At 41.1% G+C, this 288,358-nt stretch overlaps 16 protein-coding genes across 18 annotated transcripts; 6 read left to right on the top strand and 10 right to left on the bottom strand.

The window, feature by feature from the left end:
- The first annotated feature begins 78,742 nt into the window (after positions 1–78,742).
- Positions 78,743–86,667, top strand: paxbp1 (PAX3 and PAX7 binding protein 1). The gene is made up of 18 exons (XM_079171742.1): positions 78,743–79,166; positions 79,417–79,536; positions 79,724–79,936; positions 80,219–80,443; positions 80,542–80,642; positions 80,755–80,978; positions 81,265–81,454; positions 82,324–82,447; positions 83,124–83,226; positions 83,397–83,512; positions 83,597–83,796; positions 83,895–84,042; positions 84,136–84,257; positions 84,387–84,463; positions 84,561–84,627; positions 84,728–84,874; positions 85,491–85,645; positions 85,864–86,667. Exons 1-18 carry the CDS (start codon positions 78,845–78,847, stop codon positions 85,982–85,984), a joined length of 2,775 nt encoding a protein of 924 aa, XP_079027868.1. The 5' UTR covers positions 78,743–78,844; the 3' UTR covers positions 85,985–86,667.
- Positions 86,668–93,323: 6,656 nt separating this feature from the next.
- On the top strand, positions 93,324–103,407 carry slc7a1a (solute carrier family 7 member 1a). The gene is made up of 12 exons (XM_079171411.1): positions 93,324–93,577; positions 93,661–93,843; positions 94,004–94,162; positions 94,429–94,606; positions 94,700–94,833; positions 96,055–96,277; positions 97,697–97,833; positions 98,524–98,626; positions 99,069–99,277; positions 99,396–99,547; positions 99,639–99,747; positions 99,836–103,407. The coding sequence occupies exons 1-12, from the start codon at positions 93,391–93,393 to the stop codon at positions 100,006–100,008; spliced, it is 1,947 nt and encodes a 648-aa protein (XP_079027537.1). The 5' UTR covers positions 93,324–93,390; the 3' UTR covers positions 100,009–103,407.
- Positions 103,408–114,290: 10,883 nt separating this feature from the next.
- mtus2a (microtubule associated tumor suppressor candidate 2a) lies at positions 114,291–142,214 on the top strand (the record flags this gene model as incomplete). The annotated part of the gene is made up of 15 exons (XM_079171904.1): positions 114,291–116,315; positions 117,323–117,581; positions 120,898–121,155; positions 132,412–132,576; positions 135,522–135,620; positions 138,399–138,586; positions 138,662–138,787; positions 140,015–140,081; positions 140,432–140,646; positions 140,780–140,885; positions 140,986–141,059; positions 141,172–141,270; positions 141,356–141,475; positions 141,568–141,668; positions 141,782–142,214. 15 exons carry the CDS (start codon positions 114,291–114,293, stop codon positions 142,212–142,214), a joined length of 4,335 nt encoding a protein of 1,444 aa, XP_079028030.1.
- Positions 142,215–145,577: 3,363 nt separating this feature from the next.
- On the bottom strand, positions 145,578–149,131 carry stoml3b (stomatin (EPB72)-like 3b). The gene is made up of 7 exons (XM_079172201.1): positions 149,027–149,131; positions 147,235–147,338; positions 147,052–147,124; positions 146,799–146,881; positions 146,507–146,710; positions 146,258–146,392; positions 145,578–146,108 (listed from the first exon to the last, which is right to left on the bottom strand). Exons 1-7 carry the CDS (start codon positions 149,088–149,090, stop codon positions 145,920–145,922), a joined length of 852 nt encoding a protein of 283 aa, XP_079028327.1. The 5' UTR covers positions 149,091–149,131; the 3' UTR covers positions 145,578–145,919.
- A 1,045-nt stretch (positions 149,132–150,176) lies between these two features.
- Positions 150,177–158,697, bottom strand: proser1 (proline and serine rich 1). Of its 2 annotated transcripts, XM_079171194.1 has the most exons (12): positions 158,075–158,697; positions 157,914–157,979; positions 157,765–157,833; positions 157,389–157,483; positions 157,188–157,281; positions 156,785–156,895; positions 156,467–156,568; positions 155,834–155,912; positions 155,346–155,438; positions 152,936–154,223; positions 151,346–151,490; positions 150,177–151,205 (listed from the first exon to the last, which is right to left on the bottom strand). In XM_079171194.1, the coding sequence occupies exons 1-12, from the start codon at positions 158,117–158,119 to the stop codon at positions 151,080–151,082; spliced, it is 2,313 nt and encodes a 770-aa protein (XP_079027320.1). In that variant the 5' UTR covers positions 158,120–158,697; the 3' UTR covers positions 150,177–151,079. The 2 variants fall into 2 exon arrangements, with proteins under 2 accessions (XP_079027320.1, XP_079027321.1); XM_079171195.1 differs by lacking the exon at positions 155,346–155,438.
- A 260-nt stretch (positions 158,698–158,957) lies between these two features.
- vps36 (vacuolar protein sorting 36 homolog) lies at positions 158,958–163,703 on the top strand. Its single transcript, XM_079171025.1, has 14 exons — positions 158,958–159,119; positions 159,282–159,350; positions 159,465–159,535; positions 159,937–160,051; positions 160,162–160,251; positions 160,786–160,872; positions 161,364–161,396; positions 161,580–161,657; positions 161,798–161,932; positions 162,034–162,099; positions 162,277–162,341; positions 162,692–162,776; positions 162,933–163,009; positions 163,144–163,703. Exons 1-14 carry the CDS (start codon positions 159,024–159,026, stop codon positions 163,226–163,228), a joined length of 1,152 nt encoding a protein of 383 aa, XP_079027151.1. The 5' UTR covers positions 158,958–159,023; the 3' UTR covers positions 163,229–163,703.
- Positions 163,704–166,326: 2,623 nt separating this feature from the next.
- On the top strand, positions 166,327–175,411 carry thsd1 (thrombospondin, type I, domain containing 1; the record flags this gene model as incomplete). The annotated part of the gene is made up of 8 exons (XM_079171903.1): positions 166,327–166,378; positions 167,202–167,596; positions 167,699–168,359; positions 169,527–169,688; positions 169,836–170,256; positions 170,359–170,890; positions 170,982–171,321; positions 175,092–175,411. 8 exons carry the CDS (start codon positions 166,327–166,329, stop codon positions 175,409–175,411), a joined length of 2,883 nt encoding a protein of 960 aa, XP_079028029.1.
- LOC306705411 (fibrinogen-like protein 1) lies at positions 172,208–175,116 on the bottom strand. The gene is made up of 11 exons (XM_079172166.1): positions 175,086–175,116; positions 174,869–174,949; positions 174,736–174,788; positions 174,555–174,653; positions 174,017–174,284; positions 173,657–173,816; positions 173,439–173,536; positions 173,233–173,321; positions 173,021–173,146; positions 172,864–172,928; positions 172,208–172,612 (listed from the first exon to the last, which is right to left on the bottom strand). The coding sequence occupies exons 2-11, from the start codon at positions 174,879–174,881 to the stop codon at positions 172,432–172,434; spliced, it is 1,152 nt and encodes a 383-aa protein (XP_079028292.1). The 5' UTR covers positions 174,882–174,949; positions 175,086–175,116; the 3' UTR covers positions 172,208–172,431.
- A 611-nt stretch (positions 175,412–176,022) lies between the features above and the next one.
- On the bottom strand, positions 176,023–178,638 carry LOC306705376 (fibrinogen-like protein 1). Its single transcript, XM_079172116.1, has 9 exons — positions 178,545–178,638; positions 178,364–178,462; positions 177,848–178,088; positions 177,488–177,647; positions 177,270–177,367; positions 177,043–177,131; positions 176,831–176,956; positions 176,677–176,741; positions 176,023–176,411 (listed from the first exon to the last, which is right to left on the bottom strand). Exons 1-9 carry the CDS (start codon positions 178,548–178,550, stop codon positions 176,216–176,218), a joined length of 1,080 nt encoding a protein of 359 aa, XP_079028242.1. The 5' UTR covers positions 178,551–178,638; the 3' UTR covers positions 176,023–176,215.
- Positions 178,639–180,150: 1,512 nt separating this feature from the next.
- On the top strand, positions 180,151–186,104 carry tpte (transmembrane phosphatase with tensin homology). Of its 2 annotated transcripts, none has more exons than XM_079172164.1 (19): positions 180,151–180,266; positions 180,760–180,850; positions 180,982–181,062; positions 181,153–181,200; positions 181,297–181,458; positions 181,876–181,995; positions 182,953–183,052; positions 183,192–183,255; positions 183,352–183,416; positions 183,585–183,645; positions 183,723–183,804; positions 184,139–184,227; positions 184,358–184,419; positions 184,521–184,601; positions 184,998–185,103; positions 185,196–185,293; positions 185,378–185,473; positions 185,573–185,643; positions 185,730–186,104. In XM_079172164.1, the coding sequence occupies exons 2-19, from the start codon at positions 180,804–180,806 to the stop codon at positions 185,830–185,832; spliced, it is 1,536 nt and encodes a 511-aa protein (XP_079028290.1). In that variant the 5' UTR covers positions 180,151–180,266; positions 180,760–180,803; the 3' UTR covers positions 185,833–186,104. The 2 variants fall into 2 exon arrangements, with proteins under 2 accessions (XP_079028290.1, XP_079028291.1); XM_079172165.1 differs by lacking the exon at positions 180,151–180,266 and adding an exon at positions 180,285–180,397.
- Positions 186,105–186,538: 434 nt separating this feature from the next.
- Positions 186,539–192,462, bottom strand: smpd1 (sphingomyelin phosphodiesterase 1). Its single transcript, XM_079171783.1, has 9 exons — positions 192,325–192,462; positions 191,853–192,118; positions 191,071–191,391; positions 190,589–190,869; positions 189,712–189,885; positions 189,248–189,419; positions 188,964–189,040; positions 187,966–188,111; positions 186,539–187,888 (listed from the first exon to the last, which is right to left on the bottom strand). The coding sequence occupies exons 2-9, from the start codon at positions 192,069–192,071 to the stop codon at positions 187,470–187,472; spliced, it is 1,809 nt and encodes a 602-aa protein (XP_079027909.1). The 5' UTR covers positions 192,072–192,118; positions 192,325–192,462; the 3' UTR covers positions 186,539–187,469.
- A 681-nt stretch (positions 192,463–193,143) lies between these two features.
- Positions 193,144–199,897, bottom strand: ilk (integrin-linked kinase). The gene is made up of 13 exons (XM_079170989.1): positions 199,760–199,897; positions 198,995–199,153; positions 196,874–197,039; positions 196,665–196,760; positions 196,402–196,498; positions 196,194–196,277; positions 196,030–196,115; positions 195,824–195,933; positions 194,616–194,743; positions 194,342–194,463; positions 194,118–194,217; positions 193,754–193,884; positions 193,144–193,669 (listed from the first exon to the last, which is right to left on the bottom strand). The coding sequence occupies exons 2-13, from the start codon at positions 199,081–199,083 to the stop codon at positions 193,520–193,522; spliced, it is 1,359 nt and encodes a 452-aa protein (XP_079027115.1). The 5' UTR covers positions 199,084–199,153; positions 199,760–199,897; the 3' UTR covers positions 193,144–193,519.
- Positions 199,898–201,432: 1,535 nt separating this feature from the next.
- On the bottom strand, positions 201,433–203,106 carry timm10b (translocase of inner mitochondrial membrane 10 homolog B (yeast)). Its single transcript, XM_079171219.1, has 3 exons — positions 202,872–203,106; positions 202,689–202,784; positions 201,433–202,416 (listed from the first exon to the last, which is right to left on the bottom strand). The coding sequence occupies exons 1-3, from the start codon at positions 202,896–202,898 to the stop codon at positions 201,772–201,774; spliced, it is 768 nt and encodes a 255-aa protein (XP_079027345.1). The 5' UTR covers positions 202,899–203,106; the 3' UTR covers positions 201,433–201,771.
- Positions 203,107–208,445: 5,339 nt separating this feature from the next.
- On the bottom strand, positions 208,446–211,340 carry LOC306705198 (uncharacterized protein; the record flags this gene model as incomplete). The annotated part of the gene is made up of 6 exons (XM_079171902.1): positions 208,446–208,949; positions 209,611–209,669; positions 210,163–210,257; positions 210,444–210,486; positions 210,603–210,701; positions 211,334–211,340. The coding sequence occupies 6 exons, from the start codon at positions 211,338–211,340 to the stop codon at positions 208,446–208,448; spliced, it is 807 nt and encodes a 268-aa protein (XP_079028028.1).
- Positions 211,341–212,596: 1,256 nt separating this feature from the next.
- Positions 212,597–218,056, bottom strand: LOC306705324 (uncharacterized protein). The gene is made up of 7 exons (XM_079172050.1): positions 217,935–218,056; positions 217,355–217,699; positions 216,767–216,876; positions 216,443–216,599; positions 214,276–214,761; positions 213,586–213,691; positions 212,597–213,412 (listed from the first exon to the last, which is right to left on the bottom strand). Exons 1-7 carry the CDS (start codon positions 218,038–218,040, stop codon positions 213,259–213,261), a joined length of 1,464 nt encoding a protein of 487 aa, XP_079028176.1. The 5' UTR covers positions 218,041–218,056; the 3' UTR covers positions 212,597–213,258.
- A 37,990-nt stretch (positions 218,057–256,046) lies between these two features.
- Positions 256,047–284,760, bottom strand: mtnr1bb (melatonin receptor 1Bb; the record flags this gene model as incomplete). The annotated part of the gene is made up of 4 exons (XM_079172244.1): positions 284,544–284,760; positions 257,472–257,590; positions 257,019–257,363; positions 256,047–256,469 (listed from the first exon to the last, which is right to left on the bottom strand). Exons 1-4 carry the CDS (start codon positions 284,749–284,751, stop codon positions 256,047–256,049), a joined length of 1,095 nt encoding a protein of 364 aa, XP_079028370.1. The 5' UTR covers positions 284,752–284,760.
- Positions 284,761–288,358: the final 3,598 nt, after the last annotated feature.

Here is a 288,358-nt window from a genome sequence, read left to right as displayed (position 1 = left end):
CTAGCTGCATACATTTGCATGTTCATGAGGAGAAATTCACTCAAGTACCTCTTGTTTAGAGCAGCTATGATTTGGGGTTGGTGTTATCTGAGATTTCGCAGTACATTAGACTCTGTTTTGATGCTATTGCAAGTTGCAGAGCTGACATTTTATGCGTAATAAATTTTGGAAAAAAATCCAACTAAAAATGTTTTTATTTTCCACATGGTAATGGACAATAAAACTCAGTATTACAAGTCACAGAGGGGCATAAAGATGATGTGAAGACCATTGTTGTCTAATGTCGTTGTTGCAGTAGCTTGTGTGGCTGCCTGATATGTCCAGCGTCATGATGCTGTATGTCCCAATGCTTCTGGGCTAAAGGGACAAGCTTCTTCTCACGTAGAATTCAACTTAATACATTTGGACTTGAATTAACTACACATTACTACACATGTAAAACCTGCAAATCAAACAGCATCAAAATAATACATGTAAATATGTCTGAAAAGAGTGTGATTAGTTCAGACTGAAAGTGATGAATTCTGATTGATTTTGCAGCTGAAAGACTTTATATGATGTGATGTCATCTTGAGTGGCCTTCGTGTTGCTCTCTCATTGTCTCTGTATTGATGCAGATTTAACTGTGTGTGACATTTATACAGCTTTGTAACCAGTTACTGCGTAGATTTTAGTAATGTGACATCATTTGGTAGCTCTGATTCAGCCCATCATGCCGAGTTTTTAACTGGCGCTAAGTCACTGAAACGGCAAACTCTGCTTTTTTATTTCCTTTTTTTTTTTATCATGGAAAAAAAAGCTAAATGTATAAAAAATATTGTTTATTGAAGAGACCAAATATTGAACCTGGAGGATATTCATTAAATATTCATGACTCGAATCCAAAGCAAGGAGTTGGTATTTCAGATGTAATTTCTGTAGAAAATGGGATTAGAGTCAACTTGACATGGTACACAACCCTATCATGTCAGAAAAACAGATCTTTAAAACATGGTTCTTTATCTGAAAAGAAATACTCTTCTCATATGGGAAGGCTTTTGTTTGAAGTAAATGAAGCGTAATGTGCCTTGTAATTGGGGTTAAACAAAGGATTTGACATAAATGGTCTTGTCACAGCCCTAATACCTTCATGTCACGGCTGATTATTAATAGGTGGTGGTAATTTAGGCCAGGCCACATATCACCAGATTCTTTTTCACTGCTTTGATACAGATTATATCATAATTTGTCTCTCTGCTCTTGTGCCAGTAAATGTGGTTTTGTGCTGTGCTCATACACGTTTGTGCATATTGGAATTGTGCGATAGTGATGTTTTTATTCAGTATTTATTCTTTAAAATGTTGGATTGTACGTACATATTTAGTTGTTTTTTTCTGTATTTGGCTGTTTTTCTTGTTTTTGCTGTATTTGCAGCCTGTTCCTGTAATGGTTTGTGTTTTCTGTTTTTGCTTAAGATTTTTGAATGTGATTTGTGTTTTCTGTTTTATTTGTGTTTTCCGTTTCTGCATTGTGTTTTCTGCTTCTACAGCACATTTCTGTATTTGGTTGTTATTCTTGTTTTTGCTGTGCTTTTCGTGATTAGTTGTGTTGTCTGATTTTGCCAAAAAATTCAGATTCTGATTTAGTTTCTGTTTAAAGCACATCTCTGTAGTTTTTCTTGATTTTGCAGCATGTTTCTGGTTGTGTTTTATATTTTCATAGTGTTTTTTTTTAAATCTGAATGCACTGCATGTGTTGTCAAATTGGAGAAGACGTTTTCTTCATCTGCTTGTGTTTTGTCTCTTTGCACGTGTTTTCTGAAGATGCATTTTGTTGATCTTTCAGGGACACCATAAATAAAAGTATAAAACATGTCCTATCCATATATAAACGATATGGCATATCATCTCTCATGATAGTGCAACTGGCCATGGACTGTAGCTCATGACATATGTGCTGGATGGATGTGTCTGTTTGACAAAGAGAGCAAGAAAGAGATTCAGTTAAAGTACGAGAACATACTTATTTTTCTTGCTTGTTGACCATCAGCATCTCTCACCTAAAGTCATCCTGTGACACACGAGAGAGAGAGAGAGAGAGAGAGAGAGAGAGAGAGAGAGAGAGAGAGAGAGAGACATGCATCATCAGCACAAGTCTACACCTCCTTGCCATCAGGGAGCTGATGCTATACTTTTCTTCAACATTACCTCGACATAGTCCCTCGTGAATGTTAAATTTGTGTATTCCTAACTTTTGAAGAAAGCTCTCCACAGTCAAAGAAGTCACATACAGCAACTCATAAGTCACAAACTATTACAAAAATTAATTGGAGTAAAATATGTATGGCTTCAAGATCATTTACACCTAATCCTTTCATTGTGCTTGTTACTTCCTTTCTTTCACATTAGCACGCATGTACACACACACACACACACACACACACACACACACACACACACACACACAAACACACACAGAATAAAACGGTTCATCGTTTTCTTGACTCCGTCTTTTTTTCTTTTTAAAATGAATCACCTTCCACTGAATCTTCATTTGTTGACAGATGTGACAAAAATAACCACCAATTATTAGCAGATAAAAACAAGTGAAGAGGATAAGTGTCTGATCCTTTTCCTCGGCTTATCAAAACGCAGCTGCATTAACACCTTCTGATTTATTGTTATTGATGGAGACATTACTGAGAGCATGACATTTCCACTACGATACAATCTTAGGCCAATGCGTCTCATTCGTGGCAGGAATCATGTCTGCTCAGTGTTCTCCCGTCCCTCGCCTTAACAACCCTGTCAAGGTATCTTAGCAAAATGTCAATCTTTTTTTCCCAAACAGCAGGTAATTTGTAGGCTATAGACTGTGCACTGAGCTGATTGTCAGGTTTTCTAAACGCCTTTTAGCCGGTGCTGTGCTTAATGTGGAAAATATGTGCAATTAAAATGTGCTTTCTGCTTGTAGAAAGGGGTAAATGTACTTTAAGTGTATGGGCTGTACATTGAAGGCTCTCCTCATCCCAGATGTGTCTGACAAGGAGATCTGTGCAGCAGACTGCCAAGCAGAAAGCCGTATGGAGCTAAATGGAGGGACTGAGTTTCCTCTCTGCTTGCAGACACAGCCACAGTCTGGGATGGTGTTGAATGAATGCAGAAGCAGTCACTCCCCAACACTGTGATCACTCTTCTTCCACCTCTACCCCACAGCAGTCTTACATTAAATTCAGCCTTCGCCTGTTTCCTGAATCCATTATCACTTTTATTCTATTCATCTTCTGCAGACTGTATGAAGCAGTTCCTGATACAAACTCTGGTGGGTGCTCTGAAACCTTGGATCTTCCAGCTTAAAAAGGTAGGTCCCATCTACCCATGCCAATCCACTAATCATTCATCATTTTGGGCACCTGATGTGAGCAGGTGCTCAAATACGTGTACGTGTGTTCTGGTGAATTTTATAATTGGGTTGGTTTTGCTTGCTTGTTGCTGTTGTTGTCGTTAATGTGTGTTACTTATATTTGTCTGTTTTGTCGTGTTTCGAGCCATCTGTGGCCACTGTCACATAGCACATATTGGCAGTAAATAAAGAGGACTGGCTCTAAAGTGCACATGTTGCTGCAATAGGTTACTCTTTTTTTTTTTTTTACAGTTTGTCTTTTCAGCGTGAAAGCTGGCAGAAAAGAATACATCACACCTCATCCAGCACTGCTCAAGCCCAGTTTGATAAACAAAATGTGAGTTTGTGAGCTATTTGTTGTGGTTATTTAACCAGTGTGACTAGTACATTATCTTGTGTTTCAAGCATTTTTGAAACTGCTTAAAGTCTATATAGATTGACTTGTTTATAATGTGTCTATGAAGATTTAAGAAAGGAAGAAGGAAATAAAGATTTAAAAAGTACACTATAAAATGTTGTACAAAATACAGTTAGCATCACTTATGGTGCCTTTAACGCAGGCTCGCTTCATCAGGCCCTCTTTAATATTCCCCTCCTCAGCCTGTGTTTTTGATAAGGTACATTGCCATTCTGGGGTCCTGTCTCAGGCGCTTGTTTCAACACACAACTTTAATGGGTTGGAGCAAAAAAAAAGAACGTAATGATATTTAGAATATGAATTTGAATAAGATGGAACAAGCCAATTAAATATGTGGCGTGTCTCAGTAGGCATACATAAGTGGCTCCGACGGATTGGAAAAGAAAATGAAAAAGAAAAAAAACATTGCAAGTTTCTCTTGTTCAATTTTAATTTAAAGTTTAGGATACATGGCCATGCCTTGCCTGCCAGTCAGCTGTGTAGCTACAGTTGCATAGCAGATTAGGAGGTAAAGGTCTGTTGTATTCATGGGCTTTCCTGTAAGTATGGGTCAGAGGGTTCATACACTAGCTCCTCCAGTCATTGCTTTTAGATTGATAATAATGGATTACAAGTATTGAATAACTTAGGTACATTTAAATGTGTGTTTAGTGGCACTAAATCAGTCAATGTGTTAATGCTACATTTAGCATCAACATTTTGCTATTTGCAACATTACCGATCATGCTAATAGAACTTGTAATTGGAGCGGCGTTACTTTTTCCCCACCAACTGCAAATTTGCGAATTAGTCCAATATCAACATAAATTCCAGGAGACACTCTTGATTGTTCGTGCTATCATCTCTAGTGGTGATAACAACATTTTGCTCACTGGGAACATGGCAGAATGTAAGAAAACAGAATTATCCTTTAATTAAAGTACTGCATGCAACTGCAGTGAATGTTGATGCATACAGTATATACTGCACAGCTGATATAAGGTGCCGGTCATTTTATCTATTTACTATATGTGAATGCATATATGTGAGATAGAGAGTGTCAATGCATGCCTGTGAGAGTGGGACACTTATTTCGTACAAGAGAAGAAGAGAAGATTGGATAGGGCTCACCACAGAGAAACCAGGTGAGAGATCGAGGTGTGGGTGGATTTTATTAAAATGTTCAGCCGTTAAATATTCAGCAGGGAGAGAATGGCAGGGCAGGACTGGTGCGCTCTGCTTGGGTGTTTTCACTGAAATAAAATGGAGGGTATTGGTGATGAGAGTTAATGTAGTAAAGATGGGGTGCAAGAAGGGGGATGAACTCTTTGAAAACTACTTCAGGAAAGTTACATTTATTTATCATTACATTTAATACATCTTCAATTTATAAAAAAAAAAAAAAGAAAAGAAAAGAAAAAAAAGAGCGAGTTGAGGAAGAATCAGAAATGGCACAAGGCTGTAACAGAGAGAGGCGGCTGGTGGTTAAGGAGAGAAATTGGGAGCATAGTGAGAGCACAGGGATAAAAAGGAAGGGCTGCGTGGATATGGAGAGGGAAGAGAGTGAACGAGAGGTAGGATCCTCATACGTGCCACTGCTCTTTTTCCTGCCCCTCCTGCTCAACCTCAGGCACATTAAATTCACTTTAACGTTTGCTACATCTGTAATGTGGCATCTCAGCACCCCTTCCACCCTCCCCTGAGACACCAGGATAATCTCTGCTAAGCCTTCAGGAGAGAGGGGTTTTATCCCTCCGCTGACAGATAGAGAGAGACAGAAAAGAGGGTGAGGGGGGAAAGAGCTGGCTACTGGAGGATAACGACATAGATAATGAGTTAGCTGTCAAAAGACTTTTTTTCTACCTCTACTTCCTCTCCTCCATGTTCCTCAACTTACCCAGCTGCTTAATCAGTTGGGAGTTGCTTTTGCACTTGCTTTCTATTGTATTAAATCAACGGTACAGTACAGAGACCGTACAGCAAGGGGGAAGGTTTCGTTTCAACGTTGGAATTTGAGCATCAAACGCTTCCCGCATTCCGGTGAATTTTCCCGCGTCAATTTATTGTGGGTTCATAGGGTCTTTATTTGCGTGAGCGAAAACACAAAATTCAAGCGCCAGATGACAATTCAAGATATGAAAATATAATGGTATATCATTTTTGCACACTTAAGACACAAGGGACATCCAGGCGTGCATACGTTTTAAAGAACGTCTTTACTTCTCTGAAAGCAAAGACATTCATGCACATCAGCGCAACGTAAGCGCATGCTGCAGGTTTTTGGTCTACTGAATGAAGCAAGCGTAGAGCCCCCCCTCGCTTCCTACCCAAAGGACCCCTAAGCTGACTGAAGTGCCTGTATGAGCTTTTACTCATTGTAACCGAACATTAACCGACTAAAACATTGCAGTTGCTACTGCAGATGAACATAATGCCAGGTGATGAATCAACAAAACAATTAACAAACAATACAAACAAATAATAAATAAATGAGAATATATGAGAATATGGTGGGGGGGGGGGGGGGGGGGGGGGGGGGGGGGGTGTCCATGTCTAGTTTCTATTATTATGTCCAACATTAATGTGGGCCCCGCACGTATTCACAGGTATAAACCTACGTCTATGCTCAACAGTAATACCCCATGTGTGTGGGGGGGGGTTTCTTTTTTTTTTTTCAAAGACAAGATGTTTACTTTTGTGTACATCATGGTCGGGAAAATTCCCTTTGATATGACTTTCTCAGCAGCAGACAGCTGGTAGGAGTGAAACTGACATAGAGTGTTCCTACCTATTCTGCTTTTCGGTAGCTGGAAAACAGATTGCTCCCTAAATACAAGCCGACAATTGTGAAGAACTGTTGACACCAATCTTTTACTGACAACTGAGAGCAGTATAGAGTTTGACATGTTGGGAAATGTGCTTATTCACTTTCTTGCCGACAATAAGATTAGAAGATCGATACCACTCTCACGTCATTGAGGGAAGCAAACTTCTTTGACAAAAACAAACTCTATCGTCTAGTTAGGCATGTATATAGCTGTCTTTTTCCATGGATGGACTGTTCGCAAGCAAGCAAGGTCTCAACAGGAGGACTGTGAGGTACAAAGAAAACTGTTATGAGAATGATTCGTAGCAGTGTAACATGAACCTTAGATAATGAGCATCAAGATCCAAACTGCAAGGGATAGAATAGAGGATACTTTTATGATCTTAATAAGAGATATATAAACTTACTGTAATGGTGAATTTGTTTGTATTTGTAGTATGTATGTAAAGAAATGCAATGTATATAATTCAGAAAAACAAGTTTTCATACCAAACACAGCAGCTCATGATTTTGATAGATAGCAAATCTCTAGTTTAGGTTTAAGGCAATGAGTGCATGGGCAGAGTGAGCACATGCAGGCAGGTAGGTAGCGTTATCGTTACCTTGTGAATTACACAGCTGATAATGCCATCTAGCTGACATCGCTGAAAAGCACTTGTCAGGATCGTTGGGTTGCCCCCTGCAGACTCCGCAAAACGAGCGTATCGTGGGCAGAGAATGCATTCGTCCAGCCTCCTCCACGTGTGACTGTCAAGCAGTGAGTGACAATTAAGCTTTCGCTTTTCATGAATTAGGCTGCGCTCAACTGGATGCGAGGCACCTTATTTCAATAGGGTGTTATGAAAAATAAAAAACAGTAAGAAAGCAGTCGTTAGGAAACGTTTTAATATCTGGCCCGCGTTTACAGAAAAACCTTTTTTATTAGTCCTGCAGTGATCTATTTCTAACACCTGGCAGTGATGAATGCCATTAGATAACATTGTATATCTGTTCTTGCATGTTCATATAGGGCACAGTAAGCTCTACAATAACTGCACTGTCATACTGTCCATAACACCAGATCTTGCGTTGGACAATTTCTGACGGGACTTTCCTATTTCCTTTTCTCAAACTTGTACTCCAGCGCTCCATCTTGTTCAGTATATGGCAATTTATATGTACATACAAATCCGATACCCGTCGGTTTACTTTACGTGCGGCTTCCCATAATAGCAGCAATCAGTTACGCAATAAAATAGCCAACATGAAGATTTGCAAAGCCAGTGTGTGTGCGCGTGTGGATTCCACAGGTACATGAGTATCACAGGAAAAAGGTCAGGTCAAACTAGAGAAAAGATGAGAAAGAAAAACAAGCCAGAGTGTGTGGGTGAGAGACTGTGTTTTGCAAACTGCGCCTTCAATGTGCACTGTTTTTTGAAAAGAAGTCCGTACTCGGGTCAATGTCAGGTCAATGCAGCAGCTGTTTGATGTTGACAAGGTTGACAAAGACATAACTCGTACTACCGGTGAGGAATGCCATGGGTAATACCCAGCAGAGACCTTCAGCGCTAGTAAGACAGACATGCTGGGAAAAGAGCCCTGCCACTGCGACCAAACACAGAGTGACAGGAGAAAGTGGATGATAATACCAGCGGCAGTGGGAGCCTGTATGACAGGTGGGAGTGTACTGAGCCCAATTATGAGAAAGCATGCAGGGAGCAACAGGGATGGGGAACACACACGCATTCTGCACATCTCCAACTTTATGGGAATTGTTGTTAGATAAGACAGAAAGAGGACTTTCAGTGTTTCAGAATCGTGCTGCAAAGAACAATTCGGCAACCAGGGACATTGGTAGGCTAAGATGTGGTGGATCAGGTTCGTCACTTACAGAGTGGGATCAGTTTTTTACTTAACATACTTTTTTTTTTTTTTACAGCTTGCATTCCTTTTACAACTTCCTGAGTGACTGGAGACCAAGAGCATTTTAACGATCATAGAAAGTGCATGCTTGCATTATCGTTATCACGAAAACCAAGGAAATTTGCGGACAGTTGCCAGCCAATTCTCCCAGGCTGTAGGAAAGAGACAAGAAAAGCACTACCGGTGAACTGCCTGTCAGATGTTTCTGTTGGAAACTCCCATTCTGTGGTGGAGGCAGAATCTTGAGCACACCACATACTGGCGGTTAAACGGACATGTGGGCTTATTGCGCAGTTTAAGTCAAGGAAAATTGCCGGTATACCCGGCAAAATATCGTGCTTTTACAAACATAGTGTGGTTTGGTTGAAATTGCATAAATTCTGGCAGTTGCTCAATGCAAAGCGTCTGGGGAGAATCACATTCTCACGTAAAGCCTCAAAAACTGTGACTGGTTTATTGGCTTAATGGCCTCCCTCTCTCTTGGAGAGGGAGGCCATTTCTCACAACATACATACGTACATAGACAGATATCACCTCACAATATTTGTCTGGCTTCGGAGGCTGGCTGGTATGGCCTTGTTGGCAAAATTCAGCAGTGTAAGAATGCAGCCTACAGGAGATGAAAACGCGACTTTATTAGAATTCACAACAACCAGTGTGTGTAAGATGGAATTTCTCCGACCTCATTTAGTAGCAGGGTTTTCCATTAGTCAAGTGTTGTTGCTGCTTGCTTAACCAAGGGGAAAATGGGTTTTTAAAACTGCCACTCCTGAATATGTTCACTGTGTGTGTGTGTGTGTGTGTGTGTGTGTGTGTGTGTGTGTGTGTGTGTGTACATACATCTCTGAGGTGACTACAGTGTGAGCTTGTGAGCGCAGGTACGTGCCGTACGACAGCAATGGGGTTATGTCTAATGGATTTATCGCTGACAGTGGGGTTCAGAGGAAGGATTTGACAGTCATCACATTCTCAGTTGAGGCTATAGAGCTATAGCAGTGGTGGGCAAGAAAGAATTATTTTAAATGAATCATCCTCGAGCTAGAAGCTCACTGAGTCGGGGAGTGGTATTGTTTCAAGGAGTTCTGAGTGTACGACATCACCGTCTAGGTTGCAGAGTGACAGTCACAATAATAATTAACATTGTGGCTAGACAAAACAATTGAGCCTTTATGGTTAATAGTTGTTCAATGGCATTGTGCGTCACCATGGTGCCTCTCATCCTGCCAGTTCCATCCTCCTCCTTCAGCAAAGGCGTACTGCGAGTACAATTTGTTTAGTTTTTTACTGAACTACGACAGGTTTGTCCACTTCTGGGTCCACTTTAACAGAACTGAGTTGCATTCAGTTAAAAAGGACTTTATGTGAAAACACCTTTACTTATCGTCAGTCCCACACTCCCTCTCTCTCGCTCTCTCTCTCTCTCTCTCTCGACCACACACTTGCTTAACATTGCAGGCCGCCGTGCTTGCAATACACTGGCTGGCAGAAACCCGTCTTGTCTTGTCTAAGAAACACAGGAACTTTCTAGTAAACAAAAACAACGAGAGCAACCTGATAGCTGCATAAAATGAAACCAGTGTAAGCTCGAGCACTGGACCGGACCAGCAAAACCGGAAATCGACGTCGGGCAGCAGCTATCAATTCAAACGATTATTCTATTGATTGATCGGAAAAAGAAAAAAAATGTATACAGGCAATAATACATTTGCAAAGAAAAAATACGATCGAAAATGAACCAATTGGTTTCCTCAGGAAAATCAACATTGTGTTTGCTTAAATTGCATACAATAATATCATCTGTCAAAACCTAACCCGTTTAGTGCATTTAGGTGCCAAACTACATTCTGGGTTTAAAATAAACCATGTTCTGAAATGCAAACAAACAAATTAAAAACACTTACTTTGGTACATTTCAACATACTTCAAAAATGGTCCAAGTCTTATGAGCTACTCCTATAAGGGTACTATAACTTATAACTGATCGAACCGTGATGATGTGTCGAATTCAAAATGTATTAATTCATATTCAGGGTTCTTGCTCCCTGTCAATCTCGCTGCACGTCTCTCCTCTCTGCTGGGGCTGCGTGAGTCATCCAAATCTGATCAAATCATGTGGCACAAACTCCGCTACAGGAGCTATCTCCACCAATACAAATAAAATGTCCTATTTTATCCATTGTGATGATCTTTCGCCAGAAATGAGTATGTTCCGTAGACTGTAAAAGTAAGTGCGTCAGTCTCTTACTCTCTCTCTCTCTCTCTCTCCTTTCGTCTCTCTCTCTCTCTCTCTCGGCTGCGTGCCGTATAGCGGCAATACGCAATTACAACTATCCACACCAATAATGGTTTTGGGATTGCTTGTGACAGCCATAGTGTCCACCTTTAGCTGCACTCGCAAAATCAATCTGCACAACGTTGATAGCGCCACTGCGCTCCCCACGCGCAACGGGAGGGGGATGAAGCGTCAATGCAAATTAGTAATAGAGTTACTCAATGAATAGTTTCAGGACTAAAATCAACACATCTCTATTCTACAGTAAAAACTAAAAAACATAATAATAATAACTTTATTTATATAGCACCTTTGGTGAATAACAGAGTTGACAAAGCAGCAAAAGCAACGCATTATTAATTAAACAACAGTGAGACGATGAGATGTAAAAACAATCAATATGATAAAAAGAGGAAAGAAAATAATTTAGTAAAATAAAATATTAGCAATTATAAAATAAAGCAGTAAAGCGACGACATCACATTCTGTAAAAATAGGTTTTAAGAAGTGATTTAAAAGAGATTATGGATTTTGTGAACCTTATCTCCTCAGGCAGCTCGTTCCAAAGCCGAGGGGCCCTGATGGCACAAGCACGGTCACCTTTAGTTTTTAGCCTCGGCTTTGGAACAGCCAGAAGGATCTAAGGCTACGAGCTGGCTCATGAGGGGGCCAGACCCAAACGTGCTTTAAAAGTGATCAGTAAAATCTTAAAATCACTTACAAAACGAGCAGGGAGCCAGCGAAGAGAAGCCACGATTGGGTTGATGTGATGTTGTGTGTTAAAACCATTGAGAAGCCTAGCTGCTGCGTTCTGAACTAGTTGGAGGCGAGAGAGTGACGTTTGGTTGACACCAGAGAGAAGGGAGTTACAGTAGTCAAGTCTTGAAAAGATGAATGTATGAATTAAAAGAAAAGATATAGGTATATCTGTGTGTCGTCTGTGTAGCAATGGAAAAAAGACATTGTCACGTTGGATGATTTGACCAGGTGGGAGCATGTATAAGGAAAATAGAATTGGACCTAAAGTTGAACATTGTAGTACACCACAGGTAATGTGAGATGTAGAGGACGAGTAATTACTTATACCGAGTGGGTTCTATCTGAAAGGTAAGAATAAAACTGAAACCACTTTCTCTAAAACTTTTGATGAAACCAGAGGTTTAGAAAGATGCCTAAAATTGCTAAGAACAGAGGGATCAAGATTAGGTTTCTTAAAAAGAGGTTGGACCACAGCATGTTTATTAAGAGTCGATGGGAACGTTCCTGGTGCTAATGAGATATTAATAATTAATAAAATATTGGGCCCAGATGTATATAAAATCAGAGTCCAGGACAGTCTGACAGGTGTGATTAAATCGGGAGACCAGCTCCTCTAAATTAAAAATCGGATTAAAGGCAGTTAAAAAGGCAAGTGGTAAAAAACTTGCAAGCAGACATAAAGTTAAAAACCCGGCGGAGGACAGGTGAAGTGTGAGAAACTGGTAAGGGATGAGAAGCGCACTTACACTCATACAACTTACGGTAGATATCTTTGAATATGCACGGTAATTCAGGACTAGCCCGGAGCAGACTGGAACGAGGGATCACAGCAAGAATGAGGCGAGCAAACGGCTGTCAAGGGGAACCAGCCCACTAACACAAACTCACGCACCCTTCAAGATGAGTATCATTTTGAGTCTCAGTCTCGCTGGAACAATTAAGAGTGTAAGAGAAGGCTGAGCTCCTGTCTGCTCGTCTTCACTGAGGATTCATTAATTCTACTATAGCCTATGAGGATTGCAGCAAGAAAATGAGAAGGGGAAAGACAATATTTTTGTCACAACTTTACAACAACTTTTATTAACTTTAAAACATCGCAGTGTGAATCAAAGAAGGAACTTTTGGATACATCCCAATTAACGTCTTCAAACTTAAATTGGCAATTCAGGCGTGCTTTATGTCTTTATTGTGTGTGTGCATCTGAGATATATATGTATCTACATATACTACATATATGTATATATATATCCTTTCAGAGTTTTGGTTGGTCACCAGTCTCCACTCCAGTGCCTCACCACATAAAGAGACATGCCAGCAAAGAATGAATGTGCAAAACCCCAGTTGGCCCTGCGACAGATACTGCCCCCTTCCAGTAGCAATGCCTTACACTTCAGCTCACACACCAGGGAAGAGTGTGCAGCGAGCCCAATGCTTCTTCAAACAGAGATTTGTGGTTGAGGTGATTTTACACTCAGGGGATCCATCATGTGCTGTAAAATCTTGAGTCACTTACAGATGTACAGTATATAGAGAGAGGGGAAACACGGGGAAAAAAGTAATTTATGTTGGACACCTCCACATACACTTGAGTTTCCACAGACATTATCATATTATGTGGGGGAGGAAGTGCTACCTTTGCTCCTTTAGAGAGACTGACGAAGACCTTTGAACTTGAGCATTATTGATATCGTGACTTAATTCTGATCACCTCAACGACGATCATCAACCGACACTAGCTTCATTATTGGACGCTCACAGCAACTCGGGAAATCTGTGCTATGTTCCAACACATGCATGACTTTCAAAGCCCCTTGCACTGAACAAATAATTTGCAATTTGATTTGGTTCTACTAAAGGACAGAGAAGAAATATAATATTCAGTCTACTCTCATGTGAAAAGTCCACTTGCTGTAGCTTATGCAGTGTATTTTTTATTTTTTTTGTCTTTTGCCTTAGGCTTTCAGCAAAGTTTGCTCAACTTTTCCTGCTGTGTCTCTCTTTGTATCAGAAATGAAAGCAAGCGCGGACTTGGGTTTTCTCAAAGTATCTTGGGATTGTCTGTGCAAGTCTTTCAAGCATCCCTCGTCATCTCCATCTCTCCCTCCTCTAAAACCCCCTGTGGCTCGTGTTCAGACTGTTGTACATTAGATAGTGTGTGTGTGTGCGTGTGTGTGTGTTGTCAACGAGTGCACACCACGTATCACTGATTTGTTGTGTTACCAGAGGAAGAGCACAAGGTCTGATAAACGTCTCATGAAGTTTTCTCTCTGGGGTTTCCCCCAGACGTTTCTTTTGCCCCCGACACTAACTTTTCCCCCAATTTACTACCACACACTTAAATTCGAATCGGCCCACCCAACGGAAATTTTGAATCCCCCAAAAAATACAGATATTAATTACTTTTGTGCCGTGCAAATCATTTTGTCATAAGCCTTCATCTTTAGGATAAGGTTTTTTTTTTGCTCAATCTCAGCTAAAAACAAGATGCAACGCATTCTACTTTGAATGTGGCATGCTATGTTTTCTCAAAATGCATATCACAATGTTGTAAGTTGCTGCTGTATTTGCAGAACCAGCCGAGCCGCTCAGGAGGGCTGGTCTACCCGTTCTTGAGGCCAGGATGCACTTCAAGGTTTTAGGTTTCAGTCAGTTTTCATTAGGACTAGATACTGCACGTTTCCCCATTTACTTTGGAATTTAATTATTTTCCTATTCTTCTCTTTTTTTAGGTGGTTCAGTCTTCTTAATGGAGTTCATTGAATTGAACCCCAGAACAGGCTGGCTTTGCAGATGGAGACCTACTTATTGCTCATGTTGAACTGAAGGATTTTGACAATGATATGACTCGCCTATTAAGGAGATGGATTCATTTTGATGGCTCATTTTTTAGGGCAATTTGTGGAGAAGAAATGGTCCATTTATGTCTCCCTCTGCAAGTCTGTAATGTAAGTTTTAGTTAGCAGCTGCTTTCAGCAGGTGTAGCGCTACGATGTCCAGAGATAAAGACACACACACACACTGTGCGCACTCAGCTCACATACAAATGCACACATGCACACACTTGGAGCTTGTGAATCCACACCCTCACAGCCAACACATTATATTTGAATATTGGTATACTGCAGATCGCCCACGTCATTTAAACTTCATAATGCCTCATTGAGACAAGCAGCAAATTATTGTTGCCATAGAAACACATTTACCTTTTTGAGCATATTTCCTGGAAAATGGTGGTAGCTCACAATGAAAGACTTGCTTCGCAGTAATTACTTGATTATGCACAATAGAATTTTAAATAAATGGCTACAAGAAAAATAACATCAGCTGCGAGCTTTTAAAAAAAAAATGTGCTTTGATTATTAGCAGTTAATGTAGACTGTAGGTGCACAGCAGTGCAACCAGACTGCTTCTTTCTGCCCTTAAGTCTCTTAAGACTAGATGGACATATCGTGACCTACCACATGCCCCTCCTTATTCGATTGTGTACAGCTTTTTAATGCAAGTGACTGAAGAGACACTCATGAATTAATCTGGACCGCATTGGTTATTTCTTGTTGTTTTTATACAAACTTGAGTGTTTCTTTGTTTTATATGTTTATCATATGATAAGTTACGCACAACACAACTGAACTATAAATCAGTGACTTTTGAGTATCTTCCATTTTTTCCCCTTATTCAATCTTCTCTTCATTCAAATCATCCCACAGTACATCGTTTCTAAAATAACCAATAACCAGAGTGAGAGAGAAAGAGAAAAATATATGTTTCCGACCTTGAAAGAGAAGAGAGCTTCCTCCTTATTGTAATAGCTTTATCAGACATTTGCTATGTACACATCTCGACCGATGGGGCCATCAGCCCTGCAATAACAGGATCCTGTTTCAAGGTGGACTTCTTCTTTAATGTTTAGTTGTTCCGATCAATGCCAGAGCTCATCTTTGTTAGAACATTTCTTAGCTCCTCCCTTGAGAACAAAGTAATCTCTTACTTGAGATGGCCCGATACACAGACAGCTTGCAACTCTGTGTGTGTGTGTGTGTGTGTGTGTGTTTACCCACGTCTGTGTGTTTAGTAAGTGTTGTCAGGTGGATGCCCGAGGCGAGTTATTAAGCAGGAATCCTGGTGCCTCAGGCCACTGGAAGACCTTTACTGTCTCCTAATGCAGCCAGGGACTGTGTGTGTGTGTGTGTGTGTGTGTGTGTGTGCGTGGTTGTTTGTCTGGATGTTTTTACATGTGAGCAGTAGCAACTGTGTGTCATTTCATTTGTGTACGTCTGGTGTACTGAGGAACGGTTGCACGTGCTGTATGCATGGGGAGGGGGGCTGCGGATAAAGAAATGCGTGGTTGTTGTTACACAAACGAAGGATTCTCTGGAGATAGCCACGTCTTTCCTCTCGGCCTGCGTGTGTCCTTATCAGGTGGGGAATACTTTTTTTTATTTTTTATTTTTTTTTCACCCACCTCACTTCAGAGTTTGCTTAGATTTGTAAAATCATTTCTGGCAGGTCTCCTCTATCAGAATATTTCAGCAATGTGGCCATTGTGTGCCAGACTGCTGCTGGCACATCAAACCTATTCGGGGGCCCTAAAGCTATGTTAACAAGTTTGCAGCACAACTACAAGTGAAAGGGCTCGAGGATGGATGTAGATGTGAGCCTGCATTGAAGAAGAGTCACATCCATGTGTGTGTGTGTGTGTGTGTGTGTGTGTGTGTGTGTGTGTGTGTGTGTGTGTGTGTGTGTGTATTCTCCACTGGCCCGCAGTAAAGGCTGTGAAATTGTTCAGGTCAGAACTATTTACTAGGCTGCTGTAAGTGTGTGTGTGTGTGTGTGTGTGTGTCCCCGCCACACATCATTCCATAGCTAAATGTTATTGCCAGAGAGATTACACTCCTTATATCCCTATTACCAGCTGCTCTCTCACTTCCTCTGCCTCTCCCTCTACTTCATATTCATTTTCGGCTCTCCATCCGTCTGCTTTCATATGTCTTCCTCTTTCACCACGTATCGCTCTCTCTCTCTCTCTCTCTCTCTCTCTCTCTCTCTCTCTCTTTTTAATTCTCTGCTTCTCTTGGGAAGCACTGGAGTCAGGTAAGGGCTTAAACATCAGGGTAAACGGGGTGATACTGCATTTTGACATGCCACATATTATTTCCCCTTCAATTTCACTGCTTGCCGCCGAATGCGGGACTTTCTTCCTCCCTGCATCTACTCCGCTCACCCTTTCTCCTTATCTCCCTGTCATAATGTCATAATGTGTTGCAGGTAGGAAAGCATAGTGGCTGAACAGATTGCACTATACCTTCCAAATCCCTCATTTTATTTATTCATTATCGACTGTCCTCTGTTCAACAAAAGTGAGCTCACAACAGCATAAGGGGACAGGAGAGAGAAAAAGTCCCGGGGAACTTATTGCTGACAAACTGATGTTGCACCGCATGGCCAGTGAGGGTCAAGCAATCTCATTTTCTAAAATTTTAGCGTGATCTTGCATTTGTCCCAGCCTCAAATAAATATACTAGCTATTGATCATTTGGTTTCCCTCAGTCTAGGAAGCAACATCCACACTTAGAACAAGTGCAATTAAACTTGGATTTCAAACATTGGACATACAACACTGGATTTATTTATTTTTGGGGATTTTGTATCTGTGGTATTTATACACGGAGCTATTTAACATACATCAAGGCCATTGCACTATCCTGGAGAATAGATGCATTTTATGTCGGCAGTGTCATTGTGCTTGAACAAAGTGCCATGTGCTGCATTGTCGACCAAAAAGCTGCGGTCGTCGTAATTCTACATTTTCGCAGCACTCATAGCATGTTATTATGGATCTCGATAGCCAATCAGATTGCATCCATGCACAGAAACACTGTTGCTGCAGAGTATTCACCCAAACGGTGTTAAACCAGATGAACCCAAGCTGTTTTTGTGCTTGTCGTTTAATAATGCATCAGACAGACAGACAGAGATTCCTTGCTTTATAGACAACTATAAGACAAGACAGGGGCTCATTGACTGCATTTCACTCGCTGGAAATAGCCTGCTCACGCTACATGAATGCTGGGAAGCGTTACAGCAGAACTTTTTGAAGTGTTGAGTGTGAAGTTGTCCGTATGAGTGGTCCTCAACAGCTTTTAACATGACTACATGCAAAAGATGTACTATAACCCGAAGCACCTGCACCGTATTATGATTTATGATTACATTTCGGATATTTGACAGCAAACAACTCTGATGACAAACATTTAAAAATGATGGTAGGCAGGTGGATTACTTTTTGACCAGTCTGGCTTGCCTCTCCTCCCTCTCTGCTGTTCTATCTACCTGCCTCCCCTGACTGTCTGACAGGCAGATGTTTGGGCTGTGAGGTGAGGAGGTGACTCCACTGGGAGTCCTCTCCCCAGTAATTGGCTGTCACACACAGCTTCCCAAAGTTGGCAAACGGATTTCTTGGCATCCGTGAGCATAGGGGGGGGTAAGGCCAGGGATAATATGGCAAGGTGAAAGCTTTAACTGCAGGTGTAAGTGTGTGTGCTTAACCTCTTACTAGCACACTATGTCCCTCTCTCACTTAACTACCTCTTCGCCTGTCTTTCTTTCACTCTTTCTCTCTAACCTTCTACTGATCTGGTACTCCGTCTTGCTGTGTACACACCTTGGCACTGCTCAATAACCGTTTTTTTTCTTCCAGTGGTCACTTCATAGTCGTCTACTACCAGCTTACAAACCCACCTCCCGGCCTTTTCTGTCATATATACCTAGCTGTCTCTTAATCAGAACTCATTGTATTCTTTATTATTCTTTATTTTTTTTTATTTAGGGAGGGGCCAGACAATATAATAACCACAATTGTCAAGCTTTTAAATGTTATGCTGTTTCTGGTTAATACTTAAATTAAATCACATTAAAATAATTTCTACATACATAAAGAAAAGAAAAAGAAAAAAACAAACAAGGAAGGCTGATAGTAGCATTACTGTTCTATACGATTGTGGCTCAGAAGGGAGAGCGGGTCATCCTATAATCAGAAGACCGGTTGTCGATCCCCATAATCCTCCATCTCGATGTGTGCTGAGGCAATCTGCCATCTGTGTGTGAATGGATTAGATAGTCCTGACGGGCAGGTGGCACCTAGCGTGGTAATCAGTGTATGAATGGGTGAATGACATGTAATGTAACAGCGCTTTGAGTGGTCGGAAGACTAGAAAGTCGCTATGCAAGTACGAGTCCACCTCAATACACATCTCTGCTGGTAAGATTTACTCAAAAATGAATCCTCACGTGGAGAAACTCAAGCATTCTGTTCAGCACCCACATGATGCAAGACAGTTCCACCTATATGATCTCAGCTGGGTATCAACTGAAACGTGATGCACCTCTACCACCACGTTGCTGTGGTAGAGAGTGTCACTGGGAGGCGGCAATGTTGAGGGAGCCTTACTGTAGATTGACGTTTGTGTCACCACAACCACACAATTCTTCACCGGGATAAACTGCTACCGTATAACACTGTGGCGGACACAAAGACTATGTTCAGACTGCAGGCAAAAGTGTGCATATGTGACTCTGATCTGTTGTTTTATTTCATAACAGTGGGAACAGCACAAATCACATGGAATCTGATTCTGGCCACTTTCATATGTGGTCCTATAGGTCAGATACAGGTATGATATTTTTTTTGCAATGCAACCTCAGTCTGATATATTGGAATTTATGTAACCTCATACACACACACACACACACACCTCCGTACAGAAGTAGCAGCCATTGCTCCACAAAATGCCATAGATTTTAAGGCGTACTTTCAGCTGGGAGACGTGCATAATAAAACACACTCTATTCAAACTCGATAGAAAGAAAAACAAAAACTACCGCCTTGATTAGTCTTCCTCCACTGTTCCAACAATCATTAACTCTGGTTTTGTAAAAATAAATCCTGAAATCACACAGTTAGATAGGAAATGTGCCGGGGCTCCACGCGCTGTTTATCCTCGCCGTCACTCTCTCTGACAGCTGCACATCAATTTTTAAATGAAACCATAAACGCTCAGTGGCCTCCATGTTTACTTCCGTACAACAGCGTGCTGCATGTTATGTCTTTGTTATCGTTCTTTTGCAAAAGCGGGTCAGTTCAGAGCAATAAATCCAAATTGAGACTACGGCTTGCAGTGTGAAGGTAGCCTAAGTAGCTTAATTCCTAAACCCCACTCCTTTTCCCTATTTATTTTAATCTCCTCTGAAAGTGTCCTCTCCTAACCTTATCCTTGCTGAAGGATAAATATCTATAATTTCCCGCTAATCTGCCACAAGCTCACCCAGTCTTTAACAATAACTGGATAGTCTCAGCTGCTACCTAAATCCTATTTGGGAGAAGGAACTTAAAAGATTCACCTGAGCAGATGAATATAATGTCATCCATTAAGATTGATCTTACATTCATTTGTATAGCGTCTTGTGATAGCTGTTCATGTGGTTATGTAAGTTGAATTTAAATTGGTACAGGTGGTTGTAGTGTCAGATAGCTGTATATGTTGCATGCACACATAATGAGAACAAACCTGAACCAACCCATAATTAACAGAGAGAGAGGAGAGCAGCGCAGCCGTCTAAGCCAAACGTGTGCACAATGCTTAGAGCATTAACTTGTGACAGAAAGTCTACATGAGAGGGGATTTTTAAGTAATAGAAGCTGCTGAGGCCGAGACGCATCAACAAATCACACTCAAGTTCCTGTCCCATGTGGTGCTCCTCAGAGGCGATGAGTCTTAATAAGTTTATAGTTGCTTGAGCCTGAGGCTTAGCTCCACCAACAAAAATCTGTTTTATCATTTTTGAGTAGCAGAAAATTACAGGACGTCTAGTTTTTGATGCAGTTAATTAGTGATCAAACAGGGCTCTGACTAGCAGGGGACAATTATATCTATCGCCACACATATAACATCTTACATCGGCTTGTAGTTTATTTAGCTTATAACTAACAAAAGGCAGTGTTGTCTCCGATTTGCACAAATTTGAAAGCATTTGAAAATTGCCATCTTGGTTTTTTGGAGCTAGAAGTGACATGAAAAGGTGACCAAAATGTCAACTTTCCTGAACTGAAAACACTGTAAAAGAGTTAAAATTGTAAGTCAAATACACTGACAACTCCCAGAGCAGACAACGCCGTGGTAGCGACCTGTCAATAACAAAGTAAACACGCCCTAAAGCATACCCCACTTTATAGTCTATTTCACTCTAAATGGGACCATAACTTTTTAAATCAACATCATGCTGTATTGAAGAAAACTTCAAACTAGCGATTGAGACCATAAACTCATGTTTACAATGTTTACTGAGGTAGTAAATCAAGTGAGAAGTAGGGTCATTTTCTCATAGACTTCTATACAACCAGAGGAGTCGCCCCCTGCTGGCTATTAAAACAAATGCAAGTTCATGGTTTCACTTTTCGTTACGGTAACACGGTGGCAATGCATTGAGTTACAGGGTGATTGTCTTCATCATTAAAAGAAACCAACCCATTCCTTTGAACGGCATTTTGTGAGGCCATCCATCCACCACGAACCCCTCCCCAACACTTTTTGTGTTGGTAGAACAATACATGCTACTTTCGCCTTCGCTACTGAACAAGTAATTTCAACAAATGTACAGTTTTCAGTGGTTTGAATATAACTGATGGAGCTTACTGTTTGGAGAGAGCAGCCTTGATGTCTTATCTGTGAGGGAAGTAAAAAAAAGTCAACGCTTCCTGGATTTTATTTGTGTCAAAGTTTCACAACAAACTTTAGTGCTGATAATAAACATTAATGTTTACTCCCGTCAAACTAGAGGCTACTGCGTCTTACCACTATATTCCTACTGGTAGCATCGCCATGGCGTAGAGATCCCTTGTAGATCCGCAAGAGTTCTGGGACTTTCATAGGCGACAAGAGGCCAGCTGCCGTTAGTTGTGATTGGATTTCATGCAGCTCTGCTCATTCCATTGTGTTGCATTTCTTAGGAAAGGCTCACACTTTTCTCATACCTTGGTGTCCAGACAGGATAAGAGCAAAATCTCTTTTGATTTTCACACAGCTCCTGTGTCCAGACTGGCAGGCTGTCTGCTGCTTTAGGGCAGTAGAAATAAGGTTTCATGGATAAAGACTGAAGATGATTAGAGGTTGTGTCAATGGGACTGTGTGACAAAAATCTGAAATGACTGTGAAATATGTCTCAGTAGCTTTTAGAAACACTTCATATTCTCATCCCTTCACAAGGGCAAGTACAAAAAGGACTTTATTTTATATTTAACACTTATTTACTTGGCTAGGTAACTCCTCTATGTCAACTCAGACACCGGCAAATGTCAGAAACAGATATTGAGAGAGATTTTAAAATAATTCACACTTAAAGGTTAACTATGAATGAATAAGGACTCTTCTTATTCATTTGTTAAAGCATATCCATCAGTGTTGGTGAGAAAGAAACACTCTTTCCTAAAGCCATGAACAAACAGCACTAAAGCTTGAGTCAGTAAATAAATCAGGCTGTTCCAAAGAGAATGAACTGGCAGCTTTCCCAATCGCTACTCTGTGGAGGGGCGTCAGATTTTAAATCTTGAAAACAATACAGGTTCTGCTATTTTTTTTAGTGGAGTGATAGTGAAAGCATCCAGGGTGAGAGTCCGGGGTTATGGTTTTATTTTCTTATTGAGAGCTTGTAGAGATAGCAGTAAACATCACTTAAAAAAAGTCTGACGTTGATTTGCATTTCTGCAAAATTCCTCTTCTGGTTGCAAGATGTTCATTTTCCAATACTATTAAATGAAATGCCCCGTAATCGGTGAAACAACTTCTTAACCTCCTGGACCCGAGCGAGCCCCATTTGGGGTTTACGAGATTTTTAATCGAAGAGAGCGTCGTAGAAATTAAAGTTCTTAAAGACATTAAAAAAAGAAATTACATTTTTTTTTTTTTTTTTTTATCGAAAAAAGTCTCCTTAATGTAATCACGTTAACCATTTTACACACTACAAACACCATTATAAACTATTCTACTAACTAACTAAGAAGATTCGCCACAATATCGCCACAGCCGGCAAGACAACAACTCAGAGAATGCTTCGTGAATCTCGGGCATAGCATCTTACCCGGCAAATCACACCGCTAACAACATTAGCATTCCACACAGAGTTCAACGGTAGCTTCCAAATTACTCTCCGTCAAAGCGTTCAGGAGTTACAGCCAACAAGCCACAGAAAGCACAACTCCCACACTGCGAAAATATTATAACTGTATCATACCTTGAGACGGTTTTGAGGGCCAAAACGGTGAAATCCGCAATTATTCCTTATTAGTAATGTGTTCGTCTGCTCAGTAGGTACGTCTGGAACTTAAAATGGAGTTTCTCCATTCATCTGAGCCAAAATGGTGGTCAGAATGCCGGCGGCGAATCATACAGGGGCTTGGGGCTTGGGGGCTGACCGCTGCACGGTTTTGGAGTTTTATTGGCTCAAACTTCTGTCAATCACTTCATGAAACACACGAGTGTGTTCGTTTTGAGCACCTGGAGCTAATGAGATGTCACATGACAAGATCCACCAACCACAGGCTGAGCAAGGGCTCCAGACAAACAGACAGAGACATCCAGGAGAGATATGACACGTCAAAATGGGTCAAAATGGGTCAAAATGGGTCAGAATGGGTCAGAATTATGCCAAAATGATGCCAAACAGCTCTGTTAGGATAGATTGTACAATATGAGTGACAAATAAAGTGAAATATATAATTATAAAGTATATAAAATGAGAATTTCGCATGTTTTTTTTTAGATAAACACCTATAATTGGGGTTTGCTTCACTTTATTTACACCAAATCTTTTTGTGAGGTTCCTGCACCCTTTGTGCTATGAATTGGGAATGTTTTTAGGCTAGCCAGGGCCTTATTTAATAAATTACAGTGCTTTTTCTTCAGACGAACTTGGGAATTTTCCCTGTTTGCTGTGTTCAGTCTTCAGCTACTATTAACCAGTAACATATACACAATATTTACTCATCTCATCAAATCTCACAATCCCTAGTGTTATTCAAGCATCAACATTTTTAAAATAGACCTTGTAGTTACAGAATTGTAGTCTCTTTTGTATGGGTTACAATTTTCGAGAAAAGGCCTAAAAAAAGGCTTAGGGTCCAAAAGGTTAAGCTAAGTGTAATTCTGATTAAAGTCAAACCAGCCCAATAACGTGTTTTTTATCAAATTAACACCAGCGGAGTTCTAATTACATTTGTGGCAAGGCGCCTCAGTTTCCTACTTTACTTCTTCTACATTTTATTATGCAAGTCCTTTTGTTCGTCTCTGACGACGTGCTGCATTCTGCTCTGAGCACCACAGCAACAGCACATTTCTTTCTGTGATCAAGCAAAGGCTATTTACGTGGCTAGATGAAAGGAAGAAATTTGCACTGGTTTGATAGCACCAAAGGAGCCAGCAGTAGACTGTATCAATATGAGAATCATTTAGCCTGAGGCTCTTCTGGAAACATGAATGCACCCAAATAGTAGTGCAGTGCTCAAGTGTGAGATAACCTGATGCAACTTAGCCTGCAACCCTCTGTCTTAATTATCCGTGTGAATTCACAACCTCAGGTTTTACATTTCGCAGAAATTAGCGTGGTGTATTGTGTTTAAGTGACAATCCTGATTACCAGTGTCAAGTAAAGAAATGCAAATTAAATGGCAGGAAAAGAACCGAGGGAGGAGGAATTACAGAAAATGAGGTGGAGGGAGGAAAAATGATATGTAGAAGAGATGTAAATATTAAGAAAGTAAAAGAAGTGAATGTGTTTCTTAATCCCATGATGTTATCTTGGCATAATTGGATTTGAACGCATTTATGTTTTACGGGTAAATAAAAGTCAAATTGAAAAACTCAACAGCAATATTTCTTTTCAGAAATCATGACCAGATTACTCAAAAGCATCCACAGACCCTGTTGTGAACATTTTCATGTATCTTGAGTTTTCAAATGTATTTCTTGGGCATTTTAAGCACCAATCCGAGTGCCATAAAGTCCCATTATATTTGAGAGAAGGCAGACATCTCTTAACTGATATCTCCTAAACGAGGCAACTCACGCCAAAATAATCTAGACTGATAAATAGCTCAATAGGTAAGAGGAAAACATACATTTTTTTTAATTGTGGGGTGAACTGTCCCTTTAGGTGTGTGTAAGCCATAGTCATCCGGTTACTCCAACAGGACTTTCAGCATTGCATCAGGGGAGCAAAAATCACCCTGTTGCATCATCCAAAGTAGCAGCAACAACAAACTAACTGCCTGTAGGCCCGGTATTGGGCCTGCATGTGGGAAAGTAAATAATTCAAATGTTTTGTGAAAAACACAGGATTGTATAGTTACAAGCAGTTGTCCATCACTCCCACTGATTTTGGCGCACAGTCAAGATTTGTTTTACACTGCTGCCAAAAGAGGAAAAGTAAAAAGAGGGATGAAGCCCTATTTGTCTGCTGAGCCAGTCTCAATTGACAGTGTTTCTGCGCCAGATTACATCAGGACCCTCAATAGGTTAAGCCTCAGTCAATAAATGGGAGGCGTCCATCTCCGAAACTGTAACTGGGTCATTTTGTCTTCATCAAGTAACTTATTTCATCAGGTAGATTGTGTGACTTGATCGTGTATTATAGAGAAAATAAGGCATACTTTCAGGTGTAACCCGTTTCCATTTTCTTAAGTCAACACTCTGTAAACAGCAAATTGTTTTTATCTAAACTTACCCAGCCATTGACATTTACTGTACATGTGGGTGGTGCTATCTGATCTTCACGAGGAAATGTACTCTAGTCCAAAATCATTGCATGCACCGTCATTATCACAGTTGCCATCTTTTTTCACTTATCCCTTATGTGGAAAAATCAAATCTCAACGTTTCGTAACACCTTGCATTTCTGGGCTGACATTTATGTTTCTGTGAATCGCAGAACAAGCCAAACCATCCATTGAGATATTTACAACACATACAATCCTAGATCTAATACTTAAATCTAAATTGAATACAAGTGATACAAATGGAAATGGAAGTACTACATCATTGGTCATTTGCTGCAGTCATTTTCAGTGAAACAGGCTAAGCAGGTGAAGCAGAAGGGCTTTCTAGACTCATCGTGTGCAACAAATTACAGAGAGGGATGTTACATTTTAAAAATGTGTAGTGTTCACTCATTCGTTAGCTCGAGAGATTACATGCCCACATGCGCAGCTTTGATGAAAAGCAACAAGGTCACCCTCGATATCTAGGCTTTCAAACATCATTCCAGGAAATAAAACAAATCACAAACTACCTGAAGAACATTTAGACGAGGCAGGTTGCAGGGAAAGTGAGCACCCAAAATCAAAATTTCAACACATTAATAACACTTGGAAGGCACTGAACACAATATATATCCTGATTATAACAGTATCCATATAGGCATAGGTATATAGGAAACGCTTGTACAACAGATAACTATTCCCCCACAGCAAAATTACAGCAGGTGACAAATCTGATCCTCTCCAAACAAATTATACAGAAAGCTAATTTGCAATCAGAAAAGCAGTCAGCATTTAAATTGTAAAGACTTCTACCAGCAGTTCTGCTTAATAATGCAGAGCGTTTGTTTCCAGGGTACAATATCATTACTGCTGTGTGTGTGTTTGTTCATTTCTCAAGTTAATAATGAAATGCTCAAAGAAATTCTGAGAAGCTAGGAAAATCATGCCAGTGGATATTTGGTTGTTTTACCACAAACATTGGTGAATTGAAGTTATTGTACTTGCTGCTTTCGTCAGCTTGTTCTAAGTAGCTTTATGTAATATACATTTTTATTGTAATCTATGCAAACTTAATCGTGGCAGAGCTTGAGGAACGCAGGAGTGGTGTTGCGTGTTGGGAGGCTGATGGACTGAATGATACTGGAAGGGACACTTAGGCTGATGGGTAGATGTATAGAGAGGTTAATGGATAAAGCGTTTACCTTTGTACATGCCAGCAACCAGGTGTGTAATCCTAGCTCCATCTCAGCCCTTCATAATGGAGACATTGCCTTGTAATAATGCCTGGAAAGTGTTTACAACGATCAAGATAAAGAAGAACTGGAGCGATGCCGTTTCCGTGCGAGACAATCGCATGGTCCAGCAAAGTGCACTTCCGTGAAGGTTACCCTTGAATGGAAGTGCATAGTCCTTTCATAGGGATTTCAGAACACGGGTATTAATGTACTGGCCTTTACATAGCCCAATGACAAAGCCATATCTCCTTACTTTTCTACACAAATGATGTTGGCCATGAGGGTCAAAAAGCACCATTTCAGCTAACAATGACATTTCACAAAACGATATTTTGCTAAATGCAACAAAAATAGGAAAAGTAGTAGTTTCTTTTGCTGTGTTATCACTGTTATTTTTTTCAAGCCACAGGTTTTCCGGCAAGTCCCTTACTGTGCAGTGGGCGCGAGTTTAGCTATTGCATATATTATAGCCTATATTTATCCTAACTCCAGATTTAAGGTGTTCAGATGCAGGTGGCAGGAGCCGTGGGGGACCCAAAGGCAGCCAAGCGTCATCTACAATGACCAGACTAGCCTAGAATGATGGCTCTCAGGTCTGCCTGGCATACGTGATGGAAGATGTCTAGCTGGGGGCGCTGCCACTGAATATGTAAAAAATGTAAATTCACTTCATTCAATAACCACGACCTTCGTTATCCAACATTAATTTAGCTCATTGCCATTCACTCGCCACTTGTGAACTACAACATCAATTCAACATACAAGAACATCCAGTCTTCTAGGAACATGGAGTGCATATACTGTATATAAATTCACAAGGTGGACAGTTGTATTTTATAGCTTAATAAGAAAATAAGAGTAAGCATATTTCCTCTATTGACATGGTTTATTTTGTTTATTTATTAGACTAAAAAGCTCACAGAGTTCATGGAATGTAGAGGCTGGAGGCTCATTGTTTTTGGGCTGATTTAACCCATATTCACCCCTCCCGACAATCGGAATGGAAATCCGGTCCGGGACCACGGTATGGACAGTACAGCTGTCCGGCCAAGATTATCGGGTAATGTGAGGGATTTACAGGTCCAGTCTTAAAGTTCAAATCTGGATGATAAAATTACTACTTTCAGATTGTGACAATAGCAGCCATCAGAGAGACAAGCCGGAGATGCTCCCGTGTTTTCAAGCAACGTTAAACGTTCTAACCCTTGAGGCTAATATTAGCTAGCATACTATTTTTGAGAGATATTCTCACTTCCAGCTCTCGCTGAAAAATGTGATGACCGCATCTTCCCAACCATACCTCATCCAGAATCATTCTTTGTTTTTTTCTCAGTGCAAAGCCTTACTACAGCAAATTGTAGCATCACGTCAGTATAATGTTTCATCTGGCATGATAATCCTAATAATATGCTATAGTGTGTAATGCACCATTATTTTCAAGTCTTGTAAAAAGTGCATGTTTGAGATTAGAGAAAAGAACATCGGTGAAGTTTCTCCTTCTGTGATGCATTCTGATTTCAAAATCAGTTAGGGTTTTCAAACTCCTGTAATCTGATCCCGGTTTAAGAGTGGGTAGTCTATGATATGATCTGGCAAATGGGTGGAGAAAGATGGCTGGTATATAAATATATTTTTCAGGGAAGATAATAAGGGAATAAGGAACAGGGACTTGGATTGGCAGCAACACAATAAGGGCTACTTCAGGACAGGTAGGGGGACAGCATTTATCTGAAATGGGAAAAAGAGCATCAATGTGCAAAATGACTTGCTCGTGTGACACCCACATTGGTCTGCATTGGGATTACAGTCCATTTCCATGAAAACTGTGAGACGTGTTTATCTGTTGTGTACAGCTAAACACCTGAAACTCACTAACCTATAATACTGCCAAATTTGGTAAGGGATTTCATGATGTATTTTAAAGCATGGACAAGCTTCTACAACGATTTAAAAAGTATTTTATTGATGAAGCATTTTCATTACATTTAAAATCAAGATGTTCTCCAACGACTGTTACATAGATTCAAATGTTGAAAATCAAACATATGGTGTAAAGTATTACAGTGCCAGTTACAGTAATGCTGTGGACAATTTCAGTAAATAACCTGCCAAGTTGCCCAGTGCCTGAAAAAAAGAAAGAAAAAAGTCTCCTGGTGTCACCATTTCTCACCTGGTTATAAGCCTGTTATCTGTGCCTCCCTGCTCTGCCTCTGGCCCATTCTCCTCGATACTTTGCCCAGCCAATCACACAGGCTCAGAGTTAGCCAGGGACTCAGAGAGCCATGCTGAGGGGACATGGTGACTGTCACTTCAAATCATGAAGTAAAAAAGAAAAATGCCATTTCCTTTGTAGTGGAAGCCTTGGGTAAGAAATGATGAATCATTCCCATGCTGCTTGCAAAATTCTTAAGCAATTTCCATCTTGGGCAAATGCAGCGAGCTCATTTAAAAAAAAAGAAATAAGAAAAAAAAGGCACCAGACGTGACCACAAACTTTTAGCGCCCACTCAGTGCCCACATCAGCAGCTGACAACATTTACAATGTGTGAGTAAAGCAAGTAGATGAAAGACTCTCATAGGGTTCAATTAATGCATTAGTAAGACAGACTAATGGAGACAAATGGGACCTAATGAATTTCCCTTCCGTTAATTATTTATATATTTAACTTTTTTCGTGGCATTGTTGATTATATAAACAGGAAAGCCTCCTCAGACTGCATTTCTATGTAAATGGCCATTTTAATACTTTTTCAGGAAAACAGCATAGCTGAACTCAAACTGAATTTTGTTTCAAGATGAGTCAATTCTTTACTTTCCACTGCATTTATGTAATCTCTATTTTTTGTGGCATTATCTTGAGTTTTTAGTTAATACACATTTTAAGATTGGTTTGTTTTGACAGTAGGAATACTCAAAAGGGCAAACTGAATTACCGAGACTCTCTCCATGTTGACCACACCGAGGGAATAGCTGCTCTGTTTCTCTACCAAGGCCAAATATGTTAACAAGGCAGCAGACTCCAACACTCTGGGACCTTCTCCAAACCGTTCTTGGTATGGGTCCAATGTTTGGCTGCATATGTACTGTATATGATTGCCTGGGCTTGCAGGTGGCAGAGGGGGACAGATGTTGGACCTTTGTTTTCCTCTTGTTAAACGTGTCTCCGGAGAGCTTATTTTTTTCCACTGGACCATATTAACAAGAGCCTCCGCTGCCACTCACACATTTTCTCTCCCTCTCTCTACAATGATTTCTTTCACACAGTGAATGCACGCACGACGGTTTTCTCTTGGTGGCAAATGTGTGGGTAAAGACAGACATGGGTCACCTAATGAGATCAAACTGTGTCTGACGAAGGCGACAAAACACAATAACATGAACAGCTTCTTGCGGTTTGCGTTCTTCCTTGATGAAACTCTGGTTGATGTAAAATGTGAGGCTCTTTGTGGACATAATGATGGATATTTTAAAAAGGTAGGGCAACATTTTTTCATGGCAACATTTTTGTTTCTATAAAAAGGTGTATATAAAGTTCTTTATGTATTGATTCCAATGACTGACTCTATCGTATTTCAAAATTTGAAATGTTGAGAACGAAGTCCAAGAATTGAAGATAAGAAGCTTTTTTTAAGACGTAAAAGAGACCAGAAGCGTAACCTCATTCCCAAGCACCAGTGGCCTGTTATGGCTGAATACACACATACTTTGAGTATAGCTAACCACTCAGGCTTTCTTCCATCTCTCCCTCTCAGTTTCTCATGGGTCTTCGGTATTTTGTTCTATCCATAACTTTTTTCCCCCTCAAGCTCTTCTTTTTTAATCCTTAGGAAAACCTTGCTCATTCCCTTGCGCCTCTTTTTCTACACACTCTCACCTAACTTCACCCCTGCTTTACATTCGTTCTCCTCCAGCTAGATAACACCTCCTTGTCTTGCCATTTTTTCTCCAGTCTGACTGATGAGGCTGTTCAACTGATGTAAGATTGCTGCAGGTGTGTAACACCTTGTCTTTGGGGGGGGGTGAGGAAGACAAACAAACCAAAGACACTGGTTTTCTGTGCTTATATATATATCCAAGTTGTTCAGCTTAGTGGGCCTATGATGGTTTAGTGAGGCTAACCTTCTCCATCTCTGCCCTCCTGTTCATGCCTGCCTCTCTGCAAACTCAGCTGAGTCATGGGTTCTGAATCTTTAAAAGCCTTTCCCACACTCTCCCTGAAGAATCTTGAATTTTTTCTTCTTCTCCCCACCTCAAACTTTCTTAAAATCATGAGTACACTCATCCAAAGCAACTTCTCTCCCTGAAACTCTCCGAGGCCCACGTACAGCCTCTCCTGAGGCAAATATTGCTACCTACAAGAACTTCTCCACCAATGTCTTACGCTGTGGTGAGGATGCGGGTGAGCAGTTGTCTGTGTATATTTTGAGGGAAGAGGGGTGAGCAGAGATTTTTCTCATGGCATCTCTACGTTGCTGAATATCATTACGTGACAAGTGACAGGAAAGACACATACTCCCGATGCCAAAAGTGAAGTAGCACGCAGCGGAACAGTAAGGCATATGCTTTTCTGTGGTTACACAAAGGGAATACGTAAAAGTTTGGGAATGATGAAGTTTTGGGTAGGAATAATTACTTTTGACTACAACTAATTAAAGACTGTATGGTTTCTGCTGGTAAACAGTCCATATAATAGATTTCTTATTACAGCAGTAACATATTGTTGATTCCTCTTTGCTAGTCTTTGTATTGTACCAGATATATTATATCTATATCTATATACAACAGACAAACACACCAAAGCAATAGCTATTCTGTGACATTTTGGGGGCATTGGCAGTACATCTAACACTGTGCTTTAATTGATTTTGTGTTGTAAACTGATACCCTAAAGAAATCAGCATGTTGTTAAAAAAAAAAAACTATTGAGAGCTGTGCAAGCAACTACAGCAAGAACATTGCTGACACAATATTTTCCCATTTCCGCAAGGGCGTGAGATTCAAAGGGATTGGAGGAAAGAAACTGCACATGGCCTCTTCTGCCTTTAAGTCAGAGTCAAATGGAAGCTATAGCATCTTTAGCTTCTGTACTGTGACATATTTCCCAGTGAAAAGGAAAATGTGGGTGGTGTACAGGAACAGGAGGGATGAAAATCAAATCCTTAGCATTTGAGTGGATGGCTAAAATGTAGGCAGGCTAAGAGCTTAGCGCAACAAGGAGCTATAGAGGACTGTCGACTCCAAGATGAAATGAAAACAAAGTTTTTTGCAAATTGACATCCAAACACACATCTCTTCCAAATATTGACTCCAAATTGTGCCGTTAGCTACTTTTTATATGACTGGTGGGACTAGCTTGTTGGCCAAAGTCCCATTTGATTGGATTATTTTCCTTTTTAAAAACGCCCCTAAGTAAAGAATGAGTCAAACATTTCAAACTGTTTGACAGGGAGAGAAGAGACAGGGATTTTGATGTAAAAATAATCTGATATTGATTTGTTTGACATATAACAAGAGATGAAAGAACACTTTGCACAGGGACACAGAATAGAACACTGGGAAATGTATTTTTCTGTAAGTGGGTCTTTAAGGCTTGGTGGTTCCAAATTGAACAAAGTGATTCATAAATGTTGGGCAGAAGGTAAGTCGGATGCATTATTGTTAAACTGGATCGTTTGTGTGTCTTGTTAAATCAGCCGGCACTGATAACTGAAAAGTAATGACGGCAGCTCCGCAGCCACCAAATATAATAAAATAAATACATGAAAAATAGCTCAAAGATGCATTATTAAACAGACAATTAAAAAGTATAATTTATACTCACATTACTCATTATAATGGTGTTAAATTTAGTTCACAGAGAAAAGTTTTAAATTAGTGGCATTCTACTGACAGGTGTTACAAAGCGGCACTATATTTCTCTCAACTCGAAACCGTATAACAAGGCATAATATATCAATAAAGAACAAGAATTAATTTGCATTTTGTCACTTCTTCACGTGTTACAACTATGGTGAACGACAAGTATATCAGTTTTCTTCCTCTACAACCAACACAGATAAGAAGGAGAACGAGCAACTGATCGTGAACAGTAAGCAGCAAACCAAGGTGTACCATTAGCCCAACATAAATACAGTCAAACAGCATGTAAAGATAAGCCACGAGTCACTGCTAAAGACTAGAGGGTTGTTCTTGTGATGATTAAGAACCACAGCATATTGCACAAAGATAGAATCTGTGTTAAATAATATCTAATAAATGACATGAGTCTGCTTAAGTGTGGGCTTTATACATTATCAGACCATTCCAAAAAAAGGGTTCAGAAAAGAAAGGCCAACATTATGTATACACCACTGGAGCTCCGAAAAGGACGAAGTACAACACTAACTTGTGTGTCTGTGAAGTTACGTTTGAGTCTTGTAGGACACATCTGAGGAACTAGGCCAACAGAATAGCATAATGAGTGAGGGACTACTCTGCCCTAAAACCCAGCATCCATTTTACTCAAGTGTCCTTCACAAAGACATGAAATCCTCTCAAACTTTGTGCTCGGTGTCCTGCTGCGAGCTGACCCGTATGTGTTCACTGCAAGATCAATAAAGTATCACCTTGTTTTTCACATTGTATTGAATGTGGACGGTTCTCAGGTTCCAGCAGGTAGGTGCTGAAGATGGAAGCTGCCGGAAGATTCCTGATCAGATAACAAGATCAGAAGATAGAATTGGGGGAGCCGAGGCAACCAGAAAACATTCCAGTACAGCGGAGAATGGAGATGGATTTGAACTAGAAGCTGTGTAAAGGGCAATCAAGTCTCCGGTGAGTTTAGCTGGAGGACACCAGTTTCAAAACCCCGCCTGGAGAGACAGGAGTGAGAGGAGTATAATCAGTGAGGTTACAAAAGTTTGTGGGAGAGTGGAGAAGGGTCATGGTTTGGAATAAGTGCTTGGGATGTCAACCTCTTCTTCAAACAAGCAGACAAAATACGTTGTGAAAAAGAAGGGGAAGTGAAGGTAGAGAATAGTTTCCAAAAAAGGTAGAAGCAGAGGCTTGGGCATCTTGACTCGCCATTTGTCAACCACTTCAAAAATGATCTTTCTGGTTGGGTTTTCCACATTTCCAAATATTTATACTGTTCACGTTGTCTGAATGTAAATGTGTAAAGGGGTTACTGTGGTAAGTAAGGTGCCTAGGAAAACATGACCAAAGCTGTATAGTGAAATAGAAAAAAGCAATATTCCCAGGGCACTCAGCATCTGAGGATTTAGAGGTGGTGAAGACCTTTTTTGCTGTCCTTCTATTATTGTTACTTTGCGCTCTAACAATACAATATGGATTTTAGTCGTAGTCATGTGCTAACAGCCTTTGTATCATGCTTGAGTGGGTGTACTTTGTAGGCACTTTTGAAAATGATTTATAGGTACAGCAAAAAAGGGAGGCAAAACATATAAAACCTAAAAGGTCTGAATAAAGAATTGAACTTAAGCTGTGTGTGTGTGTGTGTGTGTGTGTGTGTGTGTGTGTGTGTGTGTGTGTGTGTGTGTGTGTGTGTGTGTGTGTGCGTACGGGGCGGGGGGGTATCAATATTCAGAGACAAGACTGTAAAAGTGTGTTTTACTCAGCAGTGTTCGACAGTAACCATGGCCTTTTGGCCACCAAGTTGTATGAGGTCTCTCTGGAAAATGAGACTGTGTGTCTCATTGAGATAACTGGTCGAAATAAAAGTTTCATGAAAATTTAAACGTCTTCGCCAACGCAACACCACAGTTGCAAAAACATCGGCCGGTTCCCAAAGCAAGTTGCTCTTTGGACTCAAGGTCCTAATAGCTCTAATGACTCTGGCCTGGGGCACATCTGACTCCGATAGAGCGGAAATATCAGTGAAGATCTAATCCGTGACTGCAAACTTTGCCAGCAAAAACGGCAACATTTTTAGAATATGATAATTAATTGTGATTCCTTTCAAGGCATTTGTCCCTTTTGTCAACATTTAAATTATATTAAACGAGACACTTCAGCTCCACATATCAGTAGTAAGATGGGTCAAAACATTTTAATGAAGCAGGATTTTTCTCCAGAGGGAAAAAACACCAGAAAATCCTTTCATTCATCAGGGGAGCGTTTAGTGGTAACCAGGGATTGCTGCTATTACATATACCAGACCGTAGAAAACTGAAATAGCTCTCTTTGAAATATGATAAGCGAAGAAATAGCATGACAGTTGAATGTTAGCCTTTCATAATGTCACACATCTGTAGCAAGCCTCCATTAAGGCGCTGAATGTGCAGTGTATTCTTGAGTTATCCTTCCAGCAAAGTAGCAGCTGCCATGAAGGCCTCTTAAAGTTAAATAAAAGCAGAACTAAGGCATTAAATGTTAAAATAAACCCCAAGATTATCACCTCACCCAACTGCCAAAACATGCGGTGCAGCTACTATACATTACTGTGCCTGGAAGAATGTGTGTGTGTGTGAGATGCCTCGTTGGTGAAAGATAACGCAGAGATGGACACAGTAGGCTACTCACAGATACAATGTCCATGCTGTGAATTTTTATCTTTCACTGGACTAGTGGATTCAGGCTTCAAATTTGGACGTGGCAGCTGTGCCTTTATTGGTGGCACCGTGTCCATTTTTGGCACGGACTCAGCAGTGGCTTTTAGCTCAGTTCTACAAAACACGGTGCTGAGAGATTCATGGACTGTCCTAAGGGGTCCTCTGACAGTATGTGTGGAGACGGGGGAGTGGGGGTTGATAGGAGACTAGACTGACACCAGCAACTGATAGCAGGACTAAAACCACTGACTCTCTACCTGACACGCACACACACACACAAATACACGTGTGCACACACACACACACACAAAAGGGGCTGAAAGGAGGACAAAGCCTGAGGCTCTCAGTAGGGAATCCATCCTTGGAAAGATGGGATTTCAAAGTAGAAGAACCTCGCTCTTTCTACCCTTCCCACCCTTATCTCCTCCTCCTTCTTCATCCCTCTCTTAGCACTGCAAGGTGGAAAAATGACCTGCTGTAATCAGGAAAAAATGGCGACACACATGCATAGATACACACACATCCACCACTTGCAAGAAGTGGGTACTCCTATGGTCTACTTCCTATCCTCTCTTAAAGTGCCGTAAAAATTATTCATGTCATTATTTGATATGTTTGTTTACATATGATGTGTACAACTTATTATTTTCATGAATATTGTTTTGTTTGTATTAAAACTACATAGTAAATAGGTTTATGTTGGGCATGGGACAGATTTACTTTTGGCAATGTCCTCCAAGAAGGCATGTGAAGCAGCAGAGGGGATTGTACTCCGCATTTTTACAGATTTACGTTTAAGGTGAAACTGGATTAACGGTTTTGAAGATTTGATGGTGTTCATTCCCTCTCGGCTGTGTGCAGCCAGCGATGTATGTTTCGTCCTTCATATTTACAGTTGCCTGTCTACAGTTTGTGTGCGATGCGAATGCAAGCTTCTTTGTACATTGCCATGTTTTTTTTTGAACAGTTCGAAGGTGGATTTGATGACGGTGATGTTGACTGAGGTGCCAATAAGACGACGATCCATCAGTAACAAAAGAACCACGAAGTTGTGCATTTCCTGGAGGGAGTGATACTCTATACAGTATTTCGGCAATCAAATCATCCGGGTAAACACAAACAAGAAATGTGAGGGAAATACAATGTATGTCACTACCACTCTACATATGTCAATAGTTAGTGGTGTAAGCGCAAAATGAAAAAAGAATGCAGTGTACCCACATGCCTGTGCTGTTGCCATGACAGAAAGAGACGGTGCAGGTGAAAAAAAATAGAAAACCATTTGGGTACACAGATGACCAACAGGGCCATGTAAAAAAGTAAAAACAGACCTCCTATACATGAGCATGTCATTGACACGGACCTGGCACAAGCGCAAACACACATTTACGCAAGAGAATCCTAATTATAGCCCTTAACTATAATGCTGGCAGCTCTCTAATTGCCAATTAACTCAGGGTCACTGCTGTTATCTCTCGATCGCAGCAGCCTCTGGGCTTTGCCCCCTACTCCTCCTCCAGGAAAAGAGGGAGCTTTACTCCTTCCCGTGCTCGTTCACCTCGTGCGTGCAGACCCAAACCAAAGCAGTGTTTAATTTGTTGTATTTCTTTTGAAAAGCTGTGCAATAGCGAGGGACATGACAATAACTAAATGGTTATCGTTTTGTGTCACCGCTACAGAATTGTCTGAGCTCCTGCTTACCCTGGCTGGTCTGCATTTTGCTCGACTGCCACTAAATCACCTAAACCCTCTCCCAAGAACAAACACACACACACAACAGTCCATTACCAACACGCACACGCACACACACACGCACGCACACACATAAACTAAGCCACTAAATCACAGAGAGCAAATGTGACAGGATAGCTAATCTAACTGTAAACACATTTACAGTTAATCCTGAAACAGAAATGGCCCTTGGAAAATACATAATAGTAATGGGAAGGAAAAAAAACAAATTCATCTCAGGAGAGACAGAGAGCTTGAGGTGAGAGAATGGATGTTCAGTTTAATTCAAAATAACCCAAATTCACATTAAAACATGCACATACACACTCACAAACAGTCAGAGCTGCGTGTTTAGTTGTACGCGCCCTTATCACCACCACGGTGAGCAGCTATAGAGTTGTTAGTAAAAGTGCACACACATGACTATACAGTAGGTGCAGATATGCAACAGTTACAGCACCACTGCAACTTCAATTCACATTTATATCATTAGCAATCGATCTTCTTCAGCTGAAAAAAAAGAAAAGAAAAGGGGAGGTCTATTCTGGAGCAAATCATTGTCAGATAATGCTTAGATACAAATTTTTTTAATTGGAGCTATGTAGGGGTTACTGCTGATGTATGAGTACCTTGTATACTGTATATACAACAACGACAAAAAGATGTTGCTTATGCTTCCATATGAGCTTGCGTGTGTGCGTGTGTGCGTGGTTTTCACAAACTTCTTCAAGACTAAAAAAAGGAACAATAACGAATCCTGTCCAAGCCGTCGTGCAAGAGTAGAAAATGTCTCAAGGAATAGGCATAATAAGGATCATAATGGCAAACGTAGCAACGTATTTCTCTTTTAAGTAGGCTGCTCAGTATTTCAGAGGAGTTCTTTAAACGTCTCCCTGAGGAGAATGAAAAGAGAGCAGGGTGGTAGGAGGGAAGGGGAGATGGGCGACATAGCAAGTAAACCAGGGAGAGTGGAGGATTGAAGCTGACAGGGAAAAGGAGGTATTGAGGGCAGTTGTATCATGAAACGGCTTGCAGGGTCTTAACACTGAGGGGTAATGAGTAAATAGCTCTGTCTATATTCATTTTTCTCAAACAGTTTCTTTGCCAATGCGTAAGCACATGGTATTTTCCTTTGATCAATGTCATTTTCCAGAGATAGGAAAGGTTAAAAGGATCAGTGGTTTTACAGCCAACCTCTCTTTTCCATTACATAGGCTACGTTTACCAATATCCAGACCAGACAAATCATAGCAAATATCAAAGCTGTAATGACAAGGTTTATAAACCCTAGATTCACACAGCGTTTAAGTAATATTCCCGCATCATTGAAATGGTTTCAGTAAGTCTCTGTGATTAGCCTCCCTGACTTTCACATCAAGTCACATCAAATCAAGACGAAGGTCACATGTTTTGTTTAAGTATTTGTTTAACCATGCACAGAGGAGAATCACTCTCAGGAAACACTGCAATGCTCGGACAGTAAATAGTATTCATGTCCTCCAAAACAGCAGGGGACAAGTGTACTGTTTTCTCAGTCGTTAATCATCTCCGACTACAAGATCTCAGATGAAATTGGTTTGACAGAAAGTACGGAAAAAAGTTTAACTATAAAGTACTATTTTGTAGGGCTGTGCAAAAATATTGATATAGCTTACTATCGTGATAATATTTTTAACGATACGTCCGCTACTGCCATCGATCCGGCCAAAATCACAACATGGCGTCTCACAAGCAATATATTGCAATATGTAGTGTATCGTATCGCGGTACATCGCGATATATCGTATCGTGACACGTGTATCGCGATATGTATCGCATTGTAAAGGTGCATGCCAATACACAGCCCGACTATTTTGTGTTACTTGTATCACAGTTGGTCGGCGCATCGCAAGTATTGGCTGTTCCCGGTCAAAGCATGCATTCCTTCGGAGAACAAGCTGCAGCTATGAATATCTTACCTACGATTCTCTAAAGTGTGGAAGTATTTTAGAAAGAGACTCGGCAATGTGGTGCTCTGTACACTCTGCAAATTGAAAAATGGCTTATCACAGCAGTACAACGGTTATGCACGAACCAAAAGTGAAAGCATCCTGGAGCGCTTTGTCAAGACAGCAGCGGCAGCAAGACAGCACCGTGTCTTGTTTGCTTTTGGTCCCCACCAAGGTATGATACATATAGTGTTAGGATTATCAACACGAGACACGTGTTTCTGTTAGTTATAGTCACTTGAAATTGATTTTCTAGATGTTTCTTCATTGCCCCCATGCTAAACATAACTTCTGCACTGCTGCTGTTGTGGTAATGTGATGTTACACCATGACAACATCTAACGTTGTTATTCGGCCGTTTAACACGTTCCGTTTACTTCAACAGCCACGTATGAGTGAGGAAATGGCTTTAGCTGACGTTACTGACTGTTGTTTCAATTACTTCCCTTGGCCCACACTGATGCAAAGATACATTTAATTATCCTGACTGCATATTACTCCATGAAATAAATCAATATCATACACAAGTACTTAAGTAAAACTATGGATTCTACAGGTCACGTAGAGGGTTGCTATCACATTCGGTGATCAAACTAATCTGTTGTTCACAGCAATCCTTTTGAATTTGAGGTCCAGTATTTCTCTGATCAGGAATCTGACAAATAAGACAAATAAGGTATTATCACGTTACATTTGTTTGTTTTCACGAGAAGATGGTAGAGTCAAATATTGAAATATTAAATCAGTGTTTAAGTTGTTGATATTTATTTTGGGTATATTAACTAATCGTTGATTAAAAAAACTATTTGGAGGATAATAGATGAATTTGTCGAATATACATTAATCAAAAAGAATAATGGTTAGGTTAGGCCTTTTATGAGGCATGAACGCAGTCAATTTTTGGGAATCAAGCCATTGATATTACAACAGAGGGACTCACTCTACCACAAACCTCTAACCTTTAAATGTGTTTACATTCATTTCCCTTAAATCAAAGTTGTGTTAGCTTATCAAGAAGCCTTGTGATATCTGCAGTGGTGTATGTTAATTAGCTTTGATACCACCATTTTTTTATTAATTTACTTGTTTATCTGTTGTCTGTCAAAAACATAATTCGTGCACTGCTTGCTGTCACAATGTTTTCATAATTGAAATAGGTGATGTGATTTGATTCATTCATTGATTAATTTATTCATTCCTTCATTGTAGTCGAGTGTAGCACCCTGTAGTGTTGCAGCGCTGCTCTCCTTCACCACAGTCGTGCTCTACAGCAAAGACACTCTGCTGCATATGCTAGTGAAAATTAGAGCGTGAGCGTGATTTAGGCAAACCTTGAGTGACTGAGGTTAGCAAAATGCACAGATTTGCTAATCAAGACAATAATTATCATAAGCAAGGAAGAGCGTACAAAAAATTCAGGTAGTAGCAATGTATTTTTAGCCGGAGCCAATTACCGTAAATCCTGTAACTTGATGACAGGCAAAAAAATTGAACTTGTCTGTTGTCTGGCTCCCTGTGGAGCTTTAGAACTCTAGTAAGGTTAAGGAGCTGGTTTTTTTAATGAGTGGGTCTCTGATCTCTTTGAATTATGCACACGCACAAGGAAACCCGTGACCAAAGTTCCACGATACAGAGTCCTACCAATGGCGTCACACTATTCCACTTAACTACAGGTAGTGGTAACCAAGAAAGATGGAAGCTAATGCTGCTAATAAACACGGATGTAAACAATGCTGGTCTTAAAACAAACAACTCTGTGTTTTGCCGAGTTAAGCTAAAAACAAACTGCCGGGTCATACGACACGTGTCAATTGTGAGCGCTGCAGTGCCTCAACAGAAGAACACACACAACAGTCAAAAGACAATTAAATACCATAGGAGAGTTGCCTATTGTAGTTTATCTATTTTTGATTAATAACTAAATGTATAATCTATAGGCTACCATATACCAGTTGATGTTCTGCCTACATATACTGTATACTGCTGCAGGGATGAGGTATTTTTGCAGGCCAATGGATTTTTCCATTGGATTTCAGATTATTACAGAAAATAAACTCTGTGGCAAACAGAAGTTTATGATGCTCACATGTTTTCTTCAGCAAGATAATCTTCCCAAATGAACACCACCTTTGAAGGGTAAATGCAATCGCTAGGAATAAAATACTAACGTTATCAAAACTACTGTAAAATACACCACAGTTGCAGGAGCGCGAGTATATACAAGGAGATAAATGCGGACTTGTTGACGTTTTGTTGTCTCATTTCACAACTTGTTAGACATGTAAAAGCTTTAAAATTCACAACTGGGGTATTTACTGACATTATAAATTGGATAACAAAATCTCTTAGACTGTGTTAACCACAGACTTAATTTCAGGCATCTAACTCAAATCTATTTAAAAAAAACATTGACTTCAAGACGAGGGAACCTGAAGTGCAGAAAAGCTGACTCATTTCCAGGTTTTAGGACTCGATCCTGCAGCACTATAGCCTAAATCTAAACACAGGGGCCTTAATGCTGAACGTCAACGTAACTTTTGTTTGAGCCAACAAATCCATCACAGCAATATGTCTTCTTGTAAAGCTGATCACACGCAGAGGAGTCATATTCTTCCACTTAAACTTCCATTCATATTATATGACCTTATTTACCCAAATTAAATATACAGCTAGGGGGGGGGGTGGGGGGCACACTCTCACAAGCACAAAATCACTCTGTAACTCAAAAGTAGTGTCTTTTCAAATAAAAGAAAACTATGCAGGCCTGAATGGTTGTTTGGGAGTGTTGTCTCCTAAAACAAACGACCATAATGAAGTGCATGTGCAATAATACTTTGTACTCACAAGTCCACTGGAGTGACACATGGCGCATGGCGAAGATATTCACAGTCCAACATGGTGCTCAGGCTGGTGACAGTTCAGCTAAGTAGACATCCATCTACTCCTCACTGAGTCCGAGGAGAGTTCCTTCTCTGTCCAATGAGTACACCAACTAACGATGACACACAGTGACACCTCTGTTTGCGTCACCACACAGTGACAGAATCCTCTGCTTGCGTCACCACACAGTGACAGAATGCTGTTTGCGATCAACATCGCAACTTTTACAAAGGGCATCGAGTCAGTACACGCGCGCGCGCGCGCACACGCATGCCTTTGTCTTCTGCAGGTTGCAATACGTCCTCAACCGGGTGATGACTCTGCGATAGCTGCAATCATGGACATTCGTTGTTAGGATATATTCTCACTCTGCAGACGTCTTTCTCGCCTGTGCCCTCACCCTGCGGAGTCAGGTTACCTCCTGACTCCCCCCCACACACACACGCACACACGCACACACACTTTCTGAGGCGTCATTTCAATAAACTTGATCAAAAACCAACAGTAAACATTTGTCTTTCTGCTTTTTTTTTTAACAGTTTCTTGTTTTATATTCACAATGAACTGCTGGAAATAAACTACTTTCAATACAACTCACTTACTAATAATATTTCAAAGATTATTTATTCATCTTTATATGCTCGTTTATTTTGTCTACTAGGCTACTTATTCCTCAACACTACCCACCAGTTTCACCATTATCTGCCTTTCCTCACTCTGAAGTTTCATGAAGACTTCCATTGTATTTAAACAATGTGGACAAGATTGTCTGAGTCATAATTTATGCCTACAGTATGCCCAAGTGTTCATGTTTATTTATGGTTTTATTGTGAGTATTACAAAGACATACAAAGATAAGACATCACTCTCTCTCAAGAGGGGAGATCACAAAAGTACAAAACCTCACTCTTCATCAGTTCTTTACTTTAAAGTCTTGGCAAGATAAATGTAGGTCTGTCGGTTAGAGGAGGATATCTCATTTATAGATCCTATGCATGGATTTTCCATGTTGCACAAACTTTTTCCTTGGGGAAATGGAATACGCAGCCCTAACTTGGCACCAGTTTTCCCTTCTGTCTTTTGCTCATTTAATTAATTCACTGTGGTGATACATAAGCCGTCTGACGATGAGCACTCTATAGCGGAAATTCTAACCAACTGTGAAGAACTCTGCATCACACATTTAATGAATTATTTGCAGATTACAGTCGTGGGAGGCAAACTGTGATTATGTTTCAGTCATTATCAGACAAGATCACAACCAGGATTTGGTCAAATTTGGTCGTGAAGTATATATATATCTTATCACATGATATTCAGCAGCAGCTCCAAGTTCAATTATTTTCCGAGCACCTTCAACTGGTCTTAATCACAATCACATTCAAGTTAATTAGTCATTGTTCACATTTAATGAAGATGCTTGAGTGCAGTTTATAATCTGACAAGGGCTCACTGTCACTCATAATTTCAGTTATATAATTGCTACCTTGAACATGCCACGGTATGGGCTGTAGGAAATTATTTCTCCCTCTGCAACTCCCCTTCTTGTCCTATTTTGTACTGCCATACTTGTCAATGGCATATCTTGCCAGGAGCGATTTGTGTACCCCGTATCTCAATAAAATGTGATTCTGTTGTGCTGAGTCCCGCACTGCTGCTTGGAGACACAAGGCAGAAGAGCCTGCTCTGTCAAATAAAACCACACAAACATTATTGCAATATATGGCCCCATATCCTCTGACCGCGTGTCTCAGACAGGTATACAAGGTATCGTATCAACTGTTTGGTGACGTGCCACATTTTGTGTACAGGCGTCATCCCACAATCAATGTGATATATAGATCATTAAAAACACAAGACTTTCTTAAATTGCTTGGCAATAAATTAGTTGATGAGTTTTTGTGTGCCCACACCCAGTGCACTCTTTGAACGTGATATCTAATAGGTTCCAGTCGGATATGTGACCCACAATAACCTAGATTCTATTTACAGCCTTTTTATATCGAAATCGTCGCATGAAAACAGGCTTTATTACACAATGCTCCCGATTGACTGACTGACTTTCGGAGAATTAGTCATGAATCATGTTACTGTCAGTATCCAAATAACTGAGTTCATTGTGAGTCATTCCCTCAATTTAAGACATTCTAGTAAGATTATCCAAACAGCTCTCTTGGTGGGGCGAAAACAGAAGAGTCTAATCTGTAATGTCATATCAAAGCACAGCCCTGAGCGGCTCCATTGAAAATAAATGAAGCACTAACTTTGCGAACACACGATATGCTTGTCTAAACTTTGCCCTATGTCATCCTGTTTTGTTCTTTTATTGCCTCTCTAGCTGATACTTATCTTTTCTATTTCTCTTTCACCTGCCTACTGTTCCTAAAGACACTAAATTATTCAGTTTTTCCGACTGATTTACTGTATATAACTTGTGGCTTTTTTTTTTCTCTTCCTGGATTGCAACAACAAAATGAAACCTCTGTGGTTTGAAAAATACAAAAGCAACTAGCAATTAACACTGTAAGTGTTGTCTCACTGTTTTAGATTGAGAAACAGCCCTGCAGCCTAGCACAGCCTTGAATCTCACGCGTAAACACGTCCCGACGCACACATACACCAGCACCCTTAATCCCATTTCTTTATTCAGTCGTTTTGGGGCTCATGAAGATCTGAAGAGATTGACTGAGCTACCATACCTTGAGGGATCACTGTGTTGGAGGTGGTCCTCAGTCACGCCTCCAGTTACACTGATGATGGCCTAAATCAATTAGATGGACCAGATACTTGTTTTTTCCACCCTGGATCCATGGGGCACAGTGGGACTTCCATCTATTCATCTACCACAGGTGACACACGCACACACACACACACACACACACACACACACACAGACTGGCACACATAGGCATTGACATACAGTGTCTGATGTGAATAACAAGAGCTCTACAGAGGGTCCAATCCCACGTTTAAGTATTCTGAGTCCCACACAGTTTTTTATTCGATCACCACCCTCCAGCCTGATATGAAAGCTAAACCATGGAATTGTTTATCGATCAACTTTTAACGAGCAACAAACCAGCAAAAGCAAATGAATACCAAATACCAAAACCTAGCCCGGCATACATGCAGATGTGATGGTCACTCATTCAGATATGGAAATGTCCGCGCAAACGTTCTGAAACCGTCAGACCACAACAATAGTCTAGGAATAATGGAGATGTGTTCAAAGCGATATTTGCTCATAGATTTAATTTGCTATTCCTGTTCTGATTTATTAATTGCTGGATTCGGCGTGCGTGGAGGCTTTGTTATTGTTGTTGTCCTTTGGCTGTTTGTCTGGACCAATTACGGTTGATCCTCCCGGGAGTAGACTGGACTCTTCAGATGTCTGCTTATAATCCATTGATTCCTTTCATCTCTGGTTGCCGCTGTGTGTGCATGTGTGTGCCTGTGCTTGTGTGTGTATGAGGGCGTGTTTGTCAAAGACAGATGGGGGTGGGTGGTTGTGTCTATGTGTTGGAAATGAGTCGATCTCATTTACACTGGTCTCTTCGCCCGACTGGGGGAGGGAGGACGCCTCACGCTTTTGTTGCCTCTGTTTCCTTCCTATTTCTCTCTCTTTCTCTGTTTCCTCACATATGCTCATAGCATTCTGTTGTTAACGTTCTCTGTCTCATTTATCTCGCACTAAAACTATATCTTCCTTTGCCTCCCTTTGCATTATAAACCCCTATCTTAGTCTGTCCATCTTTGGCTATCCACCTATTCACTCTCAATTTCAATCTTCGGCTGTATTCTATTATTCTGTCTATTTCTATTTCACTATCGTTCACTCAGAATCCATTTTAATCTCTCACTCACTCACTCTTTCTCCATGTACTTACTGGGGTTCCATCTCTATCTCTTCTTCTTTCTCTCACCGTGCATCAGATTCAAATTCAATTCAAAATCACACTTGCCAAATTGGGGACGTAGAAGGCAAAGGTATCATTCACAACATTGTGCAACAGGGAAATTGTTGCATATTCATTTCAAATTCAACACAAGTTGCTTTTACAATTAATTTCTCTGACTATCATGGCCTAATAATTAGCTTGTTTGAATCTTTCCAACAAGAGAGCAGCTCCAGTGGAAATTCATCCACTGGAAATTAGCTTCAAAGCTTCTACAAACCTCATCGCAGCAGCTTTGTTGATTCGTCTCCACAAAGACTGGCCACAAAACAAGGGGGATTAGTGTTGAGAGAAATGTGCGGACTTGTGTGAGTCTTAATCGGTTAAGATGGATTCTCAATGTCACAAATCTATATTGTAACCAATATGAGAGATGTATATAGTTAGTAATCATCCTGCCAGATTCACTGTATGAACAATTGAATAGTTCTTATTTAAATCATTAGATCCTAAACGTTGTAAAATGCTTTATTAGCCAATAGACCGGTCGACTCTACGCCAGCAAAACAGTAGTTTAGCCATTTTCAACCCATGAAATACTGATTGTTATACTGTACATTTGGCAAGAAATTTCAATACTAACACCATCATTATTGTGTTTTATCACAGTACTGTCAAATTTATTTTACAGCTCAAAAAACACGTTTAAGTGTGCAGTACCTCTTTAAGTGCACTGCTTTTGTGCAAAGTCTTGCCACCTTTGTGCGTCTAACACAAGTCATCCTTTCTTCATTTCATATTTTGTGACAACCACAGAAAATAATCGAACGTAATTGCATGTTTGCTGTTGCATCTACCTTCCTTGGCACTTTTACTTTTGTTTTGACTTCAACTTTGAGATTTTTGACTTCACTTAGAATTTGTCCTTGTTTTTCATTCAAGAAGTTATAAATTGCAAGGGAGCTGCCGGCTTAGATTTTGTCTTCTCAAGTTCCATGTGAAGATAAGGTGTTGTTGTTGTTCAATACAAAACTGCATTAGCAGTAATTGCATTGTTTCACTGAGGTGCCTAAAAACAACAGTTTTGCACAACAGTTTTGTTTCATTGTGTTTTAAAGGCAAGCATTAAGAAAGAGGGAATCAAACACCTTGGGGCAGAACTTGCTTCTTCAGCAATAACAGTAAAACGGCTTTGTGGCAAAGCAAAGCACCATTTTTAGAGTGCAATTAGGGAGACTTTAATCACTTCTGACTGCTCACACGTGTGTGTGTGTGTGTGTGTTTATGCTTTTCTTCACCTTATGAAAAGCAGCCGACAACACGTATTTGATGATTTCCCTTGTTCATCATGGGTATCTGTGTGTGTACATTCAAATATGTATGTCACCTACACACTGTGTGTGTGTGTGTTCATATGTCTTTGTATTTTGCTGACTTTAAGAATGAACGGCACAAGGATGGCATAGCAAAAAGAGCGAGTGTACAGGAGAGAGCTTGGACCTTGTTTCAAGCAAAGCCAGCATTACAATAAACACTGAGAAAAGAGAGTCTCCATGAATCAGGCGATATGATGCCTCGTAGTGACTTAGTGAGCTCTTTTCTCTCTGCAACTTTCCTCCAGTCTTTGTGGTGCTTTATCAAATGACAACCAAAACCTGAGGTGTAGGAGGTGGGAGCAAAGCAAAAGTGAGCAAAAGAGTGAAAAAGAAATTTCCAAAGTTCTTGCATTTTCACGCTATTGTAGACTTTGTGGCCCAGATGCCCCCAGAGAGTCCCTTGACTGTCCTACGCGGCGGGCTCAGGTTCGCTACTGATTACATTTCCCACATGTCCCGCTGTGCAGAATCCTCCCTCAGCAGGGGAGATGCGCAGCAATGGCACAACACTGGATAGGGACAAAGTCCCTTACTTGTATGAGTCGGTCTCTCCTGCGGGTCTATTTGGTCACTTTGAAGCCACTCAAGCTAAGTTTGAGTGGAGGAAGGAGCATCAGTCCCTGCCTAACATCATTCTGCGACAAATTGTGAAGTCCAAGCAGCCCATGGGCGCCCATAAGATCTTAATTGCAATTTCCTGCCAAATGAACGGGGTCTGTTGACATTAGGGGTGTTATTGTCGTGATGCCATATGGCACTTGACAGAGGCTTTGCTGTAGCACGGCATAATCCTCTGCTACATGCTTTTGGTGACAATTAAATTGAGCTAAGCAAAGTCAAAAGAGTGACAGGGTAGGTGAAATCGTGAGCAAAAGTTAAATTATCAAACATGAATCTCTGCGAAACGTTTTGAGAATATCTGGTTGAAGATCACTGAATTTCTTCTTTCATTGTTTAGGAATGGCACCGAATTCTAAGTGCCTGTACAGTTAGGAGGACATGGTAATGAGTACCCGTATTTAACAGTAACTGACATACTTCTATCACATTGCAATCTGTGAATTGTGTACGTCCTTTTGTTACATCTGATTAACCGTTATCCCATTCTTTGATGGTGGATTGACCTTAAGGCCAATATACTCAACAAGTGATCTCAGCCTGTTGTAGCATTAACAATGTCTTTTGTGACTAGGATTGACAAACTTGGACTGTATCTTCCATTTGGTTTACTGTACCCAGAAAGAGCAAAATGTCAATTTCAACAGCACATGTCCATTCACGTCAGTGTGTCATTGTTGTGAACCCAAAAAGCACAATATGTAATGAGAATACCCCTGTAGAGGAAATGATGTGATGACATTTCCGAGCACCCTGTTGCGTACATTTCCAAATTCAATAGGTATTGCACTGATTAGTGTTAGTTACTAATATAACTGGGAATTGTTGAATATCATAGAATACACCTAGGCAGCTCGAGTATGTCTTTTTATCTTCGTGCACGATGTCACATATCAACTTCAATCACTGCCTCCTCCCTTATTCCCCATCCCCTTCACTTCTTCCCAGGCTTTATCCTCGTTGTTGTCTTTGATACTTCCTCCTCTCTGTGATTCTGCTGCTCCCTCCATCCCTCCTCTCTCTTAAGACAGCTTGGGCTGAGAAGAACTCTGCTGTGGGATAACTTCATTACAAAGCAACCAGGGGAATCGAGGGAGGTTGAAACGGAGGAAGAGGGTGGGGGCGAGATGGGACAGATAAGCAGCAGTGTTGTTTTAAAGCTGTATTCCTTTCATGCCTTCATCTCATCTCTCTGCTCTTGTCCTTCACTAATAGAGAGATAGTCTGGCATTAAATGAGGAGACACTCACCTTCTCCAGGGTACCACAATAACAGACATCTCAGTGCGCCGCTATAGATGGTGATGTACCAACGTGATTCATATTTTTACGTGTTGGTTTGGTTTCTTTTTTGGCTTCCAGGAAGGAAGGGATGCTAATTCTGTAGCAGGTGAAAGGGGATTTTTATGTCCCTAACAACGTGACAGTTTTAATGTCTAATACCCAGAGATATCTTGTTCTGGTGTGTATTCACAGTATGTGAGTGTAAGAGAGAGAGAGAGAGATATAAGGACACAGAGAAAGCTGATGATGGCAGCCTCAGTTGCCTTGAGGAGTTGCTCATGATGCAAACAACAATCAAGCGCCCCTTCAAGTGTTTTTGTTTATGATCCAGATAATCATCCTCTCCAACATTAGTTTCCAGCACGTTTGTCCTCTCCCCCACTTTCTGTTTCCATCTAGCCTTTGTGCCATAATGAAATATAATAAGAAGCGGAGACATGTTAAGCTGAGCCCATTAGGCTATGAAGCAGTCATCCTAGCATCATTTACGTTTCCTTAATTGAATCCCAACAGGCAAAAGCAACTCTATGAAGTCAGCATTTGGTCCCCCTCTCCCCGTTTCTCTGTGTGTGAGCGCATGCGTGTGTCTGTGGGCGTGCACGTGTTTTGTCTTGCAGCTGCAGTGTAGTACTTTTCCCCGGTTGAAAGTTATTTCTGTCACAAGAAAAGGTTTTTGTAAACAAGAGGAACTTGAAGACACTTTACCCCAAGGCAGCAAGGCTATCATCTCACTCACTTACGCATACGCTCGTCTTTTGGGGTTTGCAGGGTTCACAACTTTAAGAGTGACAGAGACAGAACGGTAGAATGTGTGATTAACCCTACATACTGTATAGAGAGGGTTTATTCGATTAGAGCAGATATTCTTGTTAAATTGTCTTCTCGCTGTGTCGCATCAATATTACTACGACTGAAAAGCTGCAATGTTCACCGTGATTGGCTTAAAGGCAAGATGGAGCAATGACTAGTGCTCCAAACTCCTACTTTTCCGGAGTTGATTAAGACTGTGATTCTTAATTTAGAGAAACACTGGAATTGCATTTAACATGCTTAAAAACAGTTAATTTAACTGGAAAATATATCAGGCCTTTGCACTGCTCCGCAAAGGTGAAATCATGTCCTCCAACTTCTGAGGGAGCTGAAAGCGAGAAAACACAAACAACTAACAGTCAGTTTGAACGCAGAATCGTACTTTGTGTTAGTGCTACCCATCTCAAAGTAACAATCCAGCTACTATTTAGCTCCATCAAAACAAGCGTATCTGTTTGTTGACACATTATGTCAGTGATGAGATGGCACAATTAGAATCGTAAATGGCTCCCAAGCTAATCGCCCCAAAATGCACAAACGGCATGAAAATAAAACCTCTCAGCAACTCTGAGTCTGCAAAAAAAACACATGTGGACTTAAGGATCTGCATCCCAAAAGCCACAAAAAAGTCTGTGATAGCTTTTACAGTCTTCATTGATGTACTCAACTCAACATCTAATGATACTCGTCTTCCAAAAATGGTGACTGGGCGACTTTCCACTGAGGAAAGATGGCAAGGCAGGCAAGTTATTTCACAAGCAAATATGTCCCTCGTCATTGTTTTCGAATTATAATACTTGCCCCATTGCAGGGTAGTGCAATTCTTGTCTAAGCAGCCCCTTCGGGGCGGTGGGGATGTAGTGTTTAGCTTAGGAAAACTTCAGTAGAGTGGATGGTTAATTACAAAGTGTAATGTAATGTAAGTGTAATGTTCTTTGTCCCCTCGTCTCTTTTTTTTGCTGGAAGTTGAGCTTCCTCCTGTCAAACCTGCACTGGTGTTTGGAAGCATATCCCTTTGATGGCCTCAGCTCTGAAAGAGTCCCCTCCGTGATGGAACTGGTAGGTAACAAAGGTACAGTGAAGTATTTTGCTGTAAGAGGGAATGGTGATGACATTGTGCACGAAAAAAACCTTGAGAGCAATAATGACACACAGAAAGTGTGTATTGGGATTACAAACATATCATTAGAGTTTAGCCTACTATCAGAGATTCTGTCATTGCGTGGGTCCTGGTCTCAATGTCCGCGCTGTCACTATAGACAGTAAATGCACTCACCGAATGGCTCATGGCTGCTGAAGGGATATCTCAGGTGAATAGGGTAAGAAATGCAACTAATGCATATTGCCATCTAACTTCCCCAGTTGAATACTTACTTTAAGACAATTCTTTTTTGTATTACATGTTTTCTGAAAATATATATTAAAATATTTAAATGATTCATTCTATTATTAAATATGTGCTAATTTGCATACATTTCCAGAGCAGAACTATGCACATTGGATAAAGTCAGGTTCAAAATGCTCGTTTCATGTTGTTGACATATTAGAGTCAAAAGCTTTTTAAGAGGAATTTTTGGATATCTCTTTGTATCACTCCATAAATCAGAAAATATAAACAGCCATGAAAAAATATATTTTCACCATGTTTTCAGGAATAACGTATGATAGAAATCAGGGTATTAATGATGCATGAACAAACCCCTCAGCAAAAACCTTCAAAATATAGATAGGAATAAAACTGGAAGGTTTGGTGTATGTAAGGTCAACTGAAGTGGAGACTTCTGCATGAGAGAGTATGAGAAAAATCTAATTTCGAGACAACGTCCTATAGATATGTGTTTTAAAATGACATACATTTTTCAAGATACTACAGGTGAACAAATTAACTAGTAGAGATCACCATAAACTTCCCTAGTTTATTCCTTAAGAAAATCATTGTATTTTGTTTATTTTAATGTTTAAATATGGAAATGACGCATTATCTATTGCATACTTTTGGTGAATTTTTGAGAAATCTACGGAAACGACAAAGCCCTAAAATAGACACCTACAATTGTTTATTTTTCTGTGTGTTTTCTTTCTAGTTTTCTGAAAGAAGACATATTATGTGAGCAACATATAAGCAACATGAATGAAAAACAGTGTTTTTGCATGCGTGTCTCCCCTTAATAAGTGAAAATCAGAAACAAGTGCAAAAAAGCCAGCAAAGTGTCAATGAATTTATTTCATGGGACTGTAGCATTCACAGCAGAATTACTGGAGATTATTTTTCAGACCTTTTATACTTTTTTCTCAGCTTCTCCCTTGCTCTAAGCTCCCTGGTGAGAGTTCCTGAACTGAGAGGAGGAAGAAGAAGCAGGATAATGAGATGTGGTAATCAAATGCAGGTAATAATGGATAATTGAGGTCTGCTTGAGGCGTCAGCCTGCAAAGTCCCCTCGCTTTTCCCATTTATCCTCAAAAGTTCACACATTCAACCTAACACTCTCACCTCTAAAAGAGCAATGCCTTTTTCTTCAACCTTTCAGGAGGAAAGTCTAATCTCATCCGTTACAGCCATTTTTTCCCTTCCTTTTTATGGGATCATTTCTCTCACTTCTGAACCTCTTCCTAACACTTTCCCCAATTTTCATATAGCCTATTTCAGCTTTTATATTATTTAGAGTTCCTCGGGGAGTTCAATACCAAAAAGTGATTCCACTGTTTTTGTCTTTGTTTTGATTCTGATGTTTTTCTTTAAATGTAATGTCAGGTCTGTGCAAGCTCATCAGGAGGGGAGGAATGGATTTAATTGAAAGAACCAGTTTAATCAAAATAACTGCCCCCTTTAGTAAAGCACAATTGTGATTACCAGTATTCAAATCACACCTTAGTTACTCCTACATATTCCCCACTATTTATTCCGATTTTCACCTAAGAAACGGTAGAGAAGGTACAGCCTTAACGTTTCTTTGTTTTGCCTTCTACCCAGCAGCAAGCCTATTTAGTTGGAGGGTTTAAGTGCTTCTTCTTCTCTGGCCATGTAGCGACTGCTGAAAGGCACTGGCACTTGAAAACAGACAGGGCCATTAAGGTGCTTTCATCGTCTCCGCAATCATTATTTGCCTGATGCATATTCAGCTACAGAATAGCGATGACTGGGCTAATTCACTTAAGATAATTAAGTGAAGTGGGTTTGTTGTATCATCTCAGCCATCCCTTGTCCCCTACTTCCTGTGCCTTTTCTTTTTGGCCCGAACCCTCCAGAGGAAAAATTAAGCCGGGGCATCCATTGAACAATGCAGACAGCATCCGCCCCTTCCCCTCCCTCCCTCTTCAGTAAAAGAAATGTATGTTTCAGTTGCTTTTGAATGCCTGAAGAAAAAATGACCATGGAGATAAAAATCTGCATCTACATATATCTATAGAATCCATATTTCCTCTAATCCTGAAGCACACTGTGTGACATTCAAATCGTATAAGAATACTTAGTTATCTAGCCAGCTACATGTTTTTCCACCCACCCCTTTCTAAAACCTCATCTACGTTTTCTGGACTAATTCTGCCCCCTACTGGGTGTAGTGACTTTAAAAAAAAAAGTAATTTAATTAAATTCTTATTTTTCACTTTACAGCACAATCAGCAGCTGTTGAGTAAAGCTTTCAAGATGCAACCTTGTTTTCAGGTCCTCATTCAGGGAAGCGTGGCTTCAGAATGTGCTGCTCACGTTCATAGTGTCTTTGCTGTGTCATTTTCGGTGAGGAAGGAGCAGTGGGAGCCATCTGTTGGGACTTCAATGTGATTTCACAGGCTGCTTTTACAGCCTGAAACTATCCTGGCCTCCTCAGCCTGTCTTTATGAGACACATCAAGGACAACGTGCTAGTAAAGTGTGTTTGCGAATATGTGTGTGTGCTTGTGCTCGTCATTGTGTGAGAGGGAGAGAGAGAGAGGCCACCATCTATTGCCCTGTAACAAAAGCTGCTCCTATTAAATCACCCAGCTGAATACGCATAAACACTGAAATGCATCATTTGCAAAGGTAGGCAGAGACATGCCACCATTACTCCGTTCCAGCTGCTTGACTAGATTTCTCAAATATTTTTGCTCTAAATAGCTTCACTGGACTATTGGTTGTGCTTATTCAAGTATATATTGAAACAAACCGCAGTGCAATGAGCATTGTTTTGCCATCGTAGCATTACATCTATTTGAATTTGGAGGAACCTCCTCTTGAATGTTCTTGCTTACCTCAACATTTCAGTGAAAGGTACACAGGTGCAAAAAACTCAAGAAAGAAATACCACACAGTGTCAATCACTTGTACTCACTTAATTTGAAATTATTGAATTCAAATCTGTAATTGACAAAAGTTTAAGTGGAAACTGGATGGAGACATTATCTAAAAACTGTAATCGTTTTACTTTGGATATTATGATGCAAGGAGGAATGCTTTTTTTTATCACCCCAGGAGCAGACTAAAATGGCATCCATAATTGACAGAGGTATGTCAGTGCTCAAGAATTCTGAAGCAGATTACAGCCTAAAAATCCTATTAGGAACTGAATTGAAAGGAATTTAAGGGACCTGGCGTACGACTATCCTCTCTGCTGACATCTTCACTCTGATTTTAATTCCGCTTTCACGTCATAGCGAATTTACCATAAATGTGAGAATCCAACTGGGAAAAAATGGGCATGTCAGCCTCCTAGTGCTAATTACAAGCAGGATGTGTGGGAATTTTTGTTGGCTCCGTTATCTCCCACTTGGCATTACAAATTGCAAAAAGCTTGTCAGCTGGCAAACACAGCAACAAACCCAGTGATGTCAGTCGTCCAAGTTAATACAAAGTAGAATTATCGGTTATAATAACACTAATATAATCAAGTCTGAAAAGCCTGTAATGTATGTTTGTTTGTGTTGGACTTAAATTCAGACATAAACTGTGTTGAATTTAGGCAGTCCAAAGAGGTCCCTTCAATATGACATTGACAAATAGAATGGCCGACAGAAAAAAATAACCTAATTGTCTGCCAGAATTGAAGAAATGGGGCAGTTGTACCCTGGGCGTTAGCTATTGATTTGTGTTGAGTTTGCTGCTTGGGGAAATCTTACTCTTTAATTGTTCCAATTACAGAAATGCTCCCTGCTTGCTGATCACACCAAACTAGAGACCAACACAAACTTTGCATCCAGGCAGTTAAAAGGAAATGAGACGTTGTCGCCCATTCACACACTCACACCTGACCCCACCGACCTCTCAGAAACACCCTGACACACCTGCATTCTCCCTGAGAGCTGCAGATCACTCTGCATCAACAAAGCGGCAAGCTGCTGTGTTATTTTCTGCCGGGTCTAAATAAAACTAACACGACCCAACTTCAAAGCCAAACTTACCTTCCCCCTTTCGGATCACGCAGCAGATCAGCTCTGGACACGGTTCAGCAATGTGACAGCTCTGACACAGCTGCCTCATGGCTGCAAAATGGTTTCAATATCCACTGAAAGCATTCACCATTCTGCATTTCTTGCAGTATACCTCACCCAAGACAGATCCAGAATCAGCCTCCTGGACAGTGGTTGAGACAGTTGGTTGTTGTGACAAAACCTTCTTTGAGTTGTCGGTTGCATTACATTTTTAAACATCATCTACTTGTGTTTTATTGATAATTTATCACTCATGTAAATACATTCACCCCGTATGCGCTAGATAATTTAGCTCTGCGGAGATTCAGTACATTTCTCACAATCTAATAACAGATTTCCTATGATTCCATCATTTAACCCTACGCATCATGATGTGTAGTCTGAGGGAGGAATCTGCATATATTATACCTAAATTAATCCAGAGATATCTCAGCAACACTTCATTATTAAGATATGATATTTGAATAATCCTCTTCATAAAAGTTGTATGTGTTTTCTAGATACAAGAAGCAAATTAAACATTCTCTTTTTTTCTATCAGAGTACAACATTTAATGAAACATCTTGCCATCAAATACAGTGAGATCTTGAGGTTTACTTTATTTCACCAGGATAATCCATTCAGTATCGGTACTGCTTTCCAGGGAGTCATGGGTGCATATCAAATACAAATGACGAAACAGTAGGACAGTCCGTCGGTGCAATCTGTACTGATCAAGTGTCCAGATCACAGTTTTCATTTGAATGCCTGTAGACCAGTTTGTTCACTTGTAGACATGTCTAATCGATTCCTCGTATGGCCATTAAGGTCTGTAAGTCAAGCTCTGTTAACCACTTGTTGAAATCTTATAAGTAATAAGGAAAGGGGAAAAGGTTATGGGGAAATAAATGCCTTTATTGCACCCAAACAAGCAACATGTGTTTGATTAACTTATTATTCAACTTCCACTGTAGGGAAGGATCCTGTAACACACTTCAAGTGTGATACCTACATGAAAATAAGGATCGTAGGTGTTAAATCATCACTAATTGTTGAAGAGTTTCTAATGCTTCTACATTTTTGAGAGAGCCCAGCGAGCATAGGCCAAGATTTAGTGTTTTAGAAATTAGATTTTAGTTTTTAGTAGGGCTTGCTGACGTTCCTCTGTCACATATTGAATCTGCACTTAATCAGCTGTGTTTGAAGGTAATTCATATATAAGGAAAATTCAATTCCCTGTGGCACACCAAAACTCCATGAGCTAAACAGGGAATTTGAAAGTAAACAAATGGATCCGTCCTTGTAGATAGGATATAACCGTTTATGAAACTGTCATTATTAACAGTCAAAGCCGAGCTGAACTGAAGGGAACCAGGAGGCTGACATGGAAAAATGGTCCCCGGCTGGACGTAAACCAGCGTTTTATGGCCTTAACCCCTTGTCCATCAGGGCAACCACTTTTTATTGCATGGACAGATGTCATATACAGTATTCAACCAATAGTAGCAAGCTATGGTTGCATATGAAATATGGTAGAAATAATAAAATAACCAAAGGCAACTCACTGTCAAACTATGAATCTTTCAAAAACGGTCTGCTATCTATATTGATCGGGATTGCAGTAGAATTAGGTACAGTATTTCAGATTGGCACATCCAGGAGTTACACACATACACACACACACAGACACTGTGTGTATTGCTCTAAGATATCTTGTCAAAATTGGAAAAAAGTCCAAATGTTTTCAATAAAGTAGCCTATTTTCAAAAATTACACAGCAGTTACTTTATGTCCGGGTTCATAAACACATCACTTATTTGTCATACTTGACTGCTGATAGACGTAATCACCACTGAAGGAAATAATGACCCTGATAATGAAATCCCTCATTACGTTAATTGGCAGTACTTGTAGAAAACTGTGATGCATTATAAGAAAAATAAAGGCATTTTAGAATCATGATCACCTTATTTAACTGAAAAAATATCAAATAACATCAAGATAAACATCAGAAATGTTCACTTAATAAGATGTTAGCATCTAGTCAGCCATGCATATACACACCTTAATTCTTATTCATGAAAGATGGTCAGTATTGTTTGCAAAAAACAAAAAACAAACAAACTTAACAAAACATAGGACATTTCAATTATCTATTCACAGAGAAGCAATCAGTATTTAAACGAAGGGACATTTTATTATTATGTTTGTTATTAAATCTTGGAAATGGAACCAATTACTGTGAAGACCCCCAACCTTTTGGTTGACAGATAAAGTAATGTACACAAACCTGAGCTGTCTAATGTCACTCCCTTCTGCTATTGACTGGTGGGCGGGTGGGGGGGCTTCACAACATGATTCAACTCATCACACACTTCAGGGGGGGGAGCGTCTCGTGTGAGTCAGAATTTGTGCTAGTGTGTGTGTGTGTCTGTTTATGTCTGAGGCCCGGTGGGCAAGTATTTATTTGTGCTTTTCTTTGTGTGACTACTTCCACCTTTCATCACTTACAAAAGCACAGACTTAGTGTGTCTGTTTGGCTGGCTCGGCTTTGTATTTGTGTGTCTGATCTGTCTGACTCACTGGAGTGAAAAGGTTTTTGGGATGTTGTTTGCGCTGAGGCCTACTTAAACACAGAATAAAGAAAAATAGGCTCTCTTTGGTTCAAGCTCTCTCTCTCTCACACCCCCATCTGGCATCCCTTTGTGTTGGTCTCTGTAAATATCTGCTCAGTCTGACTGTACTTCCCGACCTTGATGGTGAACTCTCCAGCGCTGACTGAGAATCAGAGGTGGCTGTGAAAAAAAAGCAGTTCAATACCGAGCGGCACACATTTAACCAGGGCAAGTGAGGAATTATTTTTCCAGGCGCTCTCTCTTCAATAACACACAAAGCACAAATAAAACACATAAGAAAGATTTCCTTGGAGGCAGGGACAGACTGATATGATCTAAACCAGAGGTCTACTCAACAAAGGCAGTGCTTACTGCCACAGAAAGATAAACTTTGTAAATGACACTAAAGATGAAAACCAAAGCGATCGTCAACTTGATACCAACATGAGTGCTACATTGTGTCAGCCTGTCAGCGGACCAATTAACAATGCTCCAACACAATCAGGGTAATGCGAAGGTGTGGATTAACTTTCCTTTCTGGTGATGCTGTGACAACACATAATGAGGTTTTAGCCTGTAGGCACAGAGGCACATCAGAATGACTGGTGAGAAGTTGCCATAGATTCAGCGGCTTGTATATTGATAAAAGCTTTACTCGAGCACCATTTAGCACTTTGTCAGCTCTCCTTGAACAGGGGAGGAAGATTTTTTTTCGGGGAAAAACTAAGGACGACAGAGTGTCATACACAAAGTATGTGCATTTGAGACTGTGCAACCTAACTGTTTCGCTCCAAATTGTTTCTAATTAAAGTACAATGTGGAAAAGAATGTCTAAAAAGAAAGAAATGTACCTTCATTGAGTTTGTTTACGTGTCAACTGAGATGTAGACAACTTACAAATGGGAGTACAACTTGTCTGTTTGTCTCTGACCAGCATATTTAATACACCAATTGCTAAATTAAAAAACAAAACAGTGGTGCCTCCATCAGGCCCGCAGTTACATTTGTTAAATGACCATCTTGACCTCTTGAACGTTGATGCTCTCAGAAGAAAGAAGCCAACGGGATCTCACAGGAATACATACAATGACCACGACCTCTCAACAGCGTATTAGGTGGTGGTGGCGCGTAGTGTGTTAAAATTACACTAGTCTTAGGCATTGCCACGAACGTAACAACACAAACCTAACTCCATAATAACTCGACAACACTTAAGAGACATAAACACGGGTCTGGAACACCAGTCGGGTGGTTGGAGGTCCCGTGTTCGTTTGACTCTCCTGCCCTACTGCCCACAATCAATGGCCTTTCTCACTGTTCAATACTAAGTCACTCGCCCTGATGTGTGTCCGCTGATAAAAAACATCCTAATTGACTTACCATTGGCATTGTTTCCATGGTGACGACACATCATTTACCACCGCAACCACGGAATGCTTGGCAACCAGATTGAAAGAGACCTTTTGGTATTAGGTGTACTTCAGTTCATGTAACTGGTCTGTAATTTATACAGTACAAGTTCCATGAAATTATGACTCATAAAGTAAGAGCTAATTTAGAGTATTTTGTCTTCTCTGGGTCCTCTTGTTCCTGTTGGGAATGTACATTTGCACAACAAGTATTCATTTTAGTTTACGACATGTTGGTCAAAGACAACAACAAAAGAAAGATGGACAGACTTGACTCACTTCCAGCATGACGCAGGTATTAACTCATCTTAAAATATCACCGGAAGTCCTTTCTTGATATTTTATTTGAATACATCAACTAATGTAATATTTTTTTTCAAATGTATCTACAGCGATTGTTTTAGCTTTACTGCATTCCAGTAGAAGCCAGCAAACTATCGATGACCCAGAATATCTAACAGATATGATATGTCTGCTAAAGGTTGGGGGGGGGGGAAGCCAACATATCAAAGCACTCATCATTGTTGCTACATTAATGCAAAAAAAAAACAAGTTCAACACAAATAAATAGCAGTGGGGTCACGTTTCTCCTCTTCCCAAACTGTTCCTGACAGAGCTGCAGGGTTTGAAAGATCATTTTTATACAGAGCTGCTGTTTGGGAGATGGAAATGAGTCACACAGTGTTCTTCTGCTTTGTCATTAGCCAGTTAATACATTTGTTTGTTTGTGTGACTTCAGTCTTTTTGTAGTTGCTTCTCTGCCAATCGTTATTTCTCTCACTCTCACCCTCTCTCTGACGCACACACACACACACACAGCTGTCTATGAATCCCTGGGGACCAATTTGCCTGCAGCTGGCATACTGTAGGTGGTACCGGCCATGGGGCATTTACCCATTTACCAAAGTAATGAGGCTTACTACTATTCATGGGTCTCTCGCTCCTCCGCCTTAAAAAAATAGCTGAATGCTCCTCCGTTTTCTCCCACACACAGTGAAGGAAAGTTTTTTGGGTGACTTTGGCTCAACCCATAGTCTAAGAATTCATATAGCACAACATCTAACTGGATGAGCTGCAATTTAGCACAACGAGCCCTGAAGGAACAGTTTCCTCAAACAGGGCTGTTGCAAGGCAAGGGTAACAATACTGTGGCAGTCTTGGTCACCACCACACAAGCACAGCTGTGTGTAACAAAACAGGCCCCATGGAGCAAATACATAACCGGAGGGTAGCATCAAGGTGCGCCAAGATTCGCAAGCTGGAAGAGGAAGAAGTTTAGTTTTACCTGAAAGAGTGCAGTAATTTCAGCTTCATTATTGGACTACGGTCTAACCTTCATGCCAAAACTTCAGCTAGTTGCCAAGATCCCACCTGCACCCATTACGTCTCTTGACATATCCTGCCAGGATGCAATTATTCTTTTCTTTTTTTCCACTGGCAGCACAGCAACTGACAGCAAACTGAATTTTTTTTACTGTTGGGACTGATAAAAATCAACAACAATTGTTTGCATTCTGGAGAGGCCTCCTCTCGTGGAACCATTGATGGGCCCTTGACATAAGTGGAGGTGGTGAAGCAGAGGGTCATGGCACCGTATACCGCAGTGACAGCGAACAAGAGAAAGAGATAGAAAGGCTCCTGCGTAACCCACGAGTCTACTGGATAGTAATTAAGAGGTGGAAACCAGGCGTGACGAGAGAATGATACTTATCTTCCTGCTTGAACTCCGGCTAAAAGGATTAGGGCAATTAGAACAATATGAACAAGTTTAGCACAAACAACTTCATTCTCGCCCAAGAGTTCGATTTGGGCTGCAAAAAGGGCAGCACATAAAGGGACATAAAATAAAAAAAAGCACATAAAAAAACATGTAATATAAAAGCCAAGTGCACAGGACCTTGGGACATAAAAACATCAACATGAAGACTCAAACATAGCACATAAAAATCCATACACAATGCCCCAATAACAACAATGAGCAACAGTGGGCATCACACCCATCACAACTCTCGGTCCCATTATGGAAAACAGCAACCCACATCCTGCTCCTCATCTTCAGGAGACCACTGGACATCAGCACAAATGAGTTTCTGTAGCTATTAGTCATAACAGTGGACAGCATAAAGCAGGAACTAGTGGTAGGAGTTGAAACTTATGCTGAAGTCAGGAACAATTTATTATTGAGTAGGCGTATGTTAAGACAGCTAAGGGGGAAAGGGAACTGGAGGATTCAAGCAGACAAATGAAAGCAACTTGCAGTCCCACCAGAGATTGTCAGCTGAATTACAATCCAGCAGTCGGCCGTCTGTTTACTTGGTAGAGTTCACCCTGGTACGAGAGGAATGGCAGATGAGGGCAGAGTAGCCTTTGTGGATTTGAGTAGCCTTTGTGGATTTGTATGCCACATGTATATGAGTTTAGAGGTTTGTGGACGGGCCAGAAAGGGCAACCAGTGATTCCGCTGAAAAGAAGTGGGAGTCAAACAAATGGAAATACATTTTTGCACACTAAATTATACAGTTAGTTAAGATTTACTGTTGCAATTGCAAAGTTATGGTCACAGACTTACAGGAATTTATTTTTCCATACCCTACAGTATAAAAAAAGAATCCCTCTCAATCATCATTTATGACCCACTAGAGCTGTGCAGCGGTGCCTGTATCTGCAGAGAACCTGCCTTCTGCCTGTATTGTCTTGTTTGGCTGTATTCGGGATGATTCTTTGGGTGTCAATCTCTATGACAAACGTAGCGACCATGTGCCAAATTGTAAGCCGGTCAGACACGGCGCAGAACAAACGCCAAGCGGGTAAAGCTTGCTCTAAATGAGAGTGAATCTGGGGGTGGCTTTCACCCGCTGGCGGGCACTGCGGAGGAGGGACCAACTTTGAATGTTGTATTTACAAACTGCAACAGACAAATCCTACTCATTGTGCATTTAAGCTTAATTTGCCGATCCAGAAACTAGACAGATCTTTCTTTGACTTTCTCTCCTTGGTATTTTTTATGTTTTTTACTACAACAGAGCTTCTCCCCATAGCTAGTGCTGAATGTAATTGGACTTTCCAGGTTAAAGTGATGGCGTTGAGGCTACTTCATTGGAACTCCCATACCTGTGCTGGTCATGCTGCAATTAAATGAGAATGGGCCAATGCAGAACAGATGTTCTGAATTCAGGGGCAAATGATTAAGTATTCTACTGTGCTCTGAATTAGCTGATAGATCTAAATGTTACATGTAATTACATGCAAATGTTCTCCTAACTTTCATCCACTCCCCCGACTAAAACTAAGCTGTGTCTCGCATGAGTCACGACCACACAGCACAGCAACGCTCCTGTCCCATGATGATCCTGTGTGTCCTGCAGGATTCTGATTTAATGTCAGCCTCTATTGTCAATGATTACAAGTCTGATCAGCATTGATGGTGGATGAAGTCTCTGGGAGTGTGTGTGGGCATATGCCTGAAAAACAAAAACAAAAATTGAGAAGATGAAAGTTTCCTAAGTGGGAGGTGCCCACTTTCATAACACCAATAGCAACAGCAAGGCCCAGCTCTCATTAACCCTCATCTCATCTCCGCACATGAAAGGAAGTTTCCTCCATAGTCCTCAACACCATAACAGATAGTTACATCAGATCCATGTCCACTGGCGAATGATGATCTGTATTCTTCTGTGCATGCTGCAAAAATGCCTGGGTGTGAAATTTAAGCAGCATAAATGTCTCCCAACAAAGCAAAGTTCAAGCGAAGCGAGTGCTGTGGGACTCAAAGTTCTTGTTTTTTTCAGAATTTCATCCTTGAGAGTTGTTGGGCGTTATATATTTTTTTCTTTTCCTGTGATTCAAGGAGAAAATCCCCCTGAAAGTCAGAACTTGTCACGGGGAATTCTTCAGTACTAATTTCAAGAAAAATACATTTTTCTTTTGAGTGCCAGGTTTGATAAAATATACAGTAACATTAATCTTAGAGCAGAGGAGGAAAGTAGGCTGGTGTAGCCACGTGTCACATCCACGATATTTGTAAACGTGTTAATTATAGATTAATTCATGCTCTCGTTTTTACATCTCAACTTCAACTGCTACATTGGTGGGCTTTAGATAACAACTTGTCAACTTCCCACTGTCACACTGAGGTAAAGTATTAACTGACAGAAGCATGACATTTTATATTACTTCAAGAGAAGGCCACTACACATCGCTGTTACACTGTCAAAATTATTCAGTAAGGATTTGTGTTATATGCTGCACGGGGGAGGCATTGTGCCTCGAGCCTCATAAGAGGTCCTTGCAGCATTAAATGTGCTTGTCTGTGAGCTATAAATCACTTTTATGTAATCCTGTCATGTTTGTATCACTCTTTTACTATCTGAATAACACAATATTCGCTCAAACAGTGAGAATCACATGTATGCCAGATTTTAGTATAGAGCTGTGAGGAGAAATCTCTCTTTCTCAAACGTCCAACAAGGTTACGTTTGTCAATGTGTTCACACCATCACAATGTTTCCCCTCAGAGACACACATGACACTAGGGCAGCAGCACAATTAATCGAATTTGAATCGCGATCACGATTTTGGCTGCCACAATGAAATGAGCATGATCGTCGGCGATATTGACGTTTAAAATGCGTGCTCTGCTACATATCAAATCAAGCGCTTCCGTCATGTCATGTCTGTCTCTACATGGTCGTGCGTTTACAATGCATGCTCTCTGTATCGCTCATGTATGCGAGGACTGTACACAGCAAGGCAACAGTCAGTAGCACCCTCCAGTATCCGGTTCATACCCAGTAGCACCCCCCCCCCCCCCGCCGCTAAGGTCCAACACTGGATGTTGTCCCTAATATTAATGAATAATCGTGATAAAATACAATGAATAATCATGATAAATAATCGTGATCTCAATATTGATCAAAATAATCGTGATTATGATTTTCATATTCCTGTGGTTGTCTTCAGAGCAGAAGGTGAGGTAGAAGTTATTTACTCACACACGTGTCATTATTATTCCTGCTGATCGCTGATGCCAGGCAGTTGTCAGCACCACACCCTGAATGTGTGAGGATCTTCGTCTTGCTCACAAGTGCTGGCTTCTTCTCTGGCATTAGTGGCTCTACCTCATGTTTGCTTCAAGAAACCCTCTGAGCTGAAGCCTAAGAAAGGGGCAGATCATTTTACTTGGCTTTGCTGCCTTTGTCAATAACTTAATAATGAAGTTGTTTTTTTTGTGATAGTGAATGATTACATTTTTCCATTCTTGGAGTAATAGAATAACTGTAAGGGTTTACCCAAGCCTTAGTCCTGCACCCATTGAACTCACTTTTGTGCAGGCCAGCTCTTACTAAAAATGACTCAATTACTCTTAAACCCTGACCTTAACCTCCCTCCTACTCTTCTCCCTCTTTCTCCACCCCACAGCGTGATGTTCATCTAGCTTCTGTAATGCAATAATAGAAGCGAAATGCTTTGAAAGCCCCTCATCTGCGAAATAGCCTTATTCTTTGCCTCTTTGCTGGGTTTTCTCATTTTGTGTGTGGTTGCAGAGAAATAAAGCATGACTGGATACAACATTGTGCACAATATCAGTCATCATTTTCAAACGTCACCCCCTTCTTAAATAGGATGATATTTACCACTACTCACACACCTTTTCTTTTCCTCCTCTCCTCCTCATCCATCTCCTCTCCGGCTCTCACGGCGCCTGTGGCCCATCAGCAGCAGCAGCAGCAGCAGTTTGTGTTTCCACAAACAGAGAGAAGGCAGGAGAAACCCACCATGACAGGCAGATAACAATGCTGCAACACCACACTAATTGGCCCGGGGCTTACAGGGAGAGAGTCTGGTGTTCAGCAGCCTGGTATTTTGGGATGTGAAAGCAGAAGGGGGGGGGGGGGGGGGGGGTGTATTGGGGTGTGTGTGTGTGTGAGGGGGGGGGGGAGTGTCAGTTTTGATTATGGATGAATTGTGAGATAAGTTGAGTTAGGACATGTTTTTGTGAGGTGGAGAGAATTGTGCGCGTATGTCTGCGAGTGTTTATTCGTGTGTGTTTCTGCGCGTGGGTTGTATGCGCATGCACGTCTGCCACACAAGGCTCTAATCAGAAGAGATAATGTTTAAGCACAATTTTTTTTTTCACGAGCGATCAAAGAGGGCCCTCATGAAGTATGCTAACGCAACCACGTTCAAATATGCAAACATTTCATTGACATATACAACTATCTTTGATGCTATTTCTATAAGGCCTTATGTCACAGGCTTGAATGTTACATTAGGATTGTTTTCAACAGGGGAATTTACAATTGTTTTATTGATTTATGCCTTTGACACCTCAGAAATAAGCCACAGCACACCCACTCACATCAATAAAAAGTGCATCACACTCTCAAAATTACATTACACCACTACTAGCTATCTGTGCAGGTTTACTTCACATAATTTCATCCACTTCTTTTCAACTTTCTTGTTTGTCCTGTTAGCTGTTCAAAAAACAAACTGCACCATTAATCACATGGTAAGGGAAGAGACAACAGTCCGCTTGGCAGCTCAAAAATCGAGTTGTATCTGAACTTGTATACGTTTAACCATATACTGTAGCACAATGATAAACAAGAGCTGGGACCTGTGTCGGAGATCTCAAGAATGAAAGTACCTCAGTGGTCTGGGACTTGCGTCAATAAACAAAAAAAGAAGCTTCACTTCCATCAATGAGTGATAAGCCTTTTATATATTTGGCCTATACTCCAGCCTCTCTTCTGTCGTGCTTTTCTTTTCCTCACCAACCCCACTGGGACTCCACCTGAGGTTTTGTCAGAGATCAGTTTGTGCCAGTTGACATGACAGTGTGTAGCCTACTTAAAGTTCTGAAGTAAAAAGTAAAAATACATGAATGCAGTATTTATATGTATGTCTGGGTATGATGTATGAAAGATGTCACTACCTACTTTTTATCAATCATCTTTCAAAATTTAGAACAGGAAAATATTTTCAATTTCACAACTTAACATAAATATACACAGTGCACATGCCTACACACACACACACACACACACACACACACACACACACACACACACACATCTATAATAATATAGGCAGATTAATCTGTCTGCAGTAGAATTTTAATAAACTCACAGCATGTGCAATATGATTGTCCGTTCAGGAGGAGTGCATTACATATACAGTATACAGTACACTGTATGTGTTTTGCAAACCCTACTCAATCAAAACCTTTATGTGGGAGGTTGTTGACTTAATAATGAGTTATTGCGGAAAAATATAATTTCACAAAAATAAGCTTAATGTGTTTTAGTACTGCAGACTCTAAAGGTGCTATATAAGAGTATAAGAGCATTATGTGCACGAACATGCACTAAAAGCATTTGCAGCCACTCCGGCTATGTCAACCAAGCAAGGAGATGCTCAGATAACAACACACACACACACACACACAGAGGGAGAGCGATTTTATTCTCTGCTCAGGTTGACGTTACTCCTCTACATCATTAAATAGCAAATAGTTGTTTGCTGCTATATTAATGCTCTGAATGTCGAATAGAAAACCTTAAAGAGAAGCAGGACACAGCTGCTTTAACATAAGCTTTTATCACAGTGTTGTGTTTGAACCTTTCCAACTAACCAATGCCACTGTACTGCTTATTACCTAATCCATGTTCCTAGCTTTTCACTTGACTTCAATTATATACAAAGTTGTTTTGACCAACAAAACATAGCTTGTGACAATTTAGAATCCTCTCTCTGCCTTTTGGGGAAATAAAGTTTCATGAGTCTGTCAACATTTTAAAGGTCAACAATGGTCATTCTCATCAGTCTTTTCAGGCACTGCACTCAGCAGCCTCCCGAAGACCTTTCACTTCGTCACACAGCTTTTGAAACAGCTTTAGAGTCCACACTATTCAAAATGAGAAGAGATCTACACAGAACTTGAAGAAAGCCAGAAACAGCATGAAGATACCATACCAAATACCATAGATTATCGTTGAGTCTCAGTGACTCAGAAATGAAAGTAAGATTTATCATATTTTTAAGAGACAAGCAATCTGTGTTGCTGCACAGCCCTTTCATTTTGTAATAATATAAAGATGTGTCAGTGGAAAGCTCCGCTGTCTTACCAGTGCCATGTCTTTCTTTTTGTCCATTCCATTGATCTACACTTTCTAACTTTCTCAAATACCATCAAGATTTCAAATAGTGTAGAAGACTAGATTAGAGGGGGGTTTGCTTGAGCATCCGTTTCTCCTTTTAAAAGTATTCCAGGATCCTTTAGTTTGAGCCAATCAATAACCTGTCAGATAGAAAATCTTTTCCCTTTTTGCCCAGTCCACCCGCAGCTCCTCGACTCAACTCAATCCAGCTCTCTCCTTCAGCCTTTCTCTCAAACTCGTTTTTATTACCTTGAGTCTATTGAGTGGGCCTGCCAGCTGAAAGAAACATTGCCCACTCTCACACTGCTCAGTTTCTTAATAAAAGAAGGGTCATGGTGTCAGAGATGCGCAGCAAATTGGGTGGTAGAAAAACCACACATTACAAAGTACTAAGTTCTACTCCTGTAAAACCAAACCCACTCTGATTCTTTCAAGTGTGTCACTTCCTATCGACATTTGCTGTACTGTCGGCTTTTGATTCTGTGGACTGAAGACATTTTGTCACCTCAAAATGGATTGTCTGAGCTCTAAAAGGACTGAGAGTGTTTACAGTAAATCAAAGATATAAAGGTCCCTTTTTCGGAGAAAATTGAGGTAATAACTGAAAAAATGACATAATTGAGCCCATGTCACAGAAAAATGTCAACAACAAATAGTGGTTTTAATGGCCATGTGAAAATAAAATAGATTTTAAATAAATCGTTGACAAAAAACAGATTGTGTAAAAGTTTGTCAGTTCTGATAGTTCAACATTAATAATAATATTCATTCATGCTAGTTCAGGTACATTACACGTAATTCAGATTACGTTCACATTTCTTGAGAGGAGGGAATTACTTTACTATGTTCAATAAGCTTTAAATAGACTTAAGATTAAATGTGATCGACTGTGAACATTAGGCAACGGTAAGTATCACCTGATGCGCTGCGATTCACCCTTTTCACAGCACCCCGCTAATATCATTTTAAGATGGATTTGGCTTTGGAAATGACTAGGAAAGGTTTACTGTTTTCTACAATTAGACATTAACTAATACATGCTCATTAAAGGTGCACTGTTTAGGATTAGGCATCAACTAGTGGTGAGTTTGCAGATTGCAACCAACTGAAACTTGTCCAGTGTGCCAAGCGTGTAAAAGAACTACGGTGACCAACACGAAAACCTGAAGAGGGATATATGTAGATATTAAAGGCTCATTGTAAGATAACGAAAGCACAACGAATATTATTTTCAGGTTATTAGAAACTAAAGAAAACATACTTTGTAACTTTATATTCCATTCGGGTTAATTAATAAATGCCCCAAAATGATACACACTGTTCCTCAACAGATCATGTGATCTAATAAAAGTCACAATCGTTGTTGTTTGCCAATATGTCAAAGCTGATGGACACAGTTGATCATTTTTGGCGGCTGATCTTTTTTTCTCTCAGTCTATCTCAAGTCATCTTGCAATCTGAACCAACGAGGTAAAAGCCCCAGAGAGGTTTACCCGTGGGACCAGAAACACCTCTCAGCTCAGGTAATCATTGGTTGTCAATCATCCATCACTCGCGGCCTGTCAGTACATACTCATGGCATCACGTCATTTAGATGATTGATGACCAGTTTGGGTGAAAAATGAAATAACAAAACACTAGTCTTACAATCTGTTTCTAAGGCATATTGTGGATTCTTTAATGCACTGTCTTATACAGGACAGTAGTTATCTTACAGCATTGCTGAATTCTATTCAGTTAACATGCTTTTAAAAGACTAATCACTGGGAGATAACTAATGGTGACATCTGTAAATTGAGTTTCCTGCAAAGGTTTAGTAATTATTGAGCACCAGTGCCTGTGCATTTGTTCAGTTTAAAGTGTTAAATTAAAAGTCATAATTAACATACATTACATCACCATTGTCAAAACCTGGACCATAATAAAGAACAAAAGAGTACCTGAATCGTGTTTACGTGTCTGTCTATCCATCTTTTTGCTTTTATGTGTAAGATTTGCATCTTTTGTCTCTTGTGAATAGATTAGAGGTTCCTATATATTATTGTTTCTTCACTTCTTCTATGTAATTGTTTATTTATAAAGCTCTCATGTGTCTGCTTTGATCCGCATGGTATAAGATACTTCACACATTTTGTGCATACAGTACATTTACATGTGTTTCTATACACACACGATGCATTTGTGCTAAATTAGATTCTCTCATCAGCTGAGTGGGAGTGAGAAGACTATGCTCACATCATCAGTGTCAGTGACTCCCCATTAAAGCTGAACCCATTTGGTCTTCTGTGTTTAACAGTTACCAGTCTGCTTAAGTAACAATATTTCACTGACTTTGACTGCAAGAGGCTATATAATGACTACTCGGTCTAAGTGAGTTTGCAACGCCAAATATGATTTGATTGAGATTAACTATAAAATATTTATTATAAAATAATTTACATAACACTATATATATAATAATTTATATGGATGACCAACATTGCTAAAAATGTCTTTCTACAGTAATTGCTCATCATCCATTTGCAATACAGAGAAAGGTACATTAATAAGTAAGTAAACAAACTAATGTTGTCAAACCATTGGATTATAGAAATGTGTTGTATGTATAAATGCAATTGATTTTGCATGTACTTAATTGATGGATACCCAAATGCAAACATTTAAATCTATTGTATCACAATTTACCAAAACCATAATATTAATTTACTTATACCGCGATATATCATCCATATTACCCATCCCTAGTAGAACATATTTCAACAAATAAGACACAAGGTATCGCAAATGTGAACACAAAAATATATTGCCCAATCCTTGACTCGTTTGAGGAACGTATTTGCCATCATCGCTAAAAATAGGAAGGTCTTGTCCATTGAATCTGCTGACAACCAATTAAACTGATCAAGGTGATAATTCTTTATTTTGATCATTGCAATTATTGCAGTTCAAACTTGACATCAGAGTTGGCTAACAAGGGAGACAGATATTTGTACCGTGTGGTGTAGACAGTTTTTTTTCGCCCACTTGTATGACAGATTGAATGCCAAGCACAGTCGATGGGCCAAAGCCAACTTTGATGCTGTTGATTTTTGGGAAGCTGCCATTGGGCGCAATGCAGCTTGGTAGCAAGGTCAACACATTTTTGAAAGAGCTCAATCTTCAGCACATGGCAACGTCTGATGCCCAGTGGCTCCACTGTGGTCATGTTGATACTTCAGATTTAGGTGTTGTAGTTTCTAAAACGTGCATTCACCTACCATACACTAACCACCATTTCCACATGACTTACATTAAATTACACTCTGCATAAAATCATCTAATATATCACAAAAACACAAACACACGTATCCTTATAAAAGGTGAGCGTTAGGCAGGCACGCTCCTTCATCGACCCACACAAAATGCCTGAAAGCACATTGACCGTGGTGGCCCAGTGGGACTGCAGAGTCAATATAAACCAACAGGAGCAATTGATTGATTGATTGATCCCCTGCAACCCGACTCTCCTTCTCTCCTTCTCGCCTCATGCCCTCCTTCCACACCCCACCTTCCCTCCTCCCTGCAGTCACTGTTGTCTTGTTCAGTCCTAGTATCTTCAGTGCAAATGTATCAAAATTGGATCAAGATCCAGGAGACATGTACTGCAGTTCCCACCTTGCATTAGAATGCATCTCAGACTACGTCCACAACAAGCCAGCTAAATCTGAAAGATAATTTTCACTCGGTTTTGGCCTTCAATCCACTCTAAACTGGCATTTGTTCACATCCAAGTATGGAGCTTTCCAAAAACACTCAACAGATGGGATGAATCTGGCCTCATACTTTAGGTATGAACAGGTGCACCTTTTGGAAATGACGTGTTGTCACCAATGGAGGTTTAACCAGCTGAGATAAATAGCAGCGCAGAGTCTGTCCCATTCATACATGTTGGCTGTGATGCGCAAATTGTCTGGATACTAAAAGACTATGAAGAAGGAGATGATATTTGGCTGCTCTCCTGTTTTTGCAGGTACAAAAACAACCGGAAATTGTTTTTTTCCCCGATTTAAGCTTAGAGCAAATATAGTCCAACTTGTGAGACCACTTTTAGATTTTACTTCCCTGTTTGAATTTGGTTTTAACTACAAGTTGCTGAAGCAGAAAAAATACACATTTGTATTTGGCCATATTATTACTGACACAAATTGCAGTTGCTGTCAACCTTTCCTCTGACACCACCTTCAAAAATGCGTCAGAGATGTTTGTAGGTTTGGCAAATTCCATGGACACATGTCCCTGACCAGAGTGAATATTGATTGGGAGGTCCAATGTATCCACAATACAGTTTGCCTTTCGATCCACTTAGGATAACATAAACTGAGACACGTTTTTAATTATCAGGTGTGTGCAGGGCCTCAACCTTGCTGTACATTTTCCCGAGCGAGCTGCAAGGATACAATCCTTTTTCACGATACTGATGAAATAGCAAATGACTGTAGTGTACAGTATGTATTGATTATTAATAATCTCCATTTCAAGTTCAAATCATTTGTATGCTGGTCTCACCTGGTCATTTATTATGTTTTCTTTGAGGGAGAAAATGAGGCGTATTTGTGTGACTGGAACAGAGGTAGGACTCGTAGTGAACTCCCATCTGGACCTTTTATCAAGCTACATATTTTAATGAGCCAAACACAGAAAGAGAGACAGGAAGCGAGGTCAGCTTTAAACACAGTGATTAGCAGTTCAAAGAGAACAACCGGGGTTTCATCTAGCTCTCCTCCTCTTGGCCTTCCCTCCCCTCACACTCAGCTCCTCTCATCTTCAAACGACCCGGGTGGAGGGTGGAGGGTGAGGCACGGCCTCTCCTGGGTCAACCTACAGGGAGCATTGATGGCAGGGAGATGGAAGGCTGGAGGGCAGCTTTGTTGCCTGCTTGGCCTCTTCCCTTGCTGGGCAGTGATTAAATCAAGGCCCTGGTGCGAGGCCTTCTGCTGGGGCAACGGTGGGCTTCTACCCCACGGTGAGCTTGGATGTGTCACAAAGTGCTTGTTATTTGTTTTCTCCTTTTCCCTACCATGGGCCAAATGAATCATTCACAGACGCTCAAAATCTCAAGTTGTTATTGTTATCCTGCTGGATATCAAACAGAAGATCAGGCTTCTGATGCTCTTATAACTGATATGGGCTACTTCACATAGCCCTTGGACTTCAAGAACAGAGAATCGGTAAAGGTGACAGGAATCACAAAAAAAAGGTAATCTCAAGTCAAAAGGCTGGTGTGAAAGCCCTTGAATTGATATCATGTTGTTTCACACCGGCACACATACCAGATTTTATGAGGAAATTCTCTGTTTTAATATCATCTTCATACCATGGAACCTTGGGAATTATGAAAAGCATCCCAAGCTTAAAAACAGTGTACTTTGAGTACAAGAGTTCGGGAGTGAAAGGGAGGAGCAGGTGAGAATGTAGGTCAGGTGTAAATGAGCTCTCTACAGCTATTATTGAAGTACCTATGAGCAATCCCCAGTTGTTCTAGTGGAGCGGCTCAGTGGCAAACAGCAGAATGTGGTTGCCCTTGGCAACTCCCTAGTGGGAATCTATATAACTGTATGAATGTGACACAGTATGGTGCGGACAAACAGCTGCTCAGCTGAAGCCCCATATTCAAAAAGTCAAACGTTCAGAAAAAATATATATAAAATATAAGTGGAATGCATTCAGACCGAGTTATTCTAATTACCCTGAAATGAAGAAAAAGCTATTATTTACGTATTTACGTGCAAACTTTTAGGAGATTCGACCCCTCTCCTGCAGAGTAGTAGTGAGTGATCGGTGTGCCCCAGGTCCTGTTCCTCATGGGCTGACAGAAAGATGGGAGAAATGCATTCAGGGAGAGTCATCATTTATCCCTATGTAATTACTCTGAAATCAAGGAGCTGAAATATCTGTGCTCAGGCGGACGGAAGAGAAAAGCCCCTGAAGGACTGCCCGAAACACACGCCGCTTGGAAATAAAGAGATGGAGAAGAGAGGGGCAAATCAGAGACAGAAAAGCAAAATGATAAGACGAGAGGGGATACAAGTTGATACAAGGTCAAGCAGTTTTAAAAGAGATGGTCTAATGAGCAGTCAGATACAATGATTAATCAGCAGACAGTGATGAATAGTGGAGTGGAGAGGTCTAAAAGTGTGTGCTGACTTTGTACAAGCTAAACTGTAGTCAAATAGCTATAAGCAGAAAAAACACATTTGTATTTGGCTATTAACCTTTCCTCAGACACCAACTTCAAAAAATACCATCACGGATGATCGCACGTCCCTGACCACATTGAATATTGATTGGAAAATCCAATCCCAGTGTATCCACAGTACAGTTTGCTTAGGTTGACATAAACTGAGACACGTTTTGACTGCCAGGTGTGCGAAGGGCCTATTTAAAATCATACATGGAAATGAGTCAAATGTTCCGCGTCAGGGCGGTTTGTCAAGTATGATAGATTTTCAATCCCAGACAACTAAATAGAATTCAAACGCATTGTCTGGAATCATGAAAACGTACCCATTTCATTGATTTAGTGCTCTGTTTGGCCAGCGTCGAGTGGGAACATCTGCTGCTAAAAGTGTGTATGTTTCTGAGTGTGTGGAATTGGGTACAATTACTTTAGTTTGTCCTAAATTGTTGTTTGAAATTCCTCTCTGCATTAGCTCGCCTTTCATCTTCCGAACATCCCCCGTTGAAAATTCTCTCTTTTCATTTTTTTCCTGCAGTGGTTCTCTCAAACAGGAGTCTCCTCACCCTCCCTGTCTGCCAAATGAGAAGTTTAGTTAACACATCCAGCACTAATCTCAAGACCATTATGAGCGTTGCAGGGATGAAAGAATAGTAAGAGAGCGGATGAAAAGCGCAGAGGGCTTTTTCTTCTTCTCCACTGTGCTGTCCGCTGGTTTTGAGGATGTTTGAGTACATCGTGAAGAAGAAAATTAATCTTGAATTCCCTCTCTTCTCCTCTTCTTCTCTTCCACTTGAAGGCAGCAGTTTGTGAGCAACATCTCTCAGCGCACACATCTTTCTAATTCAACATGCATCTTTAAAACACACTCACACACACGCTCTCTCACTCTTATAAGCTCTACACGTACTCAAGTGTTTGTGACTATGACAGGAAATGAATATTTAAGCATTGAGCCGCAGGTGTAGGAGCCGCAGCCATTTCTTGAATCTTCTTGAGCACATCATTTATTTACCAGTTTGAGGCTTCAAAGTGGGTTTAAATATCATAATTTTCTCTGTGTGTTCTCTTTAATAAGGCACATCATCTCCTCCACCCCCCCTTCGCAAAACTTTAGTCTCCATCCGGTCGGCTCCAAGGTGCTGTGGGGAAGTAGAATGAAAGCATGTTTCTGTTTCTCCCTTATCAGGGGTTACAGATCAGGGTGTGCTAGTTTTCGTAAATCCCCAATAGGAGTCCACCTGCTCCCAGGAGGGGGGAGAATTTGTCAGGAGAGGGTCAATCTGTGCAAAGCGGGAGGAGATGTGTGTGTGTGTGTGTGTGTGTGTGCGTGTACGTAAATGTACATGAGAGCAAAAGTCCTGATAGCGTTTCCTTGTCTGGACAGGATGTGTAACTATGTCTCCCGGTGATTAGGCTTTGATGTTACCTTGAGTGATAGATGAGAGAGGATGAGGAGGAGGAGGAGGAGGAGGAGGAGGAGGAGGAGGAGGAGGGTTGGCGGAGGAGAGGAAAGGTGATGTTGCTGACACCGCAGTTTGAGACAACTTTCTTCTCTCTTTAAGAAAAAGCCTTTGCCACCGTTCAATCTCCACTCCTGAAACTCGGCACAAAAAACAACAACGGCTTCACTTAAAAGGTACAGATAGGTGAAGAGTACAAACTGGAAATGGGGGTGGGGGAACGGCAGTCGAAGGGAAGGGGATTTGAGAAGAAGCATGAGACGGGTAATGTCAATCTTTATTCTAATGCATGAAGGAGGCAGTTAGAGGTCAGCGCAGTATTCACAAGTGCGGGTTAACACCGGAGACAAAACACATCCCCGCGCCCGGAATCAAGTCAGATACAGAGAGAGCTCTGCTGAGTGTGACATGAGCAGTCAGAGAAGGCAGAGGACCGCTTTAACCGACACACATCAAATAGATCTTCTCGCGCATGCACACAAAACGCACTATCAAGTATAAGAGAATGACTGGTACTGTTGTATTCTCTCTATAGAAGAAGTAATTGTCAGACAGTCCACGCGTGTGCTTCAAATGTGTGTTGTTTGTCAGAGATGTTGGGCCCATTTGTGGTCAAATAGCTTATGTGTTCGGCAGTTATTTGCTTGATTTTGTCCCAGTGATTGGTCGTAAGAATGGCCGGGAAAGCCTGCCGCACATACTTGTTATTCCTCCTCTGCCCGAGGACGATAATGTACTCTGCTCGCACAAAGCATACAGAGTGTCTAAACAGAAATTACCTCAGTGAATCCTGATCCCCGGTTAGAGATAAGTATAATTAGTTATCCACAATAGTCATTTTTGCATGTGTGCTTGTATCACAACATGAATCTTCGGTCTTCAAAGGACACCATTACCTGAGAGCAGACGTATGAAGAGCTAATTCCAAAATTACATTTGCAGAGAAAATGGACTCCCTCGGTTGTAAAAACATGATTGCATTCATGAAAGCAAAGGCACATGTTTTAGTTTTTCTTATATGAGTGTGCTTTAAGGTATGTCTGTTTTAAAAAGTGATGAATTTGGACATCTTAATTTTGTCCAAACTAATATACATAGCCCTGTGTTAATGGAAGTCCTTAGTGTAGAGGTGGAAGGTGTAGATCCTCTTGTCCTTTCATTACAGCGCCTCTTTCCTTTTTTTTTCATTGTCATTCCATCTTCATTACCTCTTGACACGCACACTGTGTATTTAATAAGCCGGGTTATTCAACCCTGATGTTTGTTCCATCACTGCAAATGAAACCGTGGCTTCTATAACTTTGCTTTCATAGTTATACTGTATCCTGCGGGGGCAATTTAAAGTGGCACCACTCCTGCTGCACTACTCAAAGAAGAAATATATACTCTGCTCCCGCTTACCACGGTCCCCTGCACACACACACACACACACACACACACAACAACCAAACAAATAATGATATACGTCTCACACAAATTAAATTGCTTTTCCTTATACAAATAATCACCTGGTCACATAGCTTCATCTTAGCGATAAGAGGAGTAATTTGATGAACCTTTGAGTAGCAGTATTGATGTCATCTATATTCATGCTGGCTTGTTTCAGATACTTTCACTGGATCAGGAAATGTCATTGTATTTCATTAGCATTTATACATGAGTGAACTATGAGCACACCTTGGCCACAAATAAGACACCGCCTTCTGCTTACAAGGGACTACAGTGCCCCCAAGTGGTACATAGAGGCATGAGATTCCTCATGGGACCAAAGCCAGGCCACATTAGTCTTTCCAACTTGGTTTTAAACCGATGAGATTGCCTGACTGTTTCTCATCGTCAAGCTACTTTAACGTGAGCTGTAAAGATGTATATCCAAGAACCGAAGCAGTACAAGTTCTTAAGAGCTCAGCTGATGGGAAGCTCATAGAAGTCGTTAATTTCCCAGCGTGGAAAAATGACCACATAACAATAGATGTGTGTTAAGATTGTGTCCTTTATATGAAACCTGCTTTAACTTAGTACTCTGAAAGACAGGCCCCTCTAATATGAAATTCAGAGGATTTATTATACTTCCGTCGGTGCAGATCCATAATACACATTAGATGTGCGTTCATGAGCACAGACAGCACATTCTTTAACTTTCCATCATCACTACTTGTTATTTTCAAGCATACTCCGGTCTTTACTGCATACTTTAGCCTTTATTGCATTTACAAAAAGGTCTCAGAAAATGTTAACCACGATAGCTTTGTCAGTAGCAATTAATTGATTCAAACCTGCACTTCTTACTATGAAACAATAGGATAAGAATATGTTTTTTGCTCTAATGATGAATGTGTGAATGTGTTATGGAGACAAAAAAGGGGGCTCTGGGACTTCAAAACTGCAACGGGAAGACATTTATCTCCAATTATCGTTTAATGGCAAATGGTCATCTTGATGTTAATTAATCACAACATATCACTCCAGCTTCATCTGTGGTGACACTTTAATTTCAGCAGTTATTATCACTACCACAGCGCACACTGCACTGTGTCAAATAATGGCTCTGTAATGACCCTCGCTAACTGCAGCTCATGTCTGGCATTTATTAAAGGAACTGAATGCTGTCGCAGTCCAGAATGCATATTATCTGTTTCTATCAGGAGAGACATATGCTCCTCTCAACTCTATCCTTGTCCATAATGTGTTTAACACGCCACCTTACATAGCAATCAGGGGCCATTTCAAAGGTTTGCATTTGAATCATCTTCTCCAGACTATTATTCAAAAAGCTGTCGTCAGGAAAGGGAAAGATATAGCCCAGAGATAATGAGGGGTGAATGAAAGTGAGACAAAATGAAAGGAGACCATTTTTGAAGAAAAGGAATTTGTGAGAAAGGAGATGTGGGAAGGTCATACTGTTGAAAGTCTTTCAACAGTTTCTTCTAGTAATATTTCATGTATTTATTTCGGTCTGTCTTCTTAAACATAAACTGATGGCCGCAGACGTATTGACAAGCACAGATAGCCCACCCAACAACACATGCATGTCCCTAATGTGGATGCAAAGTGGGTTTTATTAATTTAAGCCAAGTCAATACGTCCGTGGCTAGACAAGCACACCGCCGTCCTACAAACAGGCCAATCTGACAAACTATAAGGTTTAGTGTTACACGCCATATTCAAGACTCAGGTTACGACTGTTTTGTGGATTTTTATGACAGAAGTCATGAGTCATTTAGTTGATAATGCCACTTTCAGCGCAAAGTTTGCACTTCCTGGTGATCTCCATCATGGCAATTTGATACTAAACACAGAAGATTTGTCACCGGATATTTATAATTCCCTTACTGTAATCTCAAATATAGCACTAGTTGAGCATATATTGAAAGATTTATATATTGTAAGACATAACTGTGCTCACATGAGGGTCACACGTACTTTGTTTTTTCCTTTCTTGTTTCATTTACATGAATGAATGAAACAAGAAACTAAATAATAAATGTAATCAAACAGAAAACACAATTGTTATATTTGTACAATGGACTTTGGAAAGCATAATTGACAAACGGTCACATTTTCAACATTAGCCTCAAATTTAATGTATACTTTCTTAACAAATGATCACTTTCTGCTCGTGTTTTGCGTTAATTGTATCTATTAATTATTGTACCAAATTCTGGTGCACGTCTCTGAGGCGCGTCTGTACCAGTTTTGAACAATAGAGGGCAGTATTGTGCCCACGATGTTTGTGCTTAGCTTGAATTTTTGACGAAGAAGAAGAAACTCACTAACTGACAGAAAATGGCTGACTTGCAGTGTGGGTATAGTTTCCTTCTGCTCGAAGCACAATTTTAAGGTGCCCTACGTTTATACCATGCGCTGTTGCTATTAGCAGAGAAGCATTATGTTTAAAAAGGCGAAACGAGCTAACTTTCGACGGCGGAATGAGTCCGACGAGGACGACCAGGAGGAGGGACGACAGCCCCCAGTGGCGCCGACGTCGTTCGGGCCTGTTGTGGAGGAAATCCCGTTTATGGAGACTTCAAGTACCAGCGTTACCGGAGCACCCAGCGGCGCGGACAACTACCACAGCAATGGGTTTCAGGCTAACGCCTACAATATACGAGCTGTCAAGAAAGAAAAGAAAGTCAAAGAAACACCCATCGTTGCAGCTACCGTGGTCGGACCCACGAAAGCCAGTTTGCTGAGTTTCGACGATGATGAAGGTAAGCTAACCAATGCTAACGTAGCTAGCCGGTTAACGTGCGTTTGAGGGATAGTGTTGTCCTTACATGTTGACATATTAACCGTACACTTAGCTCCTGCTTAGGATACGAAAAATAATTACTTAAACTATTAACGTTTGAGCTAGCGTTAGTTTACGTTAAGTACTTTTGTTTTCCGGGAATCATTCCCAATAGCGCCAAACTTGACCTGGATGGTGTGCACGCTTATCTTGACTCTGTTTGTAAACAGAAGGATCCGAGGTGTTCCGAGTGAAGAAATCCAATCACAGCAAGAAGATCGTCAAACAGCTGAAGAAAGAATACAAGGATGACTTGGAGAAGTCTGGAAACAGACATGAAATCAAATCAGGTGGGTCCGTTATCACAACCAAAACAATCCTCATGTTGCATTACCATCTATAGGAATCCATCACAATTATTACCAGATTAGATCTAGTTTTAAGATCTATTTTCTGAAGTTGAAGGCATTTGTTATTAGTTTGTTAGATCCGTTATCCTCCTCCCGCTCATTTTTCCTCTGCATCTGGTTTTCCTAGATGCACCACCTCAGCCTGCGGTTGCCATCAAAGAGGAAGTGACCAGCAGAGCGGGCAGTGAACAGGGGGAGGAAGAAATGGAGGTGGACAGTGGCAACGAACACGAGGAAGAGGCCAAGAGTCAAGGTGGCCAGGCACAAAGTCAAGTCTCCAAGAGCAACAACGCTGCAGCGTCGTTCAACACGCTTTCCTCCCTCGGCAGCCTGAGACCAGGTAACACACACACACACACACACACATTTAAATGCCTGTTAAATGTTTCAACTATAAGCACTGGCACAACCAGTCTTAACGGGCCCACTCCTGTTCTTGTTGACACATTTCTCATAGTATATATCACAGTTTGTTTATTTCTGTTTGTTGTTGGTCCTCTGATCTGTTGTTCAAACCCCCCTGAATGTGTTTTCACTTTGCCTCCAAACCTGGAATATTTGAAATCTGGTATTTGGACGCACACAAACTAAGACCAAGACCTGTTTCTCTCTCTTACGACAGGGGAGATCCCTGATGCGGCATTCATCCACGCCGCCAGAAAGCGCAGGCAGCTAGCTAGAGAGCTGGGGGGTGAGGCCCCTCTCGTAGAGACCGAGACCCCCAAGAAGCGCATGGTGCGGGAAGAAGAACAAGATGCCAGCGACGACGAAGACGAGGACGAGAAGAGGATCAGCTTCAGCGGAGTCAAGAACAAAAGCCAGAGGCAAAAGATTGCAGAGGAGATAGGTAACCTACGAAAATGGCGCAGTGGCCGTTCAGTGACTATATACAACTGTTTTCAATCTCTTGTCTCTAAGACACGACTATCCCCTTCACATGTACAGGTATTGAGGGCAGTGATGATGAGGCGCTGGATACAGGTCAGGATGAGGAGGTGAGCCGTTGGGAGCAGGAGCAGATTAGGAAAGGAATCAGCATACCCCAGGTAAGCTGTGCAATACTGATGCTTCTCCTCCGTTTTAATATCATTGTATATTGAATGCCTTTTGGTTTGTTGTCATATTAAAAGCGTGTCGTGAATTTCTTGCATCTAATAGGTCCAAAGCAGCCATCCACAGGACAACGCGGTCTACTACCAGAACAGCTACGAGAGCCAACCATACGGGTCTGCCTACAGCATGCCTTTCACCTACAGCACCGTGGCCCCGCTGCTCGCCAAGCCGACGGGCCGCGCAGACAACGGCTCCGTTCTCTACGGGACGCCTATTAGCGATCTAACACCGGTATCCATTGATGTGGTAAAGAAACGCCTGCAGGATAGGTAGGTTCAGTGGAAGACGGCGGCGACATCTAATATCAGTCTTCAGCTCAGCTGCGGCCATCTTTGTGTGCCGTGGACCTAGCCAAGCTATCCACAGAGCTAAGGGCCAGAGAGGGAGTGTGGAGGTCTGGAGGGGGTTTCCAAAAAGAGTGCACTGTTTTTTTAGCTCCTTGTCTCTTTGAATCTGTTTTCATGTTGTTCATTTGATGGCAGCATTTTCTCTGCTTTTCTCCGCCTCAACTAAGTCATCATTACCATCTTTCCCCTGTATGTCATGCGTCCGCAGGCTCAGCCAAATGCGCGCAGGCCACAACGCAAACGCCAGCCGCTACAAACAGATCGAAGAAGACCTAGCGGCCTCCGAGAGCGCCATACTGCAGCTGGAGGGCTCGTCCAATGACAATGCAGATCAATATAAATTCTTGCAAGAGATGCGAGGGTATGTTGGAGACTTGCTTGAGTGTTTCAGTGAAAAGGTAAGGGAGAATTCATCTGCTGTCTGATTAGCTGTCTTCTGATTTGTGTCTGTGTGATCTATCAGCACTTGATGTGGATTTTTAAAGGGATAGGATGCAATGAGAAGCTTGTATTGTGAAACATTAATTTGAGATTAAAAACATTTTTAGGAGGCTATTGAAAGAGAGATGAAGAGCCAGTGTGACTGCGAATGAGGCACTTGGAGCAAACTCCATGTCTGTTTGAGTTGCAACTTTTGAGTTGCAAAAGTAAACAAAGTTATCGTAAGCTGAGATGTAAGAGAACCCAGTCTAGTAACTTTACACACAAATTTCCGATCTTAGCGAAATGATGTCTCTGTCACGAGCTACAGCTAGCTACTCACTGAATGCACGTTCCAAATAGAATAATTCAGTCTTCTGCATGGAGCACAGCGAGGACAGGCCCGCCCGCTGCCAACATGTGTTTCCTCTTACACACTAATGTCTGTTTGAACCCTGTTAGGTGATGGGAACAGGACTCTTTCTCAGTGTGACTTTAGTATGGAGTGAATATAGTGTAAAGATCAATACTGGAACTGTATATTGTCCGTGTTGGGTAAAAACCGCCAACTCTTCAATTTTGTGGTGTTATTGCATTCACTTTAAAAGGCATGTAGTTATGACTCAGATATCATTATTTTCAGCCTAAAACGTCGACTGAACAAAAGTCCTCCTTTCCTCCAAATAAATGTGAGATGTGAGTTTTCACTCAACACCGGCGGTATTTAGGTTCCAGTGTTATTTCGTCCGTCACGCTCCTCTTGTCCCTTCAGCCAGAACTCCCTGTGACTCGGAGCCCCAGCTTTTTTGTTTGGGTCAGAGGTCACAGAAGGCATCATATCTTTCAGGTGCCTGCTGTCCTGGAGCTGGAGGCGGCCATGCACCAGTTACTAAGGCAACGTGCCTCACGACTTGTCCAGAGAAGACAGGATGATATTAAAGATGAATCGTCGGAGTTTGCAAGCCTTTCAAGTCAGTCCATCTTGAAGGTTTTTATGATTTATTTGAACGGCCTCGTTAGTTCTCTGTGTGCGTGAGTGAGTGAGTGTGTGTGTGTGTGTGTGTGTGTGCTGTTCACATTCTTGTTACCCACAACCCCCGTTTGTTTCCCCTCATGAGTGTGTTTTACGGTTAATCGAGGTGTGATCTGAGTGGATGTTCGTACATGAGAACTGTTTTTTTTTATTGGAGGAGCTGTTTCGGCTGCTCTTTATTGGCCGAGTCTCGCTGTCAGCTGGGTGCTTGTAACTCAGCTCAAGCAATGAGTCACTAAGTAAAGATAAATGATCTGTCAGTGACGTGTCATCTGTCACTTTCACTGTAACATGTAGGAAGTTGGAGCCAGGTAAGTGACTAGAAAATGAACGATACCAAAATTACATATTGTAACAAGTATGATGTGTTGTTGCTGGTGTTACCGTTTACATATTGGGAGGTTTAGGTGAATATTTTAACTTGTTTCATACCTTTTTTTAAAACAATCATTTTGCCTGTAACTTGCCTGTCTTGTCTAATTAAAATGTTCAAGTATTTTGGGATTATTCTTAATTAGTTGTGTGCGATGTTTAGGGCCCAGAATATAGAATGGGGTTATGGGTTTGTCTCAGCTTGTTATTGCTGGTTCTAACATGACTCCTGTCTCTTGCAGGCAAAGCTGTCATGGCTCCTAATCTGGACTCATTTGGTCGCGACCGCGCAGTTTACCAAGAGAACAGTCGTCAGAGGCGGATAGCGGAAAGAGAAGCACGGCGGTACGAAGCTAAATCCTTCTCAAAGACACGTTTCAGGGATTTGTCGGCTAAATTCATGTGACGAGATACTGCCATGCAAGAGACCCTAAGTTATCGTTTTGAGTCATTTTTGTGCCAAGCTGGTTACAGTTCACCATAAATTCTGCCTTTGTGCTTGTGGGCGGGTGCAGAACTCGCCGGCGACAAGCTAGAGAGCAGAACGGAAAGAGGACTGAGCACAAAGAGGGCTTATCGTCCGACGACGAGGAGACCTCGACTGACATCACCAGCTTCAACATGGAGAGAGGTGCGTCATCAAGCTGCCGCAGAAAATGTCACGCATCAGACATTCTGTAGTTCATGCCAAACTGAAGCCTTTCGTCCCATCCAGATCGTATCATCCGGGAATGTAAGAAAGTGTTTGAGGATGCGGTGGAGGACTTTCATTCTCTTGATTGCATCAAATCCCACTTTGAAGTGTGGAGGAGAGAGTACGCCGACTGCTACAGAGATGCTTACATAGGCCTGTGTCTGCCCAAACTCTTTAACCCGTTAGTCCGCCTGCAGCTGATCACATGGAACCCTCTTGAGGTGAGGCGCGTGTAAGCTTGTAGTGGAACATTTAGCTTTTTGAAATGGGAGAGGTGAACTCTAAAAACCACTTGTCATTCTTTTCTCCCCCTGCCCAGGCTCAGTGTGCAAATTTCGAGTACATGCTGTGGTTTGAGTCGCTGCTGTTCTACGGCTTCGAGGAGCACAGCACGTTGCAGAGAGGAGACGGGGATATCAGCCTGCTGCCCGCTATTGTGGAGAAGGTCATCCTCTCCAAACTGACAGGTAGAGCAGCCCGCACGGTCGCACTCGGCATACTAAGATGTACAAGTACAAATCTGTCTGTGATGTATATTTATGGATTGCTTTGTGTGTCAGTGTTGGCAGAGGAAGTCTGGGACCCGCTGTCAAACAGTCAGACGGCCGGGCTGGTGGGCTTCATTCACAGGCTCACGAAAGGCTACCCCACTGTGCTGCATGGGGACAACAGATACACACAGGTAGCATTCACTCTCTTACATAAACATAATGTGCTTCATCTGCAAAACAAGACATTGCTTTGGCTCACGTGATAGAATTATGATCATGTTGATTTCCTTTTTTTTTTTTTTCTCTCTCTCTCTCAAAAGGAGCTTTTGAAAACTATTGTCTTCAGGACCAGGCGGACTCTGGATGAAGATGTCTTCCTTCCACTCTACCCCAAAAAGTATGTTACACAATAGAGGAAGTCCAGTTAGTCTTTTCTTCAATCTATATGATGAAACTTACTGATTTTAAAAGTGTGTTTTTTTGCTTTTCTTCAGTGTGTTGGAGAACAAGAACAGCAGCCCCTACTTATTCTACCAGCGGCAGTTCTGGTCCTGTGTTAAGGTATGTGCAGACGTGGAGTAAACCGTGTTCTTACTTCTGTGGTAGCTATAAAAAAAAAAACGTAGTTGGTTATTGATATGCCGTTGTGTTTTCGTCTTAGCTACTGGGCAACATCCTGCAGTGGGAAGGAATCTTATCCAGTTCCTGTCTGAAGGACCTGGCGCTGGACAGCACCGTGAATAGATACATCCTCTCTGCACTGCAGACCACCGACACTGGAGCGGACAATGTCCCAAAGTGCCAGAAGGTAGGAGACCCACCGGCTGTTTTTGTAGCTTCATGTGTAAACAAGACACTAGATGTCGTCAGAATGCTTGCTTAGATTAATGATGTTTAGTGACATCACTACGTCATTCATCAGGTGCAGAGGAAACGTGGTTCTGGTCTGCTGCGGTCCATATCACTAGAACATAAAACTAAGCTTTTTAGCGATAGTTCAAGTTCTTTTCTTACTCCCTGAACTGTGTCTCTGGTCCGGAGAGTGGATATAAAAGGATTCATTGTTTAATTACAATTTTAAAAAAAATGTGTGCACGGATTACAAGAGGGCCATTTTATTATATTAAGCAGCCCACACTGTTGGCTGTGAGACACCATCAGAGTGCAGTGAAAGTGGACAAGTCTCTTCCCATTGTGTTCACAGATGAGAGAAAATAGAACTTCCCTTTACACAAGCCCGTACTGCATTTATACCTAATTATAGGTTTTCAAATGATTCCAGAGACGTCCTGCCGTATTTAATAATCCACGATGTGACTATAGACCTGCTGTTGAGGAGCAGGTGGCTCAGTGGGTCTCCCTGAACGAGGTGACGCAGAGCTGGTGTTTAACGCCTCCGTGTCTTTTCTTGTCCCCGGTTTCAGGTGGTGGAGTGTCTGCCATTGCACTGGTTCTCTGGACTGAAGGGCCAGCGCACGTTGCCTCAGTTGGAGCCATTCTGCCGCTACCTCACCCACCTGGCCAACTCGATGCACCGCAGCGGTCTGGGCGGGTCTGATGTGGATCGGCGCACTGCCAAGTAAGAAGCTCTGCACATTCTGTACATTTTATTTGTCTCAATTTGGGGAACTTGAATTCAGTTATCGCTCCATTGAAGGATACAATGGAAGATTACACTGCCAGGGTTGTTTGTTTGAAGCACAAAATAACAATTTACTAACTAGTGTTGTTGGTTGTTAGTGTTGTATGGGTTTTGTCTGTACTGCGTCTTTTATATTGTTTCCTTTCTGCCAACAGGGACCAAGTCAAAGAGGTTGTGAAGATGTTGGGCCACATGAATGCCCTGGACCACATCATCGCAGTGGCAGCCGAGCACGGCATTAAGGACATCAAGCCTCTTTTGGAAGCCAAGTCGTAGAGGAGGCCATGGCAATAGCAACGTTTCACACATCTTATGTCGTGTACAGTACATTGAAGCCATTTGGATCACTAAAGTCAGATTCCCGGGGAAGAAAAAAAACAAAAAACTGTGTCAATGGATTTGAAATAAAACGTGACAGTTGCTACTTTGCCTGAAAAGAGAAGGTAAAAGACCTTGGTGTAAATATTGTGAATAATGTATAGAAAGGTGTGCGCACATGCTCAACACAAGACTGATGCTGAAATAAGGCCTTGTATTGTCAGCGCAGAAAGACCATTCAGTTGTTCTGCAATGCTGGCAATATTTTTAATGCATAATTTATTCAGAATAAACAATTGTTGATATGGGTGACTGGCATATGTTTGGGAAATGTCTGATCTCTAAATTGACACCGCAGTCAACCTGGCTATCTGTAAAAACTCCGTAACCACCTTTTATTTCTCTCACATACTCTACTTGTATGTGCCAGAAATACCAAAAGGTAGAAATGCACCCTGTAAAAAACACAACCAGCTGTTGAGACAGTTGATATGGTTTTTGTTCTTGGACCGCCCACTTCACCCTTCTGTGTCACCCACGGACGTCCCCGATGACCCGACCACAGCGGAGAGCTTTGTATTCAATTTTGTAAAACAATTTTGTGTTAGTATTTTATTTGCCTGTGAATAAAATATTCACTTGAATGATCACTGTCTTGTTTCAATTAAGTGGAAAGTGTGGTTTATTGGATGGTGGTCTTACATTGTTGGTACACATTCTGACCATAAAAAGGGACAATCCAAAATATTTTCCAATGTCCCTCAATTTAGGAATACTTGTTTATGGACTCCTTTATAGACTGAAAGAGAATTACATGTTCTGAATAGTTTAAACAAGGAAGGAAGCTCCAATGGAGCAGCTGTGACTTTGTGAAAACTCCTGATTGCCTGTCAAAACTCTTCATCGTGCTGTTTATGTGAAATCCTACTCATGAATGACTTGTTGATTTTAGCCAGTTGCCACTTTGTGACAGTTGGTCTCTCATGCAGTAGGAGGCTAATGGCGATAGCACAACTGTAATGGTAATGAGCGGGCGGGGCTGCTTGTTTGCCCCCCCCCCCCGTATCCCCTCCTCCGTCTGTACGCGCAATACAGAGAAACCCGAAACCTTTAAAAAAGAAAAAACATTCCTACCACCTGTAAAGACGGGACATTTAAAGTAGTGTTGCGTTTGTGTTGACGCACTTTTGCCTCCTCCAATTTCCACTTCTCAGACCTCAAGGAAATCACTCGCTTGTATCACTGCTTCATGCGCTCCGGCCGGATCTGCAAGGTAAATAACAGCTCTTACAACGTCGCCGCATTCAAATGGTTAAACATTGTGTGATTACTAACTTTCTAGCATCTGTTGCCCCGTGCTGGATGATTTCCAGGTGATGCACAGCATCTAGTGCGCACAGGGGAAACACATATTCCCGTGCGTAAAGTCAAGAGGGCGCGTGAATAACACGAAAGCCCCCCACGCCTTTAACCACATGCTCCTTTCGCAGCCCCCATTTTAACTGCTGCAGAAGTGCTCCTGTTTCCTGCAGCGTGCCTGCGAATGGGGCTTCACAAGCCGAAGAGATACTACAAGTGAGCTGCACAATGTCCTCTTCATGCAACTTGCACCTCGTTGCTAAACAAAGTGAAGTTTGGCTTGATTCTACATTTAGAGGCTTCTAAAAACGAATTGTCTGTGACCATGGTCATGTAATATGAGAGAGGGGATCCCAGTGTGCTAAGTCTGGATTCGACTGTGTGAGGAGCTGCAGTGTAAAGAGGGCTGGTAATGCACGTGAGATAAGTGGTGACTGTGGGACTTGGAATAGGGACGCAACCGTCCTGGGCTCAAAACTGGTCTGAAACCAGGAGTGAGGGGTTTACACCCCCTTCTGGAGTGTAAAAACTCGTCTGACATGCAGAGCAAGTTGCAAATTCCAGGTGGTGGAAAGTGTACACACTCACAGTGAAGTAAAAGTACCATGAAGGAAAAGTGATTACGCTGCGGCTCAAATCCATGCATCCATCCATTTAAGATGAAATGTGAAAAACTCTCCTTCAGGGTTCAATTATCGATGTTCTTAACCTGTGGAACCTGAGTCGGTACAGTTTGTTACTTTGCTCCTCTGGAAAGGTTAAATCTGTACTTAAGTTCAGGAAAGCATACAAGAACAGTGTGAAAGCCCACAGTGTTCCAGTTTGACGGAAGTATGACTCAACCTGCCTCAGCCTAATGGGTTCTCACCACACTTTGGCATTTGAAAAAGCAGCTGGGAACCCATTAAAAGTGATACTCCATTAACGGTGTTCGAAAAAAGGCAGCATCAGCAGAAAGTGTGACCTAAAAAAAGAGACAAATAATTGTTAGATTAACAACTGACTCTATGTTTCTATCCTACATTTGATTTTATTTGAAGAAAGACTTAGTAACAAGCTTTGACCTTTTGGATTTTGATGGCAAGAGATCCAGTCTAACTTTAGCTGGTCTGAAAGGGGGTCACTAGCGAGCGAGTTGCTGACTGCAGGGCTGTGTGAAGAAGCCTATAGAAATGCACCGAGGGATGGCAGTGGAAGCTTTCCAGGTTCACTGAGATTTTGGAGATGCTAGGGCTTCATGTTTCCTCTTTGCTGCATCTCCAGGGTACATGTTTGGTTTCCTGCGTAATCAGTAATAACAGCATCTACATGTATTTTTCTCTGAACGGTGTTTCGGCTTTTTGTTTACACTCACAGTTAAGATGAAACAAGTTGCAGTTGATGGGTTTTTGACATTGACTTGCCGCCGCTGTGTGCAAATTGCAAGCAAAAGTAGCTGCAGTAAATAGATTGCAGTGTGTACAAAACATGGATCAGGGGTTTATGGTGCTGGATAATAGTAATACGCGCTCCCACACAATGTGTTGTCATGCTTGAGGAAGTGATTAGCTGCTGGAATAGAAACAGATTGAGATTCTGAAAGTGAACTTTGTATTCAATGGGCAGTGTCGCCTCGTGCCAGCTTTTTAACTAAAATATTAATTTCTCTGAATATTCCAGATGTCTTGGATCTTCAACAACTGCAGACAAATTATCAGCAAATTATTAGCAAAGAGACTCCAGTGTTAAACAGAGGTGTCAGTACATTTTGCTATCTTTCATGTGATTGTAGCTCCCCATGGTGTTTGCTCAGTACAGAGTTGTTGGTGTTTTAGCATCAGCTATCTTTGTAGTAGAACTGAATGGAGGTAAAGGGACAACCTTTTGTTTCCTGAAATATGTGACTACTTCTCCGGACCGTGTCAGGAATAGGATGAGAGTTGGATTGTTGTGTGTTCAGACACGTGGAGGGCACGTTGTCATTGGTCCCTTGTCCCTTGTCACACGTTCTTAGTTTCACCAGAAGCGTAAATCATTCTTTCTTTATGGTCAAAACCTGGCTGCCTATGACTTTGCCTGTTCCCGACAGACTGACTGCTGATTGGCACACATGAAATCCACACACACACACACACACACACAACAAGTTCAAGGTGACCCATTGGGGCACGCGGTCAGTCAAACAGCAACACATCAAATTGTTTACAGGCGCCAAAAGATAAAACCTGTTATTAAGACTACACCGGGAGTTGCAGTCGGATGCATGGGATGGAAACACATGGGACATGTCAACAAGCAGCAGTCAACATTCTGCTGTTGCATGCCGTTCTCTCTCCTCGGTGAATCCACTTCCAGAAAGCAATTCCCCTCAGTTAGCTGGAAGCCTATAGTGGGTGTATGCTTTTGAGCTGAACAGAATGACCCCAAAACTGTGCAAACAATCCACCAACACAGTGGACGACATAGATATACAAAATATGCATTATACTTTTTTCATTCCTCCAACATAACACTGAATAATGAGAATGAGAGATGCATGAAATTGTTGCTGGGGGACTATATTAATGCTATATTTATTCCAGGTCCAGTTATTTTATAGGTAGTCATTAAAGTGTACTCCTAGCCTTCCTAAATGTCAAGCAGTGTCATATTTGTGGTGTACTCTCATAGGTTCGAAAGGATCACACCCCCTTCCCTGTTCATCCACTCCCTCCCACTGACAGGCGCTGCCTTTGCCTTCTGCACAACTCTTCTACTGTACTCTCTCTGCCAAAACACGTTTAAACTGACAGTGGGCCGGGTATATGTGTGTGTGTGTGTGTGTGTGCACACACTGAGTTAAGAAGGGACCATGCTGTCTAACGCCTGAAGTTTGCAAGGCTATTTTATCTTTAAATCCCACACCTTATTCCAGAGGTATTACTGTGTAAATAATAATTCAATTTCGATGAATTCAAACAAAGCATGCATGTATGAATGTATGTACAGAGATGCATGACTGACACCAATGCAAAAGGCTTTTTCTGGTGGATGCAGCCACTTACATTACATTACATTTCTGTTTCAAAATGAATCTGCTGCTTTTGCAGATAAAGTGTGTTACCGTGACTGTTTACATCTATGCAGCTCCAACTCCGTAATTATAGAAGATCTTACCAGGCATCCAGAGTTATTACTGTAAAAAGACATGCAGGTTAAGGTTTTCATGGTCAGCCAACGACTGCTACATTTTGACCGTGCTTGTGTGTACATGCGTGCGCGTGTGCTGCTTCGAATAGCAAAGCCATGTGATTCCTCCAGGTTCTATTTCAGAGCGGCTGCCGTCAAACGCTCTGCAGTCTTCACAGCACTCTTCAAGAATGGTTAACAAATGTGCCGTTTAATCCCTCTATCTGTCGCCGTTTTTTTTTTTCTTCCAAACTTTCCAGTCAGATCAACAGGTGAAGCCTATCTGTAGGTGCTTTTGAAGTAAGTACTCCTTATATTTTCTCATTCCGCCTTTCTGGAACAGGTTATTATTAGCATTTTGACATTGATCGGCAGCATTGACAATGTCTGTGTTTGTCATTGTGCCTCCTGTTTCAAACACGTGTGGTTGTTTGGAATAGCCAGATTTCCTTCTGTTGGAGGTGTCATTATTTGGTCTGATGAATGAATTGCAAACCCAGGTCAGTGAGGGCTGATGTGGTTCATATCGGCTATTTTCTTCTGCTACGTGCATGAACATGTGCGTTTGTGCCTATATGCGCTTCATGGTCACCCGTGGATATTTCAATAGTATTTTCATTAAGCTTTTGTTAATGACCATCCCGGGTTTTTACAAAAACAAGCCGTCGTAATAATCAGCTACTTATTTATCTGGGCAGAATAATAATATACCGTAAGCATGGGCTCAGCAGTCTTACTGCTGCTGGTTTGGTCCAGTCATTTCATGGATTACTTGTGCAACAGCGGTTTCCCTTAAATTAGTTTTTTTGTAAACAGATGAACGAAACAAACATTTCTCTAGATGTACTCTTAATTTACTGTATGTCTGCTTTTCATCATGGGGTTACTGTGGCTCAGTGGTAGAGCAGTGGTAGTGGCTATGACTGAATATGTTGAAGGTACAGAAACACAAACATCATTATGGTCCCTTTCAGTTTTCATTTAGGAGGAACTTTATTTGGTTATGACAAACTCCAAGATGCACCCGTACATCCACTAACTTCTTGCAGGTGTTGGGCTGATGTATAAGCTTGTATGAGATGTGTATGAATATCGATTAGTATGTTGATTATGTTCTGCATACATTTACAGTTTTTTATAAGAAAACCAGAAAATATTTTGCAATTTTCTTTAAAAACAAAGCAAATTCATAAAATCTTCTGACAATCTACTATTCGATTAATCAATCCATTCTAATTGAACGGCACATTATTATGTTGTAGGCCCCTAATGGTGTGCAGTATCACATTGGCATACACAATAAGTGTAATTCCTTCCACCCCATTTCTAGAGAACATCCAGCGAGCCGCACTGCCATCAAGCAGCATCATTTATCAACAGTGACTCGGTGCAGACAATAGGGAGCTCTGCAACACCAAATAGAAGCTGCAGGTGGAAATGGCTGAATTAAAATGTCTTCTGACTTGTAATAATTGCAATAATTTCAGCTTGCAGTGGCGGCAGTGCTTTGGGTTTAGCGTTGAGACAGCTAAGTGTTTCTTAATATATAAGCTTGTAGCACCGCAGGAAAACAATAGTTGTGTAGGTGTTGTGTTTTAGCTGTGTTTGATGGGTTTCTAAGAAAAAAACTAATACAGTAAACATGCCCCACTGCACATTTGAGCTTTGAATACAAGTATATCCATTTGGGGAATTTGTAAAACTGCAATATATTTGTTCACATGTGGTCAAATAATCAGGTGTCTAAACCTGAATGTTTTCTGGAAAGAAAGAAAAAAAAAGCCACAAGGTTGTCACCTTAGCCTAACCTTCTATGGCAGTTTCCATAAGGTGTGACATGACTGTTGTGCTGTCCACATGACCTTTCTGGGTTAATGTCTTCATGTGGAGCGGTGCCATTATTTCGAAATGGGCCACAGTCTTATGCTGCTGCATGTCTGGTCTCTCTTCCAAGGGACATGCCACTGGACTTTTGCCATACCGCCACAACCTAACTCACATAGCTGCAGGACATTGTTTATACCCCCTCCCCTCTGTCTTTCCTCTTTCCATTCCTCTGTCTGCCCTCTCTAGGCCAATATCAAGTATTACCTCTCAGTTTGTGAGCTCAGCCCTGGGGAATGTGCATGACATGTTGGACAGACCACTGACTCACAGTATCTTCTCAGCAACCACTTAGGAAAGGGGTCTTAGAGCTGCTTTCTTTGCCTCTAGGGGGTAGAGGTTGTTTCCAACGTCTGCTCAATAGTGGACTGTCCTTGTTTGTATCGTTGCAGAGGTAAATAGTAGCGGTCATGGTAGGTTTAGTTCCTTCTGCTATGTGTGGGAGTAGCACAATGCAACAAGTCTCCACGGCATGTTTCAAAAAAGTGTTTTCTGTGTCATGATGAGCTCTGATTGTCTTCGTCTGGAACAGTCTGTTCTAGGGCTTTGCCTCCTCTCCTGTGAGCTGTGTGATGTAACACATGTCAGCAACGTATCCAGCAATAAGATGGATTATCCCTATAGGCTTCTGGTTTTTTTGGCTAGCAGTCACACATTGTGGATTTGGGTTGCGTTATGTAACGCCCCAGTAAACAGTGTTCTACTTTCAACAAGTTTCTAAAGTTTGTCAAACCCCTTAACCCTGTGTGCAACACTTCACCACTGTGCAAACCATGTGTTTCTTGAAAGACTGCTATAAAAAGTTCTGCGCTTATTTTGAAGCGCTTGAGTCAACTGTAAGTGTGAGGAACTTGAAATCACTTTCCCTCATCTTCTCTCTCCTGTTAGGTTGTGTGTGTGACCGCTCCCCCTCCCCCCCCCCCTGTGACCTCTGAACCCCGGTCAACCATCTCCCTGAGGTCAGACTGGGATCCATGGCGCTGAAGAAGCTTCTGGGTTTCGGGAAGCAGTTGCTGCGGGTGAAGGTGGTGGACTGTAACGCGGAAGACTCCCGTCTGTCCCGATGCCTCAACACTTTTGACCTTGTGGCCCTGGGCGTGGGAAGCACGCTCGGCGCTGGCGTCTACGTGCTGGCCGGCGCTGTTGCGCGAGAGAATTCAGGTAAGTTGACATCTCGGCAAGCGAACTGAACGATGTTCTTAAAGCCTCCCTCTAATCATATGATGTCCATTGTCTCCCCATAGGTCCTGCCATTGTGCTGTCTTTCCTGATAGCAGCGTTAGCCTCAGTGCTGGCAGGTCTGTGCTATGCTGAGTTTGGAGCCCGTGTTCCCAAGACAGGCTCGGCTTATCTCTACTCCTATGTGACCGTAGGGGAACTCTGGGCCTTCATCACTGGATGGAACCTCATCCTCTCCTATGTCATTGGTAAACAACACGCACATTCCTCATTTACTACTACGTTGCCTCCTGTTTGTTGTTTGAGCTCCCATGCAGAGAAACAAAGAATAAGAGGGCACAACCAAGACTCCCCAAAACACAGGCACCACACATTCTACCTCAACTGCTTCATCTATCTTCACCTTAGGTACCTCCAGCGTGGCCCGAGCATGGAGCGCCACCTTTGACGAGTTGGTAGGGAAGCGCATAGAGCAGTTCTGCAGGGAGTACATGTCCATGAACGCACCGGGTATATTGGCAAAGTACCCCGACATGTTTGCTGTTCTCATCATATTCACCCTCACAGGTAGGAAAACCTCTTTTCTTTCTGTCTCTCTCTCTCTCTCGCGTCACAAAGAGCATACTTTATATCGCCAGCGTGCGGTGTCTTTCCCTTCAACTTTTATAGTTGACATTGCTGCAGTGTCGGATATTCACTACAGATAAATAGGTTGACAAATTAGAGTACAAAACGTGTGTAACCGCAAGTTTACACGCTCCAGTGTAGTCTCCACCTCCAAACAAGTTTTCATTTTCTTTCTTATTGTCCATTGTCCTTCTCCATTTTCTAAGGTCTGCTGGCATTCGGGGTCAAAGAGTCAGCTATGGTGAACAAGGTTTTTACGTGTATCAACGTCCTGGTCTTGCTGTTCATGGTGGTCTCTGGCCTGGTCAAAGGTACTCTGAAGAACTGGCAGCTGGACCCTGAAGAGATCCTACATGCCAATTACACCAGTAACTCCAGCCTCAAGTAAGAATGTGGATACACACCCACCTCTATCCCAAAGATGTTCTGTGAAACATCCTATGTTACATTTGATTTTGATTTTTCTTCCCTGCTCAGTGTGACAGGCGTCCTGCCAACCAAAGAGAGTTTAGGAGTGGGCGGCTTCATGCCGTTTGGGTTCTCAGGCGTCCTGTCGGGAGCTGCTACCTGTTTCTATGCCTTTGTCGGATTTGACTGCATCGCCACCACAGGTCAGTGCCAGAAAACACAGTGAGCCAGTTAGTCTCTTATACCTTCTATTGCCTCATGGGTATGTGTCCGGTTTTTGAAAGGGGTGTTGTAACTGAATCTGGAGTTTGGGACCATTTCCATCCTAAGCTTGTTTAAACAGTGTTTCATCAGAGGGTCAGGGCAGAGTGAAAAGAGACAGTTTAGTGAGTTTGACCCAAATTGGCTCTTGGTGGAATGCAAAGCACTGTGACGCCGGTTGAGGTGAAATCATGGGTGAAATCACGGGTTCGGTGTTTGACATTTTGTTTCTACACTGTGCAGATCTACACCTGTGAATTAGTGGGTGTCTTCATCCATGTAGTTCTGTTTAATCGGTTGAAGGCCTCTGGATTCTAAAGAAAAGGAAAAGGGGTGGGAGAGTCTCTTCTAGTTTAACTGCTCCCACCCCTCTTGTTCCTGAATTCTAATTGGCTAGCGTGAGGTTGACCCTGAATGATTGCTTCAGTTTGGCTTGTGGGGGCATGTCTGTCACACACACACACATTCTCAGCAAGCCCTAAACCATTATATCATGTGTGTGTGTGTGTGTGTGTGTGTGTGTGGGTGTATTCTGGCTACCAATAGTTAAGTTGTCATGAAGCCCTTACCCCTTCCCCCTCCACACACACACACAAATGTAGCCATAGGCACACACACATCCACACAATTGTTACCCGTTATGCATATTACCTCTGACCTTCCAATAATCTGCGGTGATCATTAGCTGTCGTGGATGGTGGTGTCGGAATGGAAACCAGACAGTGTTATGCAGACTCCATCATCGCAATGTGATTTCACCGCAGAACAAGACATGAGTGTTCGCCCGAGGAGCTCTGTTGTATAATCACCTGCGGCTGAATGGTTGGGTGTTTTCGTCGTCTGGGTGCACTGGAAAAATAAGCGGCTTGTTCAGTTTGTTGCAAAAATGTTTCTTAAATACATTTGTTTGCCCTGTTTTCCACATTTTTGGGAATTCTGCCAATACGACAGTATCGTTTTCCGTTTGGGGAGTAGGGGGGGGGTGTATGTGTGTTTATTTGTATTATTATTAATAGTATTCTCTGTGAATATATATATATATATACATATATATATATTGAAAAAAAATTGAATGCCTAAGTCAGCACCCGGTGAAGTAATAAATCGGTGAACACGTACTTTTTTCCCTGTTTAACTGTGTCTGTTCCTCGTCTACGCCCTAGGCGAAGAGGTGAAGAACCCCCAGAGAGCCATCCCTATTGGCATCGTATCCTCGCTGCTCATCTGCTTTGTAGCGTACTTTGGGGTTTCTGCCGCCCTCACCCTCATGATGCCGTACTACCTGCTTGACAGCAACAGCCCTCTGCCTTCAGCTTTTAAATATGTGGGCTGGGGAGGAGCCAAATATGCTGTTGCTGTAGGCTCTCTTTGTGCTCTGTCTACTAGGTAAGCAGTTGCACACACATGCACTGGTCTGCCGTTAGCTTAAAATGCATGCTCATGAACTCTTTCACACACACATATAGACATTCCTGCGTGTGGGACGATGTGAATGTATATTTAACTTTAAAAGGTATTTGATCCCTTGACTAAAAATAAGAGCACTGCTAAGAATATATGGTACCATCAGTGTGTAATTATGTAACTCATGTAACCGAAGGCCACCACATGCTTGATTTTTTTTTTAGTTATCAGTTTTTAATGGTTTTATAATGGCGGTGTTATTCTACATACATGCTTTTATTTTTTAATGCCTGTTGCCTATGATAGAGAATTATTAAACATAACTATGGATTCTATACCTTTAAAAACATTTACAAATGTGTGCAAATTATATTTAAGGTCATGAACAGATGCGTGCTTTGGTATTAAACATGTTCGTGCATGCAACTATTATCCCTTACTGTATATGTTTTGCACAATATACAGTATGTTGTTTTATGTCAATGTTCTGTATGATGTTGCTTGTATCTGTGAGCTGGTGTCTCTGTTCATGTACGTTTCACGGCATTTTCGTGGGTGTAAGTGTGGATACTATATATCCTGGTCTTCCCCCCCTGGTAGCCTGCTGGGCTCTATGTTCCCCATGCCCCGCGTGATCTGGGCTATGGCCGACGATGGGCTGCTTTTCAAGTTCATGGCCGAGATCAGCCCCCGCACCAAAACCCCGCTAACCGCAACCCTCACCTCTGGCGTAGGGGCAGGTGAGACACTAACACGCATGTTTTTTCAAAGAGGCTTCTTTTCAAGCTGCTGGGCTGAGCTGCGTCGGGTTGGAAATTGAACTGTGTTATAAAGAAACTTGCCAGAAATCAGCACTTCAGCATGAAGGGTTAGCTTCACTAACTGTCACGGCCGGGTCTCTTCTGTAGTTGGTTGAGGCGTTCTTCTAACACGGGTCAGTGGCTGGACTTGTTTTTCTTTAAGGAACTTAATGTGGGGAGACTTCCTTCTCTACCTGCACCTTGGTGGTGTAAGAAGAAGAATAAATTCCAAACTAAACTGCTTGCTGAAGTAACCAAAGATTTTTTTTTTTTTTTACAACAAAACAAAGAGTAAAATGCATGTGAAGCATCATATTTGCTATTTCAGGGAGAGACATTTTGCATGCTGGCATGAAAATATCTTTGGTCCAACCTCACGCCCTCACGCTGCTCTACAGTGCAAGCCTGTCCGGTATCCCGCTACACGTCCCCACCTCAAATCCGCACCTACTATCCTTGCCAAACGTATTTGTCTCCTTTAGCTAATTCCTCCCCTTTCTTCCCTACTGACCTCTTTCCATTCTTCCTTTCCCCTTGTTCCTCAACCATGCCCCTACAACTGTCGTCCCAATCTGATGTTTTCCTCCCCACGCCTCCCCAGTCTGTTGGGCTCCATGTTCCCCCTACCCCGTATCATCTTTGCCATGGCTCGGGATGGCCTGCTCTTCTCCTTCCTGTCCCGTGTCAGCGAGAGGAAATCCCCTATAACGTCCACTGTGGCCGCCGGGGTTATGTCTGGTAAGATTGTTAAATAGGGACCGAGAAGGAAAACAAAGAGTATTTGGGAAGAGGGACGGAGAGAGAGAGCGCATGAAAGGGAGGAAGGTATGAGATGATGTGAAAGTAGAATTAAAGAAAATCAAGAGCGAGCAAAAAAGGAGTACAGGATCCGCTTTGACCTTTCTGTCAGCCGTCGTTAGTGGATGCTATGTATGGGCACGAATGGCAACAGGGAATAAATGGCTGTGACCATTTGAAATATGCATTTTTTTTCAAAATGTTTTGCAACTGTCATTTCTACATGGAAAGGGTTGTGCTGAGGCAAAGGGAGTCACCACATTTCTTTCGATGTGCTTGCTGTGTGCTGCATTTGCTGACCTTTGCGCTGTAATGTTACACAAAAAGTCTACAGCCATGTATCAGCAGCTCTGTGAGCCTGACCTACAGATATAATGTTTACCTCGTTAACCGTAGAATGTTCAATAGTCTGAGACATTTAAAGCGCAGACATGTTTATGGAAAATCCAAGGACCATCTGGAGAACAGATTACTGTTCTCTCTATTTATTATTTTCATAGGAACAAGGGTCCAAAGGATCAGACAACTCTTCTAATGTTTCCACTCTCTCTCTCTCTCTCTCTCTCTCTCTCTCTCTCTCTCTCTCTCTCTCTCTCTCTCTCTCTCTCTCTCTTTTCTTGCTCATGGAAGCTATCATGGCATTTCTGTTCGACCTGAAGGACCTGGTGGACCTGATGTCGATAGGGACGCTGCTGGCCTACACATTAGTGGCTACCTGTGTCCTGGTGCTCAGGTCAGTGGGGGGACATAAGTATGTAGAGTTTATCCAGGGTCAGTGGTTCGGAGAAGCAGAATAACTTCCATGTTGGAGTTGGTCCAGCTTTAAGCTCAAAACATTTAACACTTCCATCGCCAACTTCCCGCTGCCACATTTGTTTACATCTCTTTTTAGCAACCAGTGAAACTGAGCCCTGCATTCTTGTTGAAAGCAGTTTCATACTACCAGACAAAATATGACTTTAACTGCTGTTGTTAAAAATGTGGCTGCAGCTGACGTAACAGCATAATTGACATTACTTATAAACAGGTTCAAGGTGCACAACATCTGCTCCTTATCACTGCATTACCACTGGGACTAGCAACTATTTACAGTGATGTGAATACAGAGTAAATTAGCAATGGTAAAACAGCTAAGTGTGTGTGTGTGTATGTGTGTGTGTGTGTGTGTGTGTCAGGTACCAGCCCGAGCACCCCAGCCATCTGATGTATGAAATGGCAAATACTCAGGATGAGGTGGAGCTTAGCGACGGCATCAGTGTCCCCAGTATGGGCATCCTGCCCGGTGTGGAGGGGAGATTCAGTTTCAAGACCCTACTGTTCCCAGATAACCCGGAGCCGACGACACTGTCGGGCTTCGCTGTCAACATCTGTGCCGCTTCCATGGGTACGTGATTATAGATTGAATGGATTCATTTAAAAAAACCTGCACTGAGTCCTGGTTGGTGAATTAAATGGAACTTGTGCAGGGTTACACATGAAATGATTTAAATGTTCTTGTGCAGGAACGTTGATCCTGGTGTTCAGCATACTGGCAGTGCATGGAGGCTTTGCGGTGTGGAACATCGTGGCCCTAAGTGTCATCTTCATGGCGTGTCTCCTCCTCACCTTTATCGTCTGGAGACAGCCCGAGAGCAAGACAAAGCTGTCCTTTAAGGTTTGATTTTCACAACACTACTTGTGATCCTTTCACGTTGCTAAGTCTTAACGCAAGTTGTCGTGTTTCCTTATGACACTGGACTCTTTAGGTTCCACTGCTACCCTTCCTTCCCGTGATCAGCATGTTTGTCAATGTTTACCTGATGATGCAGCTGGACAGAGGCACTTGGATACGGTTTGCTGTCTGGATGGCTCTAGGTAGGCAGTCTTTGTTTTCTAACATCGTGATTGTCTTTCGAGGGGGACATGGTAGTTGCAGAGATGTTATCGATCCCTGCCGTTTCAGGTTTCGTGATCTACTTCGGCTACGGCATTCATCATAGCACCGAGGCCGCTCTGGCCCGCTCGTCTCCGGACACGGAGATGAGCGAGCGCAATCGCAATTCAGAGGCGTCGCCGGAAAAGGAGGCCTTCCTGCACAGTGGCCTAGATGACAAGGAAGACGATGACGATTTGTAGGCTGCATTGGAATGTGCCGCGTACATTTCGACCTCCCCTGATGCCAGTTTGTCTGTGTAAGAGTATTTTTGACTGCTCACTTGCAGTGCTCCCTTTTGAGTGGAAAGTACTGATAAATAACTTTTACCCTAAATTTCATGAACCTGTGACTTTCCCCTTTTGAATGCTGGGTAGAAAACAGAAAACTGGGAATAGTACTCAAAAGCAGAGCTTCTTGAGCCATGATTGACATGTCCTATTATTTCAGTGTTTTGTTATAAGCTCGCTACCCCTTTTGTTTGGCCTTGGGCTCCAAATGCTCGTTATTGCTTGGCTGTATGAGAGGGGAGGGCTCTTGTGGCGCACTGGAGCTAGGACTGTGTGCACAGGTGGTTGCATCTTTTGTCTGGGTGCCAGAAACAGAAATGCTGTACACGTAGTCTTTCTTTCTGTGAAAACAAAACTACTGTACATGTCTAATTCTTAACACAATTAGATAATACTCAGTTTTGAATACAGATTGGTACAAATCCTCTTAAACCTGCCAACTCGTAGGGAGGACTGTTAAAGCAGCTTTTCATGATCAGTTACATGACAAGTGAGAGCTTGCACAATGCGCTGCAAAACACTTGTTAGTGATATAATTATCCCTGGATAATTATATCAGAAAGGGTGGTCAAACTGCAGGGAGCTGAAGCCTACAGGGTCCATGAGATCAATAACCATCTGAGCTCCCAGGCTTTCACTTGTAATTGTGGTTATATTATTGTGGTAATTCAGTTTGGATCTGCCTGCAAATTATAATGCTGAAACTGCCGTATCAAGACAGTAAACAACATTGTGTTGGACAGTTCGTTACTGTGACATACAGATCTAGTCCTGACAGAGGCATTTTACATTCAAGCCGTCTGACTTGTAATAGTTTACCTGATATCTGGTTTTAAATCCTCGTCACAAATGTTAATGACAGTTGTTAAACTCTCTTATTTTTGTGATATTTAATACCCTTTGTAAATGAATGAAACCTGGATGCTACGTGTTGAGCATCAGGTGAAGACATTGACAGTTGCTGAACATCAGTTAATGTTGTGTAACATTAGATGATAGGGAATTTTCACAGTGCTGGCTGCTGTGTGTTTTTAAATCTGTGGCTTGTAGCGTTTAGGTTCTCTTCTTCAAAAATAATTATACAGGCTGCCTTTTTTTTTTTTTTCTTGTTACATTTGGAAGAATGTTTTTGTTCCTAATTTGTTCTCACCTTTTCTCATGTTTATGAATGTCTTTATATTACCCGCTTCCTAAAACACGTCAATACTAGTGCGCCTTTCACATCATGAATCTGATTCAATTTCATATTTACAATTAAGTGAAAGCCTTTGAACACTTTAGTTTGTCATTCATCCTTGTCAAAACCAAGCGTACCGTACCCACAGTGCAACTGGACCGCCAACAGTTCAATCAGATATTCAAATGTGTTATGCTATAAGCTAATGTAGCTTGGGGCCACTAGCGTCAATGAGAGGGCTACAGCTCACTTCTTTCTAACTGCAAACCCCCGAGATTTTCATTTTTCACACTTGTAGTTTTAAGACTCAACTGACAAGATGACTCAAGGGACATCACTTGAGGCAATATATCTGACTTTGAACATAGTTTGTTGAGTAAAATTGCTGGAGTTCCCCTTTAACGAAAAAATTCTTCATTTAAATGCACACCGATTTTAAGCTCATTCTCTGTGGTTATGGGAGTCCTTTACAACTAAATAGTTCTCTATAAGTATAAACATGTATAATCGACCTTGTGTATAAAAGATATAGTTTATATTTCTTGTAGTAAATTATTTGTAAATTTGAGGAGAGCTTAGATTATGTGGCCCTGTTTGTGTCTGACATGGTGTTGCTTATTTTGTGTTTACGTGAAACTTTATCCTCAGGGTTGACAAAATCCCTGCCTTCACCTTCTTTTGTCATGAGTTTGGGGTCATACTGGGCCTCAGTAGACGTGTAATACTGTGATATTGCATTGCTTCTTCAAGTCTCACTTTTGACTTATCCAGGGGTTTTGGTAATTTTTGTACTAAACAGGATAATATTCATTGTTGTATTGTTACACAAAGCAATTCTTTACTTACAAACGAGCAGTTTCACAGATAGTCGAGGCATATTTCCCATGATTGTATCATTTTCAAAGAAATCTACAAATGCACATTATAACATAACAATGCAACAGCAGCTAACCCTGCTTAATGTTGAAGCGTAGTTCCCTTGTTTGCTTTGAAAGACAGAGGGATTCATGTGTATTTGAAAATCTATCTTCTGGCATAATGAGTACTTGTTTTTCCTTCATGTCACGCCAAACCTCAGTGTTTCCTTCTAAAAGAAGTACAGTGTCCATATAGATAAAAGAGAGAGCTACTTTCTTACACTTTTGATGCTGCTTTAAACCCCCACCGACCTTAGTTTCCCTTTTAAATGACGTGTTTCACACAATAAGGCTTTTGATGGTTCAAATCCATCACCAGTGTCGGTGGCCGGCTGCTTCATGTTTATGTTGTTTTGCTGTGATTTCTCTACTTTCTTTTCCTTTTTTTTGCTTGCCTTTCCCTGGTTGTCGTTGGCTTCCTTTACTGTGTAAATGCTGAAAAAAGCACAAGAACAAATCGGTTTGTTTAGGTCACATCACTGTTTTATCATTTTGTTATTCATCTCTGTCTTCATTAGCCTTTTATTGAGCTTTTTAATCATATCTCACAGCCTTCTTCACCAGATGGACATCGCCCAGCAGTCAGTGTAGCAATGTCAACATGGACGAGGAAGTCCATAAAGTCAAAGCTACATACTTACTGTAGGTTAGATAAGGATAATAGATAACAGAGAAAGACCATGATATGCGGCTGAAATCTCCAGAATAGGCTAGTTGGTGGGCCTTTTCTTTCTTTCTTTTTTTGTCAAAGTGCATTCTGATATCATGTATATGTCCAGCACCTGTAGCCTGAACATGTAATAGGCCAGAATAAACAGGCCTACAGATCTTAATGTTAAACAACTGCCTAACGATTCCTGTTTATGACAACAACAAAAAAGACAGATTGCCTTTTCATGTTTTGTTTTTTTTTCACAATGAAAATCACCATGTGTGGGATTTGAAATTCCTTTACTGTGAATGAGGGGCTGAATGCTACTCGTGGATTTTTTTTTCTCACTAACAAAAACGTATGCCCAATCATATTAATAAAAATCCCGCACATAGCAACTTTAATAGCAGTGTCAACATGCAGTCGAAATAGCAGGCATTCATTCCTAGCAGATAAGGATGCCTACATTGTTTTTGCTTGTCTCCTTACCCCCTCTTTCTTTTCGTTAAAGTATGTGTATGTTTCGGGCATCACTCCTGTAAATAAAAAGAAAGAGCTTTTCAACATCCAGATTCAGATTCAACTTTATTGTCATTGCACAGAGTACAAGTACAACGAAATGCAGTTTTAGCATCTCACCAGTAGTGCAAAAAAAAAAGCTGTAAAGGTGCAGTGCAATGTGCTAGATAAGTAACAGTATAGATAACAGATACATAATATCCAGACTCTTCATGTCGGGTTTTTATTTTGAAATCCACTGATTTTGAACTTCTAATATGATCCAGCAGAGAGCGCACATGTGTTGAGAGAGCGAGAGAGAGAGAGAGAGAGAGAGAGTGAAACTCCGGTGCCTGAGCATAAGGCTGCTCTGCCAGGTGTCGGCTGCAGCATCAGCACCGCTCCTCCTCCTGTCCGCAGCATCTCTCTCTCTCCTTGCACTGCGAGTTAGAGAGAGACAGAGAGAGAGAGAGAGAGAGAGAGAAAGAAAGAGTGGAAAGACGCGCTTGTTTTGCCACCAACTGCATTTGAGCGACTTTTCTTAAACGAATCACGCAAACCCGAAGGTAAGTCGCACAACTGAAAACACCCCGCGGGGTATCTTTTTTTGCAGCGATGCTTCGGAGTCCAGCGTAGGTTTTCTTGAAGAATTGTGTCGCACGTATTTCCCGCTGTAGGAGAACCGGATCTTGGTGCTGAATCGGTTCGCTGGGCAATCTCAGCGAAATATTGATCTCATCATGTTGTTATCGCAGGCACGATGCACTGCAGCTTGTGTCATTTCACAGCCTGCTTATACACAACAAATGCTATATGGAAGTTGATCAGCAGATCTGCGTAGCCAACTGTAAGTGGAGCAGTAGGCTGAAGGAGAGAATAACGTGGTTTTGGAGAAAGAGTGTGAGGTCAGACGGGGAAGAGCAGGTCGGTGTGATTGATGGAGCAGGTCTCTGGGTGATGCTAATGATCAGACATAGATTATCCTGGCTTTAGACCTGACTCCAGCTATGATCCACTGTACTGAGAGGTGACAACGAAGATACTGTGAAGACGTGTGTGTTATTTTTCGTAAGAATGATTATTAATTATTTGTATTTATTAGGCTACCGTTAGTACTATTTTCTGACATCAAGTAAAAGGAAAAAAAATGAATTAAAGTATACATTTCAAAGCCCCATCCTTCGCAGTTTTCCCCTTTAAATGCCAAGAAATCTGCCAATGGTTTTAGTTGTGTTGTGGTATTTTAGTGTTCTGCTGACTCAGACTTAAACAATTTAAGGGAAGTGGTTTTGGAAGCAGTATGAGCAGTGTGTGAAGAATGTTAAGTTGGATTATGCTCTCTTTTGGGACTGTTCACACCATCAGGGAAATATTTTTGCACAATTTAGCAAAGATAGAAGTATTCATTTTGTAAAATATTGCCTGTTTCTTCTCTTCGCCTTCATTTAGCAGTGAAGGCATGCATGAGTTGCTCCTCCAGCTGCACACTCAAAGATCTCACCTCTTATTATTTAGCATCTTCTAACTCAGGTGCGAAGCCAGATGAGTCACATGCACAGTGTTTTTATGTGCTGTGGTTACTTTTGCAACAATTCCTCAGCTTTAGATTACTTAGAGGGGAGTCGGGGGAGGAAAGACAGGAAGGGATGGATCAAGTAAAGTTGGGCAGATCTCTCACACTCTTGTCTCTTGTTCTGATTGATCGGTGTCTGATGATCAAGTTGTCCTTGAAAGTGCGGAAGGGACAGATTCCCTGTCTTTTTTTGCAACTGTGATCCCAGCGGTTAGCATTTGGCTGAGCTGCCCCGACACGTGGTCGATAGTTTCTGCTCATGTGCATAAAATATGTTTGAGAAGTGCATTTTTCGTTTTTTTTCATTGGAATTGTCTGATGCCGCTATCGATCCCAATATCAGAGACTTCCCAAGTCTATGGATCTTCCAGTTCATCACAGGGCAGCAGAGCCCGTGGCCTCGGCTGTAGCTGCTGTACTAGTTGGTGGTGCATGTGTGATTGATTCATTACATCTGACCTCCGCAATGTCTGAACAGCGATCAATTCAGCAGATCTCTGCCAGGAAAACCACTCGCAGCAGTGTGTCTGTGCGCGCGTGTGTGTGTGTGTGTTTTGTTGTAGTGCTCAGGCCCTGGTGCTTCTGTATGTGTGTGTGAGTGCTTCTGCAGGTGAGACAGTTTGTCACAAAGCCCTTGAGTGTAGCGCACGGGTGCGACCTTCAAGCTCATTTCATAGGACAGAAGAGAGGAGAAGGTGGAGGAAGGGAGAAAGAGGAGGAGATACACGTTAGTATGCCTCTCAATTTGAATGTATGTTTTATTTTTATTCACTTTAATTTGTACAAAAGTGTTGTGCTAATTGATACCACAGTGGTCTGTATGTTGTAGAATACTAATGTGTACAATTTAGTTAGTAAAAAGTGGCTAAATGTGTATGTTGAGACAAGAGGGAGTGACAGCATGAGGAGGAGGCTTCAGCTATTTCACTGTTGTGACTCATAATTAAACAATTTGGAGGCTTCTCTTTGCTCAGTATGAGGATGGTACGTGTGTGAATAAAGTGTCAACACACATGCAAACACACACTCTCAAATCCACGCTGTCTTTGTCTGGAAGGTGGCAATGAGCTTGTTGTAGCTCCTCCCCTGCAGTCACAGGCAGGACATCAGAGGGTGAACAGAGAGACACGCCTCCCCTGATGACACACACACACATACACACACACACCTCCCTGTCCCGGAGTCAACATGAAAGACCTTGTTCACGTGTGTGTGTATGTGTGTGCATCCGTTTTCTGAATTTGTGCAATCAGTTACTTTTTTTTTTCTGTTTCACAATGTTTCTGCATTCAAATTAGTCAACAAGCTCAGTTTAAATGAACGAATGCTACACTGTGAATGAAGCTAAACGGAGCCTGTGCAGCAGCATTTTTGTGAGGACAGAGCTGTTAGTGCTATTCTTAACTTGACTGTAAAAAGCCACAGCATCATTCATTTTTTATGATACTTCTCCGGACTGTACAAAACATTGAAAAATGAACTTCTCTGTCAGAACGGCAGCATGTTTGAATCCTGAAACTGAGCAGCATTCCTCAGGACGTCTTTGCCCCATTCAGTACTCTCTCACCTTCCTTTGTGTAATGTTTGGAAACAGTCTTTTTGTGACACCCACACAACCGCTTCAAACCGTTACCATATCATTTTTTTTTTTTTAATTTTGCACATCATCACCATCCTAAAAACCCTCAGCTCACGCTATTCTTTGCTCACCTCTCACTGATCCTTTGCCAGTTTTCCCTCCCCCACACCCCTGGGGTTTGCCACATTACACATGCACACTCTCACACATTTCAATACAAACTAGAATCCCCCACATCCCCATTCATCTCCTCCCCTCCTCGCTCTCTGCAGCTTCATCTTTTTTTCTATTATCATATTTTCCTAAAATAAACAGAAGTGACTCAGCCTGTCTCTAAGTTGCACTCTGCTTTTCTTTGTCTGGGTTGCTTCACCTTGCCAGCTTTATGTCTGACTATGTCTGTGTGTGTGTGTGTGTAAGCATGTGCCAACTTCCCTGCGGTCCCACGGAGAATTCTACCGGTGAATTCTTTGTCTGCCACCGCTTTGCATTTGAAGTGTACTCCTTTCCTCTCCTCTTTGTCCCCACATACAGTCATGCAAGAGTTAACATTTTTCTCTGCGACAGGAGTAAGGGTAGTGGGTGGAGGGGCTTTGCTAATAACAATGCGGTGCAACCAGCAACCAGTTTGGACGGACACCCTTTTTTCTCCTCTCCTCCATGCCATCTCTGTCTGGATCTATGTTTTTACTGCAGGGCTCAATGAACCAATAAACACAAGTCTCATGTCTTCCTCTCTCTCTCCTAATTCTCTCCTCCAGGCTGTAGCAGTCAGTGTATTTCTAATCACGCTAATCTCTTTGCCGGCTCCCCTTTGCTTTTTTGTTCCCAACTCATCTCATTCCCATTGTCATTTCTCTTTTCATTTCCTGCACATTTGTCTTTTCTTTATCCATCTCAGCTACAATCCATACTTAGAGGCTGCGTATAGCACAGCAAAACCAGACAGGAAAAGCAGGACCATGTCTGATTCGGCGGAGATTCTTACCCAGTACTTGCCAAAAGCAACACTGAAAAAAATAACTAAGGAGATTTTTCATCGGTAATCCACATTTTGTCCCGGTGTGAAGCTGCCTCTTTGTCTCTGCTCCTGCTGCAGCGATAGTCACTGCCAGAGTGTGTGTATAGGTGCTTCTCACGCCGCTGTATGAGTAACTTTGCATGCACATGTGCAAGTGTACATGGACGCTTTTAGTTTGGCTTTCAAATGTTCTTCGTTATCCGTTTCTTTTTTAGTACAATGCAGTTTCTCTCTCCAGCTGTGTGAAAAACAAAGGGACAAACCTTGAGTGTGAACATACTTTGATGGATGGACGTGTGAACCATTTCTTTAATTTCGCTTCAGCTAATAAATTCTATTATTGGCATATTGTGATTTTCAGATGATTTCATAGCAGGTTGCAAATACCGCATGGCCGTGTGCAATGCGGATATAAATCAGCTTTTATTGCAGATGATCTGATTTCTCATTCTCTTTATTCAGTTAGGTATGACCACCCACTCTGACCCGAGATCCTACAGAAATCCTGTTACAGTTCCCCCCCTGCGATATAGAATGACTTCCCATGGGGATCAAAAAGGCGTCCGACTGTGTGTATGTGGGAGGGGAGTGGGATAGAGGGAGACAGAGGGGGAGAGAGCAGGGATTATTTGGGCAGATTTAGTCAGCTGATGTGCCATAAGGATGAAAATGGGATTGATCACTTTGCCCTGCCCTCATTAACTGTGTATTATTGAGATGGAAGAGACGATTTAGGGAGGGAGAAGAGATAGAGATTTATTTTTTTAAATCTTAAAAATATTAATTGAATACAGCGGGGAGCTATATTGTGCTGCAGTCAGGGAAACAAAGACTAAGGAGCAGCTCTGTTGTTGCTTTTTGATGCACATCTATAAAAAAAATAAAAGTGCAGAGCAACTGCAGGATACTACTTCTGGATACTTCCCAGTTCAGCTTCACTGCTCTCTGTGATGGTGATCCCTCTGCTGTACGCATAGTGAGTTGTTGCTATAGGTTCACACATACAAAACACTTGACAGTTTAGTGAATCACTACTTGTGAAAGTGTTGTCTACTGGCTGTGTATGGTGTCTTCTGTGAAAACAGAGCTCTTAGCTTATTTCAGTGCTATTTCTGTCTGTGTTGTGTCGCTGACAGAGCTGGGAGGAGAAGGAATGGATGACTAAAGCTTAGCTTATTTCTGAATAGACTTACTCACTAAGCTTTATCCTGCAGGATGATTGTGTGTGAATAGAATCCAAAGTACAAGGAGAAAGGAATACTATATATTTCCCCCAAAATGGACAACAGGATGATTGATTTTGTGTATACATTATTTGCCAGTTTATTTTTTTTTTGTGTAAAAGTCTTAAATGTATCCACATTTCTGTGGCACACATGCACCTACACACACACACACACACACACACACACCTAACGCATTCAAGAAAAGTGTGCACGGCTGATGTCATTAGAGATTAATTACATGCTTGCTAAGACACAGCATGCATTGTATTAGAGGATTGGAGTTTCATCTTTAAAGGATAACTGCTACAGTGCATTTTAATGTAAATCCTGCACTAAATCTAATTATGTCATGTGCTAACACCCAGGAGTCATAAATTATGGTTATGCACACGTCGACACTCTGTCCATTTGTGTTCCCTCCATCTCTTTTGCTTCCATCTCAGTGTGCTGGAATTCACGTCTCTGCCGATGTATGTGTGTGTATACGTGGATGTGGATGAAAGAGATGGCACAGGGGGAGTGTGTGTGTGTGTGTGTGTGTGTGTGTGTGTGTGTGTCTGAGTGTGTGTCGTTGGGTTCCCCTGGGACCAGAGAGCTATAAAACCTGTCTGCTCTCCAGTGGGGGAGGAGAGGAATAAAGCAAAGTGCCAAAGACAAATGGCTCCTGTAATAGCCACATGTGCTGCTGGACCGACAACAAAAGGCGCTCAGAGTGTGTGTGTGTGTGTGTGTGTGCGCATGTGTCGATTTGTTTGTCTCTGCAGGTGAGTTTTTCCAAGCGAGACACAATGCGCTCATATGCACAGTCTTTATGGTGTCACATGTGTTCACATGATTCTGAAGACGTAAACCAAGTCTCTCACATGAAGAGGAGCTGTGTTTTACACTTCCTACCTTGCATGACTTCCCAGGCTCTTTGAGAGAAAAAATATATACGAGAATCTCTGGCAAGTTCTTTGCGATTAGCTTTATTTTCACTAAAATGTAATTCTGTGCAGCACTTTCTTTCCTTAAGTGAATTAAAATCCCCTCTAATATTTTGATTCTCAATCATGAACATATAAGGGACTGTACAAAAATGCTCCGAGCGGGGAGGGGGGGTTGAAACTCGTGTTTCATTTTGTAAAAAGCAATAACCTCCCCGTGATCACACGTTTCTTTGGACCACCCTCCCCCACAAAATCTCAAAGTAATATATTTATGGCAAACAGCCTGCTCAGATGTCTGATTGCCCCTCAGATCAGTTACATGATGCCTGGCTGGGAGTGATCGTCCAGGCTGCAGTTTCAAAAAGCACAGAGTTAAATATCATAACAAAATCCATCTTTGTACCTATATGATTTGTATTAAATCTGAAAGAGCCTCCCCTCTAATTAAAAATGCAGACTACCTTCCCATCCACAAAATGAATAAAAAGAAAAAACCTCCTCTGACTCCATGTCCTCTTCTAATAATTTCCATACATCCCCTAGGAGAGCAACACGGCTAGGATAGTCCACTTATACCTCTTAGATTATTACGGCTATCATGAGATTTACCACCTGCAGAACAGAAATGTATATAATGGCTAAGTTACCAGTTTCATCATTGGGAGCAATTTAGCGCTCATTAGCAATTCAATAATGAATTATTTCACTTGTGTCTCTCGTCTCTGCAGAAACAGGGCTCTATAGCTCATACTATGGAGGTATGATGTATTCCCTTCCATCAGCCTAATTAGCAAGCAGTCTTCCTTTTTGTTTTTTAACCATCTGCATGTCTCATCTCTCCCACCACATGTCTGTGTTTCATTTCTCACCCACACAGACTCGCTCACATTCAGAGAAGAAAAAGAAAGATGAGGAAGGCCGTTCTCTTTTCCAATTCTACTCCACTCTAGATTTAGCTTGGCCCTCAATTTCCAGCGAGTCTTTCATCGTGTTTCGTTCTCAGCTCGTAATTTTCCACCTTCTGAGAAGGACTTTCCACGGTTCGGTGCAGCTCTTGATAGGTTAGGAGCCTGGTGAAAAACCTGCTGAAAACCTCCTTTACTGAATTTGATCACTGCTGAGATATGGTCTTATCCTGCCCCATGCTCTCATCACTTCAGCAATCCGTCTATCTTCCCACTTGCTGGGATATGATTGCTGCTAGATGAGTAGCATGTACCCGGTGAAGGAAAAAAAAAACCTGGCTTTCACTCAGCAATTTAACTGTGACTGCATATAATATGTACACACATATATATATATATTTATATATATATATATATATATCTATCCATGCATGGGTGTGAGTTCACACGTGAAAGCGTTGCACAGCAGAATGTATCCATGAGCTGTGAGTGTAAAAACACATGGCTGACCTTCAGGACAGCCCATCTCTTTCTAACGGTGACCTTCTTCCCTGATGGAAGACGCTGGGGTCAGGACGGCTTCCCAGGGATAGGGCATTTCCATGACAACAGAAGCAGGACTGTTGAACGTTATCTTCCTGCTGTTTTCCCAGAGGAATTCAGACAGAGTGGTTGCTTCAACTCATTGAAACAAATGCTGAAACAAAGCCTATGTTACATATTCCAGCAGTCATATAAGAAGGATTTCTATTGTATTTAGTCACATAACTGGTAAAGGAATACATCTGCTACCATGTTTGCTTGAAGCACTGTTGGCAGAAGTGTATACACAACTCCTAAAGCCAAAAATGGTTCCCTGTGTACTTCCTCTCATTTTTTGTAGTGTTTCTAGAAGGGCTTTGATGATCAAAGATGTCCACATTTGTTACACCTGTAATTGTATAATTCATATTCCAGTCAAAGGAAAGCCCCTCACCAACATCAGTCCTGCTTTATCACTCCCTTGTGATCCTTTTTACATCTAAGTAAGTATGTCACCAATGAAAGGAAGTACGACAGAACCTGTTTTCTCAAATGCCTGTCTCCTGAAGCGTCCCAAGATACACTTGATGCTGTACACTTTGTATCATCACAACAGGTCATTTTACTCACATAGTCACACAGACGGGTTGTTTGGCTCTTTGTCTGATTATGTTAAGGTTTTTTTTGCCAGATTGCTTTTGTCTGCCTCTGCTGCGAGGTGGTGCGCAGCTTATTGTGGTTCAGCCACTGTGACCAAACTCAGCGCTCAGCCTCTCGAGACTGCTGTCATCAGCACAACCTCCAGTACTACATCAGCGCCGTAATTGATCTGCCACCATGTCCTCTCAGAGAATTCTCTCTGCAGCTCTCTGTCTCTTGTCCGTCTCCCGTCCCTCTCCCTCCCCGCCTCTTTGAATTGTGTTTTATAATTAGCTTATTGTTTGATTGTGTGCACCAGCTAAGGGTAAATATTAGCAGCGTTCACAGAGTACAGAAGACAGTGTGCTGGCTATAATACATTTTGCTTGTCTATTTGTCTACCACAATGAATGCTCCCTCTGCCGCTCTGCAATCTCATCTCAAGCTGAATATTATCAGCATAGTAAATAAATGATCATTTTATAAAATACAATACAGTGGCAAGTGAACATTACAACAACGTTAAAGTTCATGTTAAATGTTATTTGGTCATAAAAGTTTCTGAATTTCAAACCTTTCAAATATCTTGAAATGACTTCTTAGATGACCTTCAGGAATTACAAATCACACCCTTGTATGTTTTTCCTCCAAGTGCATTTGGACAAACTGTAGTTTTGCACCCTATTGGAGCGGCATCAGATGCGCCACAGGCAGTGAGAGCTGCCTTCTTAGTAGTTCACTCAGCTCACTGATATCACTGCCACAGGACACATGGAGAAGGCACCTGCTAATGAGTACAGAGTACCCCGCTGCACATATAATTAGAGGGTGGGAGTTCTAATTGAACTAACTCAAATATTCAGCGTGATGGTTTGAAGACACATATTTGACTACAGAATGATCATCTTGGTCCAAATACACCATAATATGCACTGGCTGCTCAGAGAGATGTCTGTACATTTAGCTGATAGTTTTGGAAGAATATGTTTGCAATTTAAGTATAACTTGAGTCTATGTGAGTTCTGTGTATATGAAAGAAAACAAACCAGAGAGTCCTTTAAAGTTGTGCCGTTTTAATGTGTCTGGTTCAAGGCAGAAGGAGAATTCTTCATAGAGCTCTTGCATAATTATTGAGGGATTGAAATGTAAAGAGACTAAGAGAGTGTTTCCTCTGAGATCAAAAACACAACAGTCATTGTCAGAATAGCCAACGTTTTCTTTGATGTGTTAGTGAATGGCTGATTATATATACTCACATATTGCTGTGATTAAAACATCCTGCAGCAGTCCTGCACTGACATGATATAAAAACAACAACTTTGTCCTACCCGCCATCTGCTCATCTATTGACTGTACATGTTTTAATAGCGCCACATACAGTCAGTTTCTTTAAAACTGTACTCACATTCAACACACCCCTTTTTGTACGTTTTCTGTACATACTGCAGAATTTTGCCTTTCCATGGAGCAGGATGTGCTGTTGCTGTGTTCGATCGAATTGTGGCATCGGCCAAATCTGCCATATGGCACGTTAAAGACGACATGTTGAGAGAGGAGTGTAAAGCCTCCTGCAGTGATCAGACCTACATTATGGATTTATTCCTCCTGAGCTGGATGTTTTGACTCCTTGCCTGTGACGACACCCACCCACCACACATCATTATCATGTTTTATTTCATGTTGGGAACATGCACGCACTTGAGCATATTAGAGACACCGTTTGCTTTCGTTGCATATTCTATAAACATACCGTTATTGCAGATGTTTTTAACCTATCCTCATTCTGCCTTCTCTTTTTCAAAAGTCTCATGAGGAAAAAAGCTCATTTACACCCCCCTTTACACCCTTCCCTCTCTTCCTCCTCACCTGTGATTCCTTCACTTACATGCAAACAGTCTGTAGCCTCATATCTGCCATTTCTCTCTTCACTTATTTCTTTTCTTTCTGCCCTTTAGTAAACATACATCATCGTTTGATAATTGCATTTCTATTAGCAATGCTGCACTGTACTCTTACTGGTTACAACATGAATTGTATTTCGTCTCAGTCTAGATATAGACTATATGAAAAAAAAATGCATTTAAAATAGAAACAAGGTAATTCCAAGACGATCACTTCCTCTTGTGCCTCCAGTGTCTTTTCGTCCCAAAGGCAGCCAGTAAAGGGAACAAGACTAGGGGTGCTGTGCGCAGCTGATTTTAGAAAACGCTGCGGTGAATTGTAGAATGGGTTCTACAAGCTGCTTTTCAGGCTTATTTGTTGCCCTTTCTTACAGTTTCCTTTTGTTTCTTTTATTTCAGATTGAACAGACTTCCATCTCCCCGAAGAGCCATACAAAGACAGCTCTTCTGACTCACAGTAAATGCAAGTTAAGTGGCGAGTTGAAGTGAAAAAGGTTCCATGAGATGACATTTTGCCCTTGGAATAATCAACTGAAGGTCCATCATCACACAGACCCTGAAGAGGTGAGGCAGCGAGTGAAGAAACGCGTGTAACTCCATAGATGGCCTCAGCACACTGCAGGTGTCTTTGAGCGCGCCAGAAGAATCAGTCCGTCATGAGCATCCCAACTGGTTTACAGGGACTGAGGGTCAATGTTGAAAGAGGAGAGAAGATTGGGAACAAAACACAGATCCAGTTCCCCCAATCAGGGGATGATAATGCCAATCGATTATCTTCGACAGAGGACACAGGTTACAGCACAAGCTCCATCCCACCTTTGGTCTCGCAGAGCGAATCCCCCAACAAGTTAGTGATCTGGGGCTCTGAGCAGCGATGTTTGGAGCCTGAGCTCAGAGAGTTTGAGCTTTTGAAGTGTCAGGAGATACATACATTCTTGGGAAACAGGGATGAGGAGGAGGAGGATGACGATGGAGGAAGTATGAGGGATGGTAAAGATGAGGGCCCCATGTCCATATCCTCAAGCTCCACTGCCAGCTCTGCTTCGACCGGCGCGAGAAGAAATGACAATGACAACAACAAATTGGAGAGCAGAATACAGGGGGGCAGAGAGGTGCAGAAAAGGATTGCCTGTCATAGCACCGAAGAGCTAGACACATGTGTGACAGGCTCACTAGAGAAAGGGGACACCAGGTCAGGCAGAGACAGGGAGAGACGGAAGGGAGGTCTGAAGGAGTCAAAGTCTGAGACAAATATGTTTGTCTCCAGTCTGTCAGCTGTTTCCCTCAGCGGGAGCCTGTCGAGTGCTCTGGATAGTAGCGGAGAAGGGCAGTCTCTCGTCTCTCTGTCCAACTCTAAGACCAATCCTTATCCCAATATAAACCACACTACCTCAGCCCAGACCAGAAGAAGGGCAGGCCCTTTAGATGCCAACCAGAACTCCCCGCCATCGCATCCTCAGGAGAAACAAGGCCATCCTCAATACTACAGCCAGGATCAGAGACAGGACGAGGGAAGTCATCATAGAAATGTATTGACCTCTGATGGGTTGCTGGGCCAAAGGAGGAAGGCAGGATTTGAGGAAAGGGTGATGCCACCGCGGCGGCAACAGCTCGTCAGACCCCTCTGTCAGACAGAAGTGGGAAGAGCGAGGAGCTTAGCAGAGACCAACGCTCATCAAGCTGAGACAGGGCAACCATCTCCCCCCAACCCCTCTCCAGAGTCACACAGTAGTGGGTCAAACAGACAGTTTACGAAATCGTCTTTACGAGAGCCATCGGATTTCTCCAACCTGTACAGCACATCTGGAGGCTCTCAGCTCAGGCAGCCCAACCAGGCAGCCCAGAGGGAGGCTCCACCTTCAGAAAAACAGCCAGCCATACCTGCATGGCATAATTCAAGTCCTTCAAATCCTTCCACTTTCGAGAAGAGACCCCAGACGCAGCTTACATACAGAAGATATTGCTCTAGTCCCAACAGGACGGGGGTTGATTCCAGGTCATCTACCCCTCCCCACTCCCCTCTCAGGACACCACAGGGTTCACCACGCCAGCAGCCCTCCATGTACCTCGTTTCCAGGAATGTCCCTGGAGTGGTTAGACACATCCCTTCAGGATGCAACCCTGCTGTAACAACATCAGCTCAGGGCTATGGCAACAGTTGCATGAGAGCACCAGTCAAAACCAATATAAGCACAAGTGGAATCCCCAAAGCGCCTCTTAGCAACCAGCAGAGCTTTAACCACAACTCCAGCCCTAAAGAGAGCTCCCCATCACCTAAGCTTAAACCTAAAGGAGTTCGACCCAAAATCATTACTTACGTCCGAAAGAATCCTCAGTTCAAGCCCCAGGCTGCTGATGGACCTTATCAGGTATCCTCTCTACCGTCCAGGCTGTCAGCGTACACATACGGCCAAACAACCACTTCCTTTAAAGACACCGCTAAAGATCCATCCAAGCCTGACGCAGAAACCAGAGGAGCCCCAGTGCTCAGTGCCTCCAACCTGCTTTATGACAAGTACCGCCAGGAGACGCAGACAAACCTCTTCCCGTCAGGAATACTGAACAGGAGTATCAAGCCCCCTGGACATACACACACCGTCCCCCCTGCACACACACACAGCCACTCGGCACCCCCAACACTGGGCAGCAAAGCAGAAACCTTCTACGGGGCGCCATCTGAGGTGAGTATTATTAGTATTATGTGTTAAGAATGAAGCTTGCATTCTGACTTCTATTATAGTTTGGGATTGTGCTCATTCTCTTTCATCAGAGGGGCTTTCTATCCTGCTCAGATTAAGCACAATCCACTTTTACACGCAATCACACAAACAGTGAACGTACAGAATTGAATTATGATAGTTCCTAAATCAATTAGCAGGATATATTTGCTTTATGATATACATTATACTATACATATTAAGTGCAAAGACTCTTCCGTTAAATTAGTTGATTCTGTCAGTTTCACTAGCTGATGTCCATAATGTCTATCCCACAGTAAACCATGTATAATTGATTACAGATCTTCTGCATTTTATTCCCACTCTCTCAAGAGCTGCTCATTATCGCTTTAAAATCATCCGTTATTGATTCTGATTAAATAGCTTCATTTGGTATACATATTCATACAGCGTCAAACACCAACATGCAGAAATAAATAGTTAATGCATTTTGAAGTACAAAGCCCACAGGGACAAAAGGATTCTCAACGCTTTATTTGCCACTGCATACATGCACGTTGGCATTTTGTCCAGCACACACGCTGCTGAGAGACAACACTTACTCTTGAATTACCCCGGTGGTGTTAAACAGTTTAACATCCCAATTTCCCTGCATGTTGTCAGGCTGTTTGTGACTTCGACTCACAGCGTCAGCCATATTAAGTGGACACACTCCAAGATGGAGGAATTCTTGTTGTCTTTTACTATTTTATACTCATGATCAGCCTCATCATATTTTAATAATTTGTTTTGTTCATACAGAATGTTCGATATGGCTGCAATGATAGATGTAAAGTATGACTTTGGTGCTGGTCAATTATAATAAAGGTAGCATCAAATTATTTTTTGCCCAGTTTGTCCACAATACCACTCAATTACTTCATATTTATGTTCAGTCTCTGGGCCTAGGGTACAGTATATATTTTTCAATAATAGGATTTTGAAGTTGATTTCATTATTTTGATCTTTAGGTGGGAAGATCTGTCAGTTTTAAAGGGAGTACAGCTGAAGACGCATTGCAGTCGAGAGCGGTTACTCAGGCCGGAGGAAGCGGCAGCCTCCTGCGCTCTGGCAGAGGTCTGCGTCTGGGTCTGGGAGCTGTCAACAGGGCGACTACGGGCTCAGCCAAGGGCAGAGGGCCCAGTCAAGGTCAGAGGTCAGCACTGGTCTTCAGCCAGCCAGTCCAACCGGTCAGCCCAGCCACCAGTCAGAAAAACCAAGATAACGCAGGTAAGAGATTTCCCCAAGTTACGTTTTAGAGTTTGTGTCAGCTTTTATTCCAGCAATAAATGAGTCACACCAGAGAGAGCCACCTTATCTTTTCCTTTGCAGCAACGAGCAGAGCAACGATATTGGCCCGAGATGAATGCAGGTTATTAAAATACATTCTGTGAGATTTCTCTTGGCTGGTCTGATTGGAGGGTTTTATGAAAGAAATACTCTGAGGGGTCTGCTCCAGAAGGCTGCCATCTACAAAACTAAATAAATAAATAAAAGCTTGCCCACACTTTCTCTACACACAGCAAAATTCAAATTCAGATACCACCTCTGACTTCTGAAGTCAGATTTACGTTACAGCTCGGCTGCCGAATACCCAAGTATGGAATTTGCTCATCAGCCGGCTATGCCATTTATCACTTCCATGCATATTGCATCTGCTCTCTCACCGAGTGTGACATACGTGTTCACACGTGCACTCAAAACACACATAACTCAAAATTGCACATAGTGAATTGATCAGCATAGTGTTATGATTTGCCTGGCTTCCTTACCATAATCCCTATTAATACATATGTGTGGCGTCTCAGTGCTGCTTGGCCCTCTGGGAACTACAGGCTTTGAAGTGCAAAGCAATTAAGGTTTAAGTAACACCAGTATCTTCTTGCTGGAACCATCTCTCATCCCCGCTGTACCCTGCCCTAAAGAGACCGCATGGATAAACACCAGCTAAAATATGTGCTGTATATACAGCATGGGTCAACATTGTGTGTGTCAGTGTCGGTTCTTGTAGGCTATGTAATTAAGGGAATTCTGTTGTTTTTGTTGTTGTTTTTTTCATCCATCTCCCGGAGAAATCTGAGCCGTAAACCCTAAAAAATGTGCCAATAAGCACTTTGTTTCCTTTCTTCTTTTCATCACTGGGAGTTACACATTTTCAGGCTTTTGTGAAGGGAATTCTCTCCGTCTAGCGTACACATATTATAGTAATTATACTGTATATAGCAGTCAAAGTACTCTCACTACTCACATAATTACCATGTAGGGTTTAAACTGTCTATTGTTATGATAATGAGGACTATCCACTTACAGGACAGGACGTTTGTGATGAAGCTACTGTAACTTCTGCATATTGAGGCGCTCATCCTCCCGTCTTCACGGCAGCGACGCCCCGCGCTTTGCTCGAGTAGCTCTGCAGAGATTGCAATGCACTCAAGTATCACATTTAATAATATGCAATTTAACGCTTTGTGGAGGACATCCATGCAGGTTGCCGCAACTCACCTTGGGCTTTAATTAAAATTGCTTGGTCGTTATAGTGCTTATCCCACCTGCCTGTCCCATTGACTTTTCAGAGCCCAATTTATATTATCCACCTCAAGTAAGGATGCTCTCTCGATCAGTAAAAGCCAATGGTTTTCATTTCTCGGGGGTTGTTGAGACTGTAGGTGGTGTTTCAGACCTAAGGGGAAAGTTTTATTAAAATCTGTGGAATGGCTAAAGGGAGAAAATGGCAAGCCCAGGAAAACACTCAGGGTTGTGTGATTCATGATGCATTTTCAAAATCATACTTTCATACATCTTTTGTCCTATTTGTTTAGTTTTTGAAAGCTGCTTTATCAGATTGAGTGTATTTTGCAGGTGCAAAGAAATAAGAATAAGAAAGTGAGAAACTACAAACCAAAGGACAGAATAGAAAGAGAGGACATTCAAAGTCATATTAATAATTCCATTCCCTTCCTATTCCTTTTTAGATTGATATGAATAATGTGTGTCTTCATTTAACAGGAGCTTAGGTCCGTGCTATCGAGGCTGAAGGTGTTTGTCAGGCTCACTTCCCTCACTCGTCTCTCAGAGGGGATGAATGGAGTGGTGGGGGGCAGGAGGAAAATGAGGACATTCATCGTTAATGATCCTGACCTTCTCACTCAAGAGGAGCGAGCTCAAATCTGATAAACAGAACGCGTGGCACACAGGCAGATATTGAGGAAGGAGGTGATAAGTGTGAATACTGGCGCTGATGAAGCTGGAGGGGAGATACACTGGAGACTTTTCTCCCTCGCACTGTCCCACTTTGTCTTTCTCTACCAGCAGAGCTTGAATTCTCCCTCTCAGAGTTCTTCCTTTCTTGTATTTCCCTGTAGCATGTGGAGCCCACAGCTGTGCCAAATAGTTGAGGAAAGGAGGGCTGCCTACCTTATCTCTGCAGCCAGCAGGGGATAATGCTTCTCTTCTGTCTAGGATCTAAACCGTGTAGTGCAGGCTGGGGTTTCTATCCCAGGCCTGAGGATTTTCCCACTGCCCACTGTGTGCGCAGCCTTGGTTGTTCATGCCTGCACATTTCATCTGTTTGGTTGTCGGAAACCATAGATTACTGAGAGCCCCATTGCTCACTGAGAATAGCTGCCACTATGGAGCTAAGATTACTTTTTTTTATCCTCCCTTTCTCTCTTTGATTCCAGGTCTTTTCTTTCTCTTTCCCTGGAAATATGTTTTTAATCTTCCTCTCTCTTTTAATCAACCTTTAATATTATTTTCTGGTTTTGAGTCCTGAACGGTAGAGGAACGGCTTTTATGCAGTAACTGCATAACTGCAGAATCGATACCTATAATAACGAGGAATTCCTGATCCTGTAATGAACTATAAACACAGGCAAACACAGTGTATGTATGTATTGGAAAGATATATTATCTGTGTCCTAAATTGTGGGTGTCATATTGAACGTCATAACAGTGTTGGCATTAGAGAAGCTGTTGGCCGCCGGCCCAGTCTGTGAGCACGGTCAGAGCCAAAAGCAGCTGTTACCAGGTTGTTGTGTATTGTTATCATATTTGCTTGCTGTAGCAATCAGAGTCATAACACAAAACTTTGTGGTGCCCAATGGGAGCTTAGTCAACACAGGATGATGAATGATTCGCAGGGGAAACAAACATCAAGGCTGTGCTGTTGGTATGTAAGTGGTGATTAATGAGATAACAGTAGTCACACACACACACACACACTTTTACTTCCTACTCTTGTGGCGCTGTCCGTTCAGCACCACAGGCTGCGGCTCAAACAAAGTGAGCAAAATGCAGCTAAGTCCCGCCCCTCGAACGCGGACTAGCCAATCATAGCGTAGCTTCGGCCCGCTCTGAACAGGGTCCAACAACTATCCGATTTTGTTGGTTCACTTTTACACTGTGATCTGTAGGCTTTAGCGTCTGTCTTTATCTATTCAACTTGTTTTCAACCTGTTAACCCCATGTAAATGTAACAGTATTTTTGTTTTCCGAATAATAAATGACACCATGGTTCTTCATTGTGCTTTTTCTTCATTGTGAACAGATGACCAGGTTTTCACCCATCATGCTCCTCCTCCTGCTGCTCCAGCGACCGCAGCGCCACAGCCCCAGGCCATGGCCTCCAGGTCCCCGCTTCCCAAAGCGAGCCAGTCAGGCCTGCGCCCCCCAGGCTTCAGCTCCAGCCGCCTCCCCGCGGGCCGCCTGGCAGCCTTCGGCTTCGTCAGGAGCTCCAGCGTCTCGTCCGCCTCCTCGGCCCAGTCTGCTGACAGCAATCAGGGTGACCACTGCAGGACAGCTCACCGTGAGTCCACTCGTTACAAAATCTGTCGACGCCAGTGCTACCGTTTGTGAGAATGTGCTGCTCTCTATTTGTAAATCTCAATGGTACTTTCACAAGTACACTGTTATCATCACCATACTGTCTTCATTGCTTTCTTCTATCCCATTATGCATATAGTTTGCATAAACAGCCCCCTCCCACATTCATTATGTTACAGTTTGCTTCCTCTTCCCGTGCTCCACCCTGTTACAATTTATTCTTAACTCTGTATTTTCATACACAAGCACCCGGTCAATAACAACTGTAGGGCTGCAGTTTTGCAAAGCACATTTTCTGTAACACATGAGGACACACTGTGAGGGATATTTATGGTAATAGATATTGCCAGTGCAATCAACTTATTGTTAATCTCTGGGTATTATGATTAGACAAGGTTTCAATGCATTCAAGTTTCACTGTGTGTTGTGCATGTATCACACACGATTGACCCAAATAGATGGCACCAATATTAATTCATTAACGTCATTATCATTAAGGCTAGAGCTGTGGAACGTTGTGACGTAATTGCTTAATTTGCTCGAGGATGATTCATGAGTAAAGAGTAAAAGGTGATGCAATGGTGCAAAGTTCTTGTGATATTACAGACAAGAAGGCAGAACGACTTACTTTATAAAAATAGAAAATATAAATTTCCCACTACTGTGATAAATCATTGATATACTGAAAGGGCACGGCACTTCCCCCATATGACAGCTCAGCTTTTTTGTCTTACATCTATGAAAGAAATAACATGGCACAGGCTCTCAACTAGGTCTGTGCTGCAAATTCAGTCAGCATGAGCAGAGCTAACAGTATCGTATTGATAGTGCTCATTTTCACAGAGAACTGGAGCTGTACTTACAGTTGGGATTTCAATGCAGCTCGGCAGGCTGGTTGTTAGTTGGCTGAATTTGTAGCTGCATGTGTTTTTAATGTGACCTACATAGGGAATGCTTGCTCTTCCTCTCCCAGTTACAGTTGACGTAAGCACCTCCATTCTCACGCATGTCAGGCCCCCTGTTATGTCATCAGTCCATTCCCTCCTTCCCCCCTTTTCTCTCCCTCATTGGTTGGAAATGAATACAAACTGTGCGGTAATGTGGGGGAGGCACCTTTTCAGCTACAGTGGAACAGGGAAAAAAAGGACTCCCTTGGGTTTCCACAGCAGTGTTTTTTTTTATTAAAGTGGCATAAATGTGGAGATTCTTATTTCTAAAGCTATATATATATTTCATACAGGCCTACACATTAAACAGTTTCTGCATGTTTGGGTTGGACCATTATAGATGAAAGGCCTAGATCAATGAGTAGTGCTCTAATTGCATTGTGAGCATTGCCCAAGTGTGTTGGCATGTGTGTGCGCAATAGGGCTGAAATGATTAATTGTTTCAGTCATTCTTTAGGCAGAAATGCCAAGCGTTTACCGGTTCCAGCTTCCTCCTTTTTTCTGACCAAACAGTTAATCAATTGATTAAGAAAACAATCATTAGCTGGAGCAATAGTGAACACTTCTCTTCTCTCTTTGTCTTTTGATCCCTATATTCTCGTCAACTGAATCTGTTGCGCATGGTGACATGATTTTCCTCCACACTGGGTTTTCCACCAACCTGAATTTTCTATGGAACATATTTTTAAATCTCCTCCTAGATTTTAAACCCTCATTTCAAACATAATTTAAATAGATCTTAAAAGCTGTGGCCCTGTAGCAATCAACATGCTTAAGTGATCCTTAATACCCTACAGCATCTAAAGTAAATCTGTCCAGTCGTAATGTCAAAAGACCAGCAGAACAGTAATGAGCTGGAAACACAGTTTCCAGCACACTTGGGTGCTTATATGCCACTAACTGACGCTTGCAGCTAACTATTTAGATTTTCAGATTTCCTTTTTTGTTTGTTGTCGAAGACAAATGCAACTCAATTGACAGTATTTAATTTAGCCTCCATTTCCTGCAGATAATAGCATAATTTGCTCGGTACTTATAATAAATAAATAAATAAAATTACCATGCAAATATCAATATCTTGAATCGATGACCTTCTGCTGTACATTTCTGACCAGAGATCACAGATTAATTCTTAGCAACATACATCAGACTTTTATTTTACTGCAACAAGTGCGTCAACTAAATAAACCCTTAAGATAAACATACACAATGCACACTGACCTAAACTCCTGCTGGTTAGCATATTGTCTATTTAAACAGCTGCCAATATCTCCAGATTTACTCCAGTGTCACCTAAGTCCAAAACTCCTTAGGCATTTGACCACTTTATAAATCTGTACACACACACACACACACACACACACACACACACACACGGGAACAACTCCCAGCAGAATGCAAAAGACTAGAAGTTGTCAAAGTAGAGCCTGCAGCACAATGTTCCTCTTCCTGCTGTTGAACTGCTGCTGCTCGGAGCATGGCAAGACCAAACTGGAGTCATGGATGATAGACATGAGAGGCAAAAGATGGTCCTTTGAAGTTCATTTCTGTGTGTGTGTGACAGGCAGGAGGGGAGAGCAGGAACATTAACTTCCCCTATTTGTCTCCGTGTGGTGCTTTTGACCTTTAGCTGCGAGGCTTTTGAACTCTCACTCTGGTTGAACCTTCAAGACTAAACTGTAGCTCCTGCTCTGTCTCTCCCAGTGTGCGAGCACGTGTGGAGCTTTAACCAGAGGGTTGTTTGATGTCTTTTTGTCTAACCTTTATTTGGGAAACATTTAAAAAGAAATGTTTTAAAGCTTTAAAAAACTATCTCCTCTCTTTTCTGAATCTGGGTTAATTCGTCTCGTTTGATTGTTCATAATGTTCCTTGCAAAATCATTACTGTGTATGAAACAGGCTGGATATAAACATAAATTAGCAAGTGCTTTAACCTAAAAGTTTGAGTACTGCATGATGATGAAATGCTGAGACTTTGTTTTTTGTCCCCAGGGCAATTTAGGAAAGCTGAAAAAAATAGGGGTGACATTTCGTTCAAAGTTAAGCTATTCCATGATTTGAATATTAGATATTATCAAATTTATCCAACAATAATTGCATTTTGAAATCCTTATGTTGCCCAAGGCAATGTGTGAAATATTAGGGCATGTTTCTGAGTCACTACACAAACCCATTTGTAGACGGATGTTGTGATTCGAAGCAAGTTAGTGAAATCCCAATGTGGAGAGAAGAATTAAGTGAGATTGGCAAACAATCTTCAGTTTCTGATTTCCAAAGGCTCGTTTTTTGTTTAATCTGTGTTTATTTGTGCATGTATGGAAGTACGTGATGTATGCATTTGGTGATTATTTAAGGTACTACTCGGGGATCTTTGCCCCCTCATACTGCGCTCCAACTCAGATCAAAGAACATAAGGATTGACAGATGAGTTCTCACACATGCTTCCATCAAGGATGTTGAGGGAGCCGCAGCAACCCAGCACCTCCCTCTGACAGAGAGCCAGGCTCAGTTCCTCGTTTTCCCCATTGATCAGCAAGCAAAACAGACTCCATTAGGGCTCTGGATGTTAGGAGAAATCATTAAGGAATAGAGCGATGGGGAGGAAAGGATTGCCAGGCTCTAGTAAAGTGGGTTAGCGGAAGGATCCCTAGAGTTTAAACTTCCACTGTCGTAGCTCGTCAACCTGCTCTGATCAATGTAACATGCAGCTACGTGTGCGTGTATATATATACACACACACTGTATATGTGCAAGTGGAATTATGTGTCTTTGGAGAGGCAGAGGAAAGCGACTTGGAATGGGAGAATGTGATGTAATTTGCACAGACATCAGTACAGAATCACAATGTTAAAGGGTTGGGTTGCCCAAATTACTCACACAGCTTCTGCCTCCATCCCAAAAAACCTGTCGTTAATGGAAATTTGTGCTCACAGCGTTGAGAAAAAGATGGTGACATAAAACCAAAACTATTTGCATAGCTAGATACTACTAGATGTGTTTTATTGCGAAGTAAAAGCTACTAGCCTTCAAAGACGCACTGCAGATTATTTTTAAGTGAAACAATTCAGATACATGAGCATAAAAATGGAACTTACACACCCTCGCACTCAGGTAACCAAGGTGACTTTGAGCTAAACTGGTCTGGCCTTGATTGATTCTTATCGCCTGTTTGCATATACGTATGCATGCAATTACGTGTGTGTTTGTCTAGCATCTAGGGGTGCTACAGGTCACTCTATATGACATTGATTAGCCATTAAACCAGTCCTCCCTTTAGTGCTGACGTCCCCTATGGTGTTTCAGAGATGTGTGTATGTACATTAGAGAGAGAGCATCCATGCTTGTAAAAAACCTATAGGGATACATTGTTAATTCTACTGTGATTGACAGACTCCATTACATAGCTGAGGGGAGAATCCAGCAGAAGGAAGCTGATGAAGTCTGTGCCTTTGAGCCATGCTGACTCCAAACTTTGCATTATTAGAGCGTTATCACCTGTATCACTCTTCTCTTTCGGTGAAAATCGAATAAACGGAAGGGTAAACTGAGCAGACAGCTGACGGGAGAAGAGGAGCTGAAGGGAGATGCGGGGATAAAAGCAAATTCAATGAGACAAAATGAGTTGAGGGGAGAGAGGAAGGGAGAAAAAAAAGAAAAGGAGCGGAAAGAGAGATGCATGGAGGGATTGGCGCGGGGAGGAGTGGATGCTATACCCCCAGATGCCATGGCTCAGTTTTGGTCTGTGACTCATGCTAGCTCACTGTGAACAGATGGTTTCTATGGTGCATGCTCACACACACGGATATGCACAAACGTGTATATATACACACACACACACACACACACACACACACACCAGAGAAGCGAATCAGATTGGCCAATTAGATATGGCTGCCATTCTGCGGCTGAGGAGAGAAAAACTAACATGGCAGAGGCTTATTGAAGCAGCAGAGCTGTGACAGTGAAGACAGTGGTTGCTAACTGATAAACTCCCAGTATTTTATCTGGCTCCATCTTATTCACCGTTTATGAGCTTAACTGATGGTCCTGACTGACAAAAACATGATTCTGAGTCTGATTCATTTGAATGTCATACTTATAATGCTGCTTGATCAATTTACTGGTCTACCACGCAGGATCGACGCTCTCTTGTTGACCATAAGATACGCCACATTTCCCTGTGGTTGAGCTGAAGCTTTAATCTCCTGACCTCTCTGGATCCTGGCAGAAGACGGGAGTCCTGTGGATGCTTCCGTCAGCTCCAGTGTTATCTAATCTATCTCACAGTCTGCAGCCCTGGTCTAGTCTCTGCATGACAACTACTTTGTGCTTTATGTATGCAGCTTTAACCTTGACTTTCACAAACATCTCTTCGGAGGCACAAGGGTGTACTTTGCATTTGCAGACCTTTATTTTGCCAGGAGGAGTTTATCATTCGAGACACAGTTTGACAGCTGCTAGGAAGTGTTTTGAGTTAAGATATTGTTTAGAAAAAATAGAATTCTAAAACTTTAACTCCATATCCATGAATCTAATTTACTTGACACTGATCGGCATGTAATGAAAGCTAATTTCACACTCAAGCATAATATATCATTTTATATTTGTGCACACATTTTGTATTATGCATTATTCTGGCACTTAAAAAGTACACTGACTGACACCGATCTGCTTGGAGATACAATTTGGCAAAATGTTGAACATGTTGCTTCAGTGTTTAAACAAATTTCCAGACTTCTCTCGAGACACGATGAAATTTTATTCAGATAATGTGTGGCATATATTGTAGGCATAGCACAAATATATAAGATCACAGGATAATTAGGGAATAGTGTGTCCTGTGCTTTGTGACTGATGGATGAATAGTGACAGCTAGACAGTTAAAAGCAGCTTCAAATCAATGACAGGGAGCTAAGATTAGTAAGCAGGACAAATTATAGGCTCTGATGAGGACAAAATTTCAAACTTAATTACACACGATGTCTCTTGTATTGAACAGCGTTGAATGAATCTGACATCCGTGTCTGAGAACATGTTAGTCTAATATTACAAGCACACTGAAGGTTAGACTTCAAAATCCACGAAAATAACAGAATATAAGCACTATGTCTTTCTTTAAACCAATTTAAAATGTCTGTGTGGTATTATATTATTTCAGTTGTTTATATTGTTGTGACCTGGCTCAGGAGGCCATAACTATAAAGGGCTTCACACCAAATGGACATTTAACAAAAATAAGCTTTATCTAAACCAAATGAAGATGCTAAATAAGAATTGTTAAGATGTAGATGTCAGGATAATCAGTGGTGTAAGTATACATGAGGATCATAATGGATGTGTGTGTGTCTTGTAAGGTGCAAAACAAAGCATGATGATAAACTAAAGCAACATACTGAATACAATGGGTGCCTGTAAGGAGAAGAGTGAGAAAGTGACTTCTAGTGAAAGCCAGTGCGTTATAGACTGGGGAACCGGACCCAGGCGTTCCCACTCCTGCCACCAGGTGGGAAACATGGCAAACACAAAAGCACAGTTTAGATAATAGTTGTATCCATTCACAATTAACATGGATACATCACTCATTAAAATAACTTGATTCAATAGACATCTACAAACACAATGGAATTGCTACTTTGATTAAGTAAAAAGGACCCGAGTACATCTTCCACCACTGTATTAAACATAAAATATGATTAAATTAAATCAGTTAAGCATTTGTTTGCAAAATGTTTTTACCCCCTTGGCATTTTTCCTATAATGTTGCATTACAATCTTGAAATAAAAAAGGATTTTTATTTGGATTTTAGGTAATGGACCTTCACAAAAGACAAAATTGGTGAAGCAAAATTAAAAAAAGAAACTTTAAAGTGGTGTGTGCCCATGTATTTAACTCATTTGCTATGAAGCCCCTAAATAAGATCTGATGCTACCAATTACCTTCAGAAGTCACATAATTAGTTAAATAAAGTCCACCTGTGTGCAATCTAAGTGTAGCATGATCGAAGGGAGCACCATTAATTCCATTGTTACAAAATGGAAGGAATGTGGCACCGCAACAAACCTGCCAAGAGAGCACCAAGGCTCACGGACCAGGCAAGGAGGACATTAATCAGAGAGGCAACAAGAAGACCAAAGATAACCCTGAAGGTGCTGGAAAGCTCCACAGAGGAGATTGGAGTATCTGTTCATCACTTTAAGCTGTACACTCCACCGAGATGGGCTTTATTGAAGAGTGGCCAGAAAAATACATTGCTTAAAAGGAAAAAAAAGAAAATAAACAAGTTTTGGTAAATGTGTTTTTCATTTATATAAGTTCTCCATCCCTCACATCAAACTCACCACCAGCTTATCAGCTATCCCCTAAATATCCCAATGAGTCAATGTGTCCGTTGATGCTGCTGTTTTTCTAAGCATACTGTAACATTTTAAGTATTTATTTCCCAGGGGCAATACATTTTTGTATAATAGCCATTTCTTTGGCATGTCAGCACTGCAGTCTGTACAGAGGCTCTAGTTCACATTGGTTGTTTGCGTGTATGCAACCTGGATGGACTACACCAAGATCAATTCCTTTAGGACAGCGAAAGAGTTTCTTTTGCAGAAAGTGATTGTGCTGATTTAGCTGGCAACCACAAAATGGTTTATGCTTCAGTCAAATGAAAAACCTCCGAGGTATGAATTTACCCATTTCACAATCAAATTAAACTTGTGCAAAGTGACATGCAGCTACATTGCCATTTTCCTTATACACCAATGGGAAATGCTGAGGATACGCATACAAACCTCAGACCTATCCGTTTCTGTGTATAGGACTCAGATACAAGAGTCAGCATTATTCTATTGGCATTATTTTTGCTGTGAGGTGCATTCTGCTCCAATAAATTGGCCTCCCACTGAGCTTGAAAAACCCTGTGCCATTTGTTCTCAACCGTTTCACCACGTTCTTGATCCCTTTTTGATATCTTTGGTATTTTTCGTCAGTCTTCTTAAAACGCTAAGCTTGCCACTGGCTCCTCTTTGTAGCTCTTTTTATATTCTTTTGTTTGCTTCTTCCTGATCCCATACAGCCAGCCTCTTCCCATCTTCATCACGCTCTGTTATCGGCTGGCATCTTGCCAATCAGTGATGCATATCAGCTTGCTTTCACCGTTAATGAAACACATCCCTTTTTTCTCTATAAGCCCCTGAATGACACTCTCCTTTTTATCATTCAAAGCATTCTTTGTCTGGCAGCCGGGCACCATCATTTACTCTTCCTCTCTGTGCTTTGGGAATTTGTTCAAGACATATTTGACCTATGACTAATGAGCACATCCCAGTTCATATCAACCAGCTAATTGATCTGTGCCAACTCCGAAAACGGAGCACCAGTCAAAGCATTTGAGGTCAATGCCAAAGATTTGTTTTTTTGTTATTTACAAATCCAGTTTTTATCTTTGAGATTCTAACCAATGGAAGTCTTCATGTAGGTGGTGTTTACAGCAGTATTTGCAGAGCTAGGTAACAGCAGAGCAGTGCTCTGTGGCTGTCCAAGATCTGGCCAGAACACACTGCTCATGCCCTTGACTGGTTCATGAGGAGGAAATACTGCAAACAGCCTCACAAATCAACTCTTGGATTGCTCTCGGTTGACTAATGAAGCTTTTTGGAATGCAACATGCATCACTAGTATATGGTGATGCAGCAACCTGAGCAGGACAGCCATGTATATATATATATCACAGTGTAGCATGTTTTTTGGGTAATTCACAGTCTATATGAAATATAGACAGAGGTATGAAAAAGTTCACAAGCAGCTTTATCTGAGAAAATGGGTGAAAGGGTATCCGGAGATTGTGGTGGAGTGGGGCAGGAAGAGTGGGCTGAGCTGGCGAGGCACAGACAGGACTTGAAGCACAAGGGTACTCAGGAATATACAGGGTTACGGCAAACAGGAGGATAAAACTTGAGAAAGCAAAACTACAAACTGGCTTAGCATTTGTACAATACTGGCAACCCAAAACGTATTTTCTGGATTTTTTTGTTGTTGTTTTCAATTACAGGTGCCAAAAAAAATATTTTCACTACCTATTGATATCTTTCAAAATATCCAAGTGTTTTTTATCACATACAATATTGTACTGTGTCGCACACTGCTGTAACAAATAATAATCATTGTCTTGTTGTCATTGCAGCATGGTAGGGCACGCTATGCTCAGTGGTCTGCTATTTTTCTCTGAGTTAGCATTGCCATACTCTAGCTCCAATTCTGAAATATCTTGCTATTCATTTGGCACTGACATGTAATTTGCATCATCAGTTGCTTCAGGCAGTCCTTCACTTCAAAGTTACTATCATCAAACCTTCTTGTGGCTCAGGGGGTAGAGAACATACTCTGCTGATTTGCAGGCTTGGTGGTTTGATACCCGGCTCCCCATGCCCACAGTGCATTGCATGGTAGCTTGCTGCCATCAGAGTGTGAGTGTGAGTGTGTGTGTATGTGTATGTGTATGTGTATGTGTATGTGTGTGAAAGTGCTTAACTGAATAAAATGTATGATAGGCGGTAATGCCTAACATAGTCTCTAATGCCGAACATAGTCCCTGGTCTCTAAAGACCCACGGTAGGGGTTCTACATGTATACAGTATATGTGTATCTTGCATGCAACAAAACAGCTCAGATATTTTAAAAGTATTGGAAAATATTGGATTTTACAATTTGCTGGAGCCATAATGAACCATGAGCTAAGGTAAACTTCAGAAAATGAAAGTAAAAGTATTTATATAAAGCTGTATATAAACATGTGGTTGGTAGAATTGTTATGTTAAATATGAATGTTGAATGATTTCTGTGTGGTTATGCCTTGCCGAGCCCCCTCTGGTTCAGCTCTGCTACTGACTGTATGTTGTTTAATCAATTAAGGAGAGTGATGACAACGGTTAGGACACCTGATGAGACGGTGGAAGGGAACAGTTTTTGAAAGGCAAATTAAGAAATGATACCACTTAAATATGGATTTTGTATTTATTAATTTCAGAGGACAATATCAAAGTCAAAATATTTGTTAATTAAATCCCTTAGTTGACTTTCAAATAGAGGCCTATTATTATGGTTTGCATGTTGCCAACTACGCTCAAACTGTGGCTTACTGGATGTGAGATTTTTTGGAATCAACTACTCTAATAATACGTGCACCAGCGCTGTTTACTACATTATGTGTACCATTCATTTTCCCCTTCTTTTTCTTTCTTTTTTGTTTTTCAAGAGTTGTCAAGCATATTCTGTTAAATGACCACTTTGTATGTTTACTGGTATGTGTTTTCTCAGGATAAAAAGACTAATTTCATCCAAGTCATGGTCTGTTCAGATATGCAGTGGCTGCAGATTTTCTTTGTAAGCGACCTAATGAGTCAAGTTCCTGCTCACAAAATTGGTACAATGCAGCAAGTGTTGGAGGGAGCAAATAAAGGAGTGGTTATAACTAGCTCAGTGTGCCTCTACACTTTGGTCACCATCTTCACCAATGGAAAGGCTGCTCGTGTGAATAGATGACGTGGTGTACTATTATGATCCAGCGTGCTTGAGAGACTTGACTTGAAGCAACTATTACGATCAAAATGTTCCCAGCAGCTTGGGATTTTTTTCCCATCACATTGTCCAACGAGAGCTGGTATCTGAGGATGCGGGGAGAATGTTGTACATATCTTAATCACCAATCTCATGGCTTCTTACAAGCAGCTTTATATTGAATTGTTCAGCCCTGCTTGTCACAAGGAGAAGGTGGAGAAGTGCAGGCAATCTTTTGTGTCATTATTGATCGGGGAGATGAGCAGGATTTACGCAGTGTGTGAGAGTGCATGTGTGCTTGCAAGTGTGTAAACTATCTGCTAGTCATTTAATAGATTATAGCTGCAGTATAGGCCAGGATGAGTGATGATTAGTGTGCTTATGTGTGAGTGTGCACTGTATTTTCCTGTGTATGTGCTCATGTGGAAGCGTTGAAGTGTCCCTGTGTAAAACATGTGTGTGAGGCATGTGTTTGTGCAGGATAAGTGTGCTGCTGCAGGTTAACAAAAGGAAGATTGAGAGCAGCAGCAGCGAGACCCAGAGGTTAAAAACTTTCTCAGTCCAGTGAACCTGAATTCAGACATAACAGCCCTACCAGACTGTAGAAAAACCAATATATGATTATAAAAAGGAGAAAGGAGCAATTGAGATATAGCAACTCAGTAAGGGAACTTAGATATATCCTAACATATGCAATGTCAATTTAAAAAAAAACATATAAACACAATAATTCTGTGTTTTCCAGGTCTGAGTGAGAGTGAGGATCCTCCTCTTCACAGAGTGACCACCGGCCCTCCATTGACTGATTACCAGAGAGGGGCACCTTGTCGCAGCAACAGCCTCCAGCCGCCCTCTACTCCAGCTCTTCCCCGGCGCTACCTGCCTGCCCAGCCAAGAAGCTCTCCTGGAGGTCAGTCAACGTTTTTATTGGAGAACAGGTCGCATTTCTTGGTTCAACTACAGAAATAATTTGTATTTTTAAAAACAATCTACTATAAAGATTTTGAGAGGATTTTCTGTAATTTGGCTCAGACTCATTTCAACATGGACTAAATTCAGTCAAAATGTGTATTTCAGGTTGTGCAGAAACAATGACATGTGTTCATAAGGGGAACAGGCGGGGAACTCACCCCTATGTGCAAATACAATAGGAGTTTCATGCATGTGAGAGAGAGAGAGAGAGAGAGAAGCATTTCTTTACCAGGAACAGATTGTGTCCTATTGTCACATGCTGTTGTCACATGTGGTAAACAATTGAATAAGCAGCAAACCATACACAATGTACTATGTATGTTCTGGTGTTCAGAAGCAGAAGCAAATTCAGCGTCAATTTTAAACAACAGGTTTTATAGTCAGTACTTGGAAACCAAAGAGCAAGCGCTTGATTTCTAGAAACAATACTTTGCACAAATGTTAAATATTTTCATAGTGATACATCTATGCTAGAAGAGCCATACAGTGTTCTAACGGCCCAACTTTTTATTTCATCTTTTCTCTGCCTCCATTACAGTGTAGCACATAACTCAGCACAACCTCCTGCTCTCAGGGGTTGTTGAAAGCAATTATGGGAAATGCTGGAACCCACTAACTTAACACTTAGACACTTCACTTACAAGATCTCACAGAATGTGTTGAACTGCGTTAGAGATATCCAAGGGTGGAATTGCCTTTCAAGTGTTCGTTTCGGCCATTTATTCCAGTGTACTCCTGGTTCTGATGACAGCACTTTCTAATGTCCTAGAAAATGTTCAAATAAAAAGGTTTAAAAGCTTAAAATACACTTTCGGCTTTTAAAGCTATTGTTAAGTATCATAAAACACCACACATTTAACATGTTCTACTGCGAACAAATGTTTTTGAGCTTGTCGGTTCACAACTGTCCTCGTTGATGGTGCCAATACGATCTGTTCAGAGGCGAGGAGGCGCACAAGCAGTGATGCTTTTCACACATGGAAATTAAACCCAGACGGCTTGTAGTATCACACTTCTCTCACTCACACTTATCTCATGTCTCTAAACTTTTACAGTATAGCTGATTGAATAAAAGACAAAAACTCTGCTATCCTTGCCGTAGTGTTAGCAGAATATCACAAACACAACTTTCCAGGGCAAAACACATTTTAAAGTAGAGATCATCCTCGTGTTGTTGTCAACTGTGTGCTAGGAATGCAAAAAATGTCTCACCTTGTGTTTCTGTAGGCCCCTGCTGATTTTAAATGTGCTGTAAATCATTGATGAAGAAATACCTGAGGAGTCCCTGTCAACCTGCAAGTCGTGCACAGACACTACTTCTATCTGAACTAGATAATACATCTTTGTGTGTCCATCTCAATTCAACACAGACATTTTTTCTGACATCTACACATACGTCTTATATCAGTCGACAAACACATCTGTCATGTTGAGCCCCTGAAAGCACGAAACCAAAAACCTTCTTTGCACAGAGCCCAAAACAAGCCACTTTGGTTCAGACTAATTATGTGGACTAATTATGTAATGTTAGCATGCCAATCTGCTAAACCAGGATAACGAAAATGTTAGCTATTATACCGACATTATGAGCTTGTTAGCATGCTGATGTTAGCTATAGATTTAGCTCAAAACATTGCACAGCCTCACAGAGCCACTACCATGCTTGTAGACGCTTAGTCTAACTAAGCTTGGAATGCACTATATGAAAATATAGTTTGTTCGCATCTTGCAACTGTAGCTGAATAACTGTGAGCAAGATTATTTTGGTGTTGCTGGAAGGCATGTTAATTTATTTTTTAAATTCTGATATCTGTTTACCCCTGCCTCTAGTCTTTGTGTTCAGCTAAGCTAAACACCTCCCAGCTACCTCCTGCCAAAATATATTAGGGGTTTAAAGTGTTTGTTAAATGTTCAAGTTCAAGACAGTCATGCTGGGTTTTAGTAACAGTGCAGTGCCATGTGTGTGTGTGTGTGTGTGTGTGTTTGTGTGTGTGTGTGTGTGTGTGTGTGTGTGTGTGTGTGTGTGTGTGTGTGTGTGTGTGTGTGTGTGTGTGTGTGTGTGTGTGGGGGTACGTGAGTCTGGGATTCACTTGGCGGTAATGAGTCACTCTGAGAGCCACATTTGCATGACCACACCAAAACATGAACAGTGAACACACACACACACACACACGTTGTCTCTGCAGGCCTAAAGTATCTCTCCAGGGTTATTTGGGGGATTTGTTCAGGATCAGAGGCTTCTCTTCCATTACAGGTCTAATTAGTTTCTTTTCAAGGCCTCTCTCCTTCTCTGCTCTCTGCTTCAAAACAGATTCCCTGCTAACCTCCTGAAACCTTTTTCCTTATTCACTGTCATCTGGGTTTTTTTCATCACACATTTATTTTTTCTCCTAGGTAAGGCATCTCACATTTATTGTTTTAAATCCAGCTACTTTCTCTACTCCCACACACTCCATCTACTCTGCGACATAGTTCCTAATTGTCTCGTCTGCAAAGTGTGTAATGTGGCAGAGAGCAGGGAGGTGATGGGCACATCTTGCCAGTATGCTCTGCTTCTCTTTGACCCAGAGTCCCGTGGGACATAGTTATACAACGCAGCAGGGGTTGAGATAGCTGGAGATGAAAGCAGAAGAGTAACAGTAAGATTGAAAAAGTTAGGAGAGGAGAAAAATCAGCAAATAAATGGAAAAGAGAGTGAGAAGTCGGCAGATAAGGGTGGTTGGTTTGGTGCTTGTGTGTGTATGTAGGTGGAAGTTTGATTGACATAATGTGATATAAATATCAGGTAGCTTTTTAACATGTTACTGTTACATTTACGTCGTCGTAATATTTTCTGTTTAAAGTAAGTCCCTCTGATTGGTTGTATCCTTGGTTGGTTGACAGTTGGCAGGAAGGAATTTCAGCGGAGTTCAGAGGTCACACATTCCCTCCCGTCCTCCCCAAAGAGGCTGGCGGTGGTTCCTCCCAAACCTCAGTCCCCGGGTGAGTCTTTCCTCTTGTTATCAAAACATATCATACATATATGTAAACAGTGGATTGTAATCCTACTCGACCATCCCACCGGATCGTTGACCTTTCCCAACCTTTCAAAAAAAGTGTCCTTCCATTTATGACCTCTTCTTAATCCACCCACACCGAAAAGCAGCTTCAAATATCTTATATTTGCTCCAAGCAGTCTGTACCTTTCTTCCTCTTGGCTCTACTGTGGTAAAATCATTTTCTCATAAGATTGCAGAGAGCCTACCCATCTTTCCTCGCAGAGATAACACTCAACACCTCAGGCTACAGCTCTCTCTTGGCTCACTTTACTGAGCACTAAAGTGCAGGTGGTACTGTTCTCTTTGCTGCATCTTTTGCTGGACGTTGTCTCCTCCCACACAGTCACATAAAAAAAAAAACATTTTCTTTCTCTCTGATTCTCAGCACTATAGCTTTGCTGTTGTTTACGAGGACTTACAGATATTGAAAGTTGGCTGCTCCCACTTGAAGCTGCTCTGTACAGTCTGCCAGCAAAATGTCAGCATGTTGAAATAAAAATTAAATTAATCTCATGAATAACCCTTTAACCACACCCTGACAGGGACACACGCAAACATTCTTACATTACCAACAGTGGACCACCACAGTACTCCAACCGAGTCTGGATCCTTTTCCTGTAATTGCTGACCATTTTATCCCTAATTTTATCCTGGTCGTTTTTCTCTTCTTCCTCCCATTTTTATATTTTAAAATACTTGTTACTCTTCTGCCTACTGTGTTGAGCTTGGAACTTAAAATATCCATTTAAGTTGAGCATTTACATTTTCTTACAAAAACATTATAACAAATCATGTTTCAAGAGACTGGTTTCTTTAGTAAGTAGCCTGTGTAATAGCCCCTCTACAGTCTGAAAGACTTGCCTGGGACTGCAGGCCATTCACACTATGGAGGAGTGTTAAAACAATATGTGTGAGTGAGTCATTATAATCCCTACTCCAGCCAGCAAGAGCAGAGCTGAGCATGGCATTAAACAATAGACTTAAACATTCACACACCTGCAAGCCCCCTCTTGGCTAAAATAATAATAAAAAAAAATCCCCACAGGGTTTTAGACATGATGTTAGCATTATTTAAAGCATGGCCAACAGGGGACTTCCAAAATGTCTCCCGTTGACCATGGAGTCCCCTGTTGGTGAATAAGTAACAATGCCAAAGTCCATTGTTGGATAGAAAGGTGAATACACACACACACAAGGTCTGAGTCCCACAAGGTCTGCCATCACCTTTTCCTCATTGTTTCTCGCATCATTATTCCTCCTCCATCGACCCCTCTGCTATCATCTGCACGCTGTCTTCACATAAACTCATTTAGTATTCATTCAACTCTCTGTAACCTTTGAGGTAAACCTACAGATATCTAAGTAGGTGTGTGTGTGTGTGTGTTTGTGTGTTTGTGTGTGTGCCTGAAAAGAGGGAGACACAATTTACATAAGACTTTTAGAAGTTGTTTTCAAAGGCGGGGAATCCTAATGGGCCTTCAAGGCAAATACACTGACGAAGATGCAATGTTGAAACATTTTCGGATATTTGCAAAGCAAAGCCTGGATTATTAGATTCCATGAAAATACATATTTTTTGCCGTTTGATGTGTAGTTCTTACATTTCTTACAGTTCTTACAAGAGAAATCCCCCCATTTTAGGTTTTACTCACGCACATACACTTGAAAGAATACATATGTGTCATACACATTACAATCAAATCATTCCTGAAGTATCCCCCCCCCCATCTTACTGAATTCTTGGGGAGTCTCTCCACTCTCTTCTCCCGTTTACCCGTGGCCCATAGCGCTCCCCTCATGTTATCCCCCCACCTCCCTCTAACCTATCTTTCACTCATTACCTGGGACCCTGCACCTCAAGCCCAGCCTCCCGTTGTCATGGAGACCATGCTTCATGCATCAGTAGGCCTGAATTATATGGTTTAAGCAGGTGATGTGGAGCTGCTGTGATTTTGGTATTGTGTGCGCAGTCTTTGTGAACATATATGGACGGTACATTTTAAAAGAATGTCTTCTATCCGCTGCTGTGCTCGGATGCTGTGCATCTTCACAGGCTGGTACCTGCTCACACTACATGACAAGGCGGCTCAGACAGAGGTTAATCGGCCCGTCTGTATGTCAACTGCAGCTTAATGGTTGTGCCCCCTCCAAGGGAAAATGGCCTCCACATGTTTGTGTTTGACTGGCCTTTAAATTACATCAATCATTAATGGCCTTTACTCAATGTGTCTAATGTTTTCACACAAACACAATACACATGATACACTTATACAAGCATACGGTCTAGTCATCTATATATTGTCTATATATTATTGCATACTGCAGCACAATCATTTCTTGAAAATGATGACATGCATCATGAGATTAGGTGGTCATGAGGAACACCAAACTGGGAATTACCCCAAAGGCTTCCTCTGAAGGAAACATTCAATTACCTTACTATCATTTATCATGTGAGCACAGTCATTAGCAATAGGTCAGGTCAAATCTCCTCTGATTCCATACTCATCTATTTCATATATAGATGTGTCCTAGTTAGATTTAGGATTCAGGACGTGACTAATTAACGGCATATGGGAGATATAATATTCTGTATGTATAATTTGAATATTTCTATATCATATATGTATTTACAATGTTTTTCCTAGAGAAAAAAAAAAGCTAACACAAACGTTACCTAACTCAATTCAATTTTCTTTGTTTGTTTGTCGTCTCCCTACAGTCCAGTCCGGGCAGCGGCCCGCAGCAGCAGTGCGAGGGTCAGCTCCCCTGGGGTCCCCTCGCCACGTGGCCCCCTTGAGGCCACAGCAGGAACAGCAGGAGAGCCTGCAGAGGGAGAAAGAGGAGGCTCAACAGCAAGAGAGAGAGAGGCAAGCAGAGGAAAGAAAAAAAGAAGAGCTAAAGGAGGAGGTGAGTTGCTAAGAAAATCTGCAGCACCCCTTGGAGTTTGCACTATTGCATGCTATTTTATTCTTTGTCACACAGGTTCAGAGGCTGCAGGGACGCTGTGAGCAGCAGGAGAGGCAGCTGGGAACTCTAAGAGAAGAGCTGAGGAAGACTTCCTTGGGTCTGGAAGCCTTTATTATCACCACTCAGCATTACTGCCTCAAGGTAGCCAGTTTGAATAATACAATGCATACAAATAAATATGTCATATACCATAATAAGGCTATCATATTTATCTCTATTTCACTCACAATCCAATCTCCTATCAGGAATGGTCTGAAGGTTAATCTATGATCCTGATATAGATAGACAGTGCTTCAACCTTTCCATTTACTTAGAGCCTGGACTGGAGGAAATATGCTCTCTTAGCACATGAACTCAAGAACACATACAGTATTAAACGTTGTGAGGTGAGATGAGATTCACCTCACGGTCCTCGAGCAGCACGATGAGCAAGAGTGATTGCTACTGTGGGAAAGGTCCTCCAGAGTTCAGTGTGTCGCTGTGCTGGTTTCATCCAGCTCTCTGTGTCTTATGGAATGATTTAGCCTCTAAGGTGTGATAGCTTTAATGCTGCTCCCAGACCGTCGAGGGACTGTCTGACTTCTTTATGGTGTCTGTCTGAGTGCTACAGTCACCAGTCCATAGGTTAGATACAGCAAGCTTTAAGACGAGAATGTTTTCAGTGTCTACTTGTTTGAGTAGGTTTGAGCTCCCTCTGCTGGCATTACAGTTATTGTAGAGACGCAGACAACAGCATGCAGTATAAAGTACATGCATATGAATTTATTCATATTGATAAGCAACGTTGACGGTAGCGTTTTTCTCAAGCAGTTCATGCAGCTTAAATTCAGTTTAACCTCCTTTTTCTATAGAGTTATATATATATATATATAAATATATATATGTCTCCACATATCATAAACCTCTGGTTTCTTACCTTCTTTTTTCTTATTTGTTTTTCTATTTCTCTATATTTAATAAACATGAATTCAAGTAATCATTGAGCATGATTAAAAAGTAGCCACAGGTTCTGTTTTTCTGACTTACATTTCTATGGTCTGTTTTAAGCCATGCTAGAACGTGGTTCTAAAAGTTTGTGCAATTGACTATTGGTTAAAAAGGTGCATGAAATGTTTTTATGTATGAAAATAGAATGTGATACCAAATCAGGCCAGAGAATGTCACTGAGCAAGCCCCCAGCCCCTTGCTCACTTTTTGCATTTTTCAAAAAGATGCAGTGGGTGGAGTTAGGCTCAGACCTGGGGGTGAAGACCACAAACCTCTTATTACATTAACAACAGTTAACTAGCTGTTTTACTGTTGTATTTTATAAATGCTATTGGAACCTGCATTATGATAAAATGTTGTTTATTTATCCATTATTTCCAGAATAAAACTACAAAGGAAAATCAAAGGAAATTGTCTTTGGAAATGCAAAAGATCAGAGAGGAAATGGGTGAGTGAGAACCAACACACGATCAATCCCATCAGGCAACAGCACAGGTGCTACGAATAACACTAACGATTGCTCGTTAGTGATTTCAAGATGTTCTAAGAGTTTGAGGGAGCGCCTTATAATTCTGCTTTGTTTATCTTAAAATGATTAATAAATCATACTCTGCATTAAATAACATAAAATGAATTCTATATTATTGACACCCAAACGGACGTTTCATTTGTTTTTATCTTACCTTGGTAAAATACAAATCAATTAAACCCTAACCCCAGTTTGTATTGTCATGAATGTACAGTAAAATGTCTGCCCTCTCGAAGATAACATACAGATACACTCCGCTTCATACACAGCATTCAATTCAGCGCGGTGGGAGAGACTCCGTCGGGAGAAGACGGCGCTGGAGGAGGCGTTTGAGCGGGAGCTGCAGGAGCTGCAGCAGCAGCAGGAGGCGGAGCTGGCTGCTGTGGAGGATGTGCTCAGGAAGTGTCACTCAGCAGAGGCTGAGCACCTGAAGGAGGAGCATCGGTCAGAGATGGAGGAGCTGAGGACTCAGCAACAGGAACAGGTGAAAGAAACAAGGGGCATCATGGGAGATGTGTGAAATGACGTCCGCTTTGATAAGATCTGATCTTTTATCACATGATAAAACCTTATCAGTCATTAAAGTTTGTATGTGTGTGTGTGTGTGTGTGTGTTAGATGGAGGAGATGACAGTCACCCACCGGGCAGCCTTTCAGGAGCTCAGAGACATGCATAACATTACCATGGCAACACTGCATGAGGAGCACGCCCGTACAATGAGAGGTGTGATTCTAGACCTTATTTTAAACACAATTTGACACCAGCACTGCGAGAAACAAACATGAACTCTCTTTTTCCATTGTGCTTCTGTATCTGTGTGTAGACTTAAGGAAAGCTCATGAGCAACAGAAGATGCTCCTCGAGGAAGATTTTGAGAAACTCAGGCTGTCTCTACAGGTATGTTGCCATACAAATGATACTTATTGGTTTATTTTTTGGTTGCTGCACACTGATATGTACTGAGGCAATGTATGTTACTGTGTTTGTGTGTGTGTGGATGCTTGTCCAGGATCAAGTGGATACGCTCACATTTCAAAACCAGAGTCTGAGGGACAAAGCCAAACGATTTGAGGAGGCTTTGAGGAGGAGTACAGATGAACAGATAGTTGTGAGTTCACCTAATCTCTAAGATAAATACACAGACACTCCCGGACCACTCGCCTAACTTTCTTCTGTCTTGTGTCTTTCTTCAGGATGCTTTGGCTCCATACCAGCACATTGAACAAGATCTGAAGAGCTTGAAGGAGGTTGTGGAGATGAAGAACCAGCAGATACACCATCAGGAGAAGAAGATCTCCGATCTGGAGAAAGTGGTAGGCTCAAAACACACACATGCACACTGGTCTGGATACACAAGTGTGTCCGGTGAGTGAAGATTACACTGTGGTTGTATTTCACTTTCGAGCAGGCCCAAAAGAACGTGTTCCTCGAGGAGAAGGTCCAGGTTCTGCAGCAGCAGAATGAAGATCTGAGGGCTCGTATTGACAATAACCTAGTCCTGTCAAGGTAAGACACATTCAGTCATCATTGACTCAATCTCTACATTTCAACCCCCTGATGTAAACTGTACATGCTGCTTTATGCTAAGGTTAGCTTCCTCCGTGCTGTTATCCCTGCAGGCAACTGTCCGAGGATAACGCCAACCTCCACGATTCAGTGGAGAAGGAGAGCACTGAGAAGAAGCGGCTGAGTCGGAACAACGAGGAGCTCCTGTGGCGACTCCAGACCAGCCCCCTCATGTCCCCCGCCTCCTCCCCGCTGCACCGCTCCTTCTCCACCTCCCCCGTCCCCTCATCTCAATTCTTCTCCTCCTCACCTGTAGCAGGGTGTGACTCCCCCACCCACTGCTACGGCTGTCCCCAGCAGGCTCAATACTGCTCCCCGTCCCACAGAGCCGTCACCAATCAAAACGTCTCCCCTGGACCAGGCACGCCAACTCACAACAGAGCAACAAGCAATCAGAATTACTCTCCTGGCCCGGCCACGCCCACACACAGAGTGACAGCCAATCGCTGTAACTCAGCCGCGTGTCTCAGCTCTTTCCAGAGATAAGCTCACATCTCTTGCTCTCTCTTTTTTTATTTTCTTATCTGGCTCATTCTCGTTTATTTCCATAATTGTCCTCCATTTTTGAATGTGAACGCCATTGAAGTACATGTTGAGGAAAAACGAGGACTATAGTCTCAGGACAGACAGTGTCAAAGCCCGAAGGTTAATTTTAAAGCCTCTACAGCTGGTGGTGTCCATCATGTGAAACAGAGCTTTGAACACACACTCTAATATTGTAATGGGAAATGAATGCAGATGACTGCAGCTGAGTTCACTGTCCCCAATCCCAACTTGTATAACGCAGACTGTACATACTGTATGATAGTGACACAGATGTGTGTCGACATGTAGTGAAAGCTCCCTGCATGAGTAGTCACGAGCCCCGCACAGACAGAAACAATATAGATGGAAAGTAGCACACTCTTGTCGCCAGAACACAATACTCTGGTGTGTTTAAAACACGTCCATGTCCTCGATAGAATAAGCTATATACTCTCTCTCTTGATAGGATCAGTTTCTCATAATCAATTCTTTTCTTTTTTTTATCTGAAAAAAATGCCCAAACAAAGCGCCTTATACTCGTCCTGCTGTCTCACCAGCAGAGAACAACCAACAATTTATTTCATAAAGGACTTTGGATAAAGAATTGGTTTGCAAAGTGAATTTTGGTGTAGTCGACATTTTGTAATAGTTGTACTCGTGTGGGACGACCCAAACTGGAACCCGAGACATTTTACCTGCAAAAGCCAGAGGACTTAATGTTCAACACTTTGCCAGGTCTTCCTCCTGCATCTCAACACATGATGAGCTACTCTTCACTTTTGGGATCCCTCAGGTCAACTATGTCTGCCATTTTGAATTTACCTCAGCGGGAATGTGCAGTGTGTTGCGTCCGTGGCTCAACAACAACAACAACAACAACAACAACAGCTAGCAGGGAGCTCAAAGCTAAGGGGGAAACCTTACACAGGAATCACTCTTTTTAAATGTTTTTGTGAATTTCTTTTTTTTTTTAAATGTGATGTTTCTATTTATTTTAATTTACATGTATTTTGCTACTCAAGCAAGCATGTACTGTGAAAGTCTTCCAGTCTTGATGTGAAATGTATTATCGCTGTGGTCTGTCTATTTATCAAGTTTGAGGTGGGAAGGTAAACGAACGGAGGAATATGTGACGTACCACAGGAGAGAGGAGATATTCGAACTTGCTGTCGTCACACATAGGTGGTGATCGGGGGACTGTGCTAGGAAATGGTATATAAGCTACGTAGGTTAAACAAAATACAGGTTAACCCTCGGTTTGCCTCTTTGTGACTGTGTTGCAAAGTTTAAGTGTCGCCCTTTCTCAACCTCTTCATAACCTCTTCTGATGCTTCGGGTTTCTTTATCTGATCGACACTTTTATCCTTCCAATATAACGTTCCAAACTTTTGCAAGCTACACTTCATTTTCAGTGTGCACGAATATATCGTTCAGGGAATTCTTTTCTAAATTTAGATTAGAAATATTTTTTTTTCCTTTTTGTATAGCTTCTCTACAGAACATTCAACACTCAAGCTATTTCCAGAGATAATTTTCCTCTTATATGTAATACAAATAATACAGAAACCAACCTTTGGTATATAGAAATGAGACTTATTTTATAGCATACGGTTTGTCATAGCTGCTTCCTGTACTGTACTCTACTTGACAAACTTACCCTCAGGGTCCTAATCGTTCATCTGGCTTTTTCAATGAAACCTGCGGTATTACACAGTGTAATCTCAGTGATCTACCCGCACATTAACTACACGTGTAAATGAGCTGCTGTAAATACACCAGTATTGCCAGTGAGAAGGGATGAGGGTAAGTCTGTGTTGTGCTGTTGGCAGTCGCAGCGGCATTGCTGATGGGAGCATGGGTTAGGGTTAGTCAGACGTTTCTTTGTTAAGTTACAGGTTAAGTAAATGTAACGTTTTACCAGCATGTAAAGGATGACGTTTCTGGGTTGCTGGATTTTCAGTACAGTAATAGACTTTTAAGTAGATCTTTAATTGCCATACCAGCACTTTTGATGGCCGTGATAAAGTAAAAATCTTTTCATGGATCTTCAAGATTTTTTGTATGACACGTACACAGGGTTAAACGCTCTTGAATGAAAGAATGTTAAATACAGCATAGGATTTGAGAAATGTATCTCAATTCTCACTTATTTTATACCTACACTAAGGATTTTTAAGAATGTCTTTGCTTAACGATCAACTGTAAGAATATGCTAGTCAGAGTCACTGTGTTTTCGAATGTTTTAGGGTTGCAGTTCACCTAAAGGTCACTTCAGTCTACAAGGATGCAACAAAAACTATTGTTTACAAATGACAGCGTAAAGTCACAGATTTCATCTTAAATTTGATATTTCACTTTTGAATGGACTATGATTTCTAAACAATGAACTGGTAATGACCCTTCAATGTGTCCTGTGGACATCTGTGTCTCACTATGCGCTGAATGTCAAAAATGTAATGACTGCATTTTATACAAGTCATTCATGTGATTTTGTCTGATATAGAAGGGCCTCTCGTCTGACCGCTATGTAGCAGCCATTTAATATGTAGCACTTGGTTGAGCCTCCCCACAAGAAACATTGTTGATCTCATCCATTAGGGATTGAAATGGCCATGTTCATGTTTAAATGCTCTTGTGGTGAATGTCTCCATCAGCAGAATTTGAATTTGTGGAGGTAAGCTATACGACTACCCCTTGCGGATTTGGTCCAGAGACAAATTTCACTGAATTATGTTTCTTCTGGCACTGATTGTAGGTTTGAATGTAAATACATTTACAACATGAGTTGTGTCTTAGTGCATCAACAAAGTAATAGAAGCATGTTTTTCCTGTCTTTGCTGTTTCTCTCTCTCTCTCTCTCTCTCTCTCTCTCTCGCTCTCTCTCTCTCTCTTCTTTTATCTCTCTGCATTTGTGATGGTCAAATCGTAACCGTAGCGTAGGAGGCCTAGAGGACGAGGAACGAGATAGTTCAACATGTAATGTATACAAAGTATGTTGATGCTTTTGTTTGTACTTTTTGGGGAGAACACAGTATTAAAAAATATACAAGAAAAAGCCATGTCCGTGTTTCATTTACTGACAAGTCTTGCTCTCCATTCAAAAGTGTGTGTGTGTATCTGCTACATGTGTTCTGGATACAAGGGCTTGTCCTAGTTAACAGCATACTTTAGATCAAAGTAAACTTGAGCATAACTACCATTTTTAGCAATCACCAACATGTTCTATGACAGTGACAAAAACATAAACTAATAACATACATCATATAAAGGATTCAAGATTCGAGGCAACAGAAGCTGTTTGACTAAGAATAAAACTTCAACAAATAGTTTCAAACATTTTACATTTAATTCAGTATCAAAATATGCAACTGATCAACATTACGTCATCTGATATCAATGAGACACGTTTATATAGTTTTAGCAACATACAGTATGTTGAAGATATGGAAACTATGCTAATCTACATCACATTGTTAGCAGGACTTGATCACAGCTTGACTACATGTAAACCATAAAGGTGTTTCCATGATCAGTCTGAAGAAATGTCAAGTATACAACAACAGCCTCATCTCGCATCCTGAGAGTTTATTTTAGAAATATACCCCGATCCCCTCCAAGTCATGTTTAATTTGACGGCGACTTTAGAGGATGAACAAACATGAGGTATCACTTCTTCATGAAGTGAGATATGATGTCCAATGGCACGGGGAAGATGATGGTGGAGTTCTTCTCTGCTGCGATGGTGCTGAGAGTCTGCAGGTAGCGCAGCTGCAAGGCTGACGGAGACTCTGCGATCACAAGGGACGCCTCCTTCAGGGCACGAGATGCATTCATCTCACCCTCTGCTGCAATCACCTATACGTAGATCAAGAAAGAGATATTGAGTTGGCACACAATAACTAGCATAAAAGTAAACACCTGAATAATAATGTACGTTGTGTTTTACACTAAGTTATCGTACAACACTGTATGCATGTACTGTGTATGTGTCATCACGTCCTTGCCTTGGCTCTGGCCTCTCGTGAAGCCTCTGCTTCGGCAGCCATGGCTCTCTGCAGCTGATGTGGCAGCTTCACATCTTTAATCTCCACACGCTCCACCTTGATGCCCCAGTTGTCTGTGGCTTCATCCAGGTTGAACTGAAAAAGACAGAAAGGGGAAGTGCTTACACCTGTAGCTTAAAAAAACCTCAGCAAACACAATGCGTATATTATATCTAGGGCCAGAGATGCCAGCCTGAGACTTTCCTGTACCTGCATGCTGTGAGCGATGCCCTCGCGGTCAGACAACAGCTCAGCCAGCTTCTTGGTCCCGAGGACATTTCTGAGGGTGGTTTGAGCCAGCAGACGGGTGGAGAAATCAGCATTAGCCACGTTGGCCACAGAGGCAATGGGGTCACTGACCCGGAAGTACACCACTCCGTCCACCGAAACGGTAACCGAGTCCTTGGTCAGGATCTAGAGTCGTAATGCATGGCAGTTTGTTTGTGAGTGTCCACGGATTAGAACTGAAATGAATTTGTCTCGCTCTTTGTGCCAACCCTACCTCTTGTGGTGGGATGTCAAACGAAATTGTTCGCAAATCCACTTTCACAAAGGAGTCAGTGCACGGCAAAATAAAGAAAATTCCTGTGGACAATCAAAAGTTTAAAAAAAAGAAAACTTTACATTACTATATTGTAGCAATCTGGAAATATCCCCCTTCTTTTTTTTTTTACCACAAATTATATCCCAATCCAGGATTTTTTGCATTTAGTCATCAAAAGGAAAAAAAAGACAGAAATTGTTATTGTTTGCACCTGGTCCTTTGGCCTTCCTGTCTGTAATGCGGCCCAGTCTAAAGATGACAGCGCGCTCATACTCCTGAACAATCTGCAGGAAGACCACAGCACAAGCTCCATTCACATTCAAACTTGCAACAAAGGAAATAGCGGCTTCCGCTTTTCAACCCACTGTGCTCTTTTTTTTTGTAGTTCACTCACCTTCAAACAAAACCAGACGGTGATGGGGAAGAGTAAAGTTGTGAGGAGGCCAGACAGAATGACTATGGTCCAACCAATGCATCCCAAAGACCCCGTCCGTTCAGCTAGAGAGAGAGACAACAGTTTCTGTTGAACATACTGTGAAATCCCTAAAACCAATATGAAATATGGCCGAGATGTGAAGAAGCAAGAAAAAAAAAGATCTTATAAACTGGGTCATAATGAGGGGAAATATGGACACCTGCCATAAAATCCCAGGTCACTGATCAGAAACCAGTTCAAAAATGACTTTGGAAGTGGAGGTGATGTCTTTTGGTCCTCTGTAACTACACCAGTTTAGGAAAGTTTTCATCCATTCGACTGTACACTACACAATTAATATTGTCCTGGAAATCAGATTAGATCATTGGTTTGAATCAATATTAATTAATCGGTTTTCAAGTTTAAATATAACACTGTGACTGGCAGTTTACACACAGAGAGACTCTCACACAAAAGAGTGCAAACAATAAAATGTTTACCCATGCAACATGATCTCTGGAGTGCTGCTTTGGTCATGTAAGCTGAAGTGTGGGAAAGGTGTGCGTGTCGTATCGGGTCATAGTTTCCAGCTGTATTTCAGTCTTTATCTGTGCCTTGTTTTACAATAAAGCCTTTACATGTTGCACTTTAAGGTTCATACCTCAGCAGCCTGCAGTATTACAGTCATAGGATGCCGATCATATTAACATTTTCAAAAACCACGTGTGTTTTTGTACCGCTTCCTTTGTTCTAGTATCAGTTGAAGCAACATTATTCTGTATCTAGGCCAAACCACAATGCAGTTTCCTGTTGTTGAACTGAAGGACATTTTACTACCGCACTACACTGCTAAGGAGCATTAGTGCACATTAGCGAGCCTTGCAAATTAATTTCTCATGTTTCATGTGATCTCGGATAGTTACTGGAAAAGAGCAATAAATACTTTTTGAGGATTGCTACAAAACTATAACCACAGCTTACATTGCGCCAATCTTCATTATATCTATAACTTTTTTCAATTAAATAGGTTTAAAAAAAAAAAAAAACTATTTGGATGGAAGAAATTGAGATTGTGAATAATACACAAAGTATTTCCATATAATCTGTGCACCCAATTCATGTAATTGCACTGCCTCACCAACAATCACCCGAGTGAAAGAGGATGCATGTAAATGATGTGTACATTGTCTCTATGTCACACAATGACATATGTACACTATGTCACACAATCCTGTCCGACAGGTTGGTGGTGCATACAAAGACGAGTGAAAGATGATAATATGGAAGCGAGCTGTTATCAGCAAACCAAATAAAAGGGACAGTTACACAAACGCCGTCTGTGTGACATGACAGCTCCTTGTTCCCCTGACTTCACAGAGCACGGACACACACACACACAAACACTCGGAGTCACATGCTTTTGGGACTCTTATCTCAGTAGCATGTGATTTCTGTATCTATGACGACGGAGTACTTTGCCCTAGCCTCTCTGGCTGCAGTCTATACACAGGTGGGCTCCGACGTAAATACATCACACACATAACCCTCCTGCTCACACAACAACGTAATAGTATCGTACAGTCAACACAGAACTCATGTTTCATGGAAGAAGTAAACACCTCCTTTGTTGATATACACTTGATATACGCTTTAAATATTAAACTGTAAGCCTGAATGTCTGCTGCTGGTAATATCTTACTTTTTAACACAACCTGGCATGTAGCATTAACTCAGAAGAAAAGACATTCAATAGAAATATGGTCGATCTTACATATTAAATCATCATTGCTTATTCCTCTTCTCTTCTGGCTTTCCACTTGATCCTCCATTTCCATGTGCTGGTCAGAACTGAGAGGGGAAGTGTGTTGAGAGTTTGTTGAAGTGTATCTGATTAGGTAGGAGTCACCCAGCCTTTTAAAGCTGTAATGCCAGATTATAAAGCAGCTCAGAGGAGGTGTGGCTCCTACTCGTGGGTTGATGGTTAACAAAGTGCAATTACCATGATGCTAATAGATAACTGGATAATCTCAGTGCCGTTGCATAGTGAACCTTACAATACCAACCCAATTAAACAGAAATTTATGTTTATGTACTGTAATGTATTGACATTTCTCTGAAGCAGAAGGAAATTATGCAATGCTCTACTTTCCCTCTTTTCACATCCTACTAGAATGAGGAACTATTACCCATTTGGTGCATAAATGACACTAGTTTCCTTAAGAATAAAGAGCAAGGTGAAATAACTATTTATATCTAATATATTATATAGATATATAAATTACTTACTGAAATTATAGAAACTAAATGAATGTATCGCGATTAATACAATTATATTAGGGATAAAACACAGTAGCCAAACTATGGCTACAGTGGAAAAAAACTGGAATAATGGAAAATGCTCCAGTGAGATCCCATGACTGGGTGTTGGATGCTCATGACTAATTAACACATGACTGATGGCATCATTTGTGTGTTGCGCAATATTGTTGGTGATCATGATAAGCAACGTGTAAAGCCCTAAATGAACTGTAGGTAGGCTGTAAAACTATTAAAATACTGAGGGTTGAATAAAATAACAGGAAATAGAACAATGATTGCATATTTAACACATATGTTTACCGCAGCCTTTGTGCTGGTCATTATTTGGTCACTTTAGAGGCAGCATTTTGTAATATTTAACAACTATCCTGCTAATTAAGTCTTTCTCTGACCTTTGCTGATACAATAAAGTATGTATAAAGATGTCCCTTTACCACAGATATTAGCAGGTTTCAGCCCCTGTACACTATCAATTAATCTGACTTAAGGCCTTATTTGATATTTTATTAAAAAGTCACATAAGCAGGTGATAATTGTTCCACCTCTTTAAAAGCAATGGCTTTCCTGATAGCCGTGGCACAGAAAAGAGATACAGCAACAGCTCCAGCAACTAGCAGTTTACTGACAAAATAATAAAACAGGTGCAAATACAAAAAAGGACAAAAAAACAACAACACGGGGAATCAAACAGCTCGTCTACTACTGTCAACTGTCTGAGTGTACTGAGGATCACAGTAAATGAGGTAAAATTACAGTTTACACGATGAAGAATAAAGACATGTTGTATCTCAAGTCCATGTATCGCTCAACATGTGTTTGTCCTCAGAAACATCTGCATACAGTACATCTGGTCAATACTGTAGTAATAGCACTAGCAGGGTGACGTCTGTCAAAGGAAATGTGTAAACATCCGCAATGTGAATCACGGTCAAGTGTGTGTTCGCACAGACATGAGTGATATACTGCCAAATGCACGTTTTTGTGTACAGCACTCCCACCGCAGCAACAAATATGATGTTCCCACCTCAAAATGTGACCGCGCCATACAGCACAATAGAACATAAGCCACCAAAAGAATTCATGTCGTAACACAATAATCAATCAGTATCATACGCATGTCCTTTGCATGGAACACTACAGGAGGATACTGTCAATTCATTACATGATATCATGTACACTTTTCAATTTCATTTCTATAATTCATTATTCGCTAATAAGTGTTGATAAACTCGATTAAAAACAGGCCAAGTCCAGCTAGCATTTAAACCAGTCGTGGTCTACTTGTAAAACCTAACAACTGATATTTACAACTGTTCACTATGAATAACATAGGAAATATGCCATCTCCCCCACATACTAATTCAACTGTTTCCACAATAGTGTTTCTTGTAGTAGTAAGTAATTCTGGCTGTAACATACACATGATCAAAACTCTCCAATCGGTCCCGTGTTCTTCAGGGTTCAACGTGTAAGTGTACTCAATGTTTTAAAGCGTATTGTGGGTTTCACTGCCAACCCAACTGGGGGTGCAGGCCTGGTTGGAGGGGGAAGGGGTTTCCTGGGCCGGGAGGATAGTTGGTGAAACTGTTGGGCTGAGGAGGGAAGCTCTCCAACGCAGACGAGGGATGAGCCTGGAACAAGACAAAGAAAAGCATCGAGGCTTTATCAAACCGACATTCAAATCATTGGACTCTGCCAGAGCACACTGTGTGTGTGTGTGTGTGTGTGTGTGTGTGTGTGTGTGTGTGTGTGTGTGTGTGTGTGTGTGTACCTGCAGCAGGGCAGACTGCATGGCTGAGTTGTGGAGGCCACTGAGTGCAGCAGGAGAGGCGGCGGAAGAGAAGCCGGGCACCCCCGGGAAGGACAGCAAGCCGGGGAACCCGCTGCTCCCTGGAGGCTGGAGTCCACTGCTCAACCTGTCACATGCAGAATAGCTGCCGTCATCACTACACATGGTGATCTTAATTATAACAGTACAATTATAATACTCATTTTTAAATTTGAATGTGATAAAATACTACACACATTCTACGAGACCATAAGGAGTAGAATTGTTGTTGGTGTTTAAAAAGGAGTTGTTCTCGGCATCCTGTTAGCTTAGCGTAGCATATGGACTGGAAAATGGGCTCGGCAGGCTCTTCTCAAAAGGTAACAAAAAGCAGTAACCCTAAAGCTCACGAGTTATATCTCGTTTGTATTATCCGTACAAAAAGCGATGTGTAGAACTGTCATTTGGCTGTTGTACAGGAGGTAATGCGATGAATACATCTGATCCGTTGAACCAGTAGGAAGTTAATGCTCTCATCTTCCTCTGTGCCGCACAGCGATGATGCGCCTTCACCAAAACGCCTAAAACTAAAAATCTAGAACTATTCCTTAAACGTGTACAGAATAATGTACCAATGTTTGTGTTTATATTTTAAATAAATATACCAATGGATGTATGAGAGTGGATACCTTATTACAGGAGTAGTATATATGGTTGGATATGTAATTGAAAGTGTAATTATATTCTTCCCTACTTTGCTTTACTATTTACCATGATTATGATGTATAACATGCTTGCATTTATTTAATAGCACTTGCAAGAAGGACACCAGCCGCCTGTTGAGTGTATGAAATGTCGCTAAAAGGTGAGGCTGTTTTTGCAACACTTGTTCACAGAAAAGATAACCTGCTAAATATATGGTTGACAATAATCAGCTAGCAGACATCTCACGAGGAACTCTCTGAGACGACACAAACCAAAGGCCGGGCCTCCACAGTAACAGTAGGAGTAGACTTTGCACTTGGGTGCAGTGTTTCCACTTATAAAACCAATCATGGAAAATCAATGCACATGACTTATGATGCCCTTTAACCTGCTGTTTTCACAAGACATCTAGCTTTTTCTTTAAAAAAAATAAATTTATATATACACACTTTACGTGTTTTTGTTTATAGTTAAACATTTAAGTGGAAAGCAACGACATGTTAAAATGAACCCAGAGCGAATTCTGACTTCTAACTACAGTGTTTACTGGAAATGGAGAAAAAAAATAGTTTAGTAAAGTAGGGACAAATATAAACACATGTATACTTTAGAGAATTACATATCCAACTAAAATATATATATATACACTACTATTATTTGTATATTCATTTAAAATATGAACACAAACATTGGTACATTATTTAGTATACTGACTTAAAGGAATGGTATTAGATTTTTAGTTTTAGGCATTTTGGTAAATTTGCTTTGCAGCACAGAGCAGAGGAGATCAAATGAAATAATACTAAATCAATATAAAATCATTCGGTGTATTTTAGATTATCCATGTAACTGAATACTGGAAAGTAAAAATGTTCAAAGCTCACATACCCAGGCTGGAAGTTGGAGCTGAAAGCCGACGCAAAGCCCGGTAAAACTGGCGATGACGATGGTACTCCAGCTGCCGCCGCTGCTGCTGCCGCTGCCGCCGCCTGCAGTGGCGACACCGACGCTACCGAAGAGGCCCCTGACAGGCCCATGAATGAAGACAACACGGGGCTCCCGGCACCATGCCCTCCTGAAACCCCCAGCGCTTGGAAAGCAGCGGGGTTAGCACCAGGAGGAAGGCCTGAGAACAACGAGGGGCCCAGACCGAAAGGGGAGGCCCCACCGGCGGCGGCGTAGATGGAGGTTTGTGGATGGTTCGACATGTTGGTACCGGGAGACATGGAGGAAGGCGGGAGAGAGGATGAAAGGGAGGAAAAGGGGGACAGGCCAGGGTAATGAGAGGGTGCCGAGCTGGAGGACAGAGCTTGGAAGCCGGTGAGAGCGACCGGACTGGAGAGAGAGACTTGAGGGGAACCCGAGGGGTGCGACAGACCCAAGGAACGAGCCAGGGCGGCCTGGGCGGAACCTTGCACCACGTACGAGCCAACGGAGGGTGTGCCGGAGCGAGAGGTGCCCTTGAAAGCAGAGGGCACGGGGCTGTTACTGCCGCTGTTACTACCCCCGGTGTGTCTGTTCAGCACTCCGGCGGCGGCCATGGCAGCCTGGATCTGTGCTGAATGAGACGGGGAGGGTTTGGGACTGGGACCTGAGGTGGAACAGCTCGGATTAACTGGAGCGGATTGTCCAGAGGGGGTGTAACTTCGGATCACTGACCCAGAGGGGTTACCTGCTTGCGGGTGCATGCCGTGGTGGGTGGGTCCTGACTGGTGATCCGTGGACTGAGGGTAACCCCTCTGTTGGTTTGGGCCCATGGTGTTTGTCTGAGATAAAGGGTCTGGGCCGCTGCGGGAGGAAGCGGGGGTGCCCGGTCGGGAAACGCTATGGAAGGGGGAAGGGGAGAAGCCCCCGCTGCCGGGGACAGGAGTCCCACAAGGGGTGCCGGAAGGCGTGTGGGCTTTAATGACAGACGAAGGCGTCGGCGTAATATGGCCGCCGGGGGTCTGTGGACCTCCTTTGATCACGGACGGGGACGGAGCAGGGGAGGGAGAATTAGGGTTGTGAGAGGGAACCATGCCGGGGAAGACCGGTGTGATCGGGGTTGTGGGAGGTGGCTGAGCGGGAGACGCGTGAGGGGGGACAGGGGTAGAAGGCGTGGACCCGTGAGGGATGAGGAGGGGCCCGCTGTTGACTCCAGGCGTGGTGTGCTGGGGATTGCCTGGTTTGGCGTAACCTGGGGGGGGACAAAAAGATCAAAGTTGGTGAAAAAGATAATCTCAAATAATGGTATTATCCGACATGGTGTAAGAATCAACTAAGAAAAAAAACTTTAATAACTTTAAAATTTGAATAGCACATAGTTGCATGAAATAACTGTAGGAAAAGAAAAGGTTAAAACCCGGCAAACTATAGTAGAAGAAGCAATGCACAGCGAGGAGGACTAGCCAGAGAGCATCCCTGCAGCGCGCAACTTATTATAGGGAAATAATAACAATTTTCAAGATTGGAATATGTCTTCTTCTTACCTTTGGGGAAATGTTCACGTCACTTATTTGGCTTGGTAACTGCATATATTATACACTGTGTTGATCTCAACTCTGCTTTGGACAATTTATTACAACTTAAGATAAGATAAGATAATCCTTTATTAGAACACCGTACGTCTCCCCAAAGGCCCTAAAAGATGTATTTCAACTGTGAAAACTGAAAGTGCGTTCAAAAGTACAAGTTATCCCAAGCGATGCATGTTAAATGCCAGCAAAGAAAAAGATTAATGACATTAGTTCAAAGCTATTCCTGGTCCACGCCACAACAGACCCAGCCTCACGATTCATCAAAGCGTACTTCTGCACTGACTGACCAGAAAACAGAAGTACCTTCATGTTGTACTGCAATACAATACAACAGCCTTGCTTTTGACCATTCTGTGGTGTTGTTCAGGACTGCGTTACACTGAAAAGTATTTATATTGAATACTTCTTCTTTACCTACACATTTAGAGGAGAACAAAATACTGGATTATGTCAAATATCAGAAATGTGGTTGCATTAGATGTTATGCAACCAAATAAGGCAACGCCCCCCTAAGAAGAATATTGAATCCATCCCTCCAACAGCTCTAAAACAAAGGAATCCAGTGCACGGCTCTGCTTTGGGTTGCACTAAAATGTACGACGGGGCGTATTTTTCTGGTCACTCAGTGTTCTCCAGAAGTGAGAGGCTCATTCGTCCCCTGATAAAAAGGCATTCAAAACTGGAGAAGCGCAGGTAAGCAGCATGCCAGAGAGTGAGGCCGCAAGCTTCGAGGAATGTCTATTTGCTCTCACACACACAGACGCGCTTCCATCGAATCATACCTGCTACTTTGTGGGGTGAGTTGTAGGGGGGAGGGGCCACGTTGGTTGTTATAACCCCTCCCACAGAAACAAGGCCTGCGTTGTTGTACGCACCTGAGTAGTAGTTGCACAAATTAATAGCGTCCACCGTACATTCACACACACACGCACACACACAATGCGCGCGCGCGCACACACGCGCGCACACACACACACACACACACACACACACACACACACACACACACACACACACACACACACACACACACACACACACACACACACACACACACACACACACACACACACACAACGCAACCCACTACTAACTATATCTCAACCAGATGGGAAAAAAAAACATGCCTCATTGTACCTAAAACCACCCTCTATCTTACACATCTGTTTTTCCAGTGTTACAGTGTTGCATTACAGGGCAGGGCGTGGGAAGGCAGGGACGAGTGTGTGTGTGTGTGTGTGTGTGTGTGTGTATGAGGGTCATTTCTTACTTGGTGCGATGGTGGCGTGGGGTCGGCATGGTGGTATAGGGTAGGGCACAGGCCGATGAGGGTTGTAGGTTGATGGAAACTAGAACAGGAAAAGGAAGGAAAAAAAAAAGGTTAACACTCTTAACTGATCAGCCAGCTCTGTAAATCTGTAATGCAAGTTTTCAAAAGCGATATAAGACAAGTTACACATTGATGTTACATTGTTAAAACACAGAGCAGAAACCAGAAAGAAAAATGAGGAAGATCAAACTACTGCTCTGTATACAAGCCCAACAAATGAGGGATGTTTATGCAGCATATGGTGGTCGTATTATTATAATGTCCCCATATTCCAAGATGATTATCTTTAATGAATAGCAGAAGTCAAAACATTCTTTACAGCCTCATCAGTCACAACATTTACACTATTTAGAAGTGAATGGAGCAGTATGCAAAGTTGATTTCCATGTTTTACATCTAAATGTGAAGAGTGTTAATGTGTTCTTACTCCAACAGTCGTCTATCGTTAGCTTTTAAACCATGTTTTTATCAAGTGTAAGCATTGTTATTAGTCATGTGAGGCCTCGTCACTTAGTTATGGCATCCTGGTACTGTTACATCATGCCAGTGTGTGATTCCCATCCTGGTGCTTACAGGTTTGAAAGGTCCAATGATACGAGCAGAAATTCCTTTCCCCTCAAGATTGTTAGAAGTGTCCTCTTTCTTCTCTGCTTCTTTCTTTACTGGAGGAATTCCCTGTGATCAAAAACAAAATACATTGCTACAAAGTCGGGCGTATTGTGAGCCCAGTATCACTATTAGCTATTTCAGCCCAATTACATTTTGTATGCAAGAAAAAAAAGGTACACAGCATTCAAAGTAGAATATCAACATTTTAGATTGAACTTAACCTTCTACAGTTCTTCCTCTAACCAATACAAGTTGTTAGCGGAGTGCCTTGGACATACTTACAGGGAATGTGCCACTGACCAGGCTGGGTCTACCTTTAGGGTACGGGTTTCCTGGAATCATACCACACGAGGAGATCATGGCTACAGGAGCCTTGCAGCCAACCTTACATACCTAGTGACACACAAGTGTAGTATATATTTAGAAACTGTGTGTGCGTGTTTGCTTGTATTTACAGCATGCATTGAAAAATGTTCAGGGATGTCAAAGATATTGTATTAACACATATTCTAAAAAGCATCATTTTAGACCGTTTCATTATTTTTAAATTGCATCAATGTTGTTTCACTGGGGCCATCGCTACCACAGGGGTTCCACGGGGTCTTTTGATACCGACACATAAAATCAGAAACCTACCTAGAACACAAACAACACCATGAGATTACATTTGTATCGGTGAACTTACTTGCTCCAGTATCCTGCGAGCCCGCTTCTTCTCAGACAAGTGGATGCGAAACAGATCCTCCACAGGACGGTAGTTTTGAGCATCTGAAATGTTCCTGTATGAGAACCAAAAATCCACATTAAACAAGTAACTAATTAACCGGCTGATATTGCAACATTTGACCTGTGTTTGTTTAAATGCAACATTTCAAAATGTACTCACAAAGCTATTAGTTCCAGAACAACAAGTCGGTCCTTTGAGAAGGTGAAGCAATTCAGGATATTTGCAACTTTAGTTGTGGGGATTGCAACCATTTTCTAAAAGGCAACAAAAGGAGAAACGTGTTTCACTAACACTTTAAAACATACCAATGACAGAGAGAGAGAGAGAGAGAGAGTGAGAGAGCGAGAGAGAGAGAGAGAGAGAGAGAGAGAGAGAGAGAGAGAGAGAGAGAGAGAGAGAGAGAGAGAGGTGGTGATGCCACACAAAAGAACAACTTTTTGGAGCCTCACTGTTATTGATGTAGTTTCTAGAAAACATATTTAGCAATGCAAAATGTTAACTTCGGTGCCGATCGCTTAAACCACGTGTTACTCACATGCTGCAGAGCTTTAACTGCTTTGATTTGTGGCTCCGCCCATGAGAAATATTTCAGTATCTCCATCACCTGCGGAGGTTTAAGACAGTGTTACAACTTATAACCGAGAGGTAAACATCACATGGGTGAGTCGCTGTTGGGACGGTTACCTGCTCACTGGAGAAATAGCCGTGCACCTGCTCTATGGCTTTGACCCGCTGATCCGTCAGGACACACTGAAACACACAATGAAGAATTACCAAAACCCACTAAAATTAGACAGTTTCAAATCGTAAATCGGTCAGACAATTTGGGATTAGAGTCTTCTTACCTTTCTTATCTCATCCAGGACTATATCAAATGATTTCTTATCCATGTTTGTTGATTAAAATAAACGTTCGCCTCTTGGTCAATAAATACAGTTATTATACCACACAATTGGTAAACACACGTTTTACAATGCAGCAGATAAGAGGATTTGAGATAAAATGCATTCGGATGACTTAAAGTCTAAATACCATGCTTGCCATCCAACGTTACTGATTTAAATTCATAATGCTGCAAACGCATGATTCAAAGCATTGCATATTTGCAGTAAATCCGTATCCTTTAGTTTCGTAATAAAAGGTATTTACAGTCCTTACATATAACACAACTTTCCGCCCGTGAACAATGACTTCCAAACAAGAGAAGCTGTGTCTGCAGTGCAAATCCTGCCTGCACCAGATTTGTCCGCAGCTAACAACAAGCTAGCCAGCTACAGCGATCCTTAATTCTGTGCACAACTCAACAAAAAGACACTGGGAAAGGCGGATTTCTTTGGACATGAATTCATTCAAGTTTAGTTTAAATCCAGTGCTACCGATAATTACGATAAAGACTGGAAAATATAAAAAAGAAATCATTACAAATTTTAAAATAACGCGCTCTGAAATATAGCAGTCTTGCTAGCTCCCCCTGACAGCTGGCGCTATTAACGTCAACAGCCTATAGGACCCCTAAAGAAGGCAGCCTGTCAGAAAAGACACTATGCAGCAAAGTATGAAGATATAACAGAATTACATTTAGTTTGGTGGTATCAATAATGCTAACATTTGATTTATTGGCAACATAAATATCGATTGATTTTAATTTATAAATATGTTTCGTGTTCTATTTTGGTGTTTTTAAGCAGGCACAGTTAGGGCAATTCTGAACAGCGTACAGGAAGTAAACATAAAAATGGGTCATGGCGGCAGAGTAGCATAATAAACGATAATCGTCTGTTTGTAGTAGTAAAAATGGACTGCTTTTCATGGTCAAATGGGCTTTTGGAAATAAACGAAACTTTAGTGATTCAGCAACGAGGTGTCAGACTGTATGATGGTGATGATAAGGTATAGTTTTGTCTTCTGATAGCGAAGTTTGTGGCCTGACACAACAATACAGCAGCTAAAACTTCCATGCAACAATGTTATTAAGAGAACGTTAGCTGAATGATTTTGACGGTTTGATTAATTAACATAATAACGTCATGTACTCTGCTGTCATTGGACCAGGCTAAGCTTGACGTTGGAGTCGCCTTGTTGAGCACCCATCGGTTGATCTGGAGGGACGTTAAAAACCATGTAAGACAGCAGTGATCGTGTGAGAGTTGTTGCTGTTCACAGATTTGTCTTTTCATATGTTATGTTGTGTGTATCTCTCTTATGTGACGTCTGTGTTTCTCTTGTCACTTGCAGGAATGCTGCATAGCCATGCCCCTGTCACAGATCATCTTCTTCGAGGAGCAGGCTGCAGGAATAGGAAAGAGGTGAGTGTCAGTAAATACACCTTGTGTTGGGCACAGAAATGAGAAGTAGGCTTTCAGAATTACATTAAGAAATTAGCAAACAACAAAATAGTGTGTTGTTATACCTAAATGTGTAATTTGACCCAAAACCCTTGGTCTGGGTTCATTTAATAGCTTTTTTTCTGGAGCTGGTAAATGCTTCTTGTTGTTAAGAGGGCTCCATGTGAATAAAGTTTGGAGCTTTGGTCACGTGATAACTGGTAGTTGTATTTGGGAAGAATATCATAGCTCCCTGCAGTTGAAAGCTCTGGGGAAAAAATAGTAAGTGGAGCTTAAGTGAGGATTTCTTTTAAATGTTGATAATAATTTCAATTTAAAAGAAGAAAATATTGAATTAACTCTTGGCATCTCTTATCCTGTAGTGCAAAAATAGTTATCCACCTGCACCCAACACCTGCCAACAAGGAGCCAGGTCCCTACCAACATAGCAAGTACTCCTTCATCAAGCTGTCCTTCAAAGAACACGGGCAGATTGAGGTAGTGCCACCCATAGAACAGCTTTTTGCTTTACCCTTTTCATCTCTTAATGAGCATTCTTAAGTGATACTCTTTACTCCTGGGAACTGATGTGGTGTCCTTTGCTTTAGTTTCACAGGAGGCTAACAGAAGAAATGACTCAGAAGAGATGGGAGAATACGCCAGCTTCACTACCCATCCCCACAGGAACCGTCTCTCAGGTTAGAAGCTGAACAGATGCTCCTTCTCATCCGGTTAGACTGTTAACCGTACCAGCCAAACTGCCTTTCAGCATTTTATTAGGTGATGTACATGGGAATGACACGCCTATCAATTCAATGTATGTACCACAGGATGGCAGTGTTGTCTCCATATTTATGGGCTTGTCTATATTATTGGTCTAGTCATAACTTCTTCTGCCTTATGACGATTCACCAATATATAATAGTGACACGTATTGCTCAATTGGTAGAAATTGGCATTGACATCAATTTAAGTATAGTGTCCCACAGCAGCACTCACACCAAAGACACTCTGTCCTTTTATTTGCATTAGGTCATGTGTCTCTTAATGAGATTACATACATTTTTGATAAATACGAATAAATCATAGTCATTAAAATTGATTTATGTACCGTAACAGCAGTTGACCACAATTTGTTCCCTCCTCACTGTTTGTCTTTCCGTTCAGGCTTCTTTTAAAGTGCCTGTGTGTGTTTCAGAACATGTGTTTTTCTTTCCTTTGTGGTCACGCAGGCAGGAAGAACACGTGCCGTGGGGATTGTTGGCATTGAGAGGAAGATAGAGGAGAAGAGGAAAGAAACAGACAAAAATATTTCTGAGGTACTGTCGAGCAGAAACACGGAAATACCGAGAAATGTGTCTCCTCAAAGCTCCCCGCTGAAGTTGTTTATTTAGCCATATTTTTTATGGTAATGACTGTGAACATACTGAGGATACAGAGTGGTTTAGTTCAAGAGCTTTCTATGAATGTTTTGATTATTTCTTTTTTTTTTTCTGCCAAAAACTTTATTGTAACTGACATTAAATCAAGCTGACCACAGCCGCTGTGACTTTCATGAGGCATCCGTGAAGTTATGTGTTTATGCAACCTCAGTTGGTATTTATTGGATATGAATACAATAAAATGAAATAAAAATGACATATATTTAGCTTAATGAAAAGAATATTATGGGTATAGCGCTAGGGAGAATGTTCAGTTTGGGGCAGGGCTTTTGTGGAATGATATTTCAACTATATATGTAGCCATGAAGTTTTTGTGGTTTATTAAATTGTGAAAATTACAAATTACCCATTTAGTCTCTTTTTTTCAGGCCTTTGAGGATCTCAGTAAGCTGATGGTGAAGGTAAAGAATGCTTTCCTTTGTATGTTCATATTTTACTGTAGTTGTTGAATTAATACAGAATGATTTCCCTTTTTGAAGTCTTCTTATGTTCAAACATCACAGCCATAGATATCAAACCTGTGTTAAGCTCATATACGGCTATGTGGTGGGATTTGCTGAGTGATTGTCTACTTTAAATAACAGGCCAAGGAGATGGTGGAGCTGTCCAGATCTATAGCCAACAAGATCAAAGACAAGCAGGGAGACATTTCAGAAGATGAGGTAGGAACTTGAGCATAATCCGACACGGAAACAGGAGGAAGTGGCTTCAAACTACGGCACATATAGCAATAACTAATCATAAAGTACTCACACAACTGATGTTGGTCATTTTTTATTAACAGTTTTGTTCTGCTTTATAGACCATTCGGTTTAAGTCCTACCTGCTGAGCATGGGTATCGCTAACCCCGTGACCAGAGAAACGCATGGATCAGGTACACATTACCATTTGCAGCTAGCTAAGCAGCTGGGAGATATGCTACAGGCTCCTCTGGAGGTTGGTGTGATTTACATCTACCTAAGATCAAACTCTAATGTTAGTCATCTACTACTTTTCCATTTTCTGACTCCATTACTCTTGCCCTCTCTCTCTCTCAGGAGCGTGGCGGTATGATGGCTCTCACTGAGGTGTACTGTCTCGTCAACCGTGCCAGAGGGATGGAGGTAAATGCTCACAGATGCACACACAGAAACACCGAACATCGTATTTGAGTGTGCATACCCATGTATGTTCACTCGAGCTGAACTAATAATACACAGCTTTTCTATCTATACATTCTCACTACACACAAAGGTCTTTGGTGTCAGGCACAGAGGTCACTTTTCTTTCCCTTTGCTCAGCTTTTGTCTCCAGAAGATTTGGTAAACGCCTGCAAGATGTTTGAGTCGTTGAAGCTCCCGTTGAGGTGAGTTTTTGTTTGTCTTTGTATAGTTTGATTTATCGCTGCCCTCTTTCATACATTCATATATGTATAGATCAGGCTTTGTGTTACGTAGTGCAGGGTTGACGCCTACACTATATCCCAGAGGCCATGCTCTTCCTGTCTGACTTCCTGTTGTTGGAGGTATTGTCCAGACCGCTGCGACTGTCATTTCCTGTCACTTCCAGCACCAACACTGGTCCTAGTACCCGCAGACTGGTTGCTGTTCTTCAGCCAGCGCTCCTTATATTAGCTTCATAAAACATCATTCCTCTTCTCTCACATGCACACACACACACACACTGTTTCCTTCATCCATCTTGTCCTCTTTGTAGGCTGCGTGTGTTTGACAGTGGTGTGATGGTGGTCCAGCTGCAGTCTCACAGCGAAGAGGAAATGATAGCCTCAGCACTGGACAATGTAAGCTTTACCATTACAAACATCATACTGACATTGACACGCTTTAGACGGATCAAACAGCATGCTGTCTTGGCTATATATCTTAAGTCACAGTCGCCTTTAGGTTCAAAGTTTTTAATTAATTCCAAGTCTTGTCATCTTCTTTTTCTTCTACAGGTGTCCGACAAAGGCTCCTTGACAGCAGAGGAGTTTGCAAAGCTCTTGGGTCTCTCTGTTCTTCTCTCTAAAGAACGGTAAGTTGTGAATCTCATCGGTACAGATGACACAGGCCATCTGTTTCACTACACCATGTTGTTATAATATTCACAGTTGTCTTTGTTTCTCATTTAGTTATTCTTCTCTTCTCTATTCCTTCCTCTGTCTCCAGGTTGTTGCTGGCTGAGAAGATGGGCCACCTGTGTAGAGATGACTCTGTTGAGGGTTTGAGGTTCTACCCGAACCTCTTTATATAAATAACTTCAACTGGGCAGCACTGTCTCTGCTGATAGACTAATGCATTGCCACTACATGAGCGTACCGCTGCACAATGTACCTATTCAGTCTGGTCATGACTGTTTGTGGTAGATCTTTGCAAATCCACCTTAGGCGCTGCCAGCTATCTTCTTATTAGGTCTGAGAGCTACACTCTGTCTTGAAAGTTTGTCAAAGAGATACTTTTCCAGAAACTGTTAAAATACTGTCCATGCAGCAAAGTGTTCCCAGAGTGATCATCATGTGCATTGAAAAATAAATAGGTTTGAGAAAATTGCTATAATGGGATATCTAGTGGACATTTTCTTCACACTTTCTTGTGACGCAAAGCGTATACTTCTTTTTTACAAAACAAGTGTGGATTGTTATGAAAGGCCCATAGCGAGTGATTACATGTTTTCCAAATTAAAATGTACGTTTCTGTAATAAATGAACAAGGAATGAATCTTCGTCATGCTGTCTCGTCTTCTGAGGAGGGAGAGAACATGCCCAGGTGTTCAAGTTACAATGAATTTAAAAATTAGAATCCTTTCATTGCAGAGTTTTAGAAAGGCCAGTTGTGACCGTTTTGAAGGCAGACTGGAAGGTAAGCACCCTATAAATGCACTTGTAAAATCACTTTACCATCACAGTAAATCAGATAAAGAGCAATAATCAACGTGTGAGATGGGAGCATATTGTAATAAATCCCATCTGGTCTAAGTAGCCTCATGTCTAAAAGTTATGCTTTCTGCTGAGATTGTTACAATATCTGCGTGTGTCCTTTTATAGAGCTTCTCTCACACTGAATAAACAGTTCTTTGTTCCCATTGTGAACTGAGCTGAACAGTAAAGGGTGTTTCATTTTCAGAGACGCTTCCTGTTTTCAGCTGTCTCTCTCTTGAGGAAATGTGAAGGTCTCAGCGCTACAGCTGATTAGATTACCATGCCATGTATCATATACCTACTTGTTTCAAGAGTTAAACTGAGGCAGGACTGATCGTAATGATTAGAGATTCATGCATGACATTGAACTTTTAGTGAAAATGTACCAAGACAACCTAGGTCCTGTTCCTGCATGCTGATATTTTATTTTTTTTATTTAACCTTCATTTAATGGATTCACTCAATGGTGCATTTCAAGTGAATGTCATCTGCTCAAATCTCAGTTTTCTTTCATCAATGGATAATAGAAGAAGACCTTGTCAGTCATCTTATGTGGGGGGGGGGGGGGGGGAGGTCATCTGATTGTTTGTGATGAATAGTTCTTCTGTTTACTGTAATTACTAAATTGTATAAAATGTTTTATTTTGTTACCCTGCCTCCTGGGCTGATTGAGATACACAACGCTATCCTGTCTTGATTTTCCATCTGACTTTATCATGAGATTCTTTTTAGACAATCTACAACATCTTCACATTTTGTTTTTATCTGTGAATGCCTCTTGAAGGAGGAAATTATAGATCCATCTGTTTGATCCCACATATTTCTCCATGTAGTCACTTTCCTCAGTTGCTCTGTTGACCCAGGTGCCAACAATATCTTTATTACTTTCATACAGTATAATGCACTTTTTAAACAGCCAGGAGAGGAAAGGGTCTTTCATTTGTGCTTTTGGTGCTTGCCTGTAACAAAAATCCTCTTGTGTAAATGAACCTGATTGTGAACATGCTCCATGGGTTTTCCCATGTGCTCCTTGAGAACTAATATTTTGGAAATTGATATCTAACAATTTTATCACAGAAGTTCAACACACAATTGTAAGAACCACTTCCAAACTAGTGAATGGTTTAGCTACATGCATAATGTTCCCGTGAAAACACAGTTAAAAAATAAACTTGAAAAACGGCTTATTAAAGGTGATGGATAAAAAGGGTTATATTTGTTTAAAACATTTCCTCATTCATATTTATCTCTGAATTTCTTTCTGAAATAAAATAGCCTATTGGTTTGTTTACCGCTGCACAGTCGCCCACGTTGTACATTTTTGGGAAGAAAAATCAGTTGCGGATAATATTCAATCCGCCCCGCTGCTGACCGTGAAGTGACTGTGAGCGGATCTCTCACGCGCTCTGAACACCGGCGCGCGCCTTTTGAGAACTCAGTTGGGTCTTTGACGCTGGTCCCGCTGACAGATTGTCATTATTAGTAGATTATCAGTCGAAAAAAAACAAGTTTTACCAGCACGTGAAGGGACCGTTGTTGTCATTTGCTGTGTTGGAAAATTGGAGGTGAATTATGCTGTGCTGAGTCGACAACAAATGTGAGTACAAACGCTCTATTTTCCAGCTAAAAGCAATGAGGGCTATGAACGCTGTGTGCCCGAGATGTTAAACATTAGGTCTAAGCACTAGTTTAAAACCAAGGTTTAGAATCATATCCGCAGTTAAATTATATTTAACGTGTATTATTTATAATATTTAAAAAAAACAACAACATATATATTCAGCCTTCTTGGTGGCTAAGCACAGATTTGAGATAAGTATAAAGGAGATTACTATTAAACTCTTCACCTGAGAATACATATTAGGCAAACTTTTTGACCCAGCCACGATGCGTTCAAGTAGCATAATGTACTGATTTAAGTAAATGCAACCTTATGTGATTAGTCTATGCTTCTTATACAGTCTATGGTCCATGCATGTGCAAAGCAAACCCCAATACTACGATTTGAATGGGAGTGTGAAATACAGGCAGCAGCCTGGTGCCAGAACAATTGTTTCTCAGAACGTCTCTTTTTTGTCTAAGGACACAGTAGAGAAACAAGTGAAAACTTTGCAAGCAACCAAACAACAAGGATCTGGCCCTGCTTCATAAATATGTGTTATGGACTGCTTGTCCGCTGATGGAAGGAAGTGTCTCCACTGTTAATCCCAAAAGACTCATGGTCAGAGCTTCATGTTCTAGCCTTCCTGTTTCACCTCAGATCAGTGCACTGCATCTTCCAAGTCTCATTCTGTCTGATGACGCCCACTGTTGCCTGCTGCCTTCTTGTGGATTCTTTGTTTATTTTGTGATTTGCCTCTGATTTGTAGAGGTCAGGGATGGTGGAAGAGGACGGTCATGTGCTGAAGGAGAAAACCGAGGCACGGACATCGGAATGCCACAGGCTGTCTCCCTGCTGCCCTTTCTGCTGGCACTCATGGGATGTGGTGAGTGTCCCCAAACAACAATCTTAATAACACGACTGCATGTTTGAAAAGGCTGGCAGGATCATTGATTTTTTTTTTTTATACACTTGATCAAGCAAACCCACGTTGACTTAAATGTGCTCTACCACCCTGGAGGGGAAAAAAAGGGCAGGGGAACGAAGGGTGTAATGTCGGGTCAGCCTCTTCCTCTTCCCACACCCTCTGTGCTTTGTGAGGATGTGAGGTTTTCACAACAGGATTTACACATGACACGGCACAATGGCTCTTAAAATAATGTGCAACTGTGCGGCAACATTTTGTCTTTTTCCCCGGATGCTGATAGGCCTATTGCAATTTAACTGGATGTCACCTGGACATGGGAAATACCGTGTATCAATAGGCCTATACATCATTTGCTGTTAGATGATTGTGCTTGGGATTTTGGTATCATAAATCATGATGCACACTTATTATGTTGTCAAAAGTGACACTGCATATCATATTTCTCCCAGATTGATTTCTAAAATGTGTGTCAACTAGAAATGTTCCAATTTTCCTACCATACAGCCCAAACATTAGATAGACAACATATAACATATTGTCCACCTAAACAGATAATTGTATTAATTATAGAACATGTTAATGACTCACTGCAGAAAACGGAGTCACAAACACACCTCTATGGCCACAGTAACAGTCAGCTTGCAAAGTCACATCAAGACAAACAAAGACAATAAAAAGCTGATGTAGAAAATGCAGCAGATTTTTGTGCACGATGCATGAACAATAGGTGAAATGGTCTCTCTCTCTGCTTTATGTGACTCCTTTTCATCCTGTCCTGTAGCTTTGGCAGGGCTCAATATCTGGCCCTCCTTCCACGTTGCCCTCAGCAACGCCAGTGTATTTGTGGACTTCAGCACAAAATCCAACAGCAGCACCATCCGCAGCGCGAGCCTTTCGCTGGTCAACACGGAAACCAACACCACCCTTCTGACCAGGACTATCCCCAACAGCCAATCGGCCGGCAGGGTGGAGTTCAACTGTTCTTGCTTCCTGTATGCAGGAACTTTCCGGTTCCTGCTGAGGCAGACCAGCATCGCTGCTGGTTCTCGTGCTAATGGCACACACGACAGTAGCGCGGAGAGCACTGCCTGGTGGTGGAGTTCAGAACTGCAGGTGCAGTGGCCCACCTTTCACATCGCTGTGGACAGGGCCGGAAACCACTCAGGATCATTTCAGGCAAGACAAACAAGATCTCAAACTTTAAACACTAAGGTTTAATGAGGACCAGATTGATCCATACGTCTCTTCTTCTCTCTCTCTCTCTCTCTCTCTCTCCAGGTTGGGATATCCACCAATGAACACTTTCAGGCTTGCTCCAGCGGCATCGACTCGGCTCTCTTCTTAGAAGTCAGCTACATGGAGTACAACCAGATAGGGCGAATCAGCATCGACAAGGTCCAAGCCCGCACGCGACACCCAATCAAACCCCTCCGTTCCCAGAGTGTTGAGCTGCCCTGTGTCTTCCCCTTCACAGAGAGAGACTTCATACAAGTGGCTTTACGTTCTCCTCACGCAGCACAGGATGTGAAGAGCTCTGGACCGCTCTACCTGTCCCGCATCTTCTCCTATAAGCTGCTGGTGGAAAATACCAACGCTTACAGGAGTGGTTGTGAAGGGACTATGACTGTTAAACTGATAACCCCACCTTGTGCTCACGTCAATGGGAAAGTATTGCTGTATAAGGATGCAGGTGTTGGGAGAGGGATTGCGGGTTCCTCTGGGGTGGAGGCAGGTGAAACAGCACTGGTGGGGTTTGGAGCAAAGGAGCCCTCTTCACCTCTGTTGGCCTTCAACTGGCTGACCCAGGGAGAGAACGAGACAGAATTCAACTGCTCTGTGTTTTACACTGGAAGGAACAAGTACTGCTTTCGCTTTGTTTTCAACTTCAGTCGCTCCCCCAGCCCTGCACAGACCTGTTTGGTGGTTCACAGGAGTGCAGGTGAGATGTAATAGATCGACACATGCACATTTGGCACCTGCCAAGAATACATTTACATTGTGAGTTTCTTAAAAGCTGGAGGGAAAGAGTTACTTTTCTCTCAGTCATTAGTCAAGGAGTAGGCAAAGGGCCCTTTTCATAGAAGACATGTTTGACCGGCCAAAATAAGAAAAACACAGGTGTTAAAATGAAAATGAATGATGGCTGAATTCCATTTAGCTGCTTTGGTTTCTGAGTCCTGATGTTGTGTCTGCTTGCTCACTGTCACGCTGTCATTTAATATCTATAAATAGCAACATCCTGTTGAGACTGAACATTGCATTATGAAAAAAGATAACAGCCTCATAAGATTGTTTTTCAAACTTTTAGAAGCAAACATAAAGACTATTTTAAGGCATGACTGAAATAGTCTTTTTTTTTTTTTCGAGCTGGAGCGTGACCTTATCCGTCTCACCAGCATAACAAGATCACACACTATCTGTGTGTTCAGATGTAGAGCCACTATGTTGAAATCAAAATAGTATGTTATAAAAATGCAGTGTGCAAACGGAACATCATAATGTAAAAAAAACGTGAAATCAGTGCCAACAAAGCATATCACCACAATGCAGAAAATAGGCATCGTAAACTACAGCTGGCAGGCCGTGCCACTATTTTTATTCTTTTACATTCCCTTGCATCCTAGTGTAACTAATACCACAGTGCAGTCACATCTCACTGAAGTGTCAGCTTCAGCACATAACTAATCATTCTGTTATTTAGTGTGCAGATACACAACCGAGTCATTCATAAGAAATTCTAATGTTCAACACCAGCAAATATATATATACATAGGCAGCACTCACTTTCGGGCCATTTACCAATTAGATAATAAACCGTTGAATTGTCACATTCTAAATATAGTCAGATGCTTTTGTCGCTGTGTGTCCTCGCTTTGTCTATTTTGGGGATGAAGCATTAACTGGTCGATGACATGTGATATGATGGTTGCGTCTTTTTCAGCTCCACGTAGAAGGGTCCTATTTGTTATACTTCTACCGGCTTTTTATTCCCTCAAAATGATCCCAGCATTGCATGACATTCACATCAACAGCACATAATTAAGGCTTGCACGCTTACTAATTTATCTGCAACTTAAAAAGAATTTGCCAATCTGTTTTTCTGCAGAGTCATGGGGCCCGTGGCTGCCGTGGAGTGTGTGCAGTGTGAGCTGTGGAGAGGGGGTGAGGGAACGAGTGCGTGAGTGTTTGCTGCCCTCAGGTGTGGGAGGGATGCAGTGCACTGGCATGGTGAAGGAACAGTCCCTCTGCTCGCTGGAGGACTGTGTTGGTCAGTCTTTTCATCCCTCACTCTCTCTCTCTGTCCCTTGATTTTCACTTTCTCATGTTCCGGCATCTTTCTCCTCGTCGAAAAAGAAAATAGATGTGCTTTTGGAGCATGCCATTTACATAACTGTCCCCCTTTTCTTGTTCCCAGTGGTGCCCGCTCCTTCTCCATCCCTCCCCCCTGTGGCTGTCGGAGTTGCCCCCCTGGGTGGTAACATGGTGGTGGTGGTCGGTATCTCCCTCTGCCTGGCTGTGATTCTGGCTACTGTTCTGGTGACTTTGTGGAGAAAGCTTTGCAAGACCCCTCAGTGCAGCTCTGTCCGCAGAGGCTCCATGCATTCCCCTGGGGGACGCAAGCTCTCCGACGAGGCGTCCATCTGTGGCCACAGCCTCCAGAGGCCCAGCCTGTCTGACGGCCACAGCCAACCGGGGGGCACGGGTATGGGTGTAGCCCAGAAAGACAGGCCTTCCCTGAGCAGTCAGCCTCTCTCACAGACCCTGGTGGTACCTCTCTCACAGGACCCAGAAAGGCTGTCCCCCACAGGTCAGAAGGTGCTGCCACCAATATTTGGGTATGTTTAGAATATTCTTTACTTTTCATCACCTGAGAACATTATCGTGAAACCGTTTCTGTCACTCCCCCAGTCTTAGAAATAACAATATTGTCTCTCTAGGTACCATTTGGCTCAGCAGCAGTTGAAAGAAATGAAGAAGAAGGGGTTAAAGGAGGCAACACTGCTGTACCATGTCTCTTCCAGCCCTGTCCATGACACCGTGTTAGGGACATCTGCTTCACCCACAAACTCCCCCACTCCTACGCCAAGTGGATTCGCTCATCCCACACTCCCCGTAGGCCTCCAGGACGACGCTAACCACAATCATTTTCGGGTCGCAGCTCGCTTTTCCGAGCTGCCATCGCAGACTTCTAGTCCCAGAGTGGAGCTCGTCTTAGGTCCCTCTGCTCATGCAAGTGGGGGCAGCTCTAAATGGCGTGACCGCACTGCTGACTGGGTGGAGATGGTAGAGAGGAGTGGGTTAGTGGGTCTCAGAGGAGGAGGAGGAGGAGGAGGAGGAGGAGAAGCAGGGATGGGAAACTCCTTTAATAAGAATCCAAATTTCCGCCGGACCTCCAGTTTTAACGACACCATACCCCAACCTCTATCCTCTGTACACTCCAGACAGTTCAGAGAAAGGAGCATGACCCAGGTCAACTATCCAGCTTTATTCATGTGTTCATATGTATGTATTGTAGATAATATTTTCTTAATTAACAGAGATTATACATTGTCTTTTTCAGGTTGGATCTCGGACCCTTCCTGAAGGAAGTTGTTGGAATAAAGGAGGACGGGAGAGGCAGCCATTCAGCTCTTACCCCATTCCAGAGCACGGGGCCCCAGAGTGGGCTAAATCCAGACCCATGAGAAATGAGCAGAGGAAGCCCTGGATAGAGACAGCTGCTCCTTCTCACAGCAGTGAGCTCAAACACACAGGAACCAACACAAACAGCATTTCAGCATCTGAGAAACATGCCAAAGCAGAAGTCGGTGGCGCTCAGGACAGGCAAAGGAGTGGTGAGGCGGGAGGCAGAGAGGGAATCTCGGGGATCGGGGGTCCAGCTGCGGGGCCCGTCGGCCTGAGTGTGGATCGCGCAGAGCGTGCTGAGCAGAACTGGAACCGTCGTGGCCCATCGCCTATCCAGAGGAACATCCTGGCCCGGAAACTGAAGGAGGCTCAGTCGTGCTCTGGGGTCAAGGGTCGGCAGCGCAGCTCCACCTTTAGTGTATCACCCTCGGAGCAGAGGAAAGGCCGCTGCCACTCTCTGCCAATGTCTGGAGGCTACAGCAGCAGTGGGGGCTCGCCCTACAGGCTGAGTGAGGCAGAGCAGAGGATGTTGGACCTAGATCTGTCCTCAGCATATGCAGGCGAAGAGGACTAGATGTTTGTAGTACTGCACCAGTGAGGAATTTCCATTGCTATTTCCATTAAATCCTAGCGTCCTCTCTGCCATATCTGTCACTTGATCCTAACACAGACACATATATCAGTGAAGATTGTATTGTATGTTTGAGATTCAGTTTGCTTCTATATGAGGGAGAGAGAAAAACATCACATTTTATTTTTTGAAAAGCTATTTAAGTTTCTATTTCAAAAAAACGTTTTTCCATTCAAATTTTTGTTATTGGAATTATTTAATTTTCTTAATTTGATATGCATTATAATTTAACATATACTATCTTCAGAGGGTCTCTATAGGTTTCTTAATGTATCAACTACTGGTACAGTATGTGCCCTGTCAATGACAGCATTCAAAACAGTACAGAAGACAGGTTAGTCTTCGTGTTCTACATTGCTGAATGTGCTTATTTTATCATGCTGTGAAGTCCCACTGTATAACATTGTGCTGTTGTGAAAGTCACGCTCACTGTGAAGTGACAATTTTCTATGTGTGACATAAGCAATGTCAAAAAAAGCAGTATGCAGTTGTAACTGTGTCAAAAATGAACATCAGTGAGGCATTGTGGCTGAGTTGCCGTTTGTTTTATTGTTTGAGTAATTTGATACACTTCATAGAAAGCAGTGCTTAGTGGAAAATAGAAGATACTGTACCGTCAACATTTGATTATGGTTTCAAATGACTAAACAATGGTTGAAGTTCAAATAGAAAGAAATTAAACACAACATCAGTCTTTCCCTTCATATTTTTTTTTCATTCTGAATCACACAGGGGAATATGAAACCTGTCATTTTTACATTTCCCCTGCTCCACTGCCTGCGACATCCAAGAAAACCAGAGGCCGCACCTTCATGGTGGTGTGTCTGAGGGAATACCAAAGGCCTTTCCAGGACCCCCACACCACCCCATCGTCATGCAGGCCCTTGTACTTCCCTTTGCGGTAGAACTTCCCATTTAGGTTGGCTGCATGACATCTATAGATAAAAGGTAAGTACACAATGTCAAGGATGCTACATTTTCCTGAAGACAAAATGAAGAAATTCAACCTTCATGTATTTTTTTAAAGCAATTGCTTTGTGTTTCAAACTGTTTGAAAAAAAACAGGCAGAACTAAACTCAGTACAGAAACTCAAACTGTATTTCCAGAAATGTGGTCATGCTTGTGCAAAATTCAAGCAGAAGGAAGATAACGCTCAGAGCAATAGTGATAATTAAAAGGTCTCACCTGTTGAACCACCAACCTGCCTTATTCTCCTCAGCACAGCTGCCCTGAAGGTAGCGGTCATTGTCCTGTTGATGACCGTCATCGGTGTTATCACAGTCATTCATTGCACATTGTCATTATAACATGATATATTGGTAAAAAGGGATAGATGACTAACCTGATCTCTGGTGCTGAACTGCATCCCGCTGAGGCAAGCAGACCACTGCTCCACCATCCCCCCACCACTAGTCAGAGCATCTCCAGCTTTCCCACTATACGGCCCGTACTGGAGACGATACTTATCCTGGAATAGGCATCAAGGGAAGGGATGTTTGTTGGGAATCACAGTCACTCCTGAGACCAACAGAACTGTAAAACGGTTTATCTTACGGCCTCATCGGTGATCTTGAAGTTCTCATAAAATGCATAACTTCTCTGTCCATCCCAGTCCATTAGATCTATCTTCACCAGGTTCTTACCTTCAGGGCAAATAAATACAGGCAAGAAATGAGAAGAAAAAAACATTACAGAAACAAATATTTCAAAATAAAATACTGCTTATAAAAATAGATTCTGGGAGTTAAATCATTTCTGACCCTCTGAGAGTAGGGAATACATGTGCTCATTCCCCAACCAAAACTCATCATTCCACAGTTTGAAGTCACCAAAGCCATCTCTGTAGTCTACCCAGTCTCTAGAATGAGAATTAGGCAGATACATGACCTCACATGAAACACCTGCACTGTTTGCAAGGATTTTGAGATTTATAATATCCCCATATACTGTACGTAGGCTAGTTTCTTTGCTGAAATACCTGCTGAAGTCAACTTTTCCATGCCGACGTCTCTGAAACACCGTCCACCCTCCTCCATCCTCCATGTCACAGTAGGCCAAAAAAGGTTCCTGGTGTAATTTGGGTCTGATGCGGTAGAAACCGCTTGGTGGTCTCAGTCTGTCAAACAGCTCAGAGCAGTCTAGATAGAAAGCATTGAAAAGGCTTTAATTAAAGATAGCTGTTTATCATCCTCACCTTTGTAACTCATAATACACTTACTTCATGTTGCATATTAGGAACATACATCATTATGTCATTAAATGTAGGCTATGTATATATTGGATGATCCAAACTCTTACTTAAAATAAACACCCAAACACTTATATGAGCTTTGCTTACCTTTGTCATAGACAATCAAACTGCCTCCAGGTGGAAGTGGTTTAATCTGTGTCATGTCAGAGCTGTCTAATGCCCCTCTGCTGTTGTGGTTTACACCAGGGGCTGTGTCCGTTTCAGGTTTAGTATTAGCCAAAGCAGGTTGAAATGGCCGGATGTATTTGTGCATCTGCAAGTGCTCAACCTGCCAATTCACGATCAAGAGTTTATTCTCCAGTTTCCTTATGGTGCGCTTGAGAGCTGCCACCTCCGGCCCGCACGATTCCACTGCCTTTAATGAGGAAAGCTCAAGTTACACATGACATTTCTACCCTTGTTTTAATACTAGTGGGGCCAGCAAAAGCACAGGGCCGCACCTACAGCAGGCATCTATGAAACACACTTTTATTTATATTGACTCTCTGGACTTTCAAGGAATGATAGTTATTTTACAGCCCTGCCTGCAATTTCTGCTTTTTGAACCAAATGTTGTCCATTTTCTATGTCAATACAAAAATAAAGATGCTGAAACCCTTAAACGAGTATAGTATAAGCTACATACTGACAACGGTGTAGAAGAGGCCAAGGTTGGGCACACCAGAGCCAACAACAGCAGCACTGCCATGACTTTTAGGAAAAAGTCCTTTGCTGCTATGTCAGTCTGAAATGTTAAACACAATAAGATACAACAAATACTACAATTCTTCAAACTTTCTTGAAAAATATCTGCAGCACAAGCCTACCTTCATTTCACGAAGTCTCCCCTTGTTTGCTGTGGGTTCAGTGTTCTTTTCCTCTGAAAAACATGTCAGAATATTATTTATAGGCTGGGCCGGTTCTGCATGTTCCACATTAGAGGATCCAGACTCGACCAACCTTGCCAAACCATGAACTCAAGCCAGTTTGACGTTTTCCTTCTCCATCAACAATATTTGGGAAGAGTAGCTGATCCCAGACCTGCAAATGTCCACATGGACAGAAAGTGTTGAGAGGACTCCATTTCTTAAATAGCAGAAGTACTGCCCTTTGTATTTTTCATATTTTCTTTCCTTTAAAAATTTGATAAACAAAATCATTCTAAAAATGTGCATACATCCAGCTGCGGGGCCCGTCGGCCTGAGTGTGGATCGCGCAGAGCGTGCTGAGCAGAACTGGAACCGTCGTGGCCCATCGCCTATCCAGAGGAACATCCTGGCCCGGAAACTGAAGGAGGCTCAGTCGTGCTCTGGGGTCAAGGGTCGGCAGCGCAGCTCCACCTTTAGTGTATCACCCTCGGAGCAGAGGAAAGGCCGCTGCCACTCTCTGCCAATGTCTGGAGGCTACAGCAGCAGTGGGGGCTCGCCCTACAGGCTGAGTGAGGCAGAGCAGAGGATGTTGGACCTAGATCTGTCCTCAGCATATGCAGGCGAAGAGGACTAGATGTTTGTAGTACTGCACCAGGGAGGAATTTCCATTGCTATTTCCATTAAATCCAAGCGTCATCCTCTCTGCCATATCTGTGACTTGATCCTAACACAGACACACATATCAGTGAAGATTGTATTGTATGTTTGAGATTCAGGAAGTTTGCTTATATATGAGGGAGAGAGAAAAACATCACATTTTATTTTTTGAAAAGCTATTTAAGTTTCTATTTCAAAAAAACGTTTTTCCATTCAAATTTTTGTTATTGGAATTATTTAATTTTTTTAATTTGATATGCATTATAATTTAACATATACTATCTTCAGAGGGTCTCTATAGGTTTCTTAATGTATCAACTACTGGTACAGTATGTGCCCTGTCAATGACAGCATTCAAAACAGTACAGAAGACAGGTTAGTCTTCGTGTTCTACATTGCTGAATGTGCTTATTTTATCATGCTGTGAAGTCCCACTGTATAACATTGTGCTGTTGTGAAAGTCACGCTCACTGTGAAGTGACAATTTTCTATGTGTGACATAAGCAATGTCAACAATTTTTCAGAAGTCAGAACAGCAGTATGCAGTTGTAACCGTGTCAAAAATGAACATCAGTGAGGCATTGTGGCTGAGTTGCCGTTTGTTTTATTGTTTGAGTAATTTGATACACTTCATAGAAAGCAGTGCTTAGTGGAAAATAGAAGATACTGTACCGTCAACATTTGATTATGGTTTCAAATGACTAAACAATGGTTGAAGTTCAAATAGAAAGAAATTAAACACAACATCAGTCTTTCCCTTCATATTTTTTTTCATTCTGAATCACACAGGGGAATATGACATTTCCCCTGATCCACTGCCTGAGACATCCAAGAAAACCAGAGGCCGCACCTTCATGGTGGTGTGTCTGAGGGAATACCAAAGGCCTTTCCAGGTCCCCCACACCACCCCATCGTAATGCAGGCCCTTGTACTTCCCTTTGTGGTAGAACTTCCCATTTAGGTTGGCTGCATGACATCTATAGATAAAAGGTAAGTACACAATGTCAAGGATGCTACATTTTCCTGAAGACAAAATGAAGAAATTCAACCTTCATGTATTTTTTTAAAGCAATTTCTTTGTGTTACAAACTGTTTGAAAAAAAACAGGCAGAACTAAACTCAGTACAGAAACTCAAACTGTATTTCCAGAAATGTGGTCATGCTTGTGCAAAATTCAAGCAGAAGGAAGATAACGCTCAGAGCAATAGTGATACACACTAGGTTTTATTTAAAAGGTCTCACCTGTTGAACCACCAACCTGCCTTATTCTCCTCAGCACAGCTGCCCTGAAGGTAGCGGTCATTGTCCTGTTGATGACCGTCATCGGTGTTATCACAGTCATTCATTGCACGTTGTCATTATAACATGATATATTGGTAAAAAGGTGATGACTAACCTGATCTCTGGTGCTGAACTGCATCCCGCTGAGGCAAGCAGACCACTGCTCCACCATCCCCCCACCACTAGTCAGAGCATCTCCAGCTTTCCCACTATACGGCCCGTACTGGAGACGATACTTATCCTGGAATAGGCATTCAGGGAAGGGATGTTTGTTGGGAATCACAGTCACTCCTGAGACCAACAGAACTGTAAAACGGTTTATCTTACGGCCTCATCGGCGATCTTGAAGTTCTCATAAAATGCATAACTTCTCTGTCCATCCCAGTCCACTAGATCTATCTTCACCAGGTTCTTACCTTCAGGGCAAAGAAATACAGGCAAGAAATGAGAAGAGAAAAAAAAACAGCAAACCAGACAGAACATTACAGAAACAAATATTTCAAAATAAAATACTGCTTATAAAAATAGGTTCTGGGAGTTAAATAATTTCTGACCCTCTGAGAGTAGGGAATACATGTGCTCATTCCCCAACCAAAACTCATCATTCCACAGTTTGAAGTCACCAAAGCCATCTCTGTAGTCTACCCAGTCTCTAGAATGAGAATTAGGCAGATACATGACCTCACATGAAACACCTGCACTGTTTGCAAGGATTTTGAGATTTATAATATCCCCATATACTGTACGTAGGCTAGTTTCTTTGCTGAAATACCTGCTGAAGTCAACTTTTCCATGCCGACGTCTCTGAAACACCGTCCACCCTCCTCCATCCTCCATGTCACAGTAGGCCAAAAAAGGTTCCTGGTGTAATTTGGGTCTGATGCGGTAGAAACCGCTTGGTGGTCTCAGTCTGTCAAACAGCTCAGAGCAGTCTAGATAGAAAGCATTGAAAAGGCTTTAATTAAAGATAGCTGTTTATCATCCTCACCATTGTAACTCATAATACACTTACTTCATGTTGCATATTAGGAACATACATCATTATGTCATTAAATGTAGGCTATGTATATATTGGATGATCCAAACTCTTACTTAAAATAAACACCCAAACACTTATATGAGCTTTGCTTACCTTTGTCATAGACAATCAAACTGCCTCCAGGTGGAAGTGGTTTAATCTGTGTCATGTCAGAGCTGTCTAATGCCCCTCTGCTGTTGTGGTTTACACCAGGGGCTGTGTCCGTTTCAGGTTTAGTATTAGCCAAAGCAGGTTGAAATGGCCAGATGTTCTTCCGCAAGTGCCAATTGCTGATCGAGAGTTTCTTTATGATGTGCTTGAGACCTGCCAACTCCCGCCTGCACGATTCCTCTGCCTTTAATGAGGAAAACCGATTTCAAGTTAAACGTGACATTTCTACCCTTGTTTTAATACTAGTGGGGCCAGCAAAAGCACAGGGCCGCACCTACAGCAGGCATCTATGAAACACACTTTTATTTATATTGACTCTCTGGACTTTCAAGGAATGATGGTTATTTTACAGGCCTGCCTGCAATTTCTGCTTTTTGAACCAAATGTTGTCCATTTTCTATGTCAATACAAAAATAAAGATGCTGAAGCCCTTAAACGAGTATAGTATAAGCTACATACTGACAACCGTGTAGAAGAGGCCAAGGTTGGGCACACCAGAGCCAACAACAGCAGCACTGCCATGACTTTTAGGAAAAAGTCCTTTGCTGCTATGTCAGTCTGAAATGTTAAACACAATAAGATACAACAAATACTACAATTCTTCAAACTTTCTTGAAAAATATCTGCAGCACAAGCCTACCTTCATTTTACGAAGTCTCCCCTTGTTTGCTGTGGGTTCAGTGTTCTTTTCCTCTGAAAAACATGCCAGAATATTAGTTATACGCTGGGCGGGTTCTGCATGTTCCACATTAGATGATCCAGACTCGACCAACCTTGCCAAACCATGAACTTTTCCATGACATTTTCCTTCTCCATCAACAATATTTGGGAAGAGTAGCTGATCCCAGACCTGCAAATGTCCACATGGACAGAAAGTGTTGAGAGGACTCCATTTCTTAAATAGCAGAAGTACTGCCCTTTGTATTTTTCATATTTTCCTTTCCTTTCAAAATTTGATGAACAAAATCATTCTAAAAATGTGCGTACATACATCCATGTTCTGCCAGATTACTCCCTAAGGACATATTGTCTTCATTAAACAGAAATCAATGTGACCCTTACACAGTGGGTTCAGTTGAACATGTGTTGAACAAGCTTTCAAAAATCACCCATAAATCCTACATGTTATTAAGAAAAAAAAGCATTAGGACAATGATTCCAAGTAGCTAATGCAGCAGATAGAATAAAGAAAGTGATAACCGAAAGTGGACGTTCTTGTATATGTATAATAAACTTAGTATATGCTAATATTACAGAATAGAGATAATCACATAAAAAAAAGAGACATAAAAAAAACAACACAGGGTTCAGCAACCAAGAACAAAAAAAAGGGAATAAGTTCTTCAATTCAGTATGAAAACAAAGCATCAAACTCACTGTCTAGGTCGGCTGTAGATATGGCTCCCTCTATTGTTTGTAGTCAGTGGTAAATATATATATATACATATTTATATATATTAAAATATATATACATATATATATATGTATATATATTTTTAATTATTAATTTATATATATATATATATATACAAATGTATAAATACATTTTAATTTACATTCATTTCTCGTTGGCATCTACATTTTACTACGTCATTTTTGTCTGTTATGAATATGTAATTTTCCACCCTGACTTTGTTTTTAAGCACTTAGAAACCCTGGTTTTGAAAAGAACAATTAAAAGTACAAAAGAGTACAGTTACATACTGGTGTAGCCTACAGGCTATTGTTCTATCTCAGACGGCAGTGTCTTTTACCTTTAATTTAGGATTTCCCTGGAATTTTGCCAAAATTTGACTTTTTTTTTTTTAATGGTTCACCTTAAACTGAAAAAATATATATTTCCACAAATGCAAATTATTTACATGTTTTTGCAAATAAAAAGCAATGCTTTTGTCAGACCTTTAACTTTATACGTTTGCAGCTAGACTTTGAACGCGCGTTTAATTAAAACCAGATGTTAGAGAGAGAGAGAGAGAGAGAGAGAGAGAGAGAGAGAGAGAGAGAGAGAGAGAGAGAGAGAGAGAGGGGGCCTTTTAAGTTGTATTAGAAAAGCTCCTTACGGGACGGTTACGATAAGGCTCGGTCAGTTTTCGTATCAAAGAGGTTTTGAGGAGGAAAGATGAGTAAAGAGTAACGAGGAAAAAGAAAAAAGGGGGCTGAGCGTTTTTCACTGAGCTCCAGGAAGTCCGAAACCGCTACGTTTGCAAAAAAACCAAGAGGAATAGTGGATGGAGAGAGAGAGAGAGAGAGAGAGAGAGAAAACAAATCTACCCGGTTAACCTTTGAACCGTCTTCCTTTGTCCCCACAAGGAGAAGTCACAAGACAAACTCCCGTATAATTTCACGAATGACAGTCCAAACGGTAAGCAGGCGGCGAGAGTGTATCTAGTGTTTGGGCGACTGCTGTAATTTGGTTTAAACGGATAAACAAACATTTCAAGGAGAAGAAGGGACTGTGGGAGGGCTCTCAGCACAGAGGAGCTGAAACGAGTGGTTTGTGTGGTTAAATCCTTTGCTTTTCATTTTTCTTAAAAAGGGAATAATGAATTGTGGGTTCCTCATTTTCAATTTGCACATGTTTTGCTTGTATGTTTTGCATCATGGGCTATACCTTAATCAGCACACTGGTCGCTAGATAAGCACTAATGCACTCCTGGATGCTGATTAGAAGGTTGATTTATGGGGTTTGTCTTTCTTTCAAAGAGTGGCTTTATGTGAAAGATGCAGTATTTTATAATTGTTGTCCTCTGGCTTGTTTTTCTCTGTTTTACACTGACTTTGGAGCAACATGCTGAACAAGGGAGTTTAATAATCAAGGGAGTTTAATCTTTCAACACTCTTGTTTTCAAACGCAGAAACTACACGCTCAGAACAAAGCAATAAGGAAGACGCACACATCATGTCCTCGGTCTATTTCAGTCCAGGGTCGGATTCAGGTGTAAATGGGTGAGCCTTGTCATGTTTGCTGTTGCTTTGTATGCGAGTGTGGTGATGGTGGTGATGTGTTTTTTCGGACTGCATTTTGGGAGGATTGTTATCATGTTTATCTCATCTATCTCTCTCTCTCCATCTATTAGAAACATTGCAAAGATGGAGGATGCTAAAGTTGAGATTGATGATGGAAAGGATGAAAGTGTGGTCCCAGACACACTGTATCAGTAAGTTTAAGTTTTATTTACAGTTTTGTATACAACACTTATATTCAGAAGGAGCATATTTGGTGGCAAACTTTCTTTTATCCTTTGCAGCAATATCCGGAAGAAGATAACGCCTTTTGTTATGTCCTTTGGATTTCGGTAAGTCTGCTTTGGGAACTCTTTTGGAGTATAATTGCCCAATGATGATTATTTTCCTGTTTGATGGTTATTAAGTGTATCTGTCTATTCGTCCAGCATATTTGGCGTGATACTGATCCTCGTGGACTTTGTGCTGGTGATTGTGGACTTATCCCTGCCCGCCAAGGGCAGAGAGGTTGGAAATGCCTTAGAGGCCGTGTCCCTCACCATCTCCTTCTTCTTTCTCGCTGACGTTCTCGTGCGGGTCTACGTGGAGGGGTGAGTGAGTGTAGCACTAGCCACTTCTAAAGCTTACCTTTTTTGTGAAGATTGTGTTCATTATTTTATGACACTGTGTTAGAAGAGGGATAATTCAGTCACTATTTTGTGGTGTGGCTGTATTAGATTGCAATATATTTTAAACTGCACCCAATATTCATATTTAGTTTACTCACACCTTCAGTTATCTCTGCACAATTGCTGGCAAGTGAATGTCAGTTAAAACATGTTTTTAAAAGAGTGACTCAAACATTCCCGGAGTCCCCTGTCAGCAGAAATCAAGTGTGATCAGCCGTTAGACAGGAAGTTCTGAAGAGGAAGCTGCACAGGAAATAAATACTTTCTCCTACAGTAATGTTAGTTTTAGACACGTACTATTATTTGCACGTTAATTGTCTCATGGTGTGTCTTTTACAGGTTCAAAGTTTACTTCAGCTCCAAGCTGAACATCGTAGACGCTTGTGTTGTGGTAATCACGCTGGTGGTCACCATGATCTACACCTTCAGTGACCTGTCAGGAGCCAGCCTCATCCCCAGGTACCTGCCTTCCCAGCTATATAGAGATGGCTCATACATTTGTGTTACGACATTGTGCGCATTTGTGGTAGAAAAAGAATTATCAAATTATGGAAGAGTTTGAAAGCTCTGCGGGGTCTGGAGGAATACTTGGATTTGGGTATAAAGGTTTATGTTTAGTACCTGGAGATTAATTTGTAATGATCCTCAAATTGATGTTCTGTTGCTTTAATAAACCCATGTCCTCATAGTCCACTCACACAGGTGTTTTCACTTATGTTGCCTGATTAGACCCTTTCTCAGGTGCAAACTGTGCTTAATCAACATCTCCCTCAGTCTCCTGTTGGTTTTGTTGCACCTGTTAGTGTGCGACCATTTACGCCTCCGTCCTAAGAGTTTGAGGACACACATGTAATACCCTGACAGCCAGGGTAATTGAAAACAATTACCCTAAAACGCCAGGGTAATTGAAAACACCTGTGTGGGTGTGCAGGGCTATTTTATTAAAAAAGCCTAGATTGAAGAATCCTGCTGTACAGTACTGCTACCAAATTTTGGGGACCCTTTCAGTCCAACACATTTTTTTTTTTCCTGTAAATATGTTACAAGGGAATGATAATGCTATTGCTTCTGTGGATTCTTTTTTATTTAATCATTATATTATGAGGTTGTGATACACAATTCTTATATCCAAACTTTTCATGTCAAGCCATGTTTCATTAAAAAATATTATTTGGTTTAATCCCAGACTGAACAATATACAATCAATGCAGTGAACATCCCAACAAATATTTAGCATTTTGGGTAAACTGATGATACTAATGTGATATTTTTCCACCATATTGCCTAACCCCAACATCACACTACAGTGAATTTTAAATACCATAAAACAATATTAACATTATACTCAATGCCATTAAGGCGTTAATGTTTGTTTAATGATTCATGAGTATATATTTTGTATTAATTCTTCATCAGGGTGGTGACATTTCTCCGTTTCCTGAGAATAATAATCCTGGTGAGGGTTTTCAGACTGGCCGCTCAGAGCAAAGAGCTGGAGAAGGTCACCAGGAGGATGGTAAGATCATCACCATGGATGCGTAGAAAACTGTGAACCCCTAATGTAGTAAAGTTCACTGGAGTCTTCAGGGATTTTGCATTAAGAGAGAAGAAAGATGTCTATTACTTCCTGATCGTTGACTTGTTATTTTTTTCAGGTTTCTGAGAACAAGCGGCGTTATCAAAAGGATGGATTTGACCTCGACCTTACCTATGTCACAGGTAGATGTTACATGCTGTGTAATGCCAAAAATACATTTTAAAAAATTTCTTCTTAAGAAATGCAACATTTGTTTGCGTCTTTACCCGTTTCTTTAGACCGCGTCATCGCCATGTCTTTCCCCTCCTCTGGGAAGCAGTCATTCTACAGGAATCCAATCAAGGTAATTCTGACACAACCAGGGTACACGGTTACATAGCGTCAATCTAATTACACTCACTAATTACACTCACACAATACACGCACCATTGTTACAAAGAACTTCCAACATAAAGTAGACCCATAGACCTCCACGGGAGTCTTAAGCTATTCCTCCTCTCTTTCTGTGTAGGAGGTGGCGAGGTTCCTAGACACTAAACATGAAGGCCACTATAAAGTTTACAACCTATGCAGTAAGTTGGCACCTCCTCTCGTCACATGTGCTGCATTCAACTACACCAAGCGAGTTAATCTCATGTTTTGTGTCCAGCTGAGAAAGGCTACGACCCCCAGTTCTTCCACTACAAGGTTGAACGGGTGTTCATTGATGACCACAACGTCCCCTCGTTGGAGTGAGTAACATTTTCTGTTGTGATGTGTTTTTTATTTTTTTTTTATTCCACCCCTCCCTTTTTGTTTGTAATTATACTGAAGTAATTTAGATTACAGATCCGCAAGAGAGCCTTTTGTTATTGTAGTTCCGATATTGATGCATTAGATTGAAATGTTTGGCACAACCACTATGATTGGTGGTGTCAATAAAGTTTATCTTATCTTATTATAGGTATGTGTACTGACGAGGTATTCTGAACACATACAGAAACAGGATGTATCACTAACTATCATTGCGAGTTGTACAATAGCCATTTTATCTCAATTTGTTGTCTGCTACTGTATCTTTCTCAGGGACATGCTGAAATACACTGCAAATGTGAGGGAGTGGATGTCTGCTGATCCCAAAAACATCATTGCTATTCACTGTAAAGGAGGGAAAGGTGAGGCCAAAGATCCCGACTTGTTTCATTGTCATTTTGTGAATTATTTGACTTGAACAAAGACATTAGTTTGGTGTACAAGTTGCTTAAATTTCGCACTTAGTTTACCTGCTGCTGCTCTCTTTCACAGGTCGCACAGGTACTATGGTGTGCACCTGGTTTATTGACAGTGACCAGTTTGAGAGTGCAAAGGTTCGTCTCTTTTAGTTTGAGAGTTGTTAAAGCGAGGGTTATTGAATCGGCAAAACTTTTTCAAACCTTTCCTGATATTCATTTCTTGTTTTGTCCACCAGGACAGTCTGGAGTATTTTGGTGAGAGGAGGACGGACAAGAGTCAGAGCTCCAAGTTTCAGGGAGTGGAGACGCCCTCTCAGGTTAGAGCAAGATACATAGAATAGAGGCATTTATCTAGAACTTTTACTATTGTAGGACTATGTGTAGAATAAAAAAAATAAAGTCTGACTGGCGCCTCACAGAAAATGACAGAAGGGTTGAAAGCAACAAATAGAAATGACTCACTTTTCTACAAACAGGAACTTTCGCAATCAAAATAGGTACTACAATCCCTAGCAGTAACATGACTTACCATATATACTGTGTATATAATGTACATACAGTATGTATCATACATGTAGCTATAAGCTCATTAATCTTGACAGTTAAAGACAGAGTGAGTGAATTCTCAGAAGAGAAAATGCATGAGTTTTCCTTCTAAAACCACAGACTCTGTTTGACGATGTTTTTTTCTGTGACGACTGTGTGAACCACAGAGCCGGTACGTGGGCTACTACGAGACCATGAAGACCAAGTTCAACAGACAGCTGCCTCCACCTAAAAGTCTCACGATCAAGAGCATCCGCATCCACTCCATAGCAGGTAAACCCAGCAAAAAACACCGAACTTTACGCTTTACATATCTTTGTTTCTGTGTTAATACCTACTTTTATTTTTTTTTTGCTTTCACCCAGGTGTGGGTAAAGGTGATGGCAGTGATCTCAAGGTCAAGATAATTGTGAAGAAAGAGCTGGTATTACAATGTGTGTGTGCCAAACAGGACAACTGCACAGTGAGTCACACACTCAGCACATGCACTCATCGGGTCACATGTATTTATATGTTGAACGTGTGAATGTATTTTTTTTTTTTTTAGGTATTTCCTGATGTGGGCAATAATGCAGCAGTCATCAGCCTACAGAATGGGCCTGTGGTTGAAGGGGATGTGAAAGTCATGTTTGAGTCCAGTGCTGTGAGTGCTTTCGTTTACATCGACAAACTACACATGTAAGTAAAGCTGGTGTTCAGCTCGAGTGTCCTATGATTCTTTGTGTTCATCCTTCCTTTTTAGGGTCTTCCAAAAGGATACGAAGATGTTCCGTTCTACTTCTGGTTCAATACGTCCTTCATAGAGGACAACAAGTAAGTCTCTGATGCAATGGTTTCTTTAGCTCTTGACTCGATAGTTTTCATGTTAGTGCTGACTGAACTCTTCATTCCCTCCACAGGCTGTTTCTTCCCAGAGAAGAGCTGGACAACCCACACAAACCGAAGATGTGGGACCTGTACAAGGAGGACTTTGGTGTCACCATGTTCTTCTCCGAACCATAATAAAAGCCCGTTGGAAAGATGAACAGGATTAAATGGCTTGTTACAGTTGTACTTTTGATAATGGATGCTGAGCAGAAATTGATAGATTGAACACTAATGCAAATGAATGAGTTCATAGAAAAGCCTAAAACTACTTATGTTGAATGATCTTGAGGGTAGCGGAGTCCTCCACTGAATCAAAGCTTGTAGACTGCAGTGTTGCTCTGATGAGACGTGGCACTTAACAAATGTATAATGGATGGGTATGTGGAAGAATTGCCATTAAATGTGTCTTACAGTGAATCAGGTGAGTGTGGTGACTTTTGGGTGTTCTAAAATCAGAAAAACCCTTTCACCTGATGAAATCATGGGGTTGGGCTCTTTGACAGTCCATTGAGTCCTGAACTACTTCCCAGTCAATGAATCCCCTCTGAAGTATTTAAACTAACTAGTTCTCTAATGCACCATGTCTCGTTACTGAGTGCACTGGTTTTAGTGAAGAGAATCATGAAAATGTTCTGAGTGAGGCAACCGTGGAAACCAGTTAACACAGACTCCTTCAAATCTTTCAGTTTCTGGAAGGATTGTTCATCTGTGACTTCCCATTTCAGAAAGCTAGGCAGCAGATAGTCAATTCATATTACAATATTATAAAGCAGTCAAGTATGCTTTGAGAAGTTTCACCAATCACTACAAACTACTTCTGCATTTTATGTTTATCCCCTCAAAGCAAGTAGAAAACAGTATCAGATAATCTTTTATTCATAATTTATACAATCTCTTAACATTGTTACCACAGGCCACAGACTAAGCTGATAGCCTTCCCATGCTTGTCACTTCGGCTAGTTAACGTTCGCTACAAACAATTAAAGTGCAGACAGCGTTAAACCTCATTGGCGACAACAGTATTTTTACCCACATAAGTCGCCTGAGGCAAATCGTGCTCAGTTAAATACTGTACTGGCCTAAATCCCCCCCCCCAAAAAAAAAGGTGCCGATGAAGGAAGTCAAAGTGACTGGGCAGAGATACGGTTTGCTGCTTAGAAGCTCAAACCTGAGAAGTGATAGCTGAGAGCTATTACTGGACCACATTCAAATAAGTATCTGCTTTGCAAAGCATTGTGGGACAGAAAGTACTGCGTCACAGTTTACAAGAAATTCAAATTTTGAGGCTGTTATGAAGTTTATCTTGAGATTCTTTAGTACGACAGCATTTTAGAGTCACAAGATTGTTGCTAAGTATAGATATGTTTAGCATAATTTTTCCTGATACAAGGCACGAAGTACATCAGAATTGCAAAAATCAAACACCTGCAGTTTTGTGCATTTGAAGAAAACAGAACACAGTTCAGGACAATTTCAAGCAGTCTTTACGACATTGACATTGCAAAACAGCAGTTGACAAACCCAAAGCCTGTTACAATCACAACTAGATGTCTTTGTAGAAACATGACTGATAACACAAGGCATAACTAAGAGTTCTTCATGTCAGGTTCACAAAATCCACATCAACCGTCAGAGTAATGACTAGCTCTCGTGACTTTGCTCTTACATATAATCCTCGTTGAACAACCAGCAACAGAAAATACACTTTGGCAGAATTTCAGATTTGGTCATGTGTTTTCCTCACCCAGACATTCAGTCCAAACCACCTCTGGTCAACAGAGGGTTTTTGTGGCGGCCCGTACTAATTTTCCTCCAAAACCATTGATGAAGTCGCACTGCTCCAGCTCGTCGTATCGCCCGCTTCGCAGAAAGCAGAGCATAGTGGTTTTGCACGTCTCCTGGCAGGGCGCTGACACGTGTCCTTTAAATCTTAAGTACCAGAACTTCTGGAAGACCCGGTCGTCGTTGATAAAGGTCCGCAGCATCCCGTCGTAGTCGGAAGGGAACAGACTTGTCAGCCCGTAGGCCTCGGTGGCGCGGTACAGCAGTGTCCATTTGGGGTTCTGTACCGGGCTACTCTGTGCTCCTGGACTGTGGTTGGCCTCCGTGAGGTTCAGGATGTAGGTTTCATGGTCGAGCACCAGCCTGGAACTGCCTTTGTAGTTCCCATCCACATAGTAGACACGGAAACCTGGAAAGAAGGATATTATTTAGCCGTGCGTTGCTTCTGAACCGTTGGGAGGTCACTTTACTAGTTTATGAACTCACCTGGGTTAAGATTAACGTAAGTAGTGACACTGGGCGCAATGAACGCCACTCCCAGTGGGCGGGTCATGGTTTCCTCGTCATAAAACATTTGGAACTCATCGAGGTGTGTGTGGCCGAAAAACTGTCCAGTAACTGTACTTTCATATCTGGATGAAAATAAAGAGGACGTTAAACAAAAAGAGAAACATTTACAACTTCTCTCATCTGTCACATGCAGCAGCTTTAACCACAGCAGGTCACCGACCTTCAAATAAAACTAAAATATATATATTGATTAACTAAAGCTGAGACACGAAACCACACAACAGATCTGATCTAGCCATGCGAACAAAGAGGAAGTGAAACAAGCGCTGCTCGTCAAGTCAAAACAAGGCAAATTACCGCAAGAGCCCCAGACTATTGACGTTATACTTCAAAGTAGATGTTCCACATTACATTCAACGGTCCGAAACTTCTATTAACACTCACATCGTATATTAACAGGAGAACACTGCTAAGTGTTCACATCCTCTGCTCAGTAATGACAATAAGTAAACAGAAAAAGATGCACTGCTCTTCCAATTGTCTTCACTGCAGCAACTTCAAAGAGTTCCGGGATAAGACACCTTTAGGTTTACAGGACTGTCTCAGAAAATTAGAATATTGTGATAAAGTTCTTTATTTTGTGTAATGCAATTAAAAAAACAAAAATGTCATGCATTCATTACAAATCAACTGAAATATTGCAAGCCTTTTATTCTTTTAATATTGCTGATTATGGCTTACAGCTTAAGAAAACTCAAATATCCTATCTCTAAATATTAGAATATCATGAAAAAGTATACTAGTAGGGTATTCAACTAATCACTTGAATCGTCTAATTAACTCGAAACACCTGCAAGGGTTTCCTGAGCCTTGAAAAACACTCAGCTTGGTTCAGTAAACTAAATCACACGTATGGGGATTATCACAATATTCTAATTTTCTGAGACAGTCCTGTACATGATCAGTGTAGCTACCTGTTGACAATGTGATAGTAGTTCCAGCTCCAGCTGCTAAGACACAGGCCAGGTGGAATGTGACCAATTATATGGACCTACAATAAAAAGGAGAAAATGATTGCACATAAAAACCCAGTGAATATAGGGAAGTAAAATGGCAAAGCCACAGAGTCTTTACCCACATCTAGAATGCAGCACATAGCGTGGGTAGGAGCTGGACCACACCAACGGGTTGATTGCTTTTACAATGTTTAGTGACTGAACTGACCAAATGTCTTCAGTCCTTTTGTTCTTGAGCTCACCTTCTCTCCCTTGTCCTCACTGGCCTGCAGAATATGGACCAGCCACTGCAGCTGGTTAGCGGGATCAGTAGAGTTCACCATCAGCCAGAAGTTCTCTCGAGCACAAAAGTTCATGTTGAGAGAGACCACCCTCAGACCGGGCTGAATCTCCATCGTGTAGAATCCTCCATATCTGAAATTACATCAAGAGACGTAGCTGAAGGACGCAAAGGTAATTTCAGCACTGGGCCGCCCATGAAAATCCTCTATATAGCGAACAATATTCAGAGAAATGTGACTACTTCCGAGTGCGAAAAGTGGGACATAAACTACAAAAAGGTGAAACAAACATCTGATGAAAACAACTCATCTAGAATAAACTTTGCTTTGTCACTTATATTCAACAAAAGCACTTACGCCTCATCTACAGGGTGACATGACCTGCACAGCAACAAAAAACATTTAGATACAATAAAACTATTTACCTTAAAGTCTTCAAAGCCTGCTTCGTTAGCCAGGGTGCCCATTCCTCTGCCATTGTATCGTAGAGCCAGGAGCAGGATCGGTTGCCATGAACGAATGGTGGGGGGAAGCTGTTTACTGGTGTGCTCTCGTGGTTCCCTACAGCAGGGTACACCGTCACGTTGGGCCCCAGGTGTCTGGACACAAGATAGGAGGGTCAATAGCTGTTTGGATCAATTCTAGAGGCCTGTACTATGAAGCATGATTTGGGGTAAGCGAGGAGTTTCAGAGTTACGCTGTTTGTTCTCTTATTACCAGGGTACATAGCCACTTATACTTCTTTGGATTGTGGGTCCGAATCGGGTTAGCGTTAACCCTTTCTCTCAGCCTGGATTATGAGTTTGCTCTTAGTTTGAAAAATGTGTCGCTCTGCCGACAAGTCGACTTGTCCATTATTGTGATTGGGCATAACACTGCAAACGACGCCCCCTTTGAAGTCAACGCGTTCACAGCAAGATTGTGAAACTGGTGTTGACTTACAGGGTTGATAACCACAGCTGTGGGCCCGCTTAGCATGATTGCGAAGCCCAATATTGAACGAGAGATCCTCGATACGTAAACTTGCTTCGTTAGCACAGGCCTCAAGTAACACATGACAAAAAGAAAATCATTCCCAATGTTATCAGCATGTTTTGAGCCACTTTGAGATTAGACTCAAAGCAACTGCTTTATCCAGAAATTCCAAAAGCATTACCAGTAACATGGTTCTTCTATTAAAAACTAACTAAGTGGTGAAGTTATCAGTAATAGGGAAAGTACACATCCACTATGTTATGTGTGAAAGGAGCAATTATGTTTATCCTATGTCAACATACTTATTCAATCCTAAAGGAAAATTACTTGTGGATGAGCCTGGAGACGACCGTAAGCTCCGACAGCTGCTGTTTCCTGGTCTGAGACCAAACATTGTGCGCTGGTATGTCTCCGGTCCAGTAGACCCAGTCCCAGGGTCCGTCTCTGGCGGCGTTCTCCAGGAGGTTCTCCACCGTCCGTAGAGGCAGATCACACTTACTGTAGGTTCCCCAGAACCCGGCCTCCCTCTGCCGCCAGCTGGGAGAGCCCGAGTCATTGCGACAACAAAGAGGGTGCTTGCAGTCTCCGGCACTGCCGGCTACGTACTCCTGTCAGTGGAGAGGATTACATTTAGAAGCGGGGCTTCATCCAAAGCCAAGTGACCAAAAATCCTACAGATTGCTGGTTAGTCATTCCAAATTTCCAGAGAAAACGGCAACATTACTTTCAAGTAAATCAGTAACTTGTTTTTGCTGTGGGGTTGATTATTTCACTTAAATTCCTTTGGCTAACCTGTCAATGACGCTCACCTGGTCCCAGTGGATGTCCGTTAGAAACAGGACTCTGCTCTGTGGAGAGCCAGGTTTGGGAAGAACGGGGGGTGTAACAGGGGGCTTGGGGACCGTCGGCAGGGTGATGTTCCACGAGGAATAGATGTCAAACTTGCCACAGGAAGGGCCCACGAGCAGGGCGCACGCTTCAGTGGGCCACAGCACGGACTCCTCCACAGCCCGGATGAAGTCGTCCCGGAACAACTCCGTTATTTGTCGGCACACCTGCTCGTCGGCCAGATGGAGACGGATACACGCATCTCCCATTGCACGGGCCACTCGCTCTTCATTCATGTTAGTCTAGGAGAGGTAATAAAGAATACAATTACTTGAGGTCAACAAAGATCATATGATCAAGATGTCACAAGGATGTTTTTGTGCTAAATCAGCAAAACACAATCACAGGGAGATATAAAAACAAGATTTTCAAGTAGAACAGGAAGTAGACCATCTACACACGGTGGCCAAATCCAAGCAAACTTTTATAAAACACTGTTAACTTATAATATAAACTAAAGTGGCAAACACCACCAAAAATAAAGTGACCCTTAAAGTGAATAAACACCTCTTTTAGCAGTTGCATGTCAAATTAAATACAGTCTTTCTAAAGATAGGCTTTACAGCAGGGATGTTTTATTAAACTGCATTACTTTAAGCCAAGTGTACCCACTAAACCAGCAACTTCGTCTAGAACAATATACCCCATCAAAACCACCTTGCTCATGAAGGGTAGCAGTGTAAATACACGCTCAAACATTTACCAGCAGGGCGACATCGAGGATGGTGAAGACCACTTTGCACAGGGGACAGGTGAGATTTCTCCAGTTAAACCCCACACTCTCACGGGTAAACCGCTCCAGGAACACCAGGCCGGGCTGCTGCGAGGTCGGTGCGGGATGACACGAGCCAAACAGCGGCCACGTTAACACCAGAGAGCAGGCTAGGAGTCCAAAGGAGGGCAGCAGCGTGGGGAGCTTCATCGTCCTGACTGACAGCAGGAGTCCTCCGAGAACCGTTTGCTTTCAGTCTGTGTGACGGAGGGGAACAAACAAAACAGAAGGCGACAAGTGTCACGGAAGTAACACTCGGTGTAGTTCAACACTTCAAGTTCAGAAGAAATGACTCATGCACCCACAAACTTATTTGAAAAAGGGGCTTAAACACAAAACCGGCACACCGCCTGCTACCAAGGTCGCTAGCTAGCTACTCTTTTGCCAATGCAACGTCCGTTACCTCTTCGTCGTCGTCGTCTTCCCCGCGTGAGGAGAACAAAATCCGGAGTTTTAAGGCGCTCCCGTTTCCACTTCGACAAAACTGTAACGTTAACCTGCAAGAAACAAAGTGTCCTGTCTGTCGACGGGGCTCTGCTTGTTGTGGAGCTCTCTGCTCGGTCTTGTGAAAGGCTGAGAAAGTCAGCTGACTCGTCACGTGCCACACTTTTTTTTTTGTCTCCCAAACAAATTAATTGTAACTCACTGCAGCTGGTAGATCAATTTAGTCGCTTTGGAGAAATGCATTGATCTGTCCACCCCCTATAAAGTAACTACTCTCATTATGCACCAGTTACATTGTCGCTTAATCAAAAACACAGTTTAACTATAAATTCCCAACATAAACCCAAAATTACAACTACTCCCACATACCGATACATCCCAACATAATCCGTCGAGATTGAATTTGTTGTGACACGCCACTAACTCATGAAAATATGACAATGGATCCTACAAAGCTATTACATACTTTGTTCTTTGATAAATCTGCATCCATAGCCTGTGAGCTGAGCTTGAAGGTTCATTATAGACATTAGAAGAAGTTATTTGACTATACATTTTAAGCACAGGTTCCACTAACTGTACGTTTCCTGAAGCTTTCAGCCCCATCTTGTGGCCTTCATCAGTGGAGTGAGTATGGTCAGTGGACAACAACTGATCTACCAACTGAATCATCTCAAAAGAAAAACTATCTACTGAAGAAAGCCACAGGATTTGGCTGAAAACTTTCCAACAATCGGCATAATTACAAAAAAAATAAACAAAAAAACAAGTATTTGTCATAAATAAAAAAAACATTTATTGCATTGGTATTCGCTAACGTGTATAAAAGCATTGTTTACACACATTTCTTTGGATCTGTTTCTGTCTGACTCATCGCTGACACTGAATATAATCCACACTGGATTCAAAAGTTTGCCAATATTCCAGTGAACCATGTTTCAGCCATAATAGAAGAGCTATAGGCGAAAGAACATTTATACCTCAAATTTAATTTATACAAGAACAGCATTATAATACGTAATGTTTCAATTGTGGAGCGAAAGTGGTCTCTGACATTATTTACAGTGGCTTAGCAGATACATTATTGAAGTGAAGTGGTTTGATGATTACAAAAACAAACATTGTAACAGAGTTACAGATTGCTGTGAAGGCATTCACTTGTCTTGCATCTTCTCCAGAATGGGGACGATCATGTCAAACTTGGGTCTCTTGGCTGGGTCTTCGTTCATGCAGAGCCTCATCAGCTTACAGATATGAGGGGAAATCCCTGGTGGAATGGTTGGCCGAAGACCTTCGAGAGCCACCTGAGGAATACAGGTAGAATACAGAAATGTGGGTGTGTGGCATACAGACAAGCCAGTGGGTAGATAAACACCAGACCCACTTACCTTCATGCCGATCTCCATGTGTGAGAGGTCAGCGAAAGGGACCTCTCTGGTAACCAGCTCCCACAGTAACACAGCAAAGCTCCACATGTCAGCAGATCTTCTGTTGATGTCTTCAGGCCTCTTTTGCAGGGCTGCGAACAAGAGGGACAAGGAAACTCATAAACATGATAGAACTCATTTGTTCGTTTGTTTTTATTCTGTAGCACGGGCAACACACCACATGACTACCACTTAACTGGGACTAAATTATAGCGTACAGCATGTTCCTTACATGACTCATAAAGTCTGAGAAGGCATTATGAGAGGAGGAAGCATAGGCGGATGGGAGGAGAACAAAGAAGGAGAAAAAAAAAAGGAAACATACCTTCAGGGGCCATCCATGCTGGGGAGTAACTACGACCAGGACACTGGAAGGAGAACTTAGCATCTGCCATGCTTATTCTGGCTGTCATGTCCTCATCAATCTGCAAATCAAACATCTGGCTTGTCAAAGAGTCACAGGATCACCTTTATTGTGAGTTGCTGTCGAGGCAGTAATAGACTCAAACCTTGTTGTTAGTATTTGTGGACAGTAAAGTAGTGCCTTACCATGACATGCTTACTGTTGAGGTAAAGCCGTGAAACCATTGGTTCTAAGGTGTGAAGGAAAGCCATGCCACTGGCAATGTCCAATGCAAACTTCACTGCTTGGCTTTGGTCGACCACCAGAGCTGAGGAAGAGGAAGAGGAAGACACAGGAGGACAGGAGAGGAAAGTTAAAAGTATGATGGGGTGAGGATGGGTGTGCGATGTCATCCATCTACAGTAGCAATCCTCAGCCATGAAAGCCATTTCCACTTTGTGTATAGATCCAGGTACATACTAGTGCCCTGGTGCAGGATGTTGAAGAGGGACCCGTATGGCATGTAGTGGGTAATGACGATGGGGTGAGGGGATGGAGGTGACTGACAGGCCCCAAGAACAGGCAGAATGTTTGGATGAGAAAAAATCCTATGGAGACATGATAGACACAGAATGTAAATGCTGAAAGTACACAGTAATATATTCTCAGATGATTAGGAATAAAACACTTTGCTGTTAGGAGGAAACCCCATTAAAGAAAAAAACATTAAGACAGGAAATGTCCTAAAAAAGTACCCATGCCCCACATTTGTACCATCCTTGGCCTAAAGTTAAGATGAAGCTCTTTCATTTTTGCAGTGCACGTCAGATTATACGTTCTTCAGCATATACTCATCCCAAATGCTTTCATGTGTGCTACAATTCTTAAGAGAGGGCAAGAACTGAGGCCAACATGAAAGCACACTGCCAAGTTCTTCCAATTCCACTCAGCCTTCCTGCTGCGGGTTCATTCTTTGAATCGGCCTGCTCAAAAGCTTTCTTCATTTTTGTCCTATTAAGGTTTTGTTGAGAGTTTTTCTTCTTCCTGTCACTTAAAAGTTGGTCTGAAGTCGTTTGCATTGATTAAACAGGGCCAATTTATGTATTATGTTCAAACGCTTCCTTTTATGTTGCGATTTGTTTGATACAAGAACATCAACATGACAAAGAAAGAATTACAAAATACTGTTTCCTTTCTACTATGATTGATTTAATCCCATGTCAGAATGGATTTAATGTTTACTGTGATGGAAGGCGGTTTGTGGAATTTGTTTTTCGCATTGTAGAGCAGAGCACATCACACACATTAGACAGCTGCCAACAACTGTTTCATCACAAAACCATCCACAACCCATTTCCTTGACCTCGAACAGTAAAAAGAAACCTTCTCCTTGTTGCACAAGAATCCTGCAGCAGATCCTAAATTCTCTTTGACCACAGACACTCAATCACCTCCATCCTCACATTAGCACTATGTCTACCAGGATAGTCAGTCCAAATGCTCATAGACTGCATATGGTTCATACCAACAGGCTCTGAAGAGCCAAACAGCAGAACCAAAATGTATTAGCCTCAGTTTATGCTAGCAAATAGATTGACTGCATGGGAATCCCATAAATGAACTCTGATGCCCTTAAGAGCCAACCACCATTCCCTTTTTCATTGTTAGAAAACTGATGTGTAGATTACCTGAGTTTTGGATGCTCCTCGTTGAAGTCTCTGCTCTTCCTGGTGGTCCAGTCTCTCACCTGAAGCACCTTCACTATAATCTCATCCCCTTGCCACCGACCCTGCCATAACTGCAGACAGAGCACAAAGCCCAGTTAACAACTTGGGAACTGAAAAGAAGTTAAAAAAAAAGACTGAAACAGCAGTAAACATAGAGTGCAACTGACCTCTCCGGACTGATTTTCATTGATCTTTGCCAGGAGCGAAAGCTGCTTATAATCAATACCAGCCTGCTTGTTGAGGGTACCATTACCTGAAAGAGCCAAAACAGGAATAATCACAACATCCTGATTTGATGACTTGTTTCTTTCATGAGGTGAATTTTACTCACGAGGTCGTGTTCGCATGGTTCCCTTCCAGAAACTTTCCTTATAGGGTACCTTGGTCATACTCTGACCCATTTTCTCTGCCTTTTCTACAAGAACAACACAAAAATAAAGTGGTGATCCTTTTTTATTTTGCCAATATAATGATTTACTTTTCCTATGGAATAATATAACCTGTTAGGGTGTTAAAATGCCCAAAAAATGACATCTGACCTTGAAGCAGCTGTCTCAGGTGAGGCTTGGCCTTGTCCAGAGGTGTCTGTCCATACCTGTTACATACACACACCTGGGCACTACTGGTTAGCAAGTCCTAAAAAAGAGAAGTTATCATTTTTGTTTTGGGTTAAAAGCAAAGACACTAGCAAAAAAGTGCACTGTAGTGTCCGTTTCTCCCCAGAAGAGGGCATTTTCAGCCAACAGATTGTGCTAAAAGAACAGGAGTGTGTGTGTGTGTGTGTGTGTGTGTTGTACTGCACCTCTGCCACTTCGTCTTGGCCCCAGAAGCAGGCGTAGTGAAGTGGTGTGTTTCCATGCTCGTTGACTGTATTGGGGTCGGCTTTGCACTGAATCAGCTGGCATTCACAGGTCATAGAGTGAGACAAATGAGCAACGAAGCAAGTTTAATTCCCTCGGACAATGTAAACGGAGCATGAAGGCCCCAGTTGTAACCGTATGGTGTGCTTACCTTTGCCACGATGTCTCTATGCCCGTGACTGGCGGCGAGATGTAATGGAGTATCATCTCCACGGTTCATCACATTAATACGAGCACCTCGCATGATGAGCATGTCAACAACTCCGCTCCTCCCTTCCCTGCATGCCCAGTGGAGAGGGCTGAAGCCATGGTCGTCACTAAAACACAAGACAACACGGTGGGAACGAAGAGCAAAGGAGCACGGGTCCTAAACGTAGAATTAGAATGTTTTTTCGAAAATGACACTATTTGGAAAAATGGGTAGGGTGCTGTCTTAACGACTCTGAGCATATACCAGCTGTCAAAATACTGTCTGTGTGGTTCGCTCCTCCTCTACCTACCAATCTTTATTTAGACTTGAGTGCGTTTCCTCGTGCTCACTGGCCTAGTGGTAAATATGTCCGTGCAAGCTGGAATGCCTGCTAACATATGCAAAGACGAAGACAGCGTACACATAGCACCGCTGCCGTCTACAAGGAGCCAAGCTACCACCTATGTGTTACTGGGCCCCTTCACCCAAGTGACTCCTTCACATTAGCTGACCCCCGGGGCAGCTGCTGGGGCTCCTCACAACTCCCCGCGAAGCCACAAACTCCACACTCTGTTTAACAACAAACCTCAAGAGGGCTTGTATGGCCTGTAGGAAATAGCTGCAGTACTAGCTCGCACTAAAGTGAAATAGCGGTTAGTCGCATTCTCGGTCAATTCGGATCCAGCACTGTGGACAGACAGTCCATAGTCAGACTGACCCTGTGTGCTATAAAAAGTAACTCGGGGAACGACAGAGCGGAAAATACACAGTGGAATCCTCAGCTTCACATTCTCTGTGAGTCTCCCTCGCTCTACTTCCCTGTGTCTTCCTGTGGTCACTCGCTCAAACACACACACACACACACCCACACACACACACACACCTCCCAGGGGAGATCTGAAATGGCATTTAATGTTAGTCTCAGTGGACTCCCTCTCCAGTTCCTACTTTCAGCTTCAGAATTCAGGGGGAAAAGCACATTTTCCTACCAAAACAACGCTAACTACAAATTATTGGATATCCTGAAAGAGAACAAAGACACAGACACAGTTGAGTCTCTTCATATTAACAGCTAAAGCAGGCCTCGCAGCATAATGACTGGTCTCTCAGATGTTTATGTGGGACTGCAGCTCGCTGCCTGAGAAGCTCTGTCAGCGAGGGCCTGGCCCTGTATGGAGTTGAACAGAGGAAATGGCCTTGGCTGTTGCGTGGTTGGCTAGCAGCACCGCAGCCCTCAAAGTCAACGTCAACAAACTGCACATATATGGCCTGGCCTAAGAATGAGATAACCGAGGTCTTTAGCAGTGAGGTCTTGTAGCTCCTTTCTGGCAAGGAAACTGTGTTAACAGGCAGAAGTGCACTGATTATCCTAAACATCGCTTTACAAATCTAATAGGGCTGCAACTCATGTCCATTATAAGTTCCATTATCACTTATATTTTGGATTAATTCATTATGTTTTAATATATATGTCACAAATTGTAAAAAAAAAAAGAAAACAGTATAAAACTCAAAATATTCAATTTAAAATGTTTATGTGATTATTTTTTCTAATCTACTAAATCATTCAGCACTATAATCGAAAGTGTCTGTGTGATTTTCTGGATGAGTTTTTGCTTATATTCCGTTGCCGGAGTCATAAATTGACGTCATGGCACAACCTCCACAAATCACCCACTGCTTTTAGACACGCACAGTTTTTGGGGATGACATCATCAGGAAAGAAATCCAAGAAGACGAGGGAAACGACTGGAATGGAATTACCAAAAGCTGGGTGATGTTCACCAGTGTGTGGAGTTGCAGGGAGAGCACAATATGGAAACTATTTGACCACCTCTAATGTGCCAAGGACTGCTTCTGCACACACACACACACACACACATACCAGCACAGACTCACTCACCCGCCATACCAAATGTGGTACGTTTGCTATAAAGTCAGCCCCATTCATTAGAGGACCGTACTCAATTTGTTACTGCGCAGACTTTACAGCGAGACTCCAACATCTTAAGAGATGATGAAGACGGCCGTATTCAAAGCTTCGTATGTGCGACTGAAGTGTGTGCAGATTAATCCGCTTACCCCAAGTTAAGGTCATTCTCTGTGTTGTCCAACCACAGGCGAACAGCAACAGAGTTCCCTTCTCGACACTGTGTGAAGATGTCATCCATGGTTATGCTGTGGGTTGCCTCTCTTGACTGGTTGCTCTTTCTATCTCTTGTGAGATCAGGAACATGTAGCCTGCAAAAGGTGTGAAACAAAAGACTCCTTTGTGTGAGAGAGCTTGTGTTTTTGCTCCTGAAATACTATGGAAAGTACATGAATATGTTCAAGTGTGTTTGCTGTGCACTGTACATTTTCCAGGAGGACCATTTTTGGCAGGTAGACAGACATCAGTCACTGTCTCTAAGTTCACTTACATTAGGTCAATATTCATAATGTCAAATAGATTTGTTGATTCTTCTTGAGATGGCCGTGTGTGAACAATGTACTATATGTTTTGTCTTTTAGCCTATGGTATCAGTATATTCCTATTAACAGTAAACCAGACTTCAAGTCATTGCCTCATGATTGTTAAATGCAACATTTACACCATCTGCTGCACAAAGAAACGTAAAAAGCCAGACAGAGCCCATTGAAATGACATTATGAGGTAGTTCAATATATTCCCACATTTCCCCTTGGCTCTGTCCACCTCCGTTGAAATCGGAAGGGCTGGCCTATTGGATCACTTTGAAAACTATTGTTAAAAAGTCAAAGTCAATTTGGACATCCACAACAAAACTTCCGCAAACCACAATGGAAACAAAACTAGTTAACACACAAAAGCGTTCTCAGAACTCTTACCAGCTGCCAATCGATCGGTTTCTTCTCAAGTTTCTTCTTTTTTTTTTTTCCTCCCCGAAAATTCGGTCGTCTCCTGAAATTTAAGAGCAGAGAATAGTCGGCCGGAGTCCACGCCCCGCTTCTACGAGTTGATGTTGGCTACTGGTGAGAAGTTAGAGGAGCTCTGCTACTGGCAAGCCCAATGTCCCGGGACACCTTCGCAACAGCGCCCCCTGCTGGGAGCAATGCAATCATGCTATACATCCAGCGGCACAACTGCACGCGCCCGACAACACCGGGCTCAGGTGATGTATAAATGCATCTTTTACTGTAATTTGTCCCGATACAAACTACACACGTGTTCCAAATGCACGGTAATGAAAAAAAAAACTGCTAACCAAGGCAACAGCCACCGTGTATTGGAGGGAAAATCCACAGATATTAAATTATTTGTCTCCTTGCCGTTTACCATCACTATAAGATCTGTGATTCGTAGCTGGAGCCGGACTAATACTAGATTTTTTTTGTAGCCGATATTAACATTCAAGAGTGAAAACCCAAGAACAATGTACATTCTGAAAATACATTGACTTTCTGATTTAAGTGTGACAAATAAATCACACATGCCAGAAAGAAAAGCAGTCTCAGGGAGCTGGTACTGTGCATGCTGACTCACTGTCACACTTGTCATGACTTATTGGGACTCAGAGTGATGAAATCCAACAAAGATATATTTCACAGTATTTCTTTTAAAAAGGATACCTTTAATTTGATTATTAAAGAAATAAGACGAAGATATGGGGCCTACTAATCGGGGCATTTTACAGGTGAAAGATAATGTTGGTTGGCCTTTTTGTTGTATCAGCAATACGCTAATTCAAAATATAATTGGTTTTATGTTTGTATTAGAATTGGTTGGATTATAGCATGAGCATATCCTCCAAACTGGAATTAACCAACTATTTTCATTCTTAGCCAAACGCATTTCTTCTACCATCCTTAACAGTCACACTGAGGAACTAACTTACTTGAGTTAGTTGAGGAATGAAGCCACCGGGCACGCCGTTTTAAGATCTGTTATTATTGTTTTGAATACATGTTTGGTGGAAAGACAGGAAATGATGGGAGGAGAGGGAGGTGATGATTTGTGACTAAGGCCATGAACTGGACACACACCCAAAACAGCGAGAGCGTTGGCATGATACGCCCCGACCACTGCCGCGTCAGGACATCCAGCAGCAGCAGGACTTTACAAGAGGCTGTCAATGGAACATTCAAATTAAATACATGACTAAAGCAAATCGACACACTCATTTCTTTTTTATAATGGAAAATGATCTTCTTTCAAACAGTTTTTAGAAATGAGTGTGTTCAGGGAGTCCTCAGATTGAGCCCTCCGGGCTGCTGTAAGTCCAGGCTGAAGTCAAAATATAATCAAGGAGGCAGCTTGGGGATCGGCAATGTCACTGACATCACTAAACCATCATTTTTCAACTGACATAGTGCACACACGCACACACATACATACTACACTCACAAGAACTTCCTTCTTGTTTTGCCTCTTATCACAAAACATTTACACCTACGATTGTAATGTCTGCATATTTGTTTTTGTTCACATTTCTGGCACTTTGTAATAGCCTACTGTCAGAAATCACTATATATTATTATCAAGAGTGACGTGCTTGACTATGTTTTGTCACCATAGGGGCTCATTTTATTTTCCTGTCAGCTGTATTATAAGATTATTTTCATTGGTCAACAGTCTACAGTGACTTCAAATGGAGACAAACCTCAAAGATCTTTTTTGAAAAACAGAAAAAGCATCAACTGTTCACATTTGAGAGAATATACTCAGAAAAAGACTATATCACATGAAGAGTTCCTATGTAACAATAGTGGAAATGTTATTGTATAATTCATGTCAATCTATTAACCAGTAATTATTTTCAGCAATGCAGCGAATGTCACATTTGGGTTTAGGCCACATCACTACAGTTTAACCTCCGGAGACACACCCGGTCCGGCCATCATTACTGGCCTGGCGGCGGGGTAACCTCTGGGGCCGTCTGATGCCCTGACAGGCTTTCCATGGATTGAGACACCGTAGGTGCAGCTACTGTTAACACATCTGGTTTAGACGGCGTAAATACAGGCGCCGAGATCTCAGACTCAATTTGGACACCAGCTATTGGCGGCAGAGGGAAGCCTCCTGTATAAGAGGGTCCAGCTTCATTCAGCACAGAGAAACTCGCTGTTTCAATCACAGGTGTGAGCGGTGTGGTGGCTGATAATTTGACTTCTGATGCCGTTGAGGAGTTGGACATGGCAGCGTCAAGCTCAACCGGGAAACTCAATCCTACTGGCTTTAAGACCGAGCCGCGGGCCTCTGGTCCAGCATCGTCAATCGTCATTGGGGTAAACGGTTGATCCGACAGCGGAGCTACTGGTGGCGGCTGAGAGAAGGTGACGGGGGTTTGAGATGCTGGCGAGGCCTCGGCGGCAGGAGGCTCCACATGTGCAGATGCGGCAGCCTCTGCTGCCTTGGCACTTTCTGCCTTGCTCTCCATCTCCTCCATCTGACGCTGCACCATCCGAGGCATCAGCTGCACATAGGTGCCCATCAGGCGGTGGTTCGTGCGAATCAGCTTCCCCGCGCAGCTGTCCACACATTTCTCCTGGAGAGAAAACAGCAAATCGGTGACGATGAGTGGAGAATGTAAAGTAAGAACTTTGTAACAAAATAGGGTTGACAGGTGCAGTATAAATAAAGACTAATGTGTTCATGGTACACTGCATGGCCTAAAGTATATATAAACAGAGTCCACAGGTATTCAGCACGGGCATATGGGTGTCTATGTACTTTTGGCCATTTATATGCACACAAACGGCAGTTAATGTAAACGCCCATGTATTATGGTATGACCCATATGATTCCCAGCATTCGTACCTCGTCCATGGTGAGGTTTCTGTAGTTGAAGTTACTGCTGCATTGCTGGAAGCAAGTTTCAGTCATGCGGTTGTAAACCAGAAGGAAATCCCGCAGCTGTAAGAGACACAATCACCCAAAGTCCCAATCAAACACTTACAAATAAACTCAATGCATCTGCCACTGTATCTGAATGACACTCACATTTCTCAGTTGCTGGTCAGCGTCCATCGTGATTCCGTCTTCAGTTGACTCACGTAATGTTATAGTTAGCTACAATGCTAACATCGAGAGCTTGAATCAAGCAGGTTATGGATTCCCTGGTCTTTAGCTGTCTGAGGGTGAACGACACCACACTTCCGCAAGATGTGATTTAGATGTCAGCTTCAACGTATCACTAATCGCACCAAAACACGAACCGATTCAGGGACTAGTGTAAGATGGCATGACATTCACATGCGCGCGGCCATTTTTTTTGCAACGAAGATCGTCTACGAGCAGGAAGACGCGTCACTCGGGCATAATTAAAGTGGCGACAGAAAGCGTCTCAACTTTGCCCCTAGCGTCTCCAAGTGGTACAGTCGTTGGTGCTGAACCGGATCTCTCTGATGGTTATAAAGGTTAACAGCATCATTTTGATTGTGGGAATATGGTTTCAATTAAAGGTCGACAAGATAGTGGATTTTTAAAGGCCGTTTTAACAACGAGTTTGGATCAACTGTAGAAACCCTTTGCTGAATGAAACATGTTATTCACCTTCCTGTATGAATAATAACAAGTTAATAACACGTTTTTTCTCAAGAAATTTAAAGATGATTTTAATATAGACTGTACTTTTTGCACAACTGAACCTGAAACTGTGCTGATGGGTCAAAATGTATTATCCACATCTTGTACAACGATTTTACACTATTTTATGACACTTATGACAGAACGTTTTAGGAAATGGCATATATCATATTTATATTGATTATTTTGAACAGTACATAAAATCCATTAAATGCTACACCAACAAAGAGGCCATAAAAACTGTAAAGCATGCATTGCCTGTGAAGTATTATCCAATTAGAATTTGTGCCTTAGATGTCCCCATTTTCTATTTACTATTTTATACATTTAGTTCTATTTTTCTTATCATCTACAGTTGGTCCTCTGGCATGTTAGTTTGAAATGTATGCATTTTGCACTGTTTCTTATTTTCAAGTTTCAAATTTGTTCAGTTAAAGCAAAAAGTTATAATTCCACAGTTTGAACAATATAAAAATTTGCTTCAAAACCTTGAGCTCTTCCTGGGGCCCGAAAAGCCCTACATTGGGAAAGATAAGTCTGTATCTCAAATCATCTTTTTTAGGTAAATCAACTTACCAGTATGAACACTCAAATACCCCTTATGTAAATCATTAGATTTAATCAAATCATTGTTGCTTTTGCTGTCTTTATACTTGTTCGTTTATGATTACGTGGATATAATATGAAATCATTTCGTGGGATATATGAATTACAGTGCATTACTTTTTCTTAGGTTTTGCTAAGAGTGCTGGATGAGACCAGCCTGACCGGGCTGACGGAGTTTAATTTTTGACATTTGTCTGTTTTCACAGCTGTTGTCTTCAATATGTGTTAGAGCCTCGATTTCTCACAGCTTTGGGATATGATGTTGAGCTAATTTAAGCAGACGTTTCACAGTTTTGATCCACTCAAAATCACCAAAGATGACAGTGGAGAGCGCAAAGAATTGAATGTCTAGCCAACTGCCTCTTCAACTCCGCGAGGACGCCGGCGCCCTCGACCCCCTCCCTTTCCGTTCTTACGGCTTGCTTACGAAAATTACGTCACAAAACATGGCGCAAAAAAAAAAAAAGAAATCCCAGCATGCTTAGAAACGTGTTTTTTGCGAAGAAAAAATCTTTAATTCCTCACGGATTTTTCACAAAAGGAGCCCAAACACACACTGTCCAAAGTTGCTATGGCCGCCGCAAGTCGGGTCTTGCAGCATTTTGACGGCGAAAGATACAGTATAGACCCGATTTTACGAGTAAATGTGCTAGCGGATGCTACCATGGAGCTAGCGGCTGGTATAAAACAGTAGTATAAATATGACAAACCGAGCTCATTATTGATATAAGCAGTCGGCCGACGCGGTCAGTTTTTCACTTTTTATTTTGACTTCTAAGGCCCACTGCTCTGTTTCTGTATGACCTACAGGTCTACAGACACTTTCACTAGGTACCTTAGGGGGTTTTCTTTCAAGACAGACCTCATTTATGCATATAGTCAAAGTGGTTCAGAAGATACAGGCAATTTAATTTGGGTATGTCATTTTATTTTGTTGCTCCAAAATGGGGGGGGAGTTGAAGAGGTTAAGGCGTAGTTGGGACTGTGTAGAAAGTGCGATATGACTCATTGCAATCTTCAATAACTTTTGTTTAACAACAAAAAATTCCCACACCACTGCCATTATAGATAGAGACAGCACCTCACTCCTGTGAGATTTAAAAAAAAAAATGTCAATGTAATTATGTGCATGTCAAGGTTGTTATTACAATAGCTCAACGTTCAAAAGTTGACAGTTTCTTACACGGAAATTAGCTTCCTCAGTTCTGAATATTTTGACATCAAAACACTGCTCAGGCGTCTTTGAAATCCTCTCACCTGTTGCCTAACTTTTAAAGATTATTTTGTTGGTTTGCTCATTTCTGAATATATCAACATAAACACTTATTTTGTAAATCAGCCCTCAGGAAAATCCTTCAACATTATTTACATTTGATAACGGTAAGTGGACCTGCGTTTGCTTTCTAATCTTCCGACCACTCAAAGCGCTTTACTCTACCTGCAAACATTTATCCATTCATACACTGATGGATTGCTTAAAAGACCCGTAATAGTTGTAAATGATGTACCCAAGTGTGCACACTCAGTTGGACAAAGTAAATACAGCTGAGTGCAATAGCTTGCTATGTGAGGGTAATAACCTGTGGTGTAGGAAGTAAAGCAGAGTTGCAAAGCTTGTTTGACCTGCTGTCCATGTTGTTGGAATAAAGCTGGACATCTTTACTTTCCAACTTTAATTTTTCTTAGATTTTAGGAAGAAACGACTGCTTGCCAAAATCCCAAAGCCTTTGATATCAGACAGTCCGCTGCAGCAGAAGTTGACATTTGTAAGCTGTAGTCAGCTAACTAAACAGTTTTGGACAGCAGCGTTCTTTCCGGGCAGGGATTAAAAATGCTGGGCACAGACACCAGAAGCAATCCACAAGAAAACTAAAAGCAGACAATGCACTCCTCGGATAGTCCCAGAAACCTGAGTTGGGAAGTTGCTCTTCCGACTTTAGTGTGTTAAATTAACTCGAAAGCAACATGGACGTTACAAAGAAGAAGTGTTGAGTTTTATTGCTCAGGGTGCTTGAACAACACGTAAGCTGTTTCCAAGTTGTTGTTATGACTTGAGGGGGTGTTCACGTTTTTTTAAGGAAATGCTGCATTTACATCATTACCAGTGACCTATTTCCATAAATATGGACATGGTAAGGTTATAATTTCAATAGCTTTAACTCAGCAATGTGCATTCATTTGTAATACTAATGAGAGAATACAAAGTGATGACGGAAGGTAAGCACCAAAGTCCATTCTCTCCTCAATGCTGTCTTGAAAGTGAGCAAATGGAAAATCTACTTAACATAACATATTCTATGATACAAGCAAAGAGTTTAGTATTTTTTTGAATAATTTTGTGTCTCTGCTTGACCGAGAGGCAATTTGATAGACAGTCCTCTTGATTGACAGCAGCTGCTCTCCTGGCAGGCTCCTCGTTAAGAGAGATTGGTCTCAGCAGCTGTGTTGGACCAGATTTTAAAAGCCTGGCACACCCAGCGCCTTTGTTCTTTGTGTGTGGTTTCTGCAGGGTGAACACCATCAGTTCATCCTCTTTCTAACTAAATTAGTAACCAGTATGTGGTCCCTCTCTGTTCTTTTTTGGTTGCCCCAACTCTGCGATAGCGTTTAGTTTACCTCCACTCTATTTTGTACTTTTAGAGCATTAGAGTCATCAGATTGTATTTTGTAATTCTGTTGAGGTTTTCGATTAAATCTTTAAATATCTGACACCATCACCCTAAAAACTGTTTTATGACCGCAGTGAAAATACTACTTTTGAAAGGCTTAAGGACAACAAATATGTCATGACTATTATTTTGTTGGATAAAAATGTAAGTTTTGGAAATTATATCTCTTTAATCAACACATTTGAATGTTTGAACTTTACAATGCTGTGGAGTTATTGGAAATGGTTGGAATATAAGAGTCTTGATTCTCACAGCCACCACTGGAATCTAATTCTACAATTAATATAATGCTAATAATGTCAGTGTAATATTAGTCCTGTGTTTGTTGGGTTCTTCCACCTGGTCTTTTTTAAGATATGACAGTTCGTCACTTGCTCTGACCAAAGCTTTGTCATGTGGATGCATTTTAATTTACGTGTTCTGTTGAAGAAAATCATTCAAGTCCAGTTCAGAAGTTGTTGTGGCGATGGTGTGAGTTTAATGAAGCATGCCGGCACATTGGTGAACACACAGACACAGAGCAGATGTGATGCAGACGCAGACACAACGAGTAAGGATTCTTCGCGATTGTGTCAATTGCTTATGGTACCTGTACCTATGTTTGAAATTCTAGCTGATAATAATTTACATATGACAAAATGCTACTAATTACAACTTTAATGTGACAAAGGTGAAGTGGAAGTCTCTATGGAAGACAAGGCAAATATTTCCAGGTTGTTTTCGTACCAAGATATGACGGTTACCAATAGCGCCTTGTTATTTGTGTAATCCATAGAGGGGAACATGGTCGGAAAAGTTGACGACAACCAGTCCGTGTACTGCGGGTCTCTGACTGCTAAGTTCACTTCAGAGCTCAGCTCCCTCAGCAGATAACAGGGCAGTAAATTATCCTCCCCAAGTGATTACAGAGAGGAAAATAACACTTTAAGCAGACGGCGCATTAGCTCACACATGCAATAGATTATGAAGCTAATGAACATTATCGTAACTTTGATGTGGAACATCTTCTGTGGGTGACATTTATATATGCCCACAGGGAACATAAAATCACATTACTTATGTATCCCACTTCCTGTTTCCTACTTACTTATGCTTAAATGTATCTTCATATTAACATTTATCTACACTTAAGACACTTAACCCCCAAATTGTTCCTTTAGCTGTGCCTACGGTGTAGAATTGTGATAGAATCTGAATTGTAAGTCGCTTTGGATGAAAGCATCTGCTAAATGATTGTAATGTAATGTACAGTCATTACACGATTCACATATGCTTAGGCAACATTTACTTAACATTTATTCAAAAAGTTTCAAAGCTTGGCTATCGCCCACAGTATGGAAAACAAATGTATGATTTTTCTTTCCCCCCTTCACACCTTTCTGAGACATCAAAACAATAAAAGATCTTTCGTGTCATGTGATGTTTTCATTGTCTTTCGCAATAAATAGAAAATTTCCATGTGGCCCTTGACCTCTAAATGTCACCCAGTTTCCTTTTCTCAGTATATCCTCTACATTGATTACTTCCTCTGCACAGAAAGGTACATCTTTTGTTCCTTAGATGCTCGGTGTGGGGAGTAGAAATGAAATTGCGCAAAGCTCGCTGAATATTGAAGGTGACATCGTTTTCATCCTTGCAGACACAGTAATGGACAGTCACTTTTGCTTTTTCCAGGTTTCTTATTCAATTCTGAACATCTTAATAGGATGTCTGTCTAATGCTCTTGGTCACTATCATGGCTAAAGCCGCCGATGAAACGATCCGCGCAACTCTGAATGGCCTCTACCTCTGTAAGCTCTGTGCATACACTCCCATTACTGTCTTGTCTATTTTTTCTTTCCTCACTTTCTTGCTCTCCTTTCCACCTTGTACTTTGCCCATCCTCCCTCCATCTTTTCCCCTCCCAACCCACATCCTCCCTCTCCATGTTTATGCCCCATTCTCTTTCCATCTCCTCTGTCTCTTGCGCTATCTGTTGACTGTTCAGGTAGATGCTACTGTGTGAAACCATGGTGCTGGTGTCTCTGGAAGGAAGGTGAGCGTCCATGTCTGCTTCCACCTCCAAGAAATAATTCACAGGGGGTGTGAGATGGACTGGCAGCTCATCTTGAAGTGTGTTCCGTCCCTGAGCGTGGCCTTGCTGGTGGTGATTCTTCTTCATGCGTTTCTTTGCCATCTTTAGATCCAGCGAGGCATAATTCAGGTCAGGCTGTAAAGACTTGTGTCAGACACGAGAGAAAAATGTTTTCATTACTAAACAAAAAAGCTGCAGCACTTTTTAAATGATTGATGATATTGTAAGTCTCGTGGCGGAAGGTTCTCATGTATTTCTGTAAGTCTGGTTTATTTTTAGAACATATGTGTTTAATGGTGTTCATTGGTTCAGTGTCTTTTACCACAGTGTCTGTGGCGCTGCCTTCCGTTTTGAAAGCAAATCTGTCAGCATGGGTTTGAACTGGTCTGCACTCTGCATGTGTATTTTTACACCAAATACACGCTATCACATTTTAGTTTCAGTGTGAATGTAACAACAAATATACTAGATTACCAGCATTTACAAACTATAGTCAAGTGACTGGTCTCGAATAGGATTATACTTTGTAAACAACTCATAAAACCAGCTGTTGCTTTAGTGCATATATAACTACGTGTCATCGTCCATATTGGAGATGGTAAAGTTGTACTTGTATAGTTATTTAACCATTCATACACTGATGGCAGGGGCTACCATGCAAGGTGCCACCTGCCCATCAGGACTCTAACTAATCATTCAGCAATTTGGGGCTAGGTGTATGATAGAATGCTACATCATATAGTATATAATATAGTACGTAATATCATCACAGACCGAAGTCTGAACGTACAGTCAAAGCAGTTACCTTCATACGATCTCTTGTCTGTTGCATGGTCATAATCTCATAGCAAGCTTCTACAGAATCTGAACAAGGGAAACACAGCATTCGGTCATCTGTTTGACATTGTACTAATCACAATAGGCACACATATACTCCACAAATAACAAGACAAATATCTAGATTTTTTAAAGGTTCATCTGACTAAATTATAACAAACGGCTACATTTTGAAAATGACAGGAATTTAATAAACAGTGGTTGAAAAGGAAATACAGTTTTTAGCCAAATGCATTTATTTATGCATGTATCTAAATTGTAACCTTTTTATGGTGTAGAGTTTTTATATGTATTTATCTTTTGCTCAGCCTGTTTCTGTTATTGAAACGGCTCCGTCTATCCATGTCCTTTTTTAAAAACGCACTGAATGTTTCTAAAACATGGCATTTGCAATAATATACTGTCTGCAAACACACAAAAGTGAACAATCCTATTGTAATTATTACGAAAAATGTAGTGGACGCATCATGCAAAAATAATTGTGTTTTACTGACATTCACAGAATGCAGGCGGTGCTCACCTCTTCTTTCTGAGCTGATGTTACCGTAGATTGGATTTTCCTGCTGCTCATCATCATTGAGGTTATGAAAATAATGTCCTTCATCTTGTGACGGGCTTCATCAAATATGGAAGAATAAAAAAGTATTTTTCTATAATAAGATGTAATTTGCACATTACAAAGAAAAGAAAACACTGGAATACTTATTATTCACTACAAATGAAGATGTATTGGACTAAATAATAATTGGCGGATATGCACACACGTTTAAGCGTCATTAAATGAATAAATAATAAGCATACCTCTCTGCTGTACAAATGTGTTTGAGGCAGCACTCGTCTTTCTCTGTATGAACAGAATATTTAGCAATTTGACGTATGCCTTGTAAAAGCTGAGAGATTTAGAATCAATGGTGACCACATTTGAAAAAAACAATGACTTTACGTGTAAGCATACAGTACCTCTGCACAAATTGGTGCTTCGTCTCATGCAGAAGATGACATTGAGACAGAAAGAGATGAACAAGGCCAGAGATAACAGCACCAGAGCTACAGCGTCATCTAAAAGACAAACACAAAACGAGTCCTGCTCACTAGAGTCTTTTTCAGTTTTTTTTGTGACGAACAAAGATGCAGGTAAAAGCTTCTACAATTCTAAACCCTGATTTTTAAGATAAGAAATTTAAAGGAAAAACCGAAAGCAGCCATTGTAAAATGTTCATTCTACGCACTGTAACAAAAATACGCACCGTACCAATTTCAGCTAAACAATACTGACACATTTCACAGGAAAATCATTCATTTACCTGTAGCCACAGTTTTATTGTAAATTCTTTAAACTGTAACCACAATTTTACTGTACATTTATCTCAATTTTTAAGTTGAATAAATAATTTGATGAAAAAGCATCAAATGTGTGCCACATGGTATGACAACACTACGTAGGGCCTACTGTGACATCGACAAAACAAGGTAGCGTGTGAATACTGTACTACAGTAAAACGAGCATTATGATTATCATCTCACTGCTGTTTTACAGTTTGTTCTGCCATATTCTGTGACATACGCTTCAGAAAGTATTTAGCTTTTCCTGTTTTTGTGGTAAGAGCGATACACTAAGGGATACGAGATTAAGACCAGTGCAATGTGACAATGCAAGTTGTAGATCTAAATCTAATTTCAGAAGATCCTACCTGACATGTTCCAGCCGTCTTGAACAAAACTAGTTGTCTGTCTGACACGATTGCTCTCAGACTACAGGGCGTCAACGTGTTTAGTCAGTGAGGTGAGCTACACTTGCAGTCTATTTTTACTTTGCCGTAGTTACCTCTCTCTTCTCACAGTGCTTTGAAAACTGGCTGCTCTTCAGTTACAAACAGGAAGCAAAGTAACCTCATTCTGAGGCACCCTGTCTTGATCCCATTGTGAGGTACAAACTAAGATAGATGACTATCTCAAGATGAAAATGGTTCATATCTCATGAGCAAGTTCAATATTATTTATTGTTATAATAAAATGTCATAAAGAAACAAGCAAAAACGACTTTGCACCCTAAAAACTTATAGCATTTTCATTCTATTCAGTTGTGAGCTAAGAAGTTTTAACTGTTCTGGAAATTCAGAGAGATTCAACCCACAATTGTAGCCCTAACTTACTAAACCTAATTCTGAACTTAACCCTAAAATAAATAGTTACACTTGTGGTGACCTTATTTATCAGTTTCCTGAAAGCGAGAATCTCCGACAAGCACACATGTGAATTTGGTTTGAATACAGTACAATTGAGCTTTATGTATTATATGGGCTGTCTGTGTGCATGGGGCTTCAGAGCTAAAGATATCAAGAATGTAATTTGCCTTACACCGAGTACATTGTGGTTTTGCTACTGTGGTCGGAAAAAAAAGCCGTTTTGAAAGGTCTCACAGTACAGCTCAATGCACAAGTGTGTGTGTGTGTGTGTGTGTGTGTGTGTGTGTGTGTGTGTGTGTGTGTGTGTGAAAAAAATAATCAGCTGAGACCGAATTAAGCACGGCCCACTTAGTGTGGTCTACAAACTATTTTTTTAGTCTCAAAGATATGATCGACACACAAGAATATTTTTTTTTTATAAAACCTGTAAATACTCAAATATGAAAAGCTATATTAACAATACCCACTTCCTGTGTGTGTGTGTGTGTGTGTGTGTGTGTGTAAGAGGTGGTAACAAATGGCTGTTAAGACATTTAGCCGATGTGGTTTGTGGTTTAGGACCCACTTGGTAGCCTCCAGTGTCACTCTGTGGTACATGTGGACAACAGTGGTCTTTGATAAAAATGTGTCTGTCAATTTGCTGCATTAGCACTAAACAGCTGCACAAATGAAGAGCAACTCATTGGACATCTGGGCAAGAAATCCTAATTCGCAACTGTATGAGATGAAAGACAGAATTGGAAAGTAAATCAGCCATATAGTTCAGAGTTTAGATGGAAATACAATGTTTATTCATTGCTGCATAGTACATAGTTGCTTGGACTTTATTAGAAAGATGCAGTGCATATATAATATTGCAAGAATACCATAAAAGAATGTAAGTAACACAAGCACCGTCAATGTAATTGCTTACGGTCCATTTAAATGGTACGGTATAGTATATTTCTAGTTTTCTGACAACTGAAAGCGCTTTAACACTACATGTCATTCACCCATTCACACACTGATGGCAGGGCCTCACATGCAAGGTGCCACGTGCCCATCAGCACTAACTAACCATTCACACCCATTCTTTTACCGTAGTCACAGCTTTCAGGAGCAACTTGGGGTGAAGTGTCCATGCTGCCAGTCTTCTGATTTAAAGACAACCCGTTATACCTCTGAGCCACAGCTGCCCGGAGTCAAATTAAGCCAGCTTTCATTTTCAAATGATAGAAACATGATTTTACACCACTTTATACAAAAAAAGCATAGAACACAATCCAGTTACACACAAAGCCAACATTTGTACAATTGTCTGTATTATAACTGCAGTTTTTACTGCAAGTGATACACTTCGTAATTCAGCATGTAACCAAAAAAGGATTCAGTGCACACACTATATCCCCACAATAACTTGCAATGTACTGTCATTGGAAATATATGAGACATTATACATTGATAAGCATTTGTTTCATATCTTTAAGTTCTGTCACGGAGTTACATCTTGAAGTGGGGAAAGACTGTGTTGAAATCTCATGTTGTCTTGCAGCTGTATACTTGACTGGAGGTGGAGGGGGTTTGAACGGAGGCGGTAGATTCATCCTGCAGAGAGAGAGAGAGCATGAATATTGACTCGTGCCATTGCTAGAAAATTTGTTGTATCTAAAAAGCAGTTTTTATAGATCATGTGTTTCTATCGGTAAACGTGAGTGGATGACCCTGAATGAATACAAGCGGGTGTAGAGGATAGTTGCATGGATAGTTAAGAGTTTTACCGCTCCTTCCTTTTTCGTCTCCAGTAGAGAAAGCCAGCCGCAGCTATCAATACCAGGATTGGAACGATGATTAACGACAACAGATGACTCTGTGCCCCACCAGAACCTGAGAAGCAAATTCAGTGAGGGGAAATAGTGTCAACAGCAAAAGATATGTTTCTAAGATATCGATCAGCTTGCTCTGGTGAAACCCTGCAGACTCCAATAAAAAATGATAATAAATGTAAAGTTACAAAAGCGTTTTGCCTAGAGGCAGAAAAGTGTCATGCCAGCCTCCCCCTCAGCAGGTTGCACTCTTTTTAACACGATTTCTACCTTTTAAAAAAAAAATGTATCTAGCCTGAGGCTGATAAAACTGGAATCTGCAAAGCCTTCATATGTGATGAAGATACAGATGGGGAAATCAAAGAAACTGCGTCCGTTATTCATCTTTATTTTTCTTAAGAGGGTCTTGCCTTCGAGCATTTAGCGCTGCTGTCTGTAGTTATTTGCTGCTTTGAAACGTTTTTTATTGTATTCTTTCCGGCACTTCTGCTGCTCGCAGAACCCAGAGCAAATAATGTGCCCAAAACAATCTGAGAGCATCACTAAAAAGCCTTTTTTTCAGGTCGTAGTATGGTTGATAATAGTCACAGATTCTATCCTTGGAATATTTTATTCATGGGAGGGAAATGTAACAAATTTGCCAACCTGGATCAAACGTGTCACTTTCATCCTTAATGACTATCGTTGTATTTCCGGTGCTCCGAGTTGGGGCTGCATCAGGATTGCCTCCCATAGACTCATTCTTCGTCCCATATGTTGATCTGAAAACCTTATTACCATAACTGGATGTTGTGGATAGATTGCTGGCCACTGATGTGTTGAAATTGTGAGTTGGGTTTATCTCCTGATCAGTGGCGTTGTTATTAACGTGATTGGGGTCAGTGCGTGTGATCGGGGATAACGTGACACTGACATGTGTAGAATTTGTTAAAGGGGTCATATGCTCTTCAGCTGTGGTATTTCTGGAGTTTGGATTATCATCTTTTACATCAGTGCTCATAGTCATGGTCGAAGCTACATTGGCGTCAGCTGTTGAAAGCCCAGTGGTCGGTGATGTGGTAAGGCCGCTGTCTGATGATTCGATCAAACCCTCCTCAGTTACATTAGACTGTGGTGGCTCTGTCACAAGGTCTGAAAGTAGCAAAACATGGATTAAATATGCTGTCAGCAACCACAGACTGCAATGTTTTGCTCCACAGTGCTTACATGTCACACAAATAAATACTTGACATGGTAAACTGCACATGGATTCACAAACTGTAGCCAGGAAACTGTACAAGTTAGCGGCAGTCAAGTAATTGGCATATTCGGGAAATACGCGTAACAGCTTTCTTGACAAGAATTCGATGCCACTCGTATCTCAAGTATAAAGACTGGAAACTGATTATTGACAATCTGCCTGCGAGCACCTCTACAGGTTAAGTCTAGTTTGTTTAATCCGAACAAACAGAAATGTGAAACCGATGGGTTGTAGTTTTACAGGTGTAAAATCCTCGGCTGGAAGTATTTTTTTCAGCAGGTGCAGTAACTTCCTGGACTCTCTGCTGTGTTGCCTTGCAACTGCTACCGGCTAAGAAATAGTCCAGCACTTAACCTCCAGTAAAATGGCAAGTGGCGATGTTACATCTTGGTTTTTGTTCACGTTTCCCTGAAATGTTGAACAATTCCGTTAACAAGCTTCGCGTTGGAAAGTTGAATGTGGAGTAGGAACTGTAAGTGATGCACTACAAAACTTTAAAATACCCAGTGCACAGTTGTACATCATTAAAACATGGACAGAGTTGGCATTTATGTGGCCACTCTGTGCATAATCAATGGGGCTTATTCAAGAACCTGGACCGTGAGTCCATGGGCACAGAGTCCTGAGGCACAGGTGTGGGCATGAATTGCAAATTCAATAGTGAGGTGTTAACATATTCTTAATCAATGAGTACATTAGATAATCTGTTATGCATCAGCTGTTTTCAACTATTTGTTTTCTACCATGCATACCCCTTACACCAGGAAAGGTCCATTGTGAATTTCAGCTCGCATACCCGACGAGACGTAACTAAGAAAAGCATATTAAATGCTACCCAATGCTGCGATGCATTGTGATCTAATCCCACGCGTTTCAAGCATCTAAATTCAGTATTTTTTCAAGCCTTCATTTGGGCTGTACTACTCCTATATGTCCAACAGATTGTGCTCTCACCCCACGTCACGATTCAGAGACAATGTTGAGACTCTGCTGTGTTTGTTCTTGTGGTTTGAAAGAAGATAGAAAGAGCAGGAAGTGACTTCTGACGTCTATGTGGCTTGCGTTTCATTCTTTAGCTACAGTTTGAAATTCTCATGAGAAGCATGAACACAGGAAGAGAAAAGACAGCTGAGGATTTCTTTTTCAGCTTAAGCACAGGCAACTCAGGGCACAATACCAAACTATATCACCAGTGGGGGCAGACAACATGCAGTTTGCTTGTTTTACAATTTAAAACGGCATACTGTTTCAGTTAAGCTCGGTTCAGTATACACCCGAATCCCACGAGTCAATTGATTTGCAGTTTCACTCTTAAAGTTTTATACCTCCAAATGTATCCAGTTACTTGTGCGTCCTCATAACAGGGCTTCAAAATCCTTTTGAATCTCTCTCTTTCCTTTTCAGCTAATTAAAAAAGGTATTTGAGTGAGCTCCAGTATAATAACAAAAGTCAAGTATCAGCTTTATGGTCCAGCACAGTTTATTGGGCCCTCTACTAGATTGTTAATCCAGCCCTGAGGAAATGCTGAAATTGAGTTTGACACAAAGAAAGGAAGAAATGTAGAGGCTCACCTGTCCTTAAGCTTGTGGTTGCTGTTAGCACCGTGATGATAAACTCTTTATGCAGACTTTTGTTTCCTGTGTTGACACTCAGTGTATAAACCCCTGCGTGAGCATCAGCCACACACCACAGCTCCAGAGATTCATTGTCTGACACCAGCGTCTTGTTCTAGGGCAGAACAAGATTATGTATATAAATACCTTTTTCATACAGAGGTTTTTTTGTGTATTGTAGATTTTGATGTCAAGAGTTAATCAAATCATTTTGACGTTCGATGAACGAAATGAAATTCATGTAAGGTCAGAAACGGGCTGATTAACAGATTTTTCCGATACCTTGGTCCATTTGTACTTTGCATCAGGGAACCGTTTGCATTTAATGGTCACATTTTCTCCAGAATGGACCTCGACTGCACTATCCACATCACACATTATAATAACATCATCTAATAGAGAGAAAATGTAAGATTAATTTGGATTGACAACACAATAATGCTTATTGAAAACATTTGCTGTAAAATGAATACAGCAAATGACTATTATCAAAAACAATTCTGTCAGACGCAATGCACATACACAACCTCTTCTGCCTCTGATGTATCTATAACAGGGTTCAATAGAAGGTTAGAGCGTATTGTGCCTGCGTCATTGGACAACTAAATGAGTGATGAGGCTAAAAAAAAAAGTAGGCCAAACAGAGGAAGGAAAATATATGGATAGCAAAGCCTTTAGATGTGTTCTTGCAATTATTACATACATTTGCAATAGGTTTTGAGATTGGCAGAGGAACGGCGCTCTGATGCAATCAGGAGTAACAAGAAATATATGCATTGGACATTAAGATAGAAAGTTACTGCACATCTCTATCCTGCAGCGTCTGGTTGTGGTAGTGTATGGCTTTGCATGTACTTGCCTTCACCTTACCTTTGATCTCTAGCACTGTTTCACTTGAGATGGAGCCCAGAGGAAAACTTGAAATGTCACAAATATAGATGCCACTGTCCTGTGTTGTCACCCCGTAAAGTTGAAGATGGGAGCCCATCGACGAGTTCTCAATCTGCATGGTGACGTTAGGCCAGAATAGATTGAGTCCTCGATCTGGGCTGTACAGGGCCACCTTTGTGTTTTTATGTTTGTTGTTCTTCCTCCATTCAATACTGACAATCGTGAGAGCAGGACTGTCTGTCTTTATAATGCAGGGCAAGCTAACGTTCTGGCCCACGACTGCATCCATCCTTTCATAATGGAACACCTCAACTTCCTGGAGCCCTGTCGAGCACATCAGATAGCATTGGAAGCAAGAGAAGTGAGGAGACAAAAATCACTTGCACTTTGAAGTTGGTATTACAGACTGCAGTCCGTTGGGAATGCAGGCAGATACAATCATAGCATTATACTGAGGCGGCTTGTCACACCAGAAGCCAATACACATTTCCAACCCATGGTGAATATCCCATCGTTGCTGGTATATTGCATGGCAGAAGCACACGTGGTCCAGGATTACCTTGTATAATTGAGGCGAGGAGCAGGAGAGAGAAGGCCGCTCCCAGGGCACCTCTAGCCATGTCTGAGCTCCTCAAACTCATTACGACCAATCGGGCTGACTCCATTCAGCCAAGACAGAAAGAGTCGACTGAGGTGAAAGAGTCGGGTAGAGACTGAGAGGCAGAGAGCAGGAAGACCTATGTTCACAGGAAGCCACACAGAGTGAGTCATATGTGTAGCGCTGTAGCTCTGCGGTGAAAACCTTGTGTGCAAAGCAGATACTTGCAATAGAAGTAAATCTCCGCAGTGATTATTATTATGTTATCTTTTATCTGAGACTAACTAACAGGATGCAGACAATTGACTCACTGGATTTTTTGATTACACCTCTGATCTAAAAACATCCAGGAAGAAAGATACCAAGTGAACACACAAACACAAGCTAGACTGAAAGATGAATGCTTTATTGAATAAACTTGTTTTTTATGAATTTATTCCAAACATGTGCAGGTTGAAAATGAAATGAGGTAACTTAAATATTTGAACTGTATTTTTGTCATTAACTCAAAGTTTAATTTAGTACAATGTCTTCATGAGAAAATGAATACAAATAGATTCTTGCAGGCACAACACACAGAGACAAACCGTACACACACCTGCCGTTTTGTATCTATGACGTGCATGTCTGTTTCTTACAGCTCCACCTGTTGGTCAATACATACTCAAGATACTCATTTGGTTTATCTTCTTTTCAAGGTGAGCCACTAACTTCCATAAAATAATAACACAAATGCTATATTTGAAAATGTATAAATGTGATGAATTGATTGCTTGACACCATCTGTCCTTCAGATGACAGCCTTGTTTTGCCCTCTGTGCTTGTTTGTGGTTAATGTCTCAGAGCAGAACTTAAAACAAAGCTTCTCACAGTATTTTTCAGAGATGAGCAACATTCTTCCTGCAAGACGTTGAACACTGAACTTCTAAAGCATAAATTCATTCTCAAAGGATGGAATCATTTGTCTGTAGCTTCACGCGAGATGCCTTCATATAACTTTGCCAAATGATCAGCATTTTCGGTGCTAATTTGATGAATGTATTTTTGTGGAAATGTTCTTCAGGGACACAAGATAAACCTGCTGATATACTTATTTGATGAATGGGTGGCCATGTTTTCAAAAGTTAGGGTAGCAGTATTTCATTAATCAATCAGAAACAAACAATTGTTATTAGTATCACAAAATGCTGTTGTCCAAACAGCTTGTCCATCTTTTATTACATTTATCTTTTATCATATTATGAGCTCTCCCCTCCATATATTATGAACATTCCCTGTAGACCCCACAATGCATTGAGATGACTAATAACTTTACAGTCATATGCTGTGCATGACCTTTATAACTTGAAATAAGGGCTTAGAAGGGTGAAAAAACACTGAACGAATACTGATAGAAATCTTCCTTTGGATAGCAGTCAAAGTGTAGCGGGACCTTGCAGTGTTGCTCCGTTTAAAAAGGGCAGCATCACTTCCCCGGGGAGTCGGGGAAATCTCAAGGATTTCTGACAGAATGTAACATTGCTGTGACTACTTCATTCAGTGGCCCACAAATAATGCTGGGAACAAAATGTATTTTGGACGATAAGAATATTTGAGCTTGTAATGGCTTCCTAGTGCTCCAGCCAGAAAAGCTAAATGGGAACTATTTTCATTCACAATTAAATAATAATGAACAAAATGAATTACTACTGTAGGTAGGCTGTGCTTTCTGCTTTCTCAAGGCATGGCGAAAAGGAAAGAGTGCGGTGACCTGCTGGTGCACCCGGCACTTCCTGCACACAGTTCAACAGTGAGGGCTCGAGGGCTCCTGCTCTGTGACCTGCACCAAATTGCACTTGTTGCAGCATATTGCACCAGAACACTGAGTTGTCAATTCTCTGTGTAGATATTTGCATCCGTGTGTGTGTGTGTGTGTGTGTGTGTGATGTGTACGTTTTTTGTGTACGCTGACCTCAACACATTCATCCACATTCACTGCTCTGTCTCACAGTGTTATATCTCTGAACGAGTGTGATTTTTAGAGGCAATTAATTATTAAAATCTGGGCATGTTGGACAGATTGTCTGACTACAAACCAGTCAGTGAGACTACTAGTGCAAAATATAACAGAGTGTAATTTATACTATTTTCACATTCTAAACCTTCTGACAAAAGATAACGACCACATCAGAGTATTGATCATGGTGCACACGTGATCTGGGTCTGAATGGTCTTATAACATTGAAGGAAACAAGAATAGAAGGACTTATGGCTGAGTGAGCAATATAATTATTATAGGAACCTGTGTCATTTTTTTAGCTGAGCAGAGTGTAAAATTGTGAGGGGTTGGATAACCTTGAACCATTTCCAACACAGCACAAATGTTTGTTTTTTTCTTCCAAGATTATTGCTCACGCAGCATTTTGATTCATTTATTTATTACCACGTTTGCTCTTGTCCCTCTAAGTATTCCCACTTAAAAACAAATGCTATGAGGAGTGGGCACACTTGATAGTTTAAAAACACCACTATTTATATTATATATTTATATTTGTAAATCAATGTTATATTCTGAATAGGTTTGTAAAAAATGATGGTAGGATATTGTAATTGTGTCATTAATTGTTCGACCATTCTTGAACAACACTGCTCTATAGCACCATGCTAGTGGCTTTTTGTTGCTGTAGGACAGCTTTGGCTCATCTTGCGTTGAGCTAAATGCTAATACAATATCATTATGTTGACATGCTTATGATGACAATGCTAATATGATGATGTTTAGCAGGTAAAGGTTCACCACCTCAATTTAACGTGTCGGCACGCTAACAAATCCCTAATTAGCACTAAGCAAAGTATAGCTGAGGCTGATGGGAGTAAGTAGTTTTGCTGGTATTTAGTCATGAATCAATGTATTGAACACATTTTAAATGTCGACCTGATGATGGTGGCAATCGGGGAGTCAGGGGAAGTCATCCGGCTCCATCCTCTGGAGACCATGAATGTCAAACGGTAATCCATCCAATATTTGCTGTTTACTAAAACCTATCCTTTAGGTTAAAAGGTTAAAAGCAAAACATTTTAAGCCACATTAGCTCTATCTTTTTAGACCTGTGATGCTACATGACATTGTAGATAGGTTACCAAACTCCTGTTCTGTAAACCATAAATACCCATGCCCTGTCAGTAGGCCTGCATGTTTAGCTTGTATCTAGAACCAATGTGGTGCAGAGCCAGTAAAACCAACATATGCCAACAACAGAGCATATGGTGGAGTGCAGACACACGCAATGTGGGGGGGGTCTTTTACAATGCCCTTCTTTAACCATCCAGAAAATCACACATTTGCAATGATTGTGTTCACCTTCACCCTTTTCCTCCTATTGTTCCCTTTATGTGCGTCTCCTGTTTTCCTCCTCACCCCTGATATTTGGTAAAAAGTTCAATGTTTCTTTTGAAGGATAAATGGATGGGTACAAACAGCAAGCACAGCAGTGGCTGAGAAACCCAAAACTCTGAACAACATCAAACTTTCTGAAAATGGGACATTTTTGTGGAACGTCAGGAGTGGGAGTGAGTGAGTGAGTGAGTGAGTGAGTGAGTGAGTGAGGGAGGGAGAGACAAATTGAGAGAGCCATTGTGGTGGATAAAACATGTTTTCTAACTTGTCAGGACTGTACACAATGGGCAACTGAATTAATGGTTTAAGATGGTGAATAGTGTATGGGGGTGTAAGGTGGGATAGTAAAAAAACTGAAATGTAACAATTTATTCATCACTCTCCCACCTCGTAGAAAAAAACAGAACTAAATGACAGTGAGAAGCAACACCAGAGACTGTAGTGAAGTGAACAGTGAATACATTATCATACATGAGTGGGTTTGTTGGGAGTATGTTATCAATTAGGGACAATCACATGAGCTCTTCTGCCCCCTATAAAATAAGTAAGCATGCATGTAGTATCACACCTCTAGACCTTCCTTTCACAAAAGGCAAACTAGAACCGAAAGAAATGCAGCAATATCCCTTTTTGACTTTAAGTTGAAGACAATGCCTAAATAAATAGTTTACACAACAGAAAGAGATGGCTTTAATTGGGTGTTCAACTTCATTTTAGTTTTCACAATAGCTCCCTCTTTTGCAGATACACTCATAATAAAACTATACTTAGAAACGCACTATTGGTTGTCTCCGAGCAAATCGGTGTTCTTTAAAAGCCATCAAAATGTCATCTTAGAGCCGATAATCCCCAATTATCCCCTGGACACGAATAAAATATCTCCGTCAAACAAAGCACAGAGGGGGAATAAAAGTGACTGTGTTGGCAATTTGAATGCAGAATGATTTTGAATGCAGAAATGTCTCCCCTTGCTATTCTGCACAACAAAAGGAATGGCATCAAGCCACATTCCTCCAGTGATGAAGAGGAGTTTATTTTGTGGTATATCTAAAATTGTTTTTTTGATCTTATGAAGCTAAACAAACCGCTTCAAGTCAGATTTCCTCCTTGTGAAAGCCGTTAAATTCTCTTGTTTATCTTAATTCCCTTTTTATTTCCGTTTGCTCCCTCCGGTGGGAAAGACATGCTTCTGCTTTTACTGTCTCATGTATTTACACTGATCTCTCTGACAGCACAAATAGTTTTAGCAAATTTCTTGTTGACTTGTACTTTTAGTCATTAAAATGTATCTTACAGCGCCTCAACAATCAGGCAAGTACTGAGCCAGAAAAAAAGAAAAAGTACTGGAGTTTGTTAACTGTTGCTGTTGTGACGTCTCAGGGTTTCTTGCTTGAAAGCACGTCCTCTGGGACTTTAGTGCATTGAGGAAGAACTAACCCAACTAACCCAAGTCTGGACCTCAGGCTCCAACTGTTAGCTCATTCCTATTGTGATATACGCAGCTCCATCCCGTGTTCAACCCCCTCACTCCAACTTGTACTTTTCCAGTGTCTTTCCTCTCAGCAGTCTTTGCTATCTCTGGACATCCACTGATTGTAAGTTCATTCTCATGAGGAAGTCTTAACACACCTGGAATTCCTCAGTTGCCGTAATTCATCGTCTTTAAAACCTCAGCTTCCTTCTTGACCGTTTGAGCTGCCCCTTCAGAAGGAGCTAGGGGAATGAAACTACTTTTAGGTAAGGGAATGTTGTCAGATGGGATCAAACAGATTTATATGTGTTGTGTTAAATGAGTGACTCATAGTGTCAAATCCACAGAGACTTATCGACCCACTCTGCTTCATTGTTCCTGTTTTACGCCCAGGAAATGTACAGTTCTGTTAAACAAACTGTTAAACGCACTGTATGCTACCTGTCCAGCACAAGACAACAGACGGACAAAAATCTGTGGTTAACACAAGCTTAACATATTTTAACATTTTGTTCTACAATAAATACGGGGTTGTAGACACCCCTGGTGATTTTTGACCTAAAAGGAGGGTGAATATTGGTCTTAGATTCATAATGGTCAGAATAATAATAATAATAATAGGAATGTCAATGTCACATTGTGTCTGCTGGATGCGTAAAAAGTAACTTCTTTCTCAAATGTTGGCCTTAATAACTTTAAACGTAAGTTAGCTCATAGTTGACACCTGTTGGAATCAAGGTATATACATGCTCTAAATAAAGCTGCAGATGGTTGAACATCTGCACATGCTGTTGCGGTGTCTGTAAGGACAGATGTCAGTAAAACCAGGACCTTGAGTATGGAATGTTTGGACCCATGTAACAAGAGCGTTCCTCCGCAAAGTTACAGATAACTTCTTGCAAAAGAACAAACAGCTCAGTCTATCAAGCTAATACCACTTTCTGATGCTAAAGCATGATTCCTCATGGATTCAACACGCACACAAACACACTTACACACACTCACACACACACAGCTTGTGTCTGGCAGTTTTCTCTGCGTGGGTAGTTTGTCTGTTATCATCTAAAATGATATACGAGAGGGTTTAAGATTTTGACAACGTGTCTAGGGACCCTGAGAGTGTGCACTGTGGGACAAGATTTGCAGAGGAGGGTGAATTTATGCCCATCATTTGACTTGAATGGTGACAAAGAAATGAAATGTAATCTAGTTTAGAATCTGTGTTTACACAGCACATTTGTGGGCTTGTGTGTGTGTGTGTGTGTGTGTCTGTATACTTCCATGTGTTTTTGGGGCAGGGGACAAGTAAACAACTGCCCTCCAGCTTTTTCCTTCCAGTCCAGTCCAATCCAATTCAAAGCAATAGAGGCAGTAATTGTTCGACCAAGTTGGCTCCCACTGCGGTCTAGTTATATTGTCCCTTGATGTGCTCCAGTTGGCATTCAGTGTGTAGTGGCATTAGCAGCAGCATGTGTTTTAGTAAAGCACTGCAACAATTGATCGGAGGAGAGCGGTGGCTCTTCTTAGCCAGAACAAACCAGCAACATAACACAAACACATGTTCTTTACGAACCTCTCTGTAATAACACTGTCCTTTCTGTGCAGAGAACAGTACAGAGGAAGAAAACAAGACAAATACAAAATAATTGGCCCTTTTTAGAGGAAAGGGAAAATAGATCATTTATTTTTTTGCGGTGCAGCACTGGGAAACAAAATAGTTGCCATTTTCTTAATTACTTGTTAGTGTCTGCAGAATGCCAGTGTTGTCAACACCATTTTCCCCAAACTTTTGTCTTCCTGTGCTGAACTCCGTCAGTAACCAGTATTTACAAAAATGGTTCAATTATAATTAGTTTTCAATTGGAACCTGATTCATACCACAAGATTGTGCTACAATGTAGATCCTGGACGATAAAATAAATTGTTACTAGATTGGGTTCAGATCATATGGCTCACCTATACCACACACCGCCGTCACATTCATTGTGTGATGGTTTCAGTGTCAGAAAAGCAAAGTAGAATTCGTGTCGACTTCCTGACAGTACTGGAGGTCTGTTAATATGAAAACAAAAGACAACTCCTACCTTCCTTGGTGTATGAAAAACTGCAAAACGAAACACTGTGAGGTTTCCGTGGTCCACTCTTATGGGAAGTCAGCAGAGAGCCAACTAGGCAGCAATGTTGGGAGTGACATAAGGTGCTGCTGTGTTGGCACGGCGTAACAGAGTCACATTGAGACATGATTCATTATCCTTGTGGCTAATTTCACTTCGACCATCCCCCCCCCCCCTATTAGTCATCATGCTTATCTCCGCTCCAGCTCCCTCTGACTGACAGATCAACCCTTGTGTTAATTAACATTCTTCACAAACCTTGAGCAGCTTTAAGAGTATCAATTTATATCCTCTCGTGATCTCAGTGTCCATTTAGTTTGATATGAAATATGTTAAGAGGTGGCTGAAAATAATAAGGGGGAAGGAAAAAAAAGTAAATAATTTGGGGCAGGTTCAAGCATTATGCTACAAAACCAGTATGTAATAGATGCATTCTTGTTACTGTGAAACTTGGTTTGAATGTCTGAGAAAATGCTACCAATTATAATAACCTATTTAGATCAGTTCTTATTAAATCATTTATTTTAATTTACATTGATTACATCTGTACATTTCTTGCTTTCCTGAATTTGGGGCATGATGGTTATTGACGGCCACAAAATCCTATTCCAAAGAATGTTGGGTTTTTATTATTGCTCATGTTCATACGCTTGCATCCAGATAGTGTCAGTCACCAATTAGCTGCTGGAAAAACTGTGACATCATCACAATAATCATTTAAAAAAAATGATAACAATAGTAATGATGACGATGATGATCAAGAAACTCATTTACATAGCACTTTTCTGAACAATATAAGTGTCTTAAAAAAGGAAATAAAACCTCACAAGGCAGATAAAATGAAAATAAGTCCAAAGGACATGAGTATTCATGAAGTAAATACAATAAAACAAATAAGATTTGATGAAGAGGAATGACAACAGCATGAATAAAAACATAAATCTAACATTTTGAAAAGCTTTCACAAGTAGAAAAGTTAAAGAGATTTCAAAGAATCTAGATTCATAGTGTGTCTGAGTTCAGCTCTGATAGCGAAAGCCCCATCAGCCTTTTTCACAAACTGTGACCTGGATCACAGCAGGGCTCCAGCCGCAGCTCTTAATGTTTGAGAGGAAGCCCATACCAGGTCAATAAATCAGTGATGTATTTAGGAGACAGGACATTTAAGGCCTTAAAAGTAAACAATAGCATTTGCTAGTGCAGGGAAGCAAGCAAAGGGGTGATGTGATCATGCCTCTTTGACCCGGTAATGAGTCGAGCAGCAGAGTCTTGTACCAACTAGAGTCAGTGAAGGGAGCCCTGGCTGACACCCAAGTAAGGTGCATTGCAATAATTAGTCTGAGAATAGATACAAACATGAACCACTTTTTGTAGATCCGCAATTGATAAAAATGACCTCATTGCGAAAGGTGCAAGTTGTATATCAGTGTAGATCAAATACACTTAGCCTCAAACCAGAAAACCAGAAAAAGCAATAAAGGTTTATTCCTTTCATAAAATGGTCACTCCATAAACCTGTCAATGCTTTATAAAATATACACACAGCCACAAAAAAATGCTCAAATGTATTGATAGCAAATAATTCATTTAGCAGAGTAATTGCCCAGGAACACACAGATGCAGTGGAAAGCATGATTAACATTTAGATGGATTTAGTCATTAATTAGGCAATTATTTAGTAGTGTTTAATCATTGCACTCCTCTTTGCTGGTACAGGGGTGTTTGAGTGGACAGCTGTGTTTTTAGAGTTTTGTACATTATTGCTTCTCAAGCAGCCGTAGTAGGTTGTCTCAGTAACAAATTCGTGGCAACATGTATAATGGAAGTTCACCCCGTTGGGCTCTCTAGTAAACCTAATGTTAGGAGAAAGAGGAAAAAAAAGACCTCTTCATGTTACTATATGCTAACTTTACGCCGTAGCTGTGGTCCTTTGCCAGTGATATCGTTGTGAGTCTGTCACCTGGTGAGTAACCAAGCTACACTGTAACAAAACATTATATCACTATAATTGACATACCTAGAGAAAAGTGAGCATAATATGCTATAAATAAAAACCATGGCTATCAAAGAGTGGGTTCCCTGGCTGCTCAAACATAAATCCCCGTAGACTGCCTTGTTTATTTTGTCAGCATCTTTGTGTTTTTCTTGTGCATTCATTAAACAACAGCATTCTGACCGTTCTCGTCCTGGCAGTTGTTAAATAAATTGGGCATCCGTTGGCGGTTGCCCTTTGTAGCTCTGCTTACTTTTGTTTTTCTGTCACCTCCTCTATCCAGCCCAACTCTTTCAACCACATATCTAGACTTCGCCTACCAGGTAAATCAAAATTCACCAAAAAGTAGGACACTTTGAAACAATAAGTGCCTGATTGGCAAGGTGATACTGACATTTGCAGTCACAGCTGTGTGATTTATATGCTACTGCTTTGAACGTGGCTCAAACAATCATAATAACTGAACTAGAATTATCAGTTTTATAAATGTGTACTTGTTAATATAGTTAATATAAAACTTCATTGCTGCTTAAAGTCCATCTCATAATTTATTCAGAGGGAAAAAAAGTATTTGTCCAGTTAGCAAAACTGACCAATTGTTCAACAGAGAAAACCCTTACAAAAAGAGAGAATAAGAGAATGAGATTAAACGTCAGAAACATATATATCTTTTCTATCATAAGTAGGCATGAGTTGTCTCTTTTCTTAGGAGTCTACACTCATGTTAGCAGCACTGCGAGGCTGTACTCTGGATCAGTCTGAGCTAAATGCTAATGACGGCTCATGTTCAAACTCAGAATGCTAATGTGCAGATGTTTAGTTTTACCATGTTCACCATCTTAGTCTCGCATGAAAACATTTCCTAATTAGCATTAAACACAAAGAACAGCTTTAACCGATGGGACTAATTAGTTTTGCAGGTATTTGGACACATTTTGATTTTGACCTGATGATAAAAAGTCAGAGAATCACCAACGTTAATACAATTCATCCTGAGGAGGACATGAATGTTTAATTCCATGGCAATCCTTCCAATTCCTGATGAGACATTTCACTCTGAACCAAAAATGTCAACCTGCTGGTGGTGCTAGAGTTGACGATTACATAACCTTCCGGATAAATACCTATAAAACCCCAAGATAAACAGGAGTGCTCTCTTCATCTTTATTAAGCTGCCAGAGAGAGCGAATTGGATGTCAAAGACGTTTACACATTAGACAGCTCGGTATTACAAAGCGGGATCTGTGCCTGACTCCTCTACCCACATCAAGCATGCTTATGCAACTGCCACTGCTCTTGCACAGGCAAACAGCCAGTTAGTTAGCTTGTAAAGCACAGCAGCAACAGCAGCGCCAGTATCCACATACTGAGAAATGGCATGGTCATGGTATGTGCTTCCTGACTCCCAGCTGGTCAGCTGGCTTCTCTATTTGAAGTGTAGGCTCTATGCCAATGCAACATACGGACACGAGGAGAGTGTAACGATACATAAAAAAAAAGAAGATAGGGATTTAAAATACCCTGTCCACAGACCACTGGTTTCCTTGATTAAAAAAGATATGAAGGAATGTTTCAGGGTTGTTTTCACTACCTAATCAGCATGATGGCTGAGGCAAAGGGATATTTTCTGCATACATGAAACAATTAACAAATGATAAAGATAAGCAACGCAATTTCCAGAGGCTGGCCTCATCATAAAACAATTGTTTGCTTCCTGACAAACGACCTAGGTCATGCAAATATTTTTTTAACAAAACATAAAGGGATGAATTAGAACAGAAAGAACAGTATTTTCATATCGGCATTCTAAAGATGTGGGCAAACAAGTTAATAGGCGACCACTGAAAAAAACAACATTGCTACAGAATGCAATCTCAGCGGTTACGTCATTTGAAAAGTTCTTGGTAAAACAAATTACTTGTACAATCAATGTCATTTCCAGGAGACGGGGTTGATTCTAATTGTATTCATATCCAGTCTGACTTTGAGAACTCATCTGCATTCAGTCCGACACAATTAACTCCCGTGGATCCACAAAGAAGCTCCTTTACATTACCATCTTCTAAATCTCTGCTGAGATTACTGTGCAGTTGAGTTTTGGTTTTGTTGTCCCTGGAAGCATCAATGTGACAATTGTTATTGTGACAGGCGCTTGATGTTGTACTGCAGTCCCAAATGCACTCAGTGCTGCTATTCCGCAAGGGCGTGATCTAACTGTCCCCCTCAATATAATACTGGGCTAACTGCGAGCTGCAGAATGAGTCTTAATGAACTGTGTAGCCGGGATGATTGTTGATCTGCTTCTCTCAGCTCGGTTTCTCTCTGTAGCTCTTATACGACTGTTAGTGTGAAGTTCTCTAACAGAAAACCCTTTTCATTTCTCCCGTACTCTAGATTTGATTATACCTTTACCGTGTCTGCCTCTGCTTTCCGCAGCGATGCCTCTCTTTTTCTGTCACTTTTATTTATGTGAAAACACATACACTTTACTACTTTAATTTATGTTCACGGTCTTCTTTGGAGCATAAAACCTGGAAGACTCAAACTCTGCTTGACACTTGGGGAGGTTGTGTCTCCAGTTAGACACATCAGGTTCATTCAGTGGTCCAGGAGGCTGCGTCTTCTAAAATATCACGCTGCCAACCTGCAGACATCGAGCACTACCTTGCAAGAAGTTTAGCTCCTTTCCTTGGCAGATACCTACAAACCTTTCACTACTAATGTATGATCATTACAGTAAGAGCACAACATATAAACATAATCGGTCAGCACTCATAACTATAGCTGTGAGACTGCATCAAATAGAGGCTGATAGTGAGGAACACATTCTCCAATATGGTCAACGGTATTTCCCACCTGCTGCTCTGCTGGTCTTCATGCAACAACATCTGTTCTATTGCAAACTGTAGGGTGTGAAACGCACATCTCAGTTACTGTTTCACGCCTTGGAAATAGAAGCCACAAACTGTGAATGTTTGCACTTTGTGATTAATAAAGTTCCATATAGCTGCTGATGTAGTTAAACAACAGGAAGCTCTTAAGCTGTATAATATGGTAATGCGTTAATTCATTTCACAGTTCTTGATTGATGATTAGCGGTTTGAAAGATAAGCCAGTGTCCCCTGAATTTGAAAACCAGTCCAGTGTTGATGTTTTTATAAATGCAATAGTCTCCGCTCATTAGCAGATGCTGTTCAGCAGATGCTGTTCAGTGTCACAGTGAGTGTTCGCAACCTTACACCAGTAGGGTGAGCTTTAAAGCACTGTCTTTCTGTCACTTGTGTGTGGACACATTCTCACACTGACATCTACAGTCTTACATTCTCTCTGTTTTTCTTTTTTTTCAGATAAAATGTTGTTTTTGTCCCAATTTATTTCTCCCCAATTCTCTGAAATTCTGCAATTCTCTTTCTCAAATTGTTTATTTACACATACCTCTGTATTCTCCAGCTCAGATGTTCCACAATTGTTTCTTATCAAACTTTTTATGGAGTTATTTGGTAAGAAAGAATACATTTTTTTCTGCTAGGTATAATTTTGGGCTGAATTGCATGCCGGACGGAGGTATCAGTGAAAAAAAAATCTTATACCAAGGTTCAGTGAGGGAAATGCAAGAGACACCGACAGAGACATAAACCAAGGGCTTTGATATGGTTCAACACACGCGTCTCTTTTACTTGTTCAGAGACCCTTCTCTCTCTCTCCCCCACTTCATTTGATCCACCCAGTCTCCTCATCCTCTATTCTCATTATTGTGAATGCAGCATGGCGTGCAGTTGGATTTGGTCCACAAGTCATTCATTCTAATTACATTCCACAGTTAAACTGGCAAATGTTTTAAATGCAGTATGAGGCCAGATTTTTTTTTTAACAGAGACACAGATATTTTTGTCACTTTTAATTATGTTACATATGTACACTTATTTCACGTGAGTGCATTCCTGTAGCCCTCTATCTCTTCTCTCCAAAAAACAATTAGTCACTCCCTGATCAGATCAGCACACCTGAATGAAAATCAAAAGTGCTCACAGCTGCTGCAGGATCATCATTTATCATTTTATCAGACCTTTTATAGGGAGCTCATATAGCTACTGTAGTGGCAATGCATGTATGTATACATTGCACTTTATTGTACACTGTACAGTATGCTTTTAGATGTAATTAAGGGGCAAGAATTAAGAGACTTATTTTGCTCAAGTGCTACACCTAATTGTTTGTCATTTTAGGGAATATAATACCATTTTATGAAGAAAAATATGGCTGATAACTGTTATAATCTGTTGAATCACATGCACATTTGGGCTGAAATTAGCAATAGACGAAGGTTCAGGGGGTCACCAAATACATTAGGAGTCAAAGTCTGAACCCACTGTCCACAGTCAATTTTCCTTACAAACCTTAGTAATTAAATACAAACATCCCTGAGTTTCCAAAATGAATCCATTTCAATTGTATGCCCCATTACAATTTGATTTTTCATCTCTACATAAAGACAATTTGTTCAGATGGTGTCACAAGAGAAAGCCAAGGTGTCAAACAAAAGCATAGGATTCATCCTCTGGGGACGATGAATAGTGGTAGCCAATCTGGCATTCATTGTTGACGTCTTTTTCTGCACCAAAGCTTGAATGGACGAAAAGGTCAGCGAAAATGTGGATGAGGTAATTGACTCTGGTTTTCAATTAGTGTTACTGTATCTTACACAAAAAAGGCTCAACATTGAAAAATAAGTCAAATTACCTTTTATGAAAGCAGTATTCCAAGAGGGTAGTTTGCCTTTGATTGAACAGAAGCAAAATATAATATCTCTTTGAAGAGATATGCATTACGTGTGTCCCAGTTTGTCTCTTTGTACGTTTGTGTAAGCATGATTATGTCATGCATTCATACGTGTATGATTTTCCCCAGTGGGTCATATGTCGGTCATGGACAGCTCCAGAACTAATTGTGATCTATGCTATAAATGGCGTTCTTTATATTGTTCACGTTATATGTAACACACACTTCAATTTCTCACTGAAGAATCTAATCAGTAATACTGCTAATGAAAACAATACACACTTCCAAAAGTATGCCTAATTGTGTCCTGTTGTATACAAAAGCTTGTCCTATGAGCCATTCATACCAGAAACAAAGGTTATGAAAAACGGTGACCACATGCTGATGACTAAGGGGCCTGTATAGTCTTACCACAGTCAGAGGCTGCATCATCAGAAAATTTAAGGGAAGACGAACACCTTTAGAATAAATAGAGAAGCTTGATAGTTTGTCCATTGACAGCCGCTGTGAGTGAACACAGAACAGATTTGGCTCAATGTCTTTTGGCCCCAAAAAGTCTGGTCATACAGTATGAGCAGCTTCCCTATGGAAGACAATCTCCTAGAACAATCATTTAATCCAGAGCAGTGTTAGTGGGAGTTGGGATCTCCAAACGATCTCAAAGCAAACATGAGTATCGTTGTCTGAATTAGCCTGAAGCTTTGGTTCTATTATACGCAGATGGGACGCGTTCTCCGAGCTTGCACAGAGGCGTTAATGCTCAATGTGCTGTTCGTTGCATTGTTCTCCGAAATGCCGGAGGGCGTACGAACGAAATGAACTGTGAAGAATCAGAAAGACAAAGAGTGTAACTTGAAAAAAGCCGTAAACCAACCTCCACCGAGGAGGGATTGTACTTATCTGGAAGCTCATATCTCTTATTCATGGACTACTTTATTGCCATTGGTACAAGTCCTGTAAAGAAACGAGTCAGGTATTAGGTGTATTATAAAGAAACTAAGGTTGAATATCCTACAAACAATTTAATTTGTCTGCAAAATATATACTCAAATGTAGATTTTTAAGACCTCCTGTTTCTAAACTCTAAAGCATCTAAAAACACATGTCTAGGGATTACACAAAGAAGGCCAATTTAAGTACTACTTTTAATAGTGAACTATTTGTGATGGTCACGTGATCATGTGCCAAGTTACATATATTCAGGGGTGCACAACTAAGCTCCGCGACCACTTGCGGACCCCTTGCGCAAGGGTTTTGCAAGTGTTTCTTCTTAAGAATACAGATCTAGACAAGAAAGGGAAGTAGATTTTTTTTAAAAAGGAAGAAGTGAGACACACTGGAGCGGATGCACAATGATGTATTATTAATGAGTCTGATTTTTGTCTAATGCAATCTGTTCTGTCATTTCACAAGACACATTGTGGAAGTGAAAGTCACAGTTAAATACTGATGGATGCATACCCAATGATGTTTCTGCTAAAATGTATCTCTGAGTAACTTTGCCTCAAAGATTAATCTGGGATTAAGGTGTGATAACTGCTGCCAGGATGTGACAGCTATGAGTTTCTGAGGTTCTAAGTCATTTTTCTTCCAAGTGCAAGGAGAAATACTACTCCTCAAAAGCTTCTATTTGAGAATTTGTGCGCCGAATAGAATAACACACATTAAAAATAAAGTATAAATGTATCCATAAAAGTGCTCAATACAAAATTAAGAGCATATCTACTTTCTCCACACAGCTCTCAACATGACGACGTCTAAGCCAGTGGCTTGCAGCTAACAGTGCAAACAAAGGAAACAGTGCCGACAGAGCTAACAGTGTTTACCTATGCCGCGTTATCAGCTGTGACCTCCGTAACATGCTCTAAGGCACAAGCGGCACACACACAGAGGGAGAACAACTTCATTCTAAACTCAGGTAGCCATTACTCCCAATAGTTGTTTGCTGCTATATTAATGCTCTGTATATCGTTTAGAGAAAGTCGTATAAATAAACATTCTTTTCACTTTTATTTGGGTTGATTAGACCTCTTTTAGGGTTTAGGGCGTGTACATACTACGCTTGGTTGATTGACTCCTTGACTCCCCTGTTTGTTTTCTTGTAGATCAAGACAATTTATTTAACAAGTTATTTTTTTTATGTATATGCAGTTTGGTGACTGTCCAGTTTCAACCCCAGTAGAGGTTTAATCAGCCAGAATAAGAAAAGAAAAAACACCAGAGTTGGGTGCCTTTTTAAATTTACATTCAATACCTTGCATGTAGTGTTCTCAACATTATTGTACTTATGTCCTTAGGCACAAAGTACCATAAATGAATCCCTTCTAATAAAAAACCAATTACTTTTTAATTTTTTTTTTTTAAGTACGTGCTTAGTGGTGCATTATTATAGGACAAAATCACAAAGGGAGGACATTTTTGCAGATCAAAGCTATTTTTACAGCTGAATGAAATCAATTTGCAAACATAAACTGGCTACCATGCTGAAAGCACCTGAGAAATTGCTGTTTGTCCTTAAGGGCAAGAAGTAAGGCTTCAGTGAATTACAAAGCAAAAACACTCTGTAAAACTCCACAGGGGATATTAGAAGACACTTAGAACATATAAATCTTACCAGCTCAGGAATGAGTTTTGCAATGTAAAGCAGCCAGGCCCCTGGAGATGCACACCTAAATGAATAACACTGTCCTTTCTACTTATCCTTCACCTCGAATTTCTGAGTGGAATAAATCTACATTAACAACATGTTGATGGTTTTTACCTTTACTCGAATAATGGTAAAGAACTTTGTTTTCCGAAAAAATCAACATGCTAAATTATTTAGAACAATCGAATGACAACAATTACTATTTACACCCTAAAAATGCTATGAATATGTGGCATGTTGCATTTAGCATGAAGTCTTGGCAATTTTCTTTGCTTGTATATATCTATACCTTTTTTAGATCACCTCTGATATTATCTTCTGACTCATTTCTGATGTTACATGAAAGGATATACTGTGGGCTCTGTAGTGTAGGAGAAAACAAACCATGATGACACAAGGCAGTGCCTTAGTGTTACGTAAGGTTGTATGGTTAGTGTAAAGCAGGTCATTTGTCATTTTCTGTATTCATGTGTGTGCAGATCCCATTTTCAGTGAAAACTGCAATTTGGCCAAAATACGATCGATTTATCCGTCTATTTTCTGTACCTGCTTATCGTGGGTGACAGTGCATCCCAACATGAATTTGCTTTGATGCTGTCTATTTATCTATTTCAGTGACACAAATATTTACAATAGCCAAGAGGATCTCATGTGTTGTCCACTTTGTTTACATATGTCGAATTTGAACTATATATGATGATATTACTCAGAAAGCATTTTGCTTGTTTCCCACAAACAAATACAATACTTTCTATGTTAAATAATCCGTTTTTGTTGATCATTTTGGTAAGGTTTCAAAACCATGCATATGGCTGTTTTTCATAAATCAACAGAGTTCACTCTTACCCAAACCAAATCACTCACTACATTACAAATGAGGGATATAACAGATGAAGGAGCAAGTAATATTGTTTGTTACACTCCCGCCTGCACTGAGTAAATGATTGCATTGAATCAATTTATTTCAGCTATACAATTCTTGCATCACCAAGTTTTACTGGGGTCTTTCTACATTACATAAGAAAGATTGTGTCAATAGCTCAAGAGAAAACTGTGTGTGTGTGTGTGTGTGTGTGTGTGTGTGTGTGTGTGTGTGTGTGTGTGTGTGTGTGTGTGTGTGTGTGTGTGTGTGTGTGTGTGTGTGTGTGGTGTGTGTGTGTGTGTGTGGCCTCTCGAGGATTGCACTCAGTTGGCCTGAGGGAAGTTTGACTTTGTCAAATCTCACATGGGCCACATGTTAATGCTAGCTAAAGGTGGTAGAACTGTTGATAAAGTATGACCAGGGGGAGTTCTGATGCTTATGGGATTTGAATAACTTCCACAAAAAAAGAAACTGTATAAGTAAGCCCCTCGAGGATCCCCTTCTGTGCACACACACACACGTATTCACCCATTGATACAGGATAAACATTTCCCAGCAGTCTTCTTTGACACAAAACACACACACATGCACATTTATTTGAGATATTGATTACATTTCAAGTGAGATTAAAACATTTATGCTCTGTCTTAAGTGTCCTGTGTAAGAGACAAGAGCATAATTAGGATTTCGTCCCAAGTGAAGGACAAGTTATTAAAGGTCTGAATGAGAAATTAGAAATCAGAAATTAAAGACTCTTATGTCAAGAGATTTTTCAATCAAAGAATGACAATGAGACAGCTCTGCAGACTTTTACTTTGAACAGTAATTGAGACTTGTACTGGAAGTGATTACATATGATTTCAAACAACTGTGCTGAATTTCAGGTGGTTGTAAAATGACTTTCCATTTCAGACGTCTAATTCATTAAGCTGAGGTGCATTTCTCAAATTGGCTTCACAGCAGATATTTTGACAGAGGAAAATAGAAAAAAGAGGACGGAAGGGAGGGTGATATAGTGCCATAATTAAAATGAATACAAAACATCATAGCATCACAAAGCATCTGTTACAATATCTAAATGAGCTGCAAAAGTGTATTTAATCGGCTTGTAAAACACAAAAAAAATCAGCAAAATTAACCCAAAGTATTATTTGAAATGTGGCGACTGAAGAAATACTTTGGAAATACTTCCAGTGGTCGTGGCCTGATAGAGATGTGAGGGAGCCGTGGCACAACTGCAGGGAAAATCGGGGACGGCTGTGGCTGTCTGGTAAATGGACAGGTGGTACTGAGGTGGAAAAACCTTTGTTTTGATGGCTGCTTGACAGATGGAAAAAAAGATCCTTGCAAAATTGAAAACGCTTCCATAGACAGAAAATGAAAATACAGAAAAGCTTATGGTATTGTTTTCTGTAATTGCAGCACATTTCTGCTTTGCACATGCTGTGCATGTGTTGTCAAATTGGTGAAGACGTTTTCTTCACGGGCTTTTTAACAGCCGTGACGCTGAAATTGTTTTCACTTTGTGAGTCTATTCACGTGTGTGTGTGTGTGTGTGTGTGTGTGTGTGTGTGTGTGTGTCTCATGGCAAAGTGTGGTCCTGAAGAAACCTACTACAGCAGCTTCAGGGGGGTAAACATATATTCTGGTATGATTACTAATTGCCTCTCAAAAAATGTTTTGTCAGTAACCTAATCCAAGTATTACAATATTAAAATAACCTGATTTAGTTGCTTCCTGTTACATTTGGATTATTTCAATGTCAAATATGCATGTCCATGTTAGTTTATTGTTCTTTATTTTTAAATCTATTTAAAAATTGTAAACTTGCTAATTATCCCCATTTTTAATAAATGTATCAGTAATATTATTAAGTCTTTTTTTCTGTAACTATGACAGAATACACTTTGTTTGTATCCTAATTACGTAACACCGTTCCATCTGTCACCGTTCTGTCTGTCTAACTGTCTCTATTAATTTATCACGAAACTGTACAAACTGTACAGGGGGGGGGGGGGGGGGGGGGGGGGGGTTAGGAAGAGGGGAAAGGGCAATTGGCCCCCCAACTTTACATTGCATTAGTTTCAATGTTCAGCGCCACTGCAGGATGTAGCGTGCACTATATGTAACAAGACAGAAAGTCAGGGAGAGGAAGGAAGGGTGGTGGATGAATTTGGAGAAGCTGTGAAAGGGGACTTTTGGGGAGCCTCAAACTTCCTCTGAACAACTATTCACATGAAAAAGTGGAACATCCATCTTGTTCTACGTTGGACTGGGGAAGCAAACTATGTTGTCGAATGATAAGCAAAATAAATTGGGAAAATCCTAAAGAACCCTGGGCAAGTTGTTTTTCAGTCTGACTGCTAAAAGCACCATCACTTATGTCTATTAGGTATTGTATCATAGTCGAGACCACCATTAAGTCTAGCCACTGTCTTGGTGCAACCAGTACATGCAGTACAATACATTATACAGACAACAGTCTGAGCTAATGCCCCTGCTCACGAAGTTGGTCAATATCAAAGGTGAGATGAATTTAAATGCAGATTTTATGAGCCTGCCTTTATTTCCCTGCATGGGTTGAACACTTAGAAGTAGAGAAGTACTCAAAACTGTAAATATTTCCCATTTTCTGTTTATTTCGCAACTGGAGAAAGAACAAACTGCTCACTTTTCGTTCCTTGATGATGAGTGTTCTGAAATGAAACTTCTGTTTCTTTGAACATGAGGGCACTGGCATCAATTATAAAGTATTTTTTTTCTCCTTTCATTTACAGTTCTTCTGTACTCCCTGGTGCAAGTACTGTTCTTGAAGCTTTTAATGTCTATTTGACATGCTCTTCTTCAACTTCACGCCGAATCCACTCCGTATGGACCTCCTGCTATCACCCGCTGGATACATTTTTCTATGATATTACTTCAACACTTTTGAATGTCTGATGGAAGCGCTGCTCTTTCGAGAGCCACTGCCGCTGGCTATGACCATCAGGAGTGTGGTGTCCAAGCTAATGTCAACTTTGTTCCACTGCCGAGGTAAGATAGACGTCAAGTTAAATAGAGACAGTAAACCACAATCTATACAAAGTAATTGTTGTAAATGGTATTCTCAATGGATGTAAATTATCAATTTATGTCACATGCTGTAATTAAAGATGCAACTAATATCATAATCATAAGCAAAACCCAAGATCAAGATAGCTGAATTATATTTCTAAATGAAAGAAACAGAACCAAGCAAAAACGGAGTAAAAAAATGATCAAATGTCTTTCGCTGTCTATAGCCGATAGCATGCTTATAGCAAGTCTGATGTATGAAGTCTGTTGACGCATGTTTAATGTCTGAGTTGTTTAATTGCACTGGGGGAGCAGAATACAAAAAAAGCCTTGGTTACACACACACACACACACACACACACACACATCAACGCAGGAACACATTTGCATGAACAACACGATCAAAGGTGGTATCATTTCCAGACACACAGAGGAAATCATTTTCTTTACTTTTGCTAACCAGAAGCTGAAAGATAAAAGTGCCCATTCAACTCAAATTGTCCTCCCATTTCATTTTGAAAGGTTTGACTTGTTTTTTTCTTCCTTCCCCTGAACAAACCTATTGTAAACAACTGAAGTAGCTATGTGCCAGACTTTACACTTGAGTCTCCTGTCTTGTCAACACCTCTGAGTATTTGGAGAATTGGAAAATAAGTCCTTGTTTCATCAGTGGTCGGTTAAGGTAGTTCTGCCGCTGTCATCCCTGCTGAGGCACCACATCAGCAGAAGGGTCCTGCTTGAAGCAAACCAGCGCGGAAATGATTGAGTGATGCGTTTTGACAGTGAGGGCTGCATGTGTCAAGGGTCAAGGAGGTGAATCTATCCTCCCAAGAGAAGATAGATGCCTCTGAGCAGAGATCCGGGCCCTGTTTTGGAAACAAGCTGCCTGTCGTCCCCACCCAGGACAAATAGACAGGTTTTACTCCTCATACTTCCTGGTTCCCAAAAAGACAGGAGAGTTCAGACCCATTTTGGATCTCCGCATCCTAAACCAAGAAATTCACAATGCTAAAACTGGTCCAGCTGGGTGATTGGTTCACCATTTTCTAGACTACTACTACACTTAAAACACTAAGTAGATGTGTGGACACGGCGCTGCATACGCTGCGCGTCATGAGGGCATTCTTTCATGTTGACAACCTCACAGTCATGGCCAAGTCCAGGGATAGTGCTATGTTTTACACAACCCAATTGATCTTGGGTTGACCTAACCAAGTTGGGGTTTTGCGATCAACTGGGAGAAGAGAAGCCCTCTACCACACCAACAGGTCGAGTATCTGGGGATTTTGCCCGACACGTGAAGGCTGCGGGTCTTTTTGACGGAGCTCATACCGACTGTCCTGCTGCATGCAGTTTCCAAACTGCGATTTTTGGGTGCATTAGGTTCATTATTATGGTTCATGGCGGCTGCCCATGCGGTGGTGCTGCTGGGGCTGCTGCACATGCGTGGCCTGCAGAGCTAGTTTACCTGCCAAAAAGCACAATGTACGCCGGCTACCATTCCAGGTAGCATCAGTAACTCATGTCATTGATTGATGTCTGTCAATTAAATCTGTCATTTGACGTTTATACCGTTCAGCAGTTGAGAAGAGATTGTGAAGGCACCTTCATATTACTTAGATCTAACATCAAACTCATTTGGAAATGTTATTGTTTCTCCTGACGGCTCTGATGGGCAGATGGGAGGTTAAGCTGTATGCGGTGACGGCTGTTCCTCTGTCGATATCTCTTCATCTTGAAAGTTGATTGTAGTTTGTTGAATCGCATTCTTTCCATCTCTCACTCTGTAGCAGTTGGCTCGACTTTCTCCATCTTCGGAACCTGGCCGTCTTCTTTGTTAAGGTTAGATTTGAACCGGTGTTCCTCATCTCCATCCCTCTCAGCAGGATGCCGAGTCATGTTATCAGCCTCCTTTGTAGCAGCGGGGGGGGTCATTACGGCACCTGTGCCAGTTTCAAATAGTCTTTCATTTTAAAGTGTTTTCTTTTAGAGTCTCTTGCTCTCAATAGTTGCTGGAATACATGTTCAGCACTTTGGTGCATCGCAGGTAGCAGCTGCATGGCACATTAAACCACTTCCACCCGTTTTGATTATATAATTTAACCATTCTTTTTACCAAATTAATACTAATTACATACAGAGTCAATTTAATTCTTTCATATTTGAAATGTGAGCTATCTCAGCTGCAGAACGACACTAATGAGTTTGGTATAAATTACTGAATAATACCTTTTCATTTCAAATCAATTAAAGACGGAATGAATTAAACAATTGCACAACAGATAGACATTGTTATCATGACAAACAGACCTATGTAGATATACATGTATGTGTACCTATATGCATAATAAGTGAATGGATAACATTAATCTCCACATTTCCGCACAAATCAGTGTCCTGGGAGAGAGGGAAGATGGGGAGGGAAAAAACGTTCGCCCCCCTTCCCTCTCTGGTGTTCTGCGCTGTGGTTCAGATAAAGTTGCAGGCCGAGCAAATAACATCCAGTTTGTATGGCAGGAAACTGAAATGAATGTAAACAGAGTTGGGTATCATGAACTTAACTATACATAACGTTTATAAACTCAGATGTTTGAATATCTATATATAAATTACTAGGACTAGCATATCGAGTAACAGTTTCTTTAAGTTGATTATTACCAATTGGATGGGTCTGTATGTCGTCAGGAATATGGACGTCCGTAACCAGAAGGTGGGGTCATAAAACATTGAGTGACCCCAAGTCATAGCTTGAGTTTGTTGTCCAGGCACATGGTAATTTGAGAGTAACCACTTAGTGCCCTATGGGTTGTGAGAGCAGTTCCTGAAGGAAGTTTATTAGTTATTGTTTGGTCATCTTTCGGAGGATGTCCGCTACATAGGAAAGTCAATCAAGCAATGGAGCACTTCTTATAGTTGGACCCACCTCTTTTTTTGCCAGAGCTAACCAGTGAGAAAAACTGAGCCAATGTGATTATTGAGCTGCAACATCGTCACATGGCCACCAGGTACTCTGAAATGACAGTCTCCCATATGGCTATGAGAAAGCATGGCTCAGATTATTCTGGAACCAATCAACATATGGTATTAAGACATTGCCAAGACATAACAGATCAACAATTAGCAATCAACCCACCATCAGAGAGACGGCACTTTCCACATTATCAACATAGAATCAACAAGCCCATTCACAGTGTTTGGCCTAGGCTTCCACAAACACATGCTCAATCAGACGTTTTCATCCAGCTCATCATCTATTGGCAAATACTGTGGAAATGGCTGTGAACCATTGGAAGTGAAATATTTCCATCAGCTACATCAATTTCTTTATTCTTCTGGCAGATCCTTTCAGTATAATCATTTCAAGATAAGGAAATTATATCTGTAGTGGTACATATTGTACACCATAAAGTAGAAATCATTTCATGTTAGAGTTTTATTTGACCATTTTTAAATAACATGGTAAACCAAGAAAAGATTTGGTGGACAAACATAGGATAGTAAACCAATCTGGGTCCTAATCTATCACTCCTCTCTGGTTGTATTCATGAAAGACAAACCGGCAAGGCTATTTTGAGCATGACATTTGCATTACTCTTTTAATGATTTATGTTTTGTAAAGCCACACACTCAAGGATAATTTTAATCAAATGGCAGGAGAGGCAGAAGTTTGAGATGAGTTGGAGCTAGAACAAAAAGACAACGTGAGGGATATAATTAAGTGCTGTCAACACTGTTCAATTCGCTGGAATCCAGATCCACGTGCACATACCAATACAATTACCCAACTAAGTCAGTGTCTTTTAGCTGAAGTCTATAATTAACTTCCAATATGAAGGTTAAATTGATATCTACCTATATTTACAATATGGAGTAAATTATTGACTTAAATTCATGCTAATAAAAACAAGGTCATACATTATATATGAAGACAGGGGATAACAAATGTTAGAGGCCTAAACTTTTGATTAACACTCAAGTATTATAATGTGCTGCACTGGCGGTAAGATGATGTATCATGAAACATATTCTATCCTTAACGGAGCTAATGATTTGTGGAAAGTATTGCAGAGTTTGATGACCAGTGAGTAATTTAAAGCTTTTTTCATTACCAGAATGGATTTTTTTCACTATATGCATTGAACTGATCATAAAACAATGGAATTAAATTGTTTTGATGGCCAAGTCATATTATGAACTGCACAGAGTGTCATGTAATCAAGAAGTTAGTTACATTGTGTGAATTATGATTGTTTATTATTAAATTCATTGATATAAAATCTTTTAGGTAATTAATTGCAACTCAATGATTCTCATTTTGTCTGCGCCATATAACTACCTCTACAGTCTTAAGACGCTCTCTTCCTCTGTTTAACTTGCATAACTCACGTCCATATTTCCATTTTATCAGAGGAGCTGTAATGAACTGATCTCAGATTACTGTTTGATGCTGTCTTTAATCCTTCCAGTCAGGCAACTGAGACACTTTCTGGACTTCCTCTGCTGAGCAGATTTGGATCAAGAGAGCTGGGACCGCCTGCCAATCAGCACAGTGAATGCATTCAGGAAATATCCTATTAACTAAACTATATTTATCTGTGAAGCACCATGAAATGTAGTTTTGTTACTCTGAGACGGTATGCCATTTGCGAACAGTTTTATAAAGTGGGAGCTATGTGTGACTTCAGTCATGTTTGAAATTGAAATGCATCAAGAGTCTGCAGTTCATCTGTGATACAAACAGAATGGGGAAAAATCCATTATCTTTTCACAAGTATTTTCTAATGCTGGCCATTCCGATGTTAGATTGTGTCACAATGTAAATCTCCATACATCCCACTGGCACTCAGCATGCCTGCCTAGTAAATAAAAAAATAAAGGTTGTCCATTATTCACTTTGTTCATTCTCATTGAATAACTGGTATAAATAGTATGGAGCAGCAGCGATCATTTAGAGAATGTAATTGTTTACCCTGAAAATATCACAAGAATGAATGGTAACAGTTATATAAAAAGAAGGGACACAAATTAACATACATTTAAAAAAGTTAGTATGTAACAGTTACATTAGCTAGAGTTAACTATATGTACTAGTTCCAATCAATAAATACTGGCTGGGTAAATTTCAATTTCATTAGGATCTCAGGAACAAAGCTCGACTACAATTAGGTAATATGGCTCTTTATTGACATTTTGACATGATGAATTAAAAAGAATCCTCAGACCAAATTGTGTTCTTCAATGTGAGCTGCTGAAAAGAGCATCAGATCCAAGGAGCCTTGTAGAAATCCGAAATGCCCTTCAGACTTACTACTTTAAAAACGTCATCTCAATATTCCATTTGAGAAGGGCACTGAGGACAAAAGGGCACGATCTAAATTAAAGCCTGCTCAACCAAAAATGTGCTCACTGCCTGTTTCTGTTTAATTAGAGTGAGAGCATCCACTCTAAATGCTAGTTACTCAAATTCCCTTATCAAGTAAATCTTGACTTTTTAAAGGAATTCACATGCAAATACGAAAAAATGTGCTTGCAAAACCGCCCTACTGCTAGATGACCATCAATGTAAAGCAATATTGCTGTGACCCATGTACAGTAAATGATCATATACATGGAAATTAAAACAGGGGAGAGAGGCAGAAATGACTTTCTTTATTTTAGGAAAAGTGCATATTAGAAGTAGAAGATGAGAATTTGGGGCTTGATAGGTGGAGGGGAGGTTGATGAAGTGATTCTCAAAGAGACACATTTTCATCTTACTGTGGGTCAAAAGTGTAAAGTCTAACCACTGATACTGGAAATCTAAGAAACAAGACTGTATGTGGGCAGAGAGGAGATTCATTTAGGAAACATTAGTTGGAGTGAGTTACCTAGTTGAATGGTTTGAACACTGATTGTGTGATGCATTGTGAAAATTTAAACCAGGATTTTACAAATGTTTTGTGTGAGAGGTACAAGAGCCTATTTATGGTTGTGATTTGGATAATAATTAAAAACAGTTTGTTTTCACACACGACATTGAGTCATCCATCCTTTTCAGGACCACCGAGGCGAGAGCCCATCTCGATTGGGCGAGGGTCTAACACATCTCAATAGATGCATGGTTTCAAGTTCATCACGAAAAAAAAACACATTCACACTCACAATTACACCTATTTCAGAGCTCCTACTTCCCCTGACCTGCAAGTCAGTGGACAGTGTTAGGGAAATGATGCACCTGATGGAAACCCATACAGACGCAGGGACAACATGCAGATACCACCAGCACCAACCACTTTGCCACCATACAAACTATAAATCATAGGAAGGTGAGGAAAGTTTTTAATGATAGTTGCAAGTTACTGTATTCTGATCGTGATGGGGACTGTATTTTAGAAATGGACATTAGTATGGGATCAATGATAAAGAGAGTAGTCTCCGGAACTACACTACCGTTCAAAAGTTTGGGGTCACTTAGAAATGTCCTTATTTCTCAAAGAAAAGCACTGTTTCTTTCAATGAAGATAACATTAAATTAATCAGAAATACACTCTATACATTGTTAATGTGGTTAATGACTATTCTAGGTGGAAACGTCTGGTTTTTAATGAAATATCTACATAGCTGTATAGAGGCCCATTTCCAGCAACTATCACTCCAGTGTTCTAATGGTACATTGTGTTTGCTAATCGCCTTAGAAGACTAATTGATGATTAGAAAACCCTTGAAAACAGTTATGCTGGTCAGAGAAGCTATAAAACTGGCCTTCCTTTGAGCTAGTTGAGTATCTGGAGCATCACATTTGTGGGTTCGATTATACTCTCAACATGGCCAGAAAAAGAGAACTTTCATGTGAAACTCGCCAGTCTATTCTTGTTCTTAGAAATGAAGGCTATTCCATGCGAGAAATTGCGAAGAAACTGAAAATTGACACGAAATTGTGTGGGTGACCCCAAACTTTTGAATGGTAGTGTAAATGTGTACTGCCTTCTCTGTAAATGGCTCAATTTAAATAGAAAAGGATATTTCAGTGACCTTTGTCCAGCAGTAGCATCGTTTCAAGGATGGTAGCAGAGACCACTGACTTTTAGTGCTGCTGTATGCTGCAGACTGAAAAGAAAATGCTAATTGGAATACCTAATCTTCTCCGCTGAGAACTCAGCCAAATGACAAGGAACATGACAGGTTGGCTGCTTTACATTATCTGCTTGTTTAGGACTGTTGATTTTGTTACAGAGGAGAGCTGATGTCTGCAGCGTATGTTATGTCGACTGTCTTCAGGCTCCTTTGGTCCTCAGCAAAGAGCCGACAGCTGACTCCTGTAGCAGCTAGTACTTGCAGTTGCAGAGTACAGCAATTGAAAGTTTTTGAAGTGGAGCGGGGACGCCGGCGTGATTGACGTTTTTGAGCAGCAAAAAAAAAGGAGCTTGTTGGCGTGTTATTTTCTGCTGGCAATGCTTGTGGTCAACTTCTGCTGTTGAGACTTAAAATGTCAACAGGCAACGAGGTGTTTGAAAGCCAGTTTTCTTACAGACCAAATCAATTTCTATCTAAAAAAGGATTTACAGTAATTACAGTCATCTTTTTCGAGTGTAATGAAAATGCTGTGCCTCTCAAACTATATTTGAACTCATTGTTAAAGCCTCAGAACTATTAAATACTTTGTAGCTCACAAAAACAGCAAGCTTAACTCAAAAGCACAACTCACAGGCAGAGAAAAATGTACTTCAGTCAAGAAACAGCCAAGCATCGGGGGCAGGCAGAGAATAATCAAACTGTGGATCAGCAGAACAAAGGAATGAAAGATTGGGTGGATGCAAACTAACAGGAAATGAGTGGAGATGGGCCGATTTACTGTATGTACTATAAGGCTGATGTCATTTCAAACTAGACATTGTTGCAACCCTCAAAACTTGATTTTTAATTCTAGTAGAGGTCCCAACGTTTCAAAGATATCAGACAAAAATTTGGGAGAATATATATTTCCAATCGATGGAATGATGCAGCCACAAAAAAACAGAATTGGTGTATGAATCATTTTCTGAATAAACATCATGCAACCTCAATAAAGGGTTGGAACGAGCTGATTGAAAAAAATATAATAACCCCAGGATAATTGGGAGTGGGCTCTACCCCCACTATAGTGATCATTGCGATTCGTGTGGTATCAGTCCCGAGTGTCTCGGAACTTGGGAAGAGGTGGATCTCATTAATGATCTCACTTCAAATCACATTCATGAGACAATTTGTCGAATTTCAAATGAGATCTTAGAGAAAATGGTGCATTGTTACACAATAATTTCACAAGAGGCTGATAGCAGACCACCTCAAGGTCTCACTCTGAAATAACCAGGACATTCTGATGTAGGATTCCAAAATCAAAGTCCTTCAAAATCTCATTCATGAGACAATTTGTCTAATTTAAGCTGGGGGTGTTGCCAAGCACAGGATAAGGGTTAGGGCTAGGGTTAGGGTTAGAGGATTGGAAGGTCCTAGAGCCTTGGGAGTGGGCTCTACCCCCACTAATAATATGATACTGTCAGACCTCAGGAATAAGATGATTTTTACGACCACAAAGTAATAGAGGGGTGGAAATTGGATATTAAGTATTAACTGGTATATTACTGGTTTCATTGATTTCCTTCTACAATGATAATTGCTGCAGGTAAATGTCTAACATAAAACTAATTGCAAATCGTTTTTTTTAATTAATCATACAAAATACAACAGTGACATAGTGTCGTTTTTAGACAAACGGTATTAGTTCATGCATACATATTGTTAAATCACAAGACTCCCCTCTTTTCCCTCCAAACCAGGCAGAACAAAGTTATTTGTTTGATACTATTCAAATCTGTAATATCTTTCCTTAATATTCCTTTTCAACCTCCAATCACCATTCAACTGTTAATAAATAGTTATAACAGCTTCCTGGATCCTGTGTTTCAATATGCACCAAATCAGATGTCCTCTGAGCCAACACGAACAATATAGCTTTTTAAAATGTATTACAAAATACAAAATAGCAGGAGTCCTTTCATCCCATTGCTCTCTCGAAAGCCTGCTGAGTTCCGCTCACCAGGGAAGTATCCGGCATGTTTATTTTTTCCATCTTAAATGTGAAGTAGTCCATGTGTAATAGGGCACATGGGTTTAGAGCACATGTTTTCAGAATTTTAGAATTGGGGATTTTTCTCTTAACCCTCCTGTTACCTTCAAATTTACTAACATCTTTTATCCTTGGGGTCAATTTGACCCCAGCAATTTAAACCTCCAGAAAATGATTACAATTAAAATTGTTTATGTTTATATGTCAGGTACTTTAAGTTTGTTTGTTGACTACCTAAATAGCCCTTTAAACAAAACCACCCACCCACCCAGCCCCCTTATACATCCAGAATACCTGTTACTGCTATGGAGAAATATGCAGATCACCATAAAATCTCACTGATTGACCTGAAATTGGAAAGAGATATCTTTTTGGTGTTTTAATGGCTTTATATTATTTCTAAGTACATATTTTTTGTTATCTATAACATTTGGAATGAAAATCTATTTCTGCTATCAAGAATAGTAACATGTATTATGTTCGGGGTCAATTTGACCCCAGGAAAAACAAACACAATCTCAGTATTGTCTGAATGGACAGCGCCCACGAAATGCAACCAGACATTCATCCACAGTCACGTGAGGGCCTGGATTGTAAAGGAAGGGTAATCGCTGAACCCACTTGTCCCATACATCCCATATTGCTGCGAGTTTGTCAGGCTCTCGTCGGCCCTGCCTTGTTTCTCTGTCATCAAAGCGTATGACACGGGAGAAAACATGGAATGTGTTTAGAGACATGGTGGCTGGAAATATTGCCCTTCCAGTGTCAGCAGCCCAAAGGCTCGCTGTTGCTTCGCCTTTTGACTTGTACACTCTTCCCAAAATGAGCAACCCAATGTAGGCTTGCAAGTGGGTCACATCCAAGTCTTTCCAACTGTCCCCATACACGTGCCTCCCCTCTAAATTTGTCATCTCAAGTATATCCTTTTCGATTGATGGTGTTATGAAGAGCTCAAATGCTGATTTGAGTGTCTTGGACATGGCTGACAGCGTATCTGGTGGGGCCTGGAACCATTTTGATGACATTAGCAGCACTAAGTCTACCCTGTTGTGGGGAGACGGACCATAAGAACTTTCCATTTTTTGGAAGGTAGTGTGTTTGCTGGTGGTTGAGAGACAACAGGAGGGTCAACACTGAGGGACTCATTCTCATCAGAGGAGGATGCCTCATAATCAGGGTCCTCCTCAACATCATGCTCAGTCTCAGACACATTCTCCTCTATGTCACGTTCATGGTCAAAGAGATGAGACAGCACCTCATTGACAGAAAACCTTTCCATAGAAGTCATTTTCAGTTGAGAGAGAACAGAAAGAGAGAGCACACAGAGCACCAAGAGAAATGGTTTAGAAGGCTGCTGTGCAAGCTTGTATATGTTTGCTCCACCCCTGTGTTGTGTGAACTATCAATATCTTCACGGGATCCATATTTTCCCTCCCCCACACCGTGGGAAATATCAAAGTTCTCGCGAGAATGATGTTTCCGCCTCCCCCATGTCGTGTGAACTATCAGTGGTTCTCGCACTACTACAGTTATGGTTATGTTAGGTTAAGGCCCTAAAGCTTTTTGAAGATTACAAAATTGCATGTTATAGTGACCTCAATATCATCCAAAACAACCAAAACAAATGTGGGTCAAATTGACCCCAAAGAACATCGATGCGTACAGCATGTGTACAGGACATTGAAAACATATCATCATGTTCATTTTATGTTTACCCAGTTGTCCCCATTAAATTCATTAAATATGACACAAAAAAAAATGACGACGTTAGAAACATTAAACATTGAATGGGGTCAAAATGACCCCAAAAGTAACAGGAGGGTTAAGATGGCTGTGCGTATAACTAGCATCTCTGACACAGATGATTAAAGAAAAAGTTGCTTCTTTAATTGAAAGTAATTCAAATGTTCTAAATAAAGCTAGAAATAAACCTGTACAATATTTACCTCATAATATCTGTCACTGAGATACATTAAGTCAATCCATATAATTTCATAAAAGAGGGCCCTCTAATCTCTGCTTAAAAGAGAAATTACATTTTATAATGTCTCTGGTTGAAATTAATAAATGAATTAACAAAGTTAATCTAATGGATGGATTATCTCTGTTAATCCATGCATTAGGTGCGATTAAAGTGCCCTTTTACACATTGAATGTTAATCAGAATTATTAAAGGCAATCACAACCAGTCAGTTAAGCCTTGATATGAAAATGGCATGGCTGTCTGGAGACAGTTAACATTCATATTTTTAGTTGATGTCTCTATTTGTTGATCCTTTGAACTTGTGATATTTCCTCCCATGTGGTGGCCACTTGCCAACAGATACTGCAGCTGGAGTTGGCACATTTTTTAGTTGGGGTCTAATTACAGTTCTTTTTCGGTTAAGCAAAGAAAGGAGTATGACAATGCTAAATACTTAAAGAGAATTATGATACTTGAAAGCCATATTAATTACTTTGATATGAGCTGAACTCCTCATCTGTGGCAGCATATTGTCTCGTGGTTGGAGAGGCTGTCATTCAATGAAAACGACAGAGTTCATATAGTTGAAGTCTGAAGCCATAAGGGTAAGAGTGGAATGCGCACCTGCCAGACGTCTTCTTAAATGTTCACAAAACGTCCCACTTGTAACTCGTTGAATTGATTCTCTTGAAGCGACTAATTGTTTTCCTCTTCTCATTACAGCACTGATGTGTGCATTGAGTTTGATTATGGGGATGAGTCAAGACCACCATCTCACCTCCTGCAATTATTCATCATGAGGGAGCAGTTCTCTTAATCACATCCCACTTTCTTATTCATAATCCTTGCCTCCGGTGCTGGATCGCCACCACTTGTCCATGTCCTACTGTCTGCTACAATCTAATCTGCATTTACTTCTCCTAACGCCTTATTCTCTCTGGCAATCCTTGCCTCTCTCTCACACACACACACACTGAGGAGCGGTATGATGTTCATTATGTGACTGTAAATGGTTTAAAACCATTTATACCATTGGCTGATAATTTGAATTGTTTTAAGTGCTGAGGCTTTGTTAAAAAGTCAGTTTAATTTAAGTTTTATGGATAAACTAGAGTGTAAAAATAAAAAAATGGACAGTATCCTTCCTCAAGTTCAGCAAGCATACCCAATGTGACCCAACTTGTACTGTATACTCTTTCACCCTGCATGTTGCTTACCCCATTCCGTACATCTGTACCTTTTCACCAACCAAGCAACAGAATTATCTATATCCATCTCTCCTACCCTTTTAAAAGAAGAGTCTGCAAGTGCATAAGGTGAGTTCAAAATATGCACCACTTGCTGGCAAAAGCTTTCTCTCCTCCAATTCAACCTAATTCTAAGCCTTAACAGGGTACCGCAGCTACAGGAACTTTCAGTCAAAACGCCCTTAAAAAGTCTGGCATCCTGGTCTACAGCGAGAAATGTGTTGGTTTCAGTGAATTAAGGCTTAACCACCTACGAAGGGAAGAAATATGAAACACAATGTTGGAAAAGAGAGCAACAAACCTTTTTAAGAATGCTGATTTGACAAATGCATTAATGAGCAAATATGACAAAGTATGACATATCAAGTTTATTTTCCGTAACATCTGATTTCAGTAGAACTGTACACATGACATAATGCACATCTTTTTACACACAGTTCCTTTTTTATGAGACTCAGTGTTACAACCAAGCCTCTTGAGTGTTGAAATTTCAAATTCCATTACATTCCACAGATTTCCCTTTTGGTTACTCAGACCGTCCTCCGGGCGTCGAGGCCTGCACGTGTTAGTGAATTCTTGTCAATGAGCATCACCTCATAAATAACATCAGACAAGCATGCGCATTCACACAGCCTCTGGACCAGAGATCACGAGTAGCCTAGTCGACTGGATCAATGCCTGAAACTTCAGTCACCAATTTCCAACCTCGCTCATGTTCTAATAAGGCATTTTAAATTAAAAAAAAAAACCAACATAAAAAAAACAAAAAACATTACAGCTTGAACAGGAATTCTTGTGTAACATGCCTCAAAGGATTCAGGCTGCGGGCACACAGAGATCCTACCTATGTCTAACAAGCCGCAGCCAATGAAGTTGCCACTGAGTGTAAATATTTATCTGGTTAAAAAAACAATTTAATAGCTGTTTCATTCATTATTTTGCAGTCACAGTTTTCATTGTGTAAATTGGTTTCCTGTCTGTAAACTCTATAGGAGGCGTATACACAGATACGTCTGTGCTTTGTCATGGCAAGTGCATTCAATTATGTTCCCAAGGCTTGTCAATTTATTTTCACTTGAGTGAAGGTACATTGCACATAATTTGATCAGTGTTGTATCCTGTTCTGCCTTTAGCTGTGAGCTGATGTTGTCATGCTGTTACATAACCCATTAATGACACAAAAAAAACTGGCTACTCTATGGTGAGTATGTCCAGATGAAAATAAAGGTAGAGAACAGCGAGGTTTAAGGATATATCTAGTCTAAATTGCGCCATGCAGGCATGTAGCTCAGTGTGAGCGGATGTCCCAGAGGAGTATATCTAAATTATCTCTTAATACCTGCTTACAATTTTGCCAGGTTTCTATTATTTGGGAATATCTCGTGATCTATGAGCTGTAATTACAAACTGCATCCGTAAAAATAAGTTGTATGAAGCGACTGCATTTGAAAAGGCTTGTAGTTAGTAGCTGTTATAAACACAAAGTGTCTGCTTCACTGATGCTACTTTCTCTCCAAAAGATCAGGTAGAAAGAAGAGCAGAAGTTAGAAATAAAACTTCTGAGAGGAATACCTCTTTCAGGAAAATGTCAACCTGCATGAATATTGTGCACGGATGCTGGGGAGGGTGCAAGAGGCACTCCAGCAGCATAATGCCGAAATTTGAGTGTGTCGCCTCATTGAGTGCAGCACTCAAAAGGATTAGTAGCACATGGAAACCTTTCGCTGTCATCTTCAATCTTTCAATTCTTGTGTTTCTTTTGAAGCCGGAATCGTGTTTACGCCATTAATATGCTGTATGTTGTTTTTTTCAAACACTCTGCTGCATCATCTCACCTTTTGTAAACAGCCAGCTGGAAGGTTTTGTTTTTCTAACTTTTTTCATTCCAGTTAATAAAACACAATAAATATTGTTTTTTTTGTTTGCCAGCTTGCCAATTTTGAAAACAAGATTCATAAGATTTAGAAGACTAAATAATGACATTATTAAAGCTGACCAGCAAGGTGTCACTTTTGGTCGCATGGAGAAAAAAAAATCCCAAAGTAAGGGAGCTGACAGTGAGAATACGGAACATAGATGAACATAGTTACATAATATTGCTGTAGGGTATATAGAAAGAAAACACAAAGGAAAAAAAATATTAGGTTTTGTGGCTCCTGCCTGAAGCCTTCATGTGAAGTTCTTCGGGATGCTGAAGAGAAAACTTTCTATAGACGACGGTCCTGAATACATAAAAGGAAGCAGTGCAGATGCAAGCTAGGTTTGCTGAACAGGTTTGTTTTTAATAGAAAATATGGCACTTGCCATAATGTCTCAAATTTGACACTATTGTATTAACTGTAAGGCAGTGCTTTTAAATGAAGTGTTTCAAAGATTTCTACCAGCAATAACTCGACAAAGTGTATGTACACCTAGCGCCCTTCAGCTATGCCCTTTTCTTTGGTTTAAATTGTTCTAAAGCATCTGCTTACCTCCAAGTGCATCTAAAACACTCCAGATGTTTGAGTATGAGATCATCCCTGCTTTCTGTTTTTTGTAGCTGTTCAGCTCTTCCTTCCCTGCACCGATCTGAACTGCTTCCCCAGTGGTGGAATGACGTTCTCACCTCTCTTGCCGAGACAGCATAGTCACACACTCTTCATTTATCCAAATTCCATCTCTTCAACAAAACTTTGCATACCCCTGTTTTCTTCCACATATTCCTCTTCTGCTTGCAAAGCTCTTTATATCTGTCCTGGCCCATGAATATTTATAGTCCGATTTTGAGCTTTGCATCTGTTACCATTCCTGATCTATGGCTTTGCACATTTTACCCTGTATAAGAACACACAAATGTGCAATGAATTTAAATGCGTAAAAGGCAAAAAAAAAAAAAATGTATGCAATTAGAAGTTGATTCCATCACTCCACATTGAACAAACAAATGTATTTGTAGTGAGGCAATATACATGCCATTTAAGCAAGAAGTTGTTTTAGATGCACTTTTCAAATTGTTTCCAGTTAATGGAAAGAGGTGAAGCATTATTCAGTTGTTGTGGTGTTATTGAGCTTCAGATATATATGTTTTTTTTAAATCACACACACATTTCTAATACATCTCCAGTAACAATATACCACAGTTAAAAACCACACTCACAGTAATTTACAAAATATCCCCATGAAATGTCCTCAGGCTCCCTTATATGGCAGCTAATCAACTGCAAACAGCGTGGCATAAGAAAATGTTCGGTAAGCACCCTGAGATGGGAATACAGATAAGAGCTGCACCTTCTCAACAATCTACATCTTTCGACACTCTATTCAATTAAGGGGCAATGAATTTCCCTCTTCTCTCAGATCAAATACAACCAAGTGACAGAACCACTCCTAAACACTAAATACAAACCCCTATAATGTACTCTTTTTGTTTTTGTTTGTTTTTCCACAGTGTAAGCATCAACAAGGTTTTGATATTCATACAAATTAATGACAAAGACTACATTACCTGTGAGATGAAAAGCAAACATTTTGCATAAGTATTTCAGAATGAAGAATAAGAATCACTACATAAGACTACCACATTCTGCATTTGATGTCGGAGGCAGAGGAGCATTCTATATTGCTTGCTGCACATTCAGTAAAAGTATTTATCCCCTTTTTTTCCAGGGACTGGAGGCTTTCTATCATAGAAGGCAGGAGAACATCCTGAACATGTATCATATTCCTTTTGTTGGCCTGCTGTGTGGCCTTGGGAGCAGCATGCTTTTAAAGTGAATCGGTAGGATATATGGCTGTACTAAGGTGAGAGACTATCTCAGTGAGCTGGATATATTTACGAGCAGCTGATATTGGGTCATGACAACCACCATTTCCAATTCCATAGCAATATTTTATATTGAACGATTTTGTTAATACGTTGGCATCAGTGTGTGAAGTTGTGCTCTCGCTGTCTTGCTGACCTGCACTCTGGGTGTTCTCCACTAGTGGAAGAAGCACTTAAGTAAAAGAACGAAAGTATCAGCATCTAAATATACTTGAAGCACTTCAGTACAATTATCTAAACATTTTACTTACAGTACAAACGTTCCACCACTGGTGTTCTCAAAATCAAATTCTGCCCTCCATTGTAGGTTTCCAGTGAATTCATATTTATTTTGTCTCCTTGTCTGGGTAACTCTGACTCTACAGTTTTATACTTTTGGTTTCAGACTGTTGTTGTTTGAATATTTCTGCAAATATAAGCTATATTTAGGTGATGAAGCATCTTTAAAGAGAGCTACAGTATATTTTGTACCCTGTATAAAACTCTTGTTGCACTCCTATTGCAGAATATTAGAAAAGTATGAGTCAACATTATTCAATTGAAATTAATGGAATATTTAGGGAGGAAAAAAAAGTTTTTTAAGAAAACATTAATATTAAATCAACATGTTCCCTTTCAGGAAAAAGGCTGGTTATTTTTCCTCATACTGTTATGGCTCATTGTAAGAACATTTTTTTATTCAAATGGGAGTATCAAGGGAGGCGTTACTTGCAGCCACAGTGCCCTATACATTAGAATTATGATACCGTTACAAAATGGTCAAACTGCAGCAGTTGAGGAGTACTAGGAGGTGATATGCAGAATGATGGAGTTACAGCAGCAATAATAGATACAATATGGCTCCTCGGTCTGCTACATCACATGCACCACTTGTTTTGGTTTTGTGTGTTAGATGGTTCATCGTACATGTTGTGGTGCTAGTGACCGACTTTGTGCTGATTTCCTGAATCAATGTTTTATGTTCATTACTAAGTTTTTGTTCAAAGTGTTTTGCAGTGCAAGAGGGTCAGACCAGGCAGCATGAAGTATATGCTACCGTCACATTACTGTCACCACGCCAAACTCCATCAGACTGATCTTAGACATTAGACAGATGGACATTATCTCCTCTCTACAAATCTAGCATTCAGTTGAGGCGAGTTGTACTATTTGAGGCGAGTTGTACTATTTGAGGCTTTTGAAGTTACTAAAGAGAGGTGTAGCCTACGTTTACCAGTTGCTACCCTGTTTTGTGAAATATGCAGAGTTTACAGCAGCAGACCTTAAAGGATATTACATTTGTTACGATATATTAATGTACCATTCAGATTTATTTTAGAGTACAAGCTAAATGAAACTGCAACGCATGGCTTTGTTCTCCCAGAACGTAACAACATATCAACATCACAGAGGACACTCGGTCTTATTTAGCACTTTAGCAAAGTTGTTGAGTTAATCCTCCAAATGATAAACTTTAAAGAATTTATATTATTAAATAATTTTTTTTACAACTTAAAAAAAAAACGTCTTCACAGATGTAAACATGTTTACCTACACGATCAGACCAGATCGATGTCAGCTAACAGAAAACCGAGCCATGTATTTTAGTTTCATCCGTTACTTGATACTCTTTAGCTGCACAACTGACTGGACGTCACAAAAAGAGGAATTACCATTTAACAGGCTCAAGGATTACAGATGTCATTCTTTGTTTGAACGATCTCTGACCGACTCGTTGTTGTTGAGCGGCGGAGGCGGCGTTTGCTTGCTCCTCATGCTCCTGCCTTCCGTGGCTGGTCGCGAAGTCTCTGTCACAAAAAAACGAGTCACCCAGACAGAAGTGATAATGCGTTTGTACTCGTTCCTGAAATTCCTGTTGAGTAAGCCATAGATGATGGCATTCAGACAGCTATTGAAGTAGGCCATGAAGTAGCTGACCACAAAAAGCCACTCTGGGATATGAGGAGCCACACGAGAAGGATCTATGGCCACCGCCAAGCCGATCAGGTTGAGTGGACCCCAGCAGATGGCAAACAGCACAAAGACCACAAACATTGTGATGAAATTCCGCAAGTCACTTGGTCTGAGGCGTGGGCTCTCCTCTGTCTTCACTTTACGTCGCACCTGGATGAAAACACATAAGATAAGAATTATCTAAAGGTAATGATGGCAAGGCTGCTGTTCCTCTCTGCATCTCTATATTACACACATTGCAACAACCAGACAGAAACCCACACAGACATGCACACGTACAGGTATCTCATCCATCTTTATGCCTGACAAACACAATATCCCAGCTGAAATCACAGGCACTGACTTCTTGAAATCTTTGTTTTTGTTTTTTGTTTAAAACCTACATTTACTGGTAATTAAAGATCAAATGCTCAACTAAAATGTCACATGAAAAAAAATATTTCAATGATGGGATGATGTATTTTGTCAGTATATCTGGTATTTAGACAATTACACGGAGAATTACAGGAAAGGGTCAATGATTTAACTTTTTTTCCTCCAAATTACAGGTTCAATTTGGATGAACACTGGAATATTTATATCATTGTTTGGCCAAAGGTGTGCCTGTGTTGTTTACAGCTGATTGCATGTTTACAGGTTAATAACTTTTGTATCCCTGTAAAAATGAAAAATGACCATGTGGAGAAGCAGGAGACTGACCTGAATCACAAGTACCCAGATGCGTAGATAACAGAAGGTAACCACTGCAATTGGCACCAAGAAGTGAACCACAACCACCGTCACTGTGTATGAACGGCTGACATTCTGGGCGAAGGTGCAGGAGTAGACCCGCGGGTCGTAGCGCAGGGAGCCAACGAAGAAATTGGGGATAATGGCCACCACTGTGAGCACCCAAATTAAGGCAACAAACATCAGAGTGTTGCGAAAGCTGTACAGCCGACTGTAGGAGAAGGAATGACAGATATAGCAGTATCTGTTCACTGCAATCCCAGCGATGTTGAAAATGGAACCGATGACACTCAGCCCCATAAGGAAACCGCTGACCTGAACAGAAAGAAAGAAAGTGAAGTGTTTGTGTCAGTGTGTTGGGAGTAGATTACTGGTGTTGCATTGGTAGTTAACTGACACACGCTTTAGCTGATTCGGTCTTACCATGCATTGCGTGTTTCCCAGTGCCCATCCGTCATGGAAGAGAGCATAGAGAACCAACGGGTAGGGGTAGAAGGCTACCACAAGGTCAGCAAAGGCCAAACTCACCACAAATACATTACCTGGAGAGGAAGACACAGAGAGACAGTCTCTAAGTTACTTGCTCTCTGATTGTGGGGTGAGTGACATGCTTTATTATGCAGGAGACACTGGATTCACCCTGTAATGTGGCTCTAATGGTTTGTTCCCTCATGTTCTCATCTCAGCACAATGAATTTTCCTGCATGTGCGTTCCTTGATTCAAGTATTCGTTCTCTGATAAAAGCTTAAAGTTTGCGTAGCCTATTTCAGCAGCTTGGCAAGATTGCTGGCAGTGAGGGCCGAGATTACATACCGAAGGTTTCTAGCTAAAGCCAGTTGCTTCACCCCAGACAAAGTTTTATCAGGAATGGCAGAGTCACTCTGTTTTGACAGAGTAGAGGGACAAGTTTGTGGACACGGCACTTGAGCTTCAGTGACACTGGAGCATGCAGGTCCTTTCTAATCTAGCCGTTCCCCTAGCCTAATCCAAACTGTGGTCTCTGGTTTCCAAACTCTAGATGGTATGTCACATAAATGAAGCATTGCTTTAGTTCAGGCGGACCATTGCAGATGCATTTGCTAAATTGCAATCAGCTGCTTCATTTATGATTCATCATTGATCATTTAGCTCATTAACTCGTAAATGCCTTGTTACCTAGGCCACAAACTGACGAGTGGCATCCAATCGTATTCATATACAAAACAGCAACTTTGCCACAGCTCACCTCAAGATCTTTTTGCTCACAAATTTGTCAGCAGGGACCTTGAGTACAAGAGGGACCCCAGACCTTGGTGGTGGGGCTGTTAGAGGAGGAAGGCCTGCTGTGTGTCATAATCTCAGACCTCTCTCAGTGGGATTAAGGATACTTGAATAATCCACCTGCTCGAATCATGTCAAAAGTGCTTAGCGCAAAGTGCACTAGAGCTCTATTAGCTATACTAAGCAGAGGGTGCACTTCTTTTTGTAACTACAAGCGCACATGTGGCTTTGGTGTGTGGCTGTCAACCTAGAACTGTCACTATGCACTATGATGCACAAAGTGGATATAGCTAAACTCAGAAACTAATTTAGGGTTTCACCCCCTGAATGTAATGCTGTAAATAGACACAGAAAACAGGATATAGAGTGAATTTGCCTTAATATATAAGGTATTGTATTTCCAATCAAATGAACTGTGATTAAGGTCAACAAATACATGAATCAATGAATCACATAGGCTAATACATAACTATACTAAGAACACACTATACGTACAAATATTGGACTAATTATTGGAATAATTGAAATTGAGACCAGATAATGGCTCCAGATGAAAAGTTAAGGGGTTACAGACGTAATTATAATTCATTCTTTTGGGGACATGGATGTGTCGACCCAAATTTCAATCCATCCAAAAGTTGTTGGGACATTTCAGAAAAATCATGAATCTGAATCTCATGGAGGCTCTAGCAGAGAAGTCAGAGATTCATCAAAGTCAGAGGGATTTGTCATTTGGAGACCATGAATAATTGGACCAAATTTCATTGGCATACATATCCTCGTTGTTGTGATATTCCAGTCTGGACTGAAGTGGTGGAGCGACCAATCGCCTGACAGAGCAGCATTGCCATCCTAAAAACTTCCGCATAGGTGCACCGAAACACATTTCTGCTTCAAATACACAGATACCGAAAACAATGCAATAACTAACTGCACTTTTCCCTTAAAATGTGGATCAAGAGCAAATATTTGCATGAAATTTTGAAAAATTTGAAGTTTTAGTTTTAATACAAAATATATTTGATGTCACAGCATAGATGCCTCAATCCCGACCAACGAAATACGGTATGTACAGGACAAATTTCTCACTGTAGACAATCACTTATGTGTGGGATTATGGCAAATGGGGGGCATGCATGTCCCACTTCAATGAATACATTTTCCAATGCAGAAAGACACATATAGAGCATGGAGATGGAGGTAAAACTTGTGCACACATGCACACAAAGTTATACAATAAACAGACAGAGAACTAAATAAATCCAACTTCTTGTGCTTTAATCTCACCTTGAGGCTACAGCAGTCTTTACAGGAGAGTTTTGAGACTCCTTGCATGTGCAAATTCAAACGTTACCTTCCATATTCAACAAAACACTAGTCTACTCGTTTATTTTCTTCTTCTTGTTGTTTTTTTCTTACTTGCTTTCCTGCTTTTTCCCCATACACATGCCCTCATGTGCTGTAGGAACAATACAAATGTGAGAAAGTATATCAATAATAGACCTTGTTAAGATTAACTGCTAAAATGTACCATTAACTGTTTTATATTTTATTTATGCTCCAACAACAGCACATTCTGTGCAACGAGCAGCCTGCCAGGAGAATAAGATCCTTTTAATCACGTCGCTATAGCATTATAAAATGAAATTAGACAGTAAAACCTTTTATATCTACAACAAATAATTGCTCATCATGCAATCAAAGTTAATGTACAAAGAAATGTAAAATATATATTTGTATATAAACAATAAAAGTATACTCTGTGCAATCAGAAATGACTAAGTACTGAGGTGAGCTTTTCTGATACTTATTTTTTAATTTAGATGTTGAAGTGAGTCACCTCCAACACAACGAGTGCAGCACATTTAGAACTGTGAATGTGCAGCTGTGTACTCAAGCATTAAACTATTCAGACCATTATCACACAACTGTCAGAGCTATGTTTTCTTTTTGAAAGGCAATCACCAACAGGTCTAAACTGTGAAATGTCTGACCTAGATGACCTGCCGTTCCACTGCACTGCCATGGCGTCACACTACATGAGAAATAACAAGCGTTACATAAACTCCGGTATAGCTGCACAGCTGTTATGAGCCACTTCTTCAAGCATAATTGTGTGCTAAATCAAATTTCAGGTAGTTTGTTAGTCTTTGTTTGATTGTTTGTGTTGAAGCATTGGTTAACAGAGGTATACATGGACGAGCGGTTATGATATTGACGAGTGTGAGAGTAGTTTATGTGGTTTGAGAGGTAATGAGTAGGAAAGCAGTTAACATGATGTTTAATGAGTGAATATTGTGAGATGGGATGGTGTAACCGATTACTGGTGTAAAACTTAAATAGGCAATGAAAAGGAGGTAAAAGAAATGAAGCTAGCGTAAATTCATGCAGGACACGGAAGTTATACGCCCCAGCTGTAACCAGCTGACAGCCAGCCGATTGAATCATAGCTTCCGATCGGCCACGCACCAATCACAGCCCACTCTCACTTTACGGAGGTTTATTTAAACATGGCTTCCTTCTCACTGATTCATTCTACATCTACGCTGCTACAGACCACACTGCTGGCGAAGCTTCGCCTCCTCCACCCCAGCCTCCACCTCTTTGTTAGTTCATCTTCTGGCAAATGTTTGAAATGTATTTAAAAAATGTACCTCTGTCCTGTAAACCCAGGGGGGTTATTGCTCGTGCTCCCGGTCTTAGCTCAGTAGCCGCTGGCTAATCCGGGGAGCATTCAAAGAGCGGAGCCATTATCGCCAAGTTTAACTGTATTCCATTTGTTGCAATAAATGGTTAAAATCTATAACGAGAGTGTTCCTGACTGAATGAATAGTTTTTTTCTACTCACACACAAAACTAATGGACATGTATCAGCTGGAAAAAGAGATGGTCGTAATTATCAACAAAAATGACATAGACTGGCATAGACCCAGGAAATATGTGTGTGTGTGTGTGTGTGTGTTTGTGTGTGTGTAGGTGTGTGTGTGTGTGTGTGTGTGTGTGAGAGAGAGAGAGAAAGCAGTTAATGGCCGCTTCATTTTCGCCGCGTTCTGTCAGATAGAGAGCGGCGTGCATTTGGCGAAGCGGTGAACAAGTGTTTTACATGTGGTAAGCGCACATAGATGTTTAATAACCTGTTCACTATGCCACCATGATGGTGATCACATTTGTTAATTATTCACAGTTACGAGTCTAAGCTTGAATGTTTGTTTAAAAAAAGCAACTGCTCAGAGATGTTGAATTTTTGTAATTTTCAGATGAAAGCACACACACTCTGAAGCGTTGAATTTAATTTGCAGTAGCAACCTATTTGGCTGCACCAATCAAAGAGGAAATGAACATACAAGCATAATAAACAGTATTTTTTGCACTGCTGCTTGATTTTTCCTCCTTTTTACGCCTAATAGGTGGATCGGATCATTGAAGTTGATACAGCTCTATACAAGGTTATTCACATGTACATAATTGCATATGGAAATGCTGACTGAAACTTAATCTCCTTTGTCAAAGGCATGCATGAATGATTATTGTAATAAACAATATGAGAACCAAAAAAGGATTTTGCGCATTTCCCCCCCTTGTCTGTGAGCAATTCCCCAAGCGAAGATATTGCAACAATTTTCTTCTCATTTGCTTTTTATTTTTATGTCTATCCTGTGGGAGGACATGCTAGGCAGATTTGCCTTGTTAGCATTTAAATTTGTTTTCAGTGAAGGAGTGGGGCCAAAAAGAAGAAAAAAAAAAGATGGCAAAGGCAATGGTGACAGGAATGGGGACTGACTCCAGAGAAGAGTGATGTGGAGGGAAAAGTGGTCGGGCATGATAAAAGCTGCGCTTTCAAGTGGAAAGGCTGGGTTAAAAGTCGGGACTCAATCTCATTTAAAGGGGGGTAAATAATGCAACCCCCACAAGACATGATCTAGACAATTAACAGCCTTGTTATTTTATAATGAGGCTGTCAGCTCTGGTCATTTCTTCAGTCTGTTAAATGAAAGAACATGACAAGGCAATGTCCGACTCAATCTGCAGAGATGAAAGAACAAAGCTGTCAACAGGAAAAAGAAAATTAGGAAGATGGCGAAAAATAAAAGGAGGTTAAAGGTCGGTCGAGGATGGGATTGTTAGCAGCAACAGCGGAAGATGAGAAGGGAGAATACGTTGATGACATAAGACAAGATAAAAGACTAATACATTTTCTCATATTCTTGTAGGCAAGCCAATAAACGATCTTGTCATCACCGCTATACATCAGCGCCCTTTCCTCAGCATGCCAGCAGCTTCCTCACTCCACCGCCCTACCGACTGTGTGGTCATACATAGCTGACCCCACAGGGGAAGGAAAGGCAAACCTTTCTACCACTCCCACCAATGTGTGTTCTTTATTTTGTGTATTCACTTAGCTGCTCCTCAAATTTCTGAACCAAGGAGTGCTAGTTTTGAATGATACGACCCAATAACCCTTCATCCTTACTCCTTAATGATCCTGCTTTTTCTCTTTTACACCTTGTTTTCCGATGTCTAACTACTATGTGAAGGAATCGATCTTAAAAGTTCTGTTCTTGAACAGAGGTCAAATGTACTACATGCCGTAACTGGAAAGTATGTTGCCTCTTTACACTCTCATAAGCTTTCTGCTGGAGCGAGGACACGTCTGCAGTAAATATACATTTCTGTCTGCAAGTGTCTATAGTTTTTGCTTTTTCAGGAAAAAAAAGGTGCAGCCACAGATAACAATTACAGAAGTGTAACTTCAACAGCAAGAAATCATGTAACATCACTGAACATGCTGGCAACGCTACCACCTTGATCAGTGAAGGTTAACGAGTTTGAAAGGTCCCAATATTTGCCATCCACATAACCAAAAAAAAATCTGAGAAGTGGAAAATATCTCTGATTCAAAATAAATCCACAAAATCACCATAAATGAATGGCTAAACAATTCCTATTTGCACTTCATCCCTTGCTCACCAAATACCCTCTTCCTGTTATATTGGCTTGACATCAGCATTTATATAACCCACCAGTAAACTCTCTCTGAAGCGCTGAGGGGAAAAGTCACCCTGGTTGAGTTAATTGGTATAAACATCCCAGAGGTAACATTTTAATTAAAGATGTGAAGCAATGTATCCGGTAACAGTGTGTGACGAGGACTTTTGATTTGACCGTTTTAATTTACCTGGAAGTTAGTGCTTGACTATAACTAGCTCAAATACATCAAACAGAGCCAAAAGCAACACAAAAAAACCCATGATATAGACCCTTTTCTATGAGAATTACTATCATGATTTCTTTGCAAACTTGTGGGCAGTAACTTTTTCATCTCTGAAACACGTTGTCGGTATTGACATGTTTTATTGCGTGTATTGTCTGACTCTTTCTTCCAAGACTCTTTTTGAGAAGTCCATCTTCCTCTTTGGGGGATTGCTTTGCAGTGTAGGCAGTTGTTGCCAATTCTGCAGGATTTTGAGCCACTGAATCAGACTTTAACCATCTGAAGGGACGTGCTTCAACATTTATAGAGCAGCCAACAGGTCTTTTTCAAAAGACGTGGGATTGGCAAAACTCTCCCTTAACCGGCTAGATTTTACAGCCTCCAACAGAGCCAAGAGGAGATGCAAGAGTCTAGTTTTTTGTCGGACCACTTAAATTACAATATGCTGAAAAGTTATTATTGCTGCCTACACCAGCTTTAATGCAGCAGATCCTCTTGGAGACCGGAACAGCGAAGCCCAACAGGCTAAAATGTGTCCTGCATTTTAAAACATTTAATTAAAAATATAATTAAATGTTCAGGGATTTCATTAACCTTCTTGTTTTATTCTAACTGCCTTGTTTTTCTTTGTTTCTTATCTACAAAAAGTAAGATCTGCCTACGTGCATACGTTTTTGTTTCGTTTATTACTGTTGGTAGGAGACAGGATATCAAGCACGGTCTGTGTCAGACCTGTATCAGTCGGGGAGAGGAGCGCATCAATGTTATCGCTAACTGTATTCGGGTACCTCATGTCTCATTCACTGTAAGAAAACCCCTATCATTATCATGATTAAAGTAAACCACAGACATTGTTAGTATTCACAGCTGTCAAGCAATTGCGTTAGCATTGGGTAATTTTGTCTGCTTATTCTTGTGGAAAACTCTGGTCATGTGCAATGAATGCACTGGCAGACTGCATGCTGGTACGCCAGTTGGCAGGTCGACAGGCAGGTAGGCCATCCAACCATTTCATGCGGGGCCCAATGAAATAATTCAACGGGCTTATAACAGCCACCGTTTTTTTTTTCTTTTCGTCAGTGTAGTTGTTTTAGAATTTCAACAAATACAACATAAATGTGAGTAAAATAAATTGCATACCCTAGCTTAAAGTTAGTCTTTAACAAGAGCTCCAAAGTCATGAAAACTAATTGGAGGAAAGTGTGTAGGAGGTGCTAAATATTTTAGTAAACATGATTCAGCCGTTGGTTGGCTGCTGCTGCTTTGAAACCAGCTTTGCAAAGCAGCTTTTCCTTGAGCTTCCTCCCTCAGGTCTCTCTCTCTGCCTCCGTCGCCTCTCTTTAGAGGGCATTGTCACAGATTGTTTACAGTGTAAACAATATGCATCACCCAATATGACGCTTCGTTTATGAATCACATTAACTTGCCAATGGTTACCAGTGTTAAGCAACCAGCTCCAAGATATCTATTGCAACATGATGATATCAGTAATTAACAGATTACACAGTAGGAACATTAATAACTCCCTAGTACTTAGTTGCTTTTGGGAAGTTTCTGCTTTTTCGTTTATTGAAGTTTAAATACATTTATATGCAATGTGTATTCTGGAGAAAGCCATTCGATAGTGTTGCACCCCTTTACCGTTTAGCTTGCGAGGTTTTATGGCAAACGCAACACACCGACCGAAAAAACTAAAACAACCCCCATGCTCAACTGAGAAGAAATTAAGCAACTGTCATGTAGTATACATTTTTGTCCGACCGTAACCATAATGATAAAGCACAACTTGAATCACGGTCAGTCAGGCACAAAGACAAAAAGAGGGCGTAGAGGCAAAAGATGCAGCGTTCCTCCTCAACTGAATGAAATGAATGGCCACATAAAGTTATGTATCATAGTATTGTTGATTGTTCAACTTGTTTTATACATATCTTAAGATGCAATTCAATTATCTGTTTGGCCCTCTGCACACAGGCAATTTGCATATTAAACTACAATCAATAGTTGTATTGAGTAGATGGGACAAAGAGTCACGTTTCTGCTGTATATGCTGTGTGAATGGCCATACTGAAACTAGCTTATCAAAGTCATTCATCGTCTAGTTTGTGCATGCATCGGTATGTGCTGCTTGTGTTAATATTTATCTTACGGATCCTACATTCATCGTAATAACAGTTTATGCTAAACATGCTGTGCCAGTGTGCACAGAATTGTGCGTGTGTGTGCTTTGGTGCAGCTAAGGTAATTGCGTGCACTTGTGCAATTTGTGCCTCAAAATGTAACTGTGTTGGCTGGGAAAAAGAGACCCTTTTTGGCTAAGACAGATTTGTTTTGGACCACAGTCCTCTGAGATATCGCTCCAAATATGTCTGCACTAAATTGATTTTTACCATGCAGCAACTCCATGACAAATAGAAATGGCGGATGACCAAACACATTTTAAAAATCAATTGTTACATTAAAAAGATATCACATTGATGCGTACAATACATAACCAGGTATTTGTAATGTTCTGGATAGAATTATATATTGCCCTGGCTGTGGGCTATTTACTCTATAACCAAATAAACATTGTTAAGTGTCTGGTTTCAGTACTATTTACATAATTATCAGAAGAACAGCTTAGCAAATAGATCTGACAGAGTACACCTTCAGAAGAACACAGACAGCATTAGGAAAGAAAAAATGCACAGGTAGAACATGATGTGAACATTACACTAAGAGACGCATTGAGCAGACAGATGTTCACTGTCACATGATGAGTGGATAATGTGACTACATTAACATATAAACACGAGGGCATAGCATGCAGAGTTGGAGTTATATTAAAAAAAAAGGTGTTAAAGTGAAATCTTCCAGTTTTGAGGTCTGGACTGACACCTTTATTAAATCAAAACATCTATTTTGTTACTACAGTTAGGATAAATTGCTCCCTGGTTTGAACGTTTTTAACACACAATGAGAAGAAACAGCGTTCTGTGTTCAAGCTTGTGTTTCGGGGCTTTTCGTGGTTTGGCTAACATGGGCCTTGTGCTGCAGGAGAAAGTCAGCATTTGGACAACGTTGGTGGAATTGCAATACAGTGTTGTGATTTGATAAAAAGCTTGTCAGGTGAAGGGATGAGTGAAGAATTTACAGCTGGTGGTTTTATTCCCCACTCAGAAACTCCCCAAACCCTCAGGAACTATCTAGAAAAAAAAAGAATTCTGTGTCATGGCCACGCTTCATGACACTGAATTGGTTTTAGGCATACGAGCCATTCAACTCGGCCCTGTTTTTAGTATTTTTCTTTTCTTTTATGTATGTAATATTAGAAGTAGAGGAAGAGAATTTAATAAATATATGCAGAGTCAGCCCTCACATTTTTATTGTCCAACCAACTCTTGTTACCAACCAACCTGTTACTAGAAATTGTTACTACTTATAATGGCACTTTAATAACTGGTTTATATATATACACATACCAATAAATCACTGATGTATTTACTATATACAGTAGATAATCTTAGTAAGTGGAGATGGAAAAATAACTCAGTGTTCCTGAATGTTCTCTATAGTGCATGTGATGTTTTCTGTCAGGCATTGTGAACGGGCTGTGAGCCTGAAACCAAATAAATATCTCTCAAAAAACGGGTACTGCCAAATGATTTCTCACGATTTGTCAAAGACAACACAAATTGTGAGAAACTGACTTGAGGGCTGCAGCGTGTTATGTAACGGCACTGGAGCCTAAGATGTGACAATACATGGCTAAATAAACCAGTACTATATTGAAATATAGAAATATATTTGGATAAATATATATTTTAATATATTGAATATATATATATATATATGTAAAAAGGGAGAAGAAATTCTCACTTACACCTCACCTTGCTGCAAACTGTTTTCATTAGAACACCATTTTACTTCAGTCTGACACATTTAAACTTGTCACAGTGTGCATGTTCTGCAGGTTATTGGAGTAACAAGGACATTGTTTAAATTCAAATTGTGATTTTTTTGACAACCCCTAAAAAGATCTTTTCACTATTGTGGTGGTAGCAGAAATTTGTAGAGGCGGATACCTCAAAATGCATGCAAATAAACCAGACCTGCATGGTGATACCATGAAGGGAATTTGAGAAAATGTGGTTATTGTTGTTGTTTTGGTAATTTGGGTAAAGCAACTATCTATAACTATTATAGTAGTATATGACATTCACCAGTGTCAGATGTAGCCCCTGACTTGCAATGGGAACTGTGTGTTTTTTAACTGAATATGGACACCTTTATAGAGAGGGAGAGAAAGAGAGTGAGGAAGCGAGAAAAGGTTCTCGGAATCTCAGGATAATCAGAAAACTCTAAATCTAAATCCAGGAATTAAGAGGCTGCAGGGAAGTTAAAGTGTGGTATCGATCAGAGCAATCACCGAAGAAACATCCGAAGTTTCAAGGACTTAGCGTTGCAAAGTTTAAGTTCATCCAACACACAGGCCGAACAGGAAGCTTAAGTTTATCTCCAGGTCTAACATGTCCGCACCCCTCGTTCCTTAGTGATGGAGGACTGCACTGCGATTTTATCAAAGAGCCGCGGGTCTCTGGGGCTCACCGGGCAGGTAAGATGAGCAGCTGGAAGATAAAGACTGCATCATATTTAAATCAAGGGAGAGTGAAAAAGTTCCCATCTGCATATAACTAGTCTGCCAAAAATCCACATACAGTCCTTATACCAAAGCAAATAGATCACTTGCCAACTACTTGGTTATGGTATTCACGCGCTTTGTTGATTCACTCCGAAGCCCTCACAATGTCGGACCGCCCCCATTGTCACTTATAGAGGACTAATGAACAGTAGGTCATTGTGGGTGCTCAAACTAAAAGTATGACAAATGCATTTACCCTAAAAGTCTTGAGAGCTTTTCCTCAACATATACTGTATAATGAACAAAAGAACATCCTAAACACACAGTACACTGTAGCTTTTATTTTTTAATGCACCATGTACAATTCATGCTTTATCTAAATAACTGCATAGTTGTTGAGACAAGAGAACGAGGTCTTCGAGGTAAGTAACAGTCTACAGCCATGCTAGCGGCACCGTAAAGCTGTACGTAATGCCGGCATGTTGACACGCAGATGTTTATCAGGCTTACCATGTTCATCATCTTAGCCTAGCATGTTAGGATGCTAACAACTGCTGTTAAGCGGTAAACACACACACGTGGCTATTGTGCCATGAAAACATGCTGATCACAACCATTTCTGCTCAAAGGTTGACTCTTGTTGTTCAACTTGGCACATCTTTAAGGAAAGTTTCAAATCTCCTCGTCACACGTCGGCACTTTCCTCTCAGTGCTGGTGTCAGCAACATAGTCCAATGGAAAATAACAGGCCGTGGTGAAACCCACAGCAGTATAGTAATTTGCTGTAGCTTCAGTTGGCAACGGCGGGCAACTGCTGCGCAAATACTGCCAGTCAGCTCTGCCTGTTGGTTCTCAGCAGTTCAGTCCTCATCACTTTGGCTAAAGGTGATGATGTTGCTGCTGGCCAGGTAGGCCGCTCACCAGCCAGGCTAGCTGCTATCCAACCGTGGGCTGCAGCCCCATCAGCTGCATCCTTCTTCCTCTGCCTCTCTGTAATGCATTTCTTTAGCCGAGGAATCTGGCTCACAGGAAGCCTCTTTGACTCAGGCAACATCAAATTTGAATTTACTCTTCAGTAAGAGGGGAACAGAAAGAACCCCGCCCGGTGTTCTGCTGCCATTCATCGATGACAGAATGCTGTATTACGTTGGAAAATTGTACCTGAACGTTTGACTGTGTACACCACATTGCTTTGTATCGTCATGAAAAAACCAGTGACATAAAAACTAAAGGAAACATCATACAAGTAATTATAACTATAAGTAATTTGATCTTCTAAAACTAACTGATCAGTGTACAAGACAGTTGGCACACTTGATGTTTATTCCCTCTAAAACTACTATTTTACATTGTCTAATTGCATAATGCAAAAAGTGCAGAGGAATAATAACTATTTAAAATCCCAGAAAGAAAGAAAATAAACATGGTCAAATTTATGTTCTCATGTTTTCTCCCAATGGGTAAAAGCAAAAGTTAAAAAACAGTTACAAAAGCTGCTTTGGAGAACTTGTTAATAGACTTCGCCTATTTACACATCCAGCAGTTACACATTAGCATTCATTCATACCTGCTTTAAATCACAACAAAATTAACACTTTATATTTGTAAAAGGTAACTAAGACTATATTGTTAAAGTCTAAGAATTAATCAACCTTTTTTTCCTTTTCATGCTCTGTGTGGACCCCTTGGTCCTGTGGCACCGTAAGCAACCGCTTAGTTCAGTTGTCCCTGTTGACTGTGACTGTGACTTCATACACTCATCACCAGTTTGAATTATATGTGGAAACAAAGTGGAAAAGATTGAAGGTTCATGCTTTTCTTTTAAACATCCTGAATCACAATGATAGAATAACAGCTTTTATGATTGCTTGATGGCCCTGAAATGTGTCATGTTTTCCACCAAGTGTCAATGATGGTATGATCACCGATGAATACATCTGTTAATCATATTTCTCTTCCTTGTTGCTCCAACTTCTTCAATCATCAAAATTTCAAAAGGCACCATGAATGGTTTATGTCATGTTTTCCAGTCCATTGTCAGTGTCTCTCAATGTGTGTCTCTTTAATGCATACACATTAGCGATGCACTTGTTTTCTCGCCTGACCTCAGGTGTGAGTGCACATAAATTGACAGAGCCCAAAAATAATGCTCAGGTCTGTCGATACGTATTCGTGCCAGATTTCTAGGCGCCGGGTTCTGGTGGCGTTCCTCGGGGATCTTGGCCCATTAGCCCCGGGGTGGGCTGAGATTCCTCGTGGGCGCTGTCAGGGCCTGGTGTCTGGCTGTGCGTCGCGTTTGAATCGGGTCGTGGCAGCGGAGGAGGGCTCTGCCGGGTACTGGAAGTGCTTGTCATTTGAGTGGTTTTGGGACTGCGGTGTTCATTGGTGGTGGCACTTTGTGTTGGATTTGGGGAGACCGCTTGTGGCATTGGTTGTGTTGAGCTAATTGGGTTGTCCTTGTTTGGGTTGTTTATTGGGAGCAGCTGGGAGTTGATCTGATTTGCGGTGGGGGGTTGAAGCATTTTGAGTGCAACTGTATATGTGTGTGTGTATGTATGTGTGTATGTATATATGCAGTATATGTATATATGTATTTATATATTTTTTTTATCGATTATTTTATTTAATGTATTTTTAATGTATCCAACGGTCTCACTGAGCTTTCTGTTGTTATTATTGCCTTGTTTTTGCTGCTTTGACTGTCAAAGCACTTTGTGAACTCTGCTTTTAAAGGTGCTATATAAATAAAGTTAGTATTATTATCATTATTGTTATAATGTTGTTTTTCCATCCAGCGTGATTGCACTTCCTGTCTCCCCAACATGCAGAGGTGCCAAATATAGTATGCTTGTGCCTGGCAGCAGCTGACTTCTTGTTGTCGTAATTAAAGTGTTTTCAAACAGAACAGCAGCCTTGTGCGCGGCAGCTCACTTTCTGTGTTGGGAGGAGGATATTTATTGAAAGAATTGAAAGAACTACGGTACGAAGGGTGACAACAACAAGTTTTTAACTTTTAAGTTACAACCTATTACATTTTGAATGGTCCAACTTGCAACTTCCCTTTGGATTGAGGAGAGAAAATAGCTTATAGACTTGTTGCAAAGTACAAACAGGGGCAAACAAATTATATATATGGATTTCAATAATGTCTGTATGATTAAACAGAAACAAAATTACCATCTCTTTGTTTTTTGTTGTTATGGTAATTTCCTTTCTCAGAGGAAAAAGCCTGTCTAGCAGCATGCAACGAGCTTTCTGGATGAAATGAACAGGCCTCATCCAACATCGACTGCTGTCTGAGAGCCTTTTTATTAAGTCAAAGTAATGTTGACATTTTCAAAAGATGACAAAATGATCCCCTGAGCATCCTCAGATATTGTGTGAGGCGTCTGTCGTTACAGATGGACATGTGACTACAGGGAGTTTCAGTAAGTTTAGGAGGCTATTAGTTTCCTTTCGAGAGTTGTACAAGGACTAGAAAATGACTGGCAGTTTGTTAAATAAGCGAAGCAAGTTATTGATCCATTTTTAACAAGCTACAAGGACAGTAGAGATATTGCTGTTTGTTTTTGCAAGGCTGTTAACCCACCTCAAGCTGCCTCTCATACCAGATGAAATATTACACAAATGACATATATGAGAAGCCATTTATGTGCATCAGAAGTAATGCGTGCACATCGAGGAAGTTGTCATTTGGTGGTATGCTATTGTTTGCGTTGGAGATGAGCACAGGTCTGGACGATTCACATTCAAAATGCACTCTGTGGACGCTTTGCCTCAGGCAAGCCAAACCCTCTGCACCCCCCCCCCCCCCAACATTAAGAATGCACAACACCGGCCCTCGTTTTTTCCCCTCTATTCCTTCGCATTAAAAATGCCATCCTGCTCAGTCTGGTGGCACATGCTGGCTGTGAGGTTTGACAGCACACACACACCTATGTCTGTCTAACAACAAGAGGTATTTGCAATAGTTCAATGTCTGGTAAGGACAGCTGTTGCAAAGCAGACCTACATATTCCTATGATGTGAAAAAGAGGTTACCCTTCTGCACAGTAGATTCTTAGTGATACGTTACGCTATATCTGTGATTCGGTAGATTTACACATTGGACTCACATGTTTTGGATTACTGGCGTTTCTACTGAGTGCAGCAGGCAGACATTAAGTCTGGTTAGTCCTGCAAGATTGACCTTTGAAGTGCGCACTGAACTGTAAAGCAAAGCAGGGGATTAAATCAGAAAGCTGTCTTTGCTCATATAACAGTGAACATCGGGAAAATAAAGGTCTAGATTAAAGCTGCGCGGCACAAAGGGAGAAATGGCTACTGAAATCATTGATTATAAACCACCAAAAGGCATCTTCTAGGCACACTCTCTTTCATTACGTGTAATGTCTGGCCTAGCTTTCCACATCATAGCTCACAGAGTTACGTCCAGTTGACTGACTGCAACCTTTGATGGGTTTTAATTTCTCTGGGCATTCTGTGTTTGATCATAAAACTTGGCATTTTGGGTGCACAGTATTTGAGTGCTCAAACTGTCTGCCAAGTTATACCGGGCCTGCAAACAGGAGTTTGGGAGTTGTGGAACAGACAAACAGAAACAAAAGGACATGTAGCCCCCAGGAGAGAGAAGTGACTTTTTTTGATAAGCTACTATTTAACAATTTACATTTCCCTTTGTTGCAAAATACTATCTAAGTGGATATATTAGTTGGCTAGCTTGTCAAATAATGTAACCAGCTAACGTGATCATGATACTAACTTGTGCATAATGACAAAAGGTGATCATTTCATGACAATAAATTATGCAACGGTACAAAGCAAGGTCTACGAGAGAGGTGCAAGGCAGGGGTGGCCAACTAGCTAAGTGCAACCGAAGCTAAGTGAGGAGCACACTTTACGGACACCGGTCATTCATATTAAGGATTCTCTGAAAGTTACACATAGTGTCTTTAACATTAGCCTGTATGGTATATTTAGTAAATAAGTCCTGAGAACAGTGAGCCTTTCCAAATCAATTCCATCATGGTTACACTAAATTCACTGAACAACCTCACTTGTTAAATATGAAAAAAGTTCAATCAAATAGGTGAAGGGAAATTAATTGATGTAGGAAACATGTCCATTTTGACTCTGGAGCCTTGAGTTTCTTCAGCTTGAGTTTGAAAGACGATGTATGAGTAGAAGTCAATCATATTTGATTAAATATTCAAGGTTTATTTCAAATCAATCCGAAACAGATGGTCCCTTTACACATAGCCATGTGTGAGTCTTTAATCCATGGTTTCACTTTGCCTATCTCTAATCAGTAGTATCTGAACTGCTGTGCTTTATTTAACATGACTTCAGGGTTTTCTGAATAGAAAACTAATTGAATGAAAACTAAACAGTAATTATTTTGAACCAAAACACTCAGTGTCATAAATACCACTGGAACGACACAACATTTGAATGACTTAAACGGGACGTAGCGCATCAAAGTGTAGCTCTAAATCTTGAGCTGATACAGCCGCAAATTGAAGCATTTAGTTGGGCATTTTCTGATGATTTGTTTGGCTTAATGTGCTGTGAGTATTTTCAGGACATCACCCCTGAGAAGTTTCTAGCAAAAAAAAATGACCGGTCCCATCGCAGTTAAATATGAAATCCGCAATCATTCCTGCATCAATCAAATTTAAAATAACTTCCCAGATGCATTATGATATGATCACATTTGGCTTCTAAAGCTTTATGTACATCTAAAGTCTTTATCTACATCTCTGCATCCAGCAGTAGATTAGGAAGGAGCTTCCAGCCTGCTTCGCTGCATCTAGCTGAAACAAACATTCTGTTGGTCTGTCTTGTTTGCAGAGTCGTTTGCATGAGTACAGTTCTGCACATTCCTGTGACAGCTCCCTCCCTCGTATATCCTATTCTCATTTTCTCATCCTAGATTGCCCCTAATTTCTCACGTCTTCTCTATTTCACCTCCCTCCTTTCATTCTCTCTCTCTCTCTCTCTCCTCCTTCTCTTGCAGTAAATCCCTCGCTTCTTCCACCTCTTCACCCACTGTTGCCCGAGGGTTTTGAGAAACTGTTACATAATGCACTTCAAATGATCACAAAGGAATTATGGTAGATATGGGGATGTACAGCAGGCATTTGATAAGGAACAAAGAACTGAAATTACTGACCAGTGGCTTTGCAGATTAAATGGGTCGATCTATGTTCACGGTTGAGATTAAAGAAAATTGTTCCGTCAGTAGCTGTGTGTTCGCGCATATGTGCAAACTTGTGCTATTGAGTCATTCCCCATCTCAGCAGTAAAGTACTGATAACAACTGAATGATTGTGATGACACATGACAGTAGTTCTTATATTGTCTCGGCTGTGCCTCTTCCCTTTATAAAACAGCATCACTCTCTACTCTTCATAGCGAGGATTTCAGTCCTTTTCCTCTCTTACCTAAATGTTGGGCTGTCTTTCTCTATTTTATAGCCTGTGTCCTTGTCATTCTTCTTTTTTCAAGCTGTTTCTAAACCTTCCTTTTGCATCCCTCGTTCTCTCTCTAGCCTTCCTCCTCTCCATCTAGCTGGTCTGGGATCCTCCTGCTTCCTTTATCCAGCTGTCTGTGTTCAAGGGAATTACAGAAGTCAGGCTTCACCCAAAGATACAGGACAGTGTCTGTCTGGGCACAGCTCAGGCAGAAGTAGACTCCCAGAGCACTTAAAGCTGCTGAAAACCTCCCCAGCAGTCATGCCCAACCTTCACTTCTGCCTAAATACTCACTGAGTAAGACAAAAACCAGACAAAAAAAGAAGATGAAAGAATTATATGGCAAAGCCTTAACACATAGAAAAGCCCCGCAGACACTCCCCTCCCATGCATTATAGATCAGTGACAACTCAGCACCCCTATGGATTGTAAAATAAACTACATGACGGCACTGGACTAGAGTGGCTAATATGATTCACAATGGGATGTCAAATGCAATTTCCATGCGTGATTCCAAATGATTCAATCATGGATTAATTCAAATCAAACCAGTAACAGAGCCCAGGTGTCTAATCTCTTCCCCTTTTCTTCATGAGCTACAGCTTAACTCTCCTATATTTCAATTTCACCTGCGCCGTGATCTCTCCGTCTGTCTGCCTCCTTTTCTCCATATCTCCTCTGTTATGCACATAAAAGGTTCCAAGAGGGTCATTGGGTGGATGGTGTGAGCCAGCTGTCTGTTTGGAGAAGCTTTTTCTTTTTTTTAACTGTGCAACAGAAACTGAGAAAGCTCCTCCGCATTAAAGGAAAGCTCATCAATCTGACAACCTCTTCAGCTGTCTGATCTTCTGTTTTTGATTTTAATGAATTAAAACACCCAAAGTGCTCCCGCGGCAAAGAAAACAACCTTGGCGCACTTCAAACCTTGAGAGCAAAGAATCTGAGGGTTCCTACTGGGTCATAGTGGAAATATAGGGTGTGACTATGTTTTAAAAAGGATGAGTATATTAAATATTAAATTACATTCTAAACATAAGACATAAAACATTGAAACAAGGGTTTCAAAGTGCTTCATATCATGAAGACCAACATGACTATAAAAGGAAGTTACTACTACTATACTTTATATAACGTGTCTCACAACTTGTTTTATCTGTTGTGACTTCAACTCCAGCATATTTGATGTGGTTTCGATGGTTTTCTGATTTGCTTCTTATTATCCTTTTATGTAGCATGACTGGTGGTGTCGTCGATCTGTACGGATCCCCCTTCGCGGTTCGGCACGCATGTGAACCGCGGATTAATTACACAATTACACACACATTAACCATCACAGTGTGAAATAAAGTATTACTGACTATCGTTATCCGGCAATGTTGAGTAAAACATGCGATCGCGACATCGGCATTTATACTTTTTTAGTCGCCAATCTCTGATGTTACATCGTAAACAACCAATCTGTGTTTAAATTGACAGGACGGTGGCAGCATGCTAACGGCTAGCAAACGAAGGTTCCGTTAAGTTACATTATGATGCGTTATCATGATGTGTTCACATGTAACCTCGTAAAATGTAGTGTTAAATCCAGTTGTTTGAAGGAGATGTTTTCACAACAACATAAATATATATTAGAGAGGGAATTATGACCCGTTTACACTAGCTCTAAACAGCTAATACACCATTAAAACTACACATGTTGGTTTGTTTTAGTCCATAAAAATACAATCTTTTATTTCCTAATCATTTGAATTATAGATGACTATAATAAAGTAAAAAGATAACATTTAGAATGGTTGATGGTTTACAAATCAAACAACAAAGGGATCTGTATCTGCCAATATAGATTATCAATGATCTGAAATTAGTATATGCCGCAAAAAATCTGTAAAAGTTATATTTGCACTCTTTTTTTCTTTTGTGCAGAGCCAATCCGTGATCCGATCCGTGATCCGATCCGTGATCCGATCCGTGATCCGATCCGTGATCAGATCCGTGGCCGATTCGAACCGTGAGTTTTATGATCCGTTGCGATCACTAAGCATGACTCACAACATAGCTAATGGATTATTACTCAGGGAGGAGGAAATAAACAATGAACTGGAAGAACAAAAGCATTACTCAGATAGCTTATGATTCGTATTTCTGTGTGCTCAACTGTTGTTAACTTGGTTCCCGATTTCTCAATGAATCTGAAAATGGCATCATGCAGTCTTCAAACTCAAAAGGATGCAATTAAAAAGTAAGTGAAAGAAGTCTCAGTCTTAAGCATATCTGTCACTTTGAAATATATTTTCAATGTGAAAGTAATCTGCTATTTCTGAATAATCAAGCAAAGCAAGATTAAACAATTGCAAGATGACCATAAATTATGTTAAAGTGAATTGGAAGAAAGATTATGAAAATTAACCGATATATAGGGTAACGACAATGGCTTGATATATCTCGGCAAGGCTTAGTTTTCAGCTGACATTTATCAAATATATCAATATGGTTTTTTTTCTTCTCATATGAAGATGACAACCATTTGTCTTACTTATCTTTAAAGCATTGTATGTCTCGGTTGTTTGTAGCCCATGGCTTGAAGTGGCACTTGATGTACATTTTCTAACAAGTGTCAGTATGGACAGGGCAGTGGGATGATGTGATCAGACTCGAGAGAGAGAGAGATCACTGGCAATAGTCTGCAAGCAAATGTCCTAACAAAATGTCTCTGAGCAAGACACCGTAATCCACCATACTTGTTCATTGGGAGAAACGCTGGATTAATGTGTTGTCGGAATGCCTAAAATGTAAAGATGTGAAATGTAGACTTAATGACCAATAAACCAACGACAAAAATTATCTCTCTTTATCACTTTTCTCACACACATTTCCAAACTTTAGAGGATAACTTATGGACTTGCACTCATTCATAGGGGCTAACACTTACAGTGCTTCACACACAACTACACACGTACACTACGTTTAAACCCATTTGTAACCAACTCATCTTAACTAGGAAAAAGCAGCCTTTTTCAGCTTTCAGGGCCAGCTGTCACAAACCAAACAATCATCAGACGTTGCTGGGTTTTTAAGAGTTGCTCCAGCTCAGCTGGGCTCTAGTGATTAGGCTACATTTCAACGCAACTGTGCAAAAGTCAAGTCAAAAGCTTCGCCAACAGGCTTTTTGTGGAGACCAAAAAACAAAAAGAGCTTTTTGGGAGCTATCAACTGGATTGAGGTTGGATTGTGAGATGCAGCAGCTATCTTCTATCTAAAGTATATCTACAACACTATGTGTTCTTCCTCATTCATATTTATATGACAATGACCCAAAAGTATATTCCAAACGATACAGAGACCTCAGAGGAACTTTAACCACTAAATTACCAAACGGCTTCTCAAGGTAAAACCGTTCTCACCTTGGATGACCACGGGCCTGTTAGCTGCCAAGATGAGCGGCTGGTCTCACCTGATCAACGGATCCACACACCTCTGAAAACATTGGAGCCAAACATTTTCAACCTTTCCGTTCATTGGGACTGTACTTGGCTAGATGCAGACTTTGTATTGGAACAGTATTTGGGCTGTGACTCATGACGTTTCACAAATTCACAAGAACACAAGCGCAGAAAGGAAAGTCAATTGAGAGAGGCCTTAAATTTGAGTGTTTGGAAATGGAGAGCGACAGACGGGTTTTCAGTGTTGTCCGCACCATGGACAGAGGCAGACTGAGAGAGTGGATGTGAAACGCTGCACTGGGTAGTAGAGTGCTTTTTTTTCTAAGCATTGTATTTGTAGAGGCATAGAGCTTTAGAGAAAATAAATGAGAAGAAGGTGGAGAGATATGATGTAAATATTGTGTGATCTTATCTAACTATGTTTGAAGTTTTGCAGCACCTACACTCCTTCAAAGACAAATCAGAGGGGACATAAACCTCTGCCCCACACAACTGTAAAACACACCTTCCACATGCTCACACACACATTCACACGATGCATCACAATCAGATGTGGAGACTGACTGTACTGCATATTCCTGAATACGCTTTATGGGCTTTTGCATGTAGACACACATCTGTATGTTGGAGTCCGCGTGTGTGAGTCAAAGCCTTTCTTTTTCAGGAGGACAAATGGCTCTAATGGCTCATGAAGACATGGGTCTGTGTGATTGTGTGAATCCGTTCCGAAGCTTGCTGCTATACAATAGGACGTGATGAGAGAAAATTTCATTTCAGTTAAAAATTGAGGTCTTTGAAAAGATAAAAAAAAGGGGGGGGGGGGGGGGGGGGGAATGAGCGGGAAAGGTAATGTTCAATCCTTATGTATCTTTGTTAAATGACCAACATGCATCACAGTTCTGCTCTGTGTGAATAAACAGTTTAAAGCCACTTCATAATAATGAGCCTGTAATTTAAAAAGTAATACCGTATGCAGGTCACTTTTATGGTTTTTTGTGATTGTACACTAAAAGTGAATGCTTACACAAAAGCATCAAAACCTCAACAGTTGTTATTCACATTGTTTCTTACATTGGATAAACCCATTCAAGAATGAAATCTGTTACGATCATTAGGAAAACATCTCTTTTCAAAATGCAAATCCTTTAATATATTGTATTTATTACTGTATTTTTTGTTGTTGTTTTTCCAAAGCCTTTCTATTCTTTTGTCCATTGAAATGTGTATGTATGTACTATATTCTGGAACAATTTTTCACAAAATGATGTATCATGAATAAAAAAAAGTGCTATAGACAGCAGTGTTTTGTATAAACACTACAAATGGAGTATGTGTGTGTCCTTTTGTTGCAAAAATTAAAAAGGATTCTGCGGTTTTGAGTTTCATTTGGACATAGACGTGAGGAGAACACACTAAAATGACACATTTATTGAGACTGACACTCAGAGGGCAAAATCTCAGCTGCAGTCTCCAAAACTCTAAAAACTGTTATCTTGTCTTATTTGCACCCAATTTGTAATTCAAGATGCCACTTTTTGCAACACACTGACTGCATAAAGTCACTCTTTTGCCATTTCACAACTCTGCCACATCAAATTCAAAATGCCACACCCATGGACCAATTGGCCAATACACATGCCACCTGGCCAAAAACCTAATTGCTTGACTGTTAACTCATCAATCACTATGTAAGCACTATGGAAAGACCACAGGGCAGAGCAGTGAGGGGCCTGTTTGCTTTTCTATTTTTGGTTGTTTAAACACGTATTAGCAATTCATGCTATCTTTTTTGTTAACACAAGATTAGATTAGATTAGATATATACTTTATTCATCCCCAAGGGGAAATGTGTCTGTGGCAGCAGCAAACGAAGTTACACAATAAAATACAAATGTTAAGTGTGGAAAATGCACAATATATACAATATAATAAAATAAAATAAAATAATAGAGCAGGACCTATTCAATTTAAGAAAATAAAATAATACAAATGCACAGTATATACACTAGATAGAATGGTATTAAATTAACTAAGTAGGAAAAAATAAACCAAACAGTAGTGCACCAGATCGCCAACAGCAGCAACAGTGTAGCAGTGTTATAGTCTTGTGTATGATTTGGCCAGAGGTGATATATTATAGAGTCTAATGGCAGTGGGCAGGAATGTTTTCCTATCTGTCCTTGTGACAGCGGAGCTGGATGAGTCTGTTGGAGAAAGTGCTCTGCTGTCCCTGCAGGTGGTGGTGGAGAGGGTGGTCCGGGTTATCCAATATGGATAATAGTTTCTTCAGTGTCCTCCTCTCCACCACCTGTACACAAACTATATTTTCTGTGTTTATGTACTATGTTCTTTTTCAAATATGTTCTGTTCTGATTTTCTTTCCGTGAACAATGCAACCTTTGGAAAGGCAGTGACACTGATTGATTTTACAATGTGGAGGGCAATAAATATTGTCATTAGTGTGTAGTAAGCACTGGTCTTGTGTGTTATGTTTGGTAAATACGTCCATGTACTTCACTCGAACAATATCTCGGAAAAATCGAACCCAGACAATATCATTAGAAAAGACACAGAAGAGTGTAACTGGTTCAAACTGAATCCGATCATATGAACCATGTGTGTGCCATATTGTGACAAAATTGGGTTTTAATAAACTATTGTATAGGTTTGAATGAACTGTTTCAATTTGCAAAATATCTGACTTGTTAAGCTATTGTGTGTGTGTGTGTAGTTGTGGGAGTTTTGAGTGTTTTGAGTGTTTTGAGTGTTTTGAGTGTTTTGACAAAATGAACCCTTTTTTCAAAATCATGCTGAGGCAATTGTAAAAAGAACCTGTAATCTACCAGTGTCTTATTAAGCTTGTGAATAGAGTTTTGACACAATGAGCCAAAATAAGTGTGTCAGCAATCGCAAAAAAAAAACCTGTAAGGGTAGGTGAGAATGACTCAGAGTTAGTCATCCATCATCAACCTAACATCTGACGAAATATTGTGCTCCAACACTCAGAGGTCAGTTTAATTTGTTCACTCTGCCACAGCAGGGAGTTAAGGCAAAGCCGTGATAACTGTAGTGGGTAATCATATGCTACCCTCTGCTCCTGCTGTGACTGTTTATATGCTGTTGTTAAGTCAGGTGTTCTCCCATTTCAAACCGTTGAGTGGGTTGTTTCAATCTACAGTAGCCGTGCTTCGAGTTCATGACTGTGGATTCAGCGTGGTTTCTCAACTGCTGAGTGGGCTGTTTGAGTTGAGAGAGATCAAGTTTAAGGCAGAAATGCACCACATGAGTGGCAAAACCCCACTACAAATATAAGTTTAATAGCACTTTATATGGAGCGGTAGGCTATAGGTAACCTAGAAATACATTTAAAAAAAGGATAACTCACAATATCCAAGAATAACCTGAAAAGAAAGACGTCATTTTTAATTAAGTCAACTGAAGATATGTCAAGTGTCTCCATGCAGGGAAATGTGTTTGAAATTGTGGATGAAATGGACAGGTTCCCTGCAACACCATTTACTGAATTGTCTTTAGTGGGGTCATGGTCTTAATTATAATTTAAAGTGTTCTGTCTACATAATGCAGGAGTAAAAAATAAAGAAGCAGCAAAGATAAAGGTGTTAAACAAACTGTCGTGCTTACCACCAACTGACATAATGTCTGTCTTATGCACTCAAGAAGTGGAAAGAGTTTTCTTTGATAACAGTAAAGCAGGATCGCACTCGGGGGTGTAATGTGTTGTGAATCCCAGGTAGACCCATGAAACAGCTATTTGATTAACTTTCCAACTTTGTCTTGTTTTGTGATGTGTCAGCTAACATTAGCCATTGAACATAAATGAAATAGGCTATCCTCGTTGTTGGGCTAACTACCTAACTACCTCGATCATCCCAATCACAAGCCAGCTGGCCAACAACGTAATGCAAGCTAATGGTAGCTGACACTATTTGGCTAAATAAGCATTGTCACGACTAGATAGCAAGTTCAAGTCTGAATAGCCCCTGTTTTGGGGGCGCTTCTCGCACAGTGACATTTCAATGTATATATAAAGATATATCAGTGAGGATTTTCTTTGCTTGTTTGTTACAGTAATGTGAAATCTGCTGTGTTCTTGCGAACTTAAACTGGGTACTGAAGAAGTCCGCCCACCTTTTAAACAGTGGAAAAGCGTATCTTTTAACTGAAGTCATTTCTTACTATGGTACGTTGAATGGTGGTGAATATAATATCTTGGGGTGAAGGCTGTGGTGCGTCAACATTTTGAACTCAATTTTATTTACATGTGGTGGTGAAGAAAATGTAGAAATCCATGGCTTTCATTTTTAAGCCCTTCACTGAGCGTGAAGTTTAATAAGATAATGATTTAAAAGGATTTTGTAGGTTACGCTATACACAAATTGAATCACACTTGACATATTGCTCCTGCTTTACACGTGGTCTTGAGTTGAACTTCTTAAGAGCTTCAATAAAAAAATAGCCTTGGTGATTGGCGATTCAGAGCTATGAATAAGCTGAACCTTACCTAAGCCTTAGTTTAAAAAAAAAAAATCCATGCTGGAGTGCAGAATGTGGGAGTCTTTCTCTGAAGACAGGGTTGCCTTCAAATACTCCTGGGACTGTGTCCATCTGACTGAGGAGAAAATAAGCGCAAATAAAAGAAAATACAAAAACACAGGTGGGGCACGCCTGACCGGGGGAAATGTGATGCCGAACTAGTGTTTTAATGTTCATTAAGACAGGTAGTATGTCACTTTAAAGGATGGACAGATACTTGACGGGGACGAAAAGAAAAACAAGCTTTGTTTCCGAGACAAACAAGACAATGTGCTCGGTTGTCTGTTATCAAACAAAAAATAAGTAAGCCTAAAATATGACAGCCTATTCTGCTCTTGGGCTCATAGTGAATGCAGTAGGAGATGATGAGAGACCAGTGTGTATTTTATGTCTGAAAACTCCATAGCTTTCCTTCGTTCCTTGGTACTTGCTGGCATTTCCGTTATCCTTATTCATTTTAGCTGAAAGTCCCAATTCCCCTGAGTTGATCGGAGGGTTATTCGGATTCATCTGTTGCTCAGGGTGGGAGGACTGGCTCCTAATTAAGAACTGGGCGCAGCTTGATGCATTTCCCCTCTTGGCCAATCAGGGGGTGACGACGCCCTTTCTTTAGGGCTTAAGAGAAGTGGGAAGTTGCACACCCAGGATATTCTCATACTTCCTGGACTTAATGCAGACCTCATTTTAGCTGATTTAGCCAGAAACGCTGGTCTTTGGACCCCTTTGAGACTTATTTGCTGTCTTAACTTATCTGATTGAGGGAGATTTTTGGCATTCCGAAATCTAGCAGGAATTAATATTAAAGATCACCTTTCCAGTATAGGTTACCTGCATTGGGGCTTAGTGCCAAGAGTGTGTGTTTGCCTACCAATAACCTAAAGCCTGAAGGATTTATTTTGTTCATTGGTTCATTTTCATTGTTAGACACAATTCCTTATCAAATAGGATTTTTATTTTTACATTTTTCTGCCTCCAAAGGCTGGAATCCCAAAAGGTTTCAAAACCACTGCATTACGGTGAGTACTTGTAAAAGAACTACTGTGGATGATTCAGTAACCTTATTGAAAGGGATTCATTATCATCAAAAAGGGGTTTGGTTACAGCCTGGAGGGTTCATTTTACCTGGAGCGAGGGATAAGTGAAAGCGTACTGCCATGCTTTGTGATTTAGTATCATGCTTTACTGTCACTCTTTCACATCAACAGTCAATGTAGTCAGCTTTTCAAAAGGACTCTCCTGGGCTTATTAACCTGCTCTTACACAGCAAGCATGAGTCAGACTATCTTTTGAACTTTTCTGGTAAGAAGAGTGACGTAAGAGATACACCAAGAGATACACATAGATACACATAATTGGCAATCGTGTCTTCAACACACTATATATTAATTGGAAATGCACATGTTTAAATCCCAAGCAGTCATTGCTGTGTCTATTAGCAGCCTTGTCTCCAGTACAGAAGCCCTTCAGCATGATGTGAATAATAATAACTGGAAGCTATAGCCCTTTGCATGTAGGTGCAAGCATACTGTATAGAGTAGTAGATTTAAACCCTAATCCAAAAGGAGGTATTTTGTTAAAAATACTGATTATTTGCTGTGAGTTCATATTCAATTTTAACTTTTTTGTTAAACTATAAAAAATGCACCTTTACTTTGGAATAGTTTTGTCACGGGGATGCAAAGTGCACTCAGAGGTCTGTGGGTCAAAACATGCACCTCAGGGAAGGAAGACTTGGGGGGGGGGGGGATACTTTATCCAGAATTCACTAGGTCTATAACACACATACATTATGACGCTAATTCATTCTACCACAGTAAAAAGTTCTATAGTTGACGCAACGACTCCCCCCCCCCCCCCCCAAATCGTGATCACTTACCACCAATAACCTTTTGTGATGATATAAAATCATTGCAAGGGACGAAATATCTTACCAGAGTTCCTCAATTTGCGGTTCCTGAACACCGAGATGATCACCAGCAGATTCCCCAGCACGTCCACCACCGTGGTGAAGATCAAAACGCTGGCCAGGATTGCTATGACCCAGGCGGGGCGGGCGCTCCCCTCCGTGGCCAGTGTGCGCTCTAGGTGCCCCAGCCGTGGCTCCGTCCGGTTCTTTATGAGTGTGAATGTGTCCGGCATCACTGGCCCACAGCCCAACGCTGCTTTCAAGTCCCAACTGCTCTTTATGTCCCGCAGGTACCGCAGGTACCGGTGTGTCCTAAACGAAACATGGAGCGCACCTGAATGCCTCCCCAAATTCCACAAGAGCGCAGGTCAAGTCTGCTAAAGGCGATATGAGTTATAATATGTGGTAGGTACTCGCGTGTGACAGATATAAAGTTACATGGGCTTTTCGCTTTCTGTAGCTTCGGACAAAAGTCATCCATCCATGTGCCACCAAAAGCTGATCGGACATGCGGCGGTGCCACACCTCCTCCTCGTTGAGAAAATTTAAATTATTTTTCGTTTGGATAATATTTCATAAAAGAAGGTCCAGTCCACTCATATTTCATGTCTTCATCCTCTTCAAGTGCCCCTGGCTTGCTGCTTGGCATCTCTGACTATGCGTGCGCCCACGTTGAAAAAAAAAAGAAGAAAAAAAAAGGCTATAAAATGTCAAACCATTGTACCGCCCTGGGAGTCTTTCTGATTTAATTCTCTACTGTCTGAACGAAGGGAACAAATTGTCTTCCCAAACCATTCCTAATGCCCTTGCCATGCGCCAAACTATACGACGCAACCAGCGCTGTGCGTCGTACTGTAGTAAATATCACGGAGAAGCCCCTCAGTCAGGCACACCGTAGGATATGGAGAAATCCACTGAATGAGGACAGAGACGGTTTCACAGACATGTTTACCTCCGAGCCGGCTCCGCGTGTCTCTCCCTTTCTCTCTCTCTCTCCTCTGACTAACCTTAACCCTAATACCAAGGTGTGCGTGCAAACCGGAGATTCGCCTCATTTTCCTCTGCCTATTCCCAGCGTGACTTCCCAAAATCTGCCTTTCATCTCAGCACAATGCTCACAGCAGTGGGTCGGCACACGGGAAGTCCAATCAGCACACTGTGACTTATGTCACATAACACAAAAAGCAGACAATGTTTCTTCATTGGGTCTTAACCCTCCTGTTATGTTCGTTTCTTAGGTAGGCTACAGCCATGATGTGTTCGCGGGTCAATATGGCCCGGTGCAAGTTCAATCATCCAAAAGTTGTCAGAAACCAGTTTGTACCTCATCACCAATCAGTATTTCGTGGAATGGAGTTATTCACCCCTAGGTCATAGTTCAATTAGGGTAACTCACTCGTTTTAATGAAAAATACATGTTCAAACTATTTGTTAGGTACATTGGAAAAAACCTAGATGTAAATTGCATTAGTTTACCATAACATGTATTTTTTTTCAAATTATTTTTTACATTTTGAAACTTTCTTTTTTTTCATGGGGTGATGTAGCTACATAGAGATGAGACACCTCCGCTCACTCAAAATCAAGCCAAATGAGTCATGAGGATTTGTATTGAAAGTAACCTATATTTATGTTTATTTATAGTGTTGAGAAACAGACAATTACAAAAATTAACAAGAGATGAGCACAATGAACGAGGTATGCGTTTGTGTGTGTATCTGTGTCTACACAGCACACGAGTGACATGTCGTCGCGGTGTGCTTTGTGCAAATACATTTTGTCTTTATAATGTTATCGGCAGACAGTCTTGGCTGACGTGTGTTGGGTGAGGATGAACACTGTATTTCACAATGTTTTGACACGAATGTCTCGCTTGGAGGAACAGGTATATCAGCTTCCTCATCTGATGGTTCATAATCAGCACCACTATAATCTGAATTACTCCCAAGCAACCCTTTTGTATGTTTCGCCCTGCTTTCTCCTGCTAAGTGTGGGTGGAGTTCTCTCGCGGGAAAATAAAAGGTTCACGCCAAAGTCAAAATAGTATCTGTATTTCTCGCACATGTGGGGTGAGAAAGAGTGTGTGTGTGTGTGTGTATATGTGTGTGAAATGGGGTGAAACGTGGTGGGAGGGAGTAAGAAATACTTTGTCTCACATTTTCAAAGAAAGAAATGGTCTAAACTTGACCCTTCTGACCCCTTATAGCCTCCACTTTCACTGCTGGATCAAATTGACCCGAACATCATCTCTGTAATATAAACCTGTAGGAAGGGGGGTTGCAAATACATGATATGAACCATTTTTTTTTAATTTTAAACGTTGTTTACACTAATTAACGCAAGCAGAAGACGTTTCATACAGAAAAAGTACTTTAAAATATTTTTTCTTTGAAACGGGTCAATTTGACCCGCAACATAACAGGAGGGTTAAACTGATGTCTATATATGTGTATACATTTTCTGATTGATCAGGGTTATTAAAACCTGTGTTAACACAATAACATTTTCAATAAAAAACACAATTATTACAATATTAAACACCGCTGGCGCTAAGTGTTTCAATTGCGAACACGACGCACTATTGTTTTAAACAATATCATTTAACCGATTCACCAGGGTGAATTGTTTTGACTCCGGATTCACTTTTTGCACATTGCAGCCAGAGCAAGTGGAGGCTTATCCCATTTATCCCTACTGGGGGCAACAGTGCAGTCAAACTCTCCATCAGATCCAGTAGATTCATATGTCGTCGATACTGTCGATGCCTGCGGTGACACATTGAGACGAGTGCCACTGACTTGTTTAACTCCTCAATACTGTGCGAATGGCTGCAGCAGATGCCCCTCGAGCACAGCAGCAGGCACAGATTAGAGCAGCAGTGACAGCATCAAAGCACGGCGATGTGACAGACAGCTCTGGCTGACCTCACAGCCAGATTGGCACATAAACACTTTGAATACGGAGACAAAGTCAATAGCAGGGGCCGAACAATATACGATATGACACATCAAGAAAACCCATGGCATGATATACACAAAATAAATCTGCTGAATGAAAACTGGACATGCTTCAAAGACTTCAGAATCTATAACCAATGTGATTACTGTGCTTGCCCGCTCTGAAAGAACCTTTGATAATCTTAAGCATGCTCACTCATGGCAGTGAATCATATTGTTGTTAATATTCAAGCAGAAACAGGGAAGTGGATGAATGATGTCCAGACAAACTGGCCACAACAACTGGGCATCAACACTGTCCTCTACAAGAACCCGTAGCATACCTTCCCCGTATGGCCGTGTTCTTTGTGCTGTTCTCTACAGGACAGCATGACTTTGTCAATATCGCTGAGTCTTTGTTGGCTCACTCTCAGAGCCAATGTTCTGCACAAAGTTGTGTTCAATGACGGGATGGTGCCACCAAAACAAATGTCTGAGTGTGTTTTAGAGAAAACAAAGGAAAATAGGTTGGCAATATTATATTGTAGGTACATATCTTTTTGCCATAATGCAGTACATTGAAGTAATGTTAACACCTGTAACCATATTTGTATTGCATTTTACATTTTTTTGTAGTGTTAGTATTGGTCATTGGACCAAAATGTGTTTAAATAATGACCTGTTGCCATTAATAACTGCATATTTGATTTTTAATAGCGTCACATTTATATTTGTAGATGACTTACCAACGTTGGCAGATGGTTTATTTGAAAATGAGAAACCTGTGACCCTTTCTCAAGAATAATCACTCAATATTTGCACAAAAAAAAAGGAATGTATGTTAGAAATGTATAAACCCTTTCATCAAGGGCAGAAAATTAGAAAGGGATATCATAATTTGAGA

Source organism: Pholis gunnellus (genome assembly GCF_910591455.1).
Source record: "Pholis gunnellus genome assembly, chromosome: 13".
Lineage (NCBI taxonomy): Eukaryota > Metazoa > Chordata > Actinopteri > Perciformes > Pholidae > Pholis > Pholis gunnellus.
The sequence above is the reverse complement of the archived record's forward strand: the minus strand, read 5'-3'. Positions and strand labels throughout refer to the sequence as shown.

Excerpts from the sequence above, each read along its gene's own strand:
- paxbp1 (XM_079171742.1), top strand. The coding sequence starts at position 78,845 with ATGTTTAAAAAGGCGAAACGAGCTAACTTTCGACGGCGGAATGAGTCC. Across the intron at positions 81,455-82,323 it reads TTGAGTGTTTCAGTGAAAAG|GTGCCTGCTGTCCTGGAGCT; the intron begins GTAAGGGAGAAT and ends CATATCTTTCAG. Across the intron at positions 83,513-83,596 it reads CAGCTTCAACATGGAGAGAG|ATCGTATCATCCGGGAATGT; the intron begins GTGCGTCATCAA and ends CGTCCCATCCAG.
- slc7a1a (XM_079171411.1), top strand. The coding sequence starts at position 93,391 with ATGGCGCTGAAGAAGCTTCTGGGTTTCGGGAAGCAGTTGCTGCGGGTG. Across the intron at positions 96,278-97,696 it reads CTTTGTGCTCTGTCTACTAG|TCTGTTGGGCTCCATGTTCC; the intron begins GTAAGCAGTTGC and ends ACGCCTCCCCAG. Across the intron at positions 97,834-98,523 it reads GGCCGCCGGGGTTATGTCTG|CTATCATGGCATTTCTGTTC; the intron begins GTAAGATTGTTA and ends TGCTCATGGAAG.
- stoml3b (XM_079172201.1), bottom strand. The coding sequence starts at position 149,090 with ATGGAAATGGAGGATCAAGTGGAAAGCCAGAAGAGAAGAGGAATAAGC. Across the intron at positions 147,125-147,234 it reads CCGTCTGGTTTTGTTTGAAG|ATTGTTCAGGAGTATGAGCG; the intron begins GTGAGTGAACTA and ends GTCTTCCTGCAG. Across the intron at positions 146,393-146,506 it reads GCATCGCTCACAGCATGCAG|TTCAACCTGGATGAAGCCAC; the intron begins GTACAGGAAAGT and ends TGTCTTTTTCAG.
- proser1 (XM_079171194.1), bottom strand. The coding sequence starts at position 158,119 with ATGGATAAGAAATCATTTGATATAGTCCTGGATGAGATAAGAAAG. Across the intron at positions 156,569-156,784 it reads TGGTCAGTGGCACATTCCCT|GGAATTCCTCCAGTAAAGAA; the intron begins GTAAGTATGTCC and ends TTTTGATCACAG. Across the intron at positions 151,206-151,345 it reads TGCAGTCTGCCCTGCTGCAG|GCTCATCCCTCGTCTGCGTT; the intron begins GTACACACACAC and ends GTCTTGTTCCAG.
- vps36 (XM_079171025.1), top strand. The coding sequence starts at position 159,024 with ATGGACTGCTTTTCATGGTCAAATGGGCTTTTGGAAATAAACGAAACT. Across the intron at positions 160,252-160,785 it reads CCACAGGAACCGTCTCTCAG|GCAGGAAGAACACGTGCCGT; the intron begins GTTAGAAGCTGA and ends GTGGTCACGCAG. Across the intron at positions 163,010-163,143 it reads GTTCTTCTCTCTAAAGAACG|GTTGTTGCTGGCTGAGAAGA; the intron begins GTAAGTTGTGAA and ends CTCTGTCTCCAG.
- LOC306705411 (XM_079172166.1), bottom strand. Across the intron at positions 173,817-174,016 it reads TTTGATTGTCTATGACAAAG|ACTGCTCTGAGCTGTTTGAC; the intron begins GTAAGCAAAGCT and ends CTTTCTATCTAG. Across the intron at positions 173,322-173,438 it reads GTATTCCCTACTCTCAGAGG|GTAAGAACCTGGTGAAGATA; the intron begins GTCAGAAATGAT and ends TTTGCCCTGAAG.
- LOC306705376 (XM_079172116.1), bottom strand. Across the intron at positions 177,368-177,487 it reads GGAAAAGTTGACTTCAGCAG|AGACTGGGTAGACTACAGAG; the intron begins GTATTTCAGCAA and ends TTCTCATTCTAG. Across the intron at positions 177,132-177,269 it reads GTATTCCCTACTCTCAGAGG|GTAAGAACCTGGTGAAGATA; the intron begins GTCAGAAATTAT and ends TTTGCCCTGAAG.
- tpte (XM_079172164.1), top strand. The coding sequence starts at position 180,804 with ATGTCCTCGGTCTATTTCAGTCCAGGGTCGGATTCAGGTGTAAATGG. Across the intron at positions 183,256-183,351 it reads CGACCTTACCTATGTCACAG|ACCGCGTCATCGCCATGTCT; the intron begins GTAGATGTTACA and ends CCGTTTCTTTAG. Across the intron at positions 184,228-184,357 it reads TCACTGTAAAGGAGGGAAAG|GTCGCACAGGTACTATGGTG; the intron begins GTGAGGCCAAAG and ends TCTCTTTCACAG.
- smpd1 (XM_079171783.1), bottom strand. The coding sequence starts at position 192,071 with ATGAAGCTCCCCACGCTGCTGCCCTCCTTTGGACTCCTAGCCTGCTCT. Across the intron at positions 190,870-191,070 it reads CGGACATCCACTGGGACCAG|GAGTACGTAGCCGGCAGTGC; the intron begins GTGAGCGTCATT and ends CTCCACTGACAG. Across the intron at positions 189,041-189,247 it reads GTGAGGACAAGGGAGAGAAG|GTCCATATAATTGGTCACAT; the intron begins GTGAGCTCAAGA and ends TTTTTATTGTAG.
- ilk (XM_079170989.1), bottom strand. The coding sequence starts at position 199,083 with ATGGATGACATCTTCACACAGTGTCGAGAAGGGAACTCTGTTGCTGTT. Across the intron at positions 196,278-196,401 it reads CCTGAGACAGCTGCTTCAAG|AAAAGGCAGAGAAAATGGGT; the intron begins GTCAGATGTCAT and ends TTGTTCTTGTAG. Across the intron at positions 194,218-194,341 it reads TCAACAGTAAGCATGTCATG|ATTGATGAGGACATGACAGC; the intron begins GTAAGGCACTAC and ends TTTGATTTGCAG.
- timm10b (XM_079171219.1), bottom strand. The coding sequence starts at position 202,898 with ATGGACGCTGACCAGCAACTGAGAAAT. Across the intron at positions 202,785-202,871 it reads CTGACCAGCAACTGAGAAAT|CTGCGGGATTTCCTTCTGGT; the intron begins GTGAGTGTCATT and ends TGTCTCTTACAG. Across the intron at positions 202,417-202,688 it reads GAAACCTCACCATGGACGAG|GAGAAATGTGTGGACAGCTG; the intron begins GTACGAATGCTG and ends TTTTCTCTCCAG.
- LOC306705324 (XM_079172050.1), bottom strand. The coding sequence starts at position 218,040 with ATGGAGTCAGCCCGATTGGTCGTAATGAGTTTGAGGAGCTCAGACATG. Across the intron at positions 216,877-217,354 it reads AACAGTGCTAGAGATCAAAG|ATGATGTTATTATAATGTGT; the intron begins GTAAGGTGAAGG and ends TCTCTCTATTAG. Across the intron at positions 213,692-214,275 it reads AAGTGACACGTTTGATCCAG|GTTCTGGTGGGGCACAGAGT; the intron begins GTTGGCAAATTT and ends TTTGCTTCTCAG.